We start from the raw sequence: 284784 nt of genomic DNA on the forward strand, positions 1-284784 counted from the left end.
TGCTAAATCATTTTGGGGTCGTAACATATTACCATATATATTTTCCTATTGGACAACTTTTGCATTTGTGGTTGGCTAGTGCAGGATCACGGAACTGTTTTTCTAGATATACTTCCACTCTTATGTTAAATAAGAAATTACTGCTCTCAAAATGATATTTCTGTGTGTTTTTAATCAACCTTTTTTCCCCTTCAGGCACTGACATAAAACTCTGGCATGGAAAAACCGGGAAGCTATTGGGAACTGTTGATACAAATCAGCTAAAAAATACGATGGCCACTATATCTCCAAATGGGCGGTTCATCGCGGCAGCTGCTTTTACTGCAGATGTGAAGGTAATGTTAATTGTTCAGTCGTGTGAACTTCATGACTAGTGCTGTGAGCAGTGATTTTTGTTTATATATATAAGTCCGCTTCATAGCCATTCAAGTTTATCATAAAACTTCTCCGGAAAATGTTTGTATTCATGTTTTCACCGCGCTTTACTTTTTTTCCCATCCCGTAGAAAAGAATTGCGTACATCACCTTATTTTATAGTGCAACTATTTCTTTTATTATCATTGAAAGTGTCACTTAATGGTACGACATCTGAATTTTTGTGTGTCAAAACTTTCTTTTACCTGTATTAGCTTTATCTTACAGGTTTGGGAAATCGTGTATTCAAAAGATGGTTCAGTCAAAGAGGTTCTGAATGTTATGCAGCTCAAAGGGCACAAGGTTGTATACCATCTTCATGTGTACTATATGTTATGCTTAATGCTTTTGTGCTTATTGTTTTTATTTGTTGGCTCGTAGTTTATCAAAAGTGTCTTTTCAGCTGGACTAAATGCATGCATTCATTCTCAATTTATATATATTTTTATGTTAAATGCATTTTTGTTTCAGTTCAGTTGGTATGCTGGTTTCCGTAATAATCTTTATTGACCAAGTTTACTTGGTTCTGATGGTTTTAACTTTTTCGGGGTATTTTCCAGAGTGCAGTTACTTGGCTTTGCTTCGATCCAAAGTCGGAGAAAATCCTAACAGCGTCCAAGGATGGCTCAATAAGATTATGGAATATCAATGGTAGGATTAGTTTTTCAGTCTACGTATGGTTTGATAAATTTTTGCTAATAAACCACAATACAAACTGTAGCATTTAGGTATTTAAGATTAAAATTAAGATTAAGAATATTCTATACTTTTCTAGGTCTGTATTTTTGCCTTTTATTCGTTGAGATTTATGGATGTGTTTGTTTCACCATAAAAAAGAGTGATAGCTAGCTGAACCCATGCCAATTGTAAAATTAAATTGCCACAAAAAATTGTGTATTTTACAATGAGTGTTTTGAAGCCTAGACTACTTGTTCTTTGACCATATATTGTGACCTTAAGTTCTTTGACCATTTATTGTTGACCTTAAGTTACTACATCTTTACTTTTAATGATAATTTGGAAAATAATATGTCTGCTGACTAATGGCTGTTACATGAAGTTCGGTACCATCTAGATGAGGATCCAAAAACTCTAAAGGTGTTTCCAATTCCTCTTCATGATGTAAATAGGCGCGACTTTGCACTATGATCGCCTCAGTCTTTCTCCTGACGGAAAAATATTGGCAGCAACTCATGGTTCAACGTTGCATTGGCTATGTGCTGAGACTGGGCAGATTTTAGACACAGCTGAAAAAGCCCACGATGGTAAACCTTTTTTCTATGGTTCAAACTTTTATTTTTCGTTTTATTATGCATTGCATAGTTGTATCCTAGGTTTTCCTATTTGTAACTTCTTGAAATAGCAGTACCATTTTATCTTTTCCGAGTTCTATTTCACACACACTCTTCAACCTTGAATTATGCACAATGGAAGTTTTTATCTGATGCGTATCAGTCGACTTCCAAAGTATAATCATGCACAAAAAAGCCTTGATATTGTTTTTTCCCCATCAAATATTTGATTCAATCATGTTTTAACGCAGGTGATATTTCAGACATGTCGTGGGCACCCACATCTATTCCAACAGGTTGGTACTTGATGGATGTTCTTTTTTGTTGTTACTATCGTTCACATTTTCTCAAAAATAAAAGCTGGTATTTCATTGAATCTTTAGACGAAAGCCTCTGGGTTTTTGGGAGAAACCACAATGAGTGTTATTTAGAATCTTTATGGTTCCGACACACGAAGGAAGCTTTAATTTTTTTTTTGGCACTTGCAATTTATACATATATAAATAGATTTACCCTTGTTTTTCTTGTGCTATATTTGTAGAAAATAATAAGCAGCAGCTGGTTCTAGCTACGGCCGGCATTGACAAGAAAGTGAAGTTGTGGGCAGCCCCACCTTCTCCTCCCTCTTGAGAGAAACGTGCCGGTGGACTGTTCCTGCTAATATCATGGAAACGTAAGCAGAAGGCAAGCATATTTATACATACTCGTGTCAAAAGTTTGTTTAACGGAAGATCACAGGCTTTAATTCTTCCGCCATCGCCTTAAGAAGAAGGCCGAAGTGTTCGAGAGCAGATCCAGACTTCTAGAAAATTTTGAGCTACTAGTTTGACTCAATACTTTTGTTTACACTCGAAAAGATGGCGAGCTTATGACTTTTCGGTGTCTCAACGTAGCTCATGTTTGCACAGACTGTATCCAAAAATGTTGCGTTGTGACAGCAATTTTAAAACATTGAATTTCTCTTAGAAATGCTCGTGTCTAAAAGCAAATTATAAATCTCATAAATTACATTTATATAATCTTATACATTTATATATCAGGAAATAGTATTCTACGTAGATGATACATGAAAGACAGAATTTCATTCCCATCAGCTTCTCCCTCCTTTTTTTTCCTGTCGCGATCATGAAATATCACCACAAAACTCTTCAATACTGCACACTTAGACTTTGCTAGCGCTCGACGCTCGTAACGCCGATTTAAATCATCCAAGAGATGAGGAGTAATTAAACGTCCATGATGAAAGTCCATATATCGTTTGTATTTCGTTAGAAATGATAAATTTAACAAAATTAAATTTCTTACATTTTTTTTGAAAACAAATATCTTACTATTAGAGAGCTGAAAGAGTTGGCATAGTGCTTTTAGCTTCTTTTTTCCCCAAAAGCTTCTAAGTAACATAATGTAAGTTACATGATATAGATTCTGATCATGCAGGGCACGCATCTCTTTTTACTTTCATCTTAAATACACCTACTGTGAGATGGACACAACTAGCACAGGCAGACATCTTAAATAGTTCTGTGAACTACTCCCTGCAAATTTATTGGATCACAAAACCAAGTCAAGAAAGCAGCAGGCACATACCGAAAACCTCTCCGTTTAGTAGGCGCATATCTGCTCTCAGTGATACCATAAAAGTCACACTTTCAGGATCTAAACGGATTTGCGCTGACATTGGATTGCCTTCTTATCACTCATAAGCACATTGCACATCAACCAAATCACAACGCATGCCGTGCCTTTAAGGTCCCTAGCAGCTAGGAGCCTTTACCTGAAAATTCACCACATTAGGGGAAAACAAGATTGATCAATTACAGTAAAGGACGAGAAGTATGAAGCGATGCATTAGTGCTTATTGCGATTTTTTTCCACAGATGGGTTGATTGAAGATTAGAGTAAACTAAAACTCTCATACTTTTTATAAAAGAAATTGTAAGATGTAAAACAAGAAGATGAGTGGCATGATCATGCTTCGGAGAAAGAAATTTTATCATAGCTTGAACAATGTGCCAATGTTCATTGTCTATTTGCCTCACAAGAAACATTCAATCAAGTTCTCACCATTCTCAGAGCTTGTCAAGGTTACAGACCCTATAATTTTTCGGTCACCAAAACGAATAGGTCAAGTTTATGCCTTCTTTCAAACCTGAATGTGCACTTGCCAAATCGTATAAAAAATTAGACATGTATACAATTTTGTAATACTTTTTCCAGCAGAAGCAAGATGAATGGACAGAAAGAAAAGAACAAGAAGTGGGTGCTGATTTTTTTATCACATTTTTCAGGCTTAAATGAAAACATGGTTTCACTATCACAATAAGTGGTTTCACTATCGAGACAAGGATGATATATTTATCCGCAAGACGAAATTGTCCATATAACAGTATTTTATGTTGACGACAATCGTTTCTAAGATACAACGACTTCGAATCGAGTGAATGCAGCACTACAAACTTTTGATAATTGCGAACAGAAATATGCAGACACTTTCAAGTAGGAAATGAACGAAAAGGAAATACAGCAAAGATATCAAAATTCTGATTATTGCAGATGGAAGAATTATTTGTAGTCTATTCACAGAGAATGAATACAACCTTCTGTGATAGGCCAAAGGACATAGTTTGCGAAAATAAAAAATTATATTTCAAATAAATTAATTAATATAGTTAAGAGACCTCACCTCATCGAGCCGGTTGCATGCATGTGTTTAACTGAGATCCAACCTATTAGCATCTTCCCCTTTTAAAAAACTTTCGACTCTACATTTTCGACTGCATCAGTTACTTTTACCGAAGAAAACCACAAATAATAATAATAATAATTCAAATATGAGAGTAGAGGAAACTTCAGAGTATACATATAAAATCAATACAAATCAAAATTACAAAATCATATCGAATGAAAAGTTGGCGAGGGTTTATATTCTCATCCACAAGAATATTTTTACTATCATAAATTATTTCGACGATATTTATTTTTAATATTCGATTTTATTTCAAAAAAATTAGAGGTTGTATCACTGCTTAAGAAAAGTAAACGAATAAGATAAATCGCTTATTTATTATTTAAAGATTAAAGAAATATACATACTAGAGTCCGGCTTAAAGTCGTGTTAGTTGGGTATTAAAACGTTTGACGACATCGTTACCCATCAAAGAATAATATAGGTTGTGTCGAACACAGACGAAAACATGAGAAAGCACAAACGAAAAAGTAGCGAGAGGAGTTGGAGCGAAGGCAATGATGCATCTGTTTGCATGGTTATTTGCCTTTTTCTTACTCATAATCATTCTAGCCCTTATTCTTTACCAGGTATTTTTCATAATATATACCTACTATGTGTCTCTAATTCCAGCAATATGTCTGTTTTCATATGATAATTACTCCGTCTGATTTCCTTTCCGATGAATTTATATTTCGTTTATTTGTTATTTTTTTAATAAAAAATTGATGGGTTTTCTTAGTTAGTGCTTGTACATAATGGGTTGAACGAAATATATGTGTTTGTGGAGTGATTTTCTGTTGATGGGAATAGACTTTGAATCTTGTAACTTTTTTTGGTACGTTGTGAAATTGAGATGCAAGATCTCCATATATGAGCAAGAAAACTCAAGTTTACAGTTGAAACTGATTTACATCTTCTTTCTAGTGTATGTGGATGATTGAGTTATGTTTATGATTTTGAAAACTTGTGCTGTAAGAAGAGAGGTCAGAAATATTGATTGTGCTGATCACTCGAGAAGAATGGACATGTTTATGAATGGTCGAGGAGTGAAAAGGGTAAAATGAAAAAGAAGATCACGAGGTTTAGATTCAGAGTACAGAATTTACAGATAGTGGGTAGGCAATATGATTATCATATTGTGGCAGCTCGGTGGTTGGCACTAGTGTTAAAGATCATGAAGTTGAGTCTTAGCGGCTTAGCCTACCAAAAAAACTAGCTCAAGAAGATGATTGTCTAAGTCTATATATGGAACCCTTAAGAACTTAACTGAGTTGATGTGAGACATCTAACACCCCTTCATGTCCAAGAATGATAAACTGAAACGTGAAGTTTACGAGACATTAGTGGGAGGCCCATAAGGGCAGTCTTGCTCATAACGGTGTGCATGGGTTTTGATACCATGTTAAAGATCATGGATTTTGGACTAATTTGACCTCCAAAGCTAGTTCAAAGGGGGAAATGGTTCAAGTTCATATATACAATTTCCAATAACCTAATCCAAGCGATGTGTATCTAACATCTAGTATGGGCGCGAAGAGATGCAAGAAGGTGTTTATTGTAAGATGTATTCTGTAAGATGCTGACTAACCACAATACTCATTGGTTTAGAAAATAACCAGAATATGATGCAAATTTTAATGAATTTAATCAAGTACACGCATGTCGAGGGGTTGTTTATGCCATGTGTTTTCAACATATTATTTGGATGTCTCGTTTGTTTTGTGGAGCTAAATACAGAAGTTGTTCTTATAGCTTCCCTTATTGGTCTTTCTTTCTTCTGCATTCTCAGAATGCCTCCCTCTCTTCTTCTATGCTACACTAAATCTGAAACTGAATTATTTTTCTAATTGCAGCTAATGTGCTTGACCGATTTAGAGTTTGATTACATCAACCCATATGACTCAGCATCAAGAATAAATTGGGTTGTATGGCCTGAGTTCATTGCTGAAGGAGTTCTATCCTTTGTCCATCTTACCGCCGGACATTGGGTTATGTTCTTGATGTGTCTTCCATATTTATATTACAATATAAAATTGTAAGTTTTCTTTTTAGTATATTGCCTACAAGAATCGTTCATTAGAAAAATCTGATAACAGTTGTTTTCTATTGGAAAACCTTTTATTAGAAATGCAATCCACCCCGACATTGTCACTCGAATATGTTGCATTGTAGAATTTTGTTTTGACTGACAGCATGCTTCCGTTTGTAGATAACTATCGGCCATAAAAAGATGTAATTTTCACTTTATCAGTATGATATTTTCTTTTGTCAGAACACAATGAATGCTTCACATAAATTTGACTAGTGTTGATTAATGAAAACGATTTTAAAGATTTATCCCTAAAATATTAGATTTCAATGAGTAATCCAGAATCGTGACTTCGTGAGTATGAGAATTACCGAGTGTTAAAGCTATGTACTGCAATTTGAGCATGAAATTTAATTTCGTGAGTTTGACGAAGAGGAAAGAATCATTAATCATTAACCCCTCTGTGAAAAAAATAAACAAAGAATGATTTGAGAAAATGAAAGAATCGATGTCTACAGCGTGTATCCTTCAATCTTGTTTATATTCACAAATAGATCTCTGGTCCCTGTTAGCGAACAATGGTACCATGACAGTGTGACTTGAAAAGCATAGTGATCAATGATCTACCTGAGAAACTATCCAATAAACAGCTACTTCAACATTGAAAATGCTGGTTATAGAAAGATCAGTAGGGATGCATTGATTAGTACTTTAAATTATGTTATGGGTCCGGATGACACATTGTAATATGTATCTAACTGGCACTCTGATCGGTTGAACAGTCTTGTGCTGGAAGATACAAAAGGCTTTGAAAAAGTTATGAGAACTATTTGATTTAATTTTCAAATGAAGCATTCATTTACTCAGATGTGAGAATGATCACCTTATAAAAAATACCCATTCCTATCCCAATGTCAAGTGAGATTACGGAAGCCATTAGCTGATTGCTTGTCATGTGTTTGGCAAAGAGACTTCAATGTGTCTTATTTGTAATGGATTTGAATTCTAGGTTGTAAAGTCTTCTTTTGTTTTTTAAATCATAATTCCCATCATTTCTTGGTTAATGACCAGATATTCTCAGCGGCAGCACTTGGTAGATGTAACTGAGATCTTCAACCAACTTCATTGGGCGAAGAAGATAAGATTGTACAAGCTCATATATCTGGTCATCCTTCTTGCTTTATCAATATTCTGGTATGATAAAATCTTGTTTTGCATTGTTGATTTTTTTTCAAAATCTGGTCCGCTCCTTGATTTGCTGATAACTACCATTTTACACTTTTCAGGATGATTTGGACCATTGTGGAAGAATGAACAACCTGGGTTAGATTGCCCTGACGAGCTTTACATTTTTGTAGGTGATATATGTTTATTCTTTGTAATATTTTTTTAATAAAATGTTTACTTTTTATAATTTCCTTTGCCATTTTAATTTCTCTGTTTGCTTATTCCATAGTATGTAGTAAACGCATCAATTTTCCTGTTATGAGCTGTATGCGAATTGCATTGCACACCTCAGTTCCAAGGGAAATCAAATTTGTCCCACCCGAAATTTGGAAGAACTAACTCAACAAAAAATTCACTGGGACGGAGTTTTTAAAAATAAAGAATAAGGTCTATCATTATTTAGGAAGAAATGTTCTTGCAGAAACTCTGTAATGTGCTCTGTGTGTTTGGTTCACCGGATAGCGGAAGAACAATCTGGAAAGTATTACTGGACTTCAGTTGGACAACTTATGCAGATTAATTTTATCTTGTTGTCCACTTTCTGGTAATGCTGGTCGAAAAATTTATGATATGTGCATTTGATCACCTGAAATAGCTGTGGATGGTATCCGTTAGAGGGTGTTTATGTACAGAAGCTGTTCTCGTGTCTTGAACCACGATGTCTTTGATCTAGTTGGCTCGCTTTAAGTGTTTTTTACATTGATATGCTCTAACTGCAACAGTTTTTGCTAGCCTACAACAGCAAAAATCATAACAACAATAACAATGTTTTTGGCACGGTTGGTGTGATTGATGGATATATTTGTTTCATTCAATGTTTTGTTAAAGTTCAACGAATTGATTTGTTATCCTTATATTTTATATTTTTGATCATCTGATCCTATGAATCAACTGGTGTCTTAGGAAATAAGAAACTATATTTTTGTATGTAATTTTTTATATCCAAATCTGGCCATATAATGCATTATTTTTGTGTTGATCTTACAACACATGGTGCCAGTTGAAAGAGAAACACATGGAAGCACGTGGTGTGTCCTAAGTTTTGGATTGGTGGGATTTGCTTGCAAATTGCATTGTCTTGTAATAATGAGTAGAATTTAAGGTTCTGTTATTTATTACAATATATTTGTAGGACATAGGTTTATTTTATTGACAAAAAACCACTAAAAATGGCTCTCATTGCAAGCAATAAATAAAGATATATAAAGGAGGATAATCATATTCATCTTGAAAACTTTTGGTCCAAGGTTAAACCCATATGTTCTCAGAGGCTTCATTGTTGAGTAACTCGAGTTATTAATCCAATCTTGGGCTTTTATGTATAATATAAATAAATATATATATATATAATTATGGGTGCAAACTATCGATTGAGATTAAGTAAAACAAAATAGATATAATATGAAATCTATTTCGTTTTACCGAGTGCATCCATTTCCAATTATCCATAAACCTACTGGACTTTACAATATCCTTTCACCACTCTCTATGTTTCCTAGCTTCCTTGGTTGCATGGTTCTACTGAGCATACCTAAACTGTTTTCATAGAAAAATATGTGGGAGTTCAGGCACGAAATTGTACCAAATAGAATTCCGAGTTCTAAAAATTAAACAATGTGGATCCTGACTCGACCATTAGTTATAATTCCGACCATTAGTTATAATTCCTTCAGTGAATCACAAAAACTAGGAAACTAAATCAAGAAATTAAAGAAAAATTTATGCACAATGAAAAAGTTAATTTTGTAATTGTAAATTGGATTCAACGTATTTACGAAGAAATCGAGGATAAAATCTAAACCAAATTTGTTGAAACTAATTAAAGCTAGAATATAAAAACTAAGAACAAGCGATCTAAATTTAAAGGTGTCAAAATACAATACAACCCGTCAATCCGACACGACCCAACATGAAAAAAATAGGTTCGGGTTGGGTCGCGGGTTGACCCGAAAACTTTTTTTTTTTGAAATATTACCTATATTTTTATATATTGTATGTTTGAACAAAATTTATTGTATATTTATATGATCAATTTTCATCATTTAATATTTATTTTGTATATTTTTATTTTAAACAATTGTTTATTTGATTTAGTAAATATACTTTAATTTTCTACAATTAAACTTTTAAATTTAAATCGGAAATTTTGATATTATGTGTTTAAATTAAAATATTATTATTTTTTTCGAATTTTTTTCATTAATTTTTTAAAAAATAAAAATAAAATTCGGGTTAGGCAGGTTAAGTCGGGTTTGTGTTCGGGTTGGGGGTTCTCAGGTTGCTTCGGGTCCGGGTTGGGTTCGGGTTGAAAAAAATAAAAAAATTCCGTGTTGACCCAAAACCCGACCCACCCGACACCCCTATCTAAATTGACTTAGAGTTGATTAAATTTGCAGAACATTTTGCTGTAATTTTGAGTTGTGTATTATTCTGATCTCTATCATCGCTTTGGTTCCAACTCCTTCAACCAGTTGGACCAATCTTTTGTTTCAACTTACTCGAAGTGTGGACAAAAATCCAACTTCTCAAACCAACCAAATCTCCTCACATAATGAGCCTTTAAACGTGTGAATTGCAGAATTTGAGTCCAACTGTATCATAGTACGTATGTTTACAAACTAAAGTCATTGTTTAAAAATTATAATTGACCAAAGGTTGTTTACCCAAGTTATTCTATACTGACATTCTATGATATGATATTTAAGTACTAATTATTTCAGATCTGATACTAATATATTATTTTTTACTACCGAACATGTAATACAAATATTGATATTAATGACATATTATCTTTACGGATGAAAAATGCAACAAAATATTGAAATTATGGTACTAATATATGATATTTGAGTACTGACTATTTTAAATATGATATAAAATATAAAATTTGAGTATAAAATTAGAACAACTTTATTAATATCAATATTTGTTACTCATGTTTGAGTACTAAAAACATATACTAATATCTTATATGAAATAATTGATATTCAAACTTCATATATTAATATCATATTTTGTAACTATTTTAATAATAATAATATCATAAAAATGTAGTATTTGTCATATTTAATTCGTCGTGGATCTCACGTGGAGGTGGCTTCAGATTTCCCTCCCATTTTTGTTCCGTTTTCTTGGTGGGCCTGTTTGGGCCCATTCTCTGAATATTATAATATTTTGCACCGCACCCCCGAGTGGCCGAGTCCACCACCATTCCCATAAAGCTGCCAACCTCACCACCAATACTCGTCAATCATGGCGGCAGACGACTCTCTCTCCACTCCCTTCCTCGTCACCCGTCCGTCCGATCATCATTCCCACGTCGTCCTCGACGTAAACGGGTGTGATAACCCAGCAGGGACCGAATCTGCGTGTCAAAACCCGTTTGAATTCATCGGAGCTCATGAAGAATTCGAGGTGCCCGGATCCAACACCGTCGACCCGTTTCGGAACAGCACTCCTGGAGTGGACGGCGTGTACGAGTGGCTGAAGATTGTGATCTGCCTGCCTGTTGCTGCCGTGAGGCTTGTGCTCTTTGGTTTTTGTTTGATGGTGGGGTATGTGGCTACTGTTTTGGCGCTGCATGGCTGGAAGGATAAGCAGAATCCTCTTCCGAGATGGCGGTGCCGGGTTATGTGGGTCACCCGTTTGTGTGCCCGTGCAATCCTTTTCTCATTTGGGTATGCGCTTTCTCATATTTTTTTACTCTATCTTTTAAAAGTTTATTTTTTTTTTGGATGAATTTGTTATTTGTGGGCTGTGGCTGCTGTATCTATGGAATTTTATCTTTGCGTTTCTTGTTTGCTTCTTTCTTCTCGACTTCTTGAAATGAAGCACTTTTCGTATTGTTGAGAAAGTTATAATCTACAGACTACAGTGAATGCAAACGGATGCAACCGCTGTACACGAATTGTGTACGTCGTACATGTATAAGGGGGCCGACATATTAACGTATCTAGCATAAATATAATTCATCAGTTGAGAGTGAATCCTTGAATGATACGATCCAAATTTTCGAAAGTCAAAATTATGAGAACGTATTGTTTATTACTCTTCGAGCGAGTGTTTACTATAAGAACTGACGAAGATATGAGGCGAAGAACGGAGGAGGGAGCTGAGTTCCGAGAGCATTTCAGCGGATAGGAGAAGGGACATGAACAGGGAAATTGCTTTTCATTATTATTCAGTGTATGAGTACAAGTGTCATATTTATAGGTACTAGGCATCTATTATATGTTCTCAATGACTGACAAAACTGATGAAGTGACTAAGGCCGTCCACAATAAGAAGGATATTTCTTTCAAATATTTGTAGACCCTTTAATCCACATCATCAATCAAATATTTCTCTACTCAAATATCTCATATTTCACAATCAAATATCACACCGACCAAATATTTATGGGTCTCACTGTCGTTTTAATTAATATTTTATTTTCATCTAAATAAAATCATTTCATCACTTTAATTACTTTCATCTATTATTTAGTATTATATTTTTATTAAGAAGAGTGAGTCAAGCTATACAAATTATGAAATCTATACAAATTATATGTATCATTTATGAGATCATTCAACCACGATAAGAATAGTGGAAAAAAATAAAAATAATAATAAGAGTGAGTCGAGGTTTTCACTAAAAAAAATAAAAAAAATAACCCACCTGGGTCGAGCTCTTCACACTTGGGTCGAGCTCGACCCAAGTGTGAGCTCTTGGGTTGTAAAGAGCTCGACCCAAGAGCTCTTCACAATTTTGTGAAGAGCTCTTGGGTCCAGGTCGAGACTCGACCCAATCTCTTCACTTTGTGAAGAGTTTGGGTCCAGACTCGAGACCCAAGCTCTGCACGCGTGCGTCTCAAGGCAGCGTGAGTGAAGAAATAAAAAAAACTGCAATACCCGGTTACAAATTTGTAACCGGATATTGCTGTGCACACAAATCAATGGTGTGCAATGGTGAATATTTAGATGGAGAGGATATTTGAATGACATGGCTTGGATTATATCCACCATTGTAGATGCCCTAAAGCTATCGCAACTGCTAATGTATCAAACTAGTTAAAAATATGTAAACTATTTTATATTTTAATGATCATATAATTCCGTACCCCTTTGGAACCTCTTTGTCCTCCAGGTAGCGCATGCTGTAGAGTGGGTAAAGAGTGTTGAAACATGCCGCTCCTAACAAATCAAGCTCTTCAATATGTGAAGACTGAAGCATGTCGCTCCCAAAGCATAGAAGTGAAGAAATTAAATGGGATCAGACATAATTTTGATGTCATTAAGTAGCATAACAGGTTTATACTCCCACGCTAATTGAATCCACATGGCTGCTGTAGCTTACAAAACTCCTCGGTGGAGTTTCATAATGTCCTTGGTGAACTAGAGAGTGGCAAGGGGAAATGATGACCAAACCAAGTTGCCAACTTCGGATGATGTAAAAGAGATGATCCATGTGTGCTCTGTGTCCAAATTGGTGTGTGTTGTGTCGGAATGACATGTTGATTCATTGTCCATTCATGAGTCGGTTATGGCTAGAGCTTTAGAAGAACTAAGATTGGTTTGGGTGTTGCCGAATTTCTTGGCAAGAGAGAATTTTTTTTGGAAAGTGGTGGTTTATGACATTTGTTGGTCTGTGTGGATAGAGAAAAATAGAAGATTTTTGACAACCTAAGATACAAGGGAAAAGTGTTAGGAAAAGATCAAGATCAAGATATCAATTTGGATTGGATCTATTGTAGACTTTCAGAATGTCTCAATCTCATATTTATTGAGAGATCGGGCTCTGTGATTTTTTATAGCACCAGTGTCTTGTCTAATATTTTGTCATGAGTGGATTACTAGTCCGCTTATGGTAATTAAAAGCTATTAAGTATTTAATGAAATATCGTTGCTTATAAAAAAACGTTGTACTCCAATTCAATCTTGAAATGAAAATGCTAATAAATAATTGTTCTAAAATCAACAATAGCCTCGGACAGGAAATTGTGGGAGCCGTTCTTCTGAAAAATCATGTTACTTAATACTTATTATAAAAAGTAGTTTGATATTGTGGGGGTTTAAGTTTTATGTGTATTGAGAAGTTTAAGATTATATTATATTTGCAATGTCTAGAATCAAATGTTCTGCTCTTGAAAATTGATATGGGAATAACACAGTGTTTCTCCTCCTTTTCATCCAAGTTTCTCGTGCACGAAGTTGTTTGACTTTTCTCATACCTTAGATAAACTATCTTGTGAACTTGTGTCGTGCATCATGGAAAATGTGATTTGACTCAAATATGATAATTTTTAGCAACATCTAGTGATGTAAATAATTGAGCAAGTTGAACGTGTTTTAGGTCGATTATTGATTGTCAAAGTTGATATTGGAATTGTATGCTACCAATCTAATCCGTGTACTACAGAAATGCATCAGTATGTAAGTCTATTTTTGTTTTAGTTTATAATAGAATAAGAGATGAATAATTGAAGAAAGAACAAGAGTTGCTAATATTTCATCATTTCATGTACTTCTGAGACACCATTATACATATTTAATAATCTTTTAGTGTTATCATATATATTTTCTTTTCTTGTAAATAATGTTAAAAGTCAGAAAACTTGAATCGATGTATGTTGACAATAACAAGTAGATACAAGAAATTGAATATATATGTATATATACACACATGTTACACATGATTGGGAAGTCTTTTTGATGAAAAACCACTTTCTAAGCTTTAATTATTCTTTTAATCGACGAACCCATTATACCGTACTAAAAATAAAATATTTTAAAAAACAAGAAGTTACGGTAACAGAAACCAAATGAAAATATAAGCATTACATTTGAGATATTTTAAATGCTGTTGGCATGACACTTGTTGAGATAAGAACATTAGTTTGTTCAGCCAAAACATTAGTAAATCTAGTTTATCGGAAAGATTCCAGCTAATTTAGCTTGCTGTGTGTTTTAATTGATTGATCTTTTTGTCAGGTATCATTTTATGTTTGATTGGCAGATGAGCAAAAGTTGAGCATTTATGAAAGAGGCTTTTATTTTACTAGCATGATTATCAACTGTGGATGATCCTAAAACAGAATAAAAATGATTAATTCTGGATTGTAGGATTATAATTGTTTGTCTAGATTTCCTCTAGGTGTTGATGTTTTTTTTTTCTTTTCTGACATATGAGTCCTATTTTGAGTGGGAAAACTCATTCCTATCACTTTGGATTGTCATACTGCAGCTACCATTGGATAAAAAGACGAGGGAAGCCTGCATCGAGGGAGATTGCTCCTATTGTTGTTTCGAATCATGTGTCATATATCGAACCTATTTTCTTTTTCTTTGATTTATTTCCGACAATAGTTTCCTCTGAATCGCATGATTCCATGCCTTTTGTTGGAACCATCATCAGGGCAATGCAGGTAATTTAGATTCTTGCTATAATGTGTTTTCATTTTCAGTTTGTGATTCTGCGAGTCTTTTCGAAGAGTGGTGGTTCAGAGTAATTTCTGTCATAGATTCATAGGAATTTTTAAACTCTTGATTGATACATTTGTCCTTATTTCTGTTGAACAAGGAATCTCGCCAAAAGTTTAATCAAAAGACCCTGATTCCTTCTGTAGGTTATTTATGTTGATAGATTCTCAAAATCATCCCGGAAGCATGCTGTAAATGAAATAAAGGTAGAAGGCTTCTGTGTGCACTCTATTCTATGTTTGAACCAAATGTAGGATGCCAAATAATGACTGAATGTCTGCATTATTATTTCATGTCCCAAGTTTGGAGTATAATTTAAATTTATAAATTTTATTCAAGAATCTGAATACAGAGAAAGGCTTCTTCCGGTCGATTTCCTCGAGTGCTTTTATTTCCCGAGGGAACAACAAGCAATGGCAGAGTTCTTATATCCTTTCAACTTGGTGCATTCATCCCTGGTCATACCGTTCAGCCAGTCATTGTCCGTTATCCCCACATACATTTTGACCAATCATGGTATTGCGGCCCTCTGATTTTTTTCACTGGTGTTCTGTCAACATCTATGGTATTTCCTTATAATCTCAAAATGAATGTTATCTCATTCAGGGGGAATATACCTCTTGGGAAATTGATGTTCAGAATGTTTACACAGTTTCACAATTTCATGGAGGTATGCATCGATTTCTCATTGTCTCTGAAGTCTGGATATAAGAAAGAAGGAATTTAATAATTTACCGGTATCATTGATTCTGCTATAACCTAAATGAAGAACCTTTTAACCTGCTGCAGCCAGGTTCAGAATTTGTATTACTGTCTTGCTTTGGAAATGATTCTTTGGGCACTCAGCCAGCATTGTCATTTTTAGGCTCTCTTAAGCTTGACTTTTTTTTTGTGTTAAGGCGGTTTAGTATGGTCATATCAATCTTATGTTGCACAGGTTGAATATCTTCCTGTTGTGAAGCCCAACGAAAATCGGAAGGAAAATGCAATCTGTTTTGCTCAGAGAGTGAGTCTTGTCTTACTGGTTTACCTAGATTTGATTCTCTGTCATATGTTTTGATACCTTTCAACTTGTGCTCATGTAATTTTCAGTGTTAACATCACAATTCTAAGTATGATATGCATTCCAATCAAGCCATTAATGTTCTTGTGAAGGCATTTCAACATCTGAAATACATGTTTGTGGAATTTATTTATGGTTTGGGCTATGGTTTACTGGAAATAATAATTTGATGTAGAAATTTTAGAACTCTCTCATCAGATGAAGTAGAGAAACAAGTTAGCAGCCATGTTTAGAAATTGAGTTTTGTGATTGAAATTTTTATTTTAATGTTACAAGCAAACATTACAATAGTAGACAAGGGATCCTAGGACAAATTCCCTTCGAAGTCATAAGCTGATCTTTAGATCCTCTTGTTTTTGGCTTTCGAACATTGAGTCTGGTATATTGCAATTTTTTTTTCATCATTATTTTACTGAATTGTTATTGTTATTTCCATTGATTAAATTGTTTATGTTATTCAACGCAGACAAGTCATGTCATTGCTAGTGCTCTCAATGTCCCACAAACATCACATACTTATGGAGACTTCATGCTTTTTGCAAAGGCAGCTGAGTTCAAGCAGGTCTGTGATTAGATTTTGTACCTGAGAATTCGTTCAGTTGTTATTGTTCACGAATGTGCTGTTTGTTATAAAAGTACTTGTGCATGCTTTAAACAATCAACAGTGTGTCGCTGTCTTGAATTTATTCTTTTTGTTTCTTAATTTTGTTCTTTTATTACTTGGATAAGTTTGAACTTTGAAGGAATAAATAGCAGTATACTGGGCATCATCCTTCATATCTTCACATAGCTTATTTTGCATGAGAGACTAATTTACATTGTTATTATGTTGATAGTCATGCAATTTGTGCACCTTATGGGGTAGAGAACATCTGTCATAGTACTACAATGCTCAACTCTTTTGCAAATTATGCATTTAAGACTTCTGTTACCATCATGTTACACTACCCTCTTTTTTTTCTTCTTAATTCTACATCTTAATTTGTGCTATTGTACACAATATTTCAGCTATAAGAATTCAAATCCTTTATCAAGCATGTTGCAGTGGTCAGTCAAGTTGAAAAGCCACTAATATATTATATTCATTTAAAGATGCTACTTTTGTTGGAAAAAAATTACTAGAAAATGCCTCTCTCATCGAGATTTTTCTTTCTTATTTCCATTTTACTCCGTAACTTTTCTCGAAGGCTCTATACTGGCTCAAATATTTTTCAAATGAAGATTATTACTCCAGGAACATAATATGTTCACATGCTTATCTAAATGCTGGATTCTTTGCTGATAAAATGTCAAAATTTCGTCAGGAAAACCCCTCAGCTTATATGGTTGAAATGGCTTGGGTTCAATCGGTAAGTTGGATTCAATTCATTTATCCTTTGAAAAGTTACTTAAACTGCTTTGACGCTATCCACTGGGTCAATATGGTTTGACATTTTTTGTCGTGCAACTTAAAATACTTCTAGCATATGGTCCGTTTTACTATGTGTATTGACTGATCGAACTTTTCTAAAATATTAATTTAGAACAATTAAATATCTCTAATTTGCTCGATATTTATCGTAAGTGTACGAGTCACGTTTTAATATAATGTAACAAGTAATGTACGTACGTAATTCAACAAGAAATTTCCTTACCAGCCCAATTTCTAATGAATCCTAGCTAGTTTTACGGTTACAAGTTTGTACAAAATTTTGGCAAAGGTTTTGGTTCACAGATTGAAAAAGGTTGTGGCTAACACCATTGCGGATAACCAGTGTGCTTTTATCAAAGGAAGGCAGATACTCGACTGTTGTCTCATTGCGAACGAAATGGTGGATGAATACCGTAAAAAGAAAAAGAGGGGTTGGGTGCTAAAAGTTGATTTAGAAAAAGCGTATGATAATGTGAATTGGCAATTCTTGGACTATGCTCTACTACACAAGGGATTTGACGAGAGGTGGAGGAGGTGGATTAGAGGATGTATTTCTAATGTATCTTTCTCTATATTTGTGAATGGTAGAACGTGTGGGAAAATCAGAGGGGAAAAAGGGCTTAGACAAGGCGACCCATTATCACCTTTTCTATTCAATATTGTGGCCGATGTGTTGGGAAGAATGGTGGATAAGGCTAGGGAAGATAAAGAGGTTAAAGGTTTCCAAATTGGAAAAGACAAGCTGGAAATTTCACACTTACAGTTCGCAGACGATGCTCTGTTCTTTATGGATTCGGATAATGATGTGACGAAGATAATAAACATACTCAAAACTTTTTCAATGAAATCAGGGCTGAAAATAAACATGGGTAAGAGTGTCGTGCTTGGTCTGAATTTTGTGGATGAAGAGGTGGCGGAAATGGCTGCATCATTCGGAGGGGTTCAAGGATCATGGCCCATTAAGTATTTAGGTCTGCCGTTGGGGGGAAATCCGAACAAGTTGGAGTTTTGGGAGCCCGTGACTTCAAAGATGGCTAAGAAATTAGTAAGCTGGAAAAAAGCCTTTCTATCCAGAGGTGGCCGCCTTATTTTGATACATTCGGTTCTTTGCGCCATGCCATCTTATTTCATGTCCCTCTTCAAAGTTCCGAAACAAGTGGCGGCAAAAATGGAAAGGTTGATGAGGAACTTCCTGTGGGATGGTGATGAAGGAGATAGACATTGTCATGTGATAGGTTGGAAGCAGGTGTGCAAACCAAAAGAAAAGGGAGGTTTGGGATTGGGGAATATCGGTCTTAGAAATAAGGCTCTTCTTGGAAAATGGTGGTGGAGAGGTTCGTTAGAGAAGGAGGCGTTGTGGAAAAATGTTATCAAAAGCAAATACGGATTACAGGATAACGGGTGGGACTTGGGATTGGCGGAGAGATCAACGTTCAAAAGTCCTTGGAAATTCATTTCTAGGTCTTACCGGGCTTTTCATCAACTTACTAGAGTATTGCCAAATCAGGGAAACATCATTAGATTTTGGGAGGATGTTTGGGAGGGAGGGGAGTCATTCAAAACCAAATTTCCATCATTGTTTCGTATTTGTATCTTAATTAATAAGCCTATCAGCCATTATATTCAAATCGCAAACACTGGTGTTGTGTCTTCTTATACTTTGGATGTAAGGTTTAGGAGAGATCTGTCTGATGAAGAGTTACAAGAGTTCACAATTTTGTTAGGTGTCTTAGATGGAGTCACGTTGCGGTTGGGTTTGGGGGATCGTAGAGTCTGGTTGGGGGATTCCTCGGGGTTGTTCTCTGTCAAATCTTTCTATAACTCTTTCTTCCCAGATTCTGCTTTTCAAACATTTGGATAAAAGTTCAGAGGGAAATGGGAATTCAATGGGCATTTCCTAACTTTGCTAGAGAGCTGTTACAGGATGATTTTGATTGCCCATTACCATCTTCACTTAATGATTTCTGGGTTATGATTGTTCACTGCGTATTTTGGTCATTATGGCTCGAGAGGAATAGGAGAATTTTTGAAGACCACCATGAAGCGGCTGAGCAAGTATGGGACAAAGTAAAATTCAGGATGGCAATATGGACGACAAGATTGAGAGAATTTAGTCATCTATGTATAAGTGATTTGGTTCGAGATTGGAAGTTTGTATTGCAACACCATTAGTGTCAAGTTCATTTCTATTAGGTTAAGTTAGTAAAGCAGTTAGCTCAAAGAGGATTACTTATCCTCATTTTATTGTAACTCAGAGATATTATTCTAATATAATAGTTCTCTATCAAAAAAAAATTACTGAAAATAATATTCATAATTGCCATTTGTCTTCAGTCTTTACATCTAAGGGTTTTGGAGGCTGTTGAATTTTTGGAGATATATCTTTCAATGAACCCAGATGCCAGGTATTTTGAAAGCATTTGAGTTTTCGCTGTGTTATATATGCTTGAAGTACGTTGTATCAGCTTATCACTTGTTCTATTTTGCTCAAAATGGATTAAAAAATTAAAGTTACTGTATAACTATTTGAAGTCAAGTAGTGGTCCGTGATGACTTTTAGACGATCAATTAGCATCTCAAAATCAAGCCATTAAAATAATTTTGATCGCCTCCATTCCCTTTTATTAGGGTGACCTTTTCATCTTGGTTAATAAACGATACCAGTTTTAGCATATAGTGCAATTTAGCATAAAGTGACAAGTGGGAGGTTTTCTAGCTTTGCTTCTAGGCTAACAATGAAAGTTGGGGTTATTTTAAACAATAACAAATTGAAAATTATTGAGTATCAGTTTAATTGGTAGACACCATAAAGATCGGTGAATAGAAAAATGAGTATATTTAGTACAATTTGCCCATGTTCTGCAATTTTTTTCCTATGCTATTCATGATTCTCACATTGTGGTTGCTGGGTTAAGGGTTATATGTTGCCATGCGCTAGTTGAACATAAAGAATAGTGTTATACAAAGCGGTAGGCCGGCGACCACTCATCGCCTACCGCCGAGGCGGTTATTTTATACCAAAATATCTAATATTTCTAGTTTATCGCAGTATTTCTTCAACAATTCCTCTATATTGGATTCAAACTCAAAATCAATGACATATTCTTCTTATTTATAAGATACAAATTGATTGAAAAATATGTCAAAATATCTTTTTTTAAAAATAAAAAAGTTATATATTACTTTAGGTGGCTTCTAAAAATTGGGATGATGAGCGACCACGACACCTAGGCGATCCTAGGTAGCGCTTTTTAGGACACTGATAAAGAAGTTAGATGGGGATTTCTCTGTTAAGTTCTTGCATTGCAGTTATTTTATATATTTTGAAGATCTAGTTGTAAATGCGAAGAATGGTTCTTATAGAGTTTCTTACTATTTGCAGCGGATATGTCGAGTTCCACAACTTCATAAAGGTTTTGAGATTGAAAACTTCCATGCTGTCTGAGAAGGTTAGCTGCCAACTCTAGCTTTTCATTGGCTTGTATAGTTTTTGTCTCTTATGCGTATGGGTAAAGAGAATGTACGTCATGATACTTTTGAGAATAAGGGTGATAAATAACCAAATAAAGGTTTGTAAAAAGTTAGCATTGAACTCACCTCTGTTGTAATTTTGTCCTTGTTCCTTAGTTTTCTTCATATGTTTAGTGAAAACCTGCTTTTCTTCCTGTATGCACTGTCAGTTTGTCCAAATTTTATCTTTAATCTGTCTGGAGGTAATCTTATACGGTTAGCAATCACTTACTACTTATTTTGGTAAGTATATACGAACAAGCTGTTGGTGTTTACATTAAAGTATCAAACAGAGAAAGGACTTGGGTGCTAGACTTTGTCTTTTTGGTGCTGTACTTTTTGTCTGGCCTTGGTTTTAGTCTTCATAATGGCATCTAATTTGGATTGTAGTTTTTCGTAATTTACTTGAATTTTATGTTCTATTCTTTAATATCACAGATTTTTGGGTTTATCGATACAAACAAGATTGGTAAAATAACATTCAAACAGGTAAGCTAATACTTCCATGTTCATTCTAGTGTGCATATGCGATGCACGCATGTGCAGAAATACTGCTAACATAACGATCTCTGCCGGCCAAGAATCTTCACTATTAACAGCACTTATTATGTCAGTTTCTGCTTGGATCTGCCCATGTCTTGAAGCAGCCACTATTTCGGCATGCTTGTGAACTAGCATTTAGTGAATGTGTCGCTGATGGAAAGAATCACATTTCAAAATCAAAGGTATTTTTTCATCAATTAGTTTTGTTAGTTCCTGGTTATTTGTTTGGCTTCTATGTTTAGCATCATGATCTGTGAGTTTTCTCATGACAGTTACATATTGCCATCTCAGTAGGTGTTCCGAATTTGCACCTTGATGAGGTTAGTTTGTGAATTAACTGAACTTTCTCTGTCAATGACACATGATTGTTCTTAATGGGAGTCAGATTATGAAAATTGATGCTAATATTCTCAACACTAGTATTAAGAAATTGTCACTTTTTGATCTTCGCAGATCGAGGGGCTTTTTAGTTTGTTCGATGATGATAGTGATGGAAAAATCAGCAAGAACGATTTTGTATCGTGTTTGAGGAGACATCCGTTGCTAATAGCGCTTTTCAGACCTCTGCTGCTGCATATAGGTTCGTCTATATTGGATCCTACTTTAATAGAGGTGTTGTAACTTGTGACGGATGGATGACGGGCAAATGATAGCGATTTTTTGTGTTGATTTGTGCTGGATTAGGAGTCTCAAGCGATTTTTTGTGTTGATTTGTACTGGATTAGGAACTTAAGTCATGAGTGCCGTTCCTTATGTGTGTGTCCAAGTTTCACTTCTGAAAATGTTGTGGTTGGTATCGTGTGTTTGGCTTCAATTTGACATGTACATGTATTGAATTTTGGCTTGTGTTGTTATTGGATGAGCATAATGCGTGCTCTCAATTTGTTATGAAATTTTTTTATTCTTACCAGTTCCAATTCAAATTCTGTTTCGAAATTTCATAATCCAACTTTGAAATTTATAAGTGACTCGGGGGTGTTCATCGGTCGATTTGGTTCGATTTTCGGCTTTTTATTTCAGTTTTAGAAATATATAATCCGAATCCGAACCATATTTCTTCGGTTCGGTTTGGTTTTCTACCAAAATGGTTCGGTTATTTTGGTTTTGCTATAATTATTTAAATTAATAATATAAATATATTGTAAAATATAATATGTTCACTTTCTATATATTTTCTTAGTAAAATATTTAAATATAAGATCTAAATTAATTAAACAAACATCAATCAACTAAAAATTGTCAAAATGGTTTTTCATTTACTAAATATCGTATCAAAATATATAATATAAATAAAAATATAAAAAAAATTATCAATTTAATGAAATTTCGGTTTTTTCGATTTTGACATATATAATTCAAAACCGAACCAAATAAACTTCGGTTTTAACATTTGTATCCGAATTATAAAATTCGTTTTCGGTTCGGTGTTCGGTTTTGATTTTCGGTTTTATCCGAAGTTTGAACACCCCTACTTACCAGATCAAATTTTAATGCGTTAAGATGTAGAGTAAGCAGCATTTTATGGAATTAAATGACAATTGTCGGAGATATTTAGTCTAACATGCTAAATATAAACATATTGTTGTAAAAGAATATCCTATGGATTTGTGAGGACATGGTAGAATAGATCAAATTGGTTTTGCAAGAAATATCAACTCATTCCTCAAACTAGATCAACTGAAAAATCTATTGCTTTCTGTTGTGTAGTGCACACAATTTTTTCCACCTATCTATTACATGTGTTTCTTTTGCACGCTTGACCCAACTTGGTGAATGGGACTAGTGATTCACATATAAAGAGTGATCGACACGGCGCATTCGCGGCCTATAGCAGGATGACTTGGAATAGCCTAACTCAGGGAAGTTCTTAGAGAAATGGCCTCACTGTAGTCTAGAACATCCGACGATAAGGTTCTTGAGTGAAAAGAAATGCATGTAACAGACAAGTCCAATAAAATCTAATAGATAATGGTAAAAAAAACTTGGGCATCATGCAGGTAAACTCGAGTCATTATTAGGTATTTATATATATTCTTCTTTTGTCATCTGTTTTCTTCGACAATAGATCATGATTTGAGCGTCGGAGGATTTGGCTAATAGAATGGCCGGCAACCTTCTCACTCATAGCCACTTCAAACGAGAATTTCACTAGCTCTTGTTCCTTATCATAGTGCACTGACTTTAAATAGATTTAATTTGTTATATGGTAAATAAGGGTGATTTTATGTTAAATCGGATGTAAGATGTTTGTGCGAACATATCACTTGAAAACAATAAAAATATCGACGAGTCTTATATGTTTGTTTTGAATTAAGACGTTCTTCTTCGGGGAAGTTATTGAAAAATCCCCAATCAAAAATTTTTTTTGGCTTCACTCCCTGCCCACAAAATTGTGGTACTATGTCATACAAAATGTGGTACACTTTATGTGGAAATGTGGTACACTTCATGTGGAAATGTGGTACTAAAAAAGTACCTAGGGACTGAACACAAAAGAAAATGGCGGCTGGGGACTGAACCCAAATTTCCCGTTCTTCTTCTAATATCTGGTACAAAAAATGTGTCAGAGAATTTTTCTCCATACAATAATCACCTGGTAAATAATATCAGAAACCAAGATTAGGCAATCTACTCCACTGTTTTTTCTTTTGGAAATATAAGTACAAGCCATTTGAGGGAAATATTCTCACATTTACATAATTCCACATTTAAGCATGCAATTATTGTTACTAAAGAAGGGAATCTAACTTTTTTTCCGAATTACGCTACTTTACAATTAATAACTGTCACGTGTCAATATAACCACCATTGAATCGAAATATCTTAATTAAAAATTAGTAATTATTCACATTAATGTGATTATATCACTTTTAGGTAGTGTTTGGTTTGGGTGATTAGGGATGATTGTTTAAGTTTGTCCCTCACAATCCATTGCTTGGTTGGTTTTTAACTAAACCCACCCAATCCCCTATGCAATGGACTATCCTGTACAAGGTTGGCTTAAATAAACCTATGGCCCAACTCATTATTATTAGTCAGGCTTTGTATCCGACGTACCTTTTCCTATTTTACCCTCTCATTCGGCTGTGTGAGACAGTCTCACAGGTCGTATTTTATGATACGGATCTCTTATTTGGGTCGTCTATGAAAAAGTATTACTTTTTATGCTAAGAGTATTATTTTTTATTGTGAATATCGGTAGGGTTGACCCGTCTCACAGATAAAGTTTCGTGAGACCGTCTCACAAGAGACCTACTCTTACTTTTTATGTTAAGAGTATTACTTTTTATTGTGAATATCGATAGAGTTGACCCGTCTCACAGATAATGATTCGTGAGACCGCCTCACAAGAGACCTACTCTTTTATAAATTATTTTAGAAGCTCATAAATGGCAATATCTTTATGTTTTTGAAAAAGCTTTGCTAAAATATTTGAATAAAATAATATAAAGAAGCTTAAATAGCATTATATTTTGGATTATAAAATTATTATTATAATTATTTTTAAATGTAAAATGATTTATTACTACGAAAAATAATGTCAATAAATATTTCCGTATATATTTTAAAGGGCAACTTGTCAAAAAATCCCTATACCTATTCTCAACTTCTCTTTTACTCCCCATCCCACTAAAACTTTGTTTCAACTCCCCATTTCTTTAAAATTTCCCATCCTACCCTTCAACCTTATTTTTCAAATAATTGATTTTCTTTTGTAATAAAAGGCCCATCATGCTTCCGTAAAATAAATTAAATCTTTTACCTCTTTGACTAGAGTACCACCGGGTTATATCCACCGTATTTTACGAACTGCTCCTCACAGTCCAACCACACAATCGCAACCGATGGTTACTAAGCAGATTCCTTCAGCAGTACTTAGCACAGCTCTAATTCGTTTCCTACCTTAGAGCGTACAGCAAAAGATCAAATTTTGAAAATAATACATGAGAGGGGCTAAGAGCAAAGATCTCTTTTATTCAAACACAAACATTTATTTATTACATAGTAACCTCCTGTAGAGGAGGAGAAACTTGTTTAGCTACTCCTCGTAGCTGAACTTACTACACACATAAAACTTGAAGAAAATATTACAACCTTGTATGAAAGAAATGGAGAAAATATTTGATGATCTTCACTTCCTTCTTCCGTCTTTATTTATAGAAGGCTTCTTCGGATTTGAAACTCGGATTTCAAACCTTCATTAGCCTTTACAGCTTGCTAGGGGACCATGTAGTGGTTGAAGGGTCCCTGTCTAGATTATTAATCTGGACATCAACTTCTCATCTTCCTTTATCTCTTTTAGATACCAATGACGATGAGTTTCTAGGATATCGGCAGTAATTTCATCTTTTTTATACTCTTTAAAATGATTTACTAACCATTTTAGAGCTTCTGCCTCTTTCCTCTTGTATGATATCCTTCTTTTCAAAACTTTCAAATATACTCGATACATTTTTAAGTTTTGATTCTGGTGTGTTAACTGGTTTTCATTCTGTCCTTATTTATGGATGAATTTTTCGGGACCAGTTAATTTTTTATTCATTGGATTCCTTTTAGATGGGTATCCAATGCTTGCTGAGTCATCCACCATTTGTTATTGGTGGTCCATTTGTCTTTTACCACTGATTAGTGGTTGTCCTGTTTCTATCACTCATATGGTAGTGATCTTGCTTTTGTAATGGAGGGTCACATGTCCCTTTTAATTTTGTCGAGGAATCTTTGATTTTTTGTATCCTCGAGGAGAATGTGCATGTGGTCCTTCCCCACTTGTCCTTGCTTCGGTAAAATGCTTCCGATCAGATCTTGGTTTGAAACCTTTACCGAACTCTGGTTCTTTCTGTATTTGGCATTCAGGGCAGATGTTTTCCGACCATCTTCCTATGTGTGCCATATTACAGAACTTTCGGCGAGTCTCTTTGCTTGCCGGTAGCTTGCTGTTCCACAAAAGATTTCTTTTCTTTTCAAATAAATCTTCTGCGAAACTTGTTGTTTTTCCTGTCATGGTATTCAACAGGAATGATCCGTTCACCGAATGATTGTAGAATTTGAACGGAAACTTGACTTTGTCCATCTCAGTGAGACAGACCCAAATACCCCAAGCTCTTCTGGTAGAAATATCTTCTTCGGTAATTGAAGACACCAGGGGTGTTTCTTCTGTCGGAGGGTCTTTGATGAATTTCTGGACATTTAAATCTGGCCTCCTTAGCTTGATGAAATGAAAGGCTTCATGTGTGCCTTTCCCTGCTGGTTCTGGTGCTGCACTGAAAAAATACAACTCCAGAATATCTCCTCTGGACAAATAATCATTATTTGCCCAAGTTTCGTGAACAGCTTCCTGGATCCATTTTGGTAAACATGAAATCTCCGGAAAGCTGGGTGATGTAGTATAAACTGAGGCAAGAGCCCCAAATTCATACCAAGCTTTAACCTCCTTGGGATATGAATTAGGTTTCATCCATACCCTTGGATATTTTCCCGAAACATCAACCCTATTTGTAGCTGGGTTAATGCCAATACGTGTTTTTAATTTCTCCCAATTCTGCTGATAAACCTGGAATGGAGAAATTACACCTTCATTAGTACCAACCTTAGCTTTGCCTTTGTCAATACGAGGCCTAAGGTTGATCTCTCCCTCTTCAATCCCCGAGGTGAAGGGTTGACTTGAGGACTCAAGATAAGGATCAGGAGTCTCAATTTTTGTTTCAGCCGACTCATCTCGTGATGATCCCGACTTAACACTTGTGCAAGGGGTATTTGAATCCCCCGCTACAGGTATAGAGTCCTGTACTCGAAAACTCTCCATTTGAGAAACCAGTGGCCTCTCAATGCCCTGGAGGATAGGCCTTTGCGTTACAGACCATAACTGAGTATATGCCTGTAAACATCCTGTAATTCGATCAGAGACAATTCTCTTATCAGCTTGTTGTAGCCTTCCCGCAACTTCTGCGTTAACAGCTAACTTGTTGAACTCGGTTTGAAGCATTTCAAGGTGTTCCCTCAAATGCCTCTGCATCTTGATAATAGCATCAATGTCAATGCTGTCCATCTCTTGTTAAAAAATCTGCAAGAATATTTTCATGAGATTTTATTATCATAATATCAAAAATATAATTTTGACATAAAGCTTGCCATCGTAATAATCTAGCCTTCTCTGGTTTAGACTCAATTCTATTCCTCAGAAAGGCTTTGACTTGAGTGTTATCAACTTTCAAAGTGAATTTCTTTGCAAGTAAAAATAACGGCCATTTTTCAAAAGCCCTCTTTACTGCATAAAATTCCTTTTCGTTGATATGCCATCTTATGGCTTCTGCATCTGAGAATAACCCACTACAATATCTGCATGGTTGTTCTCCATCTGGTGTGAGCTTTGTTAATACTGCAGCCCACCAATGATCACTGGCATCGGTATATAATACCAGATCATCCTCGTCTTGAGGAATAGCCATCTTTGGAAGATTTTTGCAAACCTTCTTTAAATGGATAAGTCCCTTTGTGTGTTCGTCTGTCCATATAAATCTAGCATCCTTTTTCAATAATGGACTGAACACCTTCCTATGTTTTGCTAGGTTTTTAATAAACATCCCAGCAAAATTAACAACCCCTAAAAAACTTTGAAGTTGTTTCTTGTCTTTGAGATTCTCTGGAAAATTCTGCACCTTTTCTACTATGTGTTCTTGCAGAATTATTCCTGATTCATCGATTTCAATTCCGAGGAATTCAATCTTTCTTGTAGCAATGACTGCTTTCTTTTCAGATAAAACCAGTCCTTCTTTCTTGCAAACATTAGAGAAAATCTCCAAATGTTTAACATGTTCATTCATATCTTTGGATGCTATTAAAACATCGTCGATGTAAACAAACATAAACTTGAAATAATCTTTGAAAAGATTATCCATCTTTCTTTGAAATATTTGGGGTGAGTTAGCCAATCCCATTGGTAATACTTCCCAAATATAATGTCCTTGAGGTGTGGAGAAAGCTGTGAATTTCTTGCTTTCTTCCTGCATCCGAATCTGATAGAATCCAGACTTGCAATCAAATTTAGAGAATATCTTGGCATTGCGAATGCAACTAATCAAGTGTTCTCTACTAGGTATAAAATACCCATCAAACTCCAGAATTTTATTAATTTCTTGATAATTAATAACCAATCTGGGTTTTCCTCGTTTAATTTCACCATGGTTTCTTACCAGAAAACCTGGACTGCTATATGGTGACATACCTGCTTTGATTAATCCAAGGTCCAAATGTTCCTTGATTATAATCTGCATATCCCTCTGATCAATGATGTTCATTGGGATGGGTTTACAACGGACAAATTCATACTCTTTGCCTTCCTTGATCTTAAGGCAAGCCCTGAGTTGATTTCTGTCCCACCATGCCAAGGGATCTTCGTTATAATTTTCTTTGATCCTCTTCTTGACATCTTCCAGTGATACCTTAGATTCAAACTCTACTTCATTTGTGTGTAGAGTTATCTTAAGGCATTCTATATCTTCTGGTTGGAGTTCCTTATCTGCTCTTAACTGGAGCATTGTTTCTCCAAACCGTCTCGAATCCTTCATTTTTGGGTTCAGAAGTTTTCCTGAATCACCACGCTTGCTGCGAAACTGGATTGGCAATTTTCTGTAAAATGCCTCCCTAAGTCTCTGGACTATGATTTTGTGGGCACATGGTGTTGTGAACACTAATCTTCTAGTCTCATTTTCTTGTGTATAGGACTTGAACATCTGTAGGAAATTATTTCCTAACAATATGTCAGCTCCTGTATCATGAAAATAAATTGGTGGTGTCTTTACCTTGTACCAAGGTGTTTGTCCAGCACCGCCAATCATGATTTCAGTCATCTTAATCCCTTTACATAAGATTAAGATTCTTCTGGAAAAATCTCTTCCAGCAATCTTGGGTAACTCTTCTTCCAAATTACTTGGAAAAACTCCTCGTTTTGCTGTACATATTCCAGCACCTGAATCAATATATGCAGCAAAGTATTCTGCCTTATATTGTTCATACAACATTCCTACTGGAATGTATATGGAGAATGGACTTGTGGTCATTGGATTTTCCACATTTTATCTTCTGCCATAAACTCCATTCCATACTCTAGTCGTTTCCAAGGTTTATGTTCCTCGAGAAACTCTAGCCCAAGAATCAATCGTTCTGATTCTTTTCCTGGAATTCCTTGAATATGAACCTCCAATTCTCCGATATTAATCAGTCCTTGGTAAGTTCCTATCATCGGTTGTTCCAAATAGTATATTGAATTACAAGGAAATTGATTCCTTTGTTTTGTAATATCAAATACTATTTCTACTTCCTTCCAACCTTCTGGGCATCTGAGCTTTCCTATTGTGGAAAAACTTTTCAACTCCTGTTGGGTTTCTATGACAGGCTTTTTATCCCATCTGTAACTTGTAATTCTATCTCCTTGAAAAGATAGTCTTCTTGGTTCCAGTCTAAGACTTTGATTTCTCTGTAGAATCGGTTTGTCTTGGATCTGGATATCTGTTTCCTGTATTAAAGGAAACTCAATTCTTTCTGGATAAATTGCCTGCGCAACTTTTCCAAATATCTCAGGTATTTCAATAAACTCGTTTCTAATAAACAATTCAGAATGATGTGTATTAGATAGAGCATATGAAATCTGATAGGTAATAGAATATGGTCTATTGCCTTCCTTCATCAACCTTTTTTCCTTGAAGTTCTGATGTAATGTCAAGGCTCGGCTGAAATCTCGATCTGCCAGGTTGTAGGCTATCCTTGGATAGATTACTCCTACAATTTTTCCCGCACAGAGGTTTCCTGAGATTGTTCCCAGTACTGAATCTTGTAGATTCCCCATTCTTTTATCGCATATGGCGATATCAATTGGTGAATCTATCCCTTCTTTGAAAGTAGCTTTTATCATAATCTGGATTGCTCCTATATGAATCCAGGACATAGTCCTTGCTACTTCTATCTTGAGTTTTTGTAATTCCTCCTTTATTTCTTCGGAAGGAATTAACTGCATCTCCATTCTATTTCCTGTAAGTTCCATTGGGATTGCCATTTCCCTTCTAGAAACTTTATAGATTAGATGATGCTTTCTGTTTCTTAGGCCAAGACTTCCTAAGAACTTTTCTACCTGTCCTGCAGAGAAACCTTGATATCTCTGTAGACTCGGATTTTCTCTCATGATTCTTTGAACCATGTTATGAGATATTGTTGTCTGGCTAAAAAACCCAGACAAATCTTCATGTGTTTCGTGTCGAAACACCTCGTCTTCAGTCAGATTCCGATTCTGTTCCATCAGATTCTTCCTGACTTAAGACTTCCTCTTCTTCATATATACTCTCATATGAGGCAATGTCCTCAAATTGGTATACTTGAATGAGATCTTGGTAATAAACTGCTTCTTCAATATCCGGAGTAGGATCAAAACGTTTAATACCTCTTTTCTCATTTTCTGGACAATTGGTCGAGATATGACCTCTTGCTCCACATGTCCAGCAATTACAATCCTTGAAACTTTCATTGGCTCTAGTATGAGCTCTTCTGAAAGTTTTCTTTGTAGGTGTTCTTCCTGTGCTTCGAGATGAACTTGATGCCTGGGATGATATCCTACTTCTCGATGGTCCGCTTCTTTGTCCAGATTTATAAGATCTGGCTTTCTGTCTAGACCATACGGTTCTTGGTTTCCAAGAACTTCTTCCACTTCGTGCATAAGGATGAGTCCTAAAACGCTTCCTTTTATGCTTCTGTGGTTTACTTCCAATAATTGTTGGAAGATCATTTTCCTTACAACACAAAGGAGTTCTTTTGTTGATACCCCTTAGTCGTTTGTAATTCTTTTGTAATGCTGCCATGTGACACCATTCTGCCAATTTTCCTTTGAGGAAAGAGGCTCTTCTTGCCAATGTATCTGGATTACCAGGTACGTATTCCCTTATGAGCATTTCTCTCCAAGGACTTGGCATTTTTGCGAAGAAAAGCTGCATAGCTATATCTTCTTCGACTCCTGAATTCCATCTATATTTGGTGAATAGCATAATGTATTCATCTACCAAACATATATCATGTAATTCAAGACTATACAGAGCTTGAGTATATTTTTTCTTCTTCTCTGTATCTTGACTGTTGAAATAGTCTACCCCTATAAAGTGTGCTTTGAATAGGGTAGCCATTTTTCCAGCGATCTCACTAAGAGATTCCCCGATTAGGACTGACTCTTTCATGTCTGGTGAAGTCATGTCCCAAGCAATTTTTACTGATCCCATAAGACTCATTTCCAAAAGTTTAATGAATCCTTCTTTGTTGAGATCAAGTGTTCCCGCTGCAATCCTCATAGCAGATGTCCAATCGTCTATGAGATCTTCTCTGTTTTTGAAGTCCAATACATCAAGGTTAAGCATAACCCCGTAAGGATGTATAGGATCTAAAACAGTTTTCCCATAGGGTGTTTGGTGCAAAGGAATTTGAGTTCTCCCTGCCCTTGTTCCCGCTGGGTGTGATCCTCCACCTGTATGGAAATCAGTTTGAGATTCTCTCATATTTACATTATGAGATCCCATACTTTCCCTTGGTGGTTCCTGAGAAGATGACCAGGTTATTGCAGGTAGTGTTTCACCTACTGCTGTATTCATCTTTAGATCTACCACTTTGAGATTTGCGAAAGATTCCGCAAGTTCTTGTAGATCCTCCAAACCAATCCTTTCTAAAGTTGTCATCAGATCAATTTCTTTTTTGAGACAGACTTGATTAGATTGATCATCTTTTCTTCTTCAGTTAAGGGTTTTAACACCACTCTGGCCTTCCCTTGTTGATGTAACAAAGGTTCGGTACCAAAGGACGGTGGTAGCCAACCTCCTGAAGTTCTTCTACTAGAACTTGGTTGTTGTTCTAGTTTCTGTATTCTTGTTTGAATATCCTTTAAGATCTCAAGAATTTCTTCTTGTTTCTCTAGGACCTTTTCAATCCTTTGAGGTACATGATATAGCATATTGCCATAATTTTGTACCGTTTTCTGTATTTCTCTAAGATCCAGAGAGAGCTTAGAGGAGTCTGGTACTATCTCCAGAAATTTATTATTCTGAAACATAAATTTTTACCTGAGGGTGCTGTTGCTTCCCTTCGTAGATCTTCTGTTTATACAGATCCATTGTTCTCTGAAGAATTTCTTCTGAGTAGATTTTGAAGTATGTTTTTACGGTTCTTTAGTCCTCGTAAACGCATACCTTTTGTTCTGGATTCAGTGAAGCATGTACTTCGCTGTAATTCTTGTTCTAATTGAATTATTTCCAGGGAAATAAGTTCGATTTCGAACTGGATGGTAGTTCCCGGCATATTTAACAGATCATTGAAGATCTGGTCTTTTCTGCCTGTAAGAGTCTACCTTTTGTGTATGCAAGGTTTTGCAAACACTGCTGTCTTTCATCAGGAGATAAATTCCCTGATTCAATGAGTTGTTGCAGATGTTTTATAGAACATCTGAATAGATCTATTCGGAAACTAGTGTTTCTGGAATAGAGATTGAAATGATTTCGGGGATACCTAAATCCTTTCATTTCTTGATACATGACATATACTGTCATATGTCTGATGTTTCCATCAGATCTGTACCATAACTTGATGGTCACCATTGGAACATACCTTTGTTCTCCTGTTTCTGATATCTAACAATAGTTAGATGAACTTGTGTATATTCCAAAGTATTGGAATAATTCTTGTAAATTATTTTTCTCGAACTAAGGTTCGGATTCATAATTTTTTCGAAATTCTCCTTCTCATACATTTAGTTACTAGTAATAATAAAATTTTCGTGTTTGAAATAAATTAACCATGCTCTGATACCATTTATGAAGTGCGGAGGATCAATTAAAAGAAAATAGAGAATAAGGGTAGTTTTGTCAATTTTATAGGTTTAGGGAGTTAAAAGAAAGTTTTTGATGGCTAGGGAGTTAGGGACAAGTTAAGTTTGGGTTTGGGGATTTATGAGCAATTTCCCCTATTTTAAACGTGCTATTGAGTTTTGGTAGAGTACATGTGAGATGTAGTAACAATTTTGGAGATATTTCTGTCTTTCAAATACCAAAATAAAATCTTAATAAATAAGTTCGGGTCACTAAATTAATTTTTTCTAAGCAGAGTTCGATATTCTCGAGTCTTGAACCAAAGATTTTATTACAAGAACTTTGATGTCAAATAAGTTATAAAACATCGTCATAGTCACTTAAATTATTTAAAATTACTTATTAATTTAAAATTATTATAATATATCAAATAACTTGTTTTGATATTTAACTTTTTTAACGAAGTTTTCCATAAATCACTTTTTATAAACTATTTTAAAGAATTTATATGTTCAACCTGTTAGTGGACACAGTCTATGGCAAAATTACATTTAGATTGACAAATATGAGTTGAAGTGTAGTTCACATTTCACAAAAAAATCATCTCATTACTTCATTTTACGATTAATCATTTGTCATCATATCAGATTATAATTAGCCGCAAAAAAAAAATTGAAATAATTTTTAAAAAAAATTTGTCGGGTACCCGATACCCGATCAGGCATCGGTTAAATACCCGAACCCAGAACCGATAATTTTGGTACGCGATGAATCCGAGTTTTTTTTAAATACCCGACCGAGTACCCCATAACCGAGAATAAACACCCACCCCTAGCGGTAGCCTTTGAATGCATACTTATATTTACATGTGAGTATATATAATTTAGATATTATGAGCGTATGTGGTGGACATCTAGTCATGAACACCGCAAAAAATATTCATATAAATATCATTAATGAATTCCACAAGATATTCACGTGAATATCATAAAAGCGTTTAATAAATTTTTCGAGATCTTAACATACATAGGAATATCAAATATATATATATATATATATATATATATATATAGACACACACAGAGATACATACACCCGTTTGAGAGAGACTGCTTGCTGGCCCCTCCATGCTTTAGTTATTGATTCGAAAATAATTATATAATTTCAATGTGTTTTCGAATCGTCATTGGTTGCTTTGAGTGTCGTACAGCTGACGTCGACGACTTCTTCGCCGTACGAGCACAACTAATTTTTTTTAATAATATTCATGAAATCAAACTACCATTCACTAACATTAATTGTCAAAATCAGATATCATCCATCAACTCAACACACTTTAATTCGAAAAAAATCAGGTTTAGTTTTGGGTTTTCGGGTTTGTGGATCAGATCAGATCGAGTTGGACTTGATAACTAACTCGAAAAAATGATTGGATTAAGTTCAGATCAACCCGAAAAAATGACAAGACACTCTATTTGTGAGTAACTGAATCTTAAATTTTCTTCAATAAATCTTTCCAAGTTTCCTTTCATTTTCTTTCCCATTTTTTCTTTTCCTTTGCTCTTCCCAACATAAATAGTTTCATGTCTTGCCTTTCTCAGCCATATCTTGCTCCAAACTTCCAACCCACACTTTCTAAAGGTTCACTAGACTCTACCCCTGCGGGCACTACTCGCAAGGGTCGATCCAACGGCTCAGATTTTTCTGAGTAATTTTTTTTTTTTTTACATGGAGATGGGCCCGGACCATTCATGTGGAGTGAACTGGGCCGTTCATTGCCCGTGCAGGCACTGCCTGCAGGGTTTGTTTGCCTGCACGGACAGGTTGAAACAAACCCTTTCTAAGGTTCTTTTTAATACCAAATTTGTTTAGTACTTCTTGCAAAAACCTCAGTGAAATTAATCAAGATTCTTCCAAAAGAACAACTGATATACATAGAAAATCAAAAAGTTCATGCAGAGCAGCCATCCAAAAATCATATTTAACTATGCTATATTAAGATATCTGCTCCCGATAAATAGACATTTTATTAAAAAAATTGTCTCAATTCGAAACCATATGAGTATGAACTCGACACGATCATTGTATTTTGGAGAATGTTTGATGGATAAAAATATATTATATCAAACTATCATTTTCAGATAAAGAACAATTTATTCGAGTGATTCAGTCTAACACGATAAAATCTTTAATTCATAACTTTCACTCTAATCCCTAAACGAGGTTTCCAACTATGCCAAAAGCCATTCCAACAAAAAAAAAAAACCGAACCAAACCAAACCTCACGATATAAATAATTGGTGGTTATCTCATGATCATCAAAAAGTTTGTATAAAACTAAATGATTATATAATAGAAAAATGAATTTTATTTATCATGTTCAAACAAACACAAGATTTGAGGTGCACCAATTGGGAAAAGGCCAGCAAGAAATAAATATGGGACCCATATTTATATAGTGTATCTATATATATATATATATATATGTCCCCCTCAATCCCATCACCTTTACATACATACATATATACATACAGGGCAAAAGAATCGGTACATATGCAAATGTGTTTTCGATCTCTGATTGGTTGCTTTTATGTTTCTAACATAGTACTGCAGATGCTGATGTACGGACACAACTGTTTAAATCGAAACACCAATTTTTTTGGTTAGTTTTTTTTTTTTTGGATTAATTTATTAGTACTTGTTTTTTGGGAACATTACATCGGGCGTGAAAGATTAAAACCTACAATCTTTTACTCAAATGAGTAGGATATATCACGGTACGGTTTTGCAGTTTTTTTTTAAAAAAATTAAATCGAATTGTCATATGCGATCGGTTAGTATTTTGAAAAATTAATCGTTGTTTTACATAAAAAAAATTAACCTTACGATTTTGAGCGGTTGCGGTCGGTTTACGGTTTTTTTTATGAAAAAGATTAGAACATATATTGTAATTTATTTGAGAACAACTGTATAACATTCACAACATATAGTTCAATGCATATAAAGATCAAAATAGTTATAACAATAATCAAGATTCAAAACTAAGTTAATAATTTAACAACACAACGCATTCATAACAAATATGACATTTATACTATTTTATCTTTTTTTTTTTACTTTCAAACTTAAACAAAATATTGTAGCAAAAGAAATAAATATTTTAATAAATGACTAATATAAAGAATAATTAAGAAAAATATAAGTTTTATCTGTAAGAATAATAATTTTGAAGAGAGCTGAGACTTGAGATATAATGAATGATGAATTCTTTATTTGAATATGTTGTTTACAACTTATTATAATTTTAAGCCCAATATTATGGCAAGCGGTTTAGGCGGTGCGATTTGGTGCGGTTTTTGGATAAAAAATAATCGAACTGCGTATGCGGTGCGGTTTATGATTAATATTTTTTAATAACGATTTTTATAAAATATTATGAAAAACAGTGCGGTGCAATTCGATTCGGGCGGTTCGAACGGTTAATAAAAATTTTTGATCACCCTTACAAATGAGAGGAGCAATGCCCCCAAGAAACAAGACTTTTTGGCATTTATTAGTCGAGTTTTCAAATTTTGTTACAATTGTATCAAAATAGTCGAAAATTTAAAATTTGAATATCAAAACCAAACTTTTAAAACACAGATGACCAAAACTGAGCAAAGATTGTGATTTGTATATAAAAATACACCCTCCCTAATTTTAAGGAAGAGGGTATAAATTAAAATGACAATTGCATGCGAGAAATTATTCAAAGGCATCGGAGAATGGAAAATTTCAATGGATTCAAAGATGTTTAGTAGTAATAATGAGAGATTTATGTTATTTTAAATCACAAATTTTTATATCAGTTTTCTTAAAACATAAAAGTTGTGGATATTGTTAATATATTTCCATAGTTCGAACAATTTATATATATACATATATATATATATATATATGTATCTATTATATATTTGTTATTTTGTTCCCCATTTTCTCTATTTTGGAATAAAATAATGATGTCTTTCAAAGTCAAAGTCTTTCTTTAATGATTTCCATTTACATCTAATCTTCTATATTAAGTTGGGTCCTATTCTCTTCCTTATGCTTGGTGGAGTTCGAGGAGGAAATATTATTGGTAAAAAATAGTATGAATAAGGAAACAAGTTCATATACTGAGGCCAAAAATATATTTTAAGGGAAAAAAACCCAAAAAAAGAAGAAAAAAATTGGCCATCAATCAACCAGACAATCACTCACTCACAGCTGTAAATTCTTTCCAAGTTTAGCGTACAATTTTCCCATTTAGTTTCCTTTTTTATCCTTTCATCGCATCTATTTATCTCAGATTGTTTTCTTGCCTTTTCCAGTCCTTTTTGGTTCCAAACCTGCAACCTAAAGTGAATTCATCTGAGTCTAGTTTTTATATATTTGTTTACCAAATTTGTAAGTCCAACCCTTGTCAGATTTCACTCCCAAGCAGCAAATTTTTTTTCTCCCTTTCTTTTGTTTACAATATTAGTAAATATTGAATCACATACTCAGTAAAGTAAATCATGATAATTGTCGCAGTTTCTTAATCTGTTTCATCAAATAAAAAGTCTGTGAGTTATCTCAAAAGAATTGTGAATCTGGTTGATTTTTCCTGATTTAGTTCAATGTTACAGGTGGTTCTTGATTTGCTAAAAAAGAAATGGTGAGAGGGAAGACACAGATGAAGAGAATAGAGAACGCGACGAGCAGGCAAGTCACCTTCTCCAAAAGAAGAAATGGCCTTCTCAAGAAAGCATTCGAACTGTCTGTACTGTGTGATGCTGAGGTTGCACTTATCATCTTTTCTCCAAGAGGAAAACTCTATGAATTTGCCAGTTCAAGGTATGTATCTACACACACACATACATACAAGTTCTTGAATGAAATATTTCTTTCATTTACTTTTATGTGGATTGTGCACTTGATCTGGTTGTGTTTGTCTTTCTCCACAGTAAGATCAATTTGACGAGGGATATTAGAACTTAATCTACCTCTAAATCTTAAGTCCAAGAAAGAAATATATATATGCATGTTTTAGTTAGACTAATTAAAGGTTTGTCTATGTACTTACCTATGTCTAATTATAACGGTGATCCATAAAGTTTATGTCATGTAATGCTTTGGGAAATCAAGATTTGGGGTTTTGAGATATTTGAAGGTGAAATAAATGCTCAACGACCATATATTTTGTAGATCGAGGAGGAGATAATCTAAGGAGCTTGACAAATATTTTGGACTTGGATTTTCTGAATGACCTGATTAATATTGATGTACTTGTTGAGAGTCGATCGAGTTGTTAATTACTTGCTATACAATATTGCATAATGCATATTCATTGTATCAAGATATAAGCAATATTGAATATATATTAACGAGTGAATTAAAGTCGTGGAGCATAGATGATAGATCAATATAGATATATGAACGTTGACGGGTGAGAAACGGCGCACTTCTGATATAGATCAATGTGAACATTGAGGTGTGAGCAATGTTGCATTCTCATCTAGATCACACATAACATAAAAAATCTCTTAGATTTGAGTTTTTCTCTCGTACTCACATAGAATGATCTCTTGTGAGATAGTCTCACCATTCGTAGAACACAGTTTGCTCTTGGATTCACTCAACAAATGAAAGGCCATTGTCCTCTTGAGACTAATAAAAACAGTTGTTTCACATTGCGTTAGGCAGAGTCTTGGTTATTTTACAACATGGGAAGAACATAAAGAATTTTGAAATATATATTCCTACAATTTGAATCCAATCATTCAGTGCTAAATTTTTATCATGGGAAAATCGTAATTTTATTCGTATATATTCTTTTTTTTTTTGTAATTTTAGTCGTGTAGTCAAATTTAAGTTTTGTCTTTTATTTTATTTATTATTCTAATCATTTCTGATATGTCGATAATCGGACGAGAAAAAAGGACTAAATACGTACTCAATTCTCCATACCTACTTGTTGTTCTTTCTTTAAAAGGGTTAGGAAAATAAGAGGACATGCAGAAAAAAGAAAATATAATGCTCCCCTCCAGTACGTTTAAAGCGCCTATATTTTTCACCTTGAGCAAGCAGCTTGCATACTGCTGGCTTATCCATTGCTGATGATTTTCCCTAAGTAGATTCAAATGACTTAATTTCAATGGGCGTAAGTCCCAAGTCAAGTAGTGGAAATCAAAGACATAAAGGAGAGTAGACTTGAAAACAAGAATGAATCTCAAAAAGTCTGATCTTCTATATATATCCATTATTGATTCAGTGACTAATTTAGCAGGGAGCTAAGCCTCCTACAGTACTGTGAGTTGAGAGACCAACTGTAATCAAAGGTCCAACACCCGCCTTTTTCAAGGATCCCGGAAAACCTCGCAATCCAACCCTAAATGCCAATAAAAACTAATATTTCTCCGTTTAGAGACGAACGCGGAGCAAATAGTATGAAAGACATTATAAGCTAAATAAGCATATATGTCACGCCCGCGGCTGCGTGACTCCACAATGGGCCCCTATAGCAACTACTTCGTATTTGTCATCGTTTTACGAAAATGATTAACCCAAATTGCTATAGAAGTCCATTGTAAGCTATTATAAACTCATTTAAATTTTTCATTTTTTAAGATGTGGGACAAGGGTATCACATTATAAGACATCATGATTTGATTCCCCAATCAAACGTTAATATTCCTTAGATTGATAGTGGCTATACATCGAAGTCATAATCAATTATTCCTTAGATTGATAGTGGCTATACATTGAAGTCATAATTTATACACTTACTTACCCACAAAAGATTTTTCAATTTCCATGAAATGGTGGATATAGGAGACTGTCTTTTAGCCCGAAGGTCGACGTCTAAAGCCCGTAATGATGGCAAAGCAACACCACCCGTCTCACGTGCAGCATAAATCTGCCAAAAAATATAGTATATATAAGGATAAGGATTTTCGAAACGATCCATCCCTTTTTTCTCAAAATATTTTCCCCTTAAAATCTTGTGTGGTGGATGCCGCGCAACTCTCCATTTTTTTCTTCTTTGAAAATGAAAGCCTCCTTTATCACAAGCTTTACATAGAAAGTCAGTCACTCAACACACCAAAATATTCTGCTTCTTCTTAAAAGTTTTGATTTCCTTAGCAATATGGGACGTCTCAAGAGCAGTCAAGAAAGTCGGGGAGTGACGGAATGGAACGGTCATGGGGTCGCGCTCAAGCCATCTAGTTCAGGGGAATTCCATTTAATTTATCCTTGAATGTTTAACACACGGTAGCAGATTAGTTTTTAAGAGCCAAGGCCTACACAATCGCGTTGCATATATATATATATATCTCTGTGTGTGTGTGTGTGTGTGTGTGTGTGTGTGTGCACTGGACGCACGGGATGCAACACGCCAAGAAATCTTTACCCCCATGATAGAAAGTCAAGAGAGATTCTTAGATCTTTTTCATATCACATGCATGAATTCGAAACTTATAAATTCATCGATAGGTCAAGAAATGGTTAAAACTTGTTGTGTTTTGGATCAAAAATGATTTGTGGATGACCCCGGTGAATGGAAGATGCCCGGGAATGTCAAGCAAGAAGTATGGGTAGCATGAACAAAACCAAGTAAGAAGTATAATAACGATGTATGACTTGTATATGAGTGAAATTTCATACTTAGACAAATACTTTAAAGATGTATGATAATTAAAAACAGTAATCATTACTCAAGAATTTTTGATGTGAAATTTCATATATAAGGCCCGATAGATTCTCTACCCGTATGGGTAGCATGAATAAAACCAAGCAAGAAGTATCATAACGATGTATGACTTGTATATGACTAATGATACACAGAACTTAAAAATTTTTGATGTGAAATTTCATACTCAATCAAACACTGTAACAAGGTATGATAATTGAACACTGTAATCATTACTCAAGAATTTTTGAGGTGAAATTTCATATCTAAGGCCTGATATTTGCTCTACTCGTATGCAGTGGCGGAACCAAGAATATGGATCTACCCGAGCTAGAATTTTAAACTTTATAATCTTTTAAGATTTTAAATTGATCTACCTGTGCTAATATCAAATTAATCCAAAATTTACCTATAATTTTTTTTAAAAAAATTGGGCCGGCAGTATGGGTAGCATGAACAAAACCAAGCAAGAAGTGTCATCACGATGTATGACTTGTATATGAGTAATGATACACAGAATTGAAGAATTTTTTCATACTTTGACAAACACTGTAACGATGCATGATAATTAAACACTGTAAATTTTATTTATGATTTTTGAGGTGAAAGTTTCTAAAACCAAGCAAGGGTAGCATGAACAAAATCAAGCAAGAAGTATCAAAACGATGTATGAATTATATATGAATAATGATACATAGAACTAAATAATTTTTTAGGTGAAATTTCATACTCAAACAAATACTGTAAAAATGTATGATAATTAAACACATTAATCATTACTCAAGAATTTTTGAGGTGAAATTTCATATCTAAGGCCTGATAGATGCTCAACCCATATAAGTAGAATGAACAAAATCAAGCAAGAAGTATCATAACGATGTATGACTTGTATATGAGTAATGATACACAGAAATGAAGAATATTTTAGGTGAAATTTCATACTCATACAAACACTGTCAAGCAAGAAGTATCATAACGATGTATGACTTGTATATGAGTAATGAAACACAGAACTGAAGAAATTTTGAGGTGAAATTTCATACTCAAACAAACATTGTAACGATATATGATAATTAAATACTGTAAAAATTACTCAACAAATTTTGAGGTGAAATTGCATATCTAAGGCCTGATAGATGCTTTACCCGTGTGGGTAGCATGAACAAAACCAAGCAAGAAGTATCATAACGATGTATGACTTGTATATGAGTAATGATATACAAAACTGATGAATTTTTTAGGTGAAATTTCATACTCAGACAAACACTGTAACGATGTATGATTATTAAATACGAACTTTTGAGGTGAAATTTCATATCTAAGATCTGATAGATGCTCTAACCGTATGGGTAGAATGAACAAAATCAAGCAAGAAGTATCATAACGATTTATGACTTGTATATGAGTAATGATACACAGAACCGAAGAATTTTTTTTTAGGTGAAGTTTCGTACTCAGACAAACACTCAATAGTTTTTGAGGTGAAATTTCATATTTAAGGCCTGATAGATGCACTATCAATATGGGTAGAATGAACAAAACTAAGCAAGAAGTATCATAACGATGTATGACTTGTATATGAGTAATGATACATAGAACTGATGAATTTTTGAGGTGAAATTTCATACTCAGACAAATAGTGTAACAATGTATGATAATTAAACACTGTGATAATTGCTCAATAATTTTTGAGATGAAATTTCATATCTAAGGCATGATAGATGCTCTACTTGTATGGGTAGCATGAAAAAAACCAAGCTAGAAGTATCTTAACGATGTATGACTTGTATGTGAGTCATTGATACATAGAACTGAAGAATATTTTAGGTGAAATTTCATACTAATACAAACACTGTAACGATGTATGATACTTAAACATTGTAATCATTACTCAATAATTTTTTAGATGAAATTTCATATCTAAAGCATGATAGATGCTCTAACCGTATGGGTAGCATGAACAAAACCAAGCAAGAAGTATTATAACAGTATATGACTTGTATATGAATAATGATGCACAAAACTGAAGAATTTTTTAGGTGAAATTTAATACTCAGACAAACACTGTAAAGATGTACGATAATTAAACATTGTAAAGATGTACGATAATTAAACATTGTAATCATTACTCAATAATTTTTGAGATGAAATTTCATCTCTAAAGCATGATAGATGTTCTACCCGTATGGGTAGCATTAACAAAACCAAGCAAGAAGTATTATAACAGTATATGACTTGTATATGAATAATGATACACAAAACTGAAGAATTTTTTTAGGTGAAATTTAATACTCAGACAAACACTGTAAAGATGTATGATAATTAAACACAATAATCATTACTCAAGAATTTTTGAGGTGAAATTTCATATATAAGGCCTAATAGATGCTCTATCTGTATGGGTACCATAAATAAAACCAAGCAAGAGTATCATAACGATGTATGACTTGTAAATGATTAGTGATACACAGAACTTAAGAATTTTTGAGCTGAAATTTCATACTCATACAAACATTGTAACGATGTATGATAATTAAACATTGTAATCATTACTCAAGAATTTTTGAGAATTTCATATCCAAGGCCTGATAGATGCTCTACCCGTATGGGTAGCATGAAAAAAACCAAGCAAAAAGTATCATAACGATGTATGACTTGTATATGAGTAATGATACACAGAACTGGAGAATTTTGAGGTGAAATTTCATACTCAAACAAACACTATAATGATGTATGATAATTAAACATTGTAATCATTACTCAAGAATTTTTGAGAATTTCATATCTAAGGCCTGATAGATGTTCTACCCGTATGGGTAGCATGAAAAAAACCAAGCAAGAAGTATCATAACGATGTATGACTTGTATATGAGTAATGATACTCAGAACTGAAGAATTTTGAGGTGAAATTTCATACTCAAACATACACTATAACGATGTATGATAATTAAACATTGTAATCATTACTCAAGAATTTTTTAGGTAAAATTTCATATCTAAGGTATGATAGATGCTCTACCCATATGGGTAACATGAACAAAACCAAACAAGAAATATCATAACGTGGTATGACTTGTATATGAGTATTGCTACACAGAACTGAAGAATTTTTGGTTTTATGTTATCAATCTCTCAGAATGCAGGAGTCGATCGCACGATATCGAATGCATACTGAAGATGCTCAATCTAAGAATATCCGTTCGGACGAACAAAATATTGAGGTTGTATCATATTTGATATTGAATTTCTTATCAATTTTTTTATACTAGTATATAATTTGCTCATGGTAGTAAATTGTTAAAATTTTGCAGCAGTTGAAGCATGAAACAGCAGCTATGATGAAAAAGATCGAGCTGCTTGAAGCTTCGAAACGGTAGGCAGGATATTTTAAAAAAAAAAACATAGCTTCTATTAAACAGGATTCTTGTTTCTGTGTGACGAATCTTTCGATGTAACTAGGAAGCTACTCGGTGAAAATCTTGGAACATGCAACATTGAAGAACTGCAACAGCTGGAAAGACAGTTGGAGCATAGCGTAAGCAACATCCGAACAAAGAAGGTAAAGATTGCAGTCGTCTGTCTTGGCCTAATCCCCTCTCATGCATGGTTTTATCGCGCGCTTATATCATAGTTTTCCTTTAAAAAATGGTAGTCAAGGACTGAACCAAGATTATAGAACGAAAGAAAGTCTTGCTGCAGAAATTTAAGTTTAATGGTTCAAAGATTTTGATGCCCTTTGTTTTGTATTGGACTATTGGTATCATGTGAAAGGCAGTAGGGCGTCGCGCAAACTTCTTTTCGTGTTCGAGTATTTTCTTGCTAAATTTCTAGTAGAGTATGACCAGCTAACATAAAATATATCGAATGATTCGAGTAATACGTATACCGTATTTTTTCCCAGATGCAAGTGTACAAGCGACAGACGGATCAATTAAAAGAAAAGGTACATCTGTTTAAAACATGAAAACCTGTTGTTTTCAGGTTATTATATAATAATTTTTCTGGAAAGTAAAAATGGATACCCTTAAATATTTGTTTATGTGAAATATATATTTAGGGAAATGCCCTAGCTGCTGAAAATGCTAGTCTGACTGAGAAGGTACGTGATCAATCAAATTTCATGAGAAATGAACCGATTATGAAATAAAGAAAACCTGACGATTCATTCGAACTTTTTTTCCCCGTTGTCTTTTAAGTTTAACATTCACTCAGAGGTATAAACTTGACCCTCAAATGTCATTGCTGTAGTGTAAACTCGAACCCGAACGAGGGACGAATGGGGATAGAGCTAACACACGGTTCGCGGATATTAGCGAAGTTTACGATCATGTGGAGACTGATTTGTTCATTGGATTGCCTGAGGCCAGAATCAGGTGCCTCCTGTTTAAGAATTGATGTGCATATATAGTTTACTTCATTTGTAATTATTTATTATGTATTGTCATCAAGCTCATCAGCAGTTGCTGTTGGAAATTAATATCCAATGAGTTCTGTAGGTTTTGCTTGAAATATTGCTGATTGATTAATATGATATGGTCAGGTCAATGGGCAATTTTCCTTCCATTCTTTTTTTTTAATTATTATTATGGGGTTTCATTTGTGTTTCAAGATTGTTAAAAGCTTAGGGAGGATGTGGAATAATGTTGATTTTTGATGCTTCGCTATCACGTTACAACGGATTTCTGTAATTATATGCTCAGTCTCTTTCTTTTACACAAAGACCGTCCAATATCATCTCACAATAAACCTATGAATCATAACAGTACTATTATGTCGATCTTTGCTTAATTGAATCGAACTTTCGGGTTGAAGATTCAATCGTAACAAAGTATCTCTTTCATCCAAGTTTTTTAAAAAATTGTATTTGTCTCGAATTCAAATATTTTTCGTGTAATTTTATTTCATTTTATTCTTTATATAACACCTCCGGCCCCCAAATTGGTTTTGTGGCAAATGTTTGAATTGGTTCAAATTTGATGACTCTCTTTAGCGAAAGAGGTGTTATATTTTAAAACGAAAGAAGATATGAAACTATTTTTTTTAAGAAAACGATCGTATTTGAAATATATTTGAGGAGGTTATTTTTTAAAAAAAAATAAATTTGACCGAAGTTAAAAAATATGATATTTTATTTTCAATCATATATATAATATTTTGTATATTATTGAGAAAAGATAATAATGATTTATAATATGATGATAAAAAATTAAAATATATGAACGTATTATAAATAATTTTAACTTTAATTATCGTAAAATGTGATATAAATGTTGAACAAAAAATGATGCAATTGATTGACGTAAATTTTTTATGATGATGAGAAAATCTATAACAGTTATTTTTGTATGAATACGAGGAAATTTCGGATTAACATAATAACGAAATTTTCTTTTTATTATTGAGTTTGGTCGACGCTGGGTATGGGGGCAGTGTCCCCACACCCAATCAATGGTCCAGATCATTTCATGGGGGGGGGGGGAATTTTTTAAAAAAAAAAAAAACCAAGGCCAGAAAAATTCTGGCCCTTGGATCTGCCCCTGCAGGCAGTGCCTGCAGGGGCAGGGTCGAATTTTCCTTATTATTGTCTTAACAATTTACATTCCAGTTTTTTTTAATCAATAAAATTAATGATTTACGAGTTGTAGACATTTTTTTAAAAATATTATTGATTTTATTATTTTAAATTAATCGTATTTATTTATTTACAAAAAAAAAAAAAAAACAATAAACGAATGGTCTAATTAAATTTACAGATGAGACGAGGCATAATTCAGGATTGGTGTAGATAATAATTTATAGCTAGGGTTTTGGCGCAAGCAGCTATGGGTGGGAAGGGGCAGCGAAGAAGGGAAAAGAATTACAGAGCGGCGCATGGAGGAAGCAACAGACTCCCGCCACCGCCGGATCCCTCATCCCTCGATGTTTTCCCCTCCAAACTTCGTAAAATCCTGTCTTTCTCTGGTGGGTCCCTACTCTATTTTAGTGTGATTTGGGGGCGAATTTTAATTTCTGCGTGGATCATGAGGTTGTGTGTTCTATTTCAATGCAGGTTCATTTTCGTTATTTTTTGGTCCATTTTTGTTTTATATGGTCCAAGTGTTTGCTTCGAATGACATATGAGCTGGAGTTTTACCTAAAAATTGTTTCTTTAGCTATGTTATGTTTTTGGTGGCCGTGCTGGATGTTTTTCTTTATGTTTCAGGGATTTCCAGGAAGCCGTCAAATGCTACGAAAATAAATGCTCGGGGTGGCTTTGAGAAGGTGAGTCCTTGTCAAATTTTGTTATTCCACCTCACACACACACGTGCATGCTTGTTCTTATCTGTGTTGAGTTGTAATCTGTAGAATGTGAGTCAAATTTTATTTATGGACCTGTTGGATATTCATGTGGTGTAATTTTTTATATGCTCTGTCAACTGTATTCAATGTAAAAGAATCATGCAAATCATCATATACAAAATCAATTTCTCCAGTTGATTTTTCTCCCTTCCGCCCACCAGCCATTTGTTGCTATAATCTATCTCCTTCAAAAAGATCAGTTCAATTCGGTCGAATGCTCGATTATTCTTCGACACTGAATTGTTTGAGCATTTTTTGAGCAAAGCCTTTTTCGTTTCTTGCTATGAATCTGGAAAAGTATTTAACTTATATTTGATGAATGTATAGCAAATTTCATGGTGACGGCGTAACTTACATGTTAAAAAATGCTCCATTACTCTCACAACCACGTGTCTTATTAGTAAGACTAAGAAGTTTTATTGAATTTCTTTTTCAAGTTCGATGATTGAAAATCAGTAACATCTCCACCTTTCAGCTGGTAACAACATTAAACAAGTTACTCAAAATTACTGCGATTAAACATTAAAATTGAAACTCGGTCTACTAGAAAAGTTATTTGTCAAGAGCTGTCATTGTTCGTCTTATGGCTATTTCAAAAACTCCTTGACTATGTTGATGCAAAGACACTTAGTCACCAATAAATGACCTCCTCATCATTATAGTAAAGAACACAGGGTTTAAATAATGTTCACCCGCATTAAATGTCAGTGGCTTGATGATGTCAAGATGTTCAGTACAGCCTCGGTCTGACATATATATGCTTTCAACTTCATTGTCTTGCATTTGTCCAAGGCTGGTTCAACCATGAATAATTTGCTATCTTCCAATATCAGATCAGCACAATGTTCTTACGGTGCTCGAAAACAAATACGGCGACTTTGTTTAAAAAGTTTTCTTAAGCATGGATGAAATAGAATTAAATTTATAAATTAGCTGCAGAAAAAGATTTGAGAATTATATAATGAAATAATATTTTAGAATTTATATGAAATTTACATGTAAAAACCATATTACTTGAATTATCAGTAATAACTTGAATCAAATTGTGCCCCTCATATCATGGTAGGAGCTTTCATTTCAATGCCAAATTGCCCAATCAATTATCGCTTGAAACTTGAAAGTTGTCGTAGTTAACACCATTGAATGGAAATGGTGCATCGCACTTGCACTGAGCTATATCCCTGCAAGTTTTCCAACGCATTACTTTTTTTCATACTCAGTTTTTTACATTTTATTCTTATTGTGTGCACGACTTGCTCTTTACTAGGCATGAAACTACAGGCCGTTTCACATCTTGCTTCTTCCGCATAGTAGATTTTGTAATTGCCATGACCTCCTAGGATAAGCAATCTAACATACAACTATTTTAGTAATCACCAAAGGCATCCACCTCTTCAAGCATTTGAATAAAAGAAATTTAAATACCCATTTTAGCGATCTCTCCTATATTTTAGTAATCAATAAGAAAGCCTGTCCAATAAAACGAAAACAATTTGCAAAAAGTAATAAATTTCAGTGGTACTATTAGAGATCTAAATGTGATTTAAAAGATTTTCACCAAAGCATATTAAAATAAATGAATTAAATTTACCCTGATTACACTAAATGTCTGAGATAATGCAAAATACAACTAGCGCGAGATGCTGTCACTTGCTGCGGCTGCATGCTTCTGTGGGTTTTGGTTGTAGGTTGGGCTACTATGGCGAGTGAGTGAAGAAAACCCTAGGTATGTTATAATTATACTTTAATGTTAAATTAGTGGGGAAAAAATATAGATAAAACTCAGCCCAGACCTGAATAAAATAAAATCCCAGGCATGCCAGAGTCTTGTTGTAGGTCTGCTCTGAGGCTGGCACTCATGTGGCACCAGCGTGCTTGGGTGTTCATTGGCTTGCCACCAGTGTGCCTTGCACGAGAGGCACGCCTTGGAGCACTTTTGATTACACTTGTTCAAAGTGGTGTAAAAATGAAGGAAATTGGATGATGGAAATGTAAAAACATGAAATTAGATTAAAGCTCTGTAAACAACATTTTTTGTCCGATTTGGTTGTTTATTAGGAGACAGGTAAAACAAATAACAAGAAAAGCAGTCAATACTTTTATAGGGTTAATTAATTTTTATGCAAGAACAATAAAATCTGAATTCAAATTCTGCTGCTGCTGTGCTATAGAGGCTCATGGGAATCTATATTCGTGACTATGGGTTCCTGGAGATTTTGTCTTTTCAGTATGTATAACATCATTGTGATGGGAAGTGATTAACCGAGAGTATAAAGTACCTTAACTGAGGGGTCGGCTTGAAGGATTTTTCCATTCATGAAAACTGTGATTGCTTCCTCTCCTAAGATCTTCAATTATATGCATGTGTTGTGTGTTGTTCTTTGTTGCCACTGATATATGATTTACTTGTAGAGAAATCTTTCAGGGGGAGAATGTGATTCTACAACTAGAGGGATGAAAAGGGTCAGAAATGATTCTAATTTGGAGGCACAACACATGGAACATGGTGATCAAGTGCTGCGACATAGCTCACATGAGAAGAAGAAGAAAAGGAAAAGAAAGGGAGTGAAGGACCTCCGATTTGAAGGTTCAGAGGGATTGAGCCTTGCTGTTTCCAAAAGAAAAGAACGCAAAAAACAGTAAGCCTTCATGTCTTTATCACAAGATCTTCAGTTCCTCTGCTATTTTTTGCCTCTTAAAATGGGTCTTACATGGATAAAATTAGATTCTCTTTTTACACTTTTTTAGCCGAACATCTACACTCGGTGTTACGTGTTGTGTCAAGGTTCATGTTTCTAACTCAGTATGTACTGACTACTGTGGAAATATTTGGTTCCACGAGAAGAATAGAGGTTTAAATTCACAGACACGACGTAACCATAAACAAATGCAGGCGGTTGGACGATAGAAAGAAGAAACACAAAAAGGCAAGGACAGAAGAGGCTGACGACTTCCAGGGCCACGAAGAAATAAAATTCGGAGAAGTTGTTAAGGCTCCACCTAAGTTAGTTGCAGTTCCCAAGGTTCCATCCCCCTCATTTCAATTGCAAGAAAAATAATGATTCTATGTAATTAAACCGTATGATCTGGTTATTTTTGGTGCAGGTTTTGAAGACGACACAGGATGCTTCACAAGAAAGGCTGCGATTACAGGCAGTCGACGCCTACCGGAAACGCAAAGGCTGGGCATCAAGGCTAGGGGCTCAACTTCCTTCACTTGTCACTACATAATTGTTAAGAGTAGTTGATTCCAATGCAATGACGAGGTTTGGTTCTCTCTGCTCTTTTATGTGGGATTGGAGTGAGATTGTTAGTTTTCATGCAATATTGTTTTTGGCTCTTTTCCTGTCACGAAATCAAATTATTATCTTTGCGAACGAGCTGTTGGTAGTTTATAGGCTTGCTAAAGTCATATGTTTAACACGGTTGGCATGGGTTCCAAATTTTAGTTTATAGAACTGTTGATCTCTTTAATTGCCTTTTTTCTCTTAACTGCTTATGTAGTCATTAGAAATATTACAAAAATTCTAGTGAAATCAATTTTTCATGAAAAAAATTAGGGGTGATCAAATTTTTTCACTACCCGCACGAAACGAATTACATTGCACCGTTTTTTATAATATTTTATAAAAAACGCGATAAAAAATATTAATCATAAACCGTATCGAATACGCGGTTCGGTTAATTTTTTGGCCAAGAATCGCATCAAACCGCACTGCCTAAACCACTTGTCATAATATTAGGCTTAGAATTATAATAATTTGTAAATAACATATTCAAATAAATAAGTCATCGTTCATTATATCACAACTATCTTCAAAATTATTATTTTTACAAATAAAACTTATCTTTTTCTTAATTATTCTTCATATTAGTTTTTTATTAAAGTATTTATTTCTTTTGTTAAAATATTTTGTTTGAAGTTTGAAAATAAAAAAAAAGATAAAATAATGTAAATGTCATTTTTGTTGTGAATGTGTTATGTTGTTAAATTATTAACTTAATTTTAAATATTGATTATTGTTTTATATATTTTGAGTTTTATATGCTTTGAATTATATTTTATAATTGAAGACAATATATTATTGTTGTTTTCAAATAAATTAGAATATATGTTCTAATATTTTCATTAAAAAAACTGTAAATCGATCGCAACCATTTGAAATTGCTCAAAACTGCAAGGCTATTTTTTCATGTAAAACCGTAATTAATTTTTCAAAGTACTAACCGACCGCATATAGCAATTCGGTTTGAATTTTGTTTAAAATAACCGTAAAACCGCACCGTGATCACCCCTAAAAAAATTATTTTTTACAAACATTCTGGTGAAACTTTTTAGGTCAATTTTGTGAGACGAATTTTCTACTTGATTAGACCCATAAAAATGTATTATTTTTTTTATGTCAGAAGTCCTATTTTTAACTCCAAATGTGGATCGAATCGACGCGTCTCACTTATATAAATTCGCGAAACTGTTTCACAAGATTATACTCTATTTTGTATGATGAAAATATTAATTTTTACTTTAAACATGAATCGTATGATGTATTTCACAGAAATATATTCGTGAGATTTTAGACCTAGTCTTTAAATGTACAAACAAAGATATTGGCTGTTGGTTTATTGAAAGAAATGTGAATAAAAAAAATTGAAACTATAGAAGAAAAGAGGTATGACATGAAATAATAATGTTTTGGATTATTTATTTAAAATCTATATTTTTAATCTAGATACCAATTTTAAAAATAATTAAATAAATATTAGGATGTAGTTGCATCACACTTCATTTTTTTCGCTATGTTGATAACTTGATATGTGATTTTTCTTTCTTCGATTTTTTTAGGAAAAACACTTTTACCTTTCATTAACATCCAACATGTTTTCAAAAAAAAAAAAATCCAAGCTAGTCCAATTTTTCAAAATGACTCAAAAATAAAGGACAAATTTCATTAAACTCCATAAATTTCGGGGTATTTATGTTTTTTAACATCGGTCAACTATTTAATTAAAAAAATGACTTCTTCATTTATATTTGAAATACACATAAAAAGATCATTTTTTTTAATTAAATAATTGACCGAGGCAGGTTTGATTCTCGGCAATAAGATCGGCGAAACGACAGGGGCTTCAACATCAAATTGGGAAGGATGCATGAGAAATGGACTCGACTACATTGATGTCATACGTCTCCACGATTCCCTGTCTCCATCAGGGGCGGATCTAGGATTTCGACACTGGGGGTCGCTTAGTTTATTTTGCGACGGTTTTCTATAGCGACGGTTATAAGAAACCGCCGCGGATTTTGCGACGGTTTTCGTCACAACCGTCGCTAAGCCAAAAGAAAAGAGGGATCATTCATTTTGGGGGGGGGGGGGCCATGTATATATATATCTGTTTATATATTTAGTTTAAAAAAAATTAATATATACTAAATTTTTTTTTTTAATTTTTTGGGGGGCCGTGGCCTCCGTTCGCCCTACACTAAATCCGCCCCTGGTTTCCATTGATATTGAATAACAACGTTTCACACCCAGCAATTCCTTCCGCCAAATGAGGTGATTATACGCCTTCCATTCGAGTCGCAAGTGCCATAAGCACTACTTGATCATCGCAAACAAACACCCCCACTCCGACACAATGAGAATCGGTAGATTCGATGTTACATGTGGGGTACTGCCTCCACATGATTTGGATGGACAAGATTCACATACATATGTGATTTTAAAAAATTTAGTGGACCCAATGTATGTGTGGTTAAATTTGGAGCCTTGATTCTATCATGGGGTAGTGTCTCTACATGTAGGATGGAATGAACCATGAGAATCGAGTTGAACGGAAATAAATTCATATTACATGTCAGGGCTAAAAGGGAGAAATCACAACTTTTCCTTTGGCTCTCCCTGTCTCTAAATACTCAAATGCTTTAGAAACATCACACAAATGGTATGGACCATTTGGATCGATCACTGCTTTCACCTTGCCACACTCTAAAAATGGGTTGAGTCTCTCCAAGATTTCTCCTGATACCTTCAAGCTCGAATGTATAGCTCTAGGGTTTGATGGAGGCCATGTTATGTCGACGATCGGGGCGTATTCCTTGCCCACCACATACGAATTCGTCGAATCACCTGGAAAAAATATGTAAACTCGATTATGCCAAGTTTTATTCTAGTTTGGAATAATTGAATTTTGAGTTTGAAGATTCATGCTTTATAATAACCACGATGATGAGATAATAATCACTCAATTATCCAATATTTTTTATTTTGTTGCACCAAGGGATAGTATTCTAATAAGTTTGTTCATTTTGTGTTTTCGACTTTTGATTTTGTAAATATTTAATTTTGGAGTTTTGGTCCTGTAAGTTATGTTAAAATGATAATTGGCCTCGAAAAATGCTGATGTGACATCAAAAAAAAGGTTGATATGACATCAAAAAATACTGATGTGTTTTATCCCATTAGTTAATCGGTCGAAGAAAAATAATTTACCTATGGTGTCGATAACAAGATCATACTTGTCTTGGATTTCGCGATAGCGGGTCTTGGTATAATCAACCACTTTATCAGCCCCCAAAGCCTTCACAAAATCTAGTTTCCCACCACTAGATGATGCACCAACCAAACAAGCTCTATACACATGCTTCGCCAATTGAACAGCCATACTCCCTACTCCACCAGCCCCACCAACTACAAAAACTGAACCCCCTTCTTGGAAACCACCAGCCTTGAATGCTTCTACGGCGGTTTGGACCGCCACGGGAAGGCTGGCCGCCTCCTCAAACGACACGTTTTTCGGCTTCTTTGCCACCAGTTCTTCCTCCACAACCACGAATTGTGCCAGGGATCCAAGCTGTTTTAGCTTCCCTTTTGCGTTGAAGTCTTGAATGTTTCCGTAGACATCGTCCCCGATTTTGAATCTTCTGGCTTGATCGTGTTTTTCGACCACAGTTCCAGACATATCGCAGCCGGGAACAACCTGAAATCTATCTTGGAAAATTCAACAATATATATCGATATAACTCTAAGATCAGTGGCGGAACCAGGAATACGACTCTGCTCGAACTAAAATTTTAAACTCTAAAATCTTTTAATATTTTAAATTGGTTTATCCAGACTAATATCAAATTTATCCAAAATCATACAAAAATTTACTTTTAAATTTTTTTAAAAAAATTTAGGACTTCCCGAGCTTTGCCACAACTGCTCGTGCTCGAATATGTAGAATAACCTAATCACTCGAGCTTAGGCTCAAACACTTTTCCCCAGCTAGATTATAAGAAGTGTTTCGTAGAAATCTGTCAAACACTCTCTTAATATTGTAAAATATCACGTTTGAACCACTCTTCACGGTAAAGAACATAAAAAAAAAAATTATACATTTGTGTGAATTCTAAGTGCATGGTTCGGTGCAACCTTGCATATGAGTTATGTGTATTCAATCTCATTCTTAGAATCTCCAAATTTATTTGAATTCATTTAAGATGGAGCTCAAGACGAGCTTTAATCTAATCGAGCTGGCTCAGTAGCTTTTCCAAGATTTCGTGATCACGGGGACTCACCGGGAAATCGAGAGGGGCTAGTGGCTTGTTACGCAACTTGAAATCAATGGGATTCAAGGCCGCAGCACGTACTTTAATCAGGAGTTGATTTTTGGTCGGAGTAGGAATTGGGAAGTCGCCAAACGTGAGGACTTCTTTGGGACCGTACTCTTCATAGAGCCAAGCTTTTTGCATCTTTTGTCGATTCAATCGATTTCTTTCAACTCCTCGACAAATATGATATGTGATGCTTTCATATACATTAAATTTTTATATTAATTAATTTTCTATAAAAAAAATTTAAACAAATATAGAGAATATTTTATTTATAAGATTTTTTTTCCAATAAATATGGTTTTTCTAATAATTTTTGGATGATATATTAGGGCCTAGATTTTGTGTGTATAAAACTCAAAAAGGTTATAATTTATGTAAGACAAAAACTTGTGTGAGACGGTCTTACATGTCGTATTTTGTGAGACAGATATCTTATTTCGGTCATCAATGAAAAAACATTACTTTTTATACTAAGAGTATTACTTTTTATTGTGAATATCAGTAGGGTTGAGTCATCTCACAAATAAAGATTCGTGAGACTGTCTCATAAGATATATACTCTTTATATAATACGTAAGCACATAAATATTGGAAAATGGGATTTTTCTAATTATTATTAATAATAATATTACTATATCATAGGTGAATAGGATAATTTATACCATTTTCTTATTTTTCTTAATTAATTCATATATATATATATTTTCTTATTACAAGATATTATGTTGTATTATATTTTTATTGAATGGAATATTATGTCATCTGTCATTACAGTGAAAGATTAAGTATATTTTGTGGGTTTCAATTTTCATCATCACTTCAATTATTTAAATAGAGTTTGTTTTCTTACGACACGTTTGGATCTTAATTTAGTTTAAAATAATAAAAATAACAAGGACATCTCACCTAATAAAAAGGATTTTCCTAAAAAGTTTAATTATTATTGAGAGAGGATAAAATTGTTTAGTGTTGAACAAAATAATATATGACGGTAAAAAAATTAAATTTTTTAAAGTTGAAAACTTGCTGACAGTTTGAATACAATATTTTAGTTTTTTTCTTTGGAAAGTTGTTTTTTTCTTCCTCATTATATTTAATTCTCAATAATTTTTTGTCAATTAAAACGAATCTTAATCTCGTTTTTTTATAATAAAAGAAATTGTAATTTTGGTCATTCGTTTTATAATTTTAAAATAGAAGATTTCAAGTTTATATCGAATTTCTTCGATCCAAAAACATCATCCCAAAGTGTTGAGACTAAAATATTTAAATAATAGCATTGATTAAAATCTAAAACAAAACAAACTAGCAGAGAACAATAAACTTGAAGTATTCTATATCTTCCAAGCTCCATAAGAAATATTTCTTTAATGTCTATCTTAAGGTAAAAACTTATGTGAGACAGTTTCACGGATCGTATTCGTGAGACGGATATCTTATTTGGGTCATCCATGAAAAAGCATGAATTTTTTTTATACTAAGAGTATTACTTTTAATTCTGAATATGTGTAGGGTTGATTCGTCTCACAAATTAAGATTCTTGAGACGGTCTCACATTAGACCCACTCTTATCTTAATAAAAATACTCGGATAAATACTACGTCATAAATGAAAAAAAAAATGATTGAATATCCACATAATTACTTTCCCCCAAAAAAATTATTAGATTTCTTATGAGACTGTCTCACGAATTTTTATTTTTGAGACGGGTCGACCCTTTCAATATTCACAATAAAAAGTAATACTTTTAGCATAAAAAAGTTGTACTTTTTCATGGATGACCCAAATAAGAGATCCGTAATACAAAATAAGACTCGTGAGATCGTCTCACACAAGCTTTTGCCAAAAAAATTGGAAACCAAAGATTTTGTCCACCACATTGAATAAACTCACAACAAATAAATAACACAAAAACTCTTGTGAAACGATTTTACGAGTTAATTTTATGAGATATCTTTTTTATTTGGGTTATATCCATGAAAAATATTATTTTTATTGTAAATAAAGACAAAAATGATTCGTCTCATGAATAAAGATCTACGAGATCATATCATAAAAGACAATAAAGAGAAACATACATAATATGATTTCTTGAAATTTATGTTAAAATTTGGATCCAACATTTTGTCTCTGGGGCTAAAATTTATGTTAAAATAACTTTTTACTAAAAAAGTTGTAGGTTGAGGCATTATTTTTTAATAATATAAATTGCATATACTTCAAATAAAATTTATTTTAACATCATTGCATATTAATAAAGATAATGATAGATCGGTTGTTCAAATAGTAAACCCCGAAGGACAAATATCTATATTGAAGTATTAATTAATTTCAAATGCTATATTGAATTTAGTCCATTTAATCGCTTTAAATAGCAATTAAATTATTCATAATAAAATTACTTTAATTAATGATATTTAATTGTACTTGAAAAATTAAATATTCGTATTTTTATTTATTATAAAATTTTAGATTAACAATCTCGTGTTTTCACATAAATAAAATATGCAATTATCCTCAAATAAAAAGGACAAACATAATAATCAACTCTATTTATTTATTTTCCAATGGAATTATGCTCTTTCAAAAGCTAAGCAAGCAGTGGGATACGCAGGAACAGAGAAAACAAGTAATATGCAGAATGCAAAAGCCAGGGAGAATGGATGTTTGTTTGTTAGTGTGTATTATGGTCTTGACACATTTTCTATTTATACACGCAGATAGCATCCATACGAAATGTCAAAAGCTGTCATTAATAGGGCAGTCGAAGCACCAAAAGTCAAACAAATGGAGCATCAACAGTCAGATCATGTGAAAGGTCTCAAAAGCATATGAAATGTCTCTTCCAAAAAAAAATGCAAAAGGTGACATAGATTAACTAGACGACTTTTTCCTTAATCGATCCGACATTCGACGTATCCAGAAAAGCGTCCTTGTTTGGTGAAATAATAAAACCACGATAATCATCCGCTTTGGTTGGTATAGTTTCCAAATGTTTTTTTCATAATAATATTATTATTATTCAGTGGGACTAACATTTTTTGTTTTAACGTTTGATCGAATTTATTTCATGCAAATTAATTCACTTAATTTTAATCTCATCAATCTTAGTCGATGGACTCCGCTTCTTGCTTATTTATCATCTTATCCAAAATTTAACCGATAAAACCAAATATTTTATTATTTATTCAATATTATTCTACGGCCTGCTAAAAACAACTCAGAGGTATACGAGGTCGGACACTATTCTATCAAGGGGATCTATTTCACCCTATTTTAAAATAATATTTCATTATTTAATCCAATGATTATAAATTAATCACGATTATTATTTTTCCACACTACTTATGCATTATGTCACATGAAAAAAAATTATGTGATTTTTAGTCCACATAAGCATAGACGAGTTGATAAAATTTAGAATGATAATCGTCGGAGTATTTCTCAATGAAATATAATGAGATATGTTCTGAAATCGGTGTTTGTTGTCCGCTCCTCCGTATATCTGCTTACTCTTACACATCCTTCGATTTACTTTTCTGTTGAGTCAAAAGACCTCTAACTCATATGAGAGGTTAAACACCATCCGTAAATTTTTTTTTCCCTGACTTATATGAGAGGTTTAACACCATCGAAAAAAAAATTATTTGATCTTACTTATTGGATCAAATATTAGAATATGCAATGCTAGGATGCAACTGACCAAGTGTGGAGTGATTTGATGGGGGAATGAATTGGGATTTTCCATTTATATAAAATAAACCACAGCCGCCTAAAACTCTTCTCAAAATTCAAAAATAAATCATGACTATTCAAAAGTTGAATTTGAGTGATTTGATGGGGGAATGAATTGGGATTCCAACTTGATTTAACTCCAAAAAAAAATTTTAAAATTTGATCAGTTTTATAATTTATAATAACTTAAAAAAACTTCGAGTCATTCCTTCATCTAGAGTTTTAAAAGTTAATATGATATTTAAAAAAGACATGTATAATACCAAAAAAAGAGTCATATAATTATCAGTCTTTAACTTAATTAATACTCCACACTTTTCCCATTCTGGAATTGCATAGAAATGATAGGTTTTGGTTCTAATTATTATATGGAGAAGAAGATGACTGGGAATCAACTTCAAACATAAATCAAAATCAATAGATAGTTAAAAAAAAAATAACTCAAAATTAATGCAGTCAATTAAAGTCACCCGTCCTCGAGAACCTCTCTGTGTACATGCATGCATGATGTGCTGCAGTACTTATAATGATATCGATGGAAGGGTACTATACCAGACAGGGAAACGTTGCAGCATGAGCATAACATTTCAGCTCCAGTTGGAGCAGCCGTTGGCCCTGTGCCGAGAGTTTTTGGTGCTTCTGCTGCTGTCACTGCTGCTATTCTTCTCTCGGCAGCAGCAGCTCTCTTTTCTCTTTCAGCATCTTGAATTCTTTTGTGTTCTTCCTGCGAAGACACAAACTAAGATGAGAACAGAGGATAATCCAAAGTGAAATTTGTGCTAGCGTGATTAGAGGACATAGACAAAGAGCAGAACCTCTTTGGACACTGTCACGGAACCACTGGATTGACCAATGAAAGTCTTCGATGTAACTGGGGCGTTCTGGGATTGAGCAGCTTCAGCCTGTTCATTATTGTCATGGGACACTTAATTAGAAATTGAAGCAAAATCCTTTGATTCTCAGTGATTATTTGAGAAGAATAAACGACAGATTAACTTCTGACATTTTATAGAAAGAAAATCCACACGGATCTTATGAAAAAGAATAAGATTTATAACTGTTTCAACCAACTCAATCAAATTAAGAAAACTACACAGTATCAGTATTGAACTATTTTGCTCCCAGTAAACAGGATGCATCGCCAGCGTCATGCTCAACACTAGTCACTGATTAACATTGCCACCAGTCTAGCAAGAACAGAAAATTCGTCCCCACAGCAAAAATAACTCAACAGCAGCAAAATATGTATTGAAACAAACTAGACGTTACAACCTTGAGCATTTAAATTTTAAAACATGAACAATTTTGAATGACGAATCCCACCTCCACTACCTTGGGCTAAGGACCAATCCACCACATGAAAGTGGCACTGACAATGCGACAAATGCCAAAAGACTTTTATCTTAATGTAACTCAAGGGGGATGTACATATACAACTATTGATTTTAATTGTTGTTTTATTACCAAAATAATTGTATAACTTGTGAATTTTTTAAAAAAGTAACAATATAAACAGAAATGAAATAAACCTGAGCTTTCTTCTCTCTTGCTTTCCGTAGCTTTTTCAACTCTTTCGCTTTGGCTTTTTTCTTAGCATCTTTCTCAGCCTGATCAAAATGTCAAAATATAACCTTAACAAGCAACGTAATATGAAAACAGGTAAAATATGATGGCATCTGGATGGCGATGATTGATATTCTAAGTGGTTTATCATCAAATTTTGATTATTGATGCCATATATGTTTTAGGGCCAATCCTGATGGGAATTTCACTCTCACAGTGAGTGGGAGCCGAGTTTCCAATGATGAAAGCCATCTATGGACGAAGGTTAAGGGAAACATGTCGAGCAAACCAGTCAAAACGAGTAAAGACTTCAGCAGGCAGCTGAATCCACATGTTGAGAATCTAGGTGTTAATTAATCGAGTAGACTTTAGTAACACTTGGTCCAAACACAAGGAATATTTCGAGTTTAATTTCTTTCGTTAGAAAAGACAAGAACCATTTGTATGTTTTTTAACGTAATAATACTTTCTAAATTATTTATATTTTAAATTTTGCATCTTCATAGAAAATCTGTCTTATTTCCTCTCTCTTTCATTACCACATTTAGGGCTTTGTCCTCCCCTTTCAAAATTGACAAATGAAAGAAATTTCCGTTTAATCCTTGGAAGATTTCTGTACTCCCCTTGTCTTGTTGCTTCACCCTTACACATATGGCTGGACTAGAGCAACAAAAACCTGCTCATTTTTTCAATGTTGACAGAGTTTCAATGAAATTAATATGTTCTAGAAAGAGCTGAGCTTGAATATTGGCTCTATCTGAACTTGAACACGACACTATAGTTTTTTCAAAAAATCAAACCATGCTTAAGCTTGACTCGTTTAGTACAAGGTTCGACTTAAGCCTGAAAAAAAATGTATTCCGCTTGATTCGATCTGGTAGCACTCTTAAGCCAGAGTGATACACAAATTGTAGACAAAGTTCATAAAATATGACATCAGTTATCCGCAAGCAACTATCGAATAAAACTTAAGGGATCATAAAATTAAGTCAATACAACTTAATGGAAAAGTTGAAAAGATTTTGTGAAGCAATGCCATTTTACCTGCTTAGCAGCTTGAGTTTCTTCCATCTCTTTTGTCAACGCACTAGGCACTTGAGCAGCCTGCCAATCCCACTTCTCAAGGTTTAATGCCATAAACCGTCTAAAAGTATTCCTCGCCTCTTTCTCACTGGCAAGCATATATGGTGTTTGACCCCTCTCATCTCTGATGCAAGGATCCAGACCATTTTCTAAAAGTTCTAAAATTTTCTGAGAATTTCCCGACTTTGCTGCTTCATGTAAAGGCGTAGCTGTGCTGATATCAGTATTCTCATTTTTGGTTTCCAGAGACATAGACAAACCATCTATATTAGCATCCTCATTTTTTATTTCCAGAGATACAGACAAACCATCTATTTCCTTCAAAACAGCCAAGGTCTCAGAGATACAAGTACCCTCCAAATTTTCTTTTGACTCTGTGTTGCTGGATTCAACACAGCTGTCATTTCCAATGCTTACACCAGAAAATGAGTCCTCTTGTGTACTGGAGGGGGCTGTTTCCTCACTAATCTCATAAGCAATATGCGTCAGTAAGCCATATACTCGCCTAGCTTCCTTAAAGGTAGGCCTCCTAACAGACAATGGAATATTCCTAATGGCATGATGTAGACATACAAAATAAGGCTTTTCTCCATCGAAAAGAAGTTGACGATTATTCGAAGGAGCGTGAATAAAAATACAGGATGCAACAGCAAAATAAGGCTTCCATGAAGTAAGCAACTCTTGAACATCCTGGTTATGGCAAAAAAGGAATTACAACATTATCCCAACGATATAAGTATTGGAAAGGTTCGCAGTTTGATATATACATATTTATGTCCAGGAGGAAGTGTTACGAGGTTGAATATGACTCAATAAGACCCTTTTCTTGAGGAATTGAATTGAGTTTAAATAAAAGTACTAACAACATTTTAAACAAACGTGGTAGATAAAGACTTTATAGAATGATGTGGGAAAAAGAAATTTTATCACAAAGTCAAATGGACAATAATGCAGGTTGTAAGTGTTTCCACCAGACAGATGCAAAACTAAACTTGGCAGCTAAAGAACATCATCCAACAAGCTATGTAGAAGGATGTAGAAGACGGACAGCAAACAGAAATTAATCACACTTGTCAAGGAATTTATAAAGTTCTCTACTTTGGAATGTGAGGATGTAGATACCATAAAATAGCATTAAAGTAGTAAAATTTCTCAACTCTGGCCAACGATCAACACCTCATACCTTCTTAAGAGCAAATTCATTATATCGACGAAGTGAAGCTCCAGCAGAATGAATACCACGCCCACCTGCATCTTTTGATGACTGCTTTTTACCGGCCTTGGCCCTGACAACATATCTGCAGGTTCATGCACAAAAGCACAAATTTAGAAAAATATAACATTCATGACCATAAAGAAATACATTAACTTTGCAGGATGTGAAGCAACTTACAATATGCAAAAGCGGGCTAATGTCTATAGGCCAAAACGTTCAGCTCAAATAATATCTTATACATCATTTTCAACAAATTAACAAAAAACAGCTCCAAAAATATCAACGTGTTAACCAACAAACCAGAAGAAACTATTTTCACTTAATCAACTTCTCTTAGTTCACCAAAGTTTACACAAGATTGGAAATGAACTTTATCATGAAAAACACGGAATTATTTTCAGAAATAATGTACTAAATTTGCTAAACAGTTATAAAGTGAATAGCTGTGGGATGGCACTAACCTGTGGAATGTTTTATGAGCCACAAGAGAGTTTCCATCGAAGACGCAGCCAGCAAAATGTCCGCCCCTCGCAAGTAAAACAATCCGCAAACAGGTGTTATCTCTAGGTTCATGAACTATGTATTTCAGCTTTTCAATCACTTGCTTATGAGACAAATGCAGCACTCCCCAACCACCATCCATGTCAAGCTTTTGGTCATTTTCAAATGAAATATTTTCAGACTCAACGAGAACTAGACATCTCCAAACCGAAACTCTCTCCCCTGTTTGTAACTGCATAAATATCTTACTTTTCAAAACTCCACTGTTTCCACTCTGTCTATCAACGATAACACCATTCTCTCTCTCTTCTTCATCTTCTGATCCTGAGATACTTGATATGTCATAGTCTTTGCATAGAGAATCAGACGTCGTTTCATCAAAATCTTCCTCGCGGATGCTACTTTTTCCAGAAATACTTAGCTTTATCTGAGATCAGATAGCCAAAAAAGTAAATCAAGGGGTTAAACCAGAATGGAATACTGGGCACCAATGAGGTTAAATAAGTACATTTATATTCACAGGCACTTGAACAGGGCAAAACAAATAAATCGTCATGGGGGCAATTCCAGCGGATCATAAAAATTTATCCAGTCCACCCGTGTGCAATCACAAGGTCAATTCCATTTTGTATAAAAAAATTCCGAAGCCCATACCAGAAGCAAACATAAAAGGGTTAAATGAATCAGCTCCATGCCTTTTTCACAATAAGAGCACAAGAAAAAAATAAAAACCAAATGGAATTTTCCTTTAACTAATTTCCAAATCACAATTGAATCCATCCAATTATATCGGACACTTTCGCGTTCGTTTGCACACTGATACCAATACCTAGTAACGTGAGACCTCATACATCCGTAAATTATTTTCTTACCATCAAACTAAGGTATCGTATAAGGTGACAATCATTAAATTCTCAAACATGATGCAAATCATCTTCATTTCATCAAATTAAGAATTACGGTACTTCAACAACACACAGACTCATGCTTCCATTATTATCATTGTTCTTAAAAGAATACTTCCGAACACGTAGTTATACAAGCCTCTCACCCTTGATATACCGCAAAAATAAAATTAAAAAAAAAATACCAATAGTAAAATCAATTACATACATTGAAACGATGTAGGTCGGATTTAAAGTGAAATCTTTGGTCTTGGAGAGACTCGAACTCCGCCTTACACGTATTGCAAGACCATCTCTGCATAGATTTCAAATTAATATTGCTATCCACGTTATTACTGTAAGGAACACCAGCAAGATCATTGTCAATAAGTTTCTCTCTCGATTCTAGTTCCAATTCTACGTCTTCCAAGGATAGGAAGGAGAGACGGGAGGAATCGGAATCCGGTAAAGAAGAGGAAGGACCCTTGAGTAGGAGGCAGGAATCGAAGAAATCCTGCGAAACTTCGAAGACCGAACGATGGCGTTTTTGCTCGTCTTGATTGTGCTGCTTTCCAGCACGCGTTTTAGTTGGTTTATACACGGCGGCGGCGGAAGAGGAGGAGACGGCCGACGAGCCAGTGGTGGCCATTGTCGTGGAATTGTGAGGAGTTTATATTATATTTATTATACTCCACAATGAGGGCATTAAAAACAAACATCTCTTCCTATTTCAATAAAAAAAATTAGGAAAATATAAATAAAATGTTTACGAAATAAATATTACATAATAATGTTTATGTAAAAATTAAAATAAATATATTTTTAATTAAGACAAAAACTTGTGTGAGACGGTCTCACGGGTCGTATTTGTAAGACGGATCTTTTATTTGGATCAACCATGAAAAAGTATTACTTTTTATGTTAAGAGTATTACTTTTTATTGTGAATATGGATAAGATTGACTCGTCTCATAAATTATGATCCGTGAGACGGTCTCATATGGAACTCACTCTTTAAGTAGTTGTGCTAGTTTTTTATTTTTATTTTGGGATTTAATATTTTTTATTGTTTCATGAGTTTATGATTTCATTAGGCTGATTGTAAATGATAATATTGGGCAAATTTCAAATATATATATACATATATGTATGTATGCATTTATAAACTTTCGGATCAACCACAAATTATTTTATTAAATGAATGATTAATTCTCTAATATTTATGTTGTCTATAAAATTTTGTTAATCATATCAGTAACAACTGCAACAGTAGAAAATAAATTATCGAAGTTAAAGTTAACAAACACTATTTTCGATCAACAATATCACAAGATATATTAAATAAATTAGTTATATTGTCGATTGATAAATAAATAGTCCGATAACTGGATTATACGTATTTGATAAATATTTTCGTCTCTAAAATAGTTAGAAACATTATTTTAAATATTTTTTGACTTGTTATTGATGTAATATTTTTTTTGGTATATTTATATATTGTTTATTATATTTTTTATTAGTTAAATAAACTTTAAAGTTATTTATTGCAATAAGAGAACTTTTTTGTAATTTTTGCATCAAGTCTGATCGAATACAAGCACGGTTCTGAAGGGAGAAAACTTGTTTATTCAAATAAAAAAACAAAGCCCCTTGTAATAAAGTGTTTTAGTTAAAAGATTTAGATAAAAGAAAGAAATTGTAATGAAACTTTTTAAAACGTGGTTCACTCCATTTGTGAAAGACTTAAAGTTCTTCGAAACATTGAGTTCAAAAGTTGAGCTAAAAAAACAAAAAAATTTGGAAAAAAAAAAGGAAGAAGAAAACATTAGAACAATGATTGATATTATAGTTCATACCCGTGAAACTTTCTTCTTTTTAAATTTTTTATAGTTCATTAGGATGCAAAAGAAATTGGATGTCTTTAAAAAGGTGAGTACTAATTTCAATTGTTTTGTAACAAAAATATATGCAAGACGGTCTCACGGGTCAGTTTTATGAGACACATATTCTATTTCGGTTATTCATTAAAAAAAAAATTATTTTTTATCATATAATGAGGAAGATGATTTAGATGAAAAAGAGAATATTGAATCAAAGTCTAAAAAAATTAGAGAATGTTCATGCTTTTAAGTTTATATAGTATAATCGTAGGAAACTATTAATGATTGTGATTTTTAGAATTATTGTAGTTCTTGTAGAACATAATATTTTTTAATGTATTTAGACTTAAAATTTTATTATATTTTTATAGTTTTTTTTTTCTATTTTTTGGTTTGAGAGTTGAAAATATATTAAAAATGCAAAAAAACTCTTAAGCTCCCAATTGCACTTCTGCATATTTGATTATACAAATCGGTAAGCACACTTATCTTTAGCCTAATTTCTGGAGAAGATATTCAATGGAACATAGAAGGTCTAAAAATATGAAGCTTACATTTGAGATTACATATTCAAATAAAATAATCAATTCTGTATGATTTTATATGATACGAGATAAATGAAAATAGGCAATTTGCGCATTACACAATACTGTCAAAATTAATCTACAATAGCATGCAGTTTGGCTACAAATTGATCATATGAAAAGACATTTAATGTACCTCCACAAACCATCTTCGCATCTATTACACAAACGCGATGCTGCAAAGTTGGTATGAAAGAAATGTCGCATTTTCTTGCGAAGTTCTTACCTTTAAACATAGGATTTTACGAGTTAGATTCCTAAAGTCAGGACTATAAAGATAGAATAGGACGTTCTGCGTTAGTTTGGGCAGATGCCCATGGGGTCAGCAGTCTCAGCTATCCAAGGGTGTTCCATGATCTTTTGAAGAGAGAGCCGTTTTGACGAGTCCTTTACAAGAAGCTGCACAAGTTTTTAAGCCCAGTTAAAGCAGCAAGCAGGATGGAGAAAATATTTACATTGTCATTGTTGGAATATCAAGGAAATAAATATAACTTTGAGGTAATATCGCAACGGAACATTACAAGTATAATCAACTATTGAATAAGATGTAAAACGATATTTGTTGTGGGTATTTCACCCCAATACGGGCTACATCAGCTCTAGAGCTCTCAAAGAGATTACTTCTTTATTGATAACAAAGTGTACAAGAAAATTGACAATATAAAATATTTCACTCAGCACATTGTTATTTTAACACTAACTTTTTTTCCACCAATCATATTCTCTCCAAAGATAAGCATTCTTTAAGAAAATCTCACACTAAATCTTCTACTTTACTTCTACAATGAGCATTCTTCAAGAAAATCTCACACTAAATTTTCTATTTTACTTCTACACTTGTCATTGTAGAGGAGAGGATTTTGTATTTTGGTGTGATTTGAGAGTGAAGAATTTATATATGAGGTTTGGAGAAAAAAACAAAACATTATACATCATTGCTTACATAATCAAACCTAACTAGCAATTTTTGAATAACACAACACAAGTTTATTTTTAAAAAATGAAATGTTTTGAATTTAAATTTGGCTTGATTACTTATCAATTCTCCATCAAACACATTTTGTGAATTCGATGAGAGCTGCACTCTACAGTATTCCAACTTCTCGTATGCCTCAATTGCTGCAATGAACTCCGCTTCAGTGGTTGACAATGTAACAAACTTTTGCAACTCCATATATTTCTTCTGCGACAACAAGGTATTTTTGGCATATCTATTTCGATGGATTTCCATGTCAATAATTCTTTTTGTTGGCCCAAACTCCTGAATAGAAAATGTCTTGCTTTAATTGCTTCTTTAGGCCTTTGATTTCAGAAGAATCTTTGTCAACTATAAACATGTCATCTACGTAGAACAGAAGCATCATCAAATCATCATCAGAGGTTTTTCTAACAAACACACAATAGTCTATAGTGATTTTCTTGAATCTTTGTTGAGTTATTATAGATTCAAACTAATTGTAATATTGTCTCGGTGCTTGCTTGAGACCGTACGTACTTTTCTTTAGTCTGCACACGAGGTCCTCTTTCCCTTCCTCTGCAAAATTCTCTAGTTGCTCCATATAGATTTTTTCCTCCAAATCTCCCTGAATGAATGCAGTCTTAACATCCATTTGTTCCACCTCCAGTTCAACTCAGCTGCTAACCCTAGCACATTCTCATGCAAGGATTGCATTTCATCTTGCATGACCTTCATCCACTTATTCATGTGTTCACCGGTAATAGAGTCTTGGAAGCTCTCCGGTTATCCCCATCAAGTTAGCATGATATATTGTTGAGGGTCAATCATTTAGATCCACTCTGTTGTTTTGGCATCCAACTCCTGTCTTTCATCATTTGATATATAACAATTAACATAAGTAACACACTCAAATATCCGCAAATGATTATAGGAAACTTCGTTATCTTGTCATACTTGCTCGGGGACATCATAATGGAGAGGAACATAACACGAGCAATTCAATATATATGTGGCAGCAACCACGACCTCACCTCAGAATTCTTTAAACAACTTTGCATGTGAGAGCATGCTTTTGACTCTTTCTGCAGTGTTCTAAAACTCCAAACTAGCGCCTAGAGCCTAGAACCTTTTCGGTGCGGTCAAGCAGGCGATTGGCCCACAAGATCTGAGTGCATGAACTCTTTAATGATATCAAGTTTTGTTTTTTTGGCTTAGCAGTTAGTGCGTAGTTTGGTATAAACCTGCTTTATATCGGGTAGAATAAGATAGACATCAGTATTTATAGTTGTTCACCCCAATATTAGGTTACGTCCACTCTAGAACTCTCAAGGGAATTACTTTTTTATTTATAACAAAGAAGACAAGATATTTCTCTCAAGGTAATACAAAATATTTCACTCAAAACACTCTTATTTTAATGTTCATTTTCTCCCCACTAATCATATTCCTTCCAATGATAAACAATCCTCAAGAAAATCTCACAATACATCCTCTATTTCAATTCTACACTTATGATTGTAGAAGAAGATTTTGTGTTTTAGTGTGATTTGAGAATGAAGAATAGATGAGTATTTATAAGTGAGGTTTGGAGAAGAAGAAAAAAATATATACATCATTGCTTACATAATAAAATCTACCAATTTTTTACCAACAAAACACGTGTTTATTTTTAAAAAATTTGTGCTTTGAATTCAAATTTGGCTTGATTACTTAGCCGTTGTCTCATCATGAAAGTGACATTAAATCAATGCCATATTTTACCTGGCTAATGAGATTTTTGGCTTCGGCAGACACTTCAGGAGTGGAAGGAAAGCTAAGGTCAACTTTCATAATCCTAAAAAGGTCCAGAAAAATTATTATAATCTACTGATTCAATGGCAGATACATGTAACTACTAGGTAAATAAAAAAAGAGCTTATTTCATACCTTCGAAATGTGTCGGACTGACTTTCAGCCTCAAATGGAGGCACACCATATAAAAATTCATAGCAGAGAACACCTAATGTCCAATTATCCACTGAATAGTCATGGGCCTTGTTCTCCACCATTTCTGGTGCTAAATAGTCTAGAGTTCCACACATGGTGTGTCTTTTGCTTCTGGATTGTACAGACCAACCAAAGTCTGCAATCTTGAGCCGACCCTATGAGTGATGCATAAAGTTAACAAATATTTGAAGATTCCAAAATTTCTTTCATTTCGTGGCGAAGATAAAGGGGGGGAATTCGGAAATTACTTCATAGTCCAGCAAGTTCACTTCTTTATTTTGCCTTACAACTGATATGCACTAGCTTCCTGTTCATAACTTTGATATTCATAACATGCAATCTGATTCTGTCAATAAACTATGTAGTTTAAATTGTTACAATTGCACCCATTTTAGCATTTATTTGTGCACCACATTTAGTCCAACTAAGTGGTGGTACTTGTTCTGGGAAATAAAGCTCATAGACCACTAGTTGACAAAGGGCATTACCTCATGATCGAGCAACAAATTTTCCGGTTTGATATCCCTGTGAATCACATGCTTTTCGTGACAGTACGCCAAAGCTTGTGTGAGACTTGCTATGTACTAATTTTCAAATAAATCATCAATTGTCAGAACACAATTTTAATGTTAAAAAACACATGTAGTAGATAGTAAATAGCACATTACCAGAAATTAAAGAGCTACTGAAGAACCCAAGTTCAGAAATGCTTGGTAAACAATAGCTGTATCCAAATTTATTATGTACCGTGCTATTCATAACATATGTTGTTCGTTTTAAGAGAGATTTTAATGATCAATCACAAGATAAAAAGACATCGGTAATATCTAGATCCGTCATAAATGGAAAACAAATTATACACCACACATAAATGCATAAACCACATTTACTTATGCCATTCAAACCTTTAAAAAAAACAAATGGTATTTAAGAGAGGGTTTCCGTGTATAGTAATATCCTCCCAAGATTTCTAAGGACTTCAAACTCCCAGTTTTTAAATAAACTTTTGAATAAATTACTCCATAACATTAGAAGTCTACAGCTCCTTCTCACTTCAAATGCAAAACAAGTTTTAGATGCTTCAAGAACCATATCATTTATTTGTGCTATCAAATTTGAAAATCTCCCCGTTCTATATCACATTCCTGGTGGATCAAAATGCTAAATTTTCTCCATTAAAAATATAGAAGCGTACGCACAAACATAAAATGAGAAGGCATTATGATTACAGTGGCCGCTTGTCTCTCGGGAAGGAGGTGTGATTTCCGCAGTTCTTTGTACAGCTCACCCCCATGAGCATACTCCAGGATCAAGAAAATCCGTTCGTCATCATGGAACCATCCGTAGAGTCTCAGGACGTTTGGGTGGCGGAGGCTTATTTGGATCTCCATTTCTCTTCTCAGCTGATGGAACAATCTGTACTTCTCGATTTGCACCTTAAATATCACCTTCAACGCCACTATATACTTACTCTAAAACCCCAAAGAGCAAACTGTAAATCCCAAAATATAAAAATTTCGAAACAGTTACTCAATAAAACTACGAATGCGATCACCTACCTTGATTTCACGAGCTAGGTAGACTCGGCCGAATTTACCTTTGCCCAGGGGTTTCCCGATTTCAAAATCGTCGATTGTCCATTGCTTTTTGGGAGTTTTGGGTGGGTTTTTTGGGGGTTTTGGGGGATGAGGAGCCATTTGCGACGAGCAATTGGGTAATCGAAGAATTTAGGGCAATGTTGGCGATTCAAAATGGATTGTGAACGGGAAAATGGGGGATTTGAATTAGCAACTGGCCATGTTGGAATTAGACCGTTGCGTAACCCCAGTACGGGTCGGATCACACAACGTGGTTTGTTCTCGAGCCCACCCGAAAAGAATCCATAACACTCTTGTTTGGGTGTAGTTAATTCAGAAATTCGATTTTATTTGTATAAAAGTATCTAATATTTTATGGGGAATTTGTCAATAAATCCCTATTTCCATTCTCAACCTTCTCTTTACTCCATACCCCACTAAAACTTTGTTTCAACTCCCCATATCTCTCAAATTTCCAAATTTGCCATTATATCTTCATTTTAAATAATTGATTTTTTCTTTTTTAAATAATGGCCCATCATGCTTCCGAAAAATAAATCAAATCTTTTACCTCTTTGACCGGAGTACCACCGGGTTATATCCACCGGATTTTACGAACTGCTCCTCACAGTCCAACCACGCGATCGCAACCGATGGTTCCTAAGCAGATTCCTTCAGCAATACTTGACACAACTCTAATTCGTTTCCTACCTTAGAGTGTACAGTAAAAGATAAAATTTTGAAAATAATACATGAGAGGGGCTAAGAGCAAAAGATCTCTTTATTCAAACACAGAACATTTATTATTACATAGTAACCTCCTGTAGAGGAGGAGAAACTTGTTAGCTACTAATAGTAGCTGAACTTTCTACACACATAAACTTGAAAGAAAATATTACAAAAGATTTTGAAGAAAAATGAAGAGGTTGATCGATGCCTTCATCTTCTTTCTGCTTCTTTATTTATAGAAGGCTTTCTTCGGATTTGAAACTCGAACTTCAAATCTTGATAAGCATATGGACCATGTAGTGGTTGAGTGGTCCTTTTAAGATGGTCCCTCCACTTGATTTGTCTTCTTCTAGATTATTAATCTAGAAACAGTCATTTCTTGCAATTTTATCTGTCTGCATAAATAGTTTATATGCACCTGGATCAGATCAGCTTGTATTTCTTTTCCTGTTTCTTCGAGCTTCTTTTGAAATTCTTTGAAATTTTTCAGCTCTTTTCTTGTTCCCTTAATCCTTTTCCTGGAAACTCTGAGATATGCAAAATACATTTTGTTTCCAAGTTTGGTGGTCCTTCTTTTCTTGGTGGGATGCTCACATGTTCTTTTTAATTTTGTCGAGGAATCTTTGGCTTTCGGTTTCCTCGAGGAAAACGTGAATGTGGTCCATCCCCACTTGTACTTGTATCGGTAAAGTATTTCCGATCAGATCTCGGCTTGAATCCTTTACCGAATTCCGGTTCCTTCTGGTTTTGGCATTCTGGACAGATGTTTTCAGACCATCTTCCTATATGTGTCATGTTACAGAATTTCCGACGAGTTTCTTTACTTGCCGGCAGCTTGCTATTCCACAAAAAATTTCTCTTTTTCTCAAAAAAATCTTCTGCAAAACTTGTTGTTTTTCCTGTCATTGTATTTAACAGGAATGATCCGTTCACTGAATGATTATAAAATTTGAACGGGAACTTGACTTTGTCCATCTCAGTGAGACAGACCCATAGACCCCAAGCTCTTCTGGTAGACATATCATCTTCAGAAATTGAAGCAACCAGGGGTGTTTCTTCTGTTGGAAGATCCTTGATAAATTTTTGAACATTTGTATCCGGCCTCCTTAGCTTAATAAAATGAAAGGCTTCATGGGAGCTTTTTCCTGCTGGTTCTGGTGCTGCACTAAAGAAGTATAGCTCCAAAACAACTCCTCTGGACAAATAATCATTATTCGCCCAAGTTTCGTGAACAGCTTCCTGAATCCATTTTGGTAGACCTGATATTTCTGGAAAGCTGGGTGATGTAGTATAAACTAAGGCAAGTGCCCCGAATTCATACCATGCTTTTAACCTCCTTTGGATATGAATTTTGTTTCATACATACCCTTGGATATTTTCCTGAAACATCAACCCTGTTAGTGGCTGGGTTGATTCCGATTCTTGTTTTCAATTTCTCCCAATTCTGCTGATAAACCTGAAATGGAGAAATTGCACTTTCATTAATATCAACCTTAGTTTTGCCTTTGTCAAAACGAGGCCTAAGGTTGATCTCTCCCTCTTCAATCCCGGAGGTGAAGGGTTGACTTGAAGACTCAAGATAAGGATCAGGAGTCTCAATTTTTGTTTTAGCCGACTCATCTGATGATGATCCCGACTTAACACTTGTGCAAGGGGTATTTGAATCCCCCGCTACAGGTATAGAGTCCTGTACTCGAAAACTCTCCATTTGGGAAACCAATGGCTTCTTAATGCCCTGGAAGATAGGCCTTTGCATTACAGACCATAACTGAGTATATGCCTGTAAACAACCTGTAATTCGATCAGAGACAATTCTCTTATCAGCTTGTTGTAGCCTTCCCGCAACTTCTGCGTTAACGGCCAACTTGTTGAACTCGGTTTGAAGCATTTCAAGGTGTTCCCTTAAATGCCTCTGCATCTTGATAATAGCATCAATGTCAATGATGTCCATCTATTGTCAAAAAATATGCAAGAATATTTTCATGAGATTTTATTATCATAGTGTCAAAAATATAATTCTGACATAGTGCTTGCCATCGTAATAATCTAGCCTTCTCAGGTTTAGACTCAATTATATTCCTTAAAAAGCTTTAACTTATGTGTTATCAACTTTCAAAGTGAATTTCTTTGCAAGTAGAAATAATGACCATTTTTCAAAAGCCCTCTTTACTGCATAAAATTCCTTTTCGTTGATATGCCATGTTATGGCTTCTGCATCTGAGAATAATCCACTACAATATCTGCATGGTTGTTCTCCATCTGGTGCGAGCTTAGTAAGAACTGCTGCCCACCAATGATCACTGGCATCGGTATACAATACCAATTCATCTTCGTCTTGAGGAATAGCCATTTTTGGAAGATTTTTACAAACCTTCTTTAAATGGATAAGTCCTTCTGTGTGTTCTTTTGTCCATATAAATCTTGCATCTTTTTTCAATAATGGACTGAACACCTTCCTGTGTTTTGCTAGATTTTTGATAAACATTCCAGCAAAATTAACAACTCCTAAGAAACTTTGAAGTTGCTTCTTGTCTTTAAGATTTTCTGGAAAATTCTGCACCTCTTCAACTATGTGATCTTGCGGAATTATTCCTGACTCATCGATTTCAATTCCGAGGAATTCAATCTTTCTTGTTGCAATGACTTGTTTTCTTTTCAGATAAAACCAGTCCTTCTTTTTGCAAACATTAGAGAAAATCTCCAAATACTTAACATGTTCATTCATATCTTTGGATGCTATTAAAACATCGTCGATGTAAACAAACATAAACTTAAAATAATCTTTAAAAAGATTATACATCTTTCTTTGAAATATCTGGGGTGAATTAGCCAATCACATTGGTAATACTTTCCAAATATAATGTCCTTGAGCTGTGGAGAAAGCTGTGAATTTCTTGCTTCCTTCCTCCATCCGAATCTGATAAAATCCGGATTTACAATCAAATTTAGAGAATATCTTGGCATTGCGTATGCAACTAATTAGATGTTCTCTGCTTGGTATAAAATATCCATCAAACTCCAGAATCTTATTAATTTCTTGATAATTAATAACTAATCTGGGTTTACCTCGTTTAATCTCACCATGATTTCTTACCAGAAAACCTGGACTGCTATATTGTGACATATCTGCTTTGATCAAAACAAGGTCCAAATGTTCCTTGATTATAATCTGCACATCCCTTTGATCAATGATGTTCATTGTGATGGGTTTGCAACGGACAAATTCATATTCTTTGCCTTCCTTAATCTTAAAGCAAACCCTGAGTTGATTTTTGTCCCACCATGCCAAGGGATCCTCATTATAATTTTCTATGATCCTCTTCTTGACATCTTCCAATGATACCATAGCTTCAAACTCTACTTCATTTGTATGTAGAGTTATCTTAAGGCATTTTATATCTTCTGGTTGGAGTTCTTTATCAGCTCTCAACTGGAGAATTGTTTCACCAAACCGTCTTGAATCCTTCATTTTTGGGTTCAGAAGTTTTCCTGAATCACCACGCTTGCTGCGAAACTGGATTGGCAATTTTCTGTAAAATGCCTCTCGTAGTCTCTGGACTATGATTTTGTGATCACAGGGTGTTGTGAATACTAATCTTCTAGTCTTATTTTCTTGAGTATAGGACTTGAACATTTGTAAGAAATTATTTCCTAACAATATATCAGCTCATGTATCACGAAAATAAATTGGTGGTATCTTTACCTTGTACCAAGTTGTTTGTCCAGCACCGCCAATCATAATTTCAGTCATCTTAATCCCTTTACATAAGATTAAGATTCTTCTGGAAAAATCTCTTCCAGCAATCTTTGGTAGTTCTTCTTCCAAATTATTTGAAAAAACTCCTCGTTTTGCTGTACATATTCTAGCACCTGAATCAATATATGCAGCAAAGTATTCTGCCTTATATTGTTCATACAACATTCCTACTGGAATGTATATGGAGAATGGACTTGTGGTCATTGGATTTTCCACATTTTATCCTCTGCCATAAACTTCATTCCATACTCTAGACGTTTCCAAGGTTTGTGTTCCTCAAGAAACTCTAGTCCAAGAATCAGTCGATCTGATTCTTTCCCTGGAATTCCTTGAATGTGAACCTCCAATTCTCCGATATTAATCAGTCCTTGGTAAGTTCCTATCATAGGTTGTTCCAAATAGTATATTGAATTACAAGAAAATTGATTCTTTTGCTTAGTAATATCAAATACTATTTCGATTTCCTTCCACCCTTCTCGGCATCGAAGTTTTCCTATTGTAGAAAAACTTTTCAGCACCTGTTGGGTTTCTATAACAGATGTTTTTCCCCATCTGTAACTCGTAATTCTATCTTCTTGAAAAGATAGTCTTCTTGATTCCAATCTAAGACTTTGATTCCTTTGTAGAATCGGTTTGTCTTGTATTTGGATATCGGTTTCCTGTATTAAAGGAAACTCAACTCTTTCCGGATAAATTACCTGAGCAACTTTTCCGAATATTTCAGGGATTTCAATAAACTCATTTCTAATAAACAGTTCAGAATGATGTGTATTAGATAGAGCATATGAAATTTGATAGGTAATAGAGTATGGCCTATTACCTTCTTTCATCAGTCTTTTTTCCTTGAAGTTTTGATGCAATGTCAAGGCTTGGCTGAAATCTCGATCTGCCAGGTTTTAGGCTATCCTTGGATAGATTACTCCTACAATCTTTCCCGCGCAAAGATTTCCTGAGATTGTTCCCAGTACTGAATCTTGTAGATTTCCCATTCTTTTATCGCAAATAGCAATATCAATAGGTGAATCTATTCCTTCTTTGAAAGTAGCCTTTATCATAATCTGGATTGCTCCAATATGAATCCAGGACATAGTCCTTGCTACTTCTATCTTGAGTTTTTGTAATTCCTCCTTAATTTCTTCGGAAGAAATTAACTGCATCTCCATTCTATTTCCTGTAAGTTCCATTGGGATTGCCATTTCCTTTCTAGAAACTTTATAGATTAGATGATGCTTTCTGTTTCTTAGGCCAAGACTTCCTAAGAACTTTTCTATCTGTCCTGCAGAGAAACTTTGATATCTCTGTAGACTCGGATTTTCTCTCATGATTCTTTGAACCATGTTATGAGATATTGTTGTCTGGCTGAAAAACCCAGATAGATCTTCATGTGTTTCGTGTCGAAACACCTCGTCTTCAGTCAGATTCCGATTCTGTTCCATCAGATTCCTCCTGACTTAAAACTTCTTCTTCTTCATATATACTTTCATCTGAGGCGATGTCCTCAAATCGGTATACTTGAATTAGATCTTGGTAATAAACAGCTTCTTCGATATCCGGGGTTGGGTTGAAGCGTTTAATACCTCTCTTTTCGTTTTCTGGACAGTCGGTTGAGATATGACCTCTTGCTCTACATGTCCAGAAATTACAGTCCTTGAAACTTTCATTAGCCCGAGTATGAGCTCTTCTGAAAGTTTTCTTTGTAGGTGTTCTTCATGTGCTTCGAGATGTACTTGATGCTTGGGATGATATCCTACTCCTCGATGGTCCGCTTCTTTGTCCGGTTTTATAAGATCTGGCTTTCTGTCTAGACCATACAATTCTTGGTTTCCAAGAACTTCTTCCACTTCGTGCATAAGGATGAGTCCTAAAACTCTTCCTTTTATGCTTCTGTGGTTTACTTCCAATAATTGTTGGAAGATCATTTTCCTTACAATACAAAGGAGTTCTTTTGTTGATACCCCTTAAGCGTTTGTAATTCTTTTGTAATGCTGCCATATGGCACCATTCTGCCAACTTTCCTTTGAGGAAAGAGGCTCTTCGTGCCAAAGTATCTGGATTTCCAGGTACGTACTCCCTCATGAGCATTTCTCTCCAGGGACTCGGCATTTTTGCGAAGAAAGCTGCATAGCTATATCTTCTTCGACTCCTGAATTCCATCTATATTTAGTGAATAACATAATGTATTCATCAACCAAACATATATCATGTAATTTCAGACTATACAGAGCTTGAGTATAATTCTTCTTCTTCTCTGTATCTTGACTATTGAAATAGTCTACCCCTATAAAGTGTGCTTTAAATAGGGTAGCCATTTTTCCAGCGATCTCACTAAGAGACTCACCAGCTAGGACTGACTCCTTCATGTCTAATGAGGTCATGTCCCAAGCAATTTTCACTGATCCCATAAGATTCATTTCCAAAAGTTTAATGAATCCTTCTTTGTTGAAATCGAGTGTACCTGCTGCAATTCTCATAGCAGATGTCCAATCATCTATGAGATCTTCTCTGTTTTTGAAGTCTAATACATCAAGGTTAAGCATAACCCCGTAAGGATGTATAGGATCCAAAACAGTTTTCCCATAGGGTGTTTGGTGCAAAGGGATTTGATTTCTCCTTGCTCTTGTCCCTGCTGGGTGTGATCCTCCACCAGTATGGAAATCAGATTGAGATTCTCTCATGTTTACATTCTGAGATCCCACACTTTCCCTGGGTGGCTCTTGAGAAGATGACCAGGTTATAGCAGGTGGTGTTTCACCTACTGCTGTGTTCATCTTTAGATCTACTACTTTGAGATTTGCGAAAGATTCCGCAAGCTCTTGTAGATCTTCTAAACCAATCATTTCTAAAGTTGTCATCAGATCAATTTCTTTTCTGAGACAGACTTGATTAGATTGATCATCTTTTCTTCTTCAGTCAAAAGTTTTGACACCACTCTGGCCTTCCCTTGTTGATGTAACAAAGGTTCAGTACCAAAGGATGGTGGTAACCAACCTCCTGAAGTTCGTCTACTGGAACTAACTGGAACTGGGTTGTTGTTCCAGTTTCTGAATTCTTGTTTGAATATCCTTTAATATTTCAAGAATTTCTTCATGTGTTTCAATGATTTTCTCAACTCGTTGTGGTACAAAATATAGCATATTGCCATAATTTTGTACTGTCTTCTGAATTTTCTAAGATCTGAAGAGAACTTAGAGGAATCTGGAACTATCTCCAGAAACTTATTTGTTTGAATCATAAGTTTACCTGAGATTTTACCTGAGGGTGCAGTAGCTTCCCTTTCTATTTCTGATATCTAACAATAGTTAGATGCACTTGTTTATATTCCAAAATTCTGAAATATTCCTTGTAAATTATTTTTCTCGAACCGAAGTTCGTATTCATAATTTTTTCAAAATTCTCCTTCTCATACAATTAGTTACTAGTGATAATAAAATTTGTGTTTGAAATAAATCCACCTAAAGCTCTGATACCATTTTGAAAGCGCGGATGATCAATTAAAAGAAACTAGAGAATAAGGTTAATTTTGTCTATTTTATAGGTTTAGGGAGTTAAAAGAGAGTTTTTGATGTATAGGGAGTTAGGGGCAAGTTAAGTTTGGGTTTAGAAATTTTTAAGCAATTTCCCCATATTTTATAATTGAATCGAATCGTTTTATTTTATTAAAATAGTTCAATTAGTTGACCGTTCAACGAGATAGTCGAATCGAAAAAATGTTATATTATATAACAAATTTTAAAATCCAAATAATTATATATATATATAATACAATTTAAAATATGAAAAATAATTTTTTTAAAAATAAATATATGAAAATAATCAATTCTTAAAAAATTAAAAAGGTGGTGAACTTGTATCGCCTCTTGGCCGATATTAGGGGTGTGCAATCGGTCTATTCGGTCACCGACCGAACCGAATAGACCAATAACCGATTTAACCGATTTAATTTCAGGAAAACCGAACCGACCGAATTGAACATAATAACCGAATTAACCGAACCGATTTTTAATTCGGTTATTTCGGTCGGTGACCGAAATAACCGATTTTTTTTTTAAAAAATGTGAATTATAAAAAAAAAAAAAAGAAAACATGACTGCATGACTATCTTGAACGATACAAACTCGAAGATATTACAATCAAACTTGAAGATATTACGATAAAACATAAACGATACAAACTTGAAGATATTACAATCACCAAAATGTAAGCATGAGTGCATGACTATCTCGAAGGAAATCAAGTCTCGCATCATAATATATATTATTGTGCAATAGTTGGAGAGCTTCTCTTCATCAAGTTTGATTTTAAGAAAAGGACACTGCTGCTCCTTCATGGTTTGAATGGGTGTTGGACCATGAAATATTCCTCCAAAACCGCCTATGTACTGGACCATTGAAATATTCAAGAATCAATGCCTGTGATTGGGGAAATCAACCAAAACAAAGGGAAAATTTACCTTAAGAGCCTGGCCAGCTAAAATAATATATCCCACGTTGATCATGAAAAGATTCACATATTGCAATCCCCACATAATCTTCACGTCCTCGTATCCACAACTTTGAATGTCATTATGCAGTTTCAAAATACATGACAAAAAAAAAGTAATACAGAGATGAAACAGAGAGCATAATAAAATACATGACAAAACGTTTCATTTATCATTCTCACTTACGTATTTCATTTATGATTTATCCACAGGTATTGTTGAGGAAGATGAGTCCAACCCAAGTTTTTCTATATCTGAAAAAGAAAGTAAGACATACAAGTAAAATAAATTAGAAGTTTATAGAAATAAAAAAATAATGACAATAACATTTTTATAAAAAAAACTTACGATCTTCTAGACTTTCCATATCCTCCAAAGTCTCTTCAACATTGATTGATATTGGGCATGAACGGAGCCAATCTTGTGTGCAAACAAGGCTTTCCACTATCTTAGGAGTCAATGAACTCCTAAAACAATCAAGTACTCGGCCACCAGTACTAAAAGCAGATTCTGAAGCAACAGTTGATATTTGAATAGCCAACACATCACGAGCAACTTCAGAAAGTATGGGAAATCTATGACAATTTTGCTTCCACCATCCCAAAATATCAAAATTTTCAGAATACTCCTCAACCATCTCATTTAGATATCTGTCCAATTCTGAAATATTATCATCACCAAAACTCTGTGCTTTTTGCTTTTTGTACTTCTCAAGAATTGATTGTCTTTTTAAATCTGTTTGACTTGCACTTTGTTGCTCAACGTCACTTACTTGTTGAATAGATAACACTTTTGATTTGCTTCCTTGAGGCTCCATCTTCTCCTTGTAATTTTTATACAAAGAAAGCAAAGTTTGTTTTACTGTCTTTCCTACTCTGGCACCCATTTCATCTCCATACAACTCTAACAACATGAATTCAACAAAATCCAATTTGTGTCTTGGATCGAGCACCACCGCAACATAGAGTAAATTATTCATTTTCTCGGGATCTCCATAGTACTTGTCAAATTTTTTTTCATTTTAACTCCCATAGAATATACACCAAAATCGTCACTTTCTTTCCACTCTTTCAATATTGTGTGAATGAAACTAATCTCATGTGCAAAAGTATTGGATGTGACATATAATGAACCTGAAACTTTCAAAGTTAGTTCATAAAATACTTGCAATAAAGCAGCAAAAGTCCTAACATTTTCCCAATCGACACTAGTAGGCCTCCCATCAAAAGTTCTAATTTCTTTTTTAGGTCTACCATCTGCACCGAGTACCATCTCCCCACCATCATTCACAACATCAATCCATTTTGTGAGTTGAAGATCCAATTTGTAACATGGATCTTGTTCATCAAATCTTTCGAAAGCCCTTTCAAATTTTTGAGCTACATTCAACATTAAGAAAGTTGAGTTCCATCTTGTTGATACGTCAAGACATAAAGAATTCTTGCTTTCAATTTTTTCAATCTTCACACATTCTTTAAACTTATTTAATCTAGAAGGAGATTGTTTAACATATTTCACTGCATCTCTGACCCTTGTCACCGACTCACTCATATCTTTCAAGCCATCAACAACAATCAAATTGATTATGTGAGCTACACACCTCATATGAATGCATTCTCCCTTTAAGATAGTAGAATCCCAATTTGCCATCTTTCTTTTCAAATTATTGATTGCGACATCATTCGAACTTGCATTGTCAACCGTAATCGTCAAAATTTTGTCAATTCCCCAATCCCTTAAGCATGTCTCAATTGCTAAACTAATGGACTCACCTTTATGACTTGTAACCGGACAAAAATTAATAATCTTTTTTTGTAAAGTCCAATTTTTATCAATAAAGTGAGCTGTCAGACACATATAATTGATCTTCTGAATCGATGTCCATGTATCTGTTGTCAAACAAACTCTTTGTGATGAATTTTTGAAGAAACTTTTTAACCTTTCTCTCTCAACTTCATATAAATCAACAATATCACGTGCAACTGTCCATCTTGAAGGGATTCGAAACTTTGGACATGTTATAGCCATAAACTTTTTAAATCCATCCCCTTCTACAAATTTGAAAGGGAGTTCATCAACCACAATCATTCTAGCCAAAGCTTTCCTACATACTTCTTGATCAAATTTCCAAGTAGTTAAACATGCACCTTGTTGTAGACTTAACTGTGCTTGATTAGTCTCAATAACACGTGGGTTTTTTCTACAAGAATTCATATGTGTCCTCAAACTCGCTGTTCCATTTTTATATGGATCACAATAAAATTCCTTCTCACAATACTTGCATTTAGCTTTAATTTCATTTTCAGAAGTGGAAAATTTTGTGAAATGCTCCCATACCTCACTTCTTGGTTTCATTGCTTTTCGTTTGGTTGCCTTCACTTTAGAATTCACACATGTTTCTGTTCCAGTTGAAGGTTGTGGAATGGAACAACTATCATCAATATCCATAATTGATATATCTTCTTGCCTTGACATCTACAATTAAATTATAAAATTTTTCATCAAAATAACAAATAACAAATCAATCTTGAATTTTTTTTTATGCCTCAAAGACTTAATGGTTACCGAATCAAACTTTATGCAACACATTATTTAAAATGATGTATCACGATACCATGCACAAGCTGCAACTGAATCTAAGAGTGGGAATGAAACTAAGAAAGTAAGAAAAATAACTTCAACAAAGTATAGAACAACACTCAAAAGTTGTTACGAATGAGGTGCTACTGCTACATTTTGGGTTCAGTTTATTGGTTGTGTAATCTGAATTCTTGCTGTTATATCCAAGGTTGAATATATTTGTAATTAATACTTTATCTACAGGAAGTCATTTCGAATTGGAAGCATTCGTTGCTTATTGGTTGTGTAATCTTGGTTCTATGGTGACACACTGCTTAGAAGCCAACATGCTTCATTAACTTATCATGGAGGAGACCGAAGATGGACTCGGTTCTCTGTTTTCTAAAAGGACATAGCTACTCAGACATAATTTTCTATCTTGTAACATTATTCTTCTCAGTATTCTAGCCATAGGCGCATGCACTTTGGGGATTGCCCTAACCATTACTCTGGAGCAGAACACCTTTATTAGGAAACATTTTTTTAACACAGTCAGCCTCTACCTAAGTTATTGGAAGCATTCGTCAGGCAGAAACACCCAATGGAATTTTTTTATATTATGTTAAAACAGGACAATCTTTTGGGGTTTTATAGCTGTTGAATCAGAGTGCTGTGATCAATTTCGAATTTTCGATGACTAAACCGATCCAAGAGCCCGAAGAAGCAGCAAAGAGGTGATGCAAGAACACTAGAACAGCACATGAAGAGCAAATCAACGGAAAAAATTTCAGAAGAAAACATACTTCTTCAAGAAATTGAAAGTCCACAAAAAATGAAAAGAAATGATGCAAGAACACTTGTACTAATAAATAAAACCAACATTGTCAGTTTGTCACCTCTGGGCTCTGGCCAGATTGTTTTCGTTGTTCTCCCGCACTCATCCAGTCATCCGTCACCTTCGAAGCCCGTCTGCCGATCTGCGTGGAATTTAAGTGATGCGACGATGCCTTCTCAAATTCAATTAGGTTAGGTCAAATGAAATGATAATGGGTTGACAAATCGGTTTGGCCCATACATTAAAAGTTGGGCTTCATTACCATTAATTTCTAATTACCCATTTATAATTTAAATTAATATAAATTACAAATCGGTTTTTTCGGTTAAACCGAATTTTTATAATACAACCGAAACCGAACCGAATTAACCGAATTAACCGATTTGTTAAAATCTCAAAACCGAACTTCCGAATTAACCGAACCGATTTTTTTAATTAATTCGGTTCGTTCGGTTAAATCGGTTTAACCGAATTTTTGCTCACCCCTAGCCGATATTGACATGTTCTCACCAGTTTGATCGTAGATATGATTTTTAAACTAGGTCTGGATCGGACTTGTGGCCGGTTCCCGATCGGTCAGTCGGGTTTACAAACAATAGTATCACACCCAAATAATATTATTTAGGTAACGTTTGATTTGAATGATATGATAATTGTCAGATAATTTATTGAGAGTAGGTCTCTTGTGACGGTCTCACGAATTTTTATAGGTGAAACGGGTCAACCTTAACGATATTCACAATAAAAAAGTAATACTCTTAGTATAAAAAGTAATATTTTTTCACAGATGACCCAAATAAGAGATATGTCTCACAAAATACGACCTGTGATATCGTTTCACACAAATTTTTGCCAACTTTTTTTCCGAATAGGTGTGAAAAGGAAATAAATGTATATTGACGATAGGAGAACAAAAAATGAAAATTGAAAATTTTCAATACTTATTTCTACTGGAACCTTCACTGCAGCTGAGTGGATTTCTGAGAAATAGTGAGTTTGCTTGTAGAAGGAGATGGACAAGTGTGTAACTAATTTCGTTGTCTTGTCTTTGTTACCGTTCCCCTATCACAAGGGGTGGGTCGAAGGGATGACAACTCCCAAGAAATATGACTTAATTTGTTTTTTTATTTGGGCTTTTAATAAACGAGGCGAACATCAGATTTATCCAGCACACCGAATGGACGAACGGACCTTGAGTATAGTGTAAATGAACTCATGCTCAAATATATCTAATTCAAGTATTAAAATATACATATTCAAATTGTTACTAACTTAATACTTAGGTTGTTAAGTAGAAACATAAGGGCCATCTATTAGACTTCTTTATATACTTTTAGCCATTTGATGAGGCTATGTGTACGTGTAGAGTAACTGAAATTTATACAAGATAATATTAAAAGGCTACGTTTGGTTCGAAGGATAGTTTAATAAAAAATTAAAAACATTAATTTAGATTTGACATTGTTACTAACTTAATACTTAGGTTGTTAAGTAGAAACATAAGGGCCATCTATTAGACTTCTTTATATACTTTTAGCCATTTGATGAGGCTACGTGTACGTGTAGAGTAACTGAAATTTATACAATATAATACTAAAAATATTTTAAATATATCGTAAATCGATATTTACAGTAATTATATTATAAGATTTTATATTTAATATATCATGATATTTTGACAAATAAAGTTTTTGAATCGATTTGTTTTTTTTTTGTTTTTTTGTATATGATGTCAGATTTTTTGTATAAATTTTGATGTATATGTAGTATCACTCTTTTATCTATTTTAATGTATCTTTAGATGTACAAAATTAGTCGCTTCTTGAATTTTATTTTTCATTTAGAGTTGTTTAATAAAATCGTTTAGAGTTTAAACTAGCTCAAACCTTGTAATACAAACTTTATTCCGTGAAACAAGTGAAAAGCAAAAATTTATTCTGAAAGATAAGTAATTATGATTGATTCATAAGTTTGGTCACGAAATTATGTGAACTTTGAACATATGTGGATCGATCTATCGAAAGAACGAACCAAGGGAGGAGAGACTGAGTTAGTAGAGTAGGTGAACAAATGACTAATATTCATGAGTTAGATTTTTCATGCCGATACTTTATCGGACGAGTATATCATACATGATTTTCTTAATGTGATTTATTATATTAGCCAGAAGATAGAATAAATGCCCAAGGACTCAGGTAATAAAAAAATTAGTTAGAACTACGTTGACATAGTAGAAACAAACAGCTATAATAAAAAAGTCCAGAAGCCAATCTAAACTAACTATAAAGTGAAGTTTTGTTGTATGATATATATATATATATATATATATATATATGTGTGTGTGTGTGTGTGTGTGTGTGTTTATATATATATGTGTGTGTGTGTGTGTGTGAAAGTATATAAAATTTAGGTAAATCTCACATGTCATACATAAATGCTAGACGACAAGCATAACGTTGTCCATTGCCAATTAGATGTCCTGCGTGGAAGTTAATAGGCCAAAGACCATAAGTGGGTAACCGCCTAAAACTGGCAATGTAGGCATCCTCGAAGCATCCGACGGTCAAGATGTAACCCGGAACAGCAGGTGAGAAGTTTCTTGATATTTCTAATTACCGAGCAACACGTTTACGTGTGGCAATTTCACCTGGCTCGTTTCACATAATTTGTTAAATTAAATTCTTCAATACGGGTTCTAGAATCTCGGAATTTGTGTCAAGATTTTCAGGGATTCTGTGAAGGTACTTAATCCCATTCTGTATTGATCGAATTCCAGTCATTTATTGAATTGTTGGAAGATATTAGCTAGAGCCCATTTGATCGCTTTGCCTGTCATTCGATTATTATCTGTGTAAGGGGAGGAGCTTTGGATTTTACAAGAACCCATTAGATTTCTTCGCCTGTTAGCAATTATACATATGTTGATTCAGTTGAGGAAATATACTTCTTGGGTGGCATTTTGTTGATAAATTTGCAGTGTTTCGAGTTTTATGTTGCGAAATTGCAATCTTGATGCGTTTCACAAAGATTACGAAGCTGTGAACCATTTCTTTTGGGTGTAAATGGATAGCAATAACAATTATCCTCCAAATCCGTACTCCTATAATCCAGCTTATGGCTATGCTCATGTTCCGACTTCGCCGAATCCATACCCACCTCCGAATTTGGCTCCGCACCTAGCCCATCCCCCACCTGTTTCTGGTCCAGACCTTTATGCACAATATTCCCATTATCCAACCTCTTACAACAGTTTTCATACCGGGGCCGTGAATTCGCCATATCCAGGTCCACCGCCAGCTCCAGCACCTGGCCCTGCTCCTATTCCTCACCAGTGGGTAGACTATAATTCCCATCCTCATCAGTATCCTCCTCCTTCCGCTCCCCCACAGCCTCCCCTTTATACTTTTGGTAGTTTCTCGCATGGTTCTTTCCATTACCCCCATCATGAACAATCAGGGTCAGGGAGATTGCATCCCACAGATGTTCAATTCAATGATCCTCCAAGTGCAAGCAGTGAGTACTCCTCTCACCACCATTACTCACATAGTTCATCATCTGTGGCTGGTTCAGTGACGAATTATGTTCCTCCTGATGGTAGTAAGACAAACAACTCTCCACTTTATCCGACTGTTGATGGTCTGATGGCAAATATGAATTTGTCTGACAATTATAATAAGCCATCTGCACCTGCTTCTCTTCCAGCCACTGCATCTTCTTCAGTGGCTTGTCCCCCTCCAAAGTACCAATCTGGACCCATGTCAACGGCTAATAATATGCATGGCACAGGAACCATATACGGGTATCCAAATTCTTCGGCTTCGAGTTGGGAACTGACTTCAACTAGCCATGTGGAGTCCCCTTCTATTCCTGCATCTCCTCACACGCCTACTCATACCAATGTGCCATTTAACGCAAGTATGCAGCTGGTGCAAGTTTCATCTCCTAAAGCTTCTTTAAAGGTTTTGCTCTTACATGGGAATTTGGATATGTGGGTTCACGAAGCTAAAAACCTCCCAAACATGGATATGTTCCACAAAACAATTGGGGATATGTTCGACAAGTTACCTGGAAACCTGACTAACAAAATTGAAGGGCAAATAAGCCATCAGATCACAAGTGATCCCTACGTCTCCATAATGATAGCAGATGCCACAATTGGAAGGACTTTTGTGATAAGCAATAGTGAAAATCCTGTTTGGAATCAAAATTTTATTGTTCCAGTAGCTCATTACGCTGCTGAAGTGCATTTTGTTGTGAAAGACAATGATATTGTGGGATCACAGCACATTGGAACAGTCTCAATCCCATTGGAGCATATATATGGAGGAGGGAAAATCCAGGGACTTTTCCCAATCCTTAATGCCAATGGAAAGCCTTGCAAGTCTGGTGCTTTTCTGCGCTTATCGATTCAATATTATCCAATAGAGCAACTGAGCATTTACCATAATGGGATTGGAGCTGGCCCAGACTATTCGGGAGTCCCTGGTACATATTTTCCTCTTAGGAGAGGCGGAACAGTTACTCTCTATCAAGATGCTCATGTACCTGATGAATGCCTCCCAAATCTTAAACTCGACAATGGGATGCAATACGTACATGGGAAATGCTGGCTTGATATCTTTGACGCAATACGGCATGCTCAGCGTTTGATTTATATTACTGGATGGTCAGTGTGGCATAAAGTCAAACTTGTCAGGGATGATAGTACCATGTCTAGTTGTTCTCTGGGAGATCTTCTAAAATTAAAGTCTCAGGAAGGGGTGAGAGTGCTTCTTCTTGTCTGGGATGACCCTACATCTAGAAGCATTCTGGGTTACAAAACGGTTAGTAATTGCGTTGCACCAAGCATTTGTGTCATCACCCTGCAAATAATAAACCTGTATCATCTAATAATGTGATCTGACTTTTGTCCAGAATCTCGATAATTAATCTCGTACATGTATCTTTGCAAACGAATTATTTCATTTTTGTAATCATTCTCATGTCAACCTTTTCAGGATGGAGTCATGCAAACTCATGATGAAGAAACTCGTCGTTTCTTTAAACATTCTTCTGTGCAAGTGCTGCTTTGTCCTCGAGTAGCTGGAAAGCGTCATAGTTGGATGAAGCAGAGGGTATGCTTTAGATGTACTGTCCATTTTTTTCCCAATTAGGTTTGTTTTTAGGTTATCGATATTAAGTCATGGCAGAAGGCGTAACAAAATTTTGCTTCTATCTTTGTGTGAGCGTATTTCAGACTAATCAACTGCCTGGTACTTGATCAGTTTGAATGGGTTCCCTCGTATTGTTTCAGGGACTTATTTTTTTGTTAGCATGTATATGATCTTTTTAGCGGTAATGGATATACTTTTACATGGTTCCCCTTCTGCTCAAGGATGACAAGTTCCATATTCTCTTAAATGAGGTCCGTGATAGCAATTTGGTACTTTATTCTACAGGTCACACTCTTGTTATTTGCTAATGTTCGAGGATGAATATTAGCTGAACTGAAATTTTTTCATTTTTGGAGCTGAAAATAACGTCTTGTGGGGAATACATGAAAATAAGAACTTATATTTGCCTTTGCACTTGTATTTATAAGGTATATAAATCCCAAGAAGAATTTTGGAGAGCTTTCAATCAAGGGAATAAAGGAATAAAGACTTTGTCGTCACATAATTAATACAGTAGTGAAATTTAATCTTCCAAATATTTTAAATTATCTAATAAATATTAATCGACATTTCTTAAATTTTGACTAAATTAATGGGTAGAGTGGATTTTGTGAAAATGATTTCTAAATAATAGAGGTAAAACACAAAATTTTATCTTTTACATTCACATTATGTTCTTTGCTATATGTCTATGGCAGAAGCTCTTTAATTTACCCCGTGACGCACACTTATCTGTATACTTGTACATTCAAAGTATGTATTTTAGCTCTAATTTATTGCATGGTATGTATTTATGCTGGACACATTATCATAAATCTAAACATAAGCTAGCTTTATAGTTACTTTATTAAGAAACTCAAATGGCATGTACCCATTTCAAATTCAAGTGAAAGGTTTCTTTTCCACCGACTGCTCGGTATTTTGATCTTGTAAAATTATCCACCTCAAATTTCTAGATATGATGATGATATTTGAACTTTGGTGATGAATATCTTAGAATTGTATGGCAGGAAGTTGGAGTCATCTATACACACCATCAGAAAACTGTGATAGTGGATGCCGATGCTGGAAATAACAGAAGAAGGATAATTGCCTTTTTGGGAGGATTGGATTTGTGCGATGGGCGATATGATACTCCTCATCATCCTTTATTTAGAACGCTGCAAACTACACATGCAGAGGACTATCATAACCCAACTTATGCTGTAATTTATTATCCTTTTCTCATACCATTATTTTGTGAAAATATTCAAGTTTTTGTTTGAGATACAACATAATGTGCTAACTTTTTTAAAGAGATATTAGGAGATGAGAATATTTATGCACTTGATGTATAACCTAACTAAAGTCTCTCAATCTATTCTTGTTATGTTATCATATTCCACTTCTTTACATCAGCTTGGATGATATTGGAACTAGGGAGATGAGTGTTAGGTGGGTTCAAAAACAAAGATAGCTTTCTCGAGCTTAATTTAGACTTCATTTCTTTCAGGCTTGTTAGTGCAGTGTTATGTGTTGCATATTGTCATTTTAGATTGAGAGGAGCTAGTTAATGAATTGAAAGAATTTATTAATTTGTTTATTTTTTGAGGGACGGCTGCTCTGTAGTCTCCTAGGTAGGTCCGCTTTTGACGTGGTGAAAGTGTGAGTTGAAATAATTTGAATTTTTGAGTTGTCACCTAGTTAAGATGATTTGCTGTTGGACTATATTTTGACTTGAATCAGTTTTGAACAGGGGAACGTTACAGGTTGTCCCAGAGAACCATGGCATGATTTGCATTGTAAAATTAATGGACCCGCAGCATATGATGTTCTGGCCAATTTTGAGGAACGGTGGATGAAAGCTTCGAAGCCCCATGGAATTAAAAAATTGAAGATGTCCTGCGATGATGCCCTGCTTCGAATAGAAAGGATTCCTGACATTTTGGGGATGTCTGAAGCTCCTTGTTTAACTGACGATCATCCCGAAGGTTGGCATGTGCAGGTAAACTAGTATAAATGGACCTTAGGGATTCCAAGATCATGTCAAATTGACATGTATGTGAATTGATTTGTGCTTATTTTGTTTTGCCGTTTTAAGGTGTTCCGTTCTATTGATTCGAATTCTGTCAGTGGATTCCCAAAGGACCCTAAAGAAGCTACATTGAGGGTGAGCAGAAAAAGGGATTCTTTTATACCAATTTTAGCGTGTGCATCAAAGTTTTTCATTTTGAATAAATCTTGTTTTCTTTGGTATAGAACTTGGTATGTGGGAAGAATGTTCTTATAGACATGAGCATACATACTGCATATGTAAAGGCGATTCGAGCTGCCCAACATTTCATTTATATTGAAAATCAATACTTCATTGGGTCTTCATACAACTGGAGTTCGTACAAGGACGTTGGTGAGGAATTGTCCATTTGGATTTGATTTGGTTCTTCGGCTATGAGAATTTAAAGTGTCTTGCTTCAATGCAGGTGCTAACAATTTGATTCCGATGGAAATTGCCCTAAAAATTGCTGAAAAAATTAGAGCCCATGAGAGGTTTGCCGCTTATATTGTCGTCCCAATGTGGCCAGAGGGTAATCCAACTGGAGCTGCGACTCAAAGAATTTTGTTTTGGCAGGTTAACACTTAGTCCTCTGATTCTGCTTATAATTTGTTTTGGGGTGTGTGGATTTGTGACCCTTGTTCCAAATTCTTGTTTCAGCATAAAACAATGCAAATGATGTATGAAACTATCTACAAAGCTCTGGTGGAGGTCGGGCTCGAGGATGCATACTCACCACAAGATTATTTAAATTTCTACTGTCTTGGAAACCGTGAGGCTCCAAATCCAGATGACCAATTTGAGAGTCCCGCCGCTGCAAACACACCACAGGTATTTTATTCTCCACCCTCAATATGTTATAAGCTTTGTTTGAATTTATTGATATGTTGAGTAGCCACAATTACATCTGTCGTCATATGTGGCTACTTATGTGCACACAACCATAAAAACATGGTATTTGGGTTGATATATAGTTAAAAAGATTTTATTTGCGCTCCTACTGTTCTTTATAAAACGTGAAATGTTCTGTTCTACGAATATAATTGATATAATCCCAAGACATTGTGTGTATGGTATAAAAGATTTGAGCCATAACCTTATTATTTGCTACAATTTTTACTGAAATATTAAATACCAGATCCAGCAAATATGTTGTATCTGATAGCAGACACTGTGCATCTCTGCATTTAATATCTGAATATTTTAACGCTCAAGTTCTCTGTCATCTTTTGTTTCAGGGACTGAGCCGGAAAAACAGAAGATTCATGATTTATGTTCATTCTAAAGGTATGATTGTGGACGACGAGTATGTTATTCTGGGATCTGCAAATATTAATCAGCGATCAATGGAGGGTACTAGAGATACAGAGATTGCAATGGGAGCTTATCAACCTCACTACACATGGGCAAGAAAATTATCGAGTCCACATGGACAGGTAACCGGTGGAAGAATTACAAATACCGCTGTTAAAACATACATTAATCTTATCAAGCTACATTCTATGCCTTGTATGACGTTGCATGAAGAAACAGAAAGTGATACTTAATTATCCATGCTTGAATTTTTTTTCTAGATATATGGATATCGAATGTCTCTCTGGGCAGAGCATCTTGGAGTTTTGGAGGACTGCTTCACCCAACCAGAGTCTTTGGAATGTGTTCGACGTGTTAGATCAATGGGTGAGGCTAACTGGAAGCAATTTGCATCGAGCGACGTATCCGAGCTGAGGGGACACCTTCTGAAGTATCCGGTGGACGTTGATGAGAAAGGTAAAGTAAGGTCCCTTCCTGGATGTGAAACTTTCCCTGACGTGGGAGGAAATATCGTGGGATCATTCCTTGCCATTCAGGAAAATTTGACAATCTGAATTTGTATATATTTTGTATTGAGTGGGATTTTTTTTCATTATTTTTGGTTGTATAAAGTATTAGGTGATGAGTTGTTTTAGCCTTTGATGTGTATTCACGGTCCAGATTTGTAACATATTAATGGTTATATTTGTAGATTAGATCATTCGATATCTGTGAATTTCATGTTAATAACTTGACATAAAATTTCTTTGTTTTACAGTTTGATACGTATATTATACATTCTGTGAAGTGCACAATCAATACATTTGATCTGCAAGTCCAGGAATTGTTCAAGTAACAGATTGTTCATGTCCATTTGGAGAGATCAAGCCATTTTTCCATCATCCATTTGGGAGTTTGGATTGAATTTTCTTATGCTTCACCAAAAGATAAAGGGACCTCATTTTTGCAAATGGTCGGCAGATTAAAAAAAATGATGAAAAATTAACCATCAAACCAATACTTTTAACAAAGAAAATTTCAAATTTGTCCGAGGAATCAAGTGATATAAGAAAACGCTCGAAAAAAACAAAAAGAAAGAAAATTTTCATCAAAATGCCATTTTTAAAAGGAAAATACTTGATAAAATCAAATTTGTACGCCAAAACATGGAAACTCGATTTGATTAAAGTGAAACTAACTTTTCAGATTGATGAAAGATCAAAATACGAGCTCCTATATCCCTGACAATTCATCTGTCCCCTCGTGCCAGTTATAAACTTATAATGCTAATGTACCATTATATTCATCATAATCCGTCTCGAACAATCACAAGTTGACAAGCTTTGCACGTCGAGTTGTTGGATCAACTTTTACTCGTAGCCCCATATCCTCTACTTCAGGAACATTCACGGATCCTTGAAGCTCATAATTAGCAACTACTTCCTGGTTCTCTGCATTACCTTCCAATATATTTCTGATCGACCATATACCCCACTCCCTCAAGAACGGGTTATCTGCATCAGTCACACTCTGCTGTAACAACAGAAGAATCCCATCGAGCTCTCGAATTTTATCCTGAACATGGCGTCTCCTGTATGCACAATTTCCGATAATCGACACAACATCTCTTCGGAAACCTTTGTAAGGGCAATATCTGATTGAGTTTGACGTTGCCTCAGCTTTGGCCTTGTTCTGCGCCATGGCTTTTTGAATCATAGCTGGAGGCTCTAGGTCCCGAAGCAAGCTCATAAGTAAATCGACAAGTCCAGATGACACTAGCATATCCACTACATCTACTTTCTTCTCTTTTTTAGAAATTCGGGATCACCAGAAGCACAAGTATCTCTCAGAATAGTTAGGGAGTATCCAATAACATCAATATCAGTATCACCTGTTGGGAGACTTGACGTTCCCCTTGTGGAAAAATCAACAACCCCGATAGCTTTTCTCAGTATTTCAAAAATGCAGATAGCCAAGTCAGCGGAAACAGCAATCTCCACTACTCGTTCATTTAATATTTCTGATATAGTACTTAGCAAATATGCTTGCTCAGCTCCAAAATGAATTACCGTGGACAAATTTTTGTCACAGCTCTCAGATGCATCTGTTGAAAATAACTTCGAGAAAATTAATGAAAAACGAGGTTCTTCAACGCAAATTCTTGAGAGAAGAAATTTCAGTGAATAATCTGTGAACCCAACTGCAAAGACAAATTGGAGACATTTATTCCTTTTATGACAGTGCTTCTACGTCACTAGAAAACAAACAAACATGTAAAATTTAAAAATGAACATCATGTTTACCTGCTGTACCAGTTCTTATAATTTCTATCACAATATTCAACCCTTCAACAGTACAGAGGTCAGCAAATCGACCGTTGTCATGTTCAGAGCATGTATAGATGACCGTGCACAAAGGATCACATGTTCCCCTACTCCGAAGTCTAGCCATCTCTACAAATTCGAGGGGAAAGAATCGATTCCAAACAACATGCTGATGATATTCTCCAGCTAATGTAACATTTCCTATAATTTGCAACAATACACGGGGTGCACGCATATCAGAACCAGGAGCTTGCCGCAGAAAAGTGACAACAGTTGAAAGAATCTCAACGCCATTTAGTTCAATAAATAAGTTCTGATTTTTAATTTCTCCAGCACACAAGTTTCTGAGTAGCTGTAGGGATAACAAAATAAGGTGTTGGCAAGAAGGGATCAATAGGGCTTGACATAGTTGGAGAACTGGCAAGATGATACACTTGGAAGCAAGGTCCAACCTGCCATCACAGGTTTTGGCAATGTCAATGAGACGCTCCAGCGCTTCATTTAAAGTAGTAGCATCAGATGCAACTAACAACGGCTGAAGTATATTGCCTGGCACAGGAAGGTCTAGCGACACGGTGCCATCCATCATATGCAGTTGAATAGGAAAATGACAAAAGAATCAATACCAGGCTCTCTGACTTAATTTTCAGTAATCAACAAGTAGTATCCTGTAAACACATTGTCTATCAATGACAATAAACAAGTAGTACAGGACCATTGCACCGTCAAATAGCCAAAAACGCATCAATGCACAACAATGCAGTTATTTACTCTAGTTATCCGCATCAAACTGATCCTTAATCATGGATATAATACACAAACTATTTCGTAATAATAAGAATGCATAAAGCAATTTAACTGACACAAATATGTGATTTAAGTATAGCAGAGATAGAATAATGAATTGCACAATGCAACATATGTTACGATAATTACTATTCATGACACGGCCAAAGGCATTACATAATAGGAGTGATTCATGAAATTCAAAATTATTTATCGGTTATGAATAAATATCACAATTATCATATAGATTATGATTGGGACTTCATCAAACACTGCAGCATAATATAGCAGCAACATCTGATAAATGTGTTTTCCTTCATATATTCCTTGAGCCACCCTCACAGACACAATGCACTCAGATAAACACAAATCTATGCAGAGATAACATTTCAAACCCTAAAGATAAACTACTAAAGCTGCTACGTGGCAGCAAACACTTCTAAGCCTCTTTCTTACAAATAATGTTATAAAATTAAACTCTTTTGTGATGCATGAAAATTATTTTCCAATAGTAAAACAAGAGATAGAAAACTCGCTGTATAGCCAAGAGATTTTTTTAAAAAAAAAATTAAAGTTAATTTATTTATGGTAAGAGAGATGCAAAATACATTACTATCCTCTTGGCTGCACGCGGCGACGACAGTTTCAGGTGGCGACGGCAACTGCGGCGGCGGCAGAAAGAGAGAAGAAGGGCGACACGATTGAATTGAGACTTGAGAGCCGCTTCAGCAGAAATAGAATGAAAGAGACGGACAAATCTAGTGAGTGATTTAAAAGCCCAGCCCAGTTTTTCTTAAACTATTTTCCTTTTAGTCTTTAAAAATTTTAATTTTTTTTAATTCAGCTCTAAAACTTTTAAATATTTATAATTTAAACATATTCACATCGTATCTATGGCATGTCCTCCCTGTGTCCAAAACATATACACTTGGTCAGCCCTAAACAAAGTCACCGACACGGATTTTGAGGTATCCGACACGTGTATCCGTGTATCATATTCGTATCTGATACTTCAAATTTTACTTGGTGCTATATTTTCTACTGCCTCAGCATTGACTCTCGTCCTGTGGTTTATATTACTGCTAACAAGTTGAATGCATGACATTAACTAAAGACCAGATTGTCTATAAAAAAGCTCTTTTCAGTATAATAGCTTCTCCATTTACATGCACTGCAATTTTCATGATAAAGCTCGGTTTCGCATCATGTTTGAGTGGTGGATATAGATCGACTCAAATATTTGTGCAACTTGAAAAATTAAGAACCCCACCTGCGCCTAACCTCATATTCCGAAATGATCCTATGAAGATCGAAGCTTTAACAACAGGAAATGAAATTAAAATTGAATGAATAACCAAAAACAAAAACAGAAATATCCCACATTTAGAATTACAGTTAGGAAATAAATTTTCGGAATTCGAAACACATGGTAGAATCATTAAAAGTTTGAATCGAAGTAGTGAAATTGATTTTAGTATTTTTGAAGTTAAATCGTCACCATGAAAGTATCGATACCGCACCAACGACAACAAACGAAATACGAAGATTCTCATACCTAAATAATATATTCAACAAACCCTATCCTCTGGTTTATGAGAGATGAGCAACGGCCGGCGCAGGCGGAGGTGAAAGTGGTGGAAGGACGGAGGAGATATAGGATAAACCCATAAATTTGGGCTCCTTCATTTTTAATATGTGAAAATTGTATAAATAACTAAATGAGACCTTCCATCAATTGTGTGTGAAAGGATTTACCATACAACAAGACTCATGAATTTCGTAAAAGATTTACTCAAAATTATATTATTACTATTTTTTACGTGTATATGAATTAATTTGATATGTATGATATTTTTTAATATTACAATAAAATACTTTTACATAAATTTTTAGAAGACTTTAAAAAAATAGTAAGTTTTTTTGTTAAATGATATGACGAATCTATATTTAGAGTAGAAACTAATAAATATAAAAAATAATATTTTTCATTAATTTGTCTCGTAAAATTGAACAGTAAAATAATATCAGGAAAATATTGTTATGAAATAAATTAGTTGCTCCATATTTTTGTATTTTATAATTTTAGGTACCGTTTGATTCACAATATTATTTTGAGAAATTGATTATTCTAATCTATATCAAAGTCATAAATTTTAAAAATGGTCTTCTTTATTACACATTTTTCATTATGTCTTATTTAATTTAAAAATCCTAAAATACTCTTTTTCTATTATCACACATGTACCACTTTCGTGATTCATTTATTTAATTATCTATTATTTCTCTTTAATAGTTGATTTAACATTTGTTCTGTTTTATTTAATTTATAATATATTAATTTTTTTAATACTACTTACTTATACCAATAAACATATTTTAATAAAATTATGAATTGTTAGTTTGAATTAGTGCATACGAAATCACCTAATATTATAATATTTTAATTACGATTATTGCTCATCTAACATAATATAAACAAAATCACCTATCACTGATGGTTATGAAACATAATAATTACATCAATGTGAGTTTATATAAATATAAACAAAAAATCTGATGGTCTCAATTAGTCTCTACTTTCTTCCATGCTAACAGTTTATGAGTATGCACAACAAACCTTCAAGAAAATTAAATGCATAAAAATGATACTCGACAAAAGAATTATCTCAAATTATCACTACTCTATGTCAAAATGCATGTAATTCATAAGATTATTCGAGAAATTGCGAAAAACAAATAAAGAGTTTGAGATAAAGAAATTGATGGTGAATAGAGTTTAAATGATAGAGGATATCTATGCAATTTGATATGATAAAAAGACTATTTTAGTAAATTAATTTAACTGAATACTAAAATTGATTATAGTATTTGTGTGAATTCTATTTAAGAAAATCTCCCATTTTATTTTTTAATCCAATCTAATTCAATGTTTGATGCACCATATTATTTATTCATAATATGAGTCAACTTTGCTCATATTTATAAGAATAAGCAATATGTTTAACATAAAAAATAATTTCCACGAATAACTCAAATAAAAGATTCTTCTCACAAATTAACTTGTGAAATCATCTCACTAAAGTTTGTGTTAGTAGAAATATCATTTCTTTAACAAAACTATTATCTATAATTACATTAAAAGTTTGGATTGAAATTAAACAAACATTCAGAAACTAATTTAATCCCTCGATATTATTTAGTTTATAGTTGAGATTTTAAAAGTTTATTTAATATGATAAAATATGCATTTTAAATATTTTTTATCTTCGAAATTTTTTATTTTCTATAATGTATATAATTAAATATACATATAAGCATACCCAAATTGGTTTTAGGTACATAAACAAAATCAAATTAAATTCTAACATAATATAGGAAGTAGATTATTCTTTCAATTTGATATTAAATTATAATCAAACATATTTTTTTTAAAAGAAAAATAAGTCAAATTTAATTACTTTTTTTTTAAAAAAAAGTTCATTCATTTTTTTAGTCCAAAATTTCTTAAATGGATTTTTCTTTGGTAATATACCCTCTCGTTTAAACAAGCTTCCATCCATTTGTAACTTGAATTTAGCTTACAAACATGAAACCATAACAAGAGACTCTCAAACCAAAGATTTCCTTTCCTCCTCTTCCTCACTCCCAACTTGAACTCTGTCATCTGAACTCTCTTCCGCCCGCAGCACATTTTCAACATCGCGCTGAGAATTCGCCCTTTTCTCGGATGGCTTGTTTTCGGGCAACATCTTCAATACGATCCCCATTGCTATCAACAATAGCCCGGTCCCATGTTGGTCAGTTAAAGGCTTCGTGAAGATCATGTACGAAAGCAGTAACGTGACCGCCTTCCGTGCTGTGGTTATCTGTTACATTGGACATGGCTAATAAATCTCTTCTCCAATATCTTCTCTAGTAAGTAACACCAACTTTGTTCTAATGTAGCCAAGAATTTGGAACCTAACTCATTTTGAATAAATTGTGATGCAATAATGATCAATAAACGAAACAAGATTGGGAATGTACCATAGCAGTGGTGGCAGCACCGAACAGAGCGACAAGGGAGAGGACCGATACTTGTCCAACGAAGGTCGCCATGGCTTCAAAAACAAGAACTCCATATACATAAAGATGCTGCATAAAAATTCAATTTAACTTCTCGGTTTTCAGAGGTCATTAAAAAGATCCAGTAAATAGTAATTTCACAGGACGTATAAGGTATACCTGCGAACAAGAAGTCCATGCCTTGGATAATTCTCCGGTGAAAAGCATAGGTGGAATCAAGAAAGGCAAGCCGACAAGGGTCGAGCAGAAGAGCATCTCCGTCTGCCAAGGCCCAAAGTATCAAAAGTAAAAAGACACGGACAACAAGATGGTATCATTTTACGTGTAAATAAATATCTGACCTGCGTCGTTTCAGGATTCATGGTAAAGATAACTTCTTGGAGATTTCCTAGAAGCGAATCTAAGATTAATGCACCGGATACCATGATGACACCAATCATACTGAAGTTGGGTGAAGTCTGAGCATCGGCTAAGGTAAAAAGAATCAGACCCACTATCAAAAGTATGGCCGAGACGTATTCGTGTGGTGGATATTTCCGTCTCAAACCTGGAATGAAGGCCCCCATTATCATCACTGGTAAAACCTGAGACGAAAATCCTCAATGGCCAACTCATGAGCCAAGAAAATGGAAGTTGAGTGTAAGAATAGGACACTCCTTTTTACCTTGGTTGATTTGAACATGATTTGTGCCGGATAATTTAGAAAAGCCAGAGAACCTTTGGTGAGTCCACTCGAACCCATTAGCACAGCTGATAGCTTAATATAAGTCTTCCAGGGATTCACCATTTGCTTGGTGGTGAATCCTTGTAAATATATCAGAAGGATATATACCCATCCTTGAACAAAAGTGAAGTACCATCCGTAACTACATTCAAACAAATTACAGAACTCATCAGAGCAACATTGCCGGAAAATAGAGGCGGACCCAGGCTGGAACCAGGAATATACACGAGGAGCAACTTGGCGTATAATTTAGAAAATTATTTTTTAACTTGGAAGATGATGTCTCCCGCTGGCCCCCAATCGGTCCGCCTTGTTGATAAACTTCAAGATCGAACAAAAGTTTCACATATTAAAGTGAACCGAATCTGACCTGAATTGGAGTCTATTGTACACATATTCCTGAAAAATGGATGAGAAACGAGTCAACACTTAAAACTAAGAAACGGTGGAGTTTGTTGTAATAATAAACCACGCATGCTTTGATCGAGAAATGACATACTTTTTGAAATCCCAACAATCCATTACCAGAGTCGCATACTCCATGTGTTTCGAACAAAACTTAGAAATTTTAGAAACACATGAATTCGGTCCTCGATCACAAGGTCTTAAACACATGTTTGTCCCAACACTAGGAGTACTCTGAAATCGTAATCATTTTCAGCTACAAGAAGATTTCCTCACAAGAGTTTTAACTTTCGATAAGAACTCATCAAATAACAAAAGACGACACAAGCATTTCACCTTTAGTTAAGCCGCCGTCTCTCAGTTAATCTAACTGAGACCACTGCGTTCTCTTATGACCAACCATCTAACAAGCTTGTCTGATTGAAAGGGATCACATATGCTAATTTTTTAAAATGCAGATGATAACTTGCAATTATTTATGAGTATGTATATATAGATATATATACATACTCAAACGGCATATAATATATTCCAATTTTCAAAAGTGGTTGTAGTTAGTTACTAAACATGATATATGACGAAAAACACAAGGGTTTGGACCATGCTACAAAAGACGAAGATCTCTCAATGTAGTCCCCCCACCTTCGGATTGGTCGAGACCCATATGTTTCAAGGTGGGGACAACAGGTGGATCACATCCTATCTAAGGGCTATACATACACAGAGAGATCTTCTTTTTGGTGTAGTATAGTGTCTCCGCAACAAAGATTATCATCTCACCAGAGGCCAACGAAAAATCTTTAACTGAGCCACATACGGCTATGAAAATTACAAATAAAATCTATTTTTTATATATAATTGATATAGAAAGGATACATACATCTTTTACAAGGTAAGAATCAAAATGACAGCAGGTTGGTAGCTGTAAAATTATATCGCAAACATGACATCAAAATCAAATTTTTACCACCAAATGGCAGTTGACTGAAATGTTCAAAATGCATATAAATATCTTGAAAATGACACGGGTGACCAAGCATTTCAAACTAGCAAACAAAAACACCGTTTTCACTTAAAACCAACAAAGAAAAAAACCCAATTGTTTTATCAGAATAGCTTATTTTTAATCACTTTTTATATAATCAAATAACAAAAAATCAAAACACCGGCACAGACAAGAATATGAGAAAAATCAACAGGTCGACTTAATAAATAGAAGCTCAAAGATATGCATATATAATTCAATCTCTCTTATCATATTCAATCAGCACGAGAACAACTGGCACGGAGAGGAGAGCACTTACCAATTACCATTTCATAATTTTTAATATATAATATAATATATACACATTTATAAACTCCCTCCAACAACCAAGTTTCTTTAGAAATACAAAATCAGCTTGATTTTTTTTTTTTTTGCCGGCTCTAGTGGGTTTGTTACAATTTGGTCGGAACCCGAAAAATGGTCAAAAATAAGTGACATTGGTCAACAGATGGGGGTAAACCATCGGAAAAATTTGAATTTTCATTTAAAGAAAAACAAGACTACCGGTGGGCTAGGCAAGTAAGCAATGCAGCAGTCAGAGTCAAATGAAAACCATTTCAAATTTCATCTTGGTTCTCAAAACAAAAACAAAACAAAAAAGAAGTAATTTTAGATCTCTAAAATCAATAAAGTATCAATTTTTTTATCCAAATACAGAGAGAAGATGGGAATTTTGAACAAACCTCGCAGACTCCATTAACAAGATACCCAAAGAAAAACCCAGCAGAACAGATGACGAACTGCTGCCATCTCGGCCGGTCCGTGAGTGAAATCCCGAACAAAGAACGTGATTGCTCCTCGTTCTTCATCTCACTTCGCGACTAAAAGAAAACCCTTTTCCGTGCCGAAAGAATCTCTCCTAGCATTTGCTTATAGTCAGAGTTTTTATGGGAGATGATTTCAGTGGTTCTTGCATGTTGACTTCCGGGTTCGTAGGGAGAGGAGGCGAAAGAAAAATGGGCAAGCGAATTTAATGATAGCGTATCGTCTTCACTACGTCAACGCACAAGAATTTACACAAATATGGATTCTTCTAACGATATTTTAAGTCCCGATACATACAACACTCTGCGTATTTACTGTGTCATTTGTGTGTTGTATGGATTACGGAAGAGAGTAAACGACGAAAACGTAAATTTCTTTGAGCTTGAAGGATCCGACTTTTGGAGAGACAGAGAGTGAGGGAGAAATCTAGCAAATTTGGGAGAAATCGAAGGCATATTGGGTGGAATGTTGCGGATTAACGCATGTCAAATCGCCTACTTCGATGGGGACCACGAAAGATCTTGCAAGTAATTTTTTTTGGAAAACTGCAAAATTAATAGGAGTTAGTATCATGTGATACCGTCTCACGGAGACAGGTCAACCCTACTTATTTTCACAATAAAAATTAACACTCTTAACATAAAAAGTAATATTTTTGCATAGATGACCCAAATAATAGATCTGTATCACAAATACGACCCATGAGACCGTCTCAATAAGTTTTTGTCTTAATAATGTCATCTAATAACTCTGATATAAGAAAAAGATTAAAATTACAATTTCATTTTTTAAAACGCAAATTTTGCAAGTATTTTTGTATGTCCGGAAGTTTAAGGTGCAATCCTTTTAAAAAAAAGTTGCAAATGAGATAAATATTAAATAATTTAAAACACGAATTCCAGTATGTTCATGAATTATTCGAACAATTGATCGAAAAAAAATCCAAATATATTATTCAGAACATATTAAAATATTAAAACTCGTGAGCTTTTAGCGAACGAATAAAATAATTTGTGCTCGAATTCAGTTCAAATTAATTGAATTTAGCTCAAATCCAATGATTTCAAACACGAAATGAATATTATTTTTAGTCAACTGATATATGTTGTAACTCGGCTTAATTCATTTACACCCACGTCTCTCCTTTTATTAATTCGGAAAATCTCACTCTTTTATATGTTGATTTCAAAGATTCTTCGTCTCTATAAATTTATAATATCTTGTTAAAACCGAGATAGGGGAGAATATGTATGCAGGTACAAATTTTACTCCAAAAAAGTGCATGCCCGTCCTGCCTTTTTAAAAAATGGGGAAGAGGAGATAGTTAGGTACATATATTATTCCATGAAGTACAAGCCCATAATGCCTTTTTTTAAAGCCCATTAGAATTCAACCCTCGAACACACCACTTGGGAGGCAAGAGAAGATAGAGTTAGGCACCCCAAAAATTGTGCTTTTCATTTAGTGCATGCAAAAAATGTCAAACTATTGTGGATAGATGTATATCGTATCAAAATTATATGTGTGTGTGGATAAACGAGGTGATGCCAACCTATTATTTAACATTGATTTTACAATATTCATAATGAGTTTATAACAACATATTAAAATTATATATGTGTAGTAGGTAAACGAGGTGAAACCAACCTACTTAACATTGATTTTTGGATGGCATTTCAGCGGTGTTCACAGTGAATATGCAATATATCAAAACTGTATACACATACACACAAACTCGTATGATACCGTCTCGCAAATCAATTTTGTGAGACATAAATTCAACTCGTCTTAACCCATGAAAAATATTACTTTTCATTGTATATATGAATCGGTTTGACTTATCTCATGAATATAGCTCCATAAGATCGACGCCCATTATGTAGCTTGAGTCGAGTGAGTGCTTTGAACGTAACAAGAGCTTATTCTTCTTGTTGCGTATTAAGAGATTTAAATCTCTTGTTTTTAAATTTTATGTTGAGCTACTTGATATTTATTATTCCTATGTTTATGAATAATATGGATAGTTGTTAGATATGAAATTCTTAGAGTATGTTTCTTATGAGACGGTCTCACGAATCTTTATCTGTGAGACGGATAACTCTATCCATATTTACAATAAAAAATAATACTTTAACATTAAAAATAATATTTTTTCATGAATGACCTAAATAAAAGACCGTCTCACATAAGATTTTGACTAATTCTTAAATATATAATCAAAATAAAAACTTTTGAATTCTAACCCTTTTTTTTTTGTTTTTGCGATATCTTTACATCGATTTGGACTCAAATACTGTATTTCAAAGAAATCATAGAAATGGGTTGAATAGCCCAAAACTGATCATGTTTGGGCTTTGGAGGAGCCATTTTGTTTAAGGCCCATAAATTAGCGAAGATCCATGTCCACTAATAACGGCTAGTGCTCGGGGGAAAAATGGAAACAAGTAAATCCCAAAATTAACATTATTCTTTTCTCGTCCTTTTCCCCAGTTCACTTCGACCCACTTCTCAATATATCTGCAATTTCCCTTCTTTTCGCGCCAGAAATACAATGGGAGTCGGGGGAAATTTCTGGGATTTGCTTAAACCCTATGCCCGATTCGAGGGCTTCGATTTCTTGAGGAACAAACGGGTTGCGGTGGACCTGTCGTACTGGATTGTCCAGCATGAAACTGCCGTTAAAGGGTATGTTCGTAAACCCCACATTCGCCTCACCTTCTTCCGTGCAGTCAATCTCTTCAGCAAGGTACGTACAACCCTCTTTTGCTCATTAATTGATGATGTCTTTGTTGAATTTTGTCTTGATTGAAACAAGAAGTTTATTTGAGGCTGTATGTGAAGAGCTTTTGACTATTTGAGTGGAGTTTACTGGTTTTGATTCCAGTGTGCGCCTTTGTCAATCTTGTGTGTGTAGGTTTTTTTGGGGAGGTTAAAATTGATTTGGTGGTAACGAGGGTTTGATTTGTGTGTGATTAATTTGCAGTTTGGAGCCTACCCGGTTTTTGTACTTGATGGAACCCCATCCCCGTTAAAGTCTCGGGCAAGGATAGCACGGTATTGCAGAGCATCGGGCTCGGACTTATCAAGCAAGTTGGAGGCGGAAGAGGGTGTCTCGGTTGAGAGAAACGGGTCATTTAGGAAATGCGTGGAAGAATGTGTGGTGAGTGAAGTTGCTGTGTCGTTTTATTGTAAAAGTTATAATTTACTGGAAATGCGACTTAAGTTGGGATTGGACTGAAAATTTTACATTTTGAAAGACGATATGAACTTGGGATTTGGGGTGAAGGACTTGGACTCAATCATTTTGACGGAAACGACATAAAATCCTAAAAGGAAGGATTTGAAATTTGCGGAATCGGAAGGCAACAAACAAATAAGATCCATTCAAATCATGGATTTGAAATTGCGAACTTTGAAATTCTTCCATCCAAATGCTAGTTATAGATGCAAATGCTCATTTTATTGTTAATCACTTGTCAACTTTCTTGTCAATACAAAATTACCAAGCAGATTATTATTTGATTGAATAAATTCTAGTTATGATTTAGTTAAAAATATATTCTTTGAGAAAAATATAAACTTTGTTATTCATGATTTTATCCATGGAGTGAGTTAATGCTCGACTGCTTTCTGATGTCAGAAGTCCTTCATAAAATGGATTTAAGCTTATCAGAGTTTGTAAATGTGTTCTGGTAGGAATTGCTGGAACTCCTGGGAATGCCAGTTTTAAAAGCGAAAGGGGAAGCTGAAGCACTCTGTGCACAGTTAAATAGTGAAGGACATGTTGATGCTTGTATTACTGCCGACAGCGATGCCTTCCTTTATGGGGCCAAATGTGTAATCAAGCGTTACCAGCCGAACTCCAAAGTGAGTATTCGATCGGATTCAAAATAAACTTGATTTTGTTTGTTCTCTATAATTTCCGAGGCATACTAAATTCTTTTTATAGATGTTAAGTGAAAGAGAGCTGAATGTCATTCAGAAAGTATCTTTTGATTCATCTAAAGCTTGAATAGACGATATATCATATTTGCGCTTGAAATAATCATGAGAGTATAAAGTTTAAAAAATTATTTAAATTTGTATTTGTTGGTATGTTGTATCTGTTTTTTTTTATAATAATTTCGCAACACTCTTTTAATGAACAGGAGCCATTTGAATGCTATCATGTAGCTGACATTGAGGCTGGTCTTGGTCTTAAGAGGAAGCATTTGATTGCTGTTTCTCTGTTGGTTGGAAGTGATCACGATTTGAGTGGTGTCCAGGGAATTGGGATTGACACTGCTCTTCGTTTTGTCAAATGTTTTAGTGAAGAAGAAATATTGGATAGGTTTGTGTTCAATTACATGTGCATATGCACTCTCTCTCACATTCTTGTATCTGGCTTTTATTCATTGGAAGTTTGAATCAGAATGAAGTTTGAAAATCTCTTTCATGTTGATCAGGTTGAATAAAATAGCAAAAGGAGATCCACTGGTAGTCCAGGGAAATATTGAATCTGAAGCTGAACTTGCACGAAGTTCTGATGAATATTCGCCAAAGCCTAAACTTCTTCATTGTTCACATTGTGGGCACCCCGGCAACAAAAGGGCTCATCTCAAATTTTCTTGTGAATATTGCAGTTCGCCTGCTGGCAAGAGTTGCTGGCAGAAGTCGGTAGGATTTAAATGTGGCTGTTCATCATGCGACTTTGTAAGCCTTTATTCATGCTTTTTTCGTCCTTTTCTAACACTAAATCATTAGTCTTGAACACTTCATTTTTTTATCATATGTTTTCCTTTTGCTTTTCTGATCTTAATTTGAGTTTGGTGTTTGATGCCAGAGCGGGAAAGAAAAAGAAAACAAGAAAATCGAGGCTTGGAGATTTAATGTCTGCCGAAAGATTGCTTCAGAGAGAGATTTTCCTATTGATGAAATTATCCATATGTATTTGAGCAAAAATAATGGGATTGGTACGTGATTTTAAGTTATAGTTGCTGTATATTTCATCCATTAATAAAGACCATCACAATAATAATGAAGAAATAAGAAGGATCGGGCCTGTGTAATTGCCGTTGAACACTTATTTCAATCCTCTACCTGACATCAGTTTGCTTCGTAAATAAAGGTCTTTGTTTCTCTCAAAATATTTGTTTTGGCGGGAATTTTGAATACAAATTTTTTTACTTGTGGCAGATGACCAGCCGTCCATTAGGTTCACAAGCCCACAGACGGAATTGCTGGTTGATTACCTGACTTATATGCAAAACTGGGAACCATCGTATATTAAGAAAATGTTGCTTCCAATGTTATCAACGTTATATCTGCGGGATGTGGCCTCCGGCCTAACGAATAACTTATTATATGGACAGTATGAGTTCCACAGCATTCAGCGTATTAAAATAAGATACGGGCATGAGTTCTTTGTTGTTAACTGGAAGAAAGCTGTTAATACGCTTGGCGCTGTTTCACACACAATGCTTGAAGAGTCTGATATACAACAAGAGGAGGAATCTGGGGAAGTTGATGAATCAGTTGATTTTCTCGAAGAGCCAGACGTCCCTCATATTCGCCTTCAAGATGGCTGTTGCTTTTTGTCCACAGATGAAGGTATTGAGCTCATTCAAAATGCTTTTCCCGAAAGAGCTTCTAAATTTTTTGAAGAAAAGGTTAGTATCCATCTCCCTCTCAAGTAAAAAATTGATCAACTCTTTATGTTTATAATGATGTTGCGTCTGTTGCGACAGAAACTGAAGGAAATGAAATCACGAAAGAAGAAATGCACCTCAGGGTCTGAAGCAGTAACCGGTAATTCAGAGTCAGCCTCCTCACGAAGTTTGCAGCTAAGCATTACCGAGTTCTATAGTTCCTCCAAAATTCTTTGCCAAAACAAGAACGAGGAAAACACAGGGAATGGTCATGGTTCGACTGAAGGCAAAAGGAAAGAGACTGGTTCAAGATATTCCAAGTCTGTCAGGCGCCGACTCTTGTTCGGCTAAGCTGCTTTATTATGTTTATTGTTATCTGTAAATCCACGGGTGAGCTTACATGGTTGTGGATTTTGTCTGACGATACTTCTTGAAAGTGTAAATAATCCTTTGTGATTAGCATGTCTTGGCTTTTCTTGAGTAAATGTATCTCTTTATATGCCTGCTTCTATGCTTGAATCCTTTTCATTTATTGGAAGCAATCTAAGTGTCGTGAACGGTAAAATCATTTACTTGTTTACACAAATCACCTTTTTTAGTTACCAATTAATGCAATTTTTTATGGATTTACATAAGGTGAACTAGAAAAAAAATTCACCCTTGTAGAATTAATCTCTCACCTTGTACAATTTTGATATGTTTCAACACATTCAATAGGTGAGGCACATCTCATTGGTGGACACAGAAGTATGCATGGCTGGTGACAGTGTAGCAAAACTATATATCACATTCAATAGGTGAATGACACTTCATTGGTGGATAACATGGCAAAACTATATATATATATGTGTGTGTGTGTTACATGTGTGTGTATATATATATATATATGAGTGTGAGTGTGTGTGTGCCATGTATACATATAAGTATATATATTTGTATGAAGATTGTTGATCTTTTAATCCAAGACATCTACATGGTTGTACGCTCTCTCAGTCTCTCTGTTGCATCTGTCTCTTGTTATATATATATATATATATATATATATATATATATATATATGAGTGTGTGTGTGTGACATGTATACATATAAGTTTATATATATTTGTATGAAGATTGTTGATCTTTTAATCCAAGACATATACATGGTTGTATGCTCTCTCAGTCTCTCCGTTGCATCTGTCTCTTGTTAAATAAACTTATTTTGACCATATATTATTCTAGACCCCAAAACTTCCCTAGACGGAGACAGGTTCTTCTTTAGGGAAACAAATTAAGAAAATTATTTTATTTCTATGTGCTCAAAATATTGGAAGCAAACATCAAGGAATCTCAACTTGTACATGGGGAACAGAGGAATTTGTATTCATGTTGCTAATGGTGATCTTACTTGCACTAGAATTGTGTCCGATCTGCTTCGACACACCAGCTATGAAGGTAGAACACTGAAACTCCGATGGAGTATTCCAGTAGAGGCCGTTGTTCTTTTCAATTGATTTTTTAAAAAGAAAATCTAGTTGATAGTTCTAAAATTGTGTTTTAGTTGTATTTCTTTGTTGTGTTACAGTGTTGGCTACTGGAAGTGATTTAGATGTTTTGAATTCCATATGGGAGACAAAGGAGAGGATAGAACTTGTCCTGACAAGTGCTCAAAGGTTAGGACCAAATGGGATTGAGATTGTGAAACATATCAAGAAGAAGCTTCATCTTCCTGTCAAATGTAAGCGTGCATTTTGTTCTTCAAATTTTTGGACTCCCCACACCCATTTCCTTCGAATTGCATGTCTACGTAGATTAAATTTTAATATAAGATATAATTTTTTATATACTGAAGTATAACGATTTTGAATTTTAAATAATGGTATTACAGGGCATTTAGACAGAAAGTTGTCATCTATATTTAATAATGAAAAAAGAAAATAGAGCTCGAGTTTGTTTCACCTGAGCCCGTCTAAAATTTGAGCTCGAAATATTGGTCTGAGTAAAATTTGATTGCTTGATCGCGAGTCTATCTTCGGTATGGCACAAAACTCGACCTCAACTAAACGATTATTCACATGTTATTTGCAGTGATGTCTCCTGAAAAGGCAAAGATGGAGCCTACAACCCAACCAAGCAACTTCTCAGCATACATTTTGAATAACTTAAGCAGTGATGACATTCATAACCTCTGGCGATTTGCGTTAGACAAAGAAAGTCCGAGAAAATATCACAGAGCACTCCATCATCATCCGGTGAATGCAGCAAAGATGAATCTCTATTAATGGAAAAGAAACAAAAAGTTGTTTGGACCAAAGAGATGAATCAGAAATTCTTGGATGCCATTAATATTATAGAATAAGAAAGTGAGATTTATGTCTTCATTGTACATCAAAACTTGGTCCTAAAATTCTTGACAATTGTTTCTGGTGACACTTGTTTCTTACATTTTGGGAAGCAGGTGCAGTTCCGAAGAGAATCGCAAAGGCTATGGGACACCGGGGCTTCGAAGAGAAAACGTCAGGTTCTTTGAGATGATCATCTACTACAATGAAATCTTTATTTTATTGCTCATCTGAATGATTGCATTAGCATTTAAATTCCTATTTTTTTTAATAAATGACAATATATGCACCAATAAGTCTCAATAACAAATCATAAATAACGATTATGCGAAATCTACGCACGCTTTTGCTTCCAGCGAACATGCTGTAGAATTCTTCATTGAAACAAGCAATTTAATCTTTCTGCAGAAATTTCGCAATGGCCTGAAACGAGCTCAGGAAGTCACTCTCGTTCAGTACCTGGCACGAGCACCATGAAGAGATCATCCATGCCCAACAATACTAAAGAATCCACAAGAAGATTCATCATGCGACATAATTACACACAGAACAAATACCCCTTTGGTGAGATGAACCATTACAATAATTTTAGAGCTTCACGGTTAACAGATCACTGGGTGTAGAACGTTCAGCTAAGTTCCAGCTTCCGAATATATAGTGATCAGACGAAGAACATTCTTCTGACTTCAAATAAAATAACTTCATCAATTGTTAACTCAGAAGAATGTTCTTCGTCTGATCACTATATATTTTCGTGATTTCATTTCCTTCTGTGTGTAATTATGTCGCATGATGAATCTTCTGACTTCAAATAAAAATATAGTGATCAGACGAAGAACATTCTTCTGACTTACAATTCTACGAGTTCTAAACCTACCTTCAGGTTTGTGGGATACAGGTTGACAAGTTATGAGAAGTCGATTGTGTTGTGCACTGAAGATCAGACTGCCATAACATCAGTCTCCCCAGAGTCTTTCGATCAATCAAAAAATTTGCAGAATGGGGTGCTGTTTCATAACCCGTTGACTTCGGAGAGTCACGGAATGACAATCCGGATCAAGAAATTTATTTCCCATCTAGGGAAATAACCAAGACGAAAATTTGGTGCAAACTCATCCTTGGAGGACCAACGAGAAGGATTTGAGGATGTCCTGATGGATATGTCAGGAAACGCATTTCCTCGAATGGATTGGCAAGAATTTGAGTACACATTTTTTAAACAAGATGGTACTTATCCATCAAACATATAAATGTTATTTTTCCTACGTTTTGATATTAATTTTGCTAATTTAGCAAAGACAAGACATGAAATATATCATTATTAGTTTGTTAGAATCTCACATACCCGTTATCCAGATTCAACCCAATTTTGTTTCCTCGCCTTAACACTTGAGCTTTTCACCAACATGGGAGCTTCATCACCACATTAAGCGCGAAAATCATCCAACATTGTGTGCGTATGTGTGTGTATGTGTGTGTTCTTTGTTCTTTGATGTCACGAAAATCATCTAATCAGTATCATTTTTAATTTAAGAAATCATTCAATGACAAACTATGATCTTTTCTCAATTTTTTCAAAATAAAGAATCAGATTAAATACCATAAGTAGATTGTTGGTACAATAATTGCAGAGGATAAACACCTGGGTACACTCCATCTCCAGGGGATGCTGCTGTGCATCCAAATCTTAATAAGAACTTTTGGACACAAGCCCAATCCTCTGAAATGTGAAACATGATTTACCATAAAAAAATTCAAACATGTCTAAATTATGCTTTTGCAACGCAAGTGATAAGTACACAAATGCTTATCATTTTCCCCAATAGGTTTCTTGCGAACTTTCAGACGCAACAATCAGATTGAATCAAAATTGCAGGAATGTTATATTATGACCTCAATGTCGCTTCTCCATAGACCCTCGAGTCGATGTCAACAGAAACAGAATCTGCATTCCTTTGGTTGCTTCGGTTGCCTACTGCATGAGCAATAGCTGGTAGCAGCCACTGCTGAGAATGCTCAACTGTGATCTCGGAGCTGTCAAAATATCCAGCTGTAGACATTGTATTTGTGTGACCCTGATTTCTTTCGGAAGATTCATCTACCGAAAGACGGCATATTGGACAGGTCAGCTGTTTTCTGAGCCAAGTATCAATGCAAGACAGGTGAAAAGTGTGACCACACTTTGGCATAATTCTCAACACTTCTTTCTCTTCGTATTCTGCCAAACATATTGTACATCTGCATTGGATAAAGAATACTGAATTTCTCGAGTAGAAAACAATTTCCCGTTGTATCTGAAATTCATAATAGACTTACTGCGCATCTTCCATTGAACTGAATGCTTCCCGATTGAATTTCATAGTCGGAATCGCATCAATTACAACCGGAGCATGGTAGTTACCCCCATGTTCTTGCTGCCAAAAAGAAAATGAAAAATAATACAAGGACTACCGCATTTGGCATTTGCAAAGTAGAAAATCAAAAGAATTTTTGTTTTTTGCACGGATGAGTCGCAGACTAAAATCATATGACTTTACCAAAGACATGCAGCTTAACTTATGAAGCACACTATAGATGCGAAAACACTTGCAAAATCATCGCTGCTTTCATTTATAAAGTTATACAAATTGCTGAACACATTGCTGAACTTCGATAATATATTTGTTCTCTATTAACTCCCCTAAAACCGAGCCAATCGGCACACATCAGTGCTGTTCTCGTAAGAGTTGAGGAAAACCAGAGATGCATTATGATGATAGTCCGCAAATCCAATGACAGAAAATTCTTACTGTAAAAGTATCCCTCAAAGAAGTAGCATGAAACATACCAGCTCAAGATCGATTCTCGAGTCGATCTCAAACGTTTGCTGCTGCTCCATCCTGCGGAGCCTCCTACAAATCATTCTAGTGCACACAAAAATAATGAAAGTTGCACTCATACTAAAGCCAACAATCGTGGTAATCAGATTCGTCCCTGAGCCTAACATATCTGTGTTCCTATTTCTACAATCCAGAGGATAAACTAGCAAAATAATTCCATAGAAAATAAATGCCAAACGACACACTAACAAATTCCCAAATCAAGATTCATAAAACAACGAGGTTATGAGAACTGAAATACTACACTTAAAGTCAACCATTAGTGAATCCCACATCAAGAACACATCAAAACAACCGCAATACTCATCAAAATCAAGATTCGACAACAAAAACAATGTTACGCCAATAAAAAAGACACAATCTTCAAAAGGGAAAGATCGAGATTCATCAAAAAACGGGGAGATTTGACCACTGGCAAACCAGTATTGCAAAAGGGGCAAACAAGAAACAAGATTGGTTCCTCTAAATGGATCCCAAAGCCCTTGGAGTGGACTGAAAATGGATCAAGCAGAGACCCGTCACACATAATGGATGAGAGTATAAAGTAAGAAGAGTCTTACCATATTTCTCTTGGCTCTGCGAACTTGCATTTTCAATTGGGTCCACCTTAGCAAAGGATCCAACTTGTTATGGTCTTATGGATATATATAAATCGACGGTTGAGGAGAGGGGTCCTCGGGATTTGGCGGCTAAAGAGGAGAAATAAGAAAGTTCCAACTGGAAAAATAAAGTTGATTCTGTGGGAGGTTGAAAAGAAAGGCTGATTCTTGACAGGGATTCTTGGAGTTAGTTCCGTTGCATATATTTTTTTAGGTATTCACTGTATTTGAGATTATCACTGAAAAATTATAAGCCACAATTGACACCACAATGGCAGGTCAGACACGCCACTAATTGCCATAAAAATCCAGATTTTTTTGGCCATAAAGTCATGCTTAATCAGCTACTGAGGCATTTTTATGACTCTAATTAAGTGGATTTTCAGGATTTTGGTATTCCTTCAAATTTATGGAAAGTTTATCAAAACTTGAGTTGGTTCAATCTTAAAAAAGATAGAGGATATTATTTGTGTATATTTTCTTTGGCAAAAACTTGTGTGAGATGGTCTCACGGTCGTATTTATGAGACAAATCTCTTATTTGGGTCATCTATGAAAAAGTATTATTTTTTATGTTAAGAGTATTACTTTTTATTGTGAATATGAGTAGGGTTAACCCGTCTCACAGATTAAGATCCGTGTGACGGTTTCATATAATACCCACTCATTTTCTTTTAGTTCTCAATTAGCTTCTTACTTTTTATTGTGAATATGAGTAGGGTTAACCCGTCTCACAGATTAGGATCCGTGAGACGGTCTCACGTGAGACCGACTCTATGATATGATATGATAAAAAATAAATTTTAAAATCTTAAATACGTGTATAAATAACAAAAAAAATATTTGTCAAGTTTAAAATCTAAACAAAATATATGTGATTAAATATAATTATATTATATTTAAAAAAATAAATCAAAATAAGTTCTGATATTATTAAAATAATATTTTAAACCAATTTTAAAATCCAAATTATCATACTAAAAAAATATAAAAAATATTCAAATTCTAAAAAATTTAAAAAATGTAAAAACAAGAATTAAACTAATTTGATTGTTCTGATCGGTTCTTGATTGGCTTAACAGTAAAAACGATGTTTAGGCTAAATTCGAACCAGACTTGTGGTCGGTTTTGGGTCGAATCGGTTGAGCGGTCCGTTTTAAAAACAACGAGTTAAATGTCAATTTTATTGAATAAAACGGAATGTAACTCTATGTTATATCTTATGTATTTATATCCAATATGATTTTATACAAAAAATCAATTTATGTTATTGTAAATCCCATTCTACATTTATTTTAACTCTGAAAATCAATTTATATTATTTTATAATCATATCAAGTGTAACACATACTGAGTCCCTTAGTTGGATTTTTGTCCATTTTAGAGTTTTCTCTTTTTCAAAATCAAAATTAATTTTTTTTTTTTAATTTTGACCAGGGGGTCGGCTATCCCACGTGCAAGTATCCATATTGCCAGAGCAATGGAGGTAAAGCAGTGGTAAGCCACACTTCTTTGGTTAGAGGCTGCACAAAAGTCAATATACCATTCTCATCCTCATACTTGTTCGGAACTACGCTTGTAAGACCTCCTTCAGCATGTGGTAATGTGAAGTTTGCATATATCGAACGGATTGCTGTGATAGTGATATCTCCAAGAGCAGCATCGCACTTTTCCTGTCATCATCACCAAAAATGAACAAGTAGTGAAATTCATAAAACTGGATGTTTTATCATAAATTTCACCTGCAATGAAACTTGATATACAAGATCATTGTAATTCCCAACTCTTGAACCATCAGGATTAAAGAACATATAGGGAACAAAATTCATGTGGCACAACATAAGGTAATGCTGCCATGACGGAGTCGAAAATCTCTTTGTAGTAACCAGTGACTACAAATTCCTACCTTTTTCTAGGCTTTCCCGATGATATTGACTATCTGATTCGGTGTCTGTTTCAATTTCCATTGACAAGATGAAACTCTCCAGCAAGTCCAGTAAATTTTGTATTTAATATTGCTTCAAGAAGCAGATGACCAGTGTTAGTTGTCCCACATCGGTAGGTTGACATTCCTGAGAGTTGTATATATGGTCTTGGGCAATCCTCCCCCCTAGAGCTAGCTTTTGGGGTTGAGTTAGGTCCAAGTTCCAATCTTAACATGGTATCTGATGGGTAATATCCTATTTAATTTTTGGTGATAGTCCAATTATTCAATGTTAGAGCCCAAATTGCTTGTTAAGGCCCAAGCCCACTAGGGACTCTCGAAATTCCTATAAATAGAGGATGTCTCTCGTTATTCAAGGTATGCTCTTATTTTTCCTCTGAAGCTCTTGAGTTCTCTGAGTTTTCTCTGAATTGTTTACTGACTTGAGCGTCGGAGTGCCTACGCCGGGAATCCTCCCGGCGCTTCCTGACGAGTGTTCGTGACGCTGGTGACACCCAGCAATTAATCGTGTATTGTCTACGTGGATCCGTTTACCAGCCAGTCGAGCTCTTTTACGGGCCAAGTGGACAAGTTTACTAACCAGTCAGATCTCGCTTGTGCAGTCTACGCGACTCATTTATTTAGCTGCATCAGCTTGGCGCCGTCTGTGGGAAAGTTACTTCGTCACTCGAGGATGCACACTCGTTCGCACTCTTCTCGTGATGCTACTAGGGAGGGACGCCTGCCTCAGCCTCCTCCGCAACAAGAGACGCTCATCACCGCGAAGCGTTGGAGGCCTTGGTGAAAGAGACAGCCACTCGCGCCGCGGCCGAAGCAGTGGCCCAGGCGCTAGCGCACCGCCAACATACTGATACCGGTGAGACAACTCCTGGAGACAATTCATCTTCTCATGACCCTGACAATACGTTAGGGAACAAGGATGGGGCACACAAAGAAGCTGAATCCGATGGTCGAACACATCGACCCCATAAACATAGAGAAAGAGTCACGCTCCCTACTTACGCACATGGATCGCGCACTTTGAGTGGACAAGATAGCCACGTAGCCGTCCTACCTGCTCGGCGGAGCCTTTTTGCCACAGCCATATTGGCTGAGTCATTGCCAGCAGGAATGAAAATCCCCAACTTGCCAGAGTATGATGGAACAGGTGACCCGCAAGAGCATCTCGACAAATTTTATGCGAAAGCTGACTTGTACGATATCAGCGATGCCGCTTACTGCAAGATCTTCCGAACTACGCTAGCTGGCCGAGCGCTTGCTTGGTTCAACAAGCTCCCCTCAGGGACCATAGATAGTTTGGAGAACCTGACTCAGCGTTTCCTCCACCAATTCTCTATCAATAAGAAGTACCCAAAAACTGCAGCTTACTTGTTTACTGTAATTCAGAAAGACGGTGAGGGCCTGAGAGAGTATGTACAGCGATTTACGCAGGCTGTGCATGAAGTTCCCCATGTTAACCATGACCTGTTAGCCGGAATAGTACAGCAGAACCTCCGTCACAGGAAATTCAAGGAATCGATAGCTGGAAAACCCCCTAATTCATTGGAGGAATTGTTGGAAAGAGCTGAGAAATATATACGAATAGAGGAGGCTATCGAGCCGCGGTACTTGGGGAAAAGAAGAAGGGAAGAAGAGAGGCCGGTAAGAAGAGAGGAGAAGCGAATAGCTCAAAGCCCACGGCTCCAGTATACTCCTTTGAAGGCACGCTTGTCAGAGATACTGGTAGTGGCAGAGCAACAGGGTTTGTTACAACCCCCTCGTCCAATGAAGGAAAATCCTAAGCGTCAGAGATCTGACAAGTATTGTCGTTTCCACAAAGATAAAGGTCATTCCACCGAAGATTGTTTCAGCCTTCGAGCTGAGATAGAAAAGTTGATCAAGCGAGGATATTTAAACGACTACGTGGATAGGCGTCGCGGTCAGCAGCGAGACAATAGGCGCCGTGACGACGATTGTCCACGTGGGCAGAGACAGGAACAAGGTGAGATGAGCGAGAAGGCCAAGCATAGAGATGAGAACCTGCCCACTGGGGGCATCATATCTGTCATAACTGGAGGGCCCGCTTGCGGGGATTCAAACCGTGCAAGAAAAAATCTCGCGCGCGCCGCCAGAACAGATCACACTTCCTCGCACTTAGCCGCGATTCAGCCGATAAACGAGGTATCGATGACAGATGTTGACATGACTTTTGGGGGTGAGGATTTGGAATCCCCTCGGGGAGAACACAACGATGCCTTAATAATTTCTGCTACGATTTCTAATTTTTGGGTGAAAAAAATATTGGTAGACTCAGGAAGCTCGGCAGACATCATTTTTCATGAGGCATTCCAGAAGCTGGGTCTAAGCAATGTCCAGCTAGCGCAAGTGAAAACACCTCTCGTCGGTTTTGCAGGAGAGGTGGTTGAAGCCATGGGAGAGGTTATTTTACCCATTTCATTGGGATCTTATCCAAGGCGGAGCACGAAAATGGTAAAGTTTCTAGTGGTGAAAGCTCCCTCGGCCTACAACGTAATACTAGGCCGTCCAAGCCTAAACTTGTTTCGCGCCATCGCATCCACTTATCACATGAAATTGAAGTTCCCGACTTCTGACGGAGCAGGAGAAGCAGTTGGAGATAGCAGGCTTGCTAGAGAATGTCATGCTTCTATTTTGCAAGACGCGGTGGAAACTCGGAGGAGGCAAGGCCCGGGGATAGATTCCATACAAGGGAAGAAGCAAAAGCTTGAGCAAGATTCAAGCGACAATGGAGTACACCTCGTAGAGGGAGAGTCAGAGGATAGAGAAAGAATGACTGCAGCGGAGGCTCTCAAACGCATTGAAATAGTACCAGGTGACCCGGAAAGAACCCTCAAGATCGGATCCGATCTGTCAGAAGGGGTAGAGAGCACTTTAGTAGCTTTCTTGCAACGCAACGCCGATGCATTCGCCTGGGGTGACGGGCCATTACCTGGGATACCCCCTAAGTACGCGCTCCATCACCTTAATGTGAATCCACAGATGAAGCCAATTTAGCAAAAAAAGAGGTCTTTTGGCCCGGAGAAAAACAAACGTATAGCCAAAGAAGTTGAAAAACTCATAAAAGCCAACTACATCAGACCTGTGTCATACCCGGAGTGGTTGGCAAATGTTGTTCTGGTCCCAAAAAGAAAATGGCGTCTTTGCATAGATTTCACTGATTTAAACAAGGCATGCCCCAAAGATCTTTTCCCATTACCTCGAATCGATTTATTGGTTGACTCGACTGCAGGATGCGAACTGCTCAGTTTTCTCGATGCCCACCAAGGGTACAATCAGATAAGATTGGCACCCGAGGATCAAGAAAAAGCAAGTTTCATCACCGATCGAGGGATGTATTGCTATGAGGTGATGCCCTTTGGACTTAATAACGCTGGAGCAACATATCAGCGATTGGTGAACAAGATGTTTGCAAACATGATTGGGAGGAACATGGAAGTATATATAGACGACATGCTTGTGAAAAGTGTTCAGGCAGTCAAGCATGTGGATGACCTCGAAGAATGTTTTGGAGTGTTACGAAAGTATCAAATGAAGCTGAATCCGGAAAAATGTTCTTTCGGTGTGCGGGGTGGCAAGTTCCTTGGATTCATGGTCTCACAAAGAGGAATAGAAGCAAACCCCGAGAAGATAGATGCGATCTTAAGCATGAGTCCGCCACGAAGTGTGAAAGGGGTACAAGAATTAATGGGGAGAATGACTGCGTTGAATCGTTTCATTTCTAGAGCTGCAGACAAAGGTCTGTCCTTTTTCAGAATTCTAAGACAGGGAAAGGGGTTCAAGTGGTCGGAGGAATGTCAGCAGGCATTCGAAGAGCTGAAGAAGTATTTGACTACACCACCACTTCTAACAAAGCCCCAATCATGGGACACGTTGTTGCTCTATCTGGCAACCTCGTCCGACGCGATCAGTGCTGTGCTCGTGGTGAATGTGGGAAGAGAGCATAGACCTGTATATTACGTCAGTCGGACGTTGCAAGGGGCAGAGCTCCGATATACCAACATTGAGAAATTAGCGCTAGCCTTAGTAACTGCAACGAGGAAATTACGCCCATACTTACTATGTCACCAAGTGGTCGTGCTTACCAATCACCCTCTCAAGCAAGTGCTATCTGGTCTAGAGGCATCTGGACGAATGGTTAAGTGGGCTGTTGAGCTGAGCGAATTTGGAATTGAATTTCAACCTCGCCCAGCTATTAAAGCACAGGTCCTCGCAGATTTTCTCGTTGAAATGACGACTAATGAAGCAGAGTGCTCCATCCCAACTTGGGTGGTCTATGTTGACGGATCCTCCACCGTGCATGGGAATGGAGCCGGGGTGGTGCTAGAGAGTCCTCAAGGTGATATATTTCAGTATTCTATCAAATTGCTGTTTTCTGCATCAAACAATGAGGCCGAGTACGAAGCGCTCATAGCAGGAATTAAGTTGGCCCTATCGGCTGGAGCGAGAAGTTTAGTGGTGCATAGTGATTCCCAGTTGGTCGTTAACCAGGTCAAGGGAACTTATGAAGCCAAAGAGGAAAAGATGACCGAGTACGTGACTCGGGTCAATGAGTTACTCGCTCTTGTAGAGAGTTATGACATAAAACAAGTGCCTAGGGCAAAAAATGAAGTGGCAGACCGTCTAGCTAAATTAGCTAGTTCTTGGACAAACATCGACAGTAGGAAGATCACCTTCTTGACAATCAGTAAGGAGGAAGCAGAAGAGACCACATGCAATATATTGTGCTTAGAAGGACAAGAACCAAGTTGGAAAGACGAAATTCTTACCTACCTGAAGCACAACGATCTTCCCCAAGATCCTGCCGTCGCACACAAGCTAAGGGTAAGAGCTGCGCGATTCACAATCATAGATGGAGAGCTCTACAAACGAGGCTATAGTCAACCATTTCTGAAGTGCCTAACTCCGAGCAAGGCTGATTACGTTCTCCGCGAGATCCACGAAGGGATTTGTGGAAACCACTTAGGAGGGAAAGCATTGGCCGGGAAAACCTTACGACAAGGTTACTTTTGGCCGACCATGAAGAAAGACGCATTAGAATTGGTGAAGCACTGTCGAGCTTGCCAAGAGCATGCCAATCTCTACCATCAACCCGCGACATTGCTGCAACCACTGGAAAGTCCCCTGCCTTTTGCCCAGTGGGGAATGGACTTGGTAGGACCTTTTCCCCCAGCTACGGGACAGAGAAAATTTCTCATAGTTGCCGTAGATTACTTCACAAAGTGGGTTGAAGCAGAGGCGTTGGCGAAAATTTCGGAGAAAGAAGTGATAAGCTTCTTGTGGAAAAACATAGTGTGTAGATTCGGGATTCCCCGAGCGCTGATCTCGGATAATGGCACTCAGTTCTCTGGAGGAAAATTAAAGGAATGGTGTGGAGGTCTCTCTATCAGGCAGTTCTTTACATCGGTTGGAAATCCACAAGCCAATGGGCAAACAGAGGTAACTAACCGAACTATATTGCAGCATCTGAAGACCCGTCTCGGCAAGGCTAAAGGCAATTGGGTGGAAGAATTTCCGAGCACCTTGTGGGCGTACCGAACTACACCTCGCACGTCGACAAGGGAGTCTCTTTTCAATCTAGTACACGGTGTCGAAGCCGTAGCCCCCGCCGAGATAGGAGAGACCTCGTTAAGGGTAAAACAATACATGCCACTCGAGAACGATCAGGCCCTTCGAGCCTCTTTGGATACGACCGATGAACTGCGAGATGAAGCATCAGTCCGAGCAGAGAGATACAGAGCACGCATGGCTAGAGCTTACAATGATCGAGTAAAACCAAGAGCCTTCCAGGTAGGCGATCTGGTCATGAGGAAAGTGGATGTCTTGCACCCCGTCGGCAAACTTGACTCTAAATGGGAAGGCTCTTACAAAGTAGTGGAGATAATCAAGATAGGAACTTATCGCCTCCAACACCAAGATGGGAGAGTACTACCTCGACCATGGAATGTAGCAAATTTGAGGAAGTTTTACCCGTAGAGGGACGCAGCTGAATAAAAGCATAAAAGTTTAAATCTTGTTGTTTAAGTTTTTGCATTTTTCTCCATATAATTCCACCATTGCGAGTTTCAATAAAGCTGTCAATTTTCTCTCCTTTAGTAGCAATTACTAGTTGTTTGTAATGCTCCAAGCGCTAATGCTTAGATCGTCGCATATATACCCATGTAGTCGTCAAAGGTTTCCCGAAAGAAAAAAAAAAAAGGGGTCGAGCCAACCTCGCGGGGTAGCCGGCATGACAGACACTATAAGAGGTCAACGACGACATAAGTCCCGGGATACCTCACCACCCTTAATGGGGGTTTAGGACTTCCCCTTGAGACAACATATTGGGAGATTGATCCCCTCCCAAGTATAAAATAAGCATTGCGTTAACATAACATGCGAAGTTCCCGCGTAAACAAATCCAGCAGATATATAGAATGAAGAGCGTTAATTCCCAAACAACTATCCAGTACATATGGAAATACCAAAAATAAAAGCAAATAGAGTAACTACAATAATAACGAATGAAAATCAAATATAAAGAATGATGATAAGTGCGGCGTAATACTATGTTTCTTCTTCAGCAGCCTGAAGATCCAATGCCTCGATCATCTCGGCATTGCCCAACGGGATATCGTCAATGGAGATTCTACCTATTTCCAAGACGCTAGGCTCAATCATCATCACTACCTCTTCTGGCACACGTCCAGTCTTCCTCAACTGATCCCGGCAATCCAACACCACATCATCATGAATCGTCATGGCCTGATCAAGAACGTCATCGCGAAAGGCATCAGACGCTTTGAACGTTCGAACACTTTTTTCCTCAACATTTTTCAGAAAAGTCTTGCCTGCCTCAGACTCAAGAAACTGGCCACCGGTCTTCAACTCTGCAGAATGTTTCTCTTCAAGGATTGCAAGATCTTTTCCTTTGTCAGCAAGTTTTCTCTGCACTTGAAGAAGTTCCGCACTGATTTTATTCTTCTCCTCGACAAGACGTCAATTCTCCTCCTTCACCCGAGAAACCTCTTCTCGCCACTTCTCTTGATCGTTCCGCAATTTTTCCTCCCGAACTCGCACAGCACATGCTAATGACAAACCCTGCAACAAGTAGAATAAACAATTAGCACGCCGACAAAATCAACAAGATGCTAACATAATCAACACACTACCTGACACGAGTTCCACGCAAGAGAGTGCGCAAATGAATCTGTAGGCAACGACACCAAATGGACCATGTCATGGTCCCCCACAATGCTCCGTCCCTTCTTCCACCCAATCTCTGGGTCTTCTAAGTCCCAAAAAGAGTCAGCCTTCTCCTTATGATTGACCCCATCTACGAAGATATGCTTGGCACGCGGAATCTTGGAAGACGTCCCTTGATCATCCGCACGGACCCTCTTGACATTTTTTATATCTCTTCAGCATCCTTCTTTTGCGCCACCTCGTGACCTCGTTTTTTATCCTCTTTTCCTCCATTCGAAGGTTGAGCCTCCACAACTCTGTTTGACGGCGAAAAGTTATTTTTCTTTGGCGCATTAGACTCAGGCCCGCGAAAATGCTCGGAGCGGTTTCGAGGGAACCCTCTTCGGATGATCTCACGAGATTCTAGAGCCGCGCGACTTGTAGGTGCTCGGCTATTCCCCGCAATCGGGGAACGCCTCCCTACAACGGCCTTGCGAGCCCGGATCGCTGCCAAGTCGAACATATATACACATATATATATACCAGCGATATTAAAACTCCCAATATTAAAAAACTCTTCAAAGAGACCTAAGTCTCGGCATTGAAGTTGCAGCGCATGGTGAGTTTCTGTCATTGCAACCTTCCAAAGTCCCGAGCTCCAAACCGCAGGTGTTCCCCACCCGCAGTCCTTAGCATAAAAGAATTGGGATTTCCAAAAATTCCTTGGAGAAGGTATTCGAGACAGAAATTTACATTAGGTCGAGGTTGAAAGTAAACAAATGATTCTGGTTTACTCCTGCGTCCCGAGAAGAGTGTAGTAGCCCGAATTCCAAATTGGGTAATTAACGGATTAATGGTGATTAAGAAGGTTTAATGTGTAATTTTGACCGAGTCATGATCGGACGGACCGAAGAGGGTTCGGAAGCACCGAAGAGTTCGGACGATCCGAAGTGTAGTTCGGTGAATCCGATCATAGGTGTCAAGTGTTGATCGACACGTCATTTTCCGTGCATGTTCGGACGGTCCGAAGTGTATGATCGGAGGATCCGATCATGAGCTGTCAAGAGCCAATGGACACGTAGCGTTCGGACGTTCCGAAGTGTTGTTCGGAGGATCCGAACATGGCCTATAAATAGTGCTCGGATTTCTCATTTGTGACTTGCCAATTCATGATTTTGCCTCATAGTTGAGAGGATTTGGAAGGTTTCTAGGGTTAGTTGTTGGTCGAGCGATAGCCAAGAGCTGCCAGGAGTAGTAGCGTAGCGGCGCCTGAGTTTCAAGGCAATCGACATCAAAGGGCTGTCGACGGACGAAGGTAAACCCTAAACCTTTGGTAGTACTAGGGAGTACTGGTTTTGCTAGTCGAGCATGGTAGTATTGATTGAGTATGCTTTTGATGCGTAGGCTTGTGCTAGACCTGATTAGCGGTGTTGCGTAAGGCTAGGCTTGCTGTGATAGAGGTACGAAAGTACTATCCGAGATATCCTGGTTGAGTATACATTCATATATGTGTTGCATGAGTATTTGCTGCATTATTATATGTCATATGATGCATGCTATTATGTCACGAGTTATGATGCATATTGCATATCATGTTGAGCCGTATCTCCTTCGAGATAGCCTTTACTGTTGAGCTGTATCTCTTTCGAGATAAGCTATATCTTGGGGCCGCTCAGCCCTGTCTTGTGGACGCATGGACACCGAGAGTACACAGTGGCCGACGGGTCGGGAGGGCTTCGGTGGTCCGGGACATTTTAGGTCCACGTCTGTCTTGTAGTGGATGCAGTGACCCAGAGGTTGGACCGCGCGGCACTATCCACTTGGCGCCTCTAGACTGAGCATTTTGAGATCCTTTGTGATTCCTGTTTCTTGACTACCCTGGTATCATATCATAGCATGTGCATTTCATATAGGTCTGTATACTCATACTTTTGTACTGGGCGTTCTTATCGCTCACGTCCTCGGTTTTGTTTATTCTTGGACACCCCATTCCCACGGGGCAGACCTCAGGTTGGACAGCTCAGGAGGAGCAGGAGGAGGACGTTGAGTAGCTGGTTGGTTTAGTTTATCGGTACTGTTTTGATTCGATATGGTTGTATTGGATATTTTATTTTGAGTTAGTCTAGACTTCGATTTCGTTTGGGTTGTATAACCATTATTTTGTTGACTATTTCCGCTGTTATCTCTGATTATTGTTAATTAGGTTAATTGCATGCTTAGTTCTTGCCTAGTAGGTGATTCTGGAACGGGTCACTACATTTATGGTATCAGAGCATGCGTATGATTTTGGGATATAGATTCTGTTTTGGGATTTCCGTTGACCATTTTACCATTTTCCCTATTCTATCTTGTAGCGATGGCTGACCATTTTGATGACGGGAGTAGTCAGGGGAGTGTAGGTCGATGGGGTGACCAGGACGATCATAGACGTCATCGTGAGCATCGTCATCGTCGGGATGGTCCTAGGCGTTTCGATATGCATCGTTTCATGCAGATGGGGCCTAAGCCTTTAGTTGGCGGTGAGACTCCCGATGATGCGGAGGATTGGTTAGAGCGCATGGAGAGTTGTTTCCGCGCATTCCAGTGCACCGATGAGCAGAAGATGGAGACCCTTAGTTTTCTTCTCGAGGGCCGTGCTCGCAGGTGGTGGCGATCGACTTCTGCGCCGATAGTTCAGTCGCAGGGTAGAGCGACTTGGGTCGATTTCCGTACAGCGTTCATGCAGCTGTACTTTCCTCCAGCCCTTCGCCAGGCCAAGACGATTGAGCTCCTGAACCTTAAGCAGGGGAGTATGTCTGTTGATGAGTATCAGCAGAAATTCTTTGAGTTGTTACCCTTCGCTCCTCATATCAGTGGCAGTTCTGAGGCCAAGTATGATCATTTCCTCCAGGGCCTTAATCAGGAGATCTTTGATCGAGTCACTGTCTGTGATAATCCTACTTCTTATGATGGGTTAGTGAACCGGTGTCGCCAGGCAGAGATCAGTCTCCAGCGTGGTAGGACTATTCTTTCTTCTTCTAGACCTCCGAGTACTTTGAGGCCTCGATCTCAGTCATTCAAGAAATCTGGTTCATCTTCTTCTGGATCTGGATCTCGATCTAGTGGTGTTTTCCGCTTTGGTAAGAAGAAGGAGTCTTGTGCGCATTGTGGGAAGAACCATCCATCGGAGCAATGTCGAGTAGCCGCAGGAGCTTGTTATCAGTGCGGAGAGATGGGGCATATTAAGAAGAATTGTCCTCAGTTGCGAGGTGGAGCAGGATCCGGTTCTGGATCTCAGACGACTGTTCAGCAGAGGAGGCAGGGTCAGGCAGTGGGTAGTTCGAATCTTCGACCTCGTGCCCAAGGTCAGGTTTTTGCGCTGAACCAGGATCAGGCTGCAGATGAGACGGAGAGAGTCATAGCAGGTACTTTTCATTTATGCGGTATTCCTGCTTTTGTTCTTATTGATACAGGAGCCTCTCATTCCTTCATTTCTGCACGATTTGTTAAGCGTCATAGGTTACCCTATGTTTCTCTAGACGTCATTCTTTCTGTTTCTACTCCGATGGGTCATTCGGTGTTAGCGAAGCGTCTAGTGATGGGTTGTCCCTTAGATTTTGAGGGTAACGAGTTGACTGCGAATCTTATGATCCTAGAGATGGAAGATTTTGATTGTATCTTGGGTATAGACTTATTGACTACCTACCGAGCTACTGTGGATTGTTACCAGAAGCTTGTTCAGTTTCGTACGACTGAAAGCTCTAGTTGGTTTTTCTATGGTGAGGGAGCGCGACCTCCGATGCCAGTTGTATCTGCTCTGAAAGCCTGTCGTGCTTTAGAGTCGGGCGGGGAAGGCTACCTCATCTATGCGATTGATTCATCCACAGGTAGTGTTGGTCTAGAGGATATTCCAGTGGTTTGTGAATTTCCTGATGTTTTCCCAGATGAGATTCCTGGTTTTCCTCCGGTTAGAGAGGTGGAATTTGGCATAGATTTAATGCCAGGGACTGCACCGATTTCTCGTGCCCCCTATCGTCTTGCTCCGTCAGAGATGAGAGAGCTGAAGCAGCAATTGCAGGATCTTCTTGATAAGGGTTATATTCGCCCGAGTGTTTCGCCTTGGGGAGCTCCAGTCTTGTTTGTCAAGAAGAAGGATGGATCGATGCGGTTGTGCATTGATTATCGCCAGCTGAATCGGGTGACGATCAAAAACAAGTACCCTTTACCCCGTATTGATGACTTGTTCGATCAGCTTCAGGGTACTTCTGTTTACTCCAAGATCGACTTGCGATCGGGTTATCATCAGATGAGAGTCAGAGATGATGATATTTCCAAGACTGCATTTCGTACTCGTTATGGGCATTACGAGTTTCTAGTTATGCCATTCGGATTGACGAATGCGCCAGCGGTGTTCATGGATCTGATGAACCGAGTCTTCCGAGATTTTCTGGATCAGTTTGTGGTGATTTTCATTGACGATATCTTGATCTATTCCCACAGTGTGGAAGAGCATGCCCAACACTTGAGGATTGTGTTGCAGATTCTTCGCGAGAAGCAATTGTATGCTAAGCTGAGTAAGTGCGAGTTCTGGATTGATCGTGTGGTATTCCTTGGTCATGTGATTTCCAAGGAAGGAGTTGCTGTGGATCCCAGCAAGATTGAAGCAGTGCTGAATTGGTCACGTCCGACGACGGTGGCTGAGATCCGTAGTTTTCTAGGTCTGGCAGGGTATTATCGTCGCTTCATCGTGAATTTCTCTCAGATAGCCAGACCATTGACGCAACTTACTCGGAGGGATGTTCCATTTGAGTGGTCATCCGAGTGCGAAGATAGTTTCAGAGAGCTTCGTCGACTTCTGACTTCCGCACCTGTTTTGGCGTTACCGTCAGGATCTGATGGTTTCAGTGTTTACACCGATGCCTCCACTCAAGGCTTAGGGTGTGTGTTGACGCAAAACGGTCATGTGATTGCTTATGCTTCCAGACAGCTGAAATCTCACGAGGAGAAGTATCCCACTCATGATCTGGAATTGGCAGCTATTGTGTTTGCGCTGAAGATTTGGCGTCATTATTTGTACGGTGTTCAGTTTGAAATCTTTACTGATCATAAGAGTCTGAAATATCTGTTCACTCAGGCTGAGTTGAACATGAGGCAACGTCGTTGGATGGATTTGCTGAAGGATTATGATTGCGAGATCAAGTACCATCCAGGTTCTGCGAATCTCACAGCTGATGCGCTTAGTCGCAAGGTGAGAGCCTCTGCACTTCAGACTTGTGCTATGACTAGTGCCATCCAGGATAGTTGCTCGTTGGGGTTTAACTTCAAGCATCGGAAAGGTATGGAGAGCATTCGTGTTGCTACCATTTTATCTGAGCCCAATTTGTTCACTCGGATTCGAGAAGCTCAGATGTCTGATCTCAAGACTCAGAGATTAGCTCGGTTAGTTGGTGGTGATAGCAATTTCCATTACCAGTCCAATGGTCTTCTGTGCTTATCTAATCGGGTTGTAGTACCAGAGGATGACACTTTGAGGGACGAGATATTGTCTCAGGCGCATCGAAGCAAGTTAATTGTTCATCCAGGAAGCAACAAGATGTATAAAGACTTGAGGACACGATTTTGGTGGAAAGGGATGAAGCGCAGTGTTTATCAGTTTGTTTCCAAGTGTCTTGTTTGTCAACAGGTTAAGGCAGAGCACCGTCGACCTGGAGGATTATTGTTGAATCTACCTATTCCTGAATGGAAGTGGGAGCATATCGCGATGGATTTCATTACTCACTTGCCATTATCGTCGAGGAACAGCGATGCTATCTGGGTAGTGGTGGATCGACTCACCAAGTCTGCTCATTTTCTGCCGTATAATCGTGATTTCACTTTCGATCGTATGGCTCGATTGTACATTCAGGAGATTGTACGTTTGCATGGAGTGCCTGTCAGTATTGTTAGTGACAGAGATCCTCGTTTTACCTCACGGTTTTGGGGTAGTTTCCAGTCAGCTTTGGGTACTACACTGAGTCTGAGTACTGCTTATCATCCGGAGACTGACGGTCAATCAGAGAGGACTATCCGTACGCTTGAGGATATGTTGCGAGCCTGTGTTATGGATTTCGGACCCGCTTGGCAGGATCATTTGCCTTTGATTGAGTTCGCGTACAACAACAGCTATCATCGTAGTATTGGTATGGCACCATTTGAGGCGTTGTACGGGCGACGTTGTCGTACTCCATTATTCTGGGATGAAGTCGGGGAACGACAGGTAGAGGGACCGGAGTTAGTCCAGCAGGCTATAGATAAGGTTGCAGTAATCAAGAAGCGGATTAAGACTGCTCAGGATCGACAGGCTAGTTATGCGAACACAAAGCGTCGACCTCTTCATTTTCAGCCAGGTGAGAAGGTGTTTCTCCGAGTTTCGCCTTTTCGCAGGATTTTGAGATTTGGTCTCAAGGGTAAGCTGTCTCCGAGATTTATTGGTCCATTCGAGATACTGGAATGTGTGGGAGATTTAGCTTACAGACTTGCGTTGCCGCCGTACCTATCAAGTATTCATGATGTGTTCCACGTATCCTTGTTGAGACGTTATGTAGCAGATGAGTCGCACATCTTACATCCATCTGAAGTTCAACTTGATACGGATTTGTCTTACGTGGAGCGACCAGTTCAGATTCTAGATCGCAAAGATAAGGTGTTGCGGAATAAGATCATTCCTCTTGTCTTAGTGCAGTGGCAGCGTCGAGGCACTGAAGAAGCCACTTGGGAGTTAGAGAGTCGTATGCGTTCGGAGCATCCAGAGCTCTTTTGAGTTGTGCTTTGTATAAGTTTGTGTTTTCAGTTGTAATCATAGTATCAGTTGTATTCAACAACAATTGAGATGTATTAATGATGTTGTTATTTCGTTTTGTTCATTCTCTAAGCCTGATTTCGAGGACGAAATCTTTTAAGGGGGGGAGAATGTAGTAGCCCGAATTCCAAATTGGGTAATTAACGGATTAATGGTGATTAAGAAGGTTTAATGTGTAATTTTGACCGAGTCATGATCGGACGGACCGAAGAGGGTTCGGAAGCACCGAAGAGTTCGGACGATCCGAAGTGTAGTTCGGTGAATCCGATCATAGGTGTCAAGTGTTGATCGACACGTCATTTTCCGTGCATGTTCGGACGGTCCGAAGTGTATGATCGGAGGATCCGATCATGAGCTGTCAAGAGCCAATGGACACGTAGCGTTCGGACGTTCCGAAGTGTTGTTCGGAGGATCCGAACATGGCCTATAAATAGTGCTCGGATTTCTCATTTGTGACTTGCCAATTCATGATTTTGCCTCATAGTTGAGAGGATTTGGAAGGTTTCTAGGGTTAGTTGTTGGTCGAGCGATAGCCAAGAGCTGCCAGGAGTAGTAGCGTAGCGGCGCCTGAGTTTCAAGGCAATCGACATCAAAGGGCTGTCGACGGACGAAGGTAAACCCTAAACCTTTGGTAGTACTAGGGAGTACTGGTTTTGCTAGTCGAGCATGGTAGTATTGATTGAGTATGCTTTTGATGCGTAGGCTTGTGCTAGACCTGATTAGCGGTGTTGCGTAAGGCTAGGCTTGCTGTGATAGAGGTACGAAAGTACTATCCGAGATATCCTGGTTGAGTATACATTCATATATGTGTTGCATGAGTATTTGCTGCATTATTATATGTCATATGATGCATGCTATTATGTCACGAGTTATGATGCATATTGCATATCATGTTGAGCCGTATCTCCTTCGAGATAGCCTTTACTGTTGAGCTGTATCTCTTTCGAGATAAGCTATATCTTGGGGCCGCTCAGCCCTGTCTTGTGGACGCATGGACACCGAGAGTACACAGTGGCCGACGGGTCGGGAGGGCTTCGGTGGTCCGGGACATTTTAGGTCCACGTCTGTCTTGTAGTGGATGCAGTGACCCAGAGGTTGGACCGCGCGGCACTATCCACTTGGCGCCTCTAGACTGAGCATTTTGAGATCCTTTGTGATTCCTGTTTCTTGACTACCCTGGTATCATATCATAGCATGTGCATTTCATATAGGTCTGTATACTCATACTTTTGTACTGGGCGTTCTTATCGCTCACGTCCTCGGTTTTGTTTATTCTTGGACACCCCATTCCCACGGGGCAGACCTCAGGTTGGACAGCTCAGGAGGAGCAGGAGGAGGACGTTGAGTAGCTGGTTGGTTTAGTTTATCGGTACTGTTTTGATTCGATATGGTTGTATTGGATATTTTATTTTGAGTTAGTCTAGACTTCGATTTCGTTTGGGTTGTATAACCATTATTTTGTTGACTATTTCCGCTGTTATCTCTGATTATTGTTAATTAGGTTAATTGCATGCTTAGTTCTTGCCTAGTAGGTGATTCTGGAACGGGTCACTACAAGAGTGAGTGGAACAATTCAACACTTGGTTGCATTTGAATTTCCTTTACCTTATGGCAAAAGGCCGTAAAGACTATAAGGGCATTCGGGGATAGTTGACTAAAGCTAATACCGAAACTGTCGACCAAGTTCACTAACAGAGTTTGTGGAGGAAACACCAAACCGTTAGTAAAATGTTCAAGAAAAATAGTGAAATAACCCGGCGGTGGGTTGTGACAATTATGTTTAGGCCCCAGAACCTTAAGGTCGCACTCCGATGATATCCTAAGCACTTCACGCAAACTCTCAAGATCTTGACTAGTCAGAGCATCGCCCAATTCATCACCCAAAGGTTCACTCGGTTCAGGGACATCCTCCAATAAAGGACTCTTTAATGGCTGATATCTTTTGGAAAGTCCACATGAGGCTAAAGATCGAGTCTCAGGATTAATCCCAACGCATGACCCACCGAGGGGTTGGGAAGTATCCGACTCTGAAAAACAATAGTCAGAATCGTCATTCTCATTAGAACCGCTCAGGGACATTTGGCTACGCCTACGGTTAGCCATCAACAGAGAGTACTCTTTTCCACGAGGAACAGAACCTGCAGAAATATTTTGGTAAAAAAATTTTTTTATCAAAACTCCGACACACAACATCCAAGCACTCAAATCCAAAATATGATTGTAAATATATATATGTGTATTTATATTCGTATTTTGGAATTTTGTTTCTCGCGGAGAGCAAGTGTGTGATTGTTTATCAATCAAGCGTCACAGCAACCGTCGTACAACAGCATATCAGGTTTCGGAATTCATCCTTGGATATTTCAGCACCCCGGTAAAATTGGAGTGGACGCCCATGGTTTTGGTGGAGGTTTTCGGGCTCCCCTTGTCACCCCATATTCGAGGCGCCGGTGATGTCTTGGGTCTTCTCCATCGGTTCCCTAAAGCGGTCGGTTCTTCGTGGCTCGCCTCTCGGGTAGACCAACGTTTTCTTCTTTTTGTTGGATCTCCTCCATGGCCGTGTGGTAGAGCCAGCATTAAACATGGTTCTGCTGCACCTCACTTCTGTCCACCGTCATGGGATTTTTTCCGGAACAATCGCCAGCATATCGCACGACGTCTCAGAATCGAGTTCATATCTTCTTCTCCCATTAACTCCAGACTAACGTAGTGGTTGTGCCGCCTTAGCCACAGCAACGTGATACTCGATCTCTCCCGGCTCGGCACTGGTTGTGACGCCTTAGCCACCGCCGCATGATATTCGATCTCCCCCGACTCGGCACTGGATAACAGTTCTTCACCTCCACGCTCCTTTCCCGTTCCTAGATCGGTGTTGTTAGCTTGGATGCGATCGGAAGTCACTGATGGTATACACATCTGGAACGGGAAATGTTTTGCATTACGGCGGAACACCATTGTTTCTCCTGGAACTCCAGTGGGCAGCACGCTCTTTGGTAGGGAAGCACGCAAACGCATATGCCTTATTGTGGTGTGAATAATCACTCAAATCATGTTCAAACATAAGCATTTATGAAGAACAGTGACATTTATTAGTCTCGTACAACAATAATAATTAAAACAAAAAAAAGGAAGCAAGTACTAGTGAAATCAATAGTGATAGAGTGAAAAGCAGTGCAAATGCTTACTCATGTCAAGACAATTGTACGTTTGCTACCCTTTTCAACTTTCCTCTTTCTTTTCTTTTTTCTGTAACCTAACAGTATACACGTATATATAGCCACATGATAACGATTGTGGGGAAGAGATCTCGTGAAATCTCTTGATTTGCTCATTTCGAGGGATTTTTAGTTGTAAGGAGATTTCTGCGATGACAGAAGAAGTTAAGCATGCGTATTTCTTGCGAATAACGCTAGTAAAAATTATACAAGGGAATTAAAATGCTATTGAAATAAAAAAAAAAAAAAAACAAATCGAAGAGCAAAATTCGAAACCAATTTTCGTGCACACAAATTACTCTCGATCACTTCAACTAGTTAAAAGTGTCCGAGAGTAAGGGGCTTATGATGGGTAATATCCTATTTAATTTTTGGTGATAGTCCAATTATTCAATGTTAGAGCCCAAATTGCTTGTTAAGGCCCAAGCCCACTAGGGACTCTCGAAATTCCTATAAATAGAGGATGTCTCTCGTTATTCAAGGTATGCTCTTATTTTTCCTCTGAAGCTCTTGAGTTCTCTGAGTTTTCTCTGAATTGTTTACTGACTTGAGCGTCGGAGTGCCTACGCCGGGAATCCTCCCGGCGCTTCCTGACGAGTGTTCGTGACGCAGGTGACACCCAGCAATTAATCGTGTATTGTCTACGTGGATCCGTTTACCAGCCAGGCGAGCTCTTTTACGGGCCAAGTGGACAAGTTTACTAACTAGTCAGATCTCGCTTGTGCAGTCTACGCGACTCATTTATTTTAGCTGCATCAGTATCAGATCCCGGGTTTCACCGTTATGTGTTGGACTGCCTACAATTAGGCCACCCGTTCTGCCCATAATTGGGTCATTTGTAAACTTCACGCTCCGGATGTTCATTCCTGGGCGTGAGAGGACTGCCTACAATTAGGCCACCCGTTCTGTCCATAATTGAGTCATTTGTAAACTCCACGCTCCAGATGTTCATTCCTGGGCGTGAGAGGGGTGTGTTAATTGTCCCACATCGGTTGGATAAATAACCTTTGAGTGGTATATATGGGATTGGACAATCCTCCCCCCTTGAGCTAGCTTTTGGGGTTGAGTTAGGTCCAAGTTCCAATCTTAACATGGTATCAGAGCTCAGGTTCCACCGTTATGTGTTGGACCACCCGTTCTGCCCATAATTGGGTCATTTGTTAACTTGACGCTCCAGATGTTCATTCCTGGGCGTGAGGAGGGTGTGTTAGTTGTCCCACATCGGTAGGTTGACATTCCTGAGAGTTGTATATATGGTCTTGGGCAATCCTCCCTCCTAGAGCTAGCTTTTTGGGTTGAGTTAGGTCCAAGTTCCAATCTTAACAACCAGTGTCAAAGCACAATATTTTAGTTCTCGGGATTTGGGGAGTAGAGGCTTCACCTCTAAAACACCTTGAATTGCTTCGATAACATCCAAATCCATAATATCGAGTGGATCAGTTACTTCAATTGTGACAATCCAGGCATATCCTCTAGTCATCATTCCCAGTTCTTTGGTCTTCAAGAAGATCCTGCCACCAAGTGACTGGGACGTGTGCACCACAAACACTATAGTCTGCGGCTAGCTGTTCTAGGCATCACGCTTCTGTACGATATACGAACATTGACATCTTGCAATGCGTTATCCAAAAATGGCAAGATTCAATTACCAAACTCCGTGTCTTCATAACTAACAACGGCTTGGCTAAACTGAAAGGCTCTACATATGGAAGCTATGACCTCGACCTGATTGGCATCACTTTGTGCTGTCCAAATAAAGTAAGACGTCCGACGAATGAGAGAGGGACTTGTGGCTGAGAATGAAATAATTGAAACATGAGCCCTATCCCCAAGATACATCTCAAAGTTGGCATGTGCTGATTTCTAAGGACCTAGGATAGCATCCACTTCAACATTTTGCAGCAAGCCAACACTAATAGGATCAGGAAAACGTATGTGTGAACATCGTAGAAACAATACTTAAGTTGACTGCGATCCGAAGTTGTAAATTGCCAAGAAATAACAGAAGAAGTAGAAGCATACCTGCAGCAGTAGCATCAATGACACCATCGTTCAAATCTTGACCATTTAGAACCAGCTTAGTTTTTTAGTCTCCGTGCTTTGAATAAAAATCATGAAATGCCTGTGACAAACAACTCATTCCCATGCAACCCACGAGAGAATCTGTCGAATTTGTATCAAGAATGACACCAACTTGAATCTTAACTGGTTTGATGACGTCGCTTTGTGCTATGCAGAAAGAAAGCGTGGAAAGAGAAATGGACAACATAAACAGAAAACTATCCACTCTCTTGGAATCCTTCATGATAGATTCTTGCAAAACCACTGTATAACACCAAGTAAAGAAACTACACTGAACCTAAGCAAATCTTTTTTCATATGACATATTACTTGCCAACTCAAAAAGGAGCTTTTCTTCTCAATCTAGCAAACACAGAAATGAAGTTCTAGTGTATTGGTAGGAAAGATTTTGAATTCTTTTTGCTAAATAATGTGCATTAAAATATAAATTATTATCTTTCTAGACTACTGATATTTATAATAAGATCTATATTTAAGTCTAGATATGATATTCTTGTCTAAATGAATTCGATTCTAATGAAACTATTGTTTTCATATTTTGTAGTTATCGATACAAGGGAGAATATCAAAGGCGTAGAAGGCTTATACATAAGAGTTGATAGATGGTGTGATTGATTGATTGATGAATATAGACGCCACACAATAGTAAGCACATGAGTTGGTTATTTACTTCAAAAAAATCAAGTGCTCAAGCCAAGACTTATCGTCATGTTGTCATGGAGAGACAAAGACAAGCAGCCACAACGCCTAATCACAGTGCTGATTAGATTGTTCTTCGTCAAACAGAATTTCGATTTCATAGAAGTTGCATCCATTGTTATTTGATTATTTTGCGATAAGAGTTTTGGATGCACTTTGCTCAGTCACTTTGTTAAGATAATGTTTTTCTTTATTCACTAGTATTTATTTTGTGTAAATTGACAATATTTTCTAGTGAAGTTTTTGCTTCGAGGTACCGCACAAGTGTGTACATTTGTGCATGAGTAGGTCTCTTGTTAGACGGTCTTCAGAATATTTATGTGTGAGACAGGTCCACCATACCAGTATTCACAATAAAAAATAATACTCTTAGCATAACAAATAATATTTTTCATAAATGACCCAAATAAGAGATCCGTCTCATAATATACGATCCGTGGACTTTCTGTTTTAGTCTTTGTGCTTGTTCATTCAATCATTCCCACTTTCCATTCTTATATTTTTACAAAAGTTTTTTCAGTTTACTTGAACTAATATAATAACGATAATTCATTATTATATTAGGTAAAAATAATAAAAGAATCATACAATTTATTATTATTATTATTATTATTATTATTATTATTATTATTATTATTATTATTATTATTATTATTATATGTTTATTAAAAATAATTTTATTTAATAAATTTACCATTTTTTACGATAACTTTTCTGAAAGACGTCGCCTAATTAGTGGACACCAACTAACCCGATTTTAGAAAGACGATGTCTTTGAGCGTTATTACATTAATCGGCGGCCCGATCGCAGCTTATGCGACTGCTTAGATTGATATATATATTTTTTATTTTTAATATTTTTTAAATTTTATTTTACATATTATCCATCAATTTGTATTATACAAAGAGAAGAAACATGTCATAAATTTTGAGTTTTGAATCCGATACATATACAAATTATTAGAGAAATATCGAGATGAACAATAAGAATTAATTATTTAGACTATAAAAAAACCGTCTAAACAGTTTTTCGTCTATTACAACTAGGGATGAGAAAAAATACCGAAAAATCGTACCGAAAAAAATACTGTACTTATCGAAAAAATCGATATACCGACATTTTCGGTATCGGTATCGGTACGGAATTATTTTTTTTCGGTATTTCGGTATATACCGAAATACCGAAACTAATTTATTATATTATTTTTTAAAAAAATTTAAGTTCAATATACCGAAAAAATGTCGGTATACTGAAAATGTTTTCGGTATACCGAAAAAAATTTCGGTATACCGATACATTTTTTCGGTATACCGACAATTTTCGGTGTCGGCGATATTTACGATATGGTATACGGTATCGTAGTTCGATATGGTATACCGTACGATATCCACCTATGACCACAACTGCTTTTTAGAAATACTAATCATTTTTATGGAATGAACTAATATTTTATTCACATTTTTATTTCAATCCAAAGTTATTACATTAATATCTTATTCTATTTCAGAGAAAATTATATATTTTTGGATAGTTTCCCCCGAAATATATCTAATAAATTATAATGATCACAAAAAGTTGATGGCTGAGCCCAGCCCACAGTTGACAACTCACACGTGCGAAGCCCACTTACTTATGCCCCTCTCACTTTCGCACGCACACATTGATGCCACGGAGGAAAAGAAGAAAGAACCCTAGCCAGTTCCAGTTTCTTTTTGGGTTAGGGTTTACTCATTCACCCCATTGTTATGGAAGCCGAAGATGATGCTACTGGGACGATGATCGAAGAAGAAGACATCTGCGTAAATGGAGCCGTTTTAGACGGTGATTCGCAGCGGCACAGACCAATCATAAGCCGCGAGCAGCTCGATGTGGAGGCCTACGCAGCGCTGTACTCCGGCCGCACGAAGATCACTCGGCTACTGTTTATTGCTGAGAAAAGCGGCGTCGCCTCGATGCAGCTTGAGGTCTTGAGAATGGCGTATGATGAGATTAAGAAGGGGGAGAACACGCAGCTGTTCAGGGAGGTGGTTGCGAAGATTGATGGGCGATTGGGCCCGAATTATGGACCGGATAATGGATGGGCTGATGCGGTGGACCGACGGGCTGAGGTTCGGAAGGAGAAGCTCGAGAATGAACTCAATGCTTACAGGGTAGCCGTCATTTTCCATTCTCTCGCATAATAAACTCGAGCACACACTGAAATCAGTGCTTGGTGCTTCTTTCTTTGTTTTTTATTTTTATTTTTTTGGGTTCACTGTAGTTTCAGCAATATTGGATTTTCAAGCTGTTTTATTGACGCTTTTCCCATTGAGTTTGAAAAAGAAGTTACCCAATCTTAGTCTGATAGGTATAAATACACGCAGATTGCTGATACTATTATCTGGTTTTCACTGTAACAAGTCTACTGTGTTTGTGTGATGCAATTGGAGATATGTAAGAAGAACAGTTATCTTTTTCTTTTTTTTTCTTCTTTTTTTTTATCTTGGTGTTGATTTTGGATTATTTTCTTAATCATTCACATTAGCTTTGATTATCCATGTACTGTGGATTTACTGAGTTCTTGTGTGTTAATTCGTTGTATGGGGTGCTGGATTGTTCCTTGCTTTTTATTAGTTTTGGAAAATTATTGCATAGCTTACCTGCTGAGAAGTACATCTAACATCCTTGGCTTTAGGAACTGTCTTATCCTGAATGTTACTTGTAAATTTAGCAGACTTTTTTTTGTGGTGTAAAGATTTGATGGACATTGAACTATATAACAAACCATCATTTTATTTCAAATTGTTTTTAGAGTTTAAGGGTGTCCGTTGCTGATTTGTTCAATCATTTTATTTGAATCCTAATTGTCGCTTTACAGTGGCTCAAGATTTAAATCTGTGGATATTTCTAACCCCAACCCATCAATATACCTTCTTGATTTTAAATTGTGGATTTTCAGTCAACTATTCCAAATTTATTTATTTTTTGTGTGTTCTGGAAACTTTTCTACGTTATTTTCTGTATAGCTGATCTGTATTTTGCATTATTTTCCTTACCTCTTATTATTCATGTTGCAGACAAATTTGATCAAAGAGAGCATTCGAATGGGTTATAATGATTTTGGAGATTTTTTTTATGCACATGGTCATCTTGGTGAAGCTTTCAAAAATTATGTCCGCACACGGGACTACTGCACTACATCCAAACATATCATTCATATGTGTCTAAATGCAATTTTGGTTGGCATTGAGATGGGCCAGTTCACACATGTTACTAGCTACGTTAGCAAGGCTGAGCAAAGTCAAGACACCTCGGACGCCATTACAATTGCAAAATTACGTTGTGCTGCTGGTTTGGCTCATTTGGAAGGCAAAAAGTATAAGCTTGCTGCTCGAAAGGTGTGCCATTTGAATATTTCCTACAAATTAAACGATAGTTTTAGTTTAAACTTCCATGTTTTGAAATCATCTTGTCCATTTTAACTGAAAAAGTAAAAATGAATCATGTGGTGGTACATATCTTCTGCCAAATTTATTTTTTCTTACAGTTGCATGCGTACTTGCAGTTCTTAGAAACTGGTCCTGAACTTGGGAATAACTACACAGAAGTGATTGCACCACAAGATGTTGCAACCTATGGTGGTCTTTGCGCACTCGCAAGTTTTGATCGTGCAGAACTGAAGGCAAATTTGTAGTGTTTTAGTTGTTTTTAATTATGCATTTTAATTCTCTTATTTATGGAATATTTCTTTTTGGCAGTGCAAAGTCATTGACAACAGTAACTTCAAGAGTTTCTTGGAATTAGTACCTGAAATTAGGGAGCTAATTAATGATTTCTATACCAGGTAACCAGACTCTGTTGCCTTTGAATGTTGTACACACACACACACATGCAGCAAAGGGCGAGAAACCCTAGGCTTCCATTGTGCACCACCGATGCTACACCACCCTTATACACCTTCTGCTCAGGCGCAGAAAGAGGGCACTAGAGTTGGGGTAAATTGCTTTGTTGTACATGGCATCCTTGAAATGCAATCTGATTGCTTATTCAAATATAAAACAAATAAAAATCAACAATCCTCCATTTTCAGTATCTTTATGGATGAATATGGCATCCCAATCCCTTGTTTGATTCCAATAGTTGTTTCTTCTTTTGTTTTTTGCAGTCACTATGCTTCCTGCCTTGAATATCTTGGAAACCTTAAAACGAACTTGTTACTCGACATTCATTTACACGACCATGTGGAAACACTATATGAGCAAATTCGCAACAAAGCTCTGATCCAGTACACTCACCCATTTGTCTCTGTTGATCTGCATATGATGGCAAATGCTTTCAACACAACTGTTACTTGCTTGGAGAAAGAGCTTGAAGCTCTCATTACCAATGACCAAATACAGGTAATAAATACCAAACTTTAACTTATTTACCCCCGTCTCCAATGTTTCAGATTAGTTTGAAATTTTCAACACTTCTCCAATTTTGTTACAGGCGCGGATCGACTCCCACAACAAAATTCTCTATGCTCGGCATGCAGATCTGAGAAAAGGCACGTTCCAACGTGTCCTGCAGACTGGCTGTGAATTTGATCGTGAAGTGAGAGCCATGCTTTTGAGAGCAAACCTTATCAAACATGATTATAACCTCAGAGCAGCTCGTAAGCATGGAAATTTTTAATTGCTTGTGTTTATAAAGGGACGCCCTTATTTTTTAGGTTAGAAATCTGTCTAAATATTTTACATGGAAAGAGAAACGGCTTCGATGCGGCGGCTTAACTGACACTTCCGAGTTATCGGGATTTCATGGAGACAAGGGGAGGAGGGCTTGCCGTGGGCATCGTATCAATCAATCATGAAAAAATTAATCCTTTGTTCATAACCCTGCCTCAATTTTGAATTTAAGGTCATGTTGATTTACACAATTCATCCATATTTGTTGGTATACAGATGTTGGAGTGCGATTTTTTTGCTGTCTCCTGTTGATCTTGTCTTATTTTTCCCTAAACGTTTGGTGTTACATCCATCTATTCTACTGATTGATCGAGATACTTGGGTCAATGTTCAGTTGTAGTCAGCGGTGACCATAAAAAATGGTATTAAAACTTTGTTTGGATCAATATTTTAAAAATGTTTTTTAAATGAACTTTAAAAGTATTTATTTAGACAAGTTTTGTGAAAAGCCTGAAATTTTGAGTCGTTTCCTACATTTATTTGATGATTTTTAAAGAATAATCAAGTTTTATTCATCGAAAATTAAACAAATACGGGTCAAATGAGGGAAAAAAACATAAGAAAAAAATAAAACACGTGGAGAAATTTCATTTCCCTCGATTATTTAGCGAAAAATGGAATAATTTTTAAGGTTTTCTTTGTAGCTTTGACCTCCTAGATTGTAAGTCAAAGGAATAATTACTTGATAAATGAACGAGTGTACGTTGAGCAGTTATAATTGTACTCCCTCCACTTCCACGTTTGGTCCAAGTCTTCCTCGTTTCACCCCCATCCACAGTTCCCTGGAGGTGGCATGATGTTCCCAGATGGAGCAATACGATATATTGAGAAACTTAAACAGTATATCCCTATGGCTGGTGGAGTTCTGAGAACCTCCCTTGATATGGGATGCGGGGTAATAAACATGACTGTCATCTTTTCATATTGTTGCTGATTATTGTAGTCTTTTAAAAATCTTGGTGGTCATTATATGGCAGGTTGCTTGTTTTGGTGGATGTATGCTTGCTGAAGAGATTTTAACTCTTCCTTTTGCTCCATAGGATTCACAGAAAGCACAGATACAATTTGCTCTCCCCTTTCCTGCTTTCTCTTTTGATTTGGTGCATTGTTCTCGATGCTTGAGTGAGTCCCCGGCATCTCAGAAGTTTATGATAACATCTATTGAAATTTTGTAACCTATCTCATCTCTTTTTTAACGCAGAAAACTTATTACTTTTCAGATGCTACGTATTTTCTTGAAGTTGATCGGTTACTTCGCCCAGGAGGCTTCCTAGTCATTTCTGGGCACCCTGTACAGTGGCAAAAACAAGACAAAGAATGGAATGATCTGCAGGCTGAGGCCAGATCATTGTGTTATGAGATCATTGTCGTGGATGGAAACTCAGCAATCTGGAAAAAGCATAGTGGGGATTCATGTCTTCTAAATCCAAATGGATTTGGATTTCATTTTTGTGAAGAATCCGTTGATCCAAGTTTTTCATGGTAATGCACATGATTCAGTCTTAACGTTCTCATGTTTTTGTTATTCCATTTGATTGACAGGTGATCCTGAACTTCATAATTTTGCAAATGACAATTAACATGGTTGGTTCTAGCTTTCAGCAGTTGCATTTTGTGGACTGAAATAAATGAATCTTCAGGTCTTTCAAGTTCGAGAAATGTGTGAGCCGGATAACATCTGTCAAGGGAGATTTTGCTATTGGGGTGATTCCAGAGTGGCCCGAAAGATCGACAAAGGTTCCTTCACGGGTTAGTGTCATGAAGAAGAGAATGTGCGTATTTGAAGCTGATAATCGAAGATGGATAAGAAGGGTTGCTTATTAATAGAATTCGCTAAACTTGAAATTAGGAACTCCATCTATACGAAATGTCATGGACATGAATGCATTCTTTGGAGGTTTTACTGCAGCAATAGCATCTGATCCTGTTTGGGTAATGAATGTCGTCCCTGCTCGCAAGCCTCCGACTCTTGATGTCATTTATGATCGTGGACTTATTGGACTTTACCATGATAGGTGAGTAGAATCAACACTATATTCTATTCATTGTTCTGTGACATTGTCTAGGCTTGTGAAAGATAGTCGATAGATGGATCAGAAGTAAATCCATTCGCTGCAATACTTGAGATGCGTTACATGCATGTTTATTGTTAGATATTCTCACCCGTTGAATTGAATCTTGTTGTGGCTGATGCATGCAGGTATGATCCTTTTTCCACTGATCCTCAGACTTACGATCTAATTCATGTAGCCGCTGTAGAATCTCTTATAAAAGATCCAAGTTCTGGAATGAGCAGGTCTGTGTTGCACTTTTTTCAACTCAACTGTTTGTTAGCTCTTTACCACTCTTACCTCGGGAAATTTCAAGTGCATTTTCTGCTACTGAGTAATACTTGGCTATCCCTGTCGCACCGGCACGGCCAGGGCTACACAGATACCACGCAACATGGATATGACTGACACATATGTACCATTAAATGCATATTAATCTCTACCAATTCTACTGTATTTTAAATTTGGACACATAATTAAACCTTACATTTCGACTGTATATGAAGTTTCAAATAAAAGTGAACAAATTAGACCATGATACAAGGTTGTCTGTATTGGTCTTCCTTGTTCATTCAAAACAATTTGATTGAAGAACTCATGAGAGTAACCTTAAAAGTTTAAATGCATGAAAACTAAGTTTTAATCTTTATTTCAATATTCTATAGTTGTCTTACACAGTTTTATTATTCAAAGTATGTGAAACTATGTAATGAAAATTACTATTTATTTAGTTGTTAATTAGTAATCAATTTTATAACCTTAAGGTTGCGCTCGTATTAATGGATTTGATTTGATGGAAAATGTTTCATTTCGGGATGGATTTGGAGAATTGATTGAATGTGTGATTTTGGCTTTGATATTTATTGTAGGATCAAATGCGTGATTTTTTTTTGTGGAAAGTCATAGATATGATAGCTCTGCCAATAGGGGCAATTCTTGTGGCTCAACACTAACCAAAATGTACTGGATACACCCATCCTTGGTTTGTGTCGATAGTCGCAATGCTTAACAGGGACTGAGTTTGATCCAAACTCGATCGAGTATTCAATTTTAAGCTTGATTCATTTCATAAAAATATTGATTTACTCGAGTTCGTACTTGAAAATGTTTTTGATGTGAATCTTGACACGAATAAATAGCAAACACGATTAAAAATAAATCGCACCCTCTATTCAATTACGATATTAAGATCCGTGTGTTTTCCCGATCTTTTGATTCAAGTATTGTGTGATATTCACCTCTAAACTAGCAAGAGTTTAGCAACAAATAAACACGAGGATAAACAATCGAAAACTATACGAACCTTCGAAGAACTTTGCCTACGACAATCCGCACAAGCAACGATCGACAAACGCCACAAAGTTAAAAACTTTGATAAGTTTGATTTGATTTGACAAAGCTAAAAGCTTTGAAAAGTTGAGAGAAAATTCTCACAAGTTTGATAAACTCAAAATAATATGTGTATTGTGTTCTTAAAATTCGTCCAACATAGTCTATATATCAAAAGATATCAAAAATCTAGTCTCCCAAAATAATAAAACTCTAGAAAAGGAAACAAATCCGCGCAGAAAACACTAGGCACGGACCCCGTGTAGACCTCCGTGTCTGTGTCCGTGTACATACTGTAACTCATCTTCAGTCGGGATCAAGAGACACGGACCCCGTGCTCACCTCCGTGTACGGGTCCGTGTAGGCACTGTATTCGCCAACTTCAAAGGGTACGGACCCCGTGCCTGGGTCCATCTCCAGGTCCGTGCAGCCACTGTAAAAACTCATCCCAGCTTGTAAAGGACACGGACCCCGTGTGCAGGTCCGTGTGCAGGTCCGTGTGCAGGTCTGTCCAGACTCTGTCAGCAACATCAATGCTTGAATGACTTTCCGTTGGCCTCCAAACGTACTCCCATGCATCACGACCTCTTCCGACTTGCTCATGACTCCTTGTAGCGCCTCCTTGAATCTCTTTAGTCGACCCCTCGTGATTGGTCCCTCCGGCAACTGCAAAGGATCCCATGCTTTCCTTTGGACGTCCACGTTCGCATCATCCTCCCCTTCTTGAAAAGGATTTGTCCTCAAATCTTGCTCATCACCTACATCAAACAACGACAAATCACTAACATTAAATGTAGAACTTACGTTGTACTCACCTGGCAAGTCGAGTTTGTAGGCGTTGTCATTGATTCTCTCAAGAACTTGGAATGGTCCATCGCCCCTAGGTAATAGCTTTGAGCGTCGCTTCTCCGGAAACCTCTCCTTCCTCAAGTGTAGCCACACCCAATCCCCCTTCTCAAATACCACTTTCTTTTTCCCTTTGTTGGCTTGCCTAGCATATTGTTCATTCTTCTTCTCAATGTTGGCTTTGGCCTTTTCATGCAACCCCCTAACAAATTCAGCCTTCTTTTTGCCATCCATGTTTAACCTTTCACTCACAGGTAAAGACATCAAATCCAACGGAGTCAAAGGATTAAAACCGTATACAATTTCAAATGGCGAATAATTAGTAGTAGAATGCACACAACGATTATAAGCAAATTCAACAAATGGCAAGCAATTTTCCCAATTCTTTAAGTTCTTCTTGAGAATAGCACGTAATAAAGTTCCTAACGTCCTATTAACTACCTCAGTTTGACCATCCGTTTGAGGATGACAGGTCGTAGAAAACAGTAATTTAGTGCCAAGTTTAGCCCACAGTGTTTTCCAAAAGTAACTTAGGAATTTAACGTCACGGTCCGACACAATGGTCCTAGGCATGCCATGCAGCCTAACGACTTCTCTAAAGAATAGGTCCGCAATGTTAGATGCATCATCCGTCTTGTGACAAGCAATAAAGTGTGCTATTTTCGAAAACCTATCCACAACAACAAATATAGAGTCTCTCCCCTTCTTTGTCCTAGGTAATCCCAAAACAAAGTCCATAGAGATATCCACCCAAGGTTCACTAGGGACGGGAAGTGGTGTATATAATCCGTGTGGTAGTGTCCTAGACTTAGCTTGTCTACAAGTTATGCACTTCTCACAAATACGTTCAACATCACGCTTCATGTGTGGCCAATAAAAATGTTCATGCAATGCACTTAAAGTCTTAGCCACCCCAAAGTGCCCCATTAGGCCACCCCCATGTGCCTCCCTAACAAGTAATTCACGAATTGATGACTTGGGAATGCACAATCTATCCTCTCTAAACAAGAAACCTTTATGCAAGTAGAATTTATCATGTGGACCATGCATACAAGTTTCAAACACTTCCTTAAAATCATCATCTAGCACATACAACTCTTTAACAAGTTCAAACCCCAATATTTTGGATTCCAAAGTAGAGAAAAGTACATACCTCCGTGATAGTGCGTCGGCCACTACATTTTCCTTACCTTGCTTATACTTGATCATGTAGGGGAATGTCTCTATGAAGGCCACCCATTTAGCATGCCGCTTGTTCAGCTTTTGTTGCCCCTTGAGGTGCTTTAGAGACTCATGATCCGTATGAATCACAAACTCTTTAGGCCTCAAGTAGTGCTGCCACGTCTCAAGAGTCCTCACAAGTGCATAGAACTCCTTGTCATACGTGGGATAGTTCAGCGCTGCCCCATTGAGTTTCTCACTAAAGTACGCCACCGGCCTTCGTCCTTGCATCAACACGCCACCAATACCTACACCTGAAGCATCACATTCAATTTCAAAAGTATTAGCAAAATCAGGTAACACAAGTAAAGGAGCATTAATTAATTTTTGCTTGATAATATTAAAAGACTTCTCTTGCTCCTCGCCCCAACAGAATGGAACGTTCTTCTTGATGACCGCCGTCATCGGTGCCGCCAATGTGCTAAAATCCCTTACAAACCTCCTATAGAAGCTTGCAAGGCCATGAAAGCTTCGGACTTGACCAACAGTAGTAGGCGATGGCCAATCTCGAATAGCACTTACCTTGTCTTCGTCCACTTGTATCCCTTGTGAACTCACAACGAAACCAAGAAACACAAGTTTGTTTGTACAAAAATCACACTTCTTTAAGTTAGCATACAAATTTTCAGCCCTTAATGTGATTAGCACAAGTTTCAAGTGTTTAACATGCTCTTCAAGATTCTTGCTATACACTAGGATATCATCAAAGTAAACCACAACAAATTTACCTATATGTGCACGCAAGACATGATTCATTAACCTCATAAAGGTGCTAGGTGCATTAGTTAAGCCAAAAGGCATAACCATCCACTCATACAACTCATACTTAGTTTTAAAAGCAGTTTTCCACTCATCACCTTCCCTCATTCTAATTTGATGGTAGCCACTTCTCAAGTCAATTTTGCTAAAGATGCAAGACCCATGCAACTCATCTAACATATCATCTAGTCTAGGTATGAGATGCTTATACTTAATGGTTATGTTATTGATTGCTCTACAGTCGACACACATACGCCATGAGCCATCTTTCTTAGGAACTAGCAAAACAGGCACCGCACAAGGTGACATGGACTCACGCACATAACCCTTATCTAATAACTCACTTACCTGCCTTTGTAGCTCCTTACTCTCCTCCGGATTGCTCCTATAAGCTGGACGGTTTGGCAAGGCACTCCCGGACACCAAATCAATTTGGTGCTCAATTCCCCTCAATGGTGGTAAGCCTTGAGGTAGCTCCTCCGGAAATACATCGTCAAATTCCTGCAATAGTGAAACAACAATGCTCGGAAGGGATCCGGCTATATCACTTGTGTTAAGGAGGATCTCCTTATAAAGAACTAACACAAATGGTTCATGTGTGTGCAACAAGTGTTTTATCTCACCTTTTTGGGCCATATAAGAATTCTTTTTGGCCTATTTCCTCTCTTTTTATTTCCCCTCAATTTCTTTCCTCTCTTTTTTTGTTTGTGTGGCTATCTCACTCTTTTCAACTCTCTTTTTTTCAGTCACTTCAATTTTATTTTCAGAGGCCATCTCACTTTTTAATTCACTCTTTTTTTCGGCCTCATCTCTCTTCTTTTTTTTCAAGTGGTCCTCCAATACTTGTTTTGGAGACAATGGAAGTAGAACAACAGATTCCTTTTTTAATACAAACGAGTACTTATTTTTGAAACCGTCGTGAGTCACTCGCCTATCAAATTGCCATGGCCTACCCAACAAGATATGACAAGCATGCATGGGCACCATGTCACACAAAACCTCGTCTTTGTACTTCCCAATTGAGAATGACACTAGAACTTGCCTATTAACCCTCACTTCCGCACAATCGTTCAACCATTGAAGCCTATATGGTTGAGGATGTTTTATTGTAGGCAATCCCAATTTTTCAACCATCTCAACACTAGCCACATTGGTGCAACTACCCCCATCTATGATTACATTGCACACCTTACCATTCACAAAACATCTAGTGTGGAACAAGTTCTCTCTTTGGTTAACTTCCTCATCTTTGACTTGGGCACTCATGATTCGCCTAGTCACTAGCGCTTCTCCTACAACCGCCCCATATCCCTCATCGGGATCCTCCAACTCCGGCATATCATCATAACTACCCTCGCCATCCCCCTCACTTTGAGACTCATACTCACCATAATCATTTAAGAACATGACTCTCTTATTAGGACACTCACTAGCAATATGGCCCAACCCTTGACATCTAAAACATTTTGTATCTCTAGAACGAGTAGTAGGAATTTCAGATTTACCTTGTACTCCATGTCTAGGTGTCTCTTGCTTTGGTTCAAACTTAGGCTTGGTCACCACTTTGCTATCATCTCGCTTGGCCGCATTTGGTCGCCAAGAAGAAGATGCACCTCCGGTTTGATTGGTGCGGCCAACTCCTCGCCTTTTGAGTTGTTGCTCCACCTTTATGGCCATTTGCACCATTTCGTCTAGATCTAAGTAGTGCCGAAGCTCCACTTGATCTTGAATCTCCCTGTTCAAACCACAAAGAAAACGAGCCATGGTTGCTTCATTATCTTCCTCAATGTTGGTCCTAATCATGACTACCTCCATCTCCTTATAGTAGTCCTCCACACTCTTTAACCCTTGCCTCAAAGTTTGTAGCCTCTTGAACATCTCTCTATAATAGTGGTTTGACACAAACCTCTTCCTCATAACCCTCTTCATCTCATCCCAAGACTCAATAGGCCTTTCATTATACTTTCTTCTAGTGGTCACTAATTGATCCCACCAGATGAGTGCATAATCCATAAATTCAACCACCGCCAACCTAACCTTTTTGAGCTCGGAGTATTGGTGACAGTCGAATACAAACTCTACCCTCTTTTCCCACTCTAGATACGCTTCCGAATCCGACTTCCCATGGAAAGAAGGGATTTTCATCTTAATGCCACTCATATTCCCATCATCTCTATGCCCATCATTATATCTACCCCGCATAGCTTCGCCTCGACCTCTTCCAACTCCTCTACCTCTTCCATTCCTACCCCAAGTTTCATTTTGACTCTCCTCTTCCTCACCTAAGTCATACTCCTCCTCTTCACCCCTAACAAAATCTCTACCCTTAGATTTACCCCCACTAGCACTCACTTCCATCCTATCCAAACGCTCATGTAGGGCCTCCATCTCAACCTTTATCATCCTAGAAAAATGCCCCGACAACGCCTCTATTTGGAACTTAGACAATTCCGAATTCGAACTATCTCCTACCTCCCTCTCCATTTAATTTCAAAGTTGTACCTGCAAGAAAAGGTTAGTAGAAATAAAATAATCCTCACCCAAATGCTCACGATCACTCCAAAGAAATTCACTCGTCTTTTACCTCTTTATTTGTATGCTCACAACAAATACCCACCGTTCACTCCAAAGAAAAGTCACTCGCACTCAAGTGTATCACTCGAATTTTGAAAGCTCTCTTGGAAGTGCTCAAGCTTTGTATTGTGGGTATATCAAACAATCAAAGTTCAAACTTGTGAACAAATGCGATCGACTCACTTGGACTGTGTAGACAAGAAATTCGAATATAGGAATTTTTTTTTTTTTTGACTGTGAGAGAAAATTAAATATGACTCTCTAAAGGGAATAGAACAATATATCAAAAAGAAATAATGGTGAATTTTCGGAATTTTTTGTACTTTTTTTTTTTTTTTTGCTTGAGTACTACTCGAAAATCCCAAAAAAAAAGTCACCAACAAATTTCGAGAATCACAGATTCACGAAAAAATTTACGAAGAACGATAGAACAAAACAGATCTGAAAATAAACGAAGAAATAATACAGATCTGCAATTTAGAAACAAGATAATTACTTGAATTCAATAAACCTGGGCTCTGATACCAAATGATGTGAATCTTGACACAAATAAATAGCAAACACGATTAAAAATAAATCGCACCCTCTATTCAATTACGATATTAAGATCCGTGTGTTTTCCCGATCTTTTGATTCAAGTATTATGTGATATTCACATCTAAACTAGCAAGAGTTTAGCAACAAATAAACACGAGGATAAACAATCGAAAACTATACGAACCTTCGAAGAACTTTGCCTACGACAATCCGCACAAGCAACGATCGACAAACGCCACAAAGTTAAAAACTTTGATAAGTTTGATTTGATTTGACAAAGCTAAAAGCTTTGAAAAGTTAGAGAGAAAATTCTCACAAGTTTGATAAACTCAAAATAATATGTGTATTGTGTTCTTAAAATTCGTCCAACATAGTTTATATATCAAAAGATATCAAAAATCTAGTCTCCCAAAATAATAAAACTCTAGAAAAGGAAACAAATCCGCGCAGAAAACACTAGGCACGGACCCCGTGTAGACCTCCGTGTCTGGGTCCGTGTACATACTGTAACTCATCTTCAGTCGGGATCAAGAGACACGGACCCCGTGCTCACCTCCGTGTACGGGTCCGTGTATGCACTGTATTCGCCAACTTCAAAGGGTATGGACCCCGTGCCTGGGTCCGTCTCCAGGTCCGTGCAGCCACTGTAAAAACTCATCCCAGCTTGTAAAGGACACGGACCCCGTGTGCAGGTCCGTGTGCAGGTCCGTCCAGACTCTGTCAGCAACATCAATGCTTGAATGACTTTCCGTTGGCCTCCAAACGTACTCCCATGCATCACGACCTCTTCCGGCTTGCTCATGACTCCTTGTAGCGCCTCCTTGAATCTTTTTAGTCGACCCCTCGTGATTGGTCCCTCCGGCAACTGCAAAGGATCCCATGCTTTCCTTGGGACGTCCACGTTAGCATCAGTTTTTAGTGTAATGGAAAACATACTTTTAAATTATATATCTGCTAATAATAATAATAATAATAATAATAATAATATATAGTTATTTGAGTAGGTTGTGAGTTACTAGAGTAATTATATTATTGTTATGAACTATTCGAGTAGAAACATTTAAAACTCGAACTCGACTCAAATGAAAAATCAAATAAGCAGTTTCGAGAGATGTATGGTCTAAGTAGCCTTACACAAGGTGCATCAATACGTGTTGAAAAATTAAATATAATAGGATAATCTATTGATTATATAGATCACATTTATTCAGATATTTATATATCTATTAGTTAAATATTTTGGTAACTTTAATGGTTAATTTTCCATTCTTTGATTTTTAAATAATTAGATATAATATGATATTCCACTCACTACTTAGGTTATATATACTCAAAAAGATTTTTAAATAATTATGATATTTCAAATATTTATAGCACTATTTATCAAAATTAAGCACGAAATAAAAGTGCAGATTTAGGTTGGTCTTGGTCTATAAATCTTGGTTACAACCATATTTATGACATCATTAATTGTAAAAGTTAATCTAAAATTAGGACTGAAATGTAATTAGTTTGTTTGGCCCATCGTAGGTTGGGTGAGCTGATGGGCTAAAAAACCTACTACTGCTAACATAGGCCCAAATATAATATGTAGTATTTAAAAAAAAAAAGAATAATCTATAATTTACTATTGGTTAAAATGCTGTATAAGGCATTTACTTAAAGAAAAATTAATCATAATTTTCTTTCCCTGGTCTGTCTTTTATGTGATTTTGATTTTTTATGTTGCCAAATTTATATGTTAGTATTGTATATAAATTTATTTAAAAAAATTCCAATCATTTTTTTTATTAAAAGTGTCGGTGTGACACTATACAAGTGAACGTCATGTCATGCCAACACTAAATCAGCGTTACGTCGCAAAAAGAAGATATTGGTCCCTCAGAATTCATTGAATTATCATATGGCTCAATCTATAGCTATTGGATGTATACTCATAATGAAAAATAATTTTTTTATGAACCGAGTCAGATGGAGTAATATCTATATCACAAAATCGACTCGTAAGACTGTCTATATTAATTGTGATTCTCTTTTAACCCAATCACTTATGTCCTAATTATTGTAATATGCACGTAATTAGCAATAACATGTGGCAATAATATGCATAATTACATGTATAAACCTTAATATATGTATGAGTGTGGCCTAATCAAATCTCACATTGCTACAAAAAACGACAATTTTTTTTTTAAAAAAAATAACTAATAATCAAGTTAATTAATTTGAGTTTTTTTTATTATAAAATATTAAACTATATCAACCATGAGGTTTGGAAAATAAATTTGATAAAATTTTAAAATAATTTTATTTTATGTTAAATTAACTATAAAATTTAGAATTTAAAGTTTAAAATCATATAATATAGTAAATGTGATTTTAAGACATCGACAACTAGTCTTTCTCAAACTTAGGTTAATCATTTTCGTAATGCGAGGACGAATACGAAGTAGTTGCTATAGGGGTCCATTGTGCAGTCACGTAGGCGCGGACGCAGGCCCGGGCTCGGGGCGTGATAGAATGGTATCAGAGCCGGTCACCGGCATGGAACACCGGGAAATAAGTGCTATGCGGGGCAAAGTGCTACGTGCATGGGAGCCACCTCTTGAACCTGCGGGACAAAGTGCTACATGACGGGAGCCACCTCTTGAACTTGTAGGAGTCACCTCTAGATTCTCGGTGCTGGTGGATCGAGGGGTCAGGCCGCGACGAGGACATCGCGTTCTGAAGAAGGGGTGATTGTGATACCCTTGTCCCACATCGAAAAAAAAATAGTCTTTTTCAATCAATCGAATGAACAAAAAAAAAAACAGAGGAAAAACATAGGTTGAATATTTAGTGACAATTCTTAAAAAAAATATTATTCACAGAATAACTCAAATATCTTAAATTTCACGATTATTAAAAAAAACATTTACAACAAAAAGTTCCGGGACTACATTTATTATTTGATTGAATATTTATTTATTTCATAAAAAATATAATAATTTAAAATAACAAATTTGACTGGATATTCACGCATACACATGCATATTACATTTAGATAGTATATATATTGTAAATAAAATTTAATATAGATACTTTAAATGGTTCGAATTATATACATAATATATATGAATGTCAAATATTAATTAATTTGTTTAAAAAAAATAATATATTGGAATAAGGAATGCTGAATAATTTTATTTTATTTTATTTTATTTATATGAATAAACTGCAATAGATTTCGCCATTTTCGTTAGTCCACAGACTTTCGAGGGTGTGTTGTGTGGATATCTATCTATCGTCGCTCTCTCTCCTTTGTTTTTTCTTCTCCTTAAAGTTTCTCAGATTAGAAATTTTTTATACAAAAAAAAGGAAAAGGGAAAATCAAGACTTTTGTGAAAGACTTATTATTCTTTCTCTGCGTCTATTGTGTAGGCTTTTTCCAAGTCAAGCATGCAGATGTTGAGATGACAGACGAGCAAGAAAATGCCTTCGAACTTAGGGTTTTCTTGCTCCGCAGAGCCCCTTTTTTCTGCCTTTTTTTATCACAGTAAAACTGAGACTTGTAATGTCATAGTAGTGGGTTTCATTCTTTCTTTTTTCTGTGTTTGTTTTTCTTGTATTTCTTAGTGTTTAAAGATTTGAGCTTTTGGAGAGGCAGTTGGAGACATTTGGTTTCAGGCCTCGTGTCTCCTCTACCTCTCTTGTTTTTCTTCCATTTATTTTTTTTTTTGCTTGAAAGTAGTCTTCTTATTCATTTTGGTTTCTTTTTCTGTGTGTAAAATTTCATTTTCTGACTTCATCTTGCTTGTAACTCGAGGTGAAACAATCGTAGAGTGATTCTGTGGTAAGCGTAGCAGTTGTACATTTTATAAAGGTAAGATCTTGTAGGGAGGAGAGGAGAGGAGAGAAAAGGGTGAGAAAAAAATCTCAGCGAGAGGCATTATTATTTGATGAATTTTGGGGATTTTCTTGAAAGCAATTCTTGTGTTACTGGCAGTGCAAGAATTGTTGCTGATATACAATTTAGCAATAATATTAACTCAATACCCAATCCAAGCTGTGGGAATATTATTAACAACAGCATGCCCGCCGGTGCAATTGGTCCTCCCCGCCTTGTGCCTCAGTCTCTCGTCACCAAACCAATGTTCAACTCCCCCGGCCTTTCTCTTGCCCTTGTAAGTAAACCAACTATATATGTATGTGTTTACGGTTGATTTCAGGCACATGGGCTGATTTTCGTGGTGGGTTTTCCTTGTTTTCGAGCAGCAAACGAGTATGGAGGGCCAAAGAGAGGTAGCGAGAACCGGGGAGAATTATGGCTCTACTACTGTTGGAGGAAGAAGAAGCAGAGATGAGGAGCATGAAAGCAGATCTGGTAGTGAAAATATGGATGGGATTGCCTCTGGAGATGATGTTGATGCCGCCGACAACCCGCCAAGAAAGAAAAGATACCATCGACACACTCCTCAGCAAATCCAAGAGCTCGAAACGTATGGGAGATGACCCTTTTCTTTACTTGTTTCAAGGAATCCTTCTATTTTAATTCCATCGCCTTTTGATAAATATTTCTTCTGTTTGTTCCTTTTTTGTTTGTTTTCTCCGTCTGTTACTCGTGTTGGTTTTTTTGTTTGTTTGATTGTTTTGGTTGGGCTTTCAGTCTCTTCAAGGATTGTCCTCATCCTGATGAAAAGCAAAGATTAGAGCTTAGCAGGAGGCTTTGCTTGGAGACTAGACAGGTCAAGTTTTGGTTTCAGAATCGAAGAACTCAAATGAAGGTACAAGTCAAATTAATAGCCAACTAACTTCTTTTTTACTTTCTTGTGTTGTGGATTGGTTTTGGAGTTTTATGCCTTACACTGAAGATGTTGATTGAGATTTTGAATTCTTGATTTCACCAGACTCAAATGGAACGCCATGAAAATTCCTTACTCAGGCAAGATAACGACAAACTTCGAGCCGAAAACATGTCCATGAGGGAGGCAATGAGGAACCCCATGTGCACAAACTGTGGTGGGCCTGCAATAGTTGGTGAAATATCCCTCGGAGAACAACACATCCGGATCGAAAATGCAAGGCTAAAAGATGAACTTGACCGTGTCTGCACTCTAGCGGGGAAGTTTTTAGGCCGACCCATCTCATCTTTAGCTGCATCCATGAATCCTCCATTGCCTAGTTCAAGCTTGGAACTTGGAGTTGGAAACAATGGATTCGGAGGTCTAACAGCGATTACTTCAACTCTACCATTAGTCACTTCTGATTTTGGAGTTGGAATTTTGAATCATTTGCCTGCGGTGGCTCAAAAAGGACCAATAAACATTACCCCAACTGACAGATCATTGGAGAGATCTATGTATGTGGAGCTTGCTTTGAGTGCGATGGATGAATTGGTTAAAATGGCACAAACTGATGAACCCCTTTGGATTAGAAGCTTGGAAGGTGGGAGAGAGATATTGAATCTTGAGGCGTATTTCAGGACATTTACTCCTTGCATTGGCATGAAACCAAATGGCTTCATTACCGAAGCATCAAGGGAGACTGGCACGGCGATCATCAACAGTTTGGCCCTTGTTGAGACATTAATGGATTCGGTAGACTTCACTAAATTTTCACTTGAGTTTTCAGTTTGAAGTTTAATTTCTTGAAGGCGTGAAAGATTGAATGAAATTTCTGTTTTGCAATTAGAACAAGTGGACAGAGATGTTTCCATGTATAATTTCAAGAACATCAACTACAGATGTGGTATCTGGTGATATGGGAGGATCAAGGAATGGTGCACTTCAGCTGGTAAAACCAATCACATTAGTATAAACAGGCACAAGAATTTAGTTGTCCGCAATTTATTGTATTCACTCATCATTCATTAGCCCTTCAGATTTTTATTTTCCTTTGGTGTTCCAGTTTGTTATTCTTGTATCCTCTTTATGATCACTAGATGCATGCTGAACTCCAAGTTCTATCCCCATTGGTTCCGGTCCGAGAAGTGAACTTTCTCCGGTTCTGCAAGCAACATTCTGAGGGTGTGTGGGCTGTTGTCGACGTGTCCATCGATGCCATACGGGGAACTTCCTGCGGTGGTCCGACATTTTCAACTTGCCGGCGACTCCCATCCGGCTGTGTGGTCCAAGATATGCCTAGTGGATATTCTAAGGTAACAATTCATTGCTTCTTACACATGCATTTTCTTGTTGGCTTGTGACCTATTACATACAGCGATCCTTCACTATTGTTTTCTTCACATTTATGAGACCCCAACAAATGGTAGGTGCCCTTCTCCCTTCCGTTATAAATAAGTTAGTTGAGGCAAACTGTACAGTTGAAAAACTTAGTTGGGAACATTTAATCGAACGCTCCAAGCCGCAGTGTCAAAAAATGTGTGTTTTCTGTTTCAAGATTAAGGTGCATGGTAATAGTGAATCGGTCAAGACTCGACTCGAGCTTATAGGCATAGTTTTTTCTAATAATGGTTCACGAAATCTCGTGAAAAAGGCAGTTTGCTCGAACTCAATATTATTTAATTTTTTTAGTCCAATATCCCATTTAGCTTGAATACATTAAACTTAAATTGATTTCCCAGAAGATTCTTCTCTTTCCACATGAATGTAGATATTTTATTCTAACCCTTTCCAAAATATAAACATGATATTACGAACACCGTGCAATCGATGTTAACCGGATCAATAAATTGAATAGAAGTATCTGATAACTCCTAATGTTAATCCTAGGGACATATTAATTTCATATGTTTAATTAGATGCTCTAAATCTCAAACTTTGATAGAATAAAACTAAGTATTTGATGCTTCTATTCCAATCTTTGATGCTGTCCCCATCAAACCCCATGAAAATATATAATATATTCTTTCACTGGTTCCAGCCTCACGATGTTTCTGTTTTTGTACTCAAATATCAAGCAAGATTTTGTGTTTGTTGTCACGTGATCATCCATTTTCAACCTTTTGTGTTTAGACCCTACCTCGTGCCTACAAATCTTGCAAAATTTTGTGTACACGATATTTTATTCACTGTGCTTCTAATATCTATATTTCTCATGTTTTGGGATTTGTGCGGTGGTCGAGATAATCGATATATCTATCTATGCATATATATGCATACAATAAACAATAGGATATTTGACTTAAATAAAATTTTGGGATTTTATCATGTGTTGAGTGGATTAGAAATGAATGTAACTTTAATTTAGTATCAAGAAATGAGACTCTGGTCGATTTGTTTGTCCCTTGAATCACGAAAGCTTGGCAAGAAATTAATTTAAGGATGATAAAATTCCAAAAATGAACACAAACTGTCGATGAAATTTAGTCTCTTATTATGTTTGGAAAGTCGAATTGGGTCGCTTATCTTATACTGATCTAATTGCTTACCATGAAAGCTTGTACTTCATTACATGATAATGTGTAGGTTACATGGGTGGAGCATTCTGAATACGATGAGAGTGTGGTTCACCAGCTCTACCGGCAGCTGATCAGTGCCGGAATGGGCTTTGGCGCCCAACGGTGGGTTGCCACCCTCCAACGACAATGCGAATGTCTTGCCATCCTAATGTCATCCTCTGTCCCCAATCCTGACCAAACAGGTCAAAATCATAGCCCTTGTGTCCAAAATGATAACTACAAATTATGAAATTCCACGATATTTTTTTTTATATATGTGTATGCGTGCGCGCGCTCTCTAAGTCACGTCGAATCTGCTGAATTTTTGGAATCTCGTGCAGCAATAACTTCTGGTGGCCGGAGGAGCATGCTGAAGCTATCCCAACGCATGACCAACAACTTCTGTGCTGGCGTGTGCGCCTCGACGCTTCACAAATGGAACAAGCTCAACACGGGCAACATGGACGAAGACATCAGGGTCATGACACGGAAGAGTGTGGATGACCCAGGCGAGCCACCGGGGATTGTGGTGAGCGCTGCCACATCCGTATGGCTGCCTGTGACGCCTCAGAGGCTGTTCGATTTCCTTCAAGACGAACATTTGAGGAGCGAGTGGGACATACTCTCCAATGGAAGTCCTATGCAGGAAATGGCTCACATTGCTAAGGGACAAGATCACGGCAATTGTGTTTCACTCCTTCGTGCAAGTGTAAGTCCCTTTTATCAAAACACAAAGCTTAAAATATAAAATATCTATAATAATTTTTGTGGGCAGTGTGGAAATTTAATTTAAGATAATAGTAATGAAAAATAAATTGGAATCTGGGAAAAAATATTTTTTTATATGATTCTTGTGACCACATGATCTTTAAGTGATTGAGGTGAGAAAAGTAGAAGTGGGCCTTATTGCATGGGACAAAATAATTAGAAATTTGGTTGTGTAAAAGTCAAAATAGACAAATGACAGCTTTATGGGGTCAGCCCCCACCCCACTATTTTTTTATATATTTTTTTGTATTAAAAGTCTAGGCCAAGTGTACGTGTCGAACAAATTCCCGATAAAATATGTACGAGGTTTATAATATTGTTTTTTTTACTTGACAGGCCATGAACCCTAACCAGAGCAGCATGCTAATACTCCAGGAGACATGCATAGACCGGTCCGGATCGCTCGTGGTGTACGCCCCGGTGGACATACCTGCGATGCAAGTGGTTATGAACGGTGGCGATTCTGCCTATGTGGCGCTGCTTCCTTCAGGGTTTGCCATCGTCCCGGATGGACCGGCAGCCCAAAGGGTCAGCGGGTCGCTCTTGACCGTGGCGTTTCAGATCCTGGTGAACAGTCTCCCTACGGCCAAGCTCACGGTGGAGTCGGTGGAGACCGTCAATAACCTGATATCGTGCACGGTGAAGAAAATCAAGGCGGCCCTCCATTTCGAGAGTTGATCTACCCTCTAAGTAATTGTATTTCATTTCCTCTTTTATATATAAAAAATAATGATGATGGGAGAGGAAATGGAATACTATTCACTACAAAATATCTTAAAAACACTCTAAATTATGTTATTCACGCTTCACTTAACTTAATGTATAAGATTTATTCGTTAAGTGAAGTATATGTAACATAAAACGAAGTGTCGTCCGTAGCTATACGGCATTTTGTTGTATTAGATTTATTCCTTAAGTGGAGTATATGTAACATAAAACGAAGTGTCGTTCGTAACTATACGCGGCATGTTGTTGTATTTGTGTTTTACGCTTGTGTGCAGTGTGTTGATTGACTAACTCATGGGTTGAGTCAAGAACGAACCACGATCTCGGCGTGTGGTGGTTCGGGTATTGACTCGAAGGTACCCTTGAGTTGGCTCAAGTAGCCATGTATTTGATTTCCGTGTGACATTTTCCTTTGAATCTATGGTTCTTTATATATATACAAGGGTTGGGTTGAGTTTTCATTCATTTTTGCCTTATTGTATTTGTCTTTATTTTTTCTAGTAATCAATCTACATCCGTCTCAATTAATAAATAATAATTTTTTATTGTTTCAAATATATATTTCAGTTGTATTTTTCTTAGTTTTACTAATATATTTATCAACTAATTAAGTCTTGAAAAACATGTAGTCATTTTTTTAAATAAATTATATAAGTATAAAATAAGAAGATTGTCAATAATATTGGTTTTTCATTTATAAAAATAATAATATATTTATATATTTAGGACGATGAGATTAATAATAACAATTAACACATAGATGGTATCACTAATTGCAATGTAAATTAGTTGAAACTATTATTTATATATTATTTGAGTGTGAATGAACAAATCTTAAAGCTTTTAATTATTCACGCTTTTCACTTAATTAAACATTACATAATTATATTACATTACAATGTAAATATGTATTATATCCTTATATGATATGATATAAATAATTAAAAAAATTAGGGAATATATATTTGAAAAATACAGTAAATAAAAATATAGCAGTGAAGGGAGATGGGAATGCATTAAATGAGGGGGGAGGGGCTGGGTTTGGGTGGATGAAAAGGAAAGGAGATAGGGCCACCTGCCCCCTCTGCAATCGCATTTACTGCATGCATGGCCTTTCCCATATATATATATATATATATATATATATATATATATATATATATATATATATATATATATATATGTTGCGATAAGTGGAATCACATGCATGCACACAAAAAGAATAGAATAAGTTTTGGGAAAGATATATATAAATTTTCAGACATATCCAGTTGATATATATAGATAATGTTTACTTATTGATGTATGAAACCTATAATACTCTTAGCATAATATTTTTTCATGGATGATCCAAATAAGAGATCTGTCACATAAAATAAAATACGATCTAATAAGTTTTTACCTTCAATAGGTAGACGTTATCTAAGTTGTACTCATATAAATGTTCAAAGTGAGTGCTCAAGAGATATATATATGTGTGTGTGTGTGTGAATAAAAATTGGGATGGTGAGAGTGACATTTTTATGATATTCAAGATACCTCTTTACTAAAAATCATCATATATCTCAATATGAATTTTTCAATCATTCATATCATGTTATAACACATAAATTATAAAAGAATGCATCTAATATTTTTATTGACACGATCTACCCGTCTCACATATATATATATACACACGATAGTCTCACATGAGACTTACATGTGTATATATAGGAATTTCTTAGATTTTAATTTTATGTTAAAAGAGTTTTGAGAAGAAAAAAAATTAGTGAAATTGAAATGTATCATTGATAATTTTGGAGGAAGAAAATTTTGACCAAGGATTTTTGTGAAATGAGAAATTAGTTGTCACATTATAACTAAAAGAAGATATTTTTAAATTTTAAACTATGACGTTTTCCGGCTAATATAAATATATTAATTTTTTGATATTTTATATTGCTGTTTAATTTAATGTATTCATGTGACACAGAAATTTGCCATTCTTGTGATAATAATAAATAAATAAATTGAATGATGACAATAATTTGGGAAAATTGACAAATTCTATGTCAGAAAATTCCCCAAATCTATTCATATTTTGTGATCCTTCTTTATCTCATCCTTAGTTCCAAATTTATCCGTTTTCATCACATGAAAAAGGTCATGTGAGGGACCATTTTTATTTCTTTGGCACACTCAGTGTGTGTCAATTATGTGAAAAAAAATCTTTAATATTTTGTGGAATCAATCACTCACTTTTCTCCTCTTTTTTTTTTTTTTTTCTCGAAAAAGATAAATAAAAAAGACCGGAAAAGGTGCTTTTTATTTTAAATCGATTCAAACATCTAAAAAAACCTATCGGCCAAAATCTTCCTAGTAGAAGCACACGACAACACTAAAGTTGTGTTTGTAAATGCTTTTAAAAGGCGATTATTGATTTTTTCTTTAACAAAGTTTTGCAAATTTGTAAAAGATGTGAGACAAAATGCTTAAATCGAAAATAAAAGAGCGCATGTAAAGAACAGTGAACAACAACAATCTCGTATACGTAAAGACAACGCGTTAAACGAAATAATTATACTATTGAAAATATAAAATCTTGTACATAAGAATAAGAAGAAAACAGTAAAACAAACTGAGGCTTGTAACAAGTACGGTTTCTTTAAAAACAAATTTGTTCCCTTTATATGTGCTTTGAGGTTTAAGCGGGACGACTGTTTCCTAGGATACAACGAGAAGGATTGTAGCGATGTTGCACAAATCGCCACATTGGCGAACAAAATTAGTATCTGAACTTTATCAGAAGATCACGCAGAACTACAAGCAGCTTGCATAGGTAGGGTGTATGCAGGAGGAAGAAAGTAGGAACGAGGGATGTTTATGATGTGTTTTCGAGCTTGGCACAACCTTTATTTATATAGGCTAATTGCATCTATACGAAAGGCCAATAGTTGTCATCAATAGGCAGCCATTTGAAGCACGAACAGCCAGCCAAATGGAGCGCAAACAGTTAGGTATGTGGAAGGTCTCTTCCCAAATAAAAGAAAAGATGAAAAGATGGCATAGCATAGCTAGGCAAATTTTACCTTGATTAGTCCGACATTCGACGCACCGAGGTCATGCTCATACACTTGCACACAATTCAAGCCTTTTCTAGTGCAAATCTGGCCATTGATTTGCTCTTCTCTCCGCAAGAGCAAGCTAGAGTGAGTCTCTTGACTAATCTTTCTTACGCTTTTATAAATTGTATGTCATAATCATAGACATAACAACCTTACCACTTCAATAAATCAATATTGAACGAAAAAATATATATATAATAAAATTTTGAAAAAACTCGAACATAAAGTTTGATGGAAAAATTATTCCGACATACTTAAAATTACACTTCATATATATAAAATATATAAATTTTCTTCCCCTGATATCTATTCTCCATAATACCTTTAGTTTTTTGTGAGAATAAGTGAAATTTCAAATACGAAATTTGATGTAAAAATCATAATTTCAACATAATTACAAAAAATTATTGTGCGTCAAATTATATTTTTTTGTTATACACCACCTCGTGCTTAGTACACTGTACATTGTTATTATTTAAAAATGTACACTAATTGGGCTTGAGCAACCCAATTATGGCCCAAATTTTTGTTTGTGGGCCAAGTTATGAGTTCAACGGTCCAAGGGAACTCCACAATTTATCGTTTAATTTTTTGATTTTAGAGGTGGAAATCGGGTCGGACCGATTAGTCGAAATCACGGAAAACACACAAATTGGGTCACCCGACACGTAGCTCCGCCCTTGGTTTAGTTACTATTTATATAAAACTACTAATAATTATATCTTAAACATTTGTTATTATTTTAATTATATATATATTATATAATTATTTTTTCTGATAATATTTAAATGCTTTAAAAAATAGTGTCAAGAAACCAGCTAAGCGCATGCATGTGTCCTCCTCACCTACCAATTTACGAACCTTCACTCCTCTATATATACAAAAACACTTCACAAATAAAAACCATCACCCAAGTCACAAAAATTTGAGCGATGTCGACTCCATGCATGCTTCTGTTCATCCTCGGAACGTTAATGCTTCTGGCTACCGCCACATCCATCAAGAAAACGGGCAGAAAAGTTCTACAAGAGCCTGACCCTGATTGCATCGGATTCGGAGGTGGACTTGTAAAGAACTGCGGGTCTCCGCCAAAGCCTGCACCCAAGCATCATGAGCCGGTTTTCGAGCCTGACTGCATCGGAGCTATCAGAGATGAATCATTTGTAAAGAACTGCGGGTCTCCGCCAAAGCCTGCACCCAAGCATCACGAGCCTGACTGCATCGGAGCTGTCGGAGATGATAAATCTGTAAAGAACTGCGGGTCTCCGCCAAAGCCTGCACCCAAGCATCACGAGCTGGTTTTCGAGCCGGACTGCATCAGAGCTGTCGGAGATGATAAATTTGTAAAGAAGTGTGGGCCGCCGCCTGCACCCCAACATGACTCTAGACGTACGGTCATAATAATATGAGGGAATTTCAAGGACAAGAATCTTATGTTTCATTAGATTGAATTACACACATAATTACATTATTATATATCGTTCTAGCTAGAGAATAATTATTTCCCTTGTACTGGTTTCATTCAAGTTTATGCAATCTCACTTTAAGGTAATATGCTTATATATCAAGAGGCAATTTATAAGGCTTTCGGTAAACTTCTTTCATTTCTGAATTAGCAAAAAGGCCGGCATATATAACTGAAACTCGGAATGATACGAAGGAATCATATAAAGGAATAGTTACGGCCCAGCCAATGTTAGCTTCACATGAGCGAGTCCTAAGGGATGTTCAACCTCATGTAGGTCTCGGATGGGAGTGCTTAAGCCACTCATAACCGGCTTCCGTGGAAAATATCTCAATTTTCATAAATTTATCTGAATTAATTATTTTATTATATTTAATTAAGTTATACTTAATAGTTTCTAACCATAAAATTGATTTTTTTTATAATGTAAGCTCAACATTTTCTTATATTTAATAAAAGAAAAAAATTATATTATTTTGAAATTAAAATTACTTTAATATAATAAAATGAGTTGAAAGATAAATGTTAGAATCAGAGATTGATTTATAGTTAGGGACGTAAATGATCCAAACCAAACCAAACAGAATCAGGTTTGAACTTGACTTGTTTAAGATTGTTTGAGGCTCGAGCTCGATTCGAGTTTCTATTATCAGGCTCGAGCTTGGTTTGTATTGAAATCTCGAGCTCGGCTCGTTAAAAGCTCGTTTAGCATGTTAATCAAACCAGACTCGAGCTTGATTCATTAATAGCTCGTTTAGCATGTTTAACAAGCCTGGCTTAAGCTCGTCTCGTTTTCGAGCTCGATAAGCATAGAATTGAGCTCGAGTTTGAGTTTGAATCGAGCTTGTTAAAAATTAAATATAATTTTATAAACTAATTTTAAATCAGACATAAAAATGTAAATTCATTCATAAATAACCAAAACGACACAAATAAGAGCTAAAAAACATAAATCAGTATATTATTGAACATTCCAAAATCATGTGTGCGAGCCACCTAAACGAGCCGAGCTCGAGCTCGAGTACGAGCCACCTAAACGAGCCGAGCCAAGCTCGAGCTCGAGCTCGAGCTCGAGCCTATTATCGAACATGTTTGCGAGCTCACGAGCCGAATATCCTTAGGCTTGAGCTTGGTTTGATTAAATTTTCGAGTTCAAAATCGAGTTTGGGCTTGGTTTGATATTATTAACAAACAAACTCAAACAAACTTTTTATCGAGCCGAGCTTCGAATAGCTCGCAAACGGTTTGGTTCATTTACATCCCTATTTATAGTGTATGAATAAATAATCTCCATAATTTGCAAATATATTGGTTTGGTTAGTAAAACTGAAATGAAATTCTTGTCAATTGAGTTCTTAGTAAATCAATAGTGGAAACTCTGTCGAAATAGATTGACTGAAACTGTTCGAACAAAATTGAATTAAATCAAAAATCAGTTTGGCTATCAAATGGAAATTAAATGTACGAAGAATGAAATATAAATTTGAACATGTTTGTTTCTTGATATTCGGAGACTTCAATATTTCTACGTTATATATTCTTTCTTGTGAAAGGATTGCACTTAAAGAATTTGATAATTACAAACAATTTGAAATCACATACTTTAGTTGGATTTATTAATACCTAATTGAAACTCTTAGTAAACTTCAATCTTAATCAAATAAGTAGTTAAGACTTCTTACTATCAAGTATCAACTATAGGGATTTCACAAAGAAATTGTAAGCACAAATTGATCCTCATATATTTGTTTCCAAATACAGATATCGTTGTTGTCATGACATCGTCTTTTTTGACGAATTGTATATTTCTGATAGCGCGCATTAAATCTGAAGTTCTGTTGAAAATCAGTGACTATTAATAATTAAAAAAACTTTATCCGCTATATATCAGCTAAGCTCTTATTCTTAATTAGTGAGTATACTGATAATCTTCAGATAATGTTTGAATTTGGTATCACTGACCGACTGAAATAAACTGATATCAGTTGGGCTTCATCACTTGTCTCTTAAAGTTTTCACTTTGGGCTTTATCGCCATAGTGTTATATAACTAAATAATATGTTCAAAAATTTTATGATTGATTTTGGCAAGACGGTATTTAGCGTATAAAAATCGATAAATAATTGTTGAATAAACATTAATCAAACTAGCGTGACATTATAAATTTGAACAATATGGACTTTCTTCTTTAGGCGAATCATGAATATAAGTCCTCGTTCAAGTAAATTGACATGGGACCAAATTCCCCCGAATATCCCGAGCCTATTTTGGTAAATTCATTTACAACCTCCTAATCCCTCCACATACGCCGTGCAGAGAAAATCAACGGTCAAGAGTCAAAAAGTCAAACTTTGGTTGGTCGCAAATGAATCCACATTACTACAAGGATTTGAATTCTTGACCGTTCGATTTTTCCCACATTAATTTTTGTATCTTTAAAAACAAAATAATATAATAAATAAAAATAATTTTTTTAGCCATACGTAATAAATTTGTTAAATTCATTATACAGTTTTAAAAGATTTATTTTCAAAAAATAAAACCCAATATTTATTTATTATATATTATATTTTATGAATAAAATCAAACATGATATATATATGTAATAATAATTAATCTTTGATTTTTCAACTTTCTCTGACATTTCTTTGACCAACCCATTCTCTCTTCTCTTAATGCAGGGAAGAGAGAGCGCTTTTCAAATCTTCATCTCTTTTTGTTCCTGATTTTTCCTGCATTTTCTTCTGATTATTTGATGAAGAGATAATTTCTATGTGTATTTTAGAACCTGGGTCGTGTCCATTTTGATTTAATATTGGTTGTGGAGAAGGAGACATTTTTATTTTACCTTCTGAATTTCCATCTGGGATTTGATTTTCATATCATTGGTGTTTGTTTGACGACAAGGGTAAAATGAATATGATGCGTCGTCTCAAGAGCATTGCTTCCGGCCGCTTTTCTGTTTCAGACACCGTAATTTTCTCTCCTTGTACATTTTTTTTGTGAATTTTTGTATTTGATCGTTGGTGCCTTTGTCTGAAATGTTTCGGAAGGAAGTTAGAAAATGAAATTATTTAGAATGATGCAAAGGAACTTCTGAGAGATGTATCCTAACAGAGCTTGTTGATTGGGATGTTCAAATTTTATGCTTAATCTTTTAACCGCAAATTTGTTACTATTTATGATTGGATTAGATTTTACATACACTTATATCAAGATGGATTCTCTTAAATGAGCAAAAAGTATTTGTTTGGCTTGCATTTGATGTGTCCTCCATACCCAAGATGGCGAGCCTAAATAGTTTTTCATTGAGCCGCTAGATTTGTATCTAACTTATTATTTTCTTATTTTTTTTTTCATTGTTAGGGTAGTGTTTTCGCATCATCGTGCTCCTCCCTGAGTAATTAATGAAATAGGAAAGGAATATAGAGGCATGCAATTTTTTTTAAAGTTCTTACTTGTGGTGCAGGGCACCGATTCTAGCATTAAAAGAGTGAAAGCAGAGAAAGAAATGGATCAAAGATTTGCCTGTGAAAATGAGCTGGGAGAAAAACATGCTAGAACTCAAGATAGGCAAGTGGACTCCTCTGAGTCTGCTGCAAGCACATCAGATGTACGTGGCAGGCACGAGAAATCTGGATATGACAAGCTTCCAAAGTGCATACAGGAAATGAAAATTCGAGACAATAACCATGATGACATTATAAAGGTTGGATATCAAAATTTCCACTTCTAACCTTTGGTATTTGCAACAATCATTTCATTGTAATATTGATTTTTAAGTAGCATTATTTTTGTAAACTTATCATAGATTTTTATTACAGGATATGGAGCCTGCTGTTGTTAGTGGAAGTGGAACCGAAGCCGGTCAGATAATAGTAACTTCTATTGGGGGTGGAAATGGACAGCCGAAACAGGTGAGTTGTCTTTTAGTAAATATTACCGCATTACAATCATTTTTTCTCTGCTATAATTGTATTGGTGTTTGACCATAGAACCATAATTTTCCATTTTTTTGGATTTATCTTGCTCATCAAATTTAAATATTTTTCATCTTTTTCCTCAGACAATGTCTTATATGGCCGAGCGTGTGGTTGGCACCGGTTCATTTGGAGTTGTATATCAGGTATCTTTGCAGGGACCATGTGCCTTTTGATATATTGTTAGGGGATTGTTTGGGAGTGTTTATTCGATTTATAGATTCTGAATATTAATTGCCTTCATTTGATTTTGATATTCTTTGCATTTTAGGCCAAATGCCTTGAAGTGTGTGAATCTGTTGCAATAAAGAAAGTTCTACAAGATAGGAGATACAAAAATAGGGAACTTCAGATAATGCGCTTACTTAACCATCCTAATGTCGTGCAACTAAAGCATTGTTTCTATTCTACTACCGGAAAGAACGAGGTCTACCTTAATCTTGTTTTGGAATATGTATCGGAAACTGTTTATCGAGCTTCGAGGCACTACACCAGAGTGAATCAACTCATGCCCGTCTTTTATGTGCGACTATACACATACCAGGTATATGTGTGAGCTGCAGCAAAGGCAGTATGACTTCCATGGGCTCTTTGATTTCCTTGACATTCCATTAAATCATACATTGATTGTGTTGTTTTCTTGCAAATTGCAGATCTGTCGTGCACTGAGTTATATACATAACGTTGTTGGTGTGTGTCACCGTGACATAAAACCGCAGAATTTGTTGGTACGATTGTTATTTATAATTTACTTTTCTTTATTCAGTGTCATTTATCACTGCATATTTATTTATTCATTGTTATTTTAAGGATATGCTCACTTTTAGTTGAGAGGTGATTAACACCATAATAAAATCAATCAAATTTTCTTTTAATAATAAGAAAAACTATTTCATAATAATCTAAAACTCGTGAAATTTTTAAGATTCCTTGAAGGACAAATATTGAATTTCGCAACCTTCCAAATGTGATTGCGGCCATCTCTCTTTCACAAAAGAAAAGGCTGCTACCCACATTCACTTAACTCAAAACTCATGTGAGACCGTCTCATGGATCAATTTTGTGAGACAAATTTTCAACCTGACCCAATCCATGAAAAACCATTATTTTTTATATCAAAAAAGTATTACTTTTCACTGTATAATGAACTGGGTCACCCGTCTCACGGATATATATCCATGATACCATCTCACAGGATATACTCTTCATTTAATGATGGTCAACTCATAACTGTCCATCTCCATCCATTCACATTTTGCCCACTTAGATATTCGATTGAGAATCAGGTCCATCTTTATACAATTAAACCATCTTTTATGTCTCCGATGGAAGTTTGGAATGGTAAGCTAGCTTATTATTTTCGTTCACACATGTTTGGAAGCCATGTGTATGGTGTGTACAATGAATAAGTAAGATTTAAGTTGGACTAAAAATCCGGAAAGTGTCTCTTCTCGAGTTTGGCTAATGGAATAGAGGGGCATCGCTTGTGGGGTTCCACTACCTACCTATATTCGTATTATTAGTAGGATTTTTTTTTGCAGAAGAAAAAGCAAAGGGTGATAAAAACACGATGAAAGAAATTTCAAATACTATTATGGTTCAGGTGAAAGATGAGTTAAATATTATGGTTCAGGTGAAAGATGAGTTAAATAAGGATCGAAATTCTTTTGAAACAGTGTCAAACCAAGAAACCAATTGAGTTAGAGATTTTCAATAGTCCACTAGGTTGGTGTGAACATTGTGTTACTGAAAATGACGTTGCTTATTGTTTATTAACTGAGGATGTAGTCGTCGAGTTTTAATGGGTCTATTCAATACTGGGATTTATCCTTCTCGATGACATTTATGTGAGAATAATTAGAAACATTATATTGGATCAAGACTTGGGATCTTGTTACACTACTATATGAAAGAAAATTAAATCCATTGCTAGTGAATGGGTATGCAATATCGAAAGCAGTGCTAACAATCAAATGAAATGAGATGTATAGTAATGCTATATGAGTGGATGTGAATGGACAACATAGACAACATCTCATTCTTTTGTGAAGAAGATATGTCTGCAATGGAATTTGGAAGGCTACAAATTCAATTTTGAAAATGCTTACGCGTTTTGAAAACTAAGGAGCTCATTATAATTAGGGTTCTCCCTTCTATCATTTAAATCATCCCAAAAAGATCTGACTAGACCCGTAATCTTTAGTTTGGCTCTTGTTCTGTCCATTAAAGTTTCGTTCATCTACTTTGTCGCTCCATTTATTGGGGCGTGTAAGCCATTGTTAATCACCTCTTGATGCTATCATGTTGACAAAATGCATCAATTTCAACATATGATAAAGTTTTGTCCATACTGTCAATTGTTAAACACTTGATCTTTTCTTTGTAATTCAGGTTCTATCCGAGTTTTGAAAATTTTGAAAACTGGAAAAACATATGATTTCTTTTAAATTGGATAATCCATAATCTCTTAGAGAAATCATTACGAATGATACAAATTACCTCGATCATTCTAGGTATACAATTGGTGTTTGTTGAACATCAGAATGAATTGGCTCCATGATGTTGTTGCTCTTAGTGATAAATATTCCAAACTTTAATTTGTGTTTTATGTTGCTAACTTGTTGCTAACATAATGTTTACAAAAGGGTAAAGTCACCTTTGTAAGCCTAGAACTAATCTCCAACTTTCGTTACGGTACATGTCCAAGCTTCCGGTGCTACAATATTGATGGTTCTTCTCCCGAGCTAGTTGATGCACAATTAGTTCTACCTCTTTATCTGTTTCTGCCAAAAAGTAATTACAAATTCGGTGTAGATAGTCATAGTAGCATCAAATATTTTTATCTTGATTGTACCGATTCCTTGGATTTCTAAAACTTGTTCATTCACCATGAGTTTAGATCATCCCGAGATAAATTCATAATGATCTAACTGTTCTCTGCGAAACATCACGTGTCATGTTATTCTTGAATCCAAATCCATGCGTCGTAAAGTTCCTTCAACAATTATTACTGTTTCGCTAAATAATACTTCATCATTATCTGATGTACTTGCAATATTTTCTTGAGAGTTCTCAATACTTTACTTGTTCCCATGTTTTCCTTGAACTGCCCTTTTCCGTCATATCTATAGCAATAAAAGTTCTTACTTCTGGATTAGGATCTACCGTGATTATGGCTCCATTTGAGTCACGCTCTGTGGATCTCGCTGGTTATTAATAAGGTTTCTGCTTGCTTTGAGTTTACTAACGTGTTTTCCTAGTTCTTCCGCTGATTTTCTTCTTTAAGAACCATGACTCTGACATTGTTGAAAGCTGTCATTTGTCAAATTGATAATGAGTTAATTGTATGAATTTTGGTAGGCTTTGAAATAAAAGATCAAGATGTCCAACTTCCTCTACTTTATTGTCCAAAGAAGTGTGTTAGGCAAATGAAGTATTTTATATGTTGATATGGTTGGTACTTATTGAATATTCAGCTATTCATAGTAAAACCTTCTATTAAGAAAATCTCGTTTTTTAATGACTTGTTCATGTACAATTTTGTCAGTATCCTAAATTTCTTTTACTTTCATCTTTTCAACAATATTTGATAACACTCCACCAGATAGAGCCAAATGTGAATTGGTAATAACATTACTGACCATCTATTCCACTTGCTAGGATATTTGTATTGCCACCATCTTGTCTTCAATAATTTGCTAAACTGAAATTGGATTGGACTCGATGGAAAAAAAATTGATGTTATGTTGCATCAGCAGAACACGCATAAAATTTTAAGAGATCTTACAAACAAGACTCCAATACACTTTGTTTATCTTACATAATCCCCAAGAGAGTATTATAAAGGTGAATAAAAATGAACACCATAATTTTACGTGGTAAAACCTATAAAAATATTGAGGTGAAAACTTCGGGCAAGGTGGAAAAAGTTTCACTCTAATATTATGTCAAACTAGAACTCTGTCTATTTTTCGGATGATATAAATTAGACTCGTGAGAGAAGAAGAAGCTCTATTATAGAGAGTTCCTTTACTTTGGAAATGTGTAATGCGTTATCCAAATTGAATTTCGAGTTCTTTAAATTTGATTGCAGCCCTCTCTTTTCGATAAAAGAAAAGGCTGCTACCTACTTTCATTTATCGATGGTGGCTGTCCATCCCCATCCACTCACATTTATGTGTCCTCGTTTTCGACGTGGTTTTCATTTTAGTTTTTAGTTTGCAAATTTTGTTATCCCTGAGACAATTGGTTGCTGCAGGTAAATCCTCATACGCATCAGCTCAAGCTTTGTGATTTTGGGAGTGCAAAGATGTTGGTATGTATATTTTATTTTATATAAAAATCTTGATCCAGTCAAACTATACAAGAATCATCTGAGTACTTTTTTTGGGGTGCAGGTACCTGGTGAACCAAATATTTCGTACATCTGCTCTCGGTATTACAGGGCTCCTGAACTTATCTTTGGAGCTACAGAGTACACTACCACAATTGACATGTGGTCGGTTGGTTGTGTTATGGCTGAACTACTTCTAGGACAGGTTGGTGCATTTCCTACTTCTCTTCTGATAAAAAAAGTATGTATGTGATCTGTGAGCCACGACGTGATTGCAATTCATTAGCCAGAATGAAAAAGTATACCTTTCTATGGTTTTTTGAGTAGGCGGATTCACTGTATTTATTATGTTGTTGAACTCTGTATGTACTTGAAGGGAAATCTGGTTTTTTTACCTTGTTACTCGTGTTTCTAATGGGTCTTGATAGAAGTTGAATTTTGACATGTTATTCGAACATTGCAGCCTCTCTTTCCTGGGGAAAGCAGTGTAGACCAGCTTGTTAAAATTATTAAGGTGCAGTTTTCTTAGCCGTTTTGCTTTATTACAATTTGACATGGCAGCCTTTCTTTGTTGCATTGCTGAGTTTCCTTAGTTGGTTGTTCGCACAATAGGTTTTGGGGACACCGACCCGAGAAGAAATCAAGTGTATGAATCCAAATTATCGTGAATTTAAACTCCCTCAGATCAAAGCTCTCTCGTGGCACAAGGTTGGTTGATAGGCGATAGATCAGACATTGCATATTACTGATTTTAATCTCATTCGTGAAAGAATGAGATGAAACAAGTATCTAATCAAAGCTATTTTTCTATAGATGTTTCATAAGAGAATGCCAACAGAAGCAGTGGATCTCGTGTCAAGTCTGCTTCAATATTCGCCTACATTACGTATCACAGCTGTAAGTTATACCCTCTCGGCTCTCGCTTATTTTTGTCTTATCGTTCGATAGTGAACCGAGGAAAATAAATAGCATATTTGAAGTTCGAATGCATCTTTTTTATATTATTTTATCCTTTGGTGATGTTAAATTCTTGATTATTTGACCCTTTTTTCAGTTGGAGGCTTGTGCACACCCCTTTTTCGATAAATTGAGAGAGCCTCACGCATGCTTGCCAAACGGGCAGCCCCTACCTCCTCTCTTCAACTTTACACCTGCAGGTAAGTGTATGTTAGTCTTCTGCTACATCCCATATTTTAAAATGACACGATTCCCCTTTCAACTCAACTATCTATTGTTTCAGAACTCGCTGGTGCACCTCCCGAACTTGTGCGACGACTCATACCTGATCATACAAAGAAGTAAAAACTACAAAGTGGCTTCCTACTACTTTTAACATCATGTTTTGGGCTTGAAGCTGAGTGTTTTGCTTGAAAATTGAAACGGCTAGGTAGTATCATACGACACCACCAATAGACGAACATATACGTGACTAGTGTAATTTTGCAGTTGGTTGACATGGGAAGTGAGAATTTGTTTCATGTCTTGGTAGATTGATAGCATCAGTTCCATGGAAGGTTTCAGATAGGGTTAGTTGCCAATTTTTTTATATGTTCTTTGCACCATTGTGTCTCAAAGAAACGAGTGTCCATTTATTGACTCTGTATAAATAAACTTTGGGAGTTCTTACTCAAGTTCAACTGAAAACCACAAAACCAGAAGTACTAGTACCCGAATTCGATTGAGTAGAACTTTTTGAGCTCGACTCGAGTAATTTTTGAGTTACTCAAGATCAAAAAGTGTGTAAATTTATAGTAACGAAAACGGAAAGATAACAAAGGACCTTGAAATTTTTTTTTCAAACAAAGTTACAAAAAGGGGTATGATATTAATTTTACTCCATTTTGTTTAGTTACAAACTTGTATGAGACAGTTTTATGGGTCATATTTTGTGAGACGGATATCTTATTTAGGTCATCCATGAAAAATTATTACTTTTTATTGTGAATATCGATAAGATTGACCCGTCTCACAGATAAAAATTCGTGAGACCATCTTACAAGAGATATAATCTTTTGTTTAATATATACTCCTTAGGAACAAATTTATTATTATTTTTTATATACATAAAAGTGGAGTATGAGTTGCAGAAAGTGTAACCTAAATAATGTTAGCAAAAAAGTGAAAGGAAATGAGTTAAATTTAGAAGACAATAGCCCCTGTTAGTTTCTATTTTCAAGAATTTTATTCCACTCCTTTTAAAAATTAAAACAAATAAAGTTATGTATTCTAATTCTTCTTCCCAAATATTTGTCTCTCTTTCTTTCAAATATTTCCAATTTTTTACCCTTCTAAAAAAACTATATTTTAAAGTTATATTATATGACAAAATATAATATTTTCAAATTTAAAATAATTTGAGCCAACTATTTCACATGATTCGATGTCTATAATAATATTTTCTTCCAAAACAAAACCCAATATATATCTTTATTTATTGATATTTTCCCCCTCACAACACTAATCTTTTATCTTATACTATATATTAAATTTGTGTCTAAAATTTAGTATCATGGTAAATTTTTTCAATCCCCTTTTCTGACATTTAGTGATTCAAATTTCAATCTGACCAAAAAAATTATAGAACATTTAATTTATTATTCTCTGAGCTATGATTGTGAGACGTTCTTACGAATATAATATATCTCTGAATGAATATGATATATCTCTGAATCAAATGGGGAAGGTGTTTCGGACAAAGCCCCAAAAACAAAGAAAATGATGCTGGGCCAAGTCCACATACTAGAATGCCACAGCCCAAAATCGAGCTATCATCAAAGTGAATTCAACCCATATCGATTCACTTTCGCCGGAGGAAAATGGGAGCAGCGGACACAGCCGAGCAGCCGCCGCCAGAAACGACCTCCGACGCGTTGCTCGAGGTGCTCCTTACCACCTCTAAATCTCTATATCCACTGATTTTTTTTTTGTTCAGCTTAACAAAAAAAGTTCGCGTCAAAACGTGGAGTTTCTGATGTATTAATTATTGGTTATTTATGGTCCTGTGTTTTCACTGTGATTAAGTGCGTTGTGTGAAACGGATCGATGCTAGAATCTTCAATTACCGGAAAGAACCTATACTTTTTTACTGAAATTATTTTCCCAAATTGTAAAGGTTGCTTTGTGGCAGACATTTTCTATATTTTTTAAAAAATTTATTCATGCACCCGCTGATTCTTACTATAATCCGAGGCATAAAAGTTCTTGGGTTTATTTGCTTGCCATACAGTGTTTCTAGTATTCCATAGGATTTTGTAGGAAATAGTAATTAAATAGATGTTTAAATTAAGCTAAACAAATGCTATCTTAGAATGGTGAGCTTTTGTTACCTATTTTATTGTTTGCTCAAGTGTGTCACACAATCTTAAAACACTACATTTGTGGTTGGATCTTGATTTCCATGTATTCACGCTGTTTGCGCGGTTGATGTTTTATTGATCAAAGGTTTTTTTAGCAAAACTAACTTATATGCATAATATCTCAGGCTGCTAGATATGATGATATAGATGATCTCATGAGCATAGCATCCCAGGGTGTTTCTTTAAATTTGAAGGATTCAGAGGGCCGCACAGGTTATAATTTAGTATGCATTTTCAATCTTATTAATGATTTTTGAAGTATTTACTGAGTCGTAAATTACGAAAATCTTTCCAGAGCTGAGAAATTGGTTCCACGCTAATGTTTTTTCATGTTTATTTTGTGGCACAAGATTCTCTTAACATGGTCTTCTTCCTATTACTCGTCAATTTTTTTTTTGTTTCTTTTTTTTTGTGTATGCTTATTGGTTGCCAAATTGTTTCTGTTTGTTTTTTTCTGCTTGCTTATCTTGCCTTCTGTTGGAATGTTCAGCACTGCACATGGCTTCAGCAAATGGGCATATCAACATTGTGGACTATCTTATTCACAATGGAGTGGTGAGAGAACCTTCACCTTGTTTTAATTCTATTGATTACTCATCTCAACAGGCTTGATTCTTTGTCCTTCTGTTTGCTGCTCTTATGTTTTATGGTGGTATAATGTTCCTTATTTTTTAAAAATTCTTCTGTCATATTGTAACAATATATAGTGTAACAATAATGGTGGTGTTAAAATCAGAAGTGAGGAAACTTGAAGTGTAACAATATTGCATGCTTTTGGGCAGTTTTGGGCTGAAAGTGACATGTATTTAAGTACGCGCATGTGTGTGTACAAATACCCACACATGTTTTTCCTTTTCTCTATCTGCATTATGTGTTGATTATTCAGGCTGTAACATACGGAAAGAAAAATGAGCCTTTCGTTTGAAAACCAGGATATTAATGCTTGCAACGTGGAGAAAAACACCCCTCTTCATTGGGCTTGTCTCAATGGCCACATTGAGGTAATATCTGCATTACATTTTACATTTCATGCCGGCGATGAGCTTCAAAGTTGTGCTGAGAGGAAGGTGTACTTGGTGTAATTTGAAGCGGGAATCACATTTTTTCATCTCTATATTAAATCACTTGCTTACATATCTCAAGTCCATAACCTGTCCTTTTCAGGTTGTCAAACATTTGATTCTAGCAGGAGCCGATATCTCATTTCTGAACAAGTGAGTGATCTCCAACGTGCTTCTTGGGTTTTAGTTTCCATTAATGATGATTAGTTGCATGTTTCTATTTCCATCTGCAATCTGTTATGTGGTGGACGACAATCAGCCACGAGAGAACTCCCATGGATGAGGCAGTTGGTAGGGGGAAGATGGATGTCATGGACGCCATGAATGAAGCGGCAACCCAGGTTGAACTTACAGGAACCGGAGTATCATAATTTTGAGTTTTGTTTGATGGATCTCAAGGATAAATTATGTACACGCATTCAAGATTTTCTTGTAATTGCAACGAGGAAACTATGTTTTCCATGATCATATGCTTGTTGGCCAAATATAGTCATGTTCTTCTGTTAAACTTTTTATTTTTTATTTTTATTCAAATGGCATTTGCGAGGATCGTGGTATTGAGAAATACTGTGAATAGCATATATGTATATATATAAAAGCGTGGTTTCGTAGAAAAATAAATGAAAGTTATCAGTATTTCAAATTGAAATGGAAAGAGAAAAAACAATTTTAAAAGAGAAACACGCATATAATGATACCAAGAGTGATTCAAGGGTATTTAAATTATCAGTTTTTGAAATTGAAATAGTTAGAGATAAAATAATTTTGAAAGAGAAATATGTATATAATAGTCAGGAGATTAAAGTATTTTTGAAATTATAAAAAAGTTTTTTTAGCACGACAAAATTATTTATTGAGTGAGTCTCATGTGAGACCGTCTCACGGATCATAATATGTGAGACGGGTCAACCCTACCCATATTCACAATAAAAAGTAATACTCTTAACATAAAAAGTAATATTTTTTCATGAGTGACACAAATAAGAGATCCGTCTCACAAATACGATCCGTGAGACCGTCTCATATAAGTTTTTACCTTAGTTATTTTGGCCTTAAGAAGTTCAAGTTTTAGACAATGTAGTGTTTAGCATGACATTTGAGAATGTGAACGTCGACTACTGTTCTTTTACAGGCACTTGCATGATGTACGTGCGTTGCACGTAATTTCAATTATATTATAAAAATTAAAAAAATATGATTTTCTAAAAAATAATTTGAATCATTTTGTTATTTATCTGAGCTTAATTTTTTATCATATTAGACGATTTATAAAAACTTATATAACTTACTTTCAAAATTGTTTCCCAAATTAAAATTCAAGCAGTTAATTTTATGTTATATAATAAATTGTAATGAACATAATATATAGAACAAAATGAACTGAAACAAAATTTTTTAAAAAAATTATATATTCAAACACAACGTATAAATCATAATAACCTAAAAATCAACCAAATTATGTATTTTACCAATGTATAAATCATAATCTAAAAAAACGAAGCGTACTAAAGACAAATAATTATCAATTTAAAATCACTATGACTAACTCTTAAAAAAAATATTAATACAAATGAAATAGTAATATTGATAGTAAAATATAACTCATAATATTTAATTTAACCTCTTAAATTTTTTTTTTACTTTTTATTTTTACAATTCTATATCATGGATTATAAATTTTATATATCGATCTTTCGTAGACTAACATTGATGACTATTAATTTTTGTTAAATAAATTTTAAAATAATTAATAAATCAATATATGTAAAGATGACTTTTTTCCCTTATCAATTTTTCATATAATATTTAATTATGTCATATTTCATTTTAAAAAAATTATTTCATTCTATATACATACAAATGTGTGGATGATAGAAAAATTTTCCAATTATAAATTTAAAATCACCGTAATTAACTCATAAAAACACTATTAAAACAAATGAAATAGTAATATTGATAGCAAAATATAATTCATAATATTTAATCTAACCTCCTAAAGAATTTTTTTACTTTTTATTTGTACAATTATATATCATGGATAATAAATTCTATATATCGATCTTTGGTAGACTAATATTGATGACTATTATTTTCTTGTTAAATAAGTTTTAAAATAATAAATAAATCAACATATGTAAAGAAATGTACATTCAAATAAGATTATATGGTAAATATCAAATAAAATCATTTAATAATTATTAGATATAGATTTTAAACTATTAGTATGATTTTCTAGTATGCACCACGTATATTAATTTAACCTCTTAAATTAAATTTTTTTTTTACTTTTTATTTTTACAATTTTATATATAATAGATAATAAATTCTATATATCGATCTTTCGTAGAGTAAGATGACTGTTAATTTCTTGTTAAATAAGTTTTAAGATAATAAATAAATCAATATATGTAAAAAAAACGCACATTCAAATAAGATTATATGGTAAATATCAAATAAGCTCATATAATAATTATTAAATATAGAATTGAAACTATATGATTTTAAACATTAAAATTTGAAATATAACAAAAGAAGTAGACGTTCATATATATTTTTGTGATACTATAATTTATTACTCAATTAGAAATTTCAATAAAAATATAATTACAAAATTACAATAAAATCATTGGAAAAACATGTAAAGAGAATTAAAAGGATAAAATATTTAAATGTAGTATAAAGATGAGTTATTTGATAAAATTAATGTAGGAGTTACATTCTAATCTTGAAGTGTGAATAGAAGGTTAATTATGTCATTGCACAATTGGAAAACAATGCCCTTCATCCACACTTTTGTAGGTATATAGATATAGATAAAGAGAATTAAAAGGATAAAATATTTAAATGTAGTATAAAGATGAGTTATTTGATAAAATTAATGTAGGAGTTACATTCTAATCTTGAAGTGTGAATAGAAGGTTAATTATGTCATTGCACAATTGGAAAACAATGCCCTTCATCCACACTTTTATAGGTATATAGATTTGTTATTTGACTTATTTCATTCTTTACAGGTATCCATCCTGTCGTAATACAAGGCTACAGCAACAAACTGGAGTAGACCACTTTGCTGCACGAGTTAATCTAGCCAGACATAATTTGTAGACAAAATATCGCAGTGCACGTTTCTCAGAAAGAAATGGTTTTATTTACGACATTTATGCTCGAAACATGCTGAACCAAAGATCTAGGATACTAATATCTTGTTGGTCTATTCTTTGTATTTCTTTGGATTCTGAAATCTTGTACTTCGAATTTGGTGCTTAGATATTATCCCATTGGTGATAACCCCGACAACCCCACGCTGCAAGCATAATTTTGACAGAATTTCTATGTAAGATTACACCAATCAACTAATAACGAAGGCAGTTAAAAATATAAGTCCAGTCAACCAAGGATTAAATGCCTCCCATAATTAATGTTTGATTAATCTTTCTGCCATTAGTTCTCAGTGTATGAATTTCTGCTGCTGCTGCTGTGTGTATACATTTTTTTTTTACCAATGTGGTAAAATATATATACCATCGTGTTTTTTCTCCCAACCATCGCAACTTTGAATAAAATCATCTTGTCTCCCTACGCTTATATACTGTGTGACAGGTCATATTGCCAATGCTCCTCCACTGAATTGGTTCTCGTCGGAAGAGTCCGAAGGTTGAGGCTTAGGTTTACTAACTCGAGTAAATCCGTAACCAAGAGAGCTTCCACTTGCCTCACAAAGCTGGAGACACACACAGAGAGAAGAAAGAATTGTATCAAAATAATATGTAGGTAAATTACAAGAACAAGAGTTTAGGCCTAAAGATGTGACAGACACTCTCTAAGGCAAGCCTAAAACTTGGATTCACACTGCTTGCCATATTGTTGTACGAACGAATTTCTCGAATGACATCAAATAATTTTCATCTTCCAGTTTTAACTGATGTGAAGATCAGAAAAAAGTTCGAGTTAGAGATTCATGTAGCTGACTCCAACACAAATCTGGTGATGAGAATGATTATCCTAGATCTACCATAAGATGTGTAGATGTAATTTAGACCTTGTGTAGGAAATGAGACTTCCAAGTTATTTGATGTTAATTAACAATAAATACAAAATGTTGCATACCTCAGTAAGCTCAGATAGGTGGCGGGATCTAAATTCGTTAATTGCAGCAGCTATCTCTGACGTCTGCAGTTTAGCCTAAAATAATGTGCAACCATTAGTGACAAGAGTTTTTTGAATAAGCAAGCCAAGTAAACAGCCAATACATGCTTGGAATAGATAAAAAAAAAACCAAATTATGATCACCATACATAAAGGTTCATCTTCATTTATACAAAGATATAGATCTTAGGACAATTCCCATTTCAACAAAATGTCATTTTTTTTAAGAAATCAAATTTGACTAGGGTCCACGACCCAATTTTTCCGTGAGAAGATAGATAGTGGTTTGGCCAAAAAGCCTCATCTCCCTACAAACTTTTTTTTAACAAAGAATAGGTCTCTTCTAAGACGGTCTCACGAATCTTTATCTGTGAGACGGGTCAACCATATCGATATTCACAACAAAAAGTAATACTCTTAGCATAAAAAATAATACTTTTTCATGGATGACCCAAATAAGATATTTGTCTCATAAAATACGACCCGTGACACTCTCTCACACAAGTTTTTGTCTATAACAAATTAAGCAATAGAGCCCAATACGAACTAATTTTCTACACCAAATATGTGATGCCACAAAAATCCCAATGCTCTTAAATGTATGCATCTTCTAATTTGTTTATTTTCAGAAAAAAAAAATATTTCAACATATATATTGAACTTATGCATATCCAAAGCGTGTGTCCAACAACCTGTTGGTCCCACGTGCGGAATTTGAGATAATAAAAGTCGAAAATAAAGAATAAACTGGACACCGAGATTTACGTGGAAAACCCCTAAAAATTATTAGGGTAAAAACCACGGGCAAGATGAAAAGAATTTCCACTATAATATTTTGTGGTGTACAACTCACTCACTGTGTTTCCAAAGAGAACACAACTCTCTTAATACAGGAGAACAAACACCTCACAAATATTATAGAACTAAGCACTCAAATGCTATATGAGAGAAAACTCGAAGAAAGGATAATTTGAAATGAAAAGGGGGAGCTCTATTTATAGAGCCTCCTGACCGTGTGAACACGCGTTAAAAACGCGTATTCATATTTCCGTCTACTGTTTGAATTGCAACCACACGTTTCTTTTTTTATTCATTCCATTCAAAGTATGCCACCTTTGGCCCCATCTCATTGAATATTCTTGTCGACATTTCTCCCACTTGGAGATTTGATTGAGAATCAAACACATCTCCACACATCCTTTCAATCTTGCCATTACCCGCTGCTTACGTTTCCGTTAGGCCACTTGAGGATCTACACCACTCAAACTTTTCAATGTTTACTGGCTTGGTCAGAAAATCAGCTATGTTATCCTTAGTATGGATCTTCTGCATATCCACGCTTCCTTCTTCTACCACTTCTCGCACAAAATGAAATTGTACTCCAATGTGTTTCGTCCTGGAATGAAAGGCTGGATTCCTTGCGATGTGCAAGGCACTCTGACTGTCACAAAACAAAGAAACATTCTCTTGTTTGTGCCCGATCTCCTCCAATAACCTTTTAATCCATATTGTCTCCTTACAACCTTGAGTAGCTGCCATGTATTCTGCCTCTGTTGTAGATAACGCCACAATCGTCTGCAGTTTTGAAACCCAGCTTACTGCTCCCCTGCAAGCGTAAACACATAACCAGTAGTAGATTTCCTCTTATCAGGATCACCTGCATAATCTGAATCGACATAGCCCCTGAGTGTAAAATCCGATCCTCCATAACATAATGCAGCATTCGAGGTACCCTTAATGTATCTAAGGATCCTCTTCACAGTGCTCCAATGCTCTCGTCCAGGATTCGCCATATACCGATTAACTGCTCCCACTGCTTGAGCAATGTCCGGTCTTGTACAGATCATGGCGAACATCAAACTTCCCACTGCTGATGCATATGATACTCGAGACATCTCCATCCTCTCTGCTTCACTGCTAGGACACATCTCTGAGGATAACTTGAAGTTAACAGGAAGAGGGGTCGATATTGGCTTACTATCTTGCATGTTGAAGCGTTGCAAGACTTTCTTCAAATAATTTTTCTGAGAAAGCCAAATCTTTCTGTTATTTCTGTCTCGGTGAACTTGCATCCCTAGAATCTTGTTTGCTGGTCCCAAGTCCTTCATATCAAATTCCCTAGCCAACTGTGCCTTCAATCCTTGGACCTGATCTTTGTTGGGGCCTGCTACCAACATGTCGTCCACATACAACAGCAAAATGATATAATCATCACCAGACCTCTTGAAATACGTACAAGGGTCTGCACTCAATCTGTTGTATCCAAGGCTCATGATATAGGAATCAAATCTCTTGTACCAACACCTCGGCGCCTGTTTGAGACCGTACAGAGATTTGTTCAACCTGCAAACCAAGTTCTCTTTGCCTTTTTCCGCAAAACCTTCTGGCTGGAGCATATAGATTTCTTCTTCAAGACTCCATGAAGAAACGCTGTTTTTACATCTAGCTGTTCTAGATGTAGGTCAAACACCGCACACAATGTCAACACTACTCTGACTGTTGTAAGCCGAACCACATGAGAAAATATCTCATTGAAGTCAATGCCTTCTTTCTGAGCATACCCTTTTACCACCAATCTAGCACGATACCGCTCCACTTGGTTATTGCCATCACGCTTGATCTTATAGACCCATCTGTTTCCAATGGCTTTCCTCCCACGTGGTAATGTAACAAGATCCCAAGTTTTATTCTTGTCTAATGCCTCCAACTCTTCTTGCATTGCTATCATCCACAAGGATACATCCAAACTTTGAGTAGCCTCGTGGAAACTCGATGGCTCACCATCCTCTGATAATAGACAATATGCAATGTTGCTTTCAGTGACATAATCTGAAAGCCAACCTGGTGGTCTTCTGTCTCGAGTTGACTGCCTCACATTGGGAACCTCAGACTCAACATGTTCTTGTTCTTCGTGCTTTGGTACTGCTTCACAAGAAACTTGACCTTCGTCTGTCTTATTTTCAACCTGAAAAATAGTAGTTTCTGAATTCGGTGTGCCTTTGCCTCCCTTTACTTTATCTTCCTCGAAGATAACATCTATGCTGATGACAAGCTTGTGAACAGTAGGATCCCACAAGCGAAACCCCTTTACTCCATCAGCATAACCCAAGAAGATACATTTTCTGGATTTCGAATCCAACTTCGATCTTTCTTGCTCATTGTACAGAACGTACACCGGACTTCCAAATGTATGCAAATGAGAATAATCTGTCGGCTTCCCGGTCCACATCTCCATCGGAGTCTTCAGATCAATCGCCACTGAAGGAGAACGATTGATAATATAACAAGCGGTTTTGACTGCTTCCGCCCAAAATGACTTGTCTAGACCCGCAGTCCTCAACATAGCTCTTGTTTTGTCTAACAAGGTCCTGTTCATCCGCTCCGCCACTCCATTCTGTTGAGGTGTGTAAGCCGTCGTAAACTGTCTTTTGATGCCCTCATGTTGACGAAATGCATCAAACTCATCACCGGTATATTCTCCTCCATTGTCAGTCCTCAGACACTTGATTTTCTTTTCAGAATCAAGTTCAACCCGCGCTTTGAATTCTTTGAAGAGCTGGAAAACATCTGATTTCTTCTTGATTGGATACACCCAACATCTCCTAGAGAAATCATCAATGAACGAGACAAAGTATCTCGCTCCTCCTAGGGATACAACCGGTGCTTGCCAAACATCCGAATGAATCAGCTCTAATATGCTTTTGCTTCTGGCAGTAGAAGTGCCAAACTTTAATCTGTGTTGTTTACTGGTAACACAATGCTCACAAAAGGGTAGTGACACTTTTGTAAGTCCCGGCAGCAGCTTCCGTTCTGAGAGAATTTTCAACCCCCGTTCTGACATATGCCCGAGCTTTCTATGCCATAACACTGTTAATTCTTCTCCTGAACCAATTGATGCAACAGCTAGTTCTGCCTCTTTGTGTGTTTTCCCCAAAAGTACATACAGATTTGCAGCAATCTTTTCCGCCTTCATAACCACAAGCGCGTCTTTCACAATTTTCATGATCCCGTTCTCGATCCGAGTTTTGCACCCGATGTCATCCAATTGCCCCAAGGACAAAAGATTTTTCGTCAGTCCTTTCACATGTCGTACCTCCTGTATGGTGCGAATGGTGCCATCAAACATTTTAATTTTGATAGTACCGACCCCAGCGATTTCCAAGGCATGATCATTTCCCATGAATACAGATCCTCCTGAGACTGGTTCATAATGATCAAACCATTCTCTCCGAGACGTCATATGCCACGTCGCTCCTGAATCCATAATCCATGTGTCACAAAATTTGTGTCTGCCTTCTGCAACAGTTGCTGCTTCGCTGAATAATATTTCACCACTGCCTGAAGTACTGGCCACATTTCCTTGAAACTTTTATCAATACTCGTACACTCTTTCTTGAAGTGCCCTTTACCGCCACATTTAAAGCAGTAAATATTTTTCTTCTTACTTCTCGACTTTGATCTACCCCGTCTTTGGCTCCCACTGGAGTCACGGTCCATAAATCTTCCTCTTATCATCGGCAAAGCCTCTGCCTGCTTCGAGCTTACCAACCTGTCTTCCTTATTCTTGCGTCGGCTTTCTTCTCCGAGAACCGCAGTTAAGACATCGTCGAATCTTAGAAAGCCCATAAGAATATTGTTGGTAATGTTGATGATAAGTTGATCATATGAATCTGGTAGACTTTGAAGTAGAAGCTCCGCACGTTCATTTTCCCCTATTTTATGCCCCATGGAAGTGAGTTGGGCAAATAGAGTATTTAGTGTATTGATATGGTCGGTCATCGATGAAGATTCCGCCATCCGAAGAGTATAAAGCCTTCTCTTTAGGAAAATCATGTTGTGTAGGGACTTGACCTCGTATATCTTTGTCAAAGTATCCCAGATAACTTTGGCTGTTTTTATCTCAGAGATACTTGACAAAACTTCGTCTGCTATAGCCAAGTGTAAATTGGCAACAGCATTATTATTCATCTCATTCCACTTTCCATCATCCGTAATCTCCACCGGTCTATCTCCAATAGCCGCCAAGCAATTCTCCTTTCTTAAAACTGCTTGTATCTTTATTTTCCACAGCATAAAATTGCTTCCGTTGAACTTTGCTATCTCGTACCTTCCCGCCATTATCTCTACAACAATTTTGTAGACTGGACAAAATTAATCCCGCCTTAATAAAAAAAAATTTCAAAAACTCTTTTCTGATGTGGAAGATCAGTCTAGGCTGCAACCACAGAGCATACTCAGAATTTTAAGAAATTTTAAACCAAGGCTCTGATACCACTTGTTGGTCCCACGTGCGGAATTTGAGATAATAAAAGTCGAAAATAAAGAATAAACTGGACACCGAGATTTACGTGGAAAACCCCTAAAAATTATTAGGGTAAAAACCACGGGCAAGATGAAAAGAATTTCCACTATAATATTTTGTGGTGTACAACTCACTCACTGTGTTTCCAAAGAGAACACAACTCTCTTAATACAGAAGAACAAACACCTCACAAATATTATAGAACTAAGCACTCAAATGCTATATGAGAGAAAACTCGAAGAAGGGATAATTTGAAATGAAAAGGGGGAGCTCTATTTATAGAGCCTCCTGACCGTGTGAATACGCGTTAAAAACGCGTATTCATATTTCCGTCTACTGTTTGAATTGCAACCACACGTTTCTTTTTTTATTCATTCCATTCAAAGTATGCCACCTTTGGCCCCATCTCATTGAATATTCTTGTCGACACAACCAACTCTCTTTTAAAATCAAATTATATCGTCAACCAAAAATATATTATGACGAAGAAGGAGGAAATTGCTCCAACCAAATAACAATAAAACAGAATTACAGTTTTATCGCAATCTAGATGATAACAAATTTATTCCAATGAATCAGCTCTGGTCATAAAGGGTAACAATTCTTTCATGGGTTGGTATACTTACTTGTGCAAGGACAGCAGCTGCTAACTGCAAACTTGGTTCCAAAGTCTCGGGGACAACCTGTTACAAAATTGTCATTTGCAGAGATAAAGAATGATATTTTAAAGAGCATGAATTCCTCTAGAGATTTTAAACTGCTAGAGCCGAAAGCCGAAAAATACCGCTGTTGCTCCAGCCTTTTCTAAGTTGAGGCCATGATCAACATCATGAGCACGGACAAATGTTTTAACATTGGGAAAATACTTGCTCAGAGCCCAAACTGTTCTATAATTTGCTCCATGACTATCTAAAGTTACAGCCGCAGCACATGCTCTTTCGGCTCCAATCTTGTGAAGGACCTGGAAACCATAAAAAATAAGGTTACAAACTGACTTATTTTTCAACTGCACCACAATCAACCTTTAATCATTTAAATTACCTCTCGACTACCAGCATCACCAAAATATACAGGAAGGTCAAGTGCTCGACCAACAGCAACTCGGTCGCTGTGATGATAACACTTAAAAATAAGCATAACACTTAAAATAAGCATTCAAATGTAAAGTTAAGTTGTGGCATTTACAAATTAGATTTGTCTTCTTTGACCATGAGTAAGTGGGTTTCATCAAGGTTATAAAAATACCCAAGTATTTTAGAGAACATAAGATCGTAAATTATACAACATATATATGAAGGGATGTATGGACTGGTGCAACAGTTTTCGGGATGTGCTACTTTGCCCTCTGCATAGCACCATGCATGTGATACATAAACAGCACTCTTTTGAAACACTTCCTGCTTCTTGAAAACCGAAGTATTGATAGGAATACCGGGGGAGTAGGAAAGAGGGACAATAAGCTTGGGACAGGTGCCTTTTCCAGTTAGGTCTCCAATAAAAAAAAACATGACATGTCGGATGAGCAAGATATGCGGAAGACCCTTAATCCATTCATTCAGGATAAAAAACGGGCCTAATTGACTTCCTAGTCGGAAGGCAGGAACGTAATGAACATGGCACATCCAATTTGGCTAGTTCGTTCCTATTTGGCGGTATACCTTTTGAATTGTTAGCTAGTTCTAGAGTCGATGATGGCAGGTTGCACATAAAGGTGATCGATACATTTAGCAGTGTCATGTCCAAACAAAAATAAACTACTCCCCAAAAACAGAACATGTTCGCTCAAGAATCGAAGCAGGAAGATGCTACACGGTACAACCAGATCAGAACAAAACTCTTTGATTTCATGTGCAACATTAAAATCACAATCCGCCACCCCATATCAACCACCTTTAGTTGTTGAAGATACTTGTGGAGTTACGACCTTGTCTGTACACAAAAGTTCTTTAACTTGTATAGTTTTATGACAAATACCAGCTCTCTGAAAACTAATCAATGGCAGACAGCGAGAAATTGACTTCTGTCTTCTGGCAATAGAAGGAGGATTTCTACCCAAATAATTATTTCTGCCACAGAAATTACTTTGCGTAGTTAATGGAGTTTGGGAAAAGGATTTACACCTTCTGACATCAAGTGCAACAAATGGAATCAATCTTTCAGAAAGAAGCTGTGCTATAATCTGTAAGATTCACAACAAAAATCAGATAAGCCTAGGACAAAATTAGAATAAGATTCACAGATGTGATAGGTGATAATCACTTCAATGATTTTAAAGAATCATGATTAGTTGGATATATGCAATACCTGACCAACTCGTCCAAAACCACATATAATTATATGATCTCGCAAATCATCTGTCTGAAGAAACCAGGAAAATATTATGATATTTCACTAGGATACATAAAACACTGAAACTAATGTGAACATGCTTGCGGCTACAACATATTGCTTGCTTTATTTATGATATGATCTCATAGGAAGAAATATTTAAGTAGAACACCGACATCCAAGGGACTTCACATGCAGGATTAATGAATAAAAGAGATAAAAAATAATAAACTAAGTTGTGAATTTTTCCCACGTGGTAAGACCAAAATATTTTTCTACGGCCATCATTTAGCAGTCATCAAAGAATACCAACTTGATGGGATACAAAATAAGTTCAAGCAATTCTAAACAAGAAAACAGTGCCAACTGTGATAATGGTGACGTTATTAGCTGACTTATTCAGTAATGACAGAATGTTACAGCAATCTACCTCACTTTCCACAGGCAATAAACTCCGGACGTCATGTAGCTCAAACCGTGAGGCAATCAATTGGCCTCCAGCAGCTAACCATGGTGTGAGGGCCATGGAAATTCCAACCACAAGAAAAAGCAACGACGACATTTTTGTAGACATTATACCCTGCAAGAAGGCCAGAGAATTGGTTGAATTAATAGACCAAATGGTAATTAGTTTCCCTGATTTTCAAGTCCCATTTTATGACTGTGCTCTCTATCAATAAGTTATAATTTTGTGAGGAAAGTGCTGCTTGACAGGAATAAGGGAAGAACAAAGAACATTAAACAAGTGCATACGGTGCTAATTTCTTTATTTTTTGGAGAAGAATTAGATTTTTGGTGGAAGTGGAAAAACATATCATCAGCCTGATTTAAATATACTAGCTTCATTGTCATGATGCAGTATTCATTAAGTGTTAAAATCATTAATCAGCAACAAGAAATAAGATTACTACTCTATTTCTGAGATACAAAAGCTACAAAGATATTCCAGAAATTTAATGTTTCATGTGCACCACATTAAGCTAAGCAGCAGCACAATCTGAAATCACACATAATACGTGAGAATCAAACCTGATTAACTGCTTCACCAAAAGCTACAAAAGCAAATTCTCCACCCGGGGCAAGTAGAAGACCAACTCTTATTGCTGATACGATTGAAATACCAAAAATCCTGCCAACTAGCACAACCAAGATTGTCTTGCCGACTATTAGAAGTCCTAATGCTCCAGTAACAACTGGAAAGTTCGAAACTAGAAGTTTTGGATCTATGGACATCCCAACCTGGAACATATTATGCATGCTTTGAGTCATAACGGCTGGAAACTCTGGAGGTACTCTTAGGTAAAAAAAGATATCAAATTAAACATGAAGCAAATGGAGTAATACCATGGAAACATTCAAATGAACAAGAATTGGAAAGATAAAACAATCTCATGAAATGTAATGTTCTGAAACACACATTATGTGAGGCAATATTTTCTAAGACAATGCACTGATACAAGGAATAAATATAAATTTTACAAGAAAAACTCCCAGAGGCAAATGTAAATCAGCAGTGAAATGTAATCAAACAATTGATGATAGGATTAACAGGCACTCCTGATTAAAGAGTATACCGTCATGAAAAAGAGACCCAGTAGAAGACCACGGTATGGAGCAATGTCAGATTCAACCTGCAATGAAAACTCGGTTTCTGCTAAAAGCAAACCAGCCAAAAATGCTCCCAAAGCCATGGAAAGGCCAGCCTGTTTTAATCACAAAATGAATTGTATCATAATTATTTAGAAAATTCACAAGTTACTCAATTAAGATGAGCACATAGAATAACATCCAAAAACTAGAGTTCTCTCACCCTGGCAGTTAGGAGACTAGTCCCCAGGATAACAAGAAGAGTATTCGCAGAAAAAATTTCTGCATTTTGATTATCCGCAATTTGCTTATAAATCGGGCGAAGAAGCTGGAATGAACAGAACACAATTTTTTCGTTATAAAAATATTAGTATAATAAGCAAGTAAGCAACTACCACATATTACAGGAGAAAATTCAAGTTCCCTACAGTGCATTAGCATCCCATATTTTCACGTGATAACGTTGTGCATACTTTGATAACAAAGATAACATACAAGCTCTATTCAAACTTCTTGTCAAAATGACTTTGCTAAAGCAAAAAAATCTAGCACCAAATGCAAGGGTGCTCCAAAGTGTCAGAAGATTATCAATGCTTACCAAGCGGCCTCCAGCAATTATCGCTGAGATAGCTACAACTGCCTTGATGGCTGCCAATCCAAGTGCTTCGGCAATGGCTTGGAAACCAACCTAAAAAACACAGAAATATCGGCAACCATAACTTCATAGGATGCAGTATCAACAAAAAATATAGCTGGTTCTTACAATTAATATAACAAGCATACAAAATCAAGGAGTGCAATAAACAACTGTGAACAAAATTGCTTTTATGAACAACATTAATTAGCATTAAAATAAAAATATGCAGATGGGACATCATCTCATTATTCATACGAGTCTTTTCAATCCATATTCAACAAAGCAAATTTATTACCCCTCCTTTAGATGAACTTGGTGATAAAAGTGGAATCAGGATAAGCAAAACTACCACAGCCAAGTCCTGAAAAGCGAAAATGAATAGCCTGTATAAATATTTACCACCAAAGCTCATAAACGGGGGCTGAGGGAGTGGGAGTAAAAGAAGTTTACAAAATACAAGCAACGATAAGACAAGGGAGCCCAATAATAGCAGGTCCGAGAAAATATGAAAAATAATACTCTAACAGATTAGAATGCAGATACCTGAAAGAGTAAAACAGAAAAAGTGGCTCGGCCATGGCGCGATGTGCTCTCACCACGTTCCTGCAGGACCTATAGATATCCCGGATAAAACATTATAATAGCTCTGAAGTGATATTACTAGAATCTGACAAGTTGCACGCAAATCAAACACACTGCCAAAAAAGCACAATATTACAATGAAAACCATTAGAAAAGGAGAGTCAATATATAACTCCATAAGACTTGCGCATACACTGCCTCAATGATGTTTACCTGCAAAACAACAGCAGTTGAAGATAATGCAAGGCCATTCCCAATGACAATTGCAGCAGGACTAGGCTGACCAGCAACAAAATGAGCTAACAGGCCAGCAACAACAGCTGTCACCAAGACCTGCATTTGTAGATGCACCTTAGAGAAGTCTTGAACAGGAAATTTGTGTTCAGAGTAGATATCAGAAGACAGATATGAGGTAAGAATTAACAAGTCAATGCATATTCGGTCACCTGAGCAGAACCCAATCCGAAAACATATTTTTTCATGGAACTCAGCCTTTCAACAGAGAGCTGCAGAAATGCAATTTGTCATAGATTGCCTCTCATCACTATTAATTGTTCACGTGAAGGTGATGCTTCCGCAAAATTCAAACTTGGAAACTTTGTAGGCCATACCTCAAGACCGATATTGAATAACAAGAAGACAACTCCAAACTCAGCTATTGCCTTCGTTTCGTGTATATTATGGATAATAGATAGACCATAAGGTCCAATTAAGATTCCAGCAGCCAAGTATCCAAGAACAGGACTGCCTACATTATGCAGCATAGAGAAGATACATCAGTAATAGCAATTTTGTTGTGCAAATTCACACAGGAACAAAGGCTATTTGATTCGTATGACATGGTCGAATTCGAAAACATCACAAATGTGACCAGACATATTACTACATTGGCCTGCAAGAGTAAGTTTAGCAAATTTGAGTATATCATACCAAAAAGAAAAAAAAAAGAGCATGGGACCAAGATGATGAAGACAGAGATGTTGACATAGGTTGCGATAATTCGCTATTTACTCGGAAAGAATGTATGGAGGATTCTAGAACACTTCTCTTTTTTCTTTTTTAACTGGGGTCTGGGAGCAAACAGACTCACGTTCAGTTTACCTCCAGGAATTTTCAGGAAAAGTGGTACGAATATAACACTGGCAAGTAGTAACCACAGCATGTCAAATAAGGAAGCTTCCTCCTCATTTATCTGAAATGAAGATAATTAAAATTACAAACTGGGGTAGTATCCCATAGCATGAACAAAGAAATAAAAGGGTTTTATCCAATAAACCACATGGAAAGGAAACTAAGTCATGCCTCTTGGTGAGGAAGCATTTTGACCAGTTTCTTCATTTTATGGCGAAGCTGTTCAATGCGTGGAACTAGTGGCTTTGTAGTAGCTGATACTTCATCAACACTGGTACTGATAATATCTGGCTGCTGAAATAGCTGAGCAACCCTTCCACCCCGTTGGATATAGAATGCAAAACTGTGTTTTATTTCAGGAGTTCATGAAAATAAAAAAATCTTTTACCGTTAAAACAAAGCTAAAATGAAGCAAATTATTTGATTTCATTATTATTAAAACATAATAGCTTCGGTCAACCTATATAAATAGATTAATGTTCTTTTAGCAATTGTACTAAAATTGTCCATAACTAATAACCTTACCCAGCTCCAACAAGTAGGGACCCAAACACCAACTTTGGAAGTTGCTTTCTAGCAGACTCTACAAGAACGTGAAAAACTGAAGCTGGTGTGAACTCATCCCCCTCTATAGAAGAGAAAAATGAGGCTGAAAAGAAACGAGAGGATTTTTTATCAATGCTTTTGGAGAGGTCAAAGGTTAACCCTCTCTTGTTGCTTGTTTCTGTATTTCCTGTATCTTACTTTGAATTGTTTTCAACTTCTCTGTATCTGCTTCAGGGTCTTTTGGAATGTCCAGGCTCAACTTTTTGTTCTCTCTGTCACTTGCATCTGACAAGATTAGTTCCTCTGACTGGCCACGTGGTAAAGATTCAAGTATCTCAGCAACTTCAGCTAGCACTTCTCGTTCCTCAAGAATGCCGTCTTCAGATTTTTCTTGAGATATCTCTTCAGCAATTCTGTCCTCAACTGTAGAATCTACAGCATCACCCTTGGAAGAGGCAAGTTTCTTTACGGCTCTCTGTAATGCAATATCAGCATCATCAACGTTTTGTGTGGCCTTCAGTTCACACGCAACTACTTTCTCGGCAAGAAGCATGATGTTTGTAACATCTTCCTCTGCCTTAGACACTCTAATCTGTGCCTGCTCTGCAACATCGTTCAGCCTGTCCAATTCCTGTTGCAACTCCTCTTTCCTGTTTTGTAACCTTTTGAGCTGAGACTCACAATTTTCTAAATGACTGTGACACTCTCTCATTTCATCCTTAGCAGCCAAAAGTGTTTCCTCATCTTCCATTGACGAACTTGATTGTTCGACTCCATTTTCATCATCTGAAGCACTTTCTCTCAATTCTTTAGGAGAATTGTTGTTCTCTTTCAGGATTTTCAGTGAATCAACTGCTGCTTGGAATTTTACCTCAGCCAAAGGAAGGCGTGTCATTGCTTTATGAATGCCTTCCTTAGCAATAGCCTCTTCATTCACTATATCTTGAATATTACCAAGAGAAATATTTACCTCGTCCCAAGCCTTTACAGCTTCATCTTTAAGTGCTATAGCAGCTTCTGATATACTCTGGGCTTTTTCCTCAAACATGATACTATTAGACCTTGCAACTTCCAAATCTTTCAGTGCCTTCTGCAGCAGCTCCTTCAATTCATTCAAACCAAGACTCTCAATTTCTTCTTTCCCTGATCTTTCTTTGGAAACATCAGACACAAGGCTAGCTCCATTATTGCCACTCTCAATCAATTCAATGTCACTAGCATTATCATTTACATAAGCAATCGAATCATTCCCCTGACAATGAGGCAAACTAACGTGCTTTGACATTTTAAAAATAGGGTCACAGTTGTAAAATGGATGACCATTGGCATCACTATACCACAACGAGGGATTGCCAAAAATTCTTATACAGCCTGCGCACAAAACACTTTTCTTCAATTTCTTCCGTAAATAATCTTTAGGAACTAGTCTCATATTTCTTAACAACTTACAACTAAAATCACTATATTTTAAGCTCGTCGACATATTTAAGTTTTCTTGTACCCTGCAACTTGCAACTTCACCACGGTGAGTCACATTGGGTTGAGATATACGGTATGCAACATCCATCATTCTTTTCCTTTTATGATGGAAAACCCATAATCATCTGCATATTCTTCTTTGATTTCCTGAAAGTTACCAGCACTAGATCAACCTGAAAAGGAGTGCAAAGAAAGAAAAAACTCTACCAAATCACAATAAGTACATTAAATAGTCAATTGCATCAATAAAATCTCTTTAGTTTTTATTATTGAACATGGACGTGAGTCATATTCAGTATGATTCATACACCACGGGATTGTCTTTTTCCCGAACAGTTTCAGACCTTAAGGTGAAAAATAAAAGTTTGATTTTTTTAATAAAATCATATTTTTTATTGATCATAATTAAATATACTTCATAGAGAAAATCTTGTTATATTTTCATATATTGAAATTCATCCTTTTGTGAATAACTTTATTTATTAAACACGAATCTCTTAGAGGCTTTACTAATGCTTGTCACAAAATAACCATAATCATCAAACTAAAAAAGCCCCTAACTGCTAAAACACAAAAAAAAAAATTTAAACACAAAAAAAGTAAAATAACCTTTATTGAAAAATAAAAAACACAAAAACAATTTAATCCGATTAAATGAAAACAAAAAAAAAAAACTATTTATTGTAGACAGCGAGACAGAGATAGAGTTAAGGTCATAGAACGTTGAAATCATCAGCTTTGGAAATAGGACAAAGGGCAGAATCTGTGATGAAAAACGCATGGTGTTCTCAGATTTATTTTTTTTTGTGTATTATATAATCACAGGGTTTTAGCCTTTTGTGACTCATCAAGGGTGAAAGCAATTCGCCATTCCACACAACTTTATTGCAGTATACCAATCCAGTTCAATACTATCGTAAATATAAGGTGAAAATACCCCAACTATCCACGAGTAACTAGTAGAGAGTAATTACACTTACCGCATGCACCAATCTAAACACACACAATCTACATCAAATGAATTTCAGTTAGAAGCTTAAGCTCACAATCAGACTTTTTCGTAGTTCCCTTACTCAGTAAACTACATTAAACTCGCAGAAAACACTGGACTCGACGAATCATCAACTCCTCGCCAAAAAGTAACTGAAACTAAAACAATGCGTCGATTAACTCCAGAATGGAGCAAGATACACATACACACACACACACCACTGACAAACAATGAGTAAAAATGGGATACCGAAACTGAGGGATTAAGCTTGATGAACAGCCAAGATGCACGGATTCATCAGCGGAGAATGCGAATATTCGTATATATTTCTAACTAAACTGAATTTCCCGTGCGGATAAATAACTGAATCCAAATATATATATATATAAAAAATGTGCGGAGGCCGTGAAATCACGACCTTTTTGCCACCTTGTCCTTTGCAATTGGTGAGAACGTAGTTCTGTGGAAGAATCTTAGGAGGCAGCCAAGTGTACGTTTCAGTTTAAATATCCGATGGAAAGAAGAAATTCTTAGAGTTGAAATTTTAATATTAAAAAAACTATCTTTTATTATAAAATTAAAAAAATCAATTTTTAACTTAAAACTATTTTATTATATCACCCAAAAAAAGTTATTTTTGATTTTTAGCTAAAATAATAATTTTACTTGTTGTAAAACTCATATTTCGCTTTAGTTTTCTCGGAAATGAATTATGTTTTTCACGAAGTGATCCTGATAAGAAAATTTAATATTAAAATTATTTATTAATTAGACACTATCTATTTTTTATTTTCAATCTTTTTTAAAAAATTGTTCAATTTTTATTTTTGGTGACTTTTCATAATTTATAAATTTAATCACTCATTTAAAAACGTCAGTCGCTACAAACACCCTTTATATATTGTAACGACTCATGTCTTAGATCACTAAGATTAGATCTATGAAAGTAATAACCTAAGCGTTGTTTTACGTTTTACCTAAAATATGACAGGTGTTGGTAGATATTCTTTTTTATTTCTTGGAAAATCTCGGGATAAGAATGGGTAAACTAAAAGGCTACGAGAAAATAATCAAGGCAAGAGTTTGATTCTTTTACCTTAAAACGATATGAGTGGGTCTCATGTGAGACCGTCTCACGGATCTTAATATGTAAGACGGGTCAACCCTACACATATTCACAATAAAAAGTAATACTCTTAGCATAAAAATAATACTTTTTCATGGATGACCCAAATAAGAGATCTGTCTCACAAATACTACTTGTGAGACCGTCTCACACAAGTTTTTACCAAACAATATTGCCCTGCCCTGATGCTCACGGTTGTTGGAAATTCGTTTCTTAAGATACAACGATTACTGCTTTAAAATAATAGCAATACAAATTTTAAAGTCACGTGGACTTGAAATGTTTAGAATGCTACGAAGATGTTATGCAAACTTTGATTTAAATGCAAATGCTTAAAAAATTCAAAACTAGAAGACAACTCTTGAATTTAAGCGTAAAAACTTATAAAACCCAAACTCGAGATTTATATCTTGAAAATCTGAACTTTAAGCCCTAATGTTTAAAAATCTGTATATAAAATTAAATTAGAGATAAACGATAATAAGAGAATGACGAATGCATATGAGGAGGTCATATTTATAGAAAATGAAAAGTTTTGAATCAAAAGACACACCTCTTCGTAAAATAGTACATCGTTTCATAACCACCTCTTCATAAAAATCACATGGCCTTGGGCCATTTTGATTTAAATTTTTTAAAAATATAAATATATAATATTATAATTTTATTATTATATTATATATATATATATATATATATATTAATCTTTCGATTCAATATTTTTACTCAATAAAGTTTGAACTCAATTAATTTCTCATTCACTCTAATTAGTAATCGAAAAATAATTATGTTCATTACGTAGCTCGTTCGAATTATTTTATCTATTCTGAATATTACAAAACTCATTTTTTCTAACCATATGTCCATGCAAACCTATTTATATTAAGAATTAATTTTTGTCGGTATTCCAACTTAAAATAATTAATCTCTTGCTAAATGGAATTTTAATTGTTGAAGAATTAAACTTTCGATCAATTTATTATTTTTATACTTGAACATTAAATAATATATATTGATAAGTGCCTAAGTGTCATTCATATAATTTGAGTTTTTATAAAAATAAGATTGTTTGGAAGTTGTTCCACTATAGCAATGTATGCCACTCATTACAAGTTGCAAGTGACAATTCAAACTAACATTCAAGATTATACTACAAAATCAGATGTTAAAACATTTTTCGGAGGCCGAGATTCGGGTATGGAGGGACGAAAACGATGCTCGAAAATTTTACGTGGACGAAATTTTAAATTTTTATAAATCTCAGAAGAAGTAAAGGTATATAAATCTATGAAAAATGGGAGCGACTAGAAGTGAAAATGGTCATGGAATAGTTGCAGATATGATCAACAATCGCCTTAAAGAGGTCATATTTTATGATAGTGCTTCCACTAAAGTAGGTTACAATCACCGTATTCTAAGAACAGAGAATTCAAATTCTTACAAGTAGTTTTAACCTGTCAACATGAAATCATCTACAAACCTTGCCAGCTGCCCACCGGAGCGAGATTTTGAGTCGGATGAACGTGGGTTGGAGGATCCATAGAAGGTTTTAGACCATCCTCCACCTTAGCTTTGATCTTCGAAGAGCGAGGCAGCATACTTCCCACGATAATCTGGAATGGATGGGATAAAGCAAGATCTTCAAAAACACTAAACAGATGATTTACCCAGCGAATATGATATGACCATGATGATGTGGAATGGTTTAAGAGGACAAAAAAAAAAGAATAATAGCAAACAAGCCATTGTAATATAGAATCTAATTTCTCAGAATGATCAAAGTTGCAGTTAGTTGTATAGAGCTACCTGGACCGGGCTAGCTGCAATGAGAACACCCTCAACACCACCACCTATAACATGCCCATCAGGACCAGCAAGAGTGACATTCAGACCACCACTCGGGCCGTCAGTATCATCGTGCATATAAGAGCCAGATAAATTTAACATATCAAAACACCCCTACAAGAAGATTAAACGAACATGTTACTGCCAATCGAAGAAGTTCTGCAGGTGAAACCATGTGTAATCTTTGAACAAGAAAAAGTTGCTACTTGATCAAGACCAACTAATATAGATGTATTTTTGTCCTCTCAGACTGGGTGCAGTACATTGTTATGTATAATTCATGATAGAGGTGTGATATTATTTCACGCAGCTGCAGATATTTTTACAACTTGAGACTATGAAGAAGCTCAGATTTTATACCTCATACGTGATAGTCCCACCCGAACTTGACGTTTTACAATTTACAGTTGAGATGGCGCCAACGCCTGATAATATGACAATAGCCCGTTGTCCCAGCCCAAAAAATGATAGTATTTTTCTTTTGATATCCTGCAGGAAAAGTCATTATGTTGTACAACAGTATATTCTCCATTCTGAAACTGTAAAGAAGAGTAGAATAAAGATTTCTTTCAACAGAAAATGAACAGCCAAACTATTGCATGTGAGTGGAATCTAGAGCGATGCATATCTATCACACAAACATGGACTGAAGCACAGTCACATACGCCACACTAATCTTATGTAGGTATGACTAAATACAAATGAAGATTCATGCATGGTAAATATAATGGCTTATGCAGCTTATGGTGCAAAAAATGTAATTAGAAGTAAGGGATGGTACATACTTCTCCCTTAACGATGTGGATGACATGTGGAGTCAAAGTTCCACCAAAATTTAACAAAGATGCGCCTGGGATTATCAAAATCACCAGAACAATCAACCAATTAGAACCACAATTGTCAAAGACAGTTATTGAAAATAAACAAAGTTCCATGTTGAATCAATTTTTAGAAAAAACATCTCAATAATATCGATGATATGATATGGCTTTTGATTGATGGACCATAAGTCATACAATTACCAAGACAAGATAATTTTAGCTTTCGACCAGTCAGTGGTGGCCTTCCTCTCTGTTTTTCAGTCCGGCTTACTGTTAACATAGGATTAGACGTGGAAGGAAGCAATGGCGATGGAACGGCACCATCCCGCCCATATTTCCTCGGCCTTCCCCGTTTTCGGCGTACGGGTTCGCCTTGCAGCACTGCAGAAGGTGGTCCTGCGCTAACTCTTTGTGGTGATATTGTTGATGAAGTATCCAAAGCTAATGTTGAACCGATCAAGCTGCTACCGATGTTAGATGGAAAGTGTAGGTTAGCATTAGATAATGAATTCATAATGGTTGAATCAAGAAAACCCGCCACCGGTTCCGTGCTTCCTCTGTGCATGCAATAGGAACCACCGGATAGTGTCATACGCTCCCTTTGATCCATATTAAATATGAATCCTGCCTGCCTCGGAGCACTATGATATCCAAACACCTAAACCCTCGATGTTAAACAAGTGCACAACTTTTTATTGAGAAAATTTTGAGAAGCCCTGAACTCAATATCCAGTAGCTTGTTTGATCTTTGGATTCTAAGCACTCATCAACTTCAGCACTTGGTTAATTGTAATATACATGATCCCCTGTTACAGAATATGGTAGTGAATGAATACACAAAATATGTAATTGAAGATCTCTCGTGAAAAGATCTATTGAAATAAATTAAATTCAGACAAGAAAGACAAAAGCTAGCAAGGGGGTAGATAAAGGGAAAGTGTAAACTAAACAGGGTTAAAAAAAATCCACCTTACCTAATCAAGAGAGACAAGAAAAAGCCTTTCTTCTGAAAATTCAAGCGAATACAGAACTCCTCACCACGCAGCAATCTTCAACAGAAAACAACTAAAACCCACATAAAAAAACAAAGCTCCAATGTTTCACAATAAGTTACATTCATATAATAGAGCAAAATGACTGCAAGAAAACTGAGAAATACACAAAGTTTGGAACTTTACGGATGGAAAGTTGTACAGAGCACAATATTAAAAGGGTTGGAAGAGAAAAGAATGTGTATCAAGAAAGGTTACAGCTCCGACAAACTGCACCGCTCAAAAGAGGAAGAAAACGCCATTGACGAGCTCACCAAAGTTAACAAACAGCGAAAGAATTGTAATCTAAAAATGCATTGCGTTCTCTTCAAAACTTTCCCTTTCCCTCTTGCACCGAGAATTTGGACTGTCGTGTAGCGTCGCTGTCTGTGGTGTGTGGTGAGGTGATGAGCCGAGGAATGATGCGAGATTTCAGCTTAGTTCCGGATGATGAATGTGAAGCATTAAAGGAGAAGACAAAAATGTGAGCCGGATGCCCATGGCAACGTAGCATCACATGACATTGCAATTTGCAGTTGATTTGTCAAACCTGGCATCTCACTCGCATGTGGTGGAGCGTGGAATGATGGATGAGAAATACCAAAGATCTTCCAATAAATATAAGTATATATTTATAACGATAAAAACTTGTGTGAGACGGTCTTACGGGTCGTATTTTGTAATATCGATTTCTTATTGATTTCTTATTTGAGTCATCCAAAAAAATATATTTTTTATGCTAAAAGTATTACTTTTTATTGTGAATATCAGTATAGTTGATCTGTCTCATAGATAAAGATTCGTGAAACCGTCTCATAAAAGACCTACTTGTTTATAATTATATTTGCAGCAAATTATTGTTTCCAAAATATTTTTCATTCACTCCTTAAAATTATGTATTTTGCTAAATAAGATAATCACATTTTGATGTCCTTATTTTTTGAAAAACCAAAATCTTCCTAACAATGAATTAAAGAGTGTTTGAGTGAATTTATTTAAAATAATTTGTGAGTTTCTATAATATATAATGTATAATGTCTTATTTTGAAAATAAATTATTAAAATGTTTGAAGAAAATAAGATTGTGAATCTTAAAAATGTCGATGGGATTATTATTATAAAATCTTTCCATATGATTGCTACCAAAAAAAAAAAGACATAACACATAAAATAATACAATAGTTATCTTAAAATGTTATTTATTAAAATTAATAATTGTAAATACAATTATAATAATTAGTAAAATTATTATATTAATGATACCAGTATTATTATAATAAATATAGTAATAATTATATTTTAATAAATATTTTAATTTGACTGTCAAATAATTATATTTTAATAAAAAATTAAGTAGAAAAAACAAATGCAAGTCTCAAACTTTAATAGTTGTTTTCATTTTTGGTCTAAAATTCTTGTGGATATTCCCGTATTTTTTATATGACGTAGAAACTGGTAAATGTTACATTTTGTTGTGTATTGAATATACTTTGAACTACAATATAATGCAAAAACAAGTTAAATCGTACTGGACAAACTCTGTGTGACAGATTCGTCCAAGAATGTGTTGGAGAAGGAGAGTTGATGTCCTAACGACTGTTCAAATATTCACATACTCTATCAACTCAAACATCGATAAACTAAGATGCAACAAGAGGGACCATTTGAATGGACTTGATTGCGGATACGAATCGGGTCTGGGCTGCATGCGACCCGCCGTTGGATTTGGATAGTCTTCTCAACTCTCAAGTCTCAAACCACATGTGTCTTCTAAAATATCCATCCCGTCATTTTGCTTTCTATTTTTATACCTCATGGGGGTTTTATTCTGATTATTACATATTACCCCCCAATTTTTTAGTATATTGCATTTTATGGCAGTTTACCACGGATTGTTCTACAGAGATTTTAAACGGATCTCGAACTCGGGACCTATTTTGGATTGAGACATTGTGATAATATAAGACAAAAAAAAAATTATTTTTCGTATGTGATTATTATTATGATTTTTTATAGTGAAAATTTTGAAATAACCTGGTTTCAATATTATATAATTGGAGAAAAAAAGATATATGTAGAAAATAATATATTTGAATATTGAAAAAGTAATAGTTGAATATTTGAATGTTGAAAATAAGAGTTGTAAAGTTAGAAATTTGTGTCTGATGATGTAGGTAACGATGTATTTTATTTTTTGGATTATGTGTAATGAAACTCTATAAATAGATCTCTCATTTGTGAAGAAAATCACAATTGAGTAGAGAGAAAAATATTATAAAGTGTGTAGTTTGGTAAATTTTGAGAGTTTGAGGTTTTTACTTTTTACCATAAATTTTTACTTTTTTACAACACGTTATCAGCACGAAGCTCTAAAAGTCCTACATACTTTTCCAAGTTCCAAACAGAAGAAAAAGGTAACAAAAGTAATTATATTTATTTTACTGTTATTTATTTATTGTGTATTTATTTAATATACAATATAATGTTATTATTAGAAATAATAAAAATAAATTTTTCATAAACTTGTTATAAATACTGGGAGGATGTTAAGACGACATCTCACACTCCCGGTAAGGGATACGACAAGTATAAAAGCCTATAAGTTTTTTAAACAAAATAAATTATGACACTCATTATAATATTATGATATGATATATATAATTATGTAAACATGTCTAATATTATATACATCATATTATTACCATAAAATTATACAAATACATACATTTATTTTTTTTGTACACCAACGGTCATAAATGATAAAAAACGACTAGTTTTTGCCCTATAAATATGATCTCACAAACACATTAAATCACTACAACTTTCTCTTCTTCTCTAAAAATTATTCTTCATCAAATTTTTCGAAGAAAAAAGAAGATGACTTTCTCAAAGTTATTTTTAATTATTTTGGTTATCATACTCACGAGTCTTGTATTTATCGGAGAATATCCTCCTCGTGCGTTTTCTTTATTTTTACAAATACTTGTACTTGTTGTTTATCCGTTACTTTGTATTACAATATTTATTAACTAATAAAATGCATCGTAATTTTTTTTAGTACCACCATGTCAAATTTAACAAAGCTCGAATTTGTTGCGCTCGACATCACGGGAAAGAATTATATGCCATGGACTTTAGATGTAGAAATGCATCTTGAGTCATTGGGTCTAAGCGAGACCATTAAAGAAAATGGCATATGCACGTCACAAGAAAAGGCAAGAGCCATGATATTTTTGCGTCGACATCTCGACGATGGATTGAAATGTGAATATCTGACTGAAAAAAATCTCATGGCTTTGTGGAAGGGATTAAAAGAAAGATTTGAACATATAAGGGAAGTTATACTTCCGACCGCCCGGGATGAATGGAATACACTGAGATTCCAAGATTTTAAAAAAGTCAGTGATTACAATTCGGCGATGTATAGAATAATCTCGCAATTAAAATTTTGTGGACATGAGGTCACAGAATCTGAGATGCTTGAAAAAACATTTTCTACATTTCATGTATCAAATATTACTCTACAACAACAATATAGAGTACATGGATTTGCGAGATATTCTGAGCTCATCGCATGTCTTCTTGTGGCGGAAAAGAACAACGAGCTATTAATGAGAAATCATCAGTCCCGACCCACTGGATCAAAAGCATTTCCCGAAGTAAATACTGTAAGTAAAAATGAATTTAAACCTCGGAACCAAAATCAAATTCAAAGACAAGATTTTGGTCGAGGTCGAGGTCGTGGACGTGGACGTGGACGTGGAATTGGCCGTGGTCGTGGTCGAGGCCGTGGTTTTGAAAATAATAGAGATATTTATTTTTATAACTCATCTCAAAAGAGCGTCCCAAACCATCCACAGAAAAGGCATAATGAGAATACAAGTATTAATGAAAATCACTCAAAAAGATATGAAAGTTCTTGTTACAGATGTGGTATTCCAGGACATTGGTCCAAAGTTTGTCGAGCCCCTGAGCACCTTTGTAAACTTTATAAAGAATCATTAAAGGGGAAAGAAAAGGAGACCAACTTCACTGAACGCAGTGACCGTTTGAGTGATTCAACTCATTTTGATGCTGGTGATTTTATGAATGATTTCTCTGGAAATGATCAACATGTTGGTGGGATAGAAATGAACAATTTTGATGCTACAGATTTTCTCAATGATTTCTCTGAAAATGAACAATATAATGGTAGAATATAAATGTACAATAATTTATTTTTCATGTATTCATAGAATAATGTTTTATTGTATAATTATGATATGTGTTATATTTAAATATATATTGCCAGTAATTTATTTCATTGCATATTTTTTTGAAGTTCAAATATGGAAAATTCTATGAGCAAAATTGAAGTTTGCATACCCGATAGTGGTACAACGCACACTATCCTCCGAGATAAAAGATATTTCTTGGAACTAAAACCAACAAAAACAACGGTGAATACAATATCAGGTCCTGTAGACTTGATTAAAGGATGTGGTAAAGCACAATTTTTGTTACCTAATGGTACAAAATTTTTGATCAGTGATGCTTTATATTCACCACAACCGAAAAGAAATTTGTTGAGTTTTAATGATATATATTCCCATGGGTATGATACTCAAACAATGAATGAACGGAATGAAAAATATATGTGCCTTATCACATATAAATTAGGAAAGAAATATGTGATTGAAAAACTACCAATGCTCCCTACTGGATTGCATTATACACATACAAGTCCCATTGAATCAAACATGGTAGTTGATAATTCTTTGATATTAACCAATTGGCATGATCGATTGGGACATCCTGGTTCAACAATGATGCGAAGAATTATAGAAAATACACATGATCATCCACCGAAAGACCAGAAGATCTTTCAGAATAATAAGTTTCAACGTAAAGCATGTTCTCTTGGAAAACTTATTATAAGATCATCACCAGTCAAAATCCAAACTGAATCACCAATGTTTCTTGAACGTATTCAGGGTGATATTTGTGGACCAATCCATCCACCATGTGGACCATTCAGATACTTTATGGTATTGATTGATGCCTCCAGCAGATGGTCACATGTATGTTTATTGTCAACTCGAAATGTTGCATTTGCAAGATTACTTGCTCAAATAATAAAATTGAGGAATCAATTTCCCGATTATACAATCAAGAAAATTAGACTTGATAATGCTGGTGAATTTACTTCCCAGACTTTCAATGATTATTGTATGTCTATGGGAATCGTTGTTGAGCATCCTGTTGCTCATGTACATACACAGAATAGATTGGCTGAATCATTGATTAAACGTTTGCAAATGATTGCTAGACCAATGATTATGAAAACAAAGCTCCCTATTTCTATATAGGGACATGCAATTTTACATGCTGCTTCATTAATTCGCATCAGACCAAGTGCATATCATAAATACTCTCTATTACAGCTTGCATTTGGTAAAGAACAAGACATTTCTCATCTGAGAATTTTTGGATGTATGGTGTATGTGCCTATTGCACCATCACAACGAATGAAAATGGGACCTCAAAGAAAGGTTGTAATTTATATCGGTTATGATAGTCCATCAATCATTCGATATCTTGAACCTCAGACAGGAGATGTGTTCACAGCACGTTTTGCTGATTGTCATTTTAATGAGAAAATCTTCCCAATGTTAGGGGGAGAACAGAAACATACCGAAAAAGAAATTACATGGTATGTATCATCATTGTTACATCTGGATCCAAGAACAAAACAATGTGAAAAAGATGTACAACAAATTGTACACTTGCAAAGAATAGCAAATCAAATACCAGATGCATTTGCAGACACAAAAGGGGTAACTAAATCATATATACATGCTGCAAATGCCCCTGCTCGAATCGAAATTCCAAAGAAACAAATGGAAGATACTCATGATGTCATTAAACGCCTGAAGCGTGGAAGGCCAGTCGGTTCCAAGGATAAAAATCCTCGAAAAAAAAAATTCATAGAGAAACACGATGATCACAAAATAAAGAATGATGTTTTTGAAGAAACACATGATGATCACAAAATAGAGAATGGTGTTCCTGAAGAAACACATGATGATGAAAATGTTCTGTCAGAACCACAAACTGACGAGAATCATGAAATCTCTATCAATTACATTAATACTGGAAAAATATAGAACCGAAAAGATATAAATGAAATTGATGATATATTTTCTTATAATGTGGCAATCGACATCATAAATGATAACGAAGATCATGAACCAAAATCTTTTGGTGAATGTAAAAATCGGCAGGATTGGATAAAATGGAAAGATGCCATCCAGGTTGAATTAGATTCGCTAAATAAACGTAATGTTTTTGGACCTATAGTCCTTACACCTGAAGGTGTAAAATCTGTTGGATACAAATGGGTTTTTATTCGAAAGCGAAATGAGAAAAATGAAATAGTAAGATATAAAGCTCGACTTGTTGCACAAGGTTTTTCTCAAAGGCCTGGAATTGATTATGAAGAAACGTATTCTCCTGTGATGGATGCAATTACGTTTCGGTATTTGATTAGCTTGGCAGTATCTGAAAATTTAGAAATGCGTCTTATGGATGTTGTTACATCTTACTTATATGGATCACTTGATAGTAATATATATATGAAAATCCCTGAAGGATTTAAGATGCCTGAAGCACAAAGTTCGAAACCCAGGGAATGTTATTCTGTGAAATTACAAAGATCATTATTTGGGATTAAAGCAATCAGGTCGAATGTGGTATAATCGACTAAGTGATCACTTGATGAAAAAGGGATATGTAAATAATTCAATATGCCCTTGTGTTTTCATTAAGAAAACAACATCCAGATGCGTAATTATTGCTGTATATGTTGATGATTTAAACATCATTGGAACGAATAAGGAAATTCAAGAAGTTGTGCCATACTTGAAGGAAGATTTTGAAATGAAGGATCTTGGAAAAACCAAGTATTGTCTGGGTTTACAAATTGAACAAAAAGAATGTGGAATGTTTGTTCACCAGACAAATTATACAGAAAATATCCTTAAACGTTTTAATATGGATAAAGCAAATCTTTTAAGTACTCCAATGGTTGTTAGATCATTAAACATAGAAAATGATCCATTCCGTCCATGTGAAGATGATGAAGATATTCTTGCTCCAGAAGTATCATATCTAAGTGTCATCGGTGCCCTTATGTACCTTACAAATTGTACAAGGCCTGATATATCTTTTGCCGTGAATCTGTTGGCAAGATTTAGCACATATCCAACAAAGAGACACTGGAACGGAATTAAACATATATTTCGTTATCTACGAAGAACGACAGACTTGGGACTTTTGTATTCAAAATATGCTAATCCAAGTATAATTGGTTATGCTGATGCTGGATACTTATCTGATCCACACAAGGCACGTTCCCAAACTGGATATGTATTTACTCGTGGAGGCACTGCAATATCTTGGCGTTCACAGAAACAAACGCTCGTAACAACTTCATCAAATCATGCCGAGATTATTGCACTACATGAAGCAAGTCGTGAATGTGTGTGGTTAAAATCAATGACCCGACATATCCAAATTTCATGCGGATTATCATTCGATGAGAAGCCTGTGATACTATATGAAGATAATGCTGCATGTGTTGCTCAAATGAAAGAAGGATACATAAAAAGCGTCAGAACTAAACATATTCCTCCTAAGTTCTTCGCATTCACCAAAGAGCTTGAGAAGAATAAATGTATTGATGTTTGTCACATTCAATCAAGTGAAAACTCATCAGATCTCTTCACAAAGGTACTACATACGTCAATATTCAGAAAGCACATATATAATATTGGGATGCGCAATCAACGAAATTTGTGAAGAGTTGTTCGTGTCAACATGAGGGGGAGTTTACGTGACTGCACTCTTTTTCCCTTACTATGGTTTTTATCCCAATGGGTTTTTCCTAGTAAGGTTTTTAATGAGGCAGTACAAAACACGTAATGAAGACATCATCGTATCATGATCATCATCACAAGGGGGAGTGTTGAAAATAATATATTTGAATATTGAAAATGTAATAGTTGAATATTTGAATGTTGAAAATAAGAGTTGTAAAGTTAGAAATTTGTGTGTGATGATGTAGGTAATGATATATTTTATTTTTTGGATTATGTGTAATGAAACTCTATAAATAGATCTCTCATTTGTGAAGAAAATCACAATTGAGTAGAGAGAAAAATATTATAAAGTAGTGTAGTTTGGTAAATTTTGAGAGTTTGAGGTTTTTACTTTTTACCATAAATTTTTACTTTTTTACAACAATATCAAATTGTATTGATTATACAATAACCAGGAAACAGAATTAAATAATTTGTGTTATATGGAAACTATTATTGATAAACAAAAATGAAAATAAAAGACGTGAGGGAAAAATAAAAGCTGGAATAGGGCCCAACCGGGTTCGAACCGGTGACCTATTGATCTGCAGTCAATTGCTCTACCACTGAGCTATGGACCCTCGTTGCTTCTGATATTTCTTTCTTTATATATAACCAAAAGCCATTGAACGTTTAAATAGCAGTAAAATATCAATTAGGAATTTAACATTTTTGACTTATTTTCTAATTAATATAACATAAAAATTATTGCAGTTTCGTTTTTTCAATTACAATGGGAGGTGAGATTTTTTTTGTCTAAAGTTTTATGCCACTACACTTTAAGTGGGGATGATATTACTCCTTCGTTTTATTCTACAAACATCCTATTGCATGAATGCAATCTTGTATCATTTTGTAACCATTTTCAATCATACTTGTTTTATGGAATAAAATGTTCATAAAATACATAAATTGAACTGTAAATGAGATTACTCAAATTATAATTATGCGATATGATAAAAAAAAATTAATAATATTAACCTTTGAAAATTTGAGAATATTTTAAACCTGGTATTAGTAACATGATACAATGAAAGGATCACGTGAAACCAAAACATAAAGAATCCATGATAGCTAAGACAAGCTTCACTACTACAACTACTATTACTACTACTACCTCTTGAGATCCGAGAAGCCACGCGTAAAACTTGAGAATAATTTGTAGATCTTCCTTCATTCATTGATATCGAGCTTGGGATTTGCAGCACGAAAAGACTCTTTCGTTCGTCCATAATACACAGATTTGTTTCCTATGAATGTAAAGAAATTCCAACCAAAAGCTGAACCACCAACGATGTATGTACCTTCGGCCTGATGATCGGAGATTATGGTTGGGCCTCTTCCATCAAGAGGAATGTGTTCAGCAGATTTTGCATTTTCTTGGGGTTCCATAGGCTTCGGTCCATCACGAGTGTCACCAGACGAATCATTTGGCACGGTACTACACTTTTCCAGAGGAGAAGTTTCTGCTGTAATTTCTTGGTACAGATCCATGATAACCTTCATCCCTACAGATTATATTTACATTTTTGTAAGGCACATTCAGAATCAAGTAGTAAAATGGATTATCCCAGCATTTTTCTTGTCATTCTGAATTTTACATCAATATAAGATGGTTTCCTACAATGAATTTTGGCACAACAATGCAAGTCAAGGGGAGAAGAACAAGTTAAACGGCAACTTAAGTTGCATTGTTTGTGTTTATTTTCTCGTTGTGCCTGCAATATTTGTCATATTTATTAAGGCCATGTTTAGTGAACAAAACTTCTATTTGATAAGTCATTACAGAAAGATAAGAAAGCTAATAGCCTAATACTCACGAAACAGATTAGCAAAGTACTGAAATTCGCAACACAATAAATAATAGAAACACACAAAAACTCGTGAACCGTGGATGGACCAAGTTATAAAAGCAAAAGCCAAGGTGTATGCAGTTGAAGTACACATCTGGTAAAATGCAAAAATTTGCAGATTACTGGAATAGGCAGGGTTCAAATCAGAAACGTGGCACTCAGGAACATAGGGCACCATAGATGATTACAGTTTCAATCACATTAACTAAGAATTACGGATAACGCATTCCACCATTTCACCCCCAAAGAAACTCTCTTCTCCTCCTGGCTCTGCTAAATTCCAACATTGGTTTCTGAGATATAAACCACACGAATCTTAAGAAGGGATATATATCCAAGAGAACACAAAATGCTATTGGTAAACATATTAACCCAATTTGGAACAAAAAATAATCCACACCTTCCCGAATCTTATCAGCGGCATCGCAATTATGAAAATCGGGAGTCTTGAGCACCTACAAAATCACAAAATAATCCATCTATCAATTAGTAAATTCAGATTCCCATCATATAAAAACAAATGTAATCCAACCATAAGGGAAAAACTATCAACTTGCATCATTGCAAACAATTGAAGTCTACAGGGTTCTAATACTTTATCTTATACAAACACTATATGTCAAAGGTTTATGATCCCCTCTTGATAATCATCCTCAACATTGTTTTACACCATTTTTCGTGACAGATGACAATGTCATTACCAAAAGTAGTAAACAGAATACCTACGAAAACCGAATCCTTAGTCGAATTTAGTATCCTTTGGGCTAAAGAACATAACTTTGTGGAATCCTACATATACCCAGTAACCCAGAACATCAAAAAAATCGAAAGAACCACAGGAAAACGTTTACAAACAAAATTCACGGGTGAATATAAGACAGGCCACGAGCATCTAGGGACCCACACATGCTCCGAAAATTCAAACAAAACCCATCGAACATTTTAGCTAAAATCACAAGAAAATATGGTACGAAAAATAAATGAGGAATGGAGATGAGCCAAAACTTGAGACCTGGATAAAATGGGGTCGAAGATCTTTGAGAACCACACGCAACTTGTAATATGGGGATTCTTGAAACTGTTCGAGGGTTCTCTTCCTGCCTAGCTGAAAAAGTTTCGGCTCCTCCATTGTGGCTCTTCGCACTCAGTTCTCTGCTCTGCGTTTGAGAGAAATGGGGAAGCTGGGGTTAGTTCGAAGAGCCTTTAATTTTTTGTTCCTTAATTCCAACTATATTTTGTCAAAAATAAAAATTTCTAAATATGTTTCAAAACATATTTTGTTAATTTTTTTTTTTAAATATCATTATGGCCTTTTAATTTTAAAATACAAAATGTTTTCGACTCACGCAAATATATAATCATTTTAAAAAAATTCATTAGCAAAATGTTATGTTATATCTAGATTTAATTTCTTATGAGACAGTTTTACAAATCTATATATGATACAAGTTGATCAGATAATAATTTATAATAAAAATAAATATTTTTATATCAACTGGATCAGATCTAAAATCCATAATGAGACGATCTTATATGATTTTGGGGTCCAATCAAGCTTCTTTCTCCTGCAGTCCGAAATTTGATTTGATCATCATTAGTTGGTGAGAAAAGCATGTTTTAAAAATATTATCATTTAAAAAAATTCATTAGCAAAATGTTATTTATATCTAAATTTAATATTTTATGAAACTGTCTCATGGATAGGGATGTAATCAAATCGACCCGAGCCGAACTCTTGAATGTTTGAGCTTGGTTTGTTATAATCGAGCCGAGCTCGAGCTTTATTTAACGAATATATGTATGACTCACGAGCTTATTCAAGTCTTTATCAAGCTTAAACAAGCTTAATAAAAATTAATTATACATTTAAATTTTCAATAAATTAATTTAAAATTAAATTATATATTCAAAGAAAAATATATTACTCTTATTAAAATTTGTAAATTTATTATAATAATAAATTTAATGATTTTTCTATATATTTGATAAATAATATGTAAAATCAATAAATCAAATATCAAAACTATTATTTTTTTATCTAAAAAATTACTCATGAAGTTACCAACGAACATGTTCACGAGCCAATGAGCCGAATACTGTAATGCTTGAGTTTGGTTTGTTTATCTTAACGAGCCTCATTAAAAAAGCTCAAACAGACTTTTATTGAATCGAATTTCGAATAGCTCACAAACGATTTGATTCGTTTACATCCCTATTCATAGATATATATCTATGATATAAGTTGATCCGAAAATAATTTATAATAAAAATAAATAATTTTACATTAATCAGGTCGGATGGAAAATGCATCCTCATATGATTTTGTGTTATATTTATATACAAATTTATTCAATATATTTTCAAAATATTAGTTGAAATAATTTAGTTTAACATATTGATTTGAACCCTTGTCAGATGTTAAACATTGTTATTAATTCTGTTAATTTATAATTTTAGTTACCCTTGTAAAAGATGTTAAACATAGTTAATCAATATATAATCTATGATATCACTTTAAATTTTTATATTAATTTTTAAATTTTTGTATATTATTTTTTGTAGCGAAGCCAATTTAGGTCATTAAAATAATGTCATTAACTCATTATAATTATAATATAAAAAATATATAGAAATTTAATTTAAAACTAAAAAATGAAAAATAAAAGAAATTCTAAATTATGGGGAGAAAATAATTTCTCAAACTAAAAGGACTAAATATAATAATTCTGATCATGATGAGAACATGGTCCCATAGAAAGCAATCGTAACTTCCAGAAATCTTGCAGTTGAAATCCGAAACATCGCTTGTCGATAGAATCTTGAACGGAGTAGAAAACCCTCCATCGTCTGAGTTTCGGTGTCTTAATTTTAAGTGGAAAATTGGGAGAAAATGAACCCAAGAACTGACAAACTGGTGCGGCGCACAGCAATGGTGGCCACTGCCACTGCTTCTTATTTCCTCCTCACGGCTGATTATGGCCCACAACCCAATCTTCTTGACCCCGTAAGTGCTTTCGTTGACATTGTATTTCATCGATTCGTGTGACATTTGGTGGGTTTTTGTTTAATTTCTGGTGTTTAAAGATAACGTGTTCTGTTCGAATTGGTGGTGATGTGCGTGTTTTGGGGTAGATTGTATTCGCTGTTCTTGATTTTATTTCTTTGTTTGTGTGCATATCATGCTGTAAATGCAACAGTTTGCAGAAATTTATTGTGAAGCTTTTGCATTTTATCTGAGATTAAGATTATGAACCACGGGTGATTGAGATGAAGAAACTTGAGGTTGAACTCGTGTAGATATTGTTGATGCCGGTTTAACTTCTTGGCGGAACCACGAATATTTTTTAGGGGATATTAATGCAATTTTGAGGATGAGGATCGCCTCCCACTGGGTTGGCCCTGGTTAAGTTTTATTGGAAGCAAGATTGTGATTGGATTGATCTCTATTGGTATTGTTGCGGCATTTACGGGACAATCCCGAAAAATGAAATCGATGGGTTTAGCCGACGAAATGACAATAAAAGGTCGGCTGAAATGACAGTCCGGTATGTCCTCTCTCCGGAGAGAATTTATGTGATTGATAACATAAACTTTGTTGAAAAACCAACCAAGAGAACTTATGTGTAAAGTCATTTTCAGTGGAAGCAAATATTTGATGATTGATTAACGTTGGTTTCTCCTGAAGGGCACCATTTAACAGATGCCTATTGCCTGTATACGATTGAGGTGTGGCTCACAATCTAATGTTGTCAGTGTTCCTTTTGAAATTACAGATAAAAAATGTGATATTATCGGCTCAACGATCTGTGAAAGAGTTTGTCTTTGGAAAGGATAAGAAAGTTCAACAAGAGACCAGCAAGCTACCTTCCCCTGCTGCAGAGAAACACCCATAGGCTGTTAAAATCTGTTGTAAGATTTCTTGGTCCAAGTTTGTACTAGTTGTTACTTAGATCTCCTTTCGGTGTTCAAAGCTTTTGTAAACTTCCATAGTGGTGAATGTAGAAGTAGCATTGTAGATTTTTTGTGCAGAATGCCACTTGCTAAGCAACTCGAGTTATTTAACAAGATTGAAATCAAAAATTTTTTTAGCTTAACAAAAACATAAATATCAGAAAATATTGTTCTAAAACAATGACTACTTTTGCTGGTAAATATATTGCTGAAGCATAATATACCGAGTCAATTACGCCATGAGCTTCCAGAATTTTGCATGTCTTCATGGCCAAAAGTACGAGCATCAGTAGTGGCTGCAATGTATTTCAATATATAACCTGTTAAACATATTTCAGAAAAAGCTTTTATGGCATATTAAGATAGTAGCGTGGTTGCGCAGCAGCACATGGTGTAGACCCAAAGAATCTTCTAATTATATTAAGTTTAGTCATGGATGCAGCAGAAGAGAACTCAACCAAGTCTTGAACCATTCGTAAATAGCCACACTGGATTTTACATGATGAACCTTAAAGGTGAAAAATGTTAAGAAGGTACTCACAGTGCGACCCCAACGATCATTGGAGTTCACATCAGCTTCTTTTTCAAGAAGTAGATCAACTATCTCTGTGCAACCCTCACATGATGCGAAGTGAAGAGCTGTTCTCTTGTCATAGTCAGCTAGGTTGGCATCCACGCTTTTCTCCAGTTCTTGGATAACACCAGCGTTATCTCCCTTGCTCGAACAAAACAGGAGTCGGTACGGACCATCCCACTCACCTCAATTAGATGGAATCTGTTAAGAACAAGATGGTTAATCCCAAGTCAGTAAGTAAAGAAAAACAAGGCATCATGGCAAGCAACTGAAACAAGAAAGTATAACGAGGCAAAAAAAAACACTATTCATGAGAACACTTGGAGAGAGCAAAATTTGGACCATTGGCCAAGACACCAACCAAATTAAGAACTTAAAGATTTAACCAAACCAATCTTAAAAGACTACCACAAACATGAAAATTTGAAAATACACCCTTTCGGAATGGATTATTTCCATTAGCAAATGCATTATCGAAATTCTTAGCAGTAGCTTAGCAGTTCACAGTATGGTCTAAAACAACTTTACAAGTTTGCATGTTCAGTAACATAAGGCATCATATCATGAGTAGAGAAATAAAAAAAAAAAGATCAGCGAAACGTCCCATGCAATATTGTGGGGTCCTTAGCTCCTAATCGTTATTACAACATAATCTGATTAGGGTTAATTAATTACAGTGGAAAACGAGTTTAAAATTTCTTTACGACGAGCCCAAATCATTTCATTTGAATACTAAAAATAGTATTTAATCTCAAATCATAAAACACGCCCTTACGTAATCAAAACCAATCACATACAAACATATCATATCCTCGGGACATGCCTCGGTATATAGATACATATACATATATACTGGGAACAAGACATAAACATAAAACTTCAGCCCAAGTTGTGGCTCCCTCCAGAAGTACCCTCTCCGGTCTCCTGATATCCTGGAGTAGCTGTCATTGTCCACACACAAAGACAACAACAGCCCCCTTGGGGGTGAGCAAAGCTCCGTATGGAACAACCAATCATATATACCACATATATCTAAACAATGATATATATGGTATGCAATGCATGTATGTCATGGAGGTATCAGGTAATATGCCCATCCACTGAGCACATGTCAGAATCAATCGAATCGCTATCAAATAAATGATCGAGCTGGCACACCGGCCTCAATAAGGGATACTCGTATGATAGCGTCGACAAAGCGCCATCAAATCCCAAATCTCATATCCAATCATCGGGGCCACAATTGTCTATGTGTTCACAAACCCCAAAATCCAATCAAATCATATAAAGGTATCCAAGGATTATAGCTCAACGTACATGTCATGTATCGATGTATGCATCAAATGATGTGTGCTAACAAAACATTTATTTTATACATCGATATTCAAAGCATAATGTCATGTATGCCACATCAATCAACAAATAAGGCATATAGACATTTAATCTCATTCCAATCAATCCAATCAAGCCGACATATATCATATAATACAGATACATGTCGTATGTTACCCGGTCGCAACATACCTCAATTCTTCGTTTCCAGTTGATGGTGTCTGAAGATATTGATATAACACTTTATCTACATCAATAACATATTCATTCCAATCAATAATATACTCTAAAATCATTAATATGAGTTTCAAATATCATTTGAAACTTCAAAAATTCACATCAAATCATAAGCATATCATAATTCAATTCCGACTTCGAATATGAGTTTCTTGTCGGTTATTCTACTACATATAGGAAATTCAACTTCAAATACATGCTATTCCAGCACTTTGATATTTCGAGCTGCTGGAACTAGAAGAAAATTACCTCAGTCAGAAGCCCTCGACGCGACGATCACAAATATATAATTTGTTTCGCGTTTAGACAGCGTTTTGAAGTCGATTCGGACGAAGGAATTTCGAATTCTCTCGTTTCTCTCTCTCGATTATCGAATACGAAATGATAAGAAGAAAGAAAGAACTTAATCTTATCATCACCGCTTCGGCGCTCGGGCGATAGAATTCTCGCGCTCGAGCGCGAGATGTTCTGTCCTCGAGTGTCAATTGCACCGCGCTCGGGCGGTCAAACATTACCGCTCGGGCGCGGCATGTTCTGCCCAAACATACACAATTTCTGCCTTGGCGCTCGGGCGGTCATTTTCTACCGTCCGGGCGCCACTCGTTCTGTACAAATTTTAATGTTTGTACTAAATTGGCGTCCGGCCTCTCCACTCGAGCTCTTACAACGTCAATTCATATTCAATATTCATTTCTCAATTTCATTGTCATAATATACATCAAATGTATAATCACATATCAAATTCATGAATTATCGATAATCATATAAGATTTACGATAATAAGATAAACGGTCCTTACAAATATGTACCCCAATAACATTACCCAACTTTCTATGTCTGCCAGCAATCTCAGAAAAGTTAATGCTTGGTATATGGTGTAAAAAACTGATTACGCGAAGAGCGAAGCCTCTGATCTTCCATGAGAGAAAAAGGAACGAAACCTGTCCCGGAGAAACTTCTGCAAACACTAAGATGGCGATGTTAAAGGAAAGGAAAAGCTCAAGAACAACCACAAAGCTTAATATAGACAACCTCAAGCATGGTCAACCAACCGTGTTACCGTAGCAACTGCTGATGGAGGACAATCCCATAAATTGTCACATTGTCTTTTTTGTTAAATTACAAGTGAAGAATCGAAAACTTCGGACAATTCGTCCAAGCTGATTGACTGGATAGTTTTTTTTAAAAAAATGAAAGAAATTTATTTACGTGGTTTGGATGTTGGGTTTTTCTTAAAACACAACACTTCATATCACCGCATTTTCTTTGACTGTGGCGTGATATCTCCGATCCGGATAACCACATGGGAGTTTCTGCATTTTCGTTTCTGAGCAGTAACTTGGCTGAAGTGAACTATCAAAGACTAAAAAGCTTGAGGCCTCGACTTGGTGAAACCAATTAAATTTCACACAAAAAAAAAGGCATACTAGCTTAAAAAATATATTCTTTTTTTTCCATTCGATAGACATATCATAAAAACATATTATGATGGGTGAACTTGGTGTGAAAACTTGGTGTGAAGAATCTCTTATCCAATCTAACGGAAAAGTATCATTTTTATGTTAAAAGTATTGTTTTGTTGAGATAATAAAATAATTTTGTTTGGTTTTAAGTCTTCTGTTAGTGACTTAGTCAAGAAGTCCTATTCCTTAGCTGTAGTTGAGTAAACGTTTTGTTACCTTTATTCTAGGAGAAATTGTAGGTTTGTTATTTCTTTCATGGCTATAAAAAGGTGCTATGAATTTGTAATAAAGGCGTGGTGAACAAACTTCATTCTTCATCAGCTGAATTTTCCTTTATTATCAGTGGTATCAGAGCCATAAAACGAGAGAAGTTTCTTCTTTTTCAGCAGAAAAAAGAAACCCACAAATGGCTACTGATAATTTTGTTCAGCCAGCAATCCCACGGTTTGATGGTCATTACGACCATTGGAGTATGCTAATGGAAAATTTTTTGAGATCTAAGGAGTACTGGCAGGTTATTGAAAGTGGTGTGACAATACCAGATGCTGAAGTGCTCAGTGATGCCCATCAAAAGGAGTTGGAAGCTCTGAAGCTCAGAGACTTGAAGGCCAAAAATTATTTGTTTCAATCAATTGATCGATCGATCTTGGAAACCATTCTTTGCAAAGAAACTTCCAAGGATATCTGGGATTCCATGAAGAAAAAATATCAGGGCACATCTCGAGTAAAGCGAGCACATCTTCAAGCTTTAAGAAGAGATTTTGAAACTCTTCAGATGCAGGAAGGAGAATCAGTAATAAGCTATTGTGCAAGAACTATGGGAATATCTAACAACATGAGATGTCATGGTGAGAAGATGAAAGATGTTGCTGTAGTTGAAAAGATATTACGCTCCTTGACACATAAATTTGATTATGTTGTCTGTTCAATAGAAGAATCTAAAGATATAGATGCACTGTCTCTTGATGAACTACAAAGCTCGTTATTAGTTCACGAACAAAAAATGAACAGAAGTTCAACTTCAGAGGAACAAGCTTTAAAGGCTTCTACCTTTATTCACTCCTCAAATCATAGAGGAAAGGGCAGAGGTAGGGGTAGAAGTCGGGGAAGAGAAGATCGAGGAGGCAACAAAGATAATAACAGGAATTATAAAGCATACGACAATTCACAAGGCAGAGGCAGAGGAGGAGACCAACGATATGATAAATCTAAGGTAGAGTGCCTTCGATGTCACAATCTTGGTCATTTTAGCTATGAATGCAATGCAAAATTGCCTAATGATAAAGAAAGGGGAGAAAAATCAAATTTTGTTGAAGAAAAGGAGACTGAAACTTTGTTGATGACGGTTCAAATCAACCAAGAATCTCAGCCAGATGTATGGTACTTGGATACGGGGTGTAGTAATCATATGAGTGGAAGTAAGTCTTCTTTTTCATGCTTAAATGAAGACTTTCGTTCTGTAGTTAGCTTTGGTGATTGCTCTACTGTAAATGTGACGGGAAAAGGTGATATCAACATAAAAACCAAGAATGGTTTTCTTGAAAAAATCACCAATGTTTTCTATGTTCCTGATTTGAAAAGCAATTTGCTAAGTGTAGGCCAATTGTTGGAAAAGGGTTATGTTATTACTATTGAAAAAGGTTCATGTGAAATTTATGATTCTTCCAGAGGAACTATTGCAGTTGTTCCAATGAGTTCAAACAGGTTATTCCCTTTGAAAATCGAAAGTACTCAAACTTGTTTGCTGGCTGAGGGGAAAGATCAGTCATGGCTTTGGCATTATCGATACGGTCACTTGAGTTTTGGTGGACTAAAAACACTTGAACAAAAGAATATGGTAATAGGCCTTCCGCAAATCAAAATTCCAGCCCAAGTATGTGAGGATTGTGTTGTTGGCAAACAACATCGTTCTCAATTTCCTCAAGGAAAGTCATGGAGAGCGAAAAATGTTTTGGAGTTGGTTCATTCCGATATATGTGAACCGATAAAACCATTTTCCAATGGAGGTAAAAAATATTTACTTACTTTCATTGATGACTTTACACGGAAGACTTGGGTTTATTTCTTTCAGGAAAAATCAGAAGCTTTTAGTGCATTTAAAAGCTTCAAGGCGCATGTTGAAAATGAGACAGGAAAAACAATTAAAGCTCTTCGTACAGATCGCGGAGGAGAATACTGCTCAAAAGAGTTCAATGTTTTCTGTGATGCACATAGGATTCGGAAGGAGCTCACAACAGCTTATACACCACAACAAAATGGTGTATCAGAAAGGACAAACAGAACCATTCTCAATATGGTAAGAAGCCTTCTTGCAAGAAAGAAAATCCCAAAGACTTTTTGGCCAGAAGCAGGAAATTGGAGCATCCATGTCTTAAATAGGAGTCCTACTTTTGCTGTGAAAAATATGACACCTGAAGAGGCTTGGAGTGGGAGAAAACCTTCTGTAGATCACTTCGAAGTTTTTGGTTGTATCGCTTATGCACATGTCCCAGATGTGAAAAGAAATAAGCTGGATGCGAAGGGTGAAAAATGTGTCTTTCTCGGTGTAAGTGAAACATCTAAAGCATATAAATTGTTTAACCCTTCCACAAAAAAAATTGTTACTAGCAGAGATGTCATTTTTGATGAGGAGAACACTTGGAATTGGAATGAGGAGCAGCTTACTCCAATTATTGTTGATGATGAAGTTGAAGAAGAAGAAGAACTTGCATATGAAATTTCTTCAGATGCAACATCTTCCATTGCTGAAACTTCACAAACCAGTGAAGATACTACTGTAGCAGCAACTAATGCTAGTCGTGTTAGAAAGAGACTTGTTTGGATGGAAGACTATGAGGTGAGTCACTTTAATCAAATTGAGGATTTAGCCACCCACTTTGCTTTATATGCAGATTCTGATCCTACAACTTTTGAAAGTGCTGTCAAAGAACCAAAATGGCAAAAGACAATGGATGATGAAATAAAAGCCATAAACAAAAATGGTACTTGGGAATTGTGTGATCTTCCAAAAGGAATCAAAACAATTGGTGTGAAATGGATCTTTAAAACAAAATTAAACGAAAATGGCGAAGTTGACAAGTATAAGGCACGTCTAGTGGCTAAGGGGTACAAGCAAGAGTATGGAGTTGATTATAAGGAAGTCTTTGCACCGGTAGTAAGGCATGACACAATCAGATTAGTGATTGCCCTGGCTGCGCAAAATTCATGGCCTATTCATCAACTGGATGTTAAATCAGCTTTTCTACATGGAGATTTGGAAGAACAGGTATTCGTCGATCAACCTCCGGGCTATATTAAGGTTGGAAATGAGCATAAAGTGTATAAACTAAAAAAAGCTCTTTATGGACTAAAACAAGCCCCTCGAGCTTGGTATAGTCGCATTGAAGCTTATTTTTTGAAACAAGGTTTTCAAAAATGCCCTTATGAGCACACACTTTTTGTTAAAACTGGACAACAAGGGAAAATGCTTATGATTTGTTTATATGTGGATGATCTTATATATACTGGAAATGATGGTGACATGTTTGAAGAGTTTAAAAGGTCTATGATGATTGAGTTTGAAATGTCAGACCTTGGCATGATGAGATAATTTTTAGGTGTAGAAATAAATCAGTCTACTGATGGAATTTTCATTTCTCAAAAGAAATTTGTGCGAGAAATTCTGGACAGATTTGAAATGAAACATTGCAATCCTGTGTGCACTCCAGCTGAGTTTGGTGTAAAGCTAAACAAGAATTATGAAGGGAAGAAGGTGAACGACAAGCTTTACAAGCAAATTGTGGGTAGTTTGATGTATCTAACTACCACAAGGCCAGATATAATGTATTCTGTGAGTTTGATCAGCAGATATATGGAGAATCCAACCGAAATGCACTTGCAAACAGCTAAAAGGATCCTTCGTTACTTGCAAGGAACGAAGGATTATGGGTTGTTTTATAAGAAAAACCAAAAATACGATTTATTTGGTTTTACTGACAGTGATTTTGCAGGGGATCAAGATGATAGGAAGAGTACTTCAGGTTATGTTTTCATCTTAGGGACTGGGGCTGTTTCCTGGTCGTCCAAGAAGCAACCAATCGTCACGTTGTCAACGACGGAAGCTGAATATGTAGCAGCAACAGTTTGTGCTTGTCAAGCAATCTGGTTAAGAAACATTCTTGCAAAGTTACAGTTTAAGCAAGCTGGAGCCACTGTAATTTTTTGTGATAACAACTCAGCCATCAAACTCTCAAAAAATCCTGTGCTACACGGAAGAAGCAAACATATCGATGTGAAGTTTTATTTTCTAAGAGATCTCACCAATGCTGGAACAATTGAGCTAAGGTTTTGCAAAAGTGAAGAGCAACTTGCTGATATATTTACAAAGCCTCTCAAGTCTACCCCCTTTCAATATTTGAGGAGCTTAATGGGAGTCTGCACTAAGAGTGAAGTTTCATAAGTAAACTAAAGTCTGAAGGACTTAAGTTTAAGAGATGGATTGTTGAGATAATAAAATAATTTTGTTTGGTTTTAAGTCTTCTGTTAGTGACTTAGTCAAGAAGTCCTATTCCTTAGCTGTAGTTGAGTAAACGTTTTGTTACCTTTATTCTAGGAGAAATTTTAGGTTTGTTATTTCTTTCATGGCTATAAAAAGGTGCTATGAATTTGTAATAAAGGCGTGGTGAACAAACTTCATTCTTCATCAGCTGAATTTTCCTTTATTATCAGTTTTTACCTATAAATATAAACCAAATTAATTAGTCGCACGATATAAAATTCAAACCCCCCCCACTCTAAATTAATATGATCAGTCGTATACATTATCGGTAGAAATTAAATTTCAAAATAATCTATTAGAGTTTTATATAAAAATTAATTAAACTTTGAAGATAAAATCAATCACAAAAAACAAAACACGTTTTTCATATAAATTTAATTTCCTCGTAAACTTGAACATTTTTATGAAAAAGATAATTTACAGTTATGAACGGTTTCTATCTTTCGGATTATTATGTGCTACACTGAGAGTATCTTCTCCTATTATCATATCATTAGATTTTCTGAGTCCCTAACGTTTTTATAGAAGTTGACAAATTATCAATAACATTTGACCAATTTTCAAATTTATTATAAAATTTATTTTTTCAACTAAACAAAATAAAATGAAATCCGATATCAATTAAATAATTTGGTGAAACATGTCCAATATATTGGAATATACTAAAATACTATTAATTTATCCAAAAATCGTTACATAAGAATGGAAGTATTAAATGGCCTAATTTTATTAATTTAAAAAATTAAAAATATATGATATTGTAAGCTGTAACTCCTCCATTTAATGGAGATATTAAATTCCATTCACTTAATGAAATTAAATTCCCAATTGCAAAAGTCCCTTTTAATCTCAATCATAATAATATAGTAACAGGAACACGATTTATATTTCTCGAAATTAATAAAATGAAAGGTGCAATGCTTGAAGTTCTTCTTGTCAGCGCTGAAGGCATTAAAAATACCAATAAAATTGGTAAATTTTCTTTATTTCACTATATATATATAGAGTAGGTCCGTATCGCGGACCTTTATTCGTGAGATAGGTCAACTATGCTCATATTTACAATAATAATTAATAAATTTTCATTTGTGACTCAAATAGAATATATTTTTCACAAAATTGATCAAGGTCGTCACATATGAGTTTTTCTGATATATATAATTAATTTTTGGTTAAAAAAATCTTATATATTCATAGGGAATTCAGCTTACCATGTTAATATTGAATGTTGTGGCCAAATACGTAGAAGCAAGACTGCAACAGGTTTGTTTCAGATCATCGATATTTTTGAATCTATCTCGATTGATTTAATTTAATTTTATTTATTTTATCTAATTTGAACTTATTACGAAGATAATATTATTATTTTTTAATGTCGTTTTTTTGCAGTAAATGATGACGTAATTTACTGGAATGAGAAGTTTGTGTTCGAATTATCACGATCGGAGCTGGAAACTCACGGTTACCTCAAACTCAAAATTGTGGACGAGGAATACTTTACCGAAGGTGCATTTTTTGGTCAAACGATGTAAGAATTTCACCAAATGGAGTGTATATGTATATATAGTAAGTCTCTTGTGAGACTGTCTCACGAATCTTTATCTATGAGACGGGTCAACCCTATCGATATTCACAACAAAAAGTAATACTCTTAACATAAAAAGTAATATTTTTTCATAGATGACCCAAATAAGAGATCCGTCTCACAAAATACGACTCGTGAGATCGTCTCACACAAGTTTTTGCCATATATGTCTTATTTTCATTTATTTATTTATTAAATTAAAAAGCGCGAAAATACAATAATAATCAGCACTCTTTAATTTCTCATATGTATTTCTAAAAGATTTATGGGTTTATTTTATCCATGAAATAGAGTTTTCCTCAAAGGAGTATTTGTGGAAGGCAATTACAAAGCGTTGGTTGAATTGAATCCATCTCCATTCAATGTGGTGCTTGCTGATGACACTTACAAAGGCCAAATGATGCTTGGATTGAAGTTTATCCCAAATGTTAGTTTCACTCTAATGCCCCTGATCCAGTATAAGTTCAGCCAACCACGTTTTTGTTTACAAATTCAGCTGTTCATTGAATACTGTCAACTTTATTGACTTTTCTTCTACCGACAATAACAGACTCTTATAATAATTTGAATTAATCGTTTTCGTAAAATGAGAATATTGGTTAGTCACGACTTCGACTTGAGGCGTGTCGAATTCGAAGTATTTTACGATATTTTCTTCACTTTTATTATTATTATTTATTTATTTATAGATAGCTTTGCAGATGAAAAATGGAGAAATCAGGCAAGAGGAGAAAGATGATGGTAAATCAATATGCAGGACAATTACAAGTCTTTGGAAATTGCAATGGTGGAAAAATATAATTTCTTTTAGAAATAAATTTTTTTGTTGACAAGCGCAAGAATAACTGATAAAATTATTAATAATATTTTTTATTACAATTTACGGAGGTTTAAAAAAATTGCCGTGCACGGTTTGCATCTTGGTAACGCCATAGAATTGTATGAGCTAATGGATGATTTTAGTTTTTTTTAAATTCCATTACTAATTTTTACCACTCGTAATTATGATAATGATTGATACAAGTACTGTACATTCACGTCATCCCTGTAATCTTATATAAGTATGGAGGTAATCTAACCGAGCTGAATAATATTAGGTTCGAGCTAGGCTCGTTTAAGGTATCTATAAGCTCGAACGTGATTTAAACTTTTATAATGATGTTCGAGCTCGACTCATTTTGAAATTACACAAGCTCGTTTTGTTAATAGCTCGTTTATCGTGTTTAACGAGTCTGACTTCAGCTCGACTCGTTAAACGAGCTCGTTAAACAACCTCATTTTTAGCTCGTTAAACAAGCTTATTTCGAATCCGTCTACTGAATAAGATATGAAAGTTTAAGAAACAGTCTTTTCATTTTATATTACTTCTATATATTCTCTTTTAATCAGATATCAATATAGACAACACAATAAATTAGCCAAACTCGAGCCACACAAACGAGCCGAGCTCTATGTGGCTCGAGCTCATGAAAGTAGGAAACACATGAAAACAGGTGCGAAGTTTGCTACTGGTAAATATTCGAAATTCGAAAGGATAGGATCTGTCATTTCCTTTTGGGGATGTTGCCAACCAAATCCACAAGGCTGCAATGGCTATAAACAGTGGCATTCTTGCTGAAATGCAAATTCAAGAATCGTACACGGCCTCTCTTCCTACGGTAATAAATTCCATTCGAAATGTTAAATATTATTATCACTTGGAATGTTCTAAATCTTGCCTTATGATTTGGTTTTGTGTGATTGTAGAGTGGAAAAGCAAGTGTAGGAGATGCAATCTACAAATACATGTACAATGCTGTGAAATTCTCAGCTGGTCATCTTCTTCACTCACTCAACATAAGTTCGAAACGCGAAGCCCTCGAACTGGCGGACGAGATCGAGGCCTTCATGTACAATTGGCGCCATAAAAGTTGGATGGCTCACTCAAAATCATCATGGGGCATGGTTAAGGACCTCGTGTCTGACTTAGATCGAAGTGACAAGAATCATCTTTTAGCAGGCAGAGCCGATACCTTATTGTTATGTTTGAAATTCAGATACCCAAAACTTTCACAAATTACAGTGGATATGTGCAGAGACGTAGCCATAAAATATTTTGATCATGAGGTGAAAGAAGGCACTTGTGAGATGGCTATGAAATACTCTCAAAGAAATGTGCTAAAAGATGAGCTCAAAAAACTTACTAAGTTAAAAAGACAAGGTTAAAATTTAATTAAAAAAAAAACTTAATTCATACTACAACTTTGGCCCAAAAATATAGTCTGGGCTGAAGCCCAGCCAGCCTTTGGGGTGGCTCCGTCTTTGGATATGTGTAAAATCCAAGTACAACATGGTAAGTCTCTTTTCCAATTAATCGAACGACTTGATACTCATTTCGACACAGAAAATATTGATTTGGTTCGCGAATGCAGGATGTAGGACAAGTAATTTTAGAGAGCTACTCCAGAGTGTTGGAAAGTTTGGCATTCGACATTGTTGCCTGGATTGATGATGTTCTTTTTTGTAGAAAAAACCATGAACAAACATGACTAGGCTTTTCAAGAACTCCTAGGAACATGAAACAAACAATGTGAGTAGACACGACTACGAGCCAGTAGGCACGCGCCTTATGTGATTCGAATGGCTCGCGCCTTATGTGATTCGAACTCGAGCAATACGAGCCCTCTTGATCGACACGAGTATTCAGAATGGAAATGAGAATCTTTGACATAGTTAGCTCCTTCATTCAATGCCAGGACTATACAACTGTTGACATGGATAGGAGGAAATGGACGCTTATGTTCACTAAATTATGCAATGGAAGTTCAGATGGGTTCCATCGTACATAAATTCTAAATAAATTTTTTACATTTTGCGTCCATTTTTTTCAAGTATTGTATCATGCATAGTTCGATGTTCTTATTCCATTTAAGTATAAGTAAGTTTTTTAAAAAAATAAAGCTAAGTGAAAAATCTCGTTTTAAAATCCTTTTTTCTTCTTGCAAATAAATTTTAAGTGAAATCTGAGTCTAATGATCAGCAATATCAATAACTTGTTTCTTCCATTCTGACATTTTTACTTACCATACCTGTGCCATAACTTTCAATTTACAACTCATCTTTTTCGTTCTTTCATTACAAAACAAAATATATACTCAAAACTATAAACATATGAATGCAGACACTCGCTATAACAGTCACAAAATCAAGAAAAATATAGCACCCGACACCAACACCTTGTTTCTCCTCCTATCAGGTTAGATTTACTGAAAATGTATGGAAGTTGTATTACACGCTCCGAAAATCACTCGCAGTATCCCCCATTCATGGGAAAAACTGGAAAAGAAAACGATCATTTATTCGCGAACTCGTAAAATCAAGAAAAAGTACCACACTAGTCAGCATTACCGTATGTCCATAAGCTTCACCACGTCAAGCCTCTCTCTCCAAATGAGGACTAAATAGGACTGTTACATTTTCATCCAAGTATCATGAACTCATCATCTATGATAGTATCATTAATGAAGGTCAGAACAGTATCTTCCACCAGTTCATCAAAAATCGTTTCCCCCATATCGTAACAGGTAAGCTCAATATCTGATTGGATGTTCAGGCATTTTCCAAATTGTGCCATGTCTGTTTTGACAAGTTGATCCAGAGAATGAGGCATAGGAGGCCAAAAGAGATGCCATTCGACTCGCTTCCATACCTTGTTAATCAGATCCATCCCTGTAGGAACTGGCAGAATATTATGTGAAACACTTGATCTCCCAGTCGAGTACTCGAAATGTGTCTCACACGCTTCCTTTAGAACTTCATTAGAACAATCAAAGAGAAGTTTCTGATCATGTCGCGGTCGGCTAGAAAATAACTCAACTTCATCAAACAATGAAGGATCGAGAACTTCAATGAGAGAGAACCATCTTAAAAGAAATTCATCCCAGTTCAATCCAGAACCAAGCAACACAGCTTCCACATATTCAAATGCTGATTCTTCACCCTCAAGCGAAATTTTCATACAAGTTCCTCGTTCACTTGCACAAGATTGCTCTTTGAAATGGATTTGTCGAGGTTCAACTTCTTTTCCAACTGAATGCCACATTTAGTTAACATCAAGATGAAAGATAGAAAGTGAAGAGAACCCAAATTATTTATGAGGAATCTAACCTCGTTGAGACGTGCTTGCAGGACTGATATCATCATCTGTGAATAATGGCTCGAGAACAGATATGGGACTGGCTCGATCTGTATTGTCAATTGCATCCTCAGAATCTTTGGTCTCCACGGCTCCTGGAGAATGCACAGGGGGTAATACTGGAGGAGACAGCATTTGATCCTCTCTAAATAAATCCTTGAAAATATCAAGAAAATGGCACTCGTTCAAAGAAAATGAAAAGGAGAACAAGACACTAATGAAATTTTATGGGAGCATAGAATCAACAAATAGGAATTTTCACCAATTTGAATCCTTGGTTAGAATCTTTCAGGCATTGGGGAGAACTTTCTTCACTGTCAACTTCCCGAGTGTCTCCATTCTGAACATCTATTTGGTTTGCATTGCGGGGTGGCTCGCTAGAAATACTAATAATTCCATCCGCTTCATCAGACCTTGATTCAGTCATTTCTTTGATCCCCAAAAGTTTTGAAGAATAACTAGGAACTGTAGCTCAAAGAAAAAAACTCAGCATTAACGAGAGGAGTTACTGGACTTTACAACCATTTTTACTGTATAACCAAAATTCACCTTCCCGAACAGTGATATGCTCTGCACAGGATTGAACTTCTGAAGAATTATCATGATCCTCCCGGCCTGGAACATTGATATTCGTGTTGGAAGATTGTACTTTATCACAAAGGGGATATGACATAGTCTCGTTGCTTTTCCTATCTGAACTTGCTTGAGTGATATGATTTTCTTGTGCTAACCCACTAACATTGTTTGTAACTATGCCACGCGGAGATAATCTCATCTGGGCAGTTATGAAGACGTCGTCTACATGTTTTCTCGGGGTGCAGAAAGGAGAACTATTATATTCAGGTAGACAAAGAATCCCACCTAAGGATTTGGGCAGCTGCTGACTCGTTGATTCTGCATTTACAACTCCATTATTCAGCATTTCACAGAGATGCTTCTTAGCTTCACTATAGATGTTAGATTCCCAAAAATTTGGATATTGGCATGTTTCCTTCACCGCTTGCAAACCCTTATCTCTTGATTTGCTGGCTTGTTCAAACCTCTTAAGAATGGTAGATGGATTCGCAAATCTTTCGGAGTAGAAATGGTTCCTGTTAGGAGAGCTCCAGCTAAAATTTTCTACCACTTGACTTTTATCCTCGTTATTGTTCGTATTTTGTTGCTTAGAACAAGATTCATGGATACTGCCATCATAAGAAATCCCATGTCTCTCTTTTCCCATTGCATTCTTAAGCTTTCTTTTAATTTCAGAGAAAGAGAACTGGGACCTATTTCTCTCGTTGTGTGCATTGTTAGCAACATTACATGGTGAATGTGGTGAATATCTGATAGCAGTATCAGGGCTATGTAACCTTTTAGATCCAAGTTTTGAGATTACAATTTCCTCATCTCTTTCAGAAGTGAAGCTATCAAGAGATTTGGTCCTCCGGCGGAAGAAGTTGAGCTGTTTACGGCTACTAAATCCATCATCTTTTAAGTTGGTTGGCTTTTCTTCAGACAACTGGGTTCCAGTCACTGAACCGAGCTTTTGGTCTTTTTCGAACCTAGCAACTTCTAAATTTTGTATGTGTTGGGTCAGAGCAGAGTTTGGATCATGTAGCAGTTTTAAGAACAAATCCTCGTTTGAACCGAAGGTATCCATTAATTCTTTCGAACGACATTTCCCTCCTTCCCCTAAATTTATACAGTCATTTACTCTCTGTTCTACGAGTGCCTTTATTGCTGCAACTATATTTTCTCTAGCCACGACAGCATGACCAGCTGGACTATCAGGTTTGCTACATAAATCACGATTCGTGCACTTTGCGTTTCTCTGATTAATCCAGAATGCTAACTCTTCCATAGTCATTTCAAGATCAAGAAAGTCTGATGATTTTCGCAAATGGGCTTCACAAGATTCTTCAGGCATCAAGCAAATTTCAGCACCAAATTTGGAAACTCCCATATTGTCTGAGTAACTGCCATACGCTTTGTTTTTTCGCCTATGATTCTTTTTTACTTGAGATCCTTTTCGCGAATCATTTTGCTCGAAACCTGTATCAGAAAAATCTGACTGCTTTGTTGAGCCTTGCTCGTTGAACATTTCCTCTTCCATAATTTCCTTCACTCTAGTCTCGACAACAGCCATTGCAATCTTCTTTTCTTCAACATCCTGAAATTCTGAATGAAATAAATAAAGCAGACAGATAAATAATATTTCAACTAGGAAAAGATACCTAAACTTACAGAAACTACTTCAGATATTTCAGGATGGCCAGATAGAACTTCAGATTTTTCAGCATGGCCAGATAGAATTCTTTTTGTATTCGAAGGAGAAACTGCAGAAACACAGGGCTTGAGTTAAAATAAAACAGGTATTGGATTAAAAATAACCTTGATTCTAGGAAAAGAGTAACACCTGCAGGTGTAAATCTTACCAACGCATTGCTTGCTTGTTCGCATTCTATTTCCAAGCAATCTATTGGTGGAACGACCATGACCGAATCTAAATATGCTAATTAAACCCCATATACAACTTGCTTGATTCCTTTCACCCCGTAATGGGCGTCTCTTTGATCTCTTAGCCATAACAAGTGATGTTTTCACTTCAGTATCATGCAATCATTTAGTCATCTATCCGCTGCAAGCTAAATAACAGGGACGGAAAATTAATTGACAATTGATGAACTAAGTTGAAAAAAAAAAGAGGGAAAAAGGTACTCAGAGCCAATATCAAATAATCCAGATAAACATGAGTCCATCTCTAGAAATTCATCATAGGGCTTCAAAAAAGGCTTGAACTTTTGTTAAATGTTTTGAAAAATCATGATATAAAAATGTTGAAGCTCCCTCGGACTAATATTTCAAGACAAACTATGTTGGTATCCACAAACAATTAGACAATAAAAATTTCAGCTTTAATTCAGGAATAATTCCGTAGATATGCTATGAATTGATTTCATTATGTCAGCCAACAAAAAATGCTCTGCTTCGTCTTATCTAAAGAAATCAACTTCCATTCCACATCATAATATTTTCATGAAAAAACTTGTATTTAGAAGCAAAAGCATGTACTTATAGAAAATGTTCTAATCATGGCAAAATTCGAAACCGCGATCTCTTGTCATATAAAAATTTCTTCAAATTTCATTCACAGTTATTTTGACAATGTAACGCGTACTTAAGTTTTACACCCAAAAACTCTTGAGCTCACAGAAAAGACACAAAAGAACTAAATCAGCAAGGAAAACAAAGATTCTATGTATGTATATATAGTACTTGAGAACTAAATTAAAATGAAATTTCTCAAATTAGGATTGTTACCTGAAAATGGATCTGACATACAGACAGATGTACAAAAGAGAATAGCTCAAGTTAATGTAACTTTCTGTTTCTCTCAAGAATACAGCATTTTACCTTCATGGATCTTCTGTTTCTACCTAAGATTCAAAATGCATACTATAATTAGAACTATTTTACCAGAAATTTCTTGCAATTTTTCATCCATTTGAGAAATTTAAGATTTGATTAAATATGCAAGTCATCCAAACTTGCCTTCAATGAAATCTTATATGAATAATAATATAATATGATCACATCAAACAATCAAGCAGCGACCTATGTGTACGCATGCTTCAAAGGCTATAACGATGACCAATCTTTAATCCCTTTAAATTCTCAACATTCAACAACATATTCCTTCAAACATAAAATTTGAAGCCCATTTGTGAAATGAAAACTCCCCATAAACTCTTTCTCTGGGAATCCGGTATTTGTCACAATAATTAGATCACACACGTTTTACACTACACCTTTAGAACAAGAACAAAGAGCTAAAGGGAAAAAGATTAAATCTTGGCAGCATTTACAAGCATACCCACAAACGCAAACCAAGAAAAATGCAGAAAGATGGAACTTTACTGCTTAGGTGGGAAAACGTATCTAATTCCAAACCGACCAAAAAAAGAGTGGCCCAGATAGGAAACCCACCAACACTCATTACAATGGGAGCAAAATGATGTGGGAAGCAGCCATTAAAGTCTGAAAGACGGGAGGAAAGAAGCAAAGGTTGGAAAAAGTGAAAGTAACAGTGCGTGTCTGTGTGAGAGATAAGACATGGCTCTCAAGCTTTTTGTAAGTGGAAGGAGGAGGAGAAGCATTGTATTATATGCCATTGCCACACAGGTGGGATTGAAGGGTGGTGGGGCCATGAAATACAAGGAGAAAGCGATGGAGAAAGGGTCTCTTTCTTGAGCAGATTTCTTGGGAGCGTATATTTTTATTGTTTTTCCCATTCTTTTTGTAAATCCCGGCATCTTGAATCGAATGTTTTCTTCTTGTTGGCACGAAATTTTGCAAATTTGGAACAAGGTTTTGGAAGTATGTACAAACACAGTGAATGTATATATCGAAAGTGCACAGTGAATATTATTCTATATAAACCTATCTATCTATTGTAGAATACTTTGAAACATAGTTTGGTACATATGATAGGATAAATATGTGATATATATTAGGCATAATTTGGTATACATGATAGGATAAACATGTTATATATAATATTAAGATAGTTTAATGATAAATAAGATGTAAGATATTATATTTAATGTTTGGTATTATTAAATTATATTTAATGTTTGGTATTATTTAATAAGAGTGACTAAATTTATATATTAGATTGTAATGACAAAATTAACCTTATTATAATAAATTTTATAATTTTAAATTTGTTGCTTGAATTTATATTTCTTATCTGTTCATGCGTCGACAGTACTTGTATGATTTATTTATTTATTTTTTTACCTAATTTTATATATTATATAATATGATAATTGAGCCCTTAATTTTGCGAGTCAAGTCAAATATAAATTTTCAAGGTTAATCGAGTGATATTAATAATTTTATTGAGATTTATACAAATCATTTATATAATTATCTCGAGTTCATTTATATATTTATCATATTATATAGTATATAAAATAAATAAAAATATTTATTTGATTTTAAATTCTGCCTACAAGTAAAATGAGAGAACAATAGAGTTTACGATTTTTATATATTGAGGGCAATTAAGTCATTTATGGTGTTTTTATCATTATATTAAAATTATCACACCTCATAAAAGTGATATTTTATCCTTATATAAAATTATTTATCACGGACTCATGATATTATCATGGCTTTCCAGAAAAGTACCAAGAGTGAGATAAAGGAGAATTGTTTATCAATCCCTCTTTTATCCTACTTACCAAACTATACCTAATGATATTAAATTTAGTTTTAAAGACAAAATAAATCATCTTTTAAATTTTTTAGTTAGTTTATTTTTAAAATAATACCATACAAATTAGAAACCAAGCTGGTGGTCTTTTACTATTGGCTCACTATTTCTTTTTATACTCTCCCCAAGTATAAAGCTCTAGCTGCCTTTACTCCATTCCTTCACATGCGACCCACGACCGGTCGTTGCCGACGAACCAGTTTTACGGTTGTCCTCTAATAATAGGTCAACAAACTAATCTCTCCGATTGGCATACAAACTTCTTTGTCTTCAAGATCTTAGTCGTCGGAGATTAAGAATGATATTAGGTACTCTCGGTAGGTGTTTATAGGCTACTACATCCTCGATTACTTTAACCAGGCCAACTATCCATTTTTTCCCAACAATTGATGCTCAAAATCAAATAAAAATATTTTGTAGTCGTTTTTGGTTACATTGTTTGTTTTTTGTCTGGTTCATCCCATCTGTAAGAACCATGATTAGGAAATGCTTGCTCGAATGATAAGATTGTATTACTATTGTGTATGGATTATTTTTTTTCTTAAATCATCAAAAAAATTTATGGAGAACAATAGTGCTTGGGATAGTTGCGAGCTACCTGTTTATGATCCTAACGTCAGATAAAATCGGCATGTCATCTGTCGGAAGTTTCGGATTAAATACCGATATTTTATCAATTTTAAGACATATGAAATTCAAGTTTTTCTAATTAAATATTAAAATGAATAAATTTAATCAAATATCCTTAAAATTAAATTCAAAATATGATAATTGACTAAACTTACAGCTCTCTCACAATTCATTATCTACTAGTACATCAGTGCACATATTGCGTGCTTATACATACTTTTTTTTATAATTAATTGAATTTAAATTAAAATAGGAGAAATAGCACAGTTGTAAAAATTAAAGAAGGTTCAACTACAATTTGAAATTATTATATGTTAGCAATTTAAATCGATTATATTTCAATGGAATTATACAATAACTATGAAAAATGAAAAATACTGCGATTTTAAAACGATAAATTAGAAAACAAAATAAAAATTAAATGAAAATTAAACAAAATAGAACATGTCATCAAGCTTTTGTTCCTATTATATCGGTTTTTAATAATATATTAGAAATATATGTATACACGAAAACTTAGAAATCATCATCCACCTATTGTCATCTGTCCATTCAATTTACATTTACAATTGTTATTACCATGTCTTTACATGTTTTTATCTAATATTTGGCTCATAACATATATTTTATGATTTAAAAAAACATATATTTTATGCACAAAAATTTTTGTGAGAGACGGATATCTTATTTGAAACATCTATAAAAAAATATTAACTTTTTTTTGTCAAAAGTACTATTTATTAATGTAAATATGGGCATGGTTGAACTATATCACGAATAAAAATCCGTATATCATCTCACAATAGACATATTATGTTTTACGTAGAGATGAATTGTTAACTCAAATACACGAGACAAAATTTAATATATATATTATATTTAAAATACTTTTAAAAAATAATGCAAAATGTAAGACAACTAACAACCTAGTGAAATATTTATTTTTTAAAAAAATTAATAGTATTTATTGTTTTTAGGGAAGATGATGGTTCCTCTGGAGTCAAAGCAGTTAAGTGTCTGATTTCTAATTTGTTGGGGTGTCACAAAAATTTTTAACTCCGCAACCGATATTTTGTCCCATTTATTGGATGTCCTCTCGATCCCTTTGTCTTAATCATACAAATACTCTCCTATTCTTCCAGTTTAAAAAAATTAGAGAATATACATACATATATAGATATATACACTATTCTTCCAGATTAAAAAAAGAGTGGGTTTCACGTGAGACCGTCTCACGGATCATAATCTGTGAGACGGGTCAACCCTACCTATATTCACAATAAAAAGTAATACTTTTAGCATAAAAAATAATAATTTTTCATGGGTGACCCAAATAAGAGATCCGTCTTATAAATACGACCAGTGGGATCGTCTCACACAAGTTTTTGCCTTAAAAAAATTAGAGAATATACATACATATATATACACACACACATCACTCCGACAAAATCGAATTAAATATGAAAAAAAACTAAATAGTAAATTATTGTTTATCCAAATCTATACTATATTATTAAGTGTGAGTAATTATCTTAGAGTACACCAAAATATTTATTTCCATAATTACTATACTAAAAACCTCCTGAAGTCACTCCATATTTGACGTAGGAAAAAATATAAACAAAACTTTCTTTCTAAATCGAACAACTCTTCTAAATTGAAAATAATTTTGAGTTAATGTTTAGTATCATTTGATCAAATTAAAACTAATAATAACACATGCAACGAATGTGGATTTTTACTAACTTTTATTAATTGCGTGAGCAAAAACTTATATAAGTTTGTTGGGAGGATATTGTTACAATCGAGTTTTTAACTTAAAATTTTGGTGACATGTAAGTCACTGGTTATATATCGACGACTGATTTAAATTTTTAATATAATAAAACTAATCAAGTTATCAAAATTTTAATTTGATTTTAATCAAATTTGTTCAATTTTAGAGATTGCGCTCATCTAAATTTGAAATGTCAAGGTATTCGAGTTTATTATTAAATATTAAAATCATTTATTTCTTTTGACTTTTCTTTTGTAAATATATTAAATTCTTAATTCATAAATTTAAGATTTTGAGAATTAAACTCGGGCTAAATTTAATTTAATAAAATGTGATAATATTCGTGCCAATTCAAATTATATTGGTATAATTTTAAATATCTAAAAAAAATCAAACCCTTTACGAATTCAATTGAAATTAATAAAAAATATATATTAAATAGTCTCGAAAACTATCAATTGTACAACCAATAAATTGGGTGGAAATAGTAAATAAAAATAAAAACAAATAAAACTTATGTGACTTTATTGAATTCCTTTCCTAAAAAAGAGACTTTAATGTTAGACCGTCTCACGGATCATAATCTGTGAGATAGATCAATTCTATTCATATTCACAATAAAAAGTAATACACTTTGCATAAAAAGTAATATTTTTTCGTGGGTGACCCAAATAAGATATCAATCTCACAAATACGATCCGTGAGACCGTCTCACACAAGTTTTTGCCTCTAAAAAAAACTTTCGTGAGACTGTTGTATGAGTTAATGTTATAAAAATGGTCTTCAACCTTACTCAACTCAACTCATGAAAAATATTAATTTTTATCTCAAAATTTTGTTTTTCAATACATATGAGAATCGAATCGACTTATCTCACAAATAAATATCTGTAAAACTGTTTCACCATATGTATATTATTTGCGAGTGGGTCTCTTGTGAGACCGTCTCACGGATCTTAATCGGTGAGACGGGTCAACCCGACTCATATTCACAATAAAAAACAATACTCTTAGCATAAAAAGTAATATTTTTTCATGGATGACCCAAATAAGAGACTCGTCTCACAAATAAAACCCGTGAAACCGTCTCACACAAGTTTTTGTGTGGTATGATTATTTGAAATTTTTATATTGGGGTGTGATTTATTACTACTATATTAACTGAACATTACTCAGACATTTCTAACACCAATTTTGGTCAACACATATAATAAGAATAGTTAGGCACCCACTGGTTAATGTGACACGATGACGACAAAAAATTAGGTTTTTTTAATGTATCATCTTTATTTTATGTGACTTTATTGAATTCCTTTATTGATTTCTTTTATTAAAAAAAAAAAAAAAAACTCACAGTTTTATAAATTAATTTTATAAAAATTGTCTTCAACTCAACTCAAATTCATAATATATATATATTTATGGTGTATAATTGAAGTTAAGAGACATGAAATAACTAATATTGGTGTTATGGTGTGTTTTCTGAACTACCAAAAGTTTTCTATTTTTATTTCACATACGACGCTCATATTTAATCGAATTTTTGATATTTTTATAATATTTATTTATTTTTATATAGATTTTTGAATTTTCAAAATATCATATAACTCGTATAAAAAAACATCATAACAAATTGAAAATTATAAATTAAAAAAATTGTTTTTAGCTTCGATTATTAGCAGAACTCAATCCAAAATGAGATAAAATAAGATGCAGTGTTCAATCCTTTCTACCAAATGGTTATTTCTGACATTTTTTAAATCTAATATAATATATATTATATTATTATTTTCAAATACTTCGATCATATATATATATAATTATATTTGATATTTCATTGTTTAAAAAGCGCACGAGTGATTGCGACTTTGTTTGGCGAACCAAGCACGTCTTGTACGATGATTCCAATAATAATATAATAATAATAATAATATTTATTATTATTATTATTATTATAAACTTCCATTAAAAATATTGTTTTTAAAAAAGATGTTTGTTTATTAGAAAAGTAAAAATATATAATGTAGCCCATTATATTATGTTATTTTAATAAACAAATGTCATTTTTTACAAATAAATGGGAAAAACGTCATTTTTTCAAAATTTCCCTATGAAAAATGTTAAGTTCTTGATCGACGGCTTGAAGTCATGAAGTGTTTGATTAATATGTACTAGATATTACTTTATCATACCAAACACAATATTATTTTATCATTATCTACTTTAATAATTTATTTTATCATTTTTCTCTTAATCATTTCATTATTTTATGATCCAATCAAACGTAGCTCATACCTTGAAATTATGGCAAAAGTTAATTGTTCCAATGGGACCACAAAACAGCACTCATCACACCCACGCCAACTTTTTATTTCTCCACCCAGACCTAGGATTCTTAAAAGCGTGTCCACGAAGCACAAAAAAAACGCGTAAAATGTCAAAAAAAATCAACCGCTTTTGAATAAGTCGCATTTATTGTCATTTAGTTACTTAAGTCAAGTGATCATAGCATTAATTATTACAACCGATTTCTTTAAAATTATAGCTGAAAATATTGCATTAAAATATAATATATGGGATTGGGGTAGTATAATACAGTAATTTAATGTATTTATGAAATAGTAAAAAAGTTAAATTGCAAAAGAAACCATTTTGATTAATAATGTAAAATAATGACCAATTTACTAAGTCTTCGGCTTACATTTGGAAAACCTTTTCTCCTTCTTTTCGCAATAAACTCGGTGAGGTTTCTAGTGTGTTTGTCAATCAGAATTTGGAAACATTTTATGGGATTTGGATTTCAAAATCTTATTTTTACTGTTGACAAAGTGAATTTGAATTTGTTTAGAATTTCATGAGATTTCGATGAGTGTATCCAAATCCCATCAAATTTGATAAGATTTGATAGAATTTGAATTTTAAAAACTTAAGTTTAGATGATTTATAAAGGTAACTTATTAAAATTTCTAATACTCGAATTTCCAATTCCAATTCCAAATCCAAATCCAAATCCAAATCCAAATCCATATTTTGAAAGAACCAAACACACTGTTCGGCTTATACCCGTCGACAACAAAGTTTCTTGTGGCGGCATGAGGAAAAAAGAGAGAGATAGAAGCACAAAAATAAACTTTAATAATCGAAATTTCCTAATTCTCTATCAGAAATTAAACAATATAAGATGATTAACACATCGAATTGAAGATTGAAAACCTAAATAGCGCAAGGACTTTGGGGGAAAATCAATACACAAACGAGTGGATTGAGTTCGGACGGCTTGCATTTGTACCCAAATAAATGGGCCATCCGATCTTTGGTTTGCCTATTGGGCCTCCGAATGGCATGGGCTATGTATTTAGTTTGTTTGTTGAGCCCATGCTACACTACAAAAAAGTTAAAAGTAATCCACTGAACATTTTAGATATTTTTATTTTTTTTAAAAAAAAAAGATGAAGGAAACTATATTGGGATAGATTGATGGACATGTTTATGTGTGATACACTAATACTCATCTCCCACATTAATTTAAAATAAATGTTTGAAATGATGCATATGTCGTTATAATGTATTTTCATATTAACTTGAGTTTATCGTGTACGCAAAACGATTGTACATCTGAGATGATGGGATCCATCACATAGTCGAACTTACATGAATCTGAGTGTGATATAACGACTTAGAAATCTCAACAAATTTTAAAAACCATATTGGTCCATTTGTTTGTCCGCGACATCACATACATAATTGAAGACAATATCGTTTGGATAATACCATTAGACTAACATGAAATTTCTGAATATGACCGCTAACACTTTTAAATTACTTGGGCATAGAAAAATTTGTAAACAAATAAATAGTTAATTACATTTCAAAGAATTGGGAAATTTGGATGACTTTATATACACACACACACACATAATATATTTCAAAAGTCAACAAAACTTTAAAATAATAACAAAGGAGCGAGTTGACTTTTCGCCATTTCCCATGAGATTTGAGGATTGCAGGGGGCTCTTGCGCACACCGGAAGCAGGGGATCATACCTCTGTCTCAGAGTACTGTACGGGATCACACGGATGGTAGGTCACTCACGCTCCTCCTTTTTGGTAGAGTAGATGCTATCTGTGGGGACAGTGTCCTCACAGAATCTCAGCCATTGATTTTACATGGTGATTAAATCTGGGCCTTTGATCACTTAATGGGGTGTATGTGTGTTTAAATCTGGGCCTTTGATCATCTCATAGAGGCAGTGCCTCACAAGATAGGATGAAATAAACCCTCTTTTTTTCTCTTCATGCATCAAGTTAGGGCTGTGTTTGGCAATAAACTAGGTTTTCTTTCAATACACTCAGTGTTTTTTTATTAAAAAAAATCAGAAATAAAATCCTCAAACGAGACATCCGTGCCTATTGTCACTTTCGTTGTATCGCGGATAATCTCTAGTATATTATTATTTTATTATTAAAAATCTCTATAATTGAGACAAAAATGTGGTCTTATGGTTTATTTTGTTTTTTTAGTTTATAACTTTAAAATTTTATTTTAATCCATTTGCTATTTTAATAATTGAGTTGGTCTCATGTGAGACCACAGATCTAACTCTATCGATATTCACAATAAAAAATAATACTCTTAACATAAAAAATGATAAATTTTCATGGATTACCCAAATAAGAGATTCGTCTCACGAATTGATCCGTGAGACTATCTCACACAAGTTTTTGTCATAATAATTATATTATGTCTGCTCTAAACAAAATCGATTCAAATTATAACATGTAATAATTTCAAATTGCCGTTGGAATATCATTAATTTTTACAATTATAATATTATCTATATTTGAATATAAATCAATTAATTATAAAACTAACCTAAAATCACAAAGTTAAACACTTAAATTAACAACCTAAAAGCAAATTAGTAAAATGATAGATAATCAATAAATTGTACATTTTTTAAAAATAATAAACTTTCATCACACAACTTTAATCTATCGTGCCATATATCACATAAATATAGACACAGTTAATCCGTCTCATAAATAAAAATTCGTGAGATTGTCTCACAAAAAAACTTACACCCTAAATATAACCACACCCGATAAAGCATATCTCTGAATACATGTGAGGACTGAATATGATATTAAATATCACAAAAAATCTCATACGTATTGTAGAAGGAATCATTCGGAAAAAAGTAATTTTAAATATGGTATGGCCAATAAAATAAAATATAAGTGCATAAAAATATTTCGATACGCAAATTATTCGTTATTAAGCAAATTGATACACAGACTTTTATTAATAGCTTAAATGGATTATCTTTGCCGAATCTCATTCAATTTTTTTTATTATTAAATTTGAATGAAATCATATCTTAACCACCTCATGTGCCAAAAAAAATGATATTGTGGGCAAAAAGTTGTGTGAGACGGTCTCATATATCGTATTTTGTGAGACACATCTCTTATTTGTGTCATACATGAAAAAATATTACTTTTTATGCTAAGAGTATTACTTTTTATTGTGGATACGGTAGGGTTGACTCGTCTCACAAGAGACCTACTCATTAATGTGACATCAACTTTTATTTATAGTTTTATTCTTGTATAATTTTTTTTGAGGTACTTTGATAATGTGACCGTGAGAGCTTATTATTAATTTTTATACGTCTCTCCATGTTCTTTATCTAATTAATTTATCTCAAAGCTTATTTTTTTTTTTTTTGCTCTCTTTCTCTTTTAGTTTACTTTAAAATTTATTTTTCAAATAATTAAATTGTGTGAGTACATAAACCATATGAGATGGTTACTAGTCTATTAATAAAGTTCATATATCCATATGCTATCGATTGAGTCGTTTGTGTACCAAAAAATTATACTCGATAATATTATATAATATACAGTAATAACTAATAATCAGTGTTTTAAAAAATGTCGTGTAGGCAAGGTGTTGGCGCGATCGCCCGCAACTTCGATTTTCGGAAAGGCTGTCTCTTTAAGCCTGTTAAAAAATCACAAAAACTCCAGTGAGACAATCTCACGTGTATTATTGATCTTTTTCAAGAATAAAAATCCGTAATATTATCTTAAAAAGTATGAGTAGTTTAAATAGACGAACGTTTGATTTATAATCATGAGTACGATTTTTTCTACTAATAACTTATTAGACGAGCCTCTCATATAAAATTTATCCGATGTGGTTTACCTACATGGTTGATACGGGTTGCCAACTCTTACGAGGATAAGAAAATTAATAATAAGAAAATTATGGTAAAGGATTCGATGTATCACATCAAGCAACGAAACGTGCGGCGCACTTAATGTAAGGGCTGATATCTCGTGCGTACACGCGCCGCCGTTGTGAACGGCCGAGGAATCCCTGAGTGGGAAAGTTCGAGTACCATTTCAACGATGGAGACAAGCCTTTCTTTGCCGTACAGCGTGGGAAAATCCCGCAGGTAATAAAATCAACCACGAAAGGCAAACAGCCCTTTACACATTTGACATTTCCCATTTATATATTTGAATCTTCCGTGTATATCTCTAATTCTTCTTAATTGTCTCCAGTTTCACATCTCCAGACAAAAAAATATTTCAACAAGTAGAATTCGGCAGGAATTAAAATTTTGAATAAATGCCAGCTGACCCTTTGATCCATTCTTTTTCAAGTATGGAAAATTTTATTTTCTTCTTCTGACTTTTGAACTTTTGTATTATTGAGCTGATGGAGATGAAGAACAGAGCTTTCTACTGTGCAATTTTTGCGTTGTTGAGTGGTTGTGTAGTGTTTGCAGGCGACATTATTCATCAAGATGATGTCGCTCCGGCGAGGCCTGGTTGTGATAACGACTTTGTTCTGGTAAAAATCCTTTGTTTTTTTCTTATTCTTGATGTTAAAGATATATATTTTTTGTCCTGGTCTTGGCACCGGTAGAACGGGGGTGTACACTTGAGATTTCTTTTGTTCACCCATTTATAATCTTTCACATTTGTATCTTTTGAATAGTTATCCTTTATCGTTTTGGGTCATATCTTTTTGTCTCTCTGTAGTTGGGGAAGTTAATACTTGGAATATTATGCATCTTTTCGTTGCTTTTTGCTTTTGTCTTGTACTGTTTGCTTATTAATCAGGTCCCATGTAATAGTTGTCTGCTCAATTCGATAGATTTCACATCGGTACATCGATGTGGTTCTATTTCGTGTCTTTTACACCTTATGTAACAAAACGAGGATGCAATTTTCAAAGGGACGTAAATTTTGCTGTACAGTGGGTCATAGGTGCAGCAGCATTCTAAGTTTCTATCATACCACATGTTTAATTGTTGTTTCTTCACACTGTTATATATAACGGAGCATTCTCTTGTTATGATGCTGAAGTTTTGACTGGAGACATCTCCATATTTCATAGCTTTTGCTCCATTCATTGATCGATTATTTACAAACAACGTAACTGAGTTAAAATATCAATCCCTTCTAACTTCCATTTATATTTGTAACCTGAATAGGTTAAAGTACCATTGTGGATTAATGGTAAAGAAGTGGCAGGGTTTGTGGGTGTAGGAGCCCGATTTGGCCCCACCTTGGAATCAAAAGAGAAGCGGGCAAACCTTACTCGAATCACTCTTGCAGATCCTCTTGATTGTTGTCGTGGACCTAAGAACAAGGTTTATCCTTTTGAATTGGAAGTTTTGAGTCATAATATTTCTCCTCATATTTCAGCCCTTTGCTATTGTGTAGATTACAGGTGATGTAATATTGGCGCATCGGGGAAATTGCAGCTTTGTTACCAAAGCAGACAATGCAGAAGCTGCCGGAGCTTCAGCTTTACTTATAATAAACAATCGGACAGGTTTATTTTCTTTATCAGCCTCATTGGTTGTGATTTTCTAAATTGGAGTCTAGTAGCAGCCTCTCTGTAACTACAGCATATTTGATATTAAACTTCCATAGGCTCGATACAATTGTGTGAATTATATTTGACTATGTATGAATGTAGTTGTTTTGTTTTCTCGTGATTAGATTACTACAGTTTCTTGTGGGAAACTTTTTAGAAGTCATGATTACTCTTCTCATCTTTGAACCTGATGTCCCAGTAAAACAACTATGTATGCTCCAGCTGATACGCCCCTACATCAAAATTAATATGCTCCATTATGATCTGACTGCTAAATTCTTCAGAGCTCTTCAAGATGGTTTGTAAGGCAAACGAAACCAATGTAAATATTCGCATTCCAGTTGTCATACTCACATCAGATGCTGGTGCAACCTTGATACAGAGTATGAGGGATAACTCAAATGGTAATTAGGTTTTCCGTTTAGCAGTTTAAATTATTATCGTTTTAGGGTTTGTGCCTGTGAGGTATTTTCATAGCATTGCACTTCAAAGATTGCATTTGTCTTAGTTTCCATTCAGATGTACTCTCCAAAACGACCAGTGGTTGATGTTGCTGAGGTGTTCCTCTGGCTAATGGCTGTTGGTACAATATTATGTGCGTCTTATTGGTCTGCGTGGACTGCAAAACAAGCAGCTATTGAGCAGGAGAAGCTCTTGAAGGTAGCGCATTCTCATTTGAAGTTAGTACTCTTCTTCGTGGTAAAATATAGACGTGGCTGATTGTGTAAACATTCTCATGCAACTAACATTTTATACTGATCTGGCAGGATGGTTCTGATGAATACCTCAACAATGAGGCACATAGTTCCAGTGGTGTCATGGACATCAACATTGCATCAGCAATTTTGTTCGTTGTGATTGCTTCCTCGTTCTTAATCATGCTCTACAAGCTGATGTCCTATGTGTTCATTGAGATTCTGGTGGTTGTATTTTGCATTGGTGGCATGGAGGTATTATAATCTTTCACAACATACTGGTTCTTTTCAGGGTTCATGTGTCAGTAGATAGGTATTTGCATTAATAGAGGATCGTGATTTAAAGGTATGTGCATATTTTCAACGAAACTTGGGAAAAAATGTTTAAAGTTCTGTAGAATGTAGGACATAATCAGACCATCCGAGTTCTTTAAAGGATTTACAAATTAAAAGAAAGGGTTTGGCAATTCAATATAGGATGTTTTCACCAAAACTTTTAATGCCGTATGATATAGTGAGGAAGCCTTAAGATGCTATGTATGAGTTTTGATCATGATTAGTGGTTTGTTTCGAAGAAGTAATTCATCGTGTTTTTATAAATAAACTCATGTTGTTTTATGTATTGAATATATTCACTAGTGTCAGATAAATGAAGGGTGCATTCATTTGCATGCAAAAATATTTGCTGTTTTACTGAATACTGGTTTCTTTGTCTTGTGGTGCTTACAGGGTTTGCAAACTTGTCTGGTGACTCTGTTATCATGGTATGTACTGTGTTTTTCCTCAACTTATGCTTATTGCACTTCATGGGATTTGATTTGATGCTTTGGCTTTTGGAACACTGGACTTACAACGATTCAATATAGTTTCAGATGGTTTGAACGTGCTGCCGAATCATATATAAAAGTACCTTTTCTGGGAGCCATATCTTATCTTACACTCGCTGTTTCTCCTTCGTGCATAGCATTTGCTGTTCTATGGGCAGTTTTCCGACGGATCTCCTTCGCTTGGATTGGTCAAGATATACTTGTACGAGTGCAGTTTCTTTTCTTCTTTGCTTTTTAGTTTAGCTTCCATTTTCATTGCATTTTCCTATGGAAACATAAGAAGCACGTGTTTCAGTTATGTTCCTGACTTGTTTTCCTCTGAAACAGGGCATTACCTTGATTATTACTGTTCTCCAAATAATACGAGTTCCAAATCTTAAGGTAATAACCAAGATTCGAATTCTTTTAGGGTGCGCTTGTATCGAGGGATTTGAAGCAGTGAATTTCAAATCTATTTGATTGCTTAAATAAATTTATTATGAGTGAATTTCAAATCCACCAATTTGTTAATTTACGTAGAAGTACTGGTAATTGTTATGGATTTGACGAGTACATTTCAAACACATTCTTCAAATCCCTCCAAATCAAATCTTTCTATCCAAGTGCAACCATAGATCAATGAAGTAGTTCACACTGCGGATAAACATAATGTGTTGTCGAACGTTTCCATGTCATATTCAGGTGGGTACGGTTCTACTGAGCTGTGCATTTTTGTATGATATTTTTTGGGTCTTCGTTTCCCAATGGTTGTTCCATAAGAGCATCATGATAGTGGTGAGCACGAATTTCGTTTGTTGAAACTTATAAAGCATACATGATTTTTTATGGGATAAAACTAAAGTTTGTTGCTGGGTCTCATAGGTAGCTCGTGGTGATGGAAGTGGAGAAGATGGTATCCCAATGTTACTAAAAATCCCTCGAATGTTTGATCCTTGGGGCGGATACAGTATCATTGGATTCGGAGATATTATCTTACCAGGACTAGTAATAGCATTTGCCTTGAGGTTTGAGCTCAATGGCTGTCATGTCCTCCACATGATTGTTAGATTATTAGTGCTTCTTGTTCTACGACCCTTAGTTCCAATAGCTGAGCTCCAAGATGAATTCCTGTCTCCATTGTACTCTTTTAAGAAACAAAGTCTCAGTTACATACATATTACTCAATTCATGATAATAACTTTATGTCAACTTTATTTAAGCAAATCGTGGTTGTATTAAAGTTCGATGTTCACATCTGTGAATTCCTCATAGTGTTTCTTAACTACCAAGATTACACGTGCTGAAATATTTCGATTAATTTTTGTAACCCCTCGTGGGCCTTAAATATTCACATTTCACCAAGTCTGTTAATTTTTCCTATGCATCCTTGCAGATATGATTGGCTGTCCAGGAAAAGTCTAAAAGATGGATACTTTCTCTGGGCGATGATTGCTTATGGTTTAGGTATGGTTATAATCATATTTATAGTTTATTTGAAACAAGAATTCCACTAATGACAAGGATTTGTAATCCAATACGTACTTTTCTGGTATAAGCAGCACATGTCCTAATCCACTCTTTGTTTTCTACTCGATTCAAAGATATATCAAAATTGAATGATGAGGAATTTCGAATGTGAACACAGGTAGAATGGCCTAACCTGTATGACACCCTCGTGTCCTTTCTCTTTTTTGGTTCGAAATTGAAACACAACGAACTTAGGGGGGTCGATTGAATCTATCCTGAAAAAATGATCGACTCTTTACTTTGGAGAACTTGAACATCATACATATTGCTGAGGAAATACTCTTGCGTTGCGGATGTGTTTCATTTGATTCACACAAATTTTGTCGGAAAATAATTGCTTGTGGCACTCATTTCTCAGAGCTTTACTTTCGACATTTCAATCTTATGATCGTAGGGCTTCTCATCACTTATGTGGCTTTAAACTTGATGGATGGACATGGACAACCGGCTTTGCTTTACATCGTCCCTTTCACACTAGGTAGGTAACAATGAAAATGATGGCAAACCTCATTACAAGGAAAACGAGTAGAGTACATGACACCTCTTCTGATAGATTTTTATCAAATCATCAGCTATAACTTCAAATATACCTTTGTAATGGTGTAGATTCACATCCATTTTTTGTGATGGTTTCAGGCACATTCATAGCATTGGCCAAGAAGAGAGGCGATTTGAATCATCTTTGGAACCGAGGGGATCCGGAAAGAATATGTCCACACGTTCAACTTCAACCAGATGATCGATGATTACTTCAAATTTAAATTCAATGCGGTTGATATAATGATCAACACAGTACCCCGTGTTTATATTTTGTTACATGTGTTTCATCTCCTGTTTCATATATATGTAGATGAATAGTGAAACATGTTAACGTGTATATGTATATGTACATATGTATGAAACAGTAGATGAAACATCAATTGGATCAGAGGAAGTTAGACAGTGATTAGTATTTGTTGGTTCTAGTGGTAAAGGAAATTAATTTCTTTTGAACGACATCTTGAATTCGAGACTTGTAAACGGAGACATATACTGAGGGACGAGAAATTGGTCCAACTCGATTCGATACTGCATAAAAAATTTTGGCCTCTGTATTAAAAGATGTGAGCTTGGTTATTTTCCCAAGTATGGGGACCGAATGAGATTGTGGGGTTTGATTGATTCACACTTTTTTTTCGATTTCTTTTTCTAAAACTGTAGCTTAAATTATTTTGGCACACACGTTGTACACTGATTAACTCAATGATCACCACATATACCGAAGGGAAAGGTGAAGTACAGGTATGATTCCCTTATCTTTATGAGGTTAAGTAATATGATGCATTTGGAAAACCAAGCTGAGAATTAACATTTCACAAAATTTAACTTTAACGATTTATAATGACTCTTACTGAAAGGTCGAAGAAGTTTATCGCTCATTGAAACCTGAAAAAGCTTCTTGACGTTAAAGTTACACGATCTTTTGTTTGTATATACAATATAACACTCATTGGCACAAACGGAAAACATACTTATTTTCTGTGAAGATGGACGAACTCAATTCAAAACATCAAAATTTTAATCTCTCGGAATGAGGAAACTTCTCTGAACTTCAATCTTTTTTGTAACGTGCTCCAGATCTGAGGAGTCCTGTGGGTATGCAGATCATGCATGACTTCTTCGGATATGGGATTCGAGTTGGAGAACCATTGATCCTCCTTTATCTTGAAGTGCCCGGGCACCATAACAGACACAACTTGTACAAAAAAGTGACCAAAATATATTTTGGCCAGATTTTGCTTCGAAGTTAGAAGGTGTACCTGGATGATCATCGCGGGAACCGATCTAGGCCTGGAAAGGGGTAGGAAAAAACCATTATAAGAAGCGAATTTTTGGTGCTCTGGCAGAGATTCGGACAGATTTAAGATGGTTATGGTGGGTTTAGTACAAATTGGGTTCCAGTTATAGCACTCTCCACGGGTGCACACAGCTTCGTAGCAGATGCTAGAACAGGGAATTATTGTATATATATGTATATGCATATTTATATACACACACAGTATTTTGCCGCACACCAGATAAATATAGTTCATATTGGGAAATCAAGGTAGAACACAAAGGGCAGATTCAGAAGAAAAAAAAACATTATCAGACTTACTGGTGAATCTTCTCAAGGAACCATTTCCATTAATTGCCAATGGTAACGGTATTCTCTCTTGACCCAGAGATAAAATTTGTTGCATTCTTTCTGGCCAATCCGAATTTAACCTTCTAGCAAAGTCTTCGACCTCCCTGATCAATGAAGGTCATAATTCTTATATACATAACAAAAATGAAGTGTAGAATAAGTAGTAAAACAACTTTCTTCTAAATGGCAACAACTATACGTTTGGTCAGTGCATGACTTTTTTTTACCGGGAAGGTAAGAATTGCATAGGAAGAAAAAAACTTGCATAAGTGTTGCATAGGAAGCAAAAGATCCCCAAGAGCGACTCTAGGAAGAAAAGAATTTAACCTTCTACCAAAGTCTCCTTTTTCTTTCATAGCTATACTCAAGATATGGCAACCAATATACCAACTATGATTTACTTCCAAACTCCATCACAGAGATATGCTAAACAATCAACACGAGTATTGCATGGGAAGAAAAAAAACTATAGATAGCAGTGTTCAGCAGGACTCTGATGTAACTATTTGTTTTTAAAATATTTAAGATTTGAAAACCAACACTTCTTTCATAACATTTGAAACGTGCTAAAAAAGTTATATATCTCACCTATCAATTTTTTCCTTTAATGCAGGGTCAATGTCATCATCTATATCACAATCATCAAACTCAATGTCAGGTGAAGATCTATCTTCTTCAATGTCCCGCAGTTTTGTTGCATTAAAACGGGTAGGCAGCGAATCACTATGAGTCATCGGATTTCTGCATGCAGAATTAAGCTCATGTGAATCCTGCAATATAAGAAACTGTCAATCTAAAAATGAAAGTGAATTCATCAGCATGCTTGCTGTGTGGTGCAAGTGCATACTGGAGAAAGCAAAAAAAAAAAGTAATTACTTCTATTACTAACTCTCATGAATCATAACTAAATAAAGAACCCATGATGCAGCTAATTCAAGAAAGTAAAATCGATGCAAACCGTGTCATTCACATCCGCAGCATTGCTAGTAAAAGAAGTGCTGCTTGAAGTCCTGGTGCAGTTTACAGAAGCAGATTTTTGAAGTTCTTTTCTCCTACGATTCTTCTTTTTATGTTTGGAATTTCTAGAACCCTTACAATCTGCAAAGCTTGTATGTATAAGAGTCCCTTCAAAATGATAGCGTAGGGACAAAAAAGAGGGAAGTATGAAAAGAAAATGATGCATGGTCTGAAATGTAAACAACAGTTACTTCTCACAGCTAAGGCATACAAAAGCAAAATAAAATCAACAAGATGCAGGGAACACAGACCAATACAAAGATAATTCATAAAAATTTGTAAACACAACAAATATAGACACAAGGAGTAACAAATCCACTAAATTAGCACCACAAAGTAAAACACAAAATAACACAGAAGAAACTGAAGATTAAAAATCATGAAAAATGAACTTCAATGATAGGCAAATTGGTTGAACGGGTACGTGGTCAATTTGCCCTTAGAGTTCTCTTCAAACTGGATAATTAAGGAATGATAAATCTATCGGGTAATACAACCCATTTCTAAATACTAACAAAAAGAACTGGGTAGCTTATAGAACATTGATGGAACATGGGTAGAGTTGCAATACAAACAACCACCTAGATTTTTTTATTACAGCAGTCAGCGCTAGCTATGGCACTCTGGAACACAGGCAAACTGCTTGTGTTAATTGTGAATCATTTTTAATACATATATTTACATACAAAAGTTACCAAACTATACACATCCTACAAACCAAAATACAATTACTCTGGAAACAGTGATTAATTATATCCGACTTCAAAATCTTAATCAATAATACAGGGAGCCACATATAGCTTTTTTGTTCATATCTAGGACAACAGACATCAACCCAACTTATTCAGGAATTGTGAAACTTAAAGGCATCAATTGATGCAGAAAGAAATAAAGCCGATGATAACTACCTTCACTGTCTCCATTAATGAATGACAATAGATCATCAACTGAACGCTCATCTGCATGCTCCTCTTCTACCTCGACATTCTACAGAAAAACATTCAAACCCATTTACTAAGTCGCAGCTCGAATACTTCAAAGAAGCTTATTCTATTTGGATATCTCCATTCAAAAGCACGCAAATTTTAAAAAAGCAATAAGTTAGCAACAATAATCCACAATGTAAGGTCGTTATCACCTTTAGTCTCTCCTCCCTTTCTTTTAATTCTTTTCTCTTTCTAGCATACAATCTATTCAATAGCCGAATCCTTGGATCATCCATGGTGTTTTTTATAGGCTCCAACTTCTCTTCCTAACCAATGCAACAAGTTTATATAAGACTGCGAACATGTACACAACACATATATTCTCCCCAAGGAAGCAACCGGAAATTAAGATTGTAACTGCTTGAAATGAAAAGACACCTCAGTGAGATCGTCGGGAAGATGAAATATCTCGCGTATCTGTTCAGGACTCTTCCCTTCAATCACCCGTGCAAGTGCTCGGCTGGTGAGGTCAACCAGAGGTTTTAATTGCAGGCTGTCAGCTGCAGATGTCAACTCGCACAGCCTTTTAGTATCCATTCGAACAAACTTCTCGTCAAAGGACTTCCTCTCCTGCATCAAAGAAGAAGAAATCACGAACTTATTTCCCTGCGCCTGATGATACGAACACCTAAAAGACTTTCCTCCGTAAATCAAGTAAAATATAAAAATTAGCAAGAGTGTAAGGTACTCAAACATGTGGTAACCTTATTAGAGTGGCCTGGTACTTGATGAAAGTGGCAATAGTCAAGTATTAAGCTCAGCATGCCAGGATTAACCCGTGAAGGAAGAGAAATGGGATAATTCTTAGAAGATCCCATGCCTGAGTGGATTTCATGACAAATGAATGGACAAAGCATGGCAACCTCTTGCTCCACTTGCTGTATCGAATCATCAGAAGTTCGAAGCCACACACAAGCCTTCAGCATCTGCTAGGCACCAATAAGTAATCAAAATAAGCAAAAATTAGAAATTAACAGGAGACAGCATAACCATAATGTAACTAAGGTTTCGCAATAAAGTAACTTGACTAATCATTTCCTCCAATGAATGAGAAATGCAATGAAGGTAAAGACATTTTATATTACCATGCATAAACACAAAAGAAAAGGTAAATCAAATAAATGTATTCGAAATGTGAGAACAAAGAAACATCAGATGAGCGAAAAAAGACATGTAAAACATACCTCGGGTTTGACTATTTCACTATCAGCCTCTGTCATTGAAATGAAAACAATTTAAAGCCCACAAAAATACTCACGGGTATATTCCTGCGTCAAAATGAAGGGCATTAAACAACAGCCATTTATCCACCATTACTAGAGGAAAGATTGGCTGGCATTGGCATTCATCTAAAAACATAATCTCATGATATCCTTTACAAATAAACTAATGATAGAAGAGCCAAAATAAAAGGATAAAAAAATTATCACATTATTGAGTAGCGAAACTTGTCATTCATCAATACAAAATTAATCTAATAGTTTTATACAGTCGAAAATATCCAACTCCTTGATAAAGATACCAGATTCTGATAAAAAGCTATTAGAAGATAAAGGAGTTCCCAACTATTAAACGAATTTAGTAAAAGTACTCATTGTGAATAAAAAAATTCTTAATAAACGATGGGATGAAACAAATTTCCAGAGTGACATGAGCGTGAAGGCACACATACACAAAAATTCCATGTTCAGATGCAAAACCCAATCCCCATACACTTCTAGCAACCAATGCCTAGGTCTTCCACGTTATTGAGATTACCATAAATTACCAGGTACAAAACTGATTACACACTACTGTACCCAAAATATCTTACAGCCCAAGATCCAGGTAAACTCTGAAAATAGTAGATTTCATCCGGTCAAGTGTTGTACCTGAGATTTCGGGAGCTTGAGTCGAATTTAAAGAGTGGGGATCCTCAAATCACATGTAATCATTTTTTCATTAATAAGAGTTTTTCAAATGCTTTGGTGTCAATGATTTCTAATTATATTTTAAAAAATAAATTCTACATATTATAACTATAAATTATATGACTTGAAAATTTGGAATGCATTTGGATATTAGTTTCTACATAAATATATATGTTTCATTTGTATTATTTTAGCATCCATTTAATTGATGAAATTAGATTATTGATAGCAGAAGTAACCAATTAGTGCATCATGCCTTGAACAACAAAGTTATACATTTTTAAAGCAGCTATTAATTTCCCAATCAAATACAAACGAAAAGTCGAAATACGTGAAAAATAATTATTTGTTGGGAGCAGAATCTAGAACTCAACATAGACAACGTTGAAATTTGCAAACAAGAAGATTCCTTAGGGAATTCTTAATAAAAAAATTTAAAAATTAAAAGTAAAATATAATTATTAAATTCAATCACCTCAATCACAGTTTACTGTGAGATCAAAATCAAATTAAAGGAGACAATGAACGATGAATTTTCTTTGTATAGCTAGACGATGAAATTGAAAGAGACAATGAACAACAAAATCTTTTTATCTTTAAAATTGTTGAGCTTAGCGGGATAAATAATTCTTTTGGATTTTCATTGACGCTAACTGAATGAAATATCATTACCAACTATACAATTTTTTTGAGATCCCCGGTCTGAGGCGGCCGTCTTTTTAGTCTCACCTCAGTTATGTGTTACGGACCTATGGCCAACCTCAACAACAATACCAGTCTTCCATACTTAACACATACTTAACACATCCAAGCAGGCTTGAATCAATAACAATATTGCTTCACTAATAAGAAACTAGAAATTAAAGAATTAAATCCCAAATTCCAACTAATCACATAAAGTCAACCAGTCTATAAAGCTAAAGAATCCCTCAAAAGCCCATGGAAGAACCCTCTAAATGATGCAAACGAAAATGCAAACCCCTATAGCAGTATTATATTGTTTTCCCTTTTGCTGACATGAGCCATATAACAAATCTTGAGACCAACTATGTCAATCTCACTCATAGTTGTCAAAGGCGAGCGCCTCTCGCCTTGAGGCGAAAGGCACCACCAGGCGTGGGCGTTGCGCCTGGGGCCGTCCCAGGCGCAACGGTTCACAAAGGCTCGCCCAGGCGCACACCTGGGCGAGCCTTGGAAAGGCTACGGCGCGCCTGAGTTGCTTTTTTTAAAAAAACAAATTCAGTAACAGAGAAGTTGCATTCTGAAAATGCAACTTCTCAATTTTTTTTTAATAGTAACTTAAATGTAAAAGCCCAAACCAACCCCAAATGTAACTTCTGAGGATGATTGAAGAATTTTAATTATGTTACTTATTGTTATGAACTTATTAATTATTTGTTGTTTTGTGTGACATTGTGACTTAATTATTTCATATTTTAATATATTATTATAAGATAAATATATTTTTTTTAAAAATTAATAATTAGCGCCTTGCTTCAGTAAGGCGCACGCGTCGCCTTGCGCATCAGGCTCCAGAGACCTTGTGTGCCTCGGTGCGCCTTGCGCCCTTGACAACTATGATCCCACTATTTTCAAAACATCAACGAAACATAGATTTCAAACAATCAAACCCTAATAAATAAAACAAAAGATGAGGCGAACAAAGAAAGAAAAAGAGGAAGCCAACAAATCTTACTCTGAATCAGATTCAAGCCATCATTACCAACTACGACATTACGAAAAGCCCCCATCCCCAGTAATTACTCGACATCCCACCTCCCTCAAAAAAACTTCGAATTCATCGACAAACCCAACAAAATAAGCTTGAAAAGGAGGATGAATCAATCTACCCAAACCAAGACCCCTCATTTATAGTAATAAAGGTCAAAATGAGTCTACTATCAGTTAAATCCAGACAAATATCTCACCCAAACAAGCAGAAAATCCAACCAATAATTTGAAATGTATAAAAAAAACAGAAATACAGTACACCCATGTACCTGATGAAAGAAAAATTACGCTGGACGTGTGGAATAACGGCTGTTCTGCAAAAAAAAATTACAGAAAAACGCAAATAAGGATTGAAAGGTGGCAGATTAAAATCGACTAAAACAGTAATCTTTCTAGGTTTCATGGTGAAATATACATTGTTCAGTTTATCTGTGTAAATGGGTTAGATGAGGATTTCAAGATTTTATCTATCTACCTACCGACTCTGATTCTTCCTTCCTCTTGGAGATGTGAGGGAGGGGAGCATCGTCGCGGCCTACGCCTTTAGAGGTCGCATTTGCTTCACGCGACTTCAGACTAACAAAATGTGATTCCAATAGGTTTTACGCAGGCTATAGTTTTTGTTCGTTTTTCAAAATTTTCAAATTTAGTGTTTTGTGCTCTCGAGTTCGGATAACAACATTTTAAGTGTCGACTGTGTTGGTACTTTATGAGGTGCAAATGACATCGACTTTTAAGGTTGTGGCAGTCACTTTGCAACCATCTCTGAGATTACAACGGTATGTAAAATCGAGGTTATAGTCTTATTCAATGTCTTTAAGACGATTTTTGTCTCACACGATGTTGATGGTATATGACGAACGTTTCTCAAAATACAACGATTTTCGTTTTGTAATATGAGCACTTCAAATTACAAAATCGGGTGATTCTGTAAATATTTTTAAAACTTTTTCGTATGAAAAATGAAAAAAATAAATACAATATAAACTTGACGAAAATATCAATATTTTTTAGTTTGTCATTGTATAACATTATTCTATTATGATATAGAGTATATATAATGTTTCAATAGTTGGAGGGACCTTCCTGCAAATAATTGTGTCGAAGTGATGAGATTCGATTCTAATTCGTCACGTCCATCTCATCTGGTAGGTCACGTCCATTGGATCGTAGCATTTCAAGATATTGAATCGGGTGCGTCCATCTCCAGGTCAATGATCTAGATCGCACCCATAATGGATTATCAAATTTATTCAAGACACCCCTCGATCAGAGACATTATATCAGATCTAGTTATCTAGATCACACCCTTACGATGGAGCATAGCTATTGCATGTACCCTATCGCGAAGCAATGATCATGATCATCAATCATAACACCATTTCATTCCAATCACATGCCACATGTACAATGACTTGAACCATATGCCACATCATCGAACTCATTTTCGGTATAATTAAAATATCTTCATTGCTCCTCGCGAGGACGATACATGCAAAGTGAGCCATCAATGTGCCTTTTGCATTCGTATGGGGGAACAAGGCTTAGTTCGTGTCTTGCACCTCACTCGACTTTGGTTGACTTGGTTTGGTATGGCTTGACTGGAACTAAGCATAACATAACACATAAAATGATATACAAGGAAGATGTGAAAATCATAAACTTTTAATGTGGGGCATTTCTCGGTCAAACCTTAATGGGCTTTGTTGCCAACACTAAATAATTAATTTCTCATTCACCACAAATCGATTTTTAGCAAATTAATATTCCAAAAATATCTATTTAAAATATAGATTCCAATTTTCCAGTCAATTTTGGATTTGAAATTAATGCATGTATGTATTGCAGACTCTTAGAAAGTTCAATCGAAAGATCATTACATCAAGAGAGATAACTTGTGTATTTGAACATTCCGTAGTATAATATCATTGGAGTTACTAGCTGATTGATGAACGTGATTTCTTGAATTACTCGATCGTTTGTGTCAAGCAATACAATGATACGCACACAATAATCATTCTCACATATTTATAGTTCTCATGGTTGTTTCATTTTTGTCAGCGACACGGTTTTGGATTGCTAATTGTTTCATTGAAACGGTTCGTCTTCACACTTACATATGTGACCTCTATAACGACTATCATACCATACTCGGATTTTTCAAGTTTGGACTCATGAAAATTTTAATTTAACCTACATATAGTAGGCAACACGTTTTAATCTTAGGAATGGAAAATGAACTTTGTTACATAGTTCGTCGCCATTGCGATAACAACAACTTTCATAACTCAGTTGCCCAATCAAATCAAGATCTTGAGATCTCCAATCAGCAAGGTTGAGCTACCGCTATGAACATTTTATCTGTAAATTTTCAGCCTTATTCATCTTAATGAGCATTAGTATATTTGATCTATATTCAAACCTTTGTCAATGGGTCATAAAATTATCTTTTAATTTAACATTGTCGACTAAGACGACTTTACTAGATATTGAATGCTTGATGTATTATGTCTACGACGAGTGTGACTTGACATACCATTGTACTTACAGCTTTGTGCATTTACAGTAGTCAAGTGACCATTGCAATGTATTATCATGGATGACACTAACTTTAACTTATACGAGATATCTTCCAATATATTAATTAATCATTCAGACACTTAGGTGGATTTATTCAAAGCTTTGACCTTGGGAGCATTATCCAGATGTGTACAATTTGTGATGAGTGGTCTTATGTGAAACCGTCTCACGGATCTTAATCTGTGAGACAGGTCAACCCTACCCATATTCACATTAAAAAGTAATATTCTTACCATAAAAAGTAATACTTTTTCATGGATGACCTAAATAAGAGATCAGTCTCACAGATACGACCCGTGAGATCGTCTCACACAAGTTTTTGTCATTTGTGATATACATCAAACTTCTAATTATACGTGAATATTTCAATTATGGTATGAATTCTCTCTTATTCTTATCAATGTGTAGATTTTCATCTACTGGAGTTTTGATAGGTATAAGATGAGAATGAAATCTTCTCAGCAGCATCTCAATAAGATGAGATTGTGTGAGTGCAGTTCATTTACATATCTTGATGATCTTAGTTCCTAATATAATATCCGTTAGACCAATATCTTTTATGTGAAATCATGGGACATCTTTTTCGGCTCGTAATAATATTATAATCATTGTTCATAAGAACATTTTGTACAACATTTGTTTGTTGTTTCGTTTCTTCATTTGTTACGACAACTTTTTCCTGTTGAAATTCGTTGTTATTCTTGTTGTAACAAACTTAAATTTCGTCTCTAATTCTTTTAGGACGAGTTTAAGTGACAAATTCGTCGTCGTATCTTTACAACAAACTTCTGCCTTAGTTTGTGATCATCATATTTGTCATGACATACTTTATCTTTACTTTATTTGTAAGGTTTGAATTAGGCACCAAATTTTGATAATCACCATTATTGTTGGTATATCCAATAAAAAACAATTAATCATTTTTTGTACATAATTTCATTTGGTTTAGGCAGTTTTACATTTACCAAACAATTGGTTTGGACAGTTTTTCATTTGGTTCAGACAATTTTGATGATCACCAATCTTGTTGGTATATATATAAAAAACACTTAATAATTTCTTATGCATAATTTTGCTTATGTTCGAAATAATTTTTTAAAATCTTCCACGAGATTTGGTTTCTCAATTATCGTAGTGAATGTTCACTTGTGTGTTACATAATCAACTTCCGCTGCTTGTTGTGTGTTCGTGTGGACAACATCAGAGCACAACAGTAACTGCTGATTCATACAATATATTAATTTCATGTATGTTTATCATCAACAGCCTTTTCAGATTTAAAAAAGAAGAAGTTTTGTTTAGATTTTTTCTTTGTAAAATATGGAGTGACTTGATGAAGTTTTAATAAAAAGATAATTATGGAATTAAATATTTTAATGTCATCTAATGTACTTATTCTAAAATCTCTAATAATATAGTATAAATATATTTTTGACCAGTAATCATTATATTTCTCAGTTTCTATAAAAGTTTAATTTGCAATGTTATTCGAGACTCTCATGGGCTTCTTTTAGGAGCCAAGGCAAAATTGATACGAAATCAGGGGTCGATTAAGGGTGCTGAATTAGAAGCTTTAAGATTTGGAATGGATTACTGTGTGGCCCAACAGTTTGCTAATGTTTGTATCTTTTCAGACTCTCTTCAGGCGGTCCATGCAGTAACCAAACCTGAAGAAGAATTGGGATCAGTCGGTGCCTTAGCTTTGGAGATTCATTTTATGCTTCATGAGCATAATTTCTTATCGATTCACCATATGAAGAGATCTGCCAATGGAGTAGCTCATCTTTTAGCCCACAAGGCTTTGATTTTGTTGTCTAATTTAGATTGGGGAACATGTGGTTTTCCTACTTGGTTGTTGAAAGCTGTAGAACATGATCTTTCTTTATCATCTTAATGGAGCTGTTTACCTTCAAAAAAAAAAAAAAAAAAAAGATGAAAAATGTACTTTTCATATAATTCTATATTTAATATTTTTTTTTTAAATACGACAAATATAGATGTTGTAAATATAATTATCCCTAAAATCAATAAATCGACCAAGAGTAATACTAAAGGTACAACGAAACTTATATAATAAATTTTGTATCATAAAAATTCAATATAAAATCCAATCTATCAGATCTTATAAAACATTGTATACAAAATCTCACGGTTTAATATCAAAATATCACGATATAATAACAAAATATCATGATATAATTGTTATAAATATCTTTGTATGATATATTAGTTGTACATTTAGCATTAGCAAATTCTAGAAAAATATCTATTTCAGCATTATTTTTAAAATTTATAATTTCAAGAATAGTTTGTATAAAATTGTTTGCTTTAATTCTAGGTGAGACATTATGTATTCATGTTATTTTTCAAGATTGTTCGTTTCCAAATAATGTTCATTTCTGGAATCATTTACTATCCTAAGGCATTCGATAGATACGTAAATATCTTGTTCATTTATTGAATAATCCCCAATTCTTAGTCATTGGATAAGATATATGTGTTAGTACTGAGTGTGTCTCATGTGAGACGTTTTGCATATTTATATATTAAAGATGAGTCGACTTTGATACATTTTTCCATAATTCAGATCGGGTTGAAAATTCATACCGTAAATTTGAATCATGAGACGATCTAATAGAAGCTCTTGTGCAAAACTCGAGGATGAATTAGGAATCTGAATCGTTTGATTTTTTCTAGTTCGTTTCGCACTTTAAATAGTTCATATTATTTGAGTTGAATATGATTCGAATTAAAGTTTGATTTCGACATAGATTTGAAAAAATCAAACATGTTTGTACACTATTCAAATTACTGTCCAAAAACAAATAATTCGAAATAACATTTTGCGGATTATCGAACAAAATAATCATGCATCGTTCAAACATGACAAGTTTAAGTGGAATTTGATAATTTCAAAAACAAAATAGTGTATCATGTACCAACTTGTTTAGTTAACCAATCAGCACGCAGGAAGGGTAGGAGTCAGCGTCCTGGACAGTTCGACGAAATAAATCTTAAGCAAGCTGGATTTATTCATGGCGAGGGTCCCCGCCTTCGCCTAATGATTTGTCTGCGGCCATGACAAATCCTCTTTCGGATGGTATACGGAGGAGCTCCGCCTCAAACACACCGGCGAAGCTAGCTCGCTCCTCAAGCTGCTCTACTGACGATTATTCAACATCTAGCCACCGCTCCTCCGCCCGGAGCGCCGCACGTTCCATCGCCAACACACTGTTTAGGTGCTTCACTGCTCCTGATCCGCCGAAAAGCTCCAGCAACGTGTTCTCTGATTCTTCTGGTACAGACACGATTAGTAATTGATTTTTATGATAAATTTCTAATCGAGACTTGACTATATTTTTAGTTATGTTTTTCGAAATTCGATTTGGTGATCAGTAGTGAATTGTAATCTAGTAGTGGTAATCTAAGTTGATCGAAGATTAGATGGGATAGAATCACTATGCGGATTGAGTATCATTTGATATACCTTTATTAGGCGATTATTCTTAATTATTTCAGGAAAAGAGAAAATATCATGCATAAAAATTATTCTTAATTATTTCAGGAAAAGCGAAAATATCATGCATAAAATTTGAAAATTCCGTATAAGGGCAACCGCCCAATCCCCACTACTCCCTGCAAAGAGAACTTGTATTCTCTGGTTGACAGGGCTATGAGCTCTAAAATTGTTGTTTATCGAGCTTGTCGCAGTGCTTGTCTAGTGCGATATACAAGATCAGCGTGGTTTGTATACTATTGCGTTAGTGTGAGGTATTGCAAAATATCAAATGATAAAGTACTGAAACTTTCTTCGAGAAACCACCTAACAATATGAAAAAGAAAGCATAGCAGATCAAAGCATAAAATAAAGCAAACCGAGGCTTGTACGAAGTATAGTGTCCTTAAAACAGGTTTGTCCCCTCTTGTATGTGTTTCGAGGATCAACTTGGACGTCTGTTTCTCAGGATACAATGGAACAACCAGCAGTAACCCAGCACGAGGCACTATTACGGCGAACTGAAAAGTACTTGAACTTTATCACGAGATAGAACAAGACGCAGAGTAGATGAGCAGCAGCCGAAGCAAAGAAGAGAGTGGAACTAGAAAGGAGAGTGTGATGTGTGTCTTGAAGGACTCGAGGATGTCTCTATGTATAGAACTTTATCACTCATACTGTTTCTTATTTTCACATTCCCATCTACTTATAAATGCCTTACTTCTCAAATATTCCATTCAAATGAACAAGCCCAATAGGCCCAAAAAGCTCGAGTCCAACATGAGGTTTAACCTGTATGCATTGAAGAGCAGCTTCTGCAGGTTTGATGTCATAAAAAAAAGTTGTTACAATGTTTTTTTGTTTAATTGATGGGTTATTTGTGGAATGAATTCCTTATAGGTGAGGAAAATGGAGGCAATGTTGTATGATAATTCGTTAGTTTATTTTAGGGACAAAATTGATGCAATATGCTTTGATCGGGCAACATCATTTTAAATTTTTGAAAAATCTAGGAAAGTTTACATTCTAATTCCTAACTTCTCTGAAGGCACTTATAATTCTGTTTTATTCACTTTTTTTGTCTTCAAAATTTGGTGCCTTATTGCAGCGAAGATGCTGATATAAACAGAATGTGGAAAACTCATTGACTAATGGATATTGATTTGTATAGAAGTAAATATTTTACATTTAAGAGAAATTATGGAAGTCATAGGACATGACCGATCCAAATATTGGTGGTAGGATTTATTTGAACAAAAAGGGTGAATCTTAGAGCTTGGAATAATTTCGAGTCTATTCAGCTCTACAGAACAAAAGGCACAAATTTGTGATTCTCCTTATTTTCCATGCAATATGCTACTCATACATATACCCTTCCATTGCCATGTACATTTCAGCTAGACACTGTGGATGCCAGCCTCACGTTCTAACTAAATAGATACACTCGAGCCAATTCAACCACAACACATTTACGCAAGTATAATGTTTGTCTGATTTCATCCCCTCAGAAATGAAATCACATGCATATACCAGGGCTTGTAAGTGGAACATGAAGCGCATTAGATCCATTTTCTCGGATCCCTTAGGAACTTTTCAAATAGTACGACATATCAAGGGGACTATCAATTTGAAGTTGTTATATGCTTCATTTAATGCAATTGTACGCAAGAGGAGGTGAATGAAGCATGGTTGATAAATGTTTTTTTGCTGTATCAGGTGCTTCGAGTTCCGGCAGTGACAGGAGACGGAGTATCTATGGTTCTTCCAATGATTCAACTCACTCAAAAGAACCTGGAAGTGTCATATTCACCATGGAAGATATTAACAAGGCCACCAAAAAATTTTCGCCTGCCTTGATGATTGGACAAGGTGGTTTTGGGACAGTGTACAAAGGTCAACTTGCAGATGGAACTTTGGTTGCAGTTAAACGTGCTAAGAAGGTTAGAATATGTCCTTGTCTCTTCAATCTTTTCTTTGCATATGAAATAACCAGGGAATGAATATGAAACCTTTGTCTCCCTTTTTACTAGTGTTTCTAAGTTTCTTTCCTCTCCATAGATTGTGTATGATAAGCATTTAGGAACTGAATTTCAAAATGAAGTTGAAACCCTAGCACAAGTGGAGCATCTGAATCTAGTGAAATTGTATGGGTTTTTAAAGCATGGAGATGAAAGGATCCTTGTTGTGGAGTATGTCCCAAATGGAAATCTTAGAGAGCATTTGGACGGTAAGACTTTCTTCTTTCCAGACTACCGGTTACCAGGTTTTGCATCATCAGTTCCTCCCTTTTAATCATCTTACAGGCTTTTTTTATATCCCTGCATGCTTAGCGCTCAGCCATTTATTGCATATGCTAGTGCTAACATCGAATCTGAATTCAGGTATCAAAGGTGACAGTGTTGATTTTGCTGTGCGGCTAGAGATTGCAACTGATGTGGCTCATGCAGTAACATATCTTCACATGTACACAGGTGTAAAAATTTTTGCAGCATTTTTATATGTTCATTAAAGCAAATCCCAATTATTTTGAGTTTACGAAGATCTTTGGTTTTCTGGAAAATGAGTGCAGATCACCCCATAATTCACAGAGACATAAAGTCTTCCAACGTTCTCCTCACCGAAAACCTACGAGCTAAAGTGGCTGACTTCGGTTTTGCCCGACTACGTTCTGACGGTGAATCAGGAGCAACTCACATATCAACCCAAGTTAAAGGCACTGCAGGCTACTTAGACCCTGAATACCTGAAAACCAACCAACTCACAGAAAAGAGCGACGTTTATTCATTTGGTGTGTTGCTTGTGGAGCTTGTCACGGGCAGGCGTCCAATTGAACCAAAGCGAGAGCAGAAGGAGCGCATTACTACAAAATGGGTATGGCCTTTCTCCCTACTGCCAGTGTTCAATACATTTTACATAATTGCATTGCCATACATCTATATTTATTCTTTTCTGTGACAACCAACTTGGCCGTAAATTGCGTGGAAAAGTAAAACAGCCACCGACACATAAGTGATTGCATAGTACCTGTAAGTAACAGTTGGTCGAATACTATTTAATTGTGCTTAAAGTTTGGCCTAAGTTCACTCTCCATGATCACGGCCAATGCAAGGAAGGCTCCAATATCAACTACTTTTCATCTACCGATTCTTAGCTAAACGGTTATAATTCAAGGCAGAGAAATCTATTTTTGTGGGCTTGTACAATTTTAGAATTCCCACCATGAAAAGGTGTGGGATTAGGATATCATATCATAAGAAAATGTGGAATGATCTGTGACCAACAATAGTTAAAGTACAATTTAATCATGTTAGTTGTGGGTCTTAAATCTTTCATCAGAATGTGAGTTCGTGGGCTCAAAACGTAACAATTTCCATCTTAGTGAAATGTTTGCATGATGGTCTCTCTATGGTTTGGGATAGACTGTTATAAGCTTTAGATAGACAATTATGACAAGCTGACGTTCAGGAAACCATATCAAAGCAACAAAGCTTAAACCGCGGACCAAATTCTTTCCCCACAGCATTAACAAATCGAGCTCTGATAACACTTCATATGCATGCAGGCGATGAGGAAGTTTTCTTGTGGAGAAGCAATACTCACTTTGGATCCAAGGCTTGTAAGATCTCCTGCTAATATCTTTGCTCTGGAAAAGATTCTTGAATTGGCATTCCGTTGTTTGGCTCCTAACCGACGCAATAGACCTTCCATGAGGAAGTGTGCCGAGATTCTCTGGGAGGTTCGGAAGGATTACAGGGAATTTTCAGCATATGATGCCCCTCCACTCTCATCTAAATCTCCGATGAGTGCCTATATCAGAGAGGTGTAAGTAAAGCAAGCGACTCGAGGCGCATATTCTGCATACAAAACTGCATGTTCTCCGAAGTCCATGGCAGAAATATGAAGGTATCTCAACCGTGATCAGACAGCACAAAGCGATGCCACTTATCGTACAGAGGTCGTATAAAGAGAAAATATAGCTTCCAAGAGTGTATGGCGCCATGTCAAGGTGATTTAGTTAATGTGTGTGGGTTGTGCATTTAATATTCTTTTGAGATACTGCATATATTTCCAATATTTTCCTGCATAAGTTTTCGATATATTTCTTGAAATTTATATTGTTTATAATTGGCCTGTCTTCATCAAAAAATAAAATAAAATTGGCCTTTGTCAATTATTAATAATATTAAAAAATGATAGTATTATTTGTAATTTCCTTGAAATGTATGTTTATTATTTTCCATTGATATTCTTTTAAATTTTATATTTTTCCCTGCCCTTGATTTTCACCAAGCTTCCTCATTAGTCATTAGATTTAATTCAAATGTGTCACCGATTTGTTTTTTGTTTTTCTGTTCTTTTTTCCTTTATTATAAATTTAAACTGCAAGTACCCCATACTCCTAAAAGAACAAAAGACAAATATTAAAATACATCAAACAAAGATGAAATAAACTCTATTAAAAAGTTGAAAACATGAAAGTTGTTCAATCAAATTAATTTAAAATATTATTTTCAAAATACTTATTTTACATGTATATATTATGTATGAAAATGTTTTTTAAAATATACACAACACATACTCCAATCATTGAGAATATATGATCATTTGACAAATAATATTATCTAAAAAAATTCGTGCCATAAGCGATACTTGAAAATTTCAAAAAAACAAATTTTATGAGTTATCTGCATCATGAAACAACACTAGAGGTGTCAGGAGTTATATGACGAAAACAATCCGAACTTAAGTGGACCTATTTTAAGTTAGTCAACCTAAAGTTTGATCTCATCAAATGATTAAGAGTAAGTCTTTCATAAGACGGTCTCACATATCTTTATTCGTGAGACAAATCAATCATGTCCATATTTACGATAAAAAGTAATATATTTGACATAAAAAAATATTTCTTTTTTGTGGATGACTCATATAGAATATTCGTTTCATAAAATTGACCCGATAGACGTCTCACATGAGTTTTTGTGAATAATTAAATAGATTACCGGGTAAGTTGAATTTAATTTGGGACCGATAATCAAATTATATACAAATTAAATGTAAATATTATATATATTTCAATAAAAATGAAAGATTTATGATATTATTTATCATAATTATTTAGATAAAAACATAATTAATTTGATAGTCTCTTCGGAACCATTATAATTATTATTAGATTTAAAAGAATGAAAGTTCATAATTGATTGGGATAGTAAAATCATGCTCAAATAAAAGTGTTGTATGCTCTCTCATCATGATCAAAATATAATTTTCGAGTCTCTAGAGGATATCTCACTTAGTGGAAAATAAAAACATTTAACTAATAGCAACTAGTTTGGTTTTTATTAACAATACTTTTTCGGACACATATCGCTTACTTGACTAACATAATTTGCAGACTACTACTTTAAAACAAAAATTTACCAAATAGTATTGAAATGTAACGTCTGCATGTTCATGATAACAAAAAAAAAATTATTATCGATTTTCAAGTTATATACGGTGATAATTGGATTTTCATTCGAATGTACAATAGTTATATTGGGAAATATATTATGGAAAATAAAAAAATATAAATTTTGATTTTATTTATTAAATTATACTTACTTGTATAAAAATAATAAAATATAAATTTTGATTTTATTTATTAAATTATACTTACTTATATAAAAATAATAAAACTATATTATATATCTAACCATTGAGAAACGTTCAACCAGCCCCCTCCAATTGCCATATTCCCCCATTTCAAAGAATACGTCTTCCTAAAGCCATCACCCAAAACCCCTGTTTCTTACCAAGAAAGCCACTCTGCAATGGCGTTTCCTTACATGGAAGCAGTCGTTGGTATGTATCTTTGAATGTAATCGGATAAACTCATCACGCCCGTCGGCGAAAGTGTGAACTTGCAATTTCGTAATCGTGTTATTTTGTTTTCTTGATTTTTTTTCGTTGGATTTGATGAACGAATAAGTTGGTATCCTGTTTTTTGTGTCGTGATATGATTTAGTTTCTTTAGTCAGTTGTTTGCTTTTGCACAGGGTATTGTTTTTCTAGATTTCTCCGTGGTTTATTATTTCGAGTGCGTTCTTGAATATGGGTGGGTTTAGGGTTTTTAATGACTTATAATTATAATTTTCTCAAGGTGTTGTTTACTCTACGGAATGAGTAAGTGTAGTATAGTATGTTAGTGCTTTCGTACTAGTGTAAATGGGAATGAGTGCGCAGGAGCAGGAAGACAATGCAATTTTTTATTATAACGGTAGAAATGTGCTGCTTTTTTTTGGTGTTGCGAGTTAGGAATGGTACTGCCATATCCTTTGACCCGTGTTCTTTGTTCTAATTCAGCTCTTCAACCATTCAGGTTTCATGATAATGGTGTATATTTTCGAGACTTATCTTGATATACGGCAACATACTGCTCTTAAGTTACCAACTCTGCCAAAGCCTTTGGTTGGAGTAATCAGCCCAGAAAAGTTTGAAAAATCTCGTGCTTACAGTATCGACAAAAGGTTGCGACGACTTTTTTAGTGAGATTTTTTAAGTTCTAGTATTTATACTTTACTTCCTAAATTTGTATTTTATTACTTTTGCTTCTTTTTTTCAGCCGTTTCCATTTTGTTCATGAACTTGTAACCATACTCATGGACTCTGCGATCTTATCATTTGGCGTATTGCCCTGGTTCTGGAAGGTATGTTGTTGTCTCAGGCTTTCTATATCGATCTTGAATATGCAGCTGACTTGGTTGGCGTTGTTATCATGCATTCTTTGGTTTCTTCTGATTGCAGATGTCTGGAGAATTTTTGCTGTATGCTGGCCTCAATGCAGAAAATGAGATACTGCACACTCTTGCGTTTTTAGCTGGTGTAATGTTTTGGTCTCAGGTGCACACAATACTTGAGTTCCGTTTTCACTTTGAAAGATAAGAAATGTTAATCGACACTGTTGCTTGCACTTCCGCCGATCACTTTTATTTTTGAGATATATATTTTTTTTCTCATACTTTTTTCTAACCTTTTGTTTTAAAATCCCCACACAGTTAACCGATTTACCATTTTCTTTATACTCAACCTTTGTGATTGAAGCCCGCCATGGTTTCAACAAGGTATTCATTTTTCTGACCCTTGGTCATGTTTTCTGTTCATATGAATTTAGTTTTTTTCCTAAACTTCTATGATTTTTCTATTGTGCAGCAAACAATATGGTTGTTCATAAGGGATATGATAAAAGGAATTGCCTTGGCTGTAGTGATTGGTCCACCTATTGTCGCTGCCATCATTTTTATAGTTCAGGTCATTCAGTTTGTAGCATTTAAACGTTGTCACCTTCATGGATAACCGTTATCTGGATGTTACATCATAATTTCTACTTTCTTCCATTAATTTTATGATGTTTTCAAAATGCTTTTCACGTTTTCTTTTGACTGTCTTTTAATCTACTTCCATTCTTCATGTTACTGCTGATTGACGGAGATATGTGTTTGGATGCAGAAAGGAGGTCCGTACTTGGCCATATATCTGTGGGCATTCATGCTTGTCATATCTCTTGTGATGATGACCGTTTATCCAATTCTGATAGCCCCCCTATTCAACAAGTTCACTCCTGTAAGTTGTGGGAAATTTTTTAGGATAAAGAGCTGGTCATATCAATATTGTTTTTCTATAAGGTCATATGCTGAATAGAATATTTTCTGCTTGTATAATGCCTCTCTCTCTATTTTTTTTGTGAACAAGCAGCTTCCAGATGGAAATCTTAGGATCAAAATCGAGAGTCTTGCTTCATCACTGAAATTTCCCTTGAAGAAATTGTTTGTTGTTGATGGATCTACAAGGTCAAGCCATAGTAATGTGAGAAGTGTTTTGTTTCTCTTCCTTCTTTGTTTGCATGTAGAAGTAAATAGACCCGTCACCCGTGAAACCTCCAAGTTTTTCGCAGCGCTGATAAGCTTAGACACTTCAAATAAATGAAATGGACTTCAAGATTGATGTTTGTAAAAATTCCCTTCATCTTTTTTTGCTTTGTTGGATCATACATTTTTTGTCCAGGTCTTTAGTGTTGACACATCATGTTCATGATCCATGGAGTGAGGAAATGAAGAGGAATAAGTTTGTGTATCAGGTTGTTCAATGAATGGTTCTAATTTCTATGAAAATTAATGCTAACTATTCGCGTTTTGATGGTTATAGAAATGACCATTAAATTTTTATAATAGTTCAACATAGAAAACTGAATTGGTTTACAAAATGTAGTATAGTGAGAAGAATAGGACAACAATGCTAGGATCTGTACTCTCCCTACTTACAAGAGAGAGGAAGATTTTCTGTTTCACTCATTTGATATTTATTAATTAATTTTATTTCTTGTGCCTTTTGATTCAGTCTTCCTGTCCTTTCCATCTTCCCAAGATTATCTTCCGGACTTGTGTAATGCTAAACATTTTCTTCAGGCATACATGTATGGATTTTTCAAGAACAAGCGGATTGTACTTTATGACACGCTGATACAGCAGGTATGTGGACCTCCCATATGAAACTTTAATCTTTTCTGCCTCCCGACACGGTCACCGTTCATTGGAATGATGGTCCTTTTCAATTTACTACTTCAATTTCAAGAGTTTGTATTAAATCAAAATCTGACAAATGTTTTTGGTGTTTGCTTGTGATAATGTATTTTTAAGTAACTATTCATCTATTTTCTGTAGCTTAATTAGTTATTTGAATACTCAATAAGTATAGGAATTACTGACACACCAGTTAAATAGTCTTTAGCTTGGTGTGTGTATCACAAATTCACCCATTCATCCAAAAGAGCTAACTTGATCTAGCATGGTGTGTAGAGTAACAATGTCTTAGATGACTAAAGAAAGGAGATATGTCCAGAAGATATGAAAGATTTTAAGAACAAATAATGAAATATAATGATGTAACAACATTGAATTAAAACTAAAAGTGTTTGATATACTGTTTATATTGTGTCTTCGGCAGCCAATCAGTCTTCCTTCAACCGTACAAGTCTTCCTTCAACCCTAAAATCTGTCACTTTAATCATCGAAGATTTCCCATCCACAAAACCTAATTGCATTATGACTTTTTCACATTCATCAATGTCCCCACATAGTTGTAAAAGGCGAGCGACGCTGCACCTGGTGCCTTGAACCAAGGCGCGAGTCAGGACCAGGCGCGGAGGCTGAGCCTAGGTTCAAACCCAAGCGTAGCATTTTACTAAGGCGTCTACACGTGCCCGGAGCGAACCACATTTTTTTAAAAACACGACAAGTCGCATTCTGTGTCCTTTTTTTGGGCCACAAAGCCCATTTAGTTTTAAATAAAAAAAAGGAAAGCTCACCCTAACAGCAGAAGACCGATGCATTGCAGAGAAGAAAACATAGAGGAAATAACGAAAAAAGAAGAGAAGAAATGACACTTGAAGAAAGCAACAACACAGAGAAAAGAACAACATAAAACAGAGAAATCATATTTTTCCAGATTTATGTCGAGTTTGAAAAATGCAAAAAACTGAAAAGATCCGGGTTAGAACTATGCGAAATTGAACAATCCAAAAAACACTTTTAAACGGAGGAATTTATCGACTCAAACAGCATCTTGTTGGTGGTCATCGAAACGCCAAAGCATGTCCAAAATGTCGTCAGCATGTGAGAACCGAAATACAAGAGTTTATGATTAATAAAAAAGAAGTCAAACAACATATGAACATGATATCTCATTTCGATGAAGTTGCGGATCAACTTTGGAAGATATGAGTTTTTTCAATCCCAAGAAAAGGTAAACAACCAATCACAAGTTTTAAGGATTTTTGTCGGGCTATGACTTACTGCACGTATGATTGAAATCCTCCAACTTATCATGAAGTAAAGATAACTTATTTGAATAAAGAAATTGAGCATACAAAATGTATTTTGAGAGAGCACTATGAAGATTGTGCAAAATATGGCTGCAATTTAATGGCTGATGGATGGACATATGGAAAAATTAGATCATTGATTAACTTTTCAGTGAATGGTCCAAGAAAAACTATTTTTAGAATCCGTGGACGGTTCCAGATTTTCTCATACGAGAGTGAAGATGTATGATTTACTTCTAAAATATATAGAGCAAATTGGTCATTAGAATGTTGTTCAAGTGGTTACAGATAATCCTTCTGCAAATGTTTGACCATGTATGAACTCTTATTAATTTAGATATATTATCATTTATTTATAGTATTAATGCTAGATTTGTTACATTGAAATATAACAGAAAACTTAACACGCATGAAAACTTTTGATGTTGAAATACAAACACATGTATTGAACCACCCCATGTGCTACCCGTTATTTGGATTTATTGTTTGAAGATTTGTCGAAGATTCCTGTGTTGAAGAAAGTTTATGAGAGGACGTTCATTTGATGATAAATGATTACATATATAATAGGCCACAAGTCTTGAACATGGCGATAGAATTTTCGTGTCAAAGAGATATGGGTTAGGACTAGAAAAACTCGTTTCACCACTGGTCTTTTGACATTGAAGCAATTTCAAAAACAAAAGGTGAATTTAAGAAAGATGGAACACAAGTTGATTAACAAAAGATACACAAGGTAAAGTGGTAAACGTGTAACAGAGATTATATTGATTTCTTCATTTTGTAATCGCATTGTGTAGGCCATGACAGTTGGTGGTCCGCTTGTTAAAGTGTTTCACTTAGTTGATGGTGAAACCGTGAAAGAAAACTTATAATGAGATATATGCATATATAAGGTCATTGATTGAGTTACGGAAGCTATTGCTTAGGTTTTCAACAACGACAAAGAGAAGTACCAAAATATTTTTAAGATCATTGATGACAAATGGACGGTTCAACTTCATAGGCCTTTGCATGCAGCTGGTTATTTTTGAATCCGGAAACATTTTATGCGAGCCCCCGAATAGAAAAAGATGCCGAAGTTATGAAGTGGTTGTACAAGTGTATTGAAAGGATGTGTAAAGATGTTAATATTCAAGATAAAGTCATACATCAACTCACAATGTATAAAAATGCTGATGGACTTTTTGGCATGCCTATGGCCTTTAGACAGAGAAATAAAGTATCACCAGGTAATAATTGTTTTTTGTTGTAAGATCACAACTTGATGTTTAAGTATTTTTATGGTAATTTGAAATTTTGGATTTCTTATTTAAGACAACCACCATTCACTGTAAAGGCCTATGAAGTTGAACCGTCCACGTGCCATCAATGGTTTTGAAAATATTTTGGTACTTCTCTTTATTGTGGTTGAAAGACAAAGCCATAGTTTTCTTAGCTCGATCCGTGGCCTTATATATATATCCCACTGGATGTTTTCTTTCACCATCAACTAAATCAAACTATTTAACGAACAAGCTACCAACTTTCACGGCATACACAATGTGATTCCAAAATGAAAGCATCAATACGATCTCAGTTACACGTTTACCTTTTGTCTCATTTACAAATCAACTCGTGTTCCACTTTTCTGAAGTCAATATCTTTCCAATTTTTGTTTTTGAAACTGCATCAATACCAAAAAAGCAGTTGCGGAACGAGTTTTCCCTTTCCTAACCATATCTTTTTGACTTGTAAATTATCTTATCACGTTAAAGACTCTTTGCCTATTATATATGTAATAATTTATCATCATGCTTCTCTCATAAACATTCTTCAGCACAGGAATTAAACAAATATTCAAACAATAAATCCAAATAATGATCAACAGACCATATGTGTTTGTATTTCAACATCAAAAGTTCATTGAATGTTAAGTTTTATGTTATATGTAACAAATTTAGCATTAATACTATAAATAAATGAGAATGTATATAAATTAATATGAGTTCGCACCTGTTCAAATATTTGCAGAGGTATTATCTTTTCAAGTAAATCATATATCATTCATTCCTGTATTAGAAAATTTTGAATCATCCACATATTCTAGAAATACATTTCTTCTTGGACCATTCACCAAAAAGTTAATCAATTACCTACTTCTTCCATATGTCCATCCATCTGCTATATTTTGCATAATCTTCATGGTGTTCTCTCAAAACGTTTTTCGTATGCTCAATTTCTTTATTCAAATAAGTTATCTTTATTTCATGATAAGATGAAAGCTTCCAATTATACATGCATTAAGTCACAACTCGACAAAAATCCTTAAAATTATCATAATTTACAGCATTTAACGGAATGACTGCATCATACATCTATCTAGAAAGTTTTTGCACTACAGTGTACTTCATTTTTTTTGTTTTTCCATCATATTGTTTTGAATCTTTGGATCTTTTTTTCTTTTCCCGACTCACAATTTGATCCAAATTATTGACAAAGAATAATCAAGTGGACCAACTGGCTTTGTATTCTTAATTGAGAAAATAGGAGGGGCGGTGGAGCTCGCTATAGAACTTGTGATTGGTTGTTTTCCTTTTCTTGGGATTAGAAAAACTCATCATCTTCCAAATTTTGAAGTTGGTCTGCAACTTATCAAAATGCGAGACCCTGTTCATATGTTGTTTGACTTTTTTTCTTATTCATAAAGCGTCGTATTTTGGTTCTCACTTTGGCATTTCGATGACCTCCAACAAGATGCTGCTTGAGTCGATAAATTCCTCCATTTATAACTTTTCCACAAAAAACACATTCCATGACATTAGTGTCTTTTGGATTGTTCAATTTTGCATAGTTTCTACCCGGATCTTTTCGATTTTCTGTATTTTTCGAACTCGACGTTAATATGAAAAATATGATTTATGTGATCTATGTTGTTCTTCTCTTCACCGTGTAGTTGCTTTCTTCTTGTGTATTTCTTCTCTTTTTTTCATTATTTCCTCTGTGTCTTCTTCTTTGCATTGTGCCGGTCTTCTACCGCTAAGGTAAGTTTTCCTCAAACTAAATGGGATTACTGGCCAAAAAAAAAAAGACCACAGAAAAGTTGCGTTCTAAGAAAGAGATTTCTGTCAATTTTTTATAAAAAAAGTGGTTCACCAACACTGCGTCTGGGTTCAAGCTCAAGCGCAGCGTCCGCACCTGGTTGCGAGGCTCGAGTCGCTCGCCTTTTGCAACTACGGTGTTGACAATGATATGATAACTTCTGGTATTTGTTAAAAGGAAAATATGAATTTTAGAGTAAAAACAAAATCACTAATTCCTGTGACCCTTTTAGCCTATTGTGAGGTAGATAGTTGGATCTTGTACATATGATGAACCATGGACCGAGTTTTAGCAATAGTAGTAGCATTTTTGCTTGGGCTTTCTGTTTTTCTTTACCCCAACTTGAAAATTTTGAGAAGAGTTTTTGCAAGATTTTTTTTTAAAAATGTATAGTATAAAGTCTTATTCTTGATGCGATATTTTGTTAAGTTGTTTGGTCTATTTTTTCTTTTCATTTGAAGTGAATGAGATTTTTGAATTTGAAAATTGTATTTGTGTTGTCTTTTTATTGGGAATGATGAAGTGATACTGGTAATGACAAGGTGGTAGCGAGCAACTAGTGATGGGCGTAACGTTGATTTCAAAATAGTATTAAATCAAATTGCTATGAACTTTCAGTGAGAAACATCTGTTATGAAGTTTGGCAAACAGGGGCAATATATTTTTGTGGTGGACCCATTTCTTGTGCATATTTAAGTTTATAGGTCCAGGTTCAGCAAATGATCATTAAGTTGTTCAATGCCAAAAGTGTCGCAATGATTGAATATGAATGATCGTTCTGTTTTCTAGCTGTCTTTTGTTTTCGTCTTGCAATGGTCCTGCATCTGTTTGAAGTTAGATGCTCTAATCATTTGCTTGTTTGTGTTTGCTGACAATTCACGTCTTGACTGATTCAATGCAGTGCAAAGATGATGAGGAAATTGTAGCCGTAATTGCCCATGAACTGGGTCACTGGAAGCTTAGTCATACCATGTATTCCTTCTTTGCAGTTCAGGTATTACAGTAGTTGTAGATGTCGCTAATTGTCTTACAGTGCGAGTTGCGGTTCACATATCAAATGCTAATCACTGTGCCCTCTTTAATATGTTTGATTCAATTCTTGTGCTAAAAAGAATGGGGGTTGGATCATCTCTATAGAAAAATTCTTCTTGGAGTAAGAGAGTATCATCTTACATTCTCACCTTTGTGGAGTTTGATCATCACCTGAATGTATCCATGAGCAAATATTGGCTGGGTTAATATTTTAACTATTACCATGAGTTCTCTATAGATTATAGAATATTGATTCACACAAGGACAAGATGTTCTCTCTGGCCCATGTACGAGCTAATGTCTACCTTGTGTTTCATGTCATCGTTACTTCTTTGAAAGCCTGGTGATATGGATACTTTTGATGCATCTTTCACTTCGATGCAGGTCCTCACATTGTTGCAGTTCGGAGGGTATACACTTGTCAGGAACTCGAAAGATCTTTTCCAGAGTTTTGGATTTGATACACAGCCAGTCCTAATTGGACTTGTTTTATTTCAGGTATCAAAGCAATATACGATAGTAGTCAACTTTTCAAATGATTCAGTTGAACGCGTGGCTTATCTATCTGTACAAATTTGAAAATTCACTCTTTTGGAAATAAAGTTAATCAGTGTGCTAGGACCTGTGCATGTGTTGAATCTGTCTTTGTCAATGCAGCATACTGTGATTCCTCTGCAGCATATTGTGAGCTTCTTACTTAACCTAGTCAGCCGGTCTTTTGAGTTCCAGGTAACTTTTTGTTATGTAGACGAGCATCTGTATGGAATAACAAATTCAATGTTTGTTGTACCGAGTTTGTCGATTCATCAGTCAAATCTGACTACCTGTTTCATGTTTGAAGGCTGATTCTTTTGCCAAGAAGCTCGGATACGCTTCACCTCTTCGAGCTGCACTTGTCAAACTGCAGGTGATTTCTTTTGTTTCCCCTTTTATTTAATATCGAGCCTCACTTTTATCGAACTTCACTGATTATGAAAACATATAGAATGAGCAAGCTTTCGGTTCCGTGGGTGGGGATTTGTCATGATGGTAATGTTAACAATGTCGCTACTCTTTTAAAAGAGTTTTAGCTAATGATTATGCCATAGTTTTTCACGTCTCTGATGATTTGTATCACATCTTGGGCCACCTTTTACCCAGTAACTGCAATTGAGACTCGATGTAACTGCTTCCCTTGGCATTTATTTTAAATTCATTACATGCAAAAACAGCCAAGTAAGTCTCTCGTATAAACTACCCACAAGTATGACCCATGTTAAGAGTTCAAATATTAGTCCCAGCCATTTTTTTCCCTTTTTTTGTTCCCTTGTCACTCCGTACATAGTCATCAAAAGCCTACAAGGTGCTCATCTAGGTTCTAGGCATAGTGGGACTCGTTTTTTACACCTATACATAACTATACGAGCTGGTTTTTTTGACAGGAAGAGAACCTTTCAGCCATGAACACTGATCCTTGGTACTCTGCTTATCACTATTCTCATCCTCCTCTAGTAGAAAGATTAGCTGCCATTGACAAAACCGATAAGAAGGAAGACTAAGCACGAAGCATGGACAATTGGATCGTCTATACGCATCATGATAGAGTGGTGGTCTGATCACCAGGAATGAATTGTAATCGTTTGATCTATGTCAAATCTATGAGAAATTTTCCATTCACATTAAATGAATGTTGAACATAAAACAACTTGTGATAATCATTTGAGGTGTTGAAAAGTCCAGAATTTTCCAGATTAGAGTTTCATAGCTCCCCACATGAAGCGAATTTTCCAGATTTTGTCTTCAGCTAAAGATTTTGTGGCCGAAATCTTGCCCTTCTCTCGGGTCATGATTTCTTTCTGGTAGGGGGTATGTTTTTACATGATATCTTTCTTTAATTATTTTTTTATTAAATTTAGAATACAGTCCTATAACATACATCACAATTCCTGAGCATAGACTCCATAAACGAGTAGAATCGAGCCTGGTATGGCTCGCGAAACGAGGTAGCTTGTGAGTTTGGGCATAAGACTTGGAGACTCGAAGGTCCTAACATGTTGAAAAAGATCAAAGATGCAAACAAGCACGAAGCTGTGTGTAAAATTATCCTTTCTGCTGTTAAAATGGTGAAGATATACTAATATTTTAGGCATTTTATGTGTAGCATAAGCTGCTGCAAACATTACAGAAAATACTGACGATGAATAAGCTGGAAATGACCTTGAAGTTCGTAAATGATCAACAATAACTATAGGTAAAAAAAAAAAAAATTTGAATCAGTAGTAACTCATAATTTTTTTGTCGTATAATTTGACAAGTTAATCGCATGACTTGAGGATTTAATGAGAAAAATCATATATCAAATCCAGGTATTTAGATTTTCAAAATAAGTGACAGGAGATTCATATTTTAAGAAATACGACATTATTAATCATATTTATAATTCTATCACGTCGTGGATTGATGGATTTTAAATGATACATGTCAAATACATTCTATGTAATTTTAATAATTTCAATAGTAATTGATGTAAATTTCAAATACGTCCAAGACAAGTGATTTGAAATTTCATTTCATAAATCTTTTTCTCGAACCTCTTGTTCCAATTTAAGCACATCAATATTAGATTATCAATTTACGATAAAGTTATAAAGATGATCAATTTAAAATTTTGAAGGTTATAATGTAATTTGAAATCTGATTCGAACCATTCATTGAGTTACATACATACTACGATGTGGGAGGGTGTTGCAATCAATAATTTGGTCCTGTTTGAGACGTGGTATGAAATAATAGAAAGATTAAAGATACGAAAATTGATAAATATTGACCATTTACATAGAATTCCCTCTTATTAACTACACCAGAAATTAATGGATTATTAAAAGTGTGCAGCTAATTAATTAGCTAAATTTATGGACGGGGTACAAAGTTGGTTGCCTTCTTTTATTGCTCCATTGTGAGTATTGATTGCCCGTCAAATGGTTCTTCGGACTTTTTTTTTTAGAATAGAACTATGATATTGTTCCAAATTACAAAAATATAATGTAATTGTTCATACTAGTGACATGACTTGAGTGTAGACCGAAAAATTGTTTATCTCACGTAAAGAAATTACAAAGAAACATCTAAATTTACTAAAAATAACTATCTGAAAGCGAGACTCGAAGTCTCAGAACTTCAATCTTAACTATTGGGTCAAGACCTCGTGGATGATTATTCGGAATTTAGTAAGCCTAATAGAACATGAAAAGTTAAGAATTATTGGACAAATAATTTTATTATAATACCAAAATATTATATAATTTGGATGATAATAAAATAGATTATATATCACTATCATATATTAATCATCGACCTTCTAGTGATTATTTCAGATAAATGAATTGAAGTATCCTCTTTTGTTTGATAAAAAAAATATTTTAGTATATTTGTAGTCCAACTATAACTATCACATTCTAAATCAAAATTTTCCATTTTTGTCAAATTCTCCAAATGTCAGTTTATTCGTATCTATATTTTTTGCTAGGTTTCTATATGATTAAAAACAAAAATGTTGCACATCACCACAACTATAGATTTTGTTAAAATATTGCTCGACTCTGTATTTGGTTTTAGAGTCAATGTCGCTTATTCAATTCTCATTAATTATTAGAGAGCATGCTCACTTGGCAATGAATTCGCTTAAATTTGTTCATATATCTCTTGCACATATTGATTCGATAATATATTATTGTTTTGGCAAAAACTTGTGGCAGACAGTTTTACGGGTCGTATTTGTGAGACGGATCTCTTATTTGGGTCATCCATGAAAAAATATTATTTTTTATGCTAAAAGTATTATTTTTTATTGTGAATATGAGTAGAGTTGACTCGTCTCACACAAGTTTTTGTCTTTATTTAATTTAAAGTTTATTCACTGACTATTTTTAAAGCACAAAAGCCTTTATGCTTTTTCTTTTTCAATATTCTTTTGCATTTTTTATGTATAAAGATCTAGCCCACCAACTCCCTAGTGGGTTCGACCACCTTTAGTAGTTATATTTATAATATTTTGACATTTTTAATTTGTATGGCATATTTATAATAAAATAAATCAAAAAAATCCAAAGATATGAAAATTGAGAAAAAAAAAAATATTTATGCACATAACTAGATTCATGACATTATACTTTTAAATGCTTGTAGAATAGGCAAAAACTTGTGTGAGACGGTCTTACAGGTCATATTTGTGTGACGGATCTCTTATTTGGGTCACCCATGAAAAAGTATTATTTTTTATGCTAAGAGTATTATTTTTTGTTGTGAATATGAGTAGGGTTGACCCGTCTCGTCTCACAGATTATGATCCGTCAGACGGTCTCACATGAGACTCACTCTGTAGAATATTATGAATATAGTGAGATGACACTAGTGGGATCGAAGTGCATATCGAATATCATAGACAATCCAAACATAGTTAAAAAAATCGATTATCATTTCTCATTTTTTACGTAACTTACTCAAATCATGTCTGAATAAAATATCATAGAAATCACCTCCAATCAAAATTTGACGATGAAAAAATCAATTATCATACTTATTTTATATACATATAACTTGATCGAATAATCGAATTCGACTGAGGATCCATGTACCCTGCTTAGATAGGATCTAGGAGCCGGATCCCATCCTACCGTTTGAAGTGGGGCCCAACAAAAGTGAGCTCAAATTGAGCACACTCCTCACCCATTTTAATTCAACAGCCCCCATTCATTCATTATTCACCGCCGATGAACACGTCCAATTTGAAGTAATTACACACGCATTTGTGTTTTTAGCGCATAAATTTTGGTTGATTTACTGTTCTTCAGCAAATGTGGGAATTTGGATTCGTGTAATTTGACTCTACCTGCACTTTTTGAATGCCACGAGTTTAATTTCTTCGCACATTTGATTTTTCGAGCGAGATGTCAGTGTACGATGCGGCGATCGTCGATACTGAGCTGTCGAAGAAAACCTCCGTCTTTGGGCTGCATCTCTCGGTGGTTATTGGAATAGTGATCGGAGTAGTGATTGTGCTCATTCTCTTCGTTTTATCTCTATGCTTCACCGCCTATCGCCGCTGCAGCAGTAGAAAGGCGGCGGCCAAGCTCTCTCACAAAGGTGGAGGAGAGATCACCCCAGTTGTGTCCAAGGAAATCCAGGAGATAGTTCATAACGCTGCTCCCAATCACCAGCCAGTCGTCGCTCAGGTATAGTGCGTGTATTGGAAGTGTGTTATTTGTATTAAAAGTTATCATCTTGCTGTGATAATTTATTCCCTTTCTTTCTTTCTTTCTTTCTTTCTTTCTTTCTTTGTCTAAATGATACTTTAACGAGAGAGTTAATGATTTCTCTATCTATTTTCTTTGGGTCACTTGACTTCAAATTCTAATCCCAAGTATAGTGTTATGGAATTTAAATACACACTCGAAAAAGTTAATAACGTGGCCATGCGAAGTTAAACGGACCTTTGAAAGGAAATAATTGTTGAGTTCCATCCATGAGAGCTGGTAATTGAATGAAACGATGATTTCTCCCTTTCGGTGTAAAAACTTGGATTATTTAAACAGTTAGTTTGTTCCTAACCCTTTTACGAATAGTGGTATCAATTGATTTCCATTTCTTTTTATTCTTTCAGGTGGTTCCGGAGATACAGATAGATATTGGGAATGTAGAACACAAAGTTGTGTTTTCTGATAGAGGGCCATCTAGTGGTGAGAGCAGAGCTACGTGTGGGACTGAAACTGGGTCAGTTGGAGGCAGTGGATCCTTGCCCGAGGTGTCACATTTGGGTTGGGGGAAATGGTACACTTTACGAGAGCTCGAGGCTGCCTCTAATGGGTTGTCTGATGAGAATGTTATTGGTGAAGGTGGATATGGTATCGTCTATTATGGCATGTTGGCCGATAACACAAGAATTGCTATAAAGAATTTGTTGAATTACAAGTAAGCAAATTTTTCTATGTCCTTCTGGTTTTCAAAATCTTGACACTTGAGAATTCAGTTCTTTAATATTTGCTGTACCTTGCTTTTTCATTGCTAATTGTGTAGCTAAACGAACATCATTTATTAGTATTTTTAGGGCATTTTCCTTGCTTCTTGCTGAAGAAAGCTTTGCCTTTTGGACTAAAAATCTGTATAGGTTGTTTTATCCCTCATAAGCTTTATCTCGTGTGCTTTCAGGGGTCAAGCTGAGAAAGAGTTCAAAGTGGAGGTGGAAGCAATTGGACGTGTTAGACACAAGAATCTTGTAAGGTTGTTGGGGTACTGTGTTGAAGGAGCTTACCGGTATTGACATTTCATTTCAATTTTCAGTTACTCCTTTTCTTTTTAACTATCAATTGTTGATTACTTTATAATTTTTGCTTTTTTCCTCCTTTAGGATGCTTGTCTATGAATATGTGGATAATGGAAATTTGGACCAGTGGCTTCACGGTGATATAGGAGAAATCAGTCCTTTAACATGGGAGATCCGTATGAACATAATTATAGGAACAGCCAAAGGGTATGATACAGATTATTTGGTTTAATGCTACAGCAGAGAATGACTTTTTAATTGCTTATACATCTTCGTTTCAGCTTGGCTTATCTCCATGAGGGTCTGGAACCAAAGGTTGTTCATCGTGATGTCAAGTCCAGCAACATACTGCTTGATCGTCAATGGAATCCCAAGTTGTCAGATTTTGGGCTTGCAAAACTACTGAATTCAGACAGACCTTACGTGACAACTCGTGTGATGGGAACATTTGGGTTAGTTAATTTTGCAGAACACACACACACACATTACATATCTATTTTCTGTCATGTTTCCTCATAGTGGATTAGTTGCCTCTGTAGTTGGGCAGTAAGCTGATCTATTTTTCTGTGGTGTACTAAGTTACGTAGCTCCCGAATATGCTTGCACTGGTATGCTGAATGAGAAGAGTGATATCTACAGCTTTGGTATATTGATTATGGAAATTATAACTGGAAGATCTCCTGTTGACTACAATCGCCCTAAAGAAGAGGTTAGTTGTGTGTTTTAACAGCAAGAAAATCTCGACAGTTCTCTTTTTTCTCTTATTTCGTTAGGTTATTAATTTCTAATCAGTATTTATGGCTAAAAATTGCAGGTCAATCTGATTGATTGGCTGAAGATGATGGTTGGAAACCGGAAATCTGAGGAAGTAGTCGATCCTAAACTTTCCAAAAGGCCTGCTTCAAAGGTGCTGAAACGAGTTATTTTGGTAGCCCTTCGATGCGTGGATCCTGATGCTCAGAAGAGACCCAAAGTGGGTCATGTGATACACATGCTGGAGGCAGAAAACTTCCTCTCTCATGATGTATGGCTTACACCTGAAATGTTACTTTCATAAGAGAAAAACGAGTGGTTCCCTTGTTTATTTTTGATATTCTTCCTGTCACTGAAAATGCAGGAACGACAAATTGTTCAAGATTTGTCCAGTTCCCAACGAGAAAGATAATCGTCCTGCTCGAGAATTGATCATCGATTAACAAGTCATTGTAGGTATCTCTGATTTTCAACGCAGGGGGGACATCAGCAGAAACCGTGGCTTATAAACAAACTCTCGGTGATGATATCATTCTGTGCTTATTTATGGGATTTCACGGCCACACTTCATTATTTGAATCAAGATTTTTCCTTCTTTAGTTGCCTAAAGTAGTGGTATGCTTCATGTTTGTCAGGTGAATCAATAAATTTATTTGTTCTTGGATAAATTGCAGCACGTTGTATTGCCCTTTCTTGGCAGTGAGCAAATTTGAGTGCCACAGAACCCGTTCCCCATGCTCAGTCTGGCTTTAACATTGTTTCATCTTTGTCATAAGATACTGTAGTGCGGACAGAATGTGGGCGCGCGAGGGGGAATGATTTCCGTGATATTAAATACAAAAATTCAATTTGTTGAAACCTCGTGATATTTTTAATTAAAAATATCACGATATAATTGATGTAAATATAGATATAGAATATATAAGATATATCTTTGACATTATTCTCTAAAATATAAGCCAAGAAATGATTTCCATAATATTAAATACATATTTTTTGAAAGATAATCTTAAATATCTATTACTATATATTAAACTTGAGACACCTATATTATCTGATTTGGTTAGTAAATGTGACACAAATGTCAAATTACATTCATTTCTTAAAGGGCAAAGAGTAATTATCTAATCCTTACATTGATATTTTTTCTTAATTCGTTATCTTCTTCGAATTTTGTAACCACCAAATCCATAACTCTTGTGATTTGGCTTATTGCTAAGAATTTTTTTTTAACTATACATTTTCCATTTGATTGAATGTATCCAAATTTTATTATCTGATTGGAATAATATAATGGTGTATTCAAAGGATAATACTGAGTTTAAAAAAATGACAATATCATTTCTTATTTTTCAATATCTATTAAATTATAAGTAATTAAATAAAAATTTAAAATAAAATCACTAAAAAATTAATTTTAAACTAAATGAATATGTCTCGATTCGATCCATATGTATCACGAAAAATAATATTTTTGACATAAAAATCAATGTTTTTTTATAAATTGAATTGAGTCGAACATTAATATCATAAAATTAACCATGTGAGTTGGTCTCACAAGAGTTTTTGTGAAAACAAGAATACATTATATAAACTCAATACATAATATCAACTTTAAATACAAAAAATCAGAGTCATACTTGTGTTCTATGGGACCTGAGGCGAAAGTAAAAATGCTCTCTAATTGTGGAAAATAAAAAAAAAAAGTTTGTAAATAACAAATACAATGAGCAATACATAAATACATCATATGACCATAAACAACATATAACATTAATAACAAGTCAACAAATATTTGAAATGATCACATAAATAATACTCGACTATTTGTTTTAAACTTGAAAATATTTATCAAATCAGTATAGTTCGGTTATCGTTTCATTTTTTTGTCAATTTACAACACACCTAGCTCATTTAATCTGCCATATAACATTTTTTTATCACAAATATTTTTTGATTAACTTCAATTTCAATGAGTTTATTTTCTGCTGATGAGTTGTGATTGATATGGATAACAAAATCTTACGAGCAATATAAGTATTTGAGAATAAACTATTCAGCATTGTCAAACAACATAAGTATTTGAGAATAAAAAACTCAGTGTTGTTCAAACGCTGTAACATATCAATAGGTTTTATTAATTTGTTGAATAACATCTCATGACCATCAACTTGGAACAACTGTTAATGTAAAATGCCCATCGTGATTCAAGATTATCGAAGCTCCATAGAATATTTCATCAAACTAGTTAAATGCTAACTATTTAATTTTTCAAGAGTGAGTCACATGTGAGATCGTCTCACAGATCTTAATATGTGAGACGGGTCAACCCTATCGATATTCACAATAAAAAGTAATACTCTTAGCATAAAAAGTAATATTTTTTCATGGATGACCCAAATAAGTGATCAGTCTCACAAATACGGCCCGTGAGACCGTCTCACACAAGTTTTTGTCATTTTTCAAATTCAATAAACCCAAAAATTTCTTGATATTATTTAAATTGTTCAAACCGAATTTGAGAGTAAATCGAGCTTAATCAATTATTAACAAAAAATATTCAAATTGATTTTTTATGATTTAATATTGAACTAAAAAAATTTTACCGTGTCATCAACGCAATATATCATTATAATAATAATTTTGGGCCTTTCCAAAGCCGGGCCCCGAGATGGCGGCCTCTTTGACCTAGCATAAGGTACGGCTCTGCAAATAAATAATACCCGACATGGTCAAGAGAATTGGTCTTATTTTAGAAACATAATTCTGCTTGGTTGAACTAGATTTTGGCTGTTCCTTGAGTCCACCAAATCCAAATACAAACAAGTGTTACTTCTGTATGCATCCAACGAGATAAATAAATACGACTAACTTTAGAAAGATTTATACAATTTTTGAAGTTAATTTGTGTTAATATAAGATTTATTTTTAAATTTTGTTTATTCTTGTTTTTTCTGTATATACAAAGATCATTTTGCAATTTTTTTAATTAAAAAATCATAATTAAAAAGAATATTAATCATAATTATTGACCTTTTAACAATAAAATCTAGGCAATTTTGATTGGTACCTTGTTTAACGGGCAAGTCAACTATACTATTATTTTTTTTTTTTTGTCTCATGTCAATATTTTAATTTTTCGACCAAATCTGGAATTTTAAAATAATCCATCTCCCTCAATTAAAAAAAAAAGTTACAAAAACTATTTTTTCTCTAGGACAATAAATATAAAATAATATTTAATAAAAATCAAAGGACAAAAATTATTCACATAAAGACAAAAATTTGTGTGAGACGGTATCAGGGATTGTATTTATGAGACGGATCTCTTATTTGGATCACCCATGAAAAAGTATTACTTTTTATGCTAAGAGTATTACTTTTTATTGTGAATATGGGTAGAGTTGACTCGTCTCACGGATTATGACCCGTGAGACGGTCTCACATGAGACTCACTCTCACACAAATTACATAAAACCAAAACATTATTTAAACATATAAAAAAACAAAACAATAAATATTGATGTGATAGTCAACCTTTGCCAAGGCCAAGTGTATGGTTGAAGATTCATAGAACCAACCTCCATCCATCCTCCCTCTCTCAAATGAGTCAATTCGTTTCACGAGTAACCTCGAGTTATTCCAGTTCAAAAGTTCACACGCCAACGCCACTTTCTCTACCTGAAATTATAAAGAAATCGAAATAAAGTTGTATTTTCCACCGAATAACACGGCCAGAGATGTAAGGGGATCATTTTCTGTTTTCACAGAAACCGACACTACCTCCAAAGAAGCCAAGAACTTGTTCAAAGATTCAATCTTTGAACTGGGTTTTTTTTTTATCTTGCGTGTTATTTTTTCTTTCTATGGAGTCAAGTTCGGGTGCTGGTGATCATGGTGGGCATAATATCAAAGGGGTGCCCACTCATGGCGGAAGATATGTCCAGTACAATGTGTATGGAAATCTCTTTGAAGTTTCCCGCAAGTATGTTCCAATCAGGCCTGTGGGTCGCGGGGCTTATGGCATTGTTTGGTAAGAATCAAGAAAATATGTTGTTTTTCTTGATCTCGAGTTAATCTGTGTGCTTTGTATGTTTTTAGTTTTCTGAAATACATTGATTTGGTGTTGATGATTGGAATAATTTTTTATTCCAAGAGTTTTGATGGTTGTAGGTTTGGTTTTCTTACAGCTCTTCATGATACTGAATTTGGGAATTTTGAACTACTGTTTCTTTTACTCGGGATACTGAATTTGGGAATTTTGAGTTATTTCTCATTTTTCTCCCTCTTGGTGTTTTCTAGTGTGTGTGAAAAAGGCTACTAGAACATCGTCCCCTGCATCCGGAGGTGCAAAAATTATGGAAGAAAATCTGATTTCGTTATCATTGTTGCTTTCAATTTAGTATTTTTGAATAAAATATCTAAATATTTTTGGCTTGTGATTATGGGGATTGGATTCGAGCACTGGTTAGCATGTCATAACATGTCATGTGTTGCTATTGCTATCTGTTTTACT

General features: G+C 35.4%; 28 protein-coding genes, 2 long non-coding RNA genes, 1 other non-coding gene and 2 pseudogenes across 53 annotated transcripts in view; 19 read left to right on the forward strand and 14 right to left on the reverse strand.

Annotated features, from left to right (window-relative positions):
- The window catches only part of LOC140823411 (uncharacterized), a 4956-nt gene extending 2233 nt beyond the window's left edge, over positions 1-2723 (forward strand). Inside the window, 7 exon segments of the mRNA XM_073184746.1 lie at positions 196-335; positions 643-717; positions 975-1065; positions 1475-1542; positions 1544-1679; positions 1958-2002; positions 2248-2723. Of these exon segments, the coding sequence (XP_073040847.1) occupies positions 196-335; positions 643-717; positions 975-1065; positions 1475-1542; positions 1544-1679; positions 1958-2002; positions 2248-2336 (644 nt within the window). The 3' untranslated portion in view covers positions 2337-2723.
- Positions 2724-4881: 2158 nt separating this feature from the next.
- LOC140824754 (protein cornichon homolog 4-like) lies at positions 4882-8563 on the forward strand. 4 transcript variants are annotated; one of them, XM_073186300.1, is made up of 5 exons: positions 4882-5021; positions 6288-6469; positions 7535-7657; positions 7750-7821; positions 8112-8563. In XM_073186300.1, the coding sequence occupies exons 1-4, from the start codon at positions 4950-4952 to the stop codon at positions 7775-7777; spliced, it is 405 nt and encodes a 134-aa protein (XP_073042401.1). In that variant the 5' UTR covers positions 4882-4949; the 3' UTR covers positions 7778-7821; positions 8112-8563. The 4 variants fall into 4 exon arrangements, with proteins under 4 accessions (XP_073042401.1, XP_073042404.1, XP_073042403.1 ...); XM_073186303.1 differs by having other exon boundaries at positions 7750-7817; positions 8078-8563; XM_073186302.1 differs by having other exon boundaries at positions 7750-7817.
- Positions 8564-10896: 2333 nt separating this feature from the next.
- On the forward strand, positions 10897-22412 carry LOC140823413 (lysophospholipid acyltransferase LPEAT2-like). Of its 2 annotated transcripts, XM_073184747.1 has the most exons (14): positions 10897-11367; positions 14915-15095; positions 15297-15356; positions 15503-15666; positions 15757-15820; positions 16088-16156; positions 16680-16775; positions 17518-17562; positions 19959-20029; positions 21007-21073; positions 21573-21623; positions 21749-21859; positions 21950-21997; positions 22131-22412. In XM_073184747.1, exons 1-14 carry the CDS (start codon positions 10943-10945, stop codon positions 22296-22298), a joined length of 1620 nt encoding a protein of 539 aa, XP_073040848.1. In that variant the 5' UTR covers positions 10897-10942; the 3' UTR covers positions 22299-22412. The 2 variants fall into 2 exon arrangements, with proteins under 2 accessions (XP_073040848.1, XP_073040849.1); XM_073184748.1 differs by lacking the exon at positions 17518-17562.
- On the reverse strand, positions 22255-22580 carry LOC140823414 (uncharacterized). The gene is made up of 2 exons (XR_012116210.1): positions 22407-22580; positions 22255-22365 (listed from the first exon to the last, which is right to left on the reverse strand). It is a non-coding gene; the product is annotated as an uncharacterized lncRNA (long non-coding RNA).
- Positions 22581-37785: 15205 nt separating this feature from the next.
- On the forward strand, positions 37786-45845 carry LOC140823415 (MADS-box protein SOC1-like). 3 transcript variants are annotated; one of them, XM_073184752.1, is made up of 8 exons: positions 37786-37930; positions 38152-38359; positions 44332-44416; positions 44510-44568; positions 44655-44754; positions 45097-45138; positions 45253-45294; positions 45444-45845. In XM_073184752.1, exons 2-8 carry the CDS (start codon positions 38178-38180, stop codon positions 45588-45590), a joined length of 657 nt encoding a protein of 218 aa, XP_073040853.1. In that variant the 5' UTR covers positions 37786-37930; positions 38152-38177; the 3' UTR covers positions 45591-45845. The 3 variants fall into 3 exon arrangements, with proteins under 3 accessions (XP_073040853.1, XP_073040850.1, XP_073040852.1); XM_073184749.1 differs by having other exon boundaries at positions 37788-37930; positions 44507-44568; XM_073184751.1 differs by lacking the exon at positions 37786-37930 and adding an exon at positions 37957-38084 and having other exon boundaries at positions 44507-44568.
- Positions 45846-46956: 1111 nt separating this feature from the next.
- LOC140823416 (uncharacterized) lies at positions 46957-51008 on the forward strand. The gene is made up of 5 exons (XM_073184753.1): positions 46957-47156; positions 47398-47456; positions 49947-50173; positions 50428-50557; positions 50640-51008. The coding sequence occupies exons 1-5, from the start codon at positions 47018-47020 to the stop codon at positions 50763-50765; spliced, it is 681 nt and encodes a 226-aa protein (XP_073040854.1). The 5' UTR covers positions 46957-47017; the 3' UTR covers positions 50766-51008.
- A 2296-nt stretch (positions 51009-53304) lies between these two features.
- Positions 53305-55294, reverse strand: LOC140824755 (2-methylene-furan-3-one reductase-like). The gene is made up of 3 exons (XM_073186305.1): positions 55096-55294; positions 54026-54512; positions 53305-53662 (listed from the first exon to the last, which is right to left on the reverse strand). Exons 1-3 carry the CDS (start codon positions 55267-55269, stop codon positions 53397-53399), a joined length of 927 nt encoding a protein of 308 aa, XP_073042406.1. The 5' UTR covers positions 55270-55294; the 3' UTR covers positions 53305-53396.
- Positions 55295-59262: 3968 nt separating this feature from the next.
- On the reverse strand, positions 59263-64800 carry LOC140823417 (uncharacterized). Its single transcript, XM_073184754.1, has 7 exons — positions 64343-64800; positions 63190-63656; positions 62696-62810; positions 61474-62202; positions 60396-60473; positions 59682-59768; positions 59263-59590 (listed from the first exon to the last, which is right to left on the reverse strand). The coding sequence occupies exons 1-7, from the start codon at positions 64760-64762 to the stop codon at positions 59333-59335; spliced, it is 2154 nt and encodes a 717-aa protein (XP_073040855.1). The 5' UTR covers positions 64763-64800; the 3' UTR covers positions 59263-59332.
- Positions 64801-66580: 1780 nt separating this feature from the next.
- On the reverse strand, positions 66581-71364 carry LOC140824756 (serine/threonine-protein kinase Aurora-3-like). The gene is made up of 6 exons (XM_073186306.1): positions 71080-71364; positions 70750-70992; positions 70009-70104; positions 69461-69675; positions 69296-69368; positions 66581-66975 (listed from the first exon to the last, which is right to left on the reverse strand). Exons 1-6 carry the CDS (start codon positions 71215-71217, stop codon positions 66874-66876), a joined length of 867 nt encoding a protein of 288 aa, XP_073042407.1. The 5' UTR covers positions 71218-71364; the 3' UTR covers positions 66581-66873.
- Positions 71365-86035: 14671 nt separating this feature from the next.
- Positions 86036-92716, forward strand: LOC140823418 (phospholipase D gamma 1-like). Its single transcript, XM_073184755.1, has 10 exons — positions 86036-88280; positions 88455-88571; positions 89621-89815; positions 90346-90594; positions 90691-90759; positions 90849-90996; positions 91070-91218; positions 91303-91473; positions 91881-92078; positions 92217-92716. The coding sequence occupies exons 1-10, from the start codon at positions 86520-86522 to the stop codon at positions 92508-92510; spliced, it is 3351 nt and encodes a 1116-aa protein (XP_073040856.1). The 5' UTR covers positions 86036-86519; the 3' UTR covers positions 92511-92716.
- A 280-nt stretch (positions 92717-92996) lies between these two features.
- On the reverse strand, positions 92997-95620 carry LOC140823419 (uncharacterized). Its single transcript, XM_073184756.1, is given in 3 exon segments — positions 92997-93731; positions 93734-94135; positions 94239-95620. Coding segments are annotated over 3 exon segments (1482 nt in total). The 5' UTR covers positions 94849-95620; the 3' UTR covers positions 92997-93261.
- A 2906-nt stretch (positions 95621-98526) lies between these two features.
- Positions 98527-102445, reverse strand: LOC140823420 (UDP-galactose/UDP-glucose transporter 2-like). Its single transcript, XM_073184757.1, has 7 exons — positions 101968-102445; positions 100205-100233; positions 99775-99976; positions 99452-99694; positions 99270-99371; positions 99072-99179; positions 98527-98911 (listed from the first exon to the last, which is right to left on the reverse strand). Exons 1-7 carry the CDS (start codon positions 102091-102093, stop codon positions 98654-98656), a joined length of 1068 nt encoding a protein of 355 aa, XP_073040858.1. The 5' UTR covers positions 102094-102445; the 3' UTR covers positions 98527-98653.
- Positions 102446-104505: 2060 nt separating this feature from the next.
- On the forward strand, positions 104506-108161 carry LOC140823421 (flap endonuclease GEN-like 1). 2 transcript variants are annotated; one of them, XM_073184759.1, is made up of 8 exons: positions 104506-104795; positions 105033-105209; positions 105746-105916; positions 106198-106379; positions 106495-106741; positions 106872-107001; positions 107225-107697; positions 107776-108161. In XM_073184759.1, the coding sequence occupies exons 1-8, from the start codon at positions 104601-104603 to the stop codon at positions 108025-108027; spliced, it is 1827 nt and encodes a 608-aa protein (XP_073040860.1). In that variant the 5' UTR covers positions 104506-104600; the 3' UTR covers positions 108028-108161. The 2 variants fall into 2 exon arrangements, with proteins under 2 accessions (XP_073040860.1, XP_073040861.1); XM_073184760.1 differs by having other exon boundaries at positions 107225-107638; positions 107776-108040.
- Positions 108162-108722: 561 nt separating this feature from the next.
- Positions 108723-111378, forward strand: LOC140823423 (two-component response regulator ARR12-like). Of its 6 annotated transcripts, none has more exons than XR_012116214.1 (5): positions 108723-109110; positions 109241-109393; positions 109744-110018; positions 110114-110176; positions 110406-111378. XR_012116214.1 is itself a non-coding variant. In XM_073184764.1 (3 exons), the coding sequence occupies exons 1-3, from the start codon at positions 108969-108971 to the stop codon at positions 109935-109937; spliced, it is 489 nt and encodes a 162-aa protein (XP_073040865.1). In that variant the 5' UTR covers positions 108723-108968; the 3' UTR covers positions 109938-111378. The 6 variants fall into 6 exon arrangements, 1 of the variants encoding a protein (XP_073040865.1); XR_012116215.1 differs by having other exon boundaries at positions 110114-110171; XR_012116212.1 differs by having other exon boundaries at positions 109744-110176.
- A 340-nt stretch (positions 111379-111718) lies between these two features.
- On the reverse strand, positions 111719-113629 carry LOC140823422 (RING-H2 finger protein ATL7-like). Of its 3 annotated transcripts, XM_073184762.1 has the most exons (4): positions 113437-113622; positions 112825-112900; positions 112314-112411; positions 111719-112235 (listed from the first exon to the last, which is right to left on the reverse strand). In XM_073184762.1, exons 2-4 carry the CDS (start codon positions 112897-112899, stop codon positions 111884-111886), a joined length of 525 nt encoding a protein of 174 aa, XP_073040863.1. In that variant the 5' UTR covers position 112900; positions 113437-113622; the 3' UTR covers positions 111719-111883. The 3 variants fall into 3 exon arrangements, with proteins under 3 accessions (XP_073040863.1, XP_073040864.1, XP_073040862.1); XM_073184763.1 differs by lacking the exon at positions 112825-112900 and having other exon boundaries at positions 113437-113629; XM_073184761.1 differs by lacking the exon at positions 113437-113622 and having other exon boundaries at positions 112825-113430.
- A 23427-nt stretch (positions 113630-137056) lies between these two features.
- Positions 137057-140364, forward strand: LOC140823424 (COP9 signalosome complex subunit 1-like). The gene is made up of 6 exons (XM_073184766.1): positions 137057-137562; positions 138469-138789; positions 138957-139073; positions 139150-139235; positions 139557-139791; positions 139883-140364. Exons 1-6 carry the CDS (start codon positions 137158-137160, stop codon positions 140066-140068), a joined length of 1350 nt encoding a protein of 449 aa, XP_073040867.1. The 5' UTR covers positions 137057-137157; the 3' UTR covers positions 140069-140364.
- Positions 140365-140842: 478 nt separating this feature from the next.
- On the forward strand, positions 140843-143024 carry LOC140824345 (probable pectin methyltransferase QUA3; annotated as a pseudogene).
- Positions 143025-152681: 9657 nt separating this feature from the next.
- LOC140823425 (homeobox-leucine zipper protein HDG1-like) lies at positions 152682-158344 on the forward strand. The gene is made up of 9 exons (XM_073184767.1): positions 152682-153601; positions 153693-153916; positions 154084-154201; positions 154325-155014; positions 155109-155210; positions 155359-155574; positions 156845-157019; positions 157158-157525; positions 157921-158344. Exons 1-9 carry the CDS (start codon positions 153377-153379, stop codon positions 158260-158262), a joined length of 2460 nt encoding a protein of 819 aa, XP_073040868.1. The 5' UTR covers positions 152682-153376; the 3' UTR covers positions 158263-158344.
- Positions 158345-165524: 7180 nt separating this feature from the next.
- Positions 165525-172679, forward strand: LOC140823426 (shaggy-related protein kinase epsilon-like). Its single transcript, XM_073184768.1, has 13 exons — positions 165525-165855; positions 166352-166591; positions 166707-166799; positions 166949-167008; positions 167134-167406; positions 167516-167590; positions 171121-171177; positions 171260-171400; positions 171659-171709; positions 171808-171903; positions 172009-172092; positions 172250-172352; positions 172436-172679. Exons 1-13 carry the CDS (start codon positions 165796-165798, stop codon positions 172495-172497), a joined length of 1395 nt encoding a protein of 464 aa, XP_073040869.1. The 5' UTR covers positions 165525-165795; the 3' UTR covers positions 172498-172679.
- Positions 172680-173908: 1229 nt separating this feature from the next.
- On the forward strand, positions 173909-176080 carry LOC140823427 (uncharacterized). Its single transcript, XM_073184769.1, has 6 exons — positions 173909-174074; positions 174677-174764; positions 175042-175106; positions 175484-175552; positions 175716-175765; positions 175872-176080. Exons 1-6 carry the CDS (start codon positions 174012-174014, stop codon positions 175981-175983), a joined length of 447 nt encoding a protein of 148 aa, XP_073040870.1. The 5' UTR covers positions 173909-174011; the 3' UTR covers positions 175984-176080.
- A 2802-nt stretch (positions 176081-178882) lies between these two features.
- LOC140823428 (K(+) efflux antiporter 2, chloroplastic-like) lies at positions 178883-194764 on the reverse strand (annotated as a pseudogene).
- Positions 194765-196817: 2053 nt separating this feature from the next.
- Positions 196818-199716, reverse strand: LOC140823429 (AT-hook motif nuclear-localized protein 11-like). Of its 3 annotated transcripts, none has more exons than XM_073184772.1 (6): positions 199108-199716; positions 198335-198939; positions 198098-198162; positions 197673-197801; positions 197274-197426; positions 196818-197106 (listed from the first exon to the last, which is right to left on the reverse strand). In XM_073184772.1, exons 2-6 carry the CDS (start codon positions 198741-198743, stop codon positions 197017-197019), a joined length of 846 nt encoding a protein of 281 aa, XP_073040873.1. In that variant the 5' UTR covers positions 198744-198939; positions 199108-199716; the 3' UTR covers positions 196818-197016. The 3 variants fall into 3 exon arrangements, with proteins under 3 accessions (XP_073040873.1, XP_073040872.1, XP_073040871.1); XM_073184771.1 differs by having other exon boundaries at positions 196818-197080; positions 199103-199696; XM_073184770.1 differs by having other exon boundaries at positions 196818-197080; positions 199108-199694.
- A 7855-nt stretch (positions 199717-207571) lies between these two features.
- TRNAC-GCA (transfer RNA cysteine (anticodon GCA)) lies at positions 207572-207643 on the reverse strand. The gene has a single exon. It is a non-coding gene; the product is annotated as a tRNA-Cys (tRNA).
- A 355-nt stretch (positions 207644-207998) lies between these two features.
- On the reverse strand, positions 207999-210122 carry LOC140823431 (uncharacterized). Its single transcript, XM_073184773.1, has 3 exons — positions 209928-210122; positions 209316-209370; positions 207999-208570 (listed from the first exon to the last, which is right to left on the reverse strand). The coding sequence occupies exons 1-3, from the start codon at positions 210042-210044 to the stop codon at positions 208236-208238; spliced, it is 507 nt and encodes a 168-aa protein (XP_073040874.1). The 5' UTR covers positions 210045-210122; the 3' UTR covers positions 207999-208235.
- Positions 210123-211642: 1520 nt separating this feature from the next.
- LOC140824757 (uncharacterized) lies at positions 211643-216072 on the forward strand. Of its 2 annotated transcripts, XR_012116452.1 has the most exons (3): positions 211646-211919; positions 212689-213601; positions 215942-216072. XR_012116452.1 is itself a non-coding variant. In XM_073186307.1 (2 exons), exons 1-2 carry the CDS (start codon positions 211806-211808, stop codon positions 212806-212808), a joined length of 234 nt encoding a protein of 77 aa, XP_073042408.1. In that variant the 5' UTR covers positions 211643-211805; the 3' UTR covers positions 212809-212932. The 2 variants fall into 2 exon arrangements, 1 of the variants encoding a protein (XP_073042408.1); XM_073186307.1 differs by lacking the exon at positions 215942-216072 and having other exon boundaries at positions 211643-211919; positions 212689-212932.
- LOC140824758 (uncharacterized) lies at positions 213023-215961 on the reverse strand. Its single transcript, XR_012116453.1, has 3 exons — positions 215838-215961; positions 213408-213641; positions 213023-213162 (listed from the first exon to the last, which is right to left on the reverse strand). It is a non-coding gene; the product is annotated as an uncharacterized lncRNA (long non-coding RNA).
- A 9544-nt stretch (positions 216073-225616) lies between the features above and the next one.
- LOC140823432 (uncharacterized) lies at positions 225617-229353 on the reverse strand. 4 transcript variants are annotated; one of them, XR_012116216.1, is made up of 7 exons: positions 229186-229353; positions 228995-229086; positions 227318-228920; positions 227031-227239; positions 226741-226924; positions 225982-226662; positions 225617-225909 (listed from the first exon to the last, which is right to left on the reverse strand). XR_012116216.1 is itself a non-coding variant. In XM_073184775.1 (6 exons), the coding sequence occupies exons 1-6, from the start codon at positions 229334-229336 to the stop codon at positions 226052-226054; spliced, it is 2844 nt and encodes a 947-aa protein (XP_073040876.1). In that variant the 5' UTR covers positions 229337-229353; the 3' UTR covers positions 225617-226051. The 4 variants fall into 4 exon arrangements, 3 of the variants coding, with proteins under 3 accessions (XP_073040876.1, XP_073040875.1, XP_073040878.1); XM_073184775.1 differs by having other exon boundaries at positions 225617-226662; positions 227031-227233; XM_073184774.1 differs by having other exon boundaries at positions 225617-226662.
- Positions 229354-240677: 11324 nt separating this feature from the next.
- Positions 240678-246298, forward strand: LOC140823434 (signal peptide peptidase-like 4). Of its 2 annotated transcripts, XM_073184781.1 has the most exons (14): positions 240678-241295; positions 241942-242100; positions 242174-242285; positions 242615-242734; positions 242839-242990; positions 243098-243280; positions 243755-243789; positions 243892-244054; positions 244180-244233; positions 244534-244626; positions 244714-244856; positions 245225-245295; positions 245753-245836; positions 245995-246298. In XM_073184781.1, the coding sequence occupies exons 1-14, from the start codon at positions 241161-241163 to the stop codon at positions 246102-246104; spliced, it is 1614 nt and encodes a 537-aa protein (XP_073040882.1). In that variant the 5' UTR covers positions 240678-241160; the 3' UTR covers positions 246105-246298. The 2 variants fall into 2 exon arrangements, with proteins under 2 accessions (XP_073040882.1, XP_073040883.1); XM_073184782.1 differs by lacking the exons at positions 240678-241295; positions 241942-242100 and having other exon boundaries at positions 242530-242734.
- A 451-nt stretch (positions 246299-246749) lies between these two features.
- Positions 246750-253646, reverse strand: LOC140823444 (SKP1-like protein 21). Of its 2 annotated transcripts, XM_073184800.1 has the most exons (10): positions 253439-253646; positions 250713-250796; positions 250233-250454; positions 249907-250098; positions 249681-249794; positions 249451-249529; positions 248484-248623; positions 248114-248295; positions 247496-247629; positions 246750-247188 (listed from the first exon to the last, which is right to left on the reverse strand). In XM_073184800.1, exons 2-10 carry the CDS (start codon positions 250746-250748, stop codon positions 247166-247168), a joined length of 1122 nt encoding a protein of 373 aa, XP_073040901.1. In that variant the 5' UTR covers positions 250749-250796; positions 253439-253646; the 3' UTR covers positions 246750-247165. The 2 variants fall into 2 exon arrangements, with proteins under 2 accessions (XP_073040901.1, XP_073040900.1); XM_073184799.1 differs by lacking the exon at positions 253439-253646 and having other exon boundaries at positions 250233-250457.
- A 5067-nt stretch (positions 253647-258713) lies between these two features.
- Positions 258714-263416, forward strand: LOC140823441 (calmodulin-binding receptor-like cytoplasmic kinase 2). Its single transcript, XM_073184789.1, has 6 exons — positions 258714-259047; positions 260962-261185; positions 261304-261472; positions 261627-261716; positions 261815-262116; positions 262808-263416. The coding sequence occupies exons 1-6, from the start codon at positions 258828-258830 to the stop codon at positions 263069-263071; spliced, it is 1269 nt and encodes a 422-aa protein (XP_073040890.1). The 5' UTR covers positions 258714-258827; the 3' UTR covers positions 263072-263416.
- A 1537-nt stretch (positions 263417-264953) lies between these two features.
- LOC140823438 (CAAX prenyl protease 1 homolog) lies at positions 264954-274945 on the forward strand. The gene is made up of 14 exons (XM_073184786.1): positions 264954-265089; positions 265607-265754; positions 265850-265934; positions 266032-266127; positions 266283-266348; positions 266437-266535; positions 266734-266847; positions 266980-267090; positions 267690-267752; positions 273087-273179; positions 273602-273715; positions 273875-273946; positions 274059-274124; positions 274639-274945. The coding sequence occupies exons 1-14, from the start codon at positions 265059-265061 to the stop codon at positions 274753-274755; spliced, it is 1275 nt and encodes a 424-aa protein (XP_073040887.1). The 5' UTR covers positions 264954-265058; the 3' UTR covers positions 274756-274945.
- A 2902-nt stretch (positions 274946-277847) lies between these two features.
- On the forward strand, positions 277848-281126 carry LOC140823437 (probable serine/threonine-protein kinase At1g01540). The gene is made up of 8 exons (XM_073184785.1): positions 277848-278427; positions 278856-279163; positions 279401-279505; positions 279600-279722; positions 279797-279967; positions 280095-280224; positions 280330-280539; positions 280633-281126. The coding sequence occupies exons 1-8, from the start codon at positions 278143-278145 to the stop codon at positions 280678-280680; spliced, it is 1380 nt and encodes a 459-aa protein (XP_073040886.1). The 5' UTR covers positions 277848-278142; the 3' UTR covers positions 280681-281126.
- Positions 281127-283855: 2729 nt separating this feature from the next.
- LOC140823445 (mitogen-activated protein kinase homolog MMK2-like) overlaps positions 283856-284784 on the forward strand; it is a 7115-nt gene continuing 6186 nt past the window's right edge. The window contains exon 1 of the mRNA XM_073184801.1: positions 283856-284301. Coding sequence (XP_073040902.1) covers positions 284135-284301 — 167 coding nt within the window. The 5' untranslated portion in view covers positions 283856-284134. The remainder of the gene's footprint in view (positions 284302-284784) is intronic.

The sequence above is a fragment of the Primulina eburnea genome, chromosome 2, assembly GCF_022965805.1.
Source record: "Primulina eburnea isolate SZY01 chromosome 2, ASM2296580v1, whole genome shotgun sequence".
Lineage (NCBI taxonomy): Eukaryota > Viridiplantae > Streptophyta > Magnoliopsida > Lamiales > Gesneriaceae > Primulina > Primulina eburnea.

What these genes read in the sequence shown, in the direction of transcription:
- LOC140823424 (XM_073184766.1), top strand. Translation starts at nt 137,158, where the DNA reads ATGGAAGCCGAAGATGATGCTACTGGGACGATGATCGAAGAAGAAGAC. An exon ending in ATGAACTCAATGCTTACAGG is followed by an intron (nt 137,563 to 138,468) that starts GTAGCCGTCATT and finishes TTCATGTTGCAG; the next exon opens with ACAAATTTGATCAAAGAGAG. An exon ending in ATAAGCTTGCTGCTCGAAAG is followed by an intron (nt 138,790 to 138,956) that starts GTGTGCCATTTG and finishes GCGTACTTGCAG; the next exon opens with TTCTTAGAAACTGGTCCTGA.
- LOC140823415 (XM_073184749.1), top strand. Translation starts at nt 38,178, where the DNA reads ATGGTGAGAGGGAAGACACAGATGAAGAGAATAGAGAACGCGACGAGC. An exon ending in TATGAATTTGCCAGTTCAAG is followed by an intron (nt 38,360 to 44,331) that starts GTATGTATCTAC and finishes TCAATCTCTCAG; the next exon opens with AATGCAGGAGTCGATCGCAC. An exon ending in ATGCTAGTCTGACTGAGAAG is followed by an intron (nt 45,295 to 45,443) that starts GTACGTGATCAA and finishes TCATTGCTGTAG; the next exon opens with TGTAAACTCGAACCCGAACG.
- LOC140823426 (XM_073184768.1), top strand. Translation starts at nt 165,796, where the DNA reads ATGAATATGATGCGTCGTCTCAAGAGCATTGCTTCCGGCCGCTTTTCT. An exon ending in CATTTGGAGTTGTATATCAG is followed by an intron (nt 167,009 to 167,133) that starts GTATCTTTGCAG and finishes TTTGCATTTTAG; the next exon opens with GCCAAATGCCTTGAAGTGTG. An exon ending in CTACATTACGTATCACAGCT is followed by an intron (nt 172,093 to 172,249) that starts GTAAGTTATACC and finishes CCCTTTTTTCAG; the next exon opens with TTGGAGGCTTGTGCACACCC.
- LOC140823422 (XM_073184761.1), bottom strand. Translation starts at nt 112,983, where the DNA reads ATGTTAGGCTCAGGGACGAATCTGATTACCACGATTGTTGGCTTTAGT. An exon ending in CGAGAATCGATCTTGAGCTG is followed by an intron (nt 112,412 to 112,824) that starts GTATGTTTCATG and finishes TCTTTTTGGCAG; the next exon opens with CAAGAACATGGGGGTAACTA. An exon ending in AGTTCAATGGAAGATGCGCA is followed by an intron (nt 112,236 to 112,313) that starts GTAAGTCTATTA and finishes TATCCAATGCAG; the next exon opens with ATGTACAATATGTTTGGCAG.
- LOC140823413 (XM_073184747.1), top strand. Translation starts at nt 10,943, where the DNA reads ATGGCGGCAGACGACTCTCTCTCCACTCCCTTCCTCGTCACCCGTCCG. An exon ending in CAATCTGTTTTGCTCAGAGA is followed by an intron (nt 16,157 to 16,679) that starts GTGAGTCTTGTC and finishes TATTCAACGCAG; the next exon opens with ACAAGTCATGTCATTGCTAG. An exon ending in CGAATTTGCACCTTGATGAG is followed by an intron (nt 21,998 to 22,130) that starts GTTAGTTTGTGA and finishes TGATCTTCGCAG; the next exon opens with ATCGAGGGGCTTTTTAGTTT.
- LOC140823417 (XM_073184754.1), bottom strand. Translation starts at nt 64,762, where the DNA reads ATGGCCACCACTGGCTCGTCGGCCGTCTCCTCCTCTTCCGCCGCCGCC. An exon ending in CCGACCTACATCGTTTCAAT is followed by an intron (nt 63,657 to 64,342) that starts GTATGTAATTGA and finishes ATCTGATCTCAG; the next exon opens with ATAAAGCTAAGTATTTCTGG. An exon ending in ATGAATTTGCTCTTAAGAAG is followed by an intron (nt 62,203 to 62,695) that starts GTATGAGGTGTT and finishes TGCCATAACCAG; the next exon opens with GATGTTCAAGAGTTGCTTAC.
- LOC140823421 (XM_073184759.1), top strand. Translation starts at nt 104,601, where the DNA reads ATGGGAGTCGGGGGAAATTTCTGGGATTTGCTTAAACCCTATGCCCGA. An exon ending in AATGCGTGGAAGAATGTGTG is followed by an intron (nt 105,210 to 105,745) that starts GTGAGTGAAGTT and finishes GTGTTCTGGTAG; the next exon opens with GAATTGCTGGAACTCCTGGG. An exon ending in GAGCAAAAATAATGGGATTG is followed by an intron (nt 107,002 to 107,224) that starts GTACGTGATTTT and finishes TACTTGTGGCAG; the next exon opens with ATGACCAGCCGTCCATTAGG.
- LOC140823423 (XM_073184764.1), top strand. Translation starts at nt 108,969, where the DNA reads ATGTGCTCAAAATATTGGAAGCAAACATCAAGGAATCTCAACTTGTAC. An exon ending in TCGACACACCAGCTATGAAG is followed by an intron (nt 109,111 to 109,240) that starts GTAGAACACTGA and finishes GTTGTGTTACAG; the next exon opens with TGTTGGCTACTGGAAGTGAT. An exon ending in GCTTCATCTTCCTGTCAAAT is followed by an intron (nt 109,394 to 109,743) that starts GTAAGCGTGCAT and finishes TGTTATTTGCAG; the next exon opens with TGATGTCTCCTGAAAAGGCA.
- LOC140824757 (XM_073186307.1), top strand. Translation starts at nt 211,806, where the DNA reads ATGAACCCAAGAACTGACAAACTGGTGCGGCGCACAGCAATGGTGGCC. An exon ending in AACCCAATCTTCTTGACCCC is followed by an intron (nt 211,920 to 212,688) that starts GTAAGTGCTTTC and finishes TTGAAATTACAG; the next exon opens with ATAAAAAATGTGATATTATC.
- LOC140823429 (XM_073184771.1), bottom strand. Translation starts at nt 198,743, where the DNA reads ATGGATCAAAGGGAGCGTATGACACTATCCGGTGGTTCCTATTGCATG. An exon ending in GTGGGACTATCACGTATGAG is followed by an intron (nt 197,427 to 197,672) that starts GTATAAAATCTG and finishes ATCTTCTTGTAG; the next exon opens with GGGTGTTTTGATATGTTAAA. An exon ending in TTGCAGCTAGCCCGGTCCAG is followed by an intron (nt 197,081 to 197,273) that starts GTAGCTCTATAC and finishes CATCCATTCCAG; the next exon opens with ATTATCGTGGGAAGTATGCT.
- LOC140823425 (XM_073184767.1), top strand. Translation starts at nt 153,377, where the DNA reads ATGAATTTTGGGGATTTTCTTGAAAGCAATTCTTGTGTTACTGGCAGT. An exon ending in CCGGCCTTTCTCTTGCCCTT is followed by an intron (nt 153,602 to 153,692) that starts GTAAGTAAACCA and finishes GTTTTCGAGCAG; the next exon opens with CAAACGAGTATGGAGGGCCA. An exon ending in TTTCACTCCTTCGTGCAAGT is followed by an intron (nt 157,526 to 157,920) that starts GTAAGTCCCTTT and finishes TTTACTTGACAG; the next exon opens with GCCATGAACCCTAACCAGAG.
- LOC140823431 (XM_073184773.1), bottom strand. Translation starts at nt 210,044, where the DNA reads ATGGAGGAGCCGAAACTTTTTCAGCTAGGCAGGAAGAGAACCCTCGAA. An exon ending in TTCGACCCCATTTTATCCAG is followed by an intron (nt 209,371 to 209,927) that starts GTCTCAAGTTTT and finishes GTGATTTTGTAG; the next exon opens with GTGCTCAAGACTCCCGATTT. An exon ending in CGCTGATAAGATTCGGGAAG is followed by an intron (nt 208,571 to 209,315) that starts GTGTGGATTATT and finishes TATAATCTGTAG; the next exon opens with GGATGAAGGTTATCATGGAT.
- LOC140823418 (XM_073184755.1), top strand. Translation starts at nt 86,520, where the DNA reads ATGGATAGCAATAACAATTATCCTCCAAATCCGTACTCCTATAATCCA. An exon ending in CCGCTGCAAACACACCACAG is followed by an intron (nt 91,474 to 91,880) that starts GTATTTTATTCT and finishes CTTTTGTTTCAG; the next exon opens with GGACTGAGCCGGAAAAACAG. An exon ending in TATCGAGTCCACATGGACAG is followed by an intron (nt 92,079 to 92,216) that starts GTAACCGGTGGA and finishes TTTTTTTTCTAG; the next exon opens with ATATATGGATATCGAATGTC.
- LOC140823416 (XM_073184753.1), top strand. Translation starts at nt 47,018, where the DNA reads ATGGGTGGGAAGGGGCAGCGAAGAAGGGAAAAGAATTACAGAGCGGCG. An exon ending in TAAAATCCTGTCTTTCTCTG is followed by an intron (nt 47,157 to 47,397) that starts GTGGGTCCCTAC and finishes TTTATGTTTCAG; the next exon opens with GGATTTCCAGGAAGCCGTCA. An exon ending in CTCGGGGTGGCTTTGAGAAG is followed by an intron (nt 47,457 to 49,946) that starts GTGAGTCCTTGT and finishes ATTTACTTGTAG; the next exon opens with AGAAATCTTTCAGGGGGAGA.
- LOC140824755 (XM_073186305.1), bottom strand. Translation starts at nt 55,269, where the DNA reads ATGCAAAAAGCTTGGCTCTATGAAGAGTACGGTCCCAAAGAAGTCCTC. An exon ending in TAGCCCCTCTCGATTTCCCG is followed by an intron (nt 54,513 to 55,095) that starts GTGAGTCCCCGT and finishes GATAGATTTCAG; the next exon opens with GTTGTTCCCGGCTGCGATAT. An exon ending in TCTTGTTATCGACACCATAG is followed by an intron (nt 53,663 to 54,025) that starts GTAAATTATTTT and finishes TATTTTTTCCAG; the next exon opens with GTGATTCGACGAATTCGTAT.
- LOC140823420 (XM_073184757.1), bottom strand. Translation starts at nt 102,093, where the DNA reads ATGAAGAACGAGGAGCAATCACGTTCTTTGTTCGGGATTTCACTCACG. An exon ending in TCATGTTCAAATCAACCAAG is followed by an intron (nt 99,695 to 99,774) that starts GTAAAAAGGAGT and finishes TTTTCGTCTCAG; the next exon opens with GTTTTACCAGTGATGATAAT. An exon ending in GTGCTGCCACCACTGCTATG is followed by an intron (nt 98,912 to 99,071) that starts GTACATTCCCAA and finishes CCAATGTAACAG; the next exon opens with ATAACCACAGCACGGAAGGC.
- LOC140824754 (XM_073186300.1), top strand. Translation starts at nt 4,950, where the DNA reads ATGATGCATCTGTTTGCATGGTTATTTGCCTTTTTCTTACTCATAATC. An exon ending in TAGCCCTTATTCTTTACCAG is followed by an intron (nt 5,022 to 6,287) that starts GTATTTTTCATA and finishes TTCTAATTGCAG; the next exon opens with CTAATGTGCTTGACCGATTT. An exon ending in TTATATTACAATATAAAATT is followed by an intron (nt 6,470 to 7,534) that starts GTAAGTTTTCTT and finishes GTTAATGACCAG; the next exon opens with ATATTCTCAGCGGCAGCACT.
- LOC140824756 (XM_073186306.1), bottom strand. Translation starts at nt 71,217, where the DNA reads ATGGCTCCTCATCCCCCAAAACCCCCAAAAAACCCACCCAAAACTCCC. An exon ending in ACCTAGCTCGTGAAATCAAG is followed by an intron (nt 70,993 to 71,079) that starts GTAGGTGATCGC and finishes TTGGGGTTTTAG; the next exon opens with AGTAAGTATATAGTGGCGTT. An exon ending in CCAAAAATCTCATTAGCCAG is followed by an intron (nt 66,976 to 69,295) that starts GTAAAATATGGC and finishes AAACTTGTGCAG; the next exon opens with CTTCTTGTAAAGGACTCGTC.
- LOC140823434 (XM_073184781.1), top strand. Translation starts at nt 241,161, where the DNA reads ATGGAGATGAAGAACAGAGCTTTCTACTGTGCAATTTTTGCGTTGTTG. An exon ending in TATAATAAACAATCGGACAG is followed by an intron (nt 242,286 to 242,614) that starts GTTTATTTTCTT and finishes TAAATTCTTCAG; the next exon opens with AGCTCTTCAAGATGGTTTGT. An exon ending in GTAATAGCATTTGCCTTGAG is followed by an intron (nt 244,857 to 245,224) that starts GTTTGAGCTCAA and finishes GCATCCTTGCAG; the next exon opens with ATATGATTGGCTGTCCAGGA.
- LOC140823427 (XM_073184769.1), top strand. Translation starts at nt 174,012, where the DNA reads ATGGGAGCAGCGGACACAGCCGAGCAGCCGCCGCCAGAAACGACCTCC. An exon ending in CCTCCGACGCGTTGCTCGAG is followed by an intron (nt 174,075 to 174,676) that starts GTGCTCCTTACC and finishes ATAATATCTCAG; the next exon opens with GCTGCTAGATATGATGATAT. An exon ending in ATCTTATTCACAATGGAGTG is followed by an intron (nt 175,107 to 175,483) that starts GTGAGAGAACCT and finishes TTTGAAAACCAG; the next exon opens with GATATTAATGCTTGCAACGT.
- LOC140823444 (XM_073184799.1), bottom strand. Translation starts at nt 250,748, where the DNA reads ATGACAGAGGCTGATAGTGAAATAGTCAAACCCGAG. An exon ending in TACCAGGCCACTCTAATAAG is followed by an intron (nt 250,099 to 250,232) that starts GTTACCACATGT and finishes TCTTTGATGCAG; the next exon opens with GAGAGGAAGTCCTTTGACGA. An exon ending in CTGCGGATGTGAATGACACG is followed by an intron (nt 248,296 to 248,483) that starts GTTTGCATCGAT and finishes CTTATATTGCAG; the next exon opens with GATTCACATGAGCTTAATTC.
- LOC140823432 (XM_073184774.1), bottom strand. Translation starts at nt 229,336, where the DNA reads ATGGCTAAGAGATCAAAGAGACGCCCATTACGGGGTGAAAGGAATCAA. An exon ending in GCATATCACTGTTCGGGAAG is followed by an intron (nt 227,240 to 227,317) that starts GTGAATTTTGGT and finishes TTTTTCTTTGAG; the next exon opens with CTACAGTTCCTAGTTATTCT. An exon ending in TGCAAGCACGTCTCAACGAG is followed by an intron (nt 226,663 to 226,740) that starts GTTAGATTCCTC and finishes TGTGGCATTCAG; the next exon opens with TTGGAAAAGAAGTTGAACCT.
- LOC140823441 (XM_073184789.1), top strand. Translation starts at nt 258,828, where the DNA reads ATGACAAATCCTCTTTCGGATGGTATACGGAGGAGCTCCGCCTCAAAC. An exon ending in CGTGTTCTCTGATTCTTCTG is followed by an intron (nt 259,048 to 260,961) that starts GTACAGACACGA and finishes TTGCTGTATCAG; the next exon opens with GTGCTTCGAGTTCCGGCAGT. An exon ending in ATATCTTCACATGTACACAG is followed by an intron (nt 261,717 to 261,814) that starts GTGTAAAAATTT and finishes AAATGAGTGCAG; the next exon opens with ATCACCCCATAATTCACAGA.
- LOC140823438 (XM_073184786.1), top strand. Translation starts at nt 265,059, where the DNA reads ATGGCGTTTCCTTACATGGAAGCAGTCGTTG. An exon ending in GTGTAATGTTTTGGTCTCAG is followed by an intron (nt 266,128 to 266,282) that starts GTGCACACAATA and finishes ATCCCCACACAG; the next exon opens with TTAACCGATTTACCATTTTC. An exon ending in TTGGACTTGTTTTATTTCAG is followed by an intron (nt 273,716 to 273,874) that starts GTATCAAAGCAA and finishes TTGTCAATGCAG; the next exon opens with CATACTGTGATTCCTCTGCA.
- LOC140823437 (XM_073184785.1), top strand. Translation starts at nt 278,143, where the DNA reads ATGTCAGTGTACGATGCGGCGATCGTCGATACTGAGCTGTCGAAGAAA. An exon ending in AAGAATTTGTTGAATTACAA is followed by an intron (nt 279,164 to 279,400) that starts GTAAGCAAATTT and finishes GTGTGCTTTCAG; the next exon opens with GGGTCAAGCTGAGAAAGAGT. An exon ending in AAAACTTCCTCTCTCATGAT is followed by an intron (nt 280,540 to 280,632) that starts GTATGGCTTACA and finishes CTGAAAATGCAG; the next exon opens with GAACGACAAATTGTTCAAGA.